At 46.7% G+C, this 268913-nt stretch overlaps 3 protein-coding genes, 1 long non-coding RNA gene and 1 pseudogene across 5 annotated transcripts in view; 3 read left to right on the top strand and 2 right to left on the bottom strand.

Annotated features, from left to right (window-relative positions):
• Positions 1-3441: 3441 nt before the first annotated feature.
• LOC142772219 (uncharacterized) lies at positions 3442-8626 on the top strand (annotated as a pseudogene).
• A 22238-nt stretch (positions 8627-30864) lies between these two features.
• On the bottom strand, positions 30865-83003 carry LOC119165623 (uncharacterized). Its single transcript, XM_037417737.2, has 6 exons — positions 82439-83003; positions 67303-67420; positions 52708-52868; positions 46392-46450; positions 32607-32702; positions 30865-31164 (listed from the first exon to the last, which is right to left on the bottom strand). Exons 2-6 carry the CDS (start codon positions 67414-67416, stop codon positions 31019-31021), a joined length of 576 nt encoding a protein of 191 aa, XP_037273634.2. The 5' UTR covers positions 67417-67420; positions 82439-83003; the 3' UTR covers positions 30865-31018.
• Positions 83004-107537: 24534 nt separating this feature from the next.
• Positions 107538-114786, top strand: LOC119165622 (uncharacterized). The gene is made up of 2 exons (XM_037417736.2): positions 107538-107985; positions 112953-114786. Exons 1-2 carry the CDS (start codon positions 107617-107619, stop codon positions 114105-114107), a joined length of 1524 nt encoding a protein of 507 aa, XP_037273633.2. The 5' UTR covers positions 107538-107616; the 3' UTR covers positions 114108-114786.
• Positions 114787-124198: 9412 nt separating this feature from the next.
• LOC119164960 (uncharacterized) lies at positions 124199-223000 on the top strand. 2 transcript variants are annotated; one of them, XR_012886045.1, is made up of 3 exons: positions 124199-124942; positions 222455-222829; positions 222920-223000. XR_012886045.1 is itself a non-coding variant. In XM_037417158.2 (2 exons), the coding sequence occupies exons 1-2, from the start codon at positions 124643-124645 to the stop codon at positions 134505-134507; spliced, it is 1257 nt and encodes a 418-aa protein (XP_037273055.2). In that variant the 5' UTR covers positions 124406-124642; the 3' UTR covers positions 134508-135580. The 2 variants fall into 2 exon arrangements, 1 of the variants encoding a protein (XP_037273055.2); XM_037417158.2 differs by lacking the exons at positions 222455-222829; positions 222920-223000 and adding an exon at positions 133551-135580 and having other exon boundaries at positions 124406-124942.
• A 32667-nt stretch (positions 223001-255667) lies between these two features.
• Positions 255668-268913, bottom strand: part of LOC142771647 (uncharacterized) — a 315367-nt gene continuing 302121 nt past the window's right edge. Inside the window, exon 3 of the long non-coding RNA XR_012886044.1 lies at positions 255668-255952. This is a non-coding gene — a long non-coding RNA (uncharacterized LOC142771647). The remainder of the gene's footprint in view (positions 255953-268913) is intronic.

Genomic DNA, 268913 nt, shown 5'->3' with positions numbered 1-268913 from the left:
AAAATGAACACGTAAGGACTTAACATTACCCTTTGTTTCCATACTGGTTCATATAAAAGCGCACATGATCCAGTATGAAAACAAAGGTCTTACGCGAACATGTTTGCCCAGATCTATCCACCATCTCATAGCTTCCAGCCATCCATTCTAGGAGGAAAAGTTGTGCGCCGAGCTTTCTAGTAGCAATCTCCATTCATTGATGTGCCCTCTATGGTGGCTTAGCGAAAGGGTGCAAGTACGATTCCCGGCCAAGGTGGCTGCACTCCGACGGGAGCAAAAGGCAATGAATACCAGCGTGCTTGGATTTAGCACGAGAACTTACAAACTTGCAAACTCTCTTGGGCCGTAAGTGGGCTACAGTATATTGGCCTTCGCCAAGATACTGTAGCTTACTTACGGCCCAAGACATCCACGAAGATAAAGGACGCACAAGAGAACGTCTTGCCATGCACGCCGCATCGGCACCTGGAAGAAAATCGCGTACACAGGAGAACAGAAACGTGGCCTTCCCTTTCCCGTCACTCCCCTCCTACACACATGAATCCCATGTTACAGGATGTGGCTTGTCCATGGTGTGGTACACAGCCGCCACTGCCACATGTGACGTGGAAATGTGCGGCAAGACCACAGGAGGCAAACTTGCCTATCTGACAAATTTACTATGAGGAGACGTGGAAGATCCTGCTCGCTCAGGCAGGACTGAAAATCCGAAAATGCCTTCTTGGACCAGGCGGAGTGTGTAGCCAGGATCACCGGAGTCCTGGAACAGGGACCCGCCTACCCGATTTTTTTTGTCATTCTATAGCCTTTGCCTTGAATAATCAATGATGTTTTCCCATCATCAACAGGTGGACGTTAAAGAACTCCTGGTATGCGAAAATCATGCAGAATCCCCCACTGCAGCGTGCTTCGTAATTTTATCGGGGTATGGGCGCATGTAGACGTAGAAATTATCAATAATATATTACGGTTGATTATTATTACGATGGCTATAGTTGAAGTAAGGAAACTTACCAAAAGAAGCGAACGGTCTCTAGGACTCAATCCACCATTGCCTGTCGAAGGTGAGGGACTCATACTCACCGCCCTTGTTAAGTTTGTTGTTTTACAGTGAAAGCTGTTATCAGATCACAGCAAGGGTTGCGTGCGTCGTAGATGTTCGCCGTCGCCACCGGTGTCCGTAACCCCTATCACACCAAATAAAATATCAAATAAACTAAGGACACGATGGGATTCGATCATGGGTCCCTGCGTGCCAGCCCAATATTCTACAACAGAGCAACGGTGGTTTTTTCTTTAACATGGTGTTTAATAGAATGCGTATTGAAATAGTGCACAGTATCGCACAGAGTTGCGCTGTTTCAGTTCTATAGCGATAATAAGGGCACAAGCACTTACGCCAACATACGTTTATGAAGTGTCTTATAGTATGTTTTTCTTTATCGGTAAACCCAGTATGTGGAAGACGTGTATGCAGGACCGCAACACAGAGTCGATCACCTCCTCACCTACACATTTCACCCGAATGACTATTCACTTAAAGGTTGTTTATGATGAACTTGACTTTCGACCAGACTGGCGCTTAGGCTCGCCATTTTTCTTGTGCAGCACATGGTGCCAACTCTCCCTAGAAAATAGGACTTCAACCTTCGAGTTTCCTTCTAAGAAGTACTGGGGGCTACGCTGGTGCTTGAGACTCCTTCGCAAGCTGGACTTAGGCAGGCTTGATGTCGGCAAAATAATCGCGTTAATATGAGTAATAAAGCGTTTTACAACAGCACAGGACCAACCAGGTGCCACACAATGCAAATTGTGCAACGAGTGGGTCATCGAGTGCTCCAACCCATTACCAAAGATTGATCTAGCTCACCTGATGATTGTGGCGCATAGCCACTATGAAAGATCGCGCGGATTACAAAGGCTTCTGGCATAATTCTTGATCGTCGTCAGCCACAGATTTATAAAATACACAAACTTCCTTGCAATTGTGTCATGGGTACCATGCTGCTCCCAAGAATCATGAAGGATGGCGTAATGAATGCCTGCCTACTACAAAATGATTGATGACGTAGTGGGTACTCTGCAAATGTGCTTACACCAGCTACCCCAAGAGTGTAAAAAAAATCACAGCATATCCACGGGGTGAATGACGGAGAGTGGGGCGAAGCATCCGTCCGTCCATTCGTTCTTGCTTCCGTCCGTCCATGCGTCCGTCTGTGTGACCGTCCGTGCGTCCATCCGCCCGTCCGTGCGTGCGTCTGTTCGTGCGTCCGTCCCTGCGTTCGTCCATGCATCCGCCCCTGCGTCCTTCCGTGCGTCCATCCGTCCGTGGAGCCATCCACGCATCCGTCCGTGCATCTGTCTGTGTGCCCATTCGTCCACCTATTCAACACTCCAAGTATCACCATCTCGCATCTTTTCATTATGTATTCCTCATATAGAAGCACCGCCATCCAGCGGACATTCCAAGGACTAAACGAGAGGTGGCACACGCACACTTTCTCACGGCTTGCGCTTCTTGTCTAGTTTCCATATTTAACCACCTCGAGTTCATGGTATATAGTAGTTCATGGTATTCGGGGCACTGCGGCCCAACGCTCGCTAAACCTTTCTAAAACCAAGGAGTTTACGCCCAGCGAGTATAACGTAGCAACCCTTTCTCTTCAGATAGTGCTCAATGTACATGCCAATGGCTGCTAATGGGGAATGAGAGACAGGAGAATTCGGATTTTAGTTAACACGCACGCTGCGAATTTTTTATTGGAGTAATCCGTGGCATCGCAGTAGAGAACACTGCCGAAGATATGCACGAGAATATCGTTAACCAAGCAAACCCGCAGGCCCTCGAAGCGCACAGGATTGGAAACACTACCTCGATCGTCATTTTGTTCGCAGGAACAAAGGTTCCCAACTACATAAAGTATGGCTCCATTATAGTAAAGTGTGGATTATACAGACAACACCACAACGTATGCAAGACATGCGGAAAAATCGGCCATCGAGCCGATGTATGCCCCACGCCGGAAACCAAGATCTGCTTTGCGTGCCCTTTGTAGTTACTCAGCGCAGATGGGAGCGCAGAAACGCGGCGTCAACGTTTTCGTCGCAAGACTTCCCGCAGCTGCCACCGCAACAACAGAACGAAGCGCATCTATCAAAGAGAGGACGCAGCCGCTCGAGGAAGCGGGACAAAAGCAGGAGACAATCGGCGAGCCGCGGCAGAAGCACCGACGCAAGCGCAGCGAAAACATGAATTACAACCGCAACCAGCAGCGACCGGGCAATGTGATAAATGGGGCTCAAGCAATCAACCCGCAAGCGGCGAACCGCAATCCGCTCAACCACGTAGCTGAAGCAAAGGACAACACCATTTAGTCACTACGCAATGAAAATGACCAGCTCAAGCGATGCATCGCTGAACAGAGAGCTCAAATGCAAGAGATGAACGCTAAGTTGAACCAACTCATCAACGCACAGCAGCAGCAGAAGCAACAACAGGTGACTCCGACTCCGCTACCACCACTGTCGCCACCGCAGAGTCAACCAAGACCCCCAACGCCAACGGAAAACAACACAAACTCATCCATGGAGGTACAAGTCCCAGTTACTACGGAAGCTAACAGCGCAGAACCCGAAACGATCGACGTTGCTAGGACAAGCGAACCGGCACCCAAGAAGCAAGCGCTCGAATACGCACGTGAACGAAGAGTCAACGCTAGGCTGGACAGCCTAGAAGAACGTCAAGATCGACTAGAACAGACCATGAAAGCCAACTACGAAACCCTGAACCAAGTCATCAAAGCTACTAACGATCGCCTCGATGCTACCAACGCACGCCTCGACACATTGGTGACACCCGTACATGGCATGCAGTCTACCATACAAGGAATACAGACTAAGTTGGATGCACTAATACACGCGCTGACGGCGTCAGGACTAATCCCACAACAGGCCTTTACCCAACCGCAATAATGGACGGGACAACGGCAACAGGCACCGCTAACCACAGAAACAGAGCACAGACACAACAGCATCATCTCCTCATATGGCGATGGAATCCCAACGGCATACAGGGGAGAAAAGCATCGTTACAACAGTACATAAAACAAAGCACCAAGAGACGCGACGTCATAATACTACAAGAGACGCACAGTGAAACCCCACCGACGTTACCGGGGTACAGATCCTTTGCGAAGCCCCCCAGCGCACGAACAGTTGGGAAAGGCGCAGGGCAGGGGGTCTGCTCCTTGGTAAAGAAGAATCTAACTTCAATAGATCACGAGCTGCTACCCAACGGCGCCATCGAGCACAGCACGGTCGAAATCGTCACCGGGAAGCGCAAGCGCCGTGAAAGCACTTTTATAATCAACGTGTACAGCAATCCGAAGCACTTCCAGCAAAAATTCCGCACCCTTGTGCACAAAGCGCAACAGCTCGCGGGCTCCAACGTAACCCTGCTGTGTGGAGACTTCAACGCTCAACATACGGCATGGGGGTATCCATACACGACGGCGAAGGGCCACAGTCTCTACGACGAAACAATGAACGCAGGTTACCAATTGCTAAACGACCCCAACGCACCTACGAGAAACGGAACGTCGTCGCAGCGAGACACAAACCCGGACCTCGCTTTCATAAGCACGGCCTCAGCACTGCGTGGAGTCACGTGGCGGAACACCGGGGAGACGTTGGGAAGTGAACACTGCATACTCGAAATTACAATACCCATCACAGAGAACACGCAAAGAGCACAGCAACAGCAAATCGTCGACTGGCACGAGTACAGAAAGAAATTAGAAGACAACGTTACGGAAACCATTGAAAACATAGAAGCATGGACCAACATGTTGAACGCCACGAACAAAGACGCCACTCAGACGGTAGAAGCGGAGCCGGAGGCTACGATGCTGGACAGCAGACTAGCGCGCCTCATGGAAGCCCGCAACTCGCTGATACGGCGCTGGAAACTACAACGCCCCAACAGAAAGCTACGCAAACGTATAGCACAACTCAACAGAGACATCGAGCATCACAGCGCAGTCCTCTGCAGACAGCAGTGGCACGCGGTGTGTCAAGAAGCGGACAGTCAACTACACAAAGGCAAGACGTGGCGCCTGCTACGCCACTTGCTCAACAATCAGACAACCAAGGGAGCTCAGCATTACATGCTGAACAAGACAATTCACAAAGCCGTCAAAGAAATGGGAGAGGCTGAGGTGCAACGACACCTGGACGCCAAGTATCTCCCCGTAACGCCAACGGATCCACTCCCCAGCTACGAAGGGGCAACCAACGAGAGACTAGATGCCGACATCGAAGAATGGGAAGTGGGAGCGGTTCTACAAACAATCAACTGTAAATCGGCATCCGGACCGAACCACGTCACCAACAAGGCATTGAGGAACTTGAACGACACAGCAATCGAAGCCCTCACCAAGTACTACAACCAGTGCTGGCGGACGGGCAAGCTACCGCTACAATGGAAGACCGCGAAAACGATCCTGATCCCCAAACCGGGCAAACCACCCAGCATAGACAACCTGAGACCCATCTCTCTAACGTCGTGCGTGGGCAAGGTGCTTGAACACGTCCTACTCAACAGAGTGCAACGTTATTTGGAAGAATCTAACATATATCCACATACAATGCTGGGGTTCCGGGCCAAACTGTGTACCCAGGACGCCATGCTGTTGCTCAAGAACGAAATCGTGGACAGACACTTTCCCACGTTGGATAACAGAGCGGTGCTCGGACTGGATCTCCAGGGAGCATTCGACAACGTACACCACTCGGCCATCCTTCGGCAGGTGTCCCACTTCAACATGGGGGAGAGGACGTTCGCTTACATCAAAGATTTCCTGATTAACTGCACCACGCGGCTTGTGGCAGGAGAACTACAACTACCGCTCAAGCAGCTGGGGAGCACGGGGACACCGCAGGGCTCGGTGATCTCCCCTCTGTTGTTCAACCTTGTCATGATAGGCGCTGCAAGAAGATTGGAACGCGTCAGAAACATCAAGTACACGATCTACGCGGACGACATCACGCTGTGGTAAACGGGAGGAAGCGACAGCCAGATCGAGGCAGCCCTCCAAGAAGCCGTCGCCGCCGTAGAAGAACACCTACGACCCACCGGACTCAAATGTTCACCAACCAAGTCGGAACTGCTAGTGATCTCACCGCGAAGTGCGCGACGCCCGACAACGCAGAACATCAACGTGGTAACCCAAGACGGAACGCCGATACCGCACGTGCAGACGCTCAGAGTTTTGGGGCTGCACCTCCAGGACTTGAACCGCAACAACGTGACGGTACAAAAGCTCCGCGCAAAGCTCTCGCTGGCCACCCGCCTACTCAAGAAGGTGGCCACGCGGTACCATGGCATGCGAGAAGACAGTCTACTACGACTCACCCAGTCGTTTGCAGTCAGCCACATCTCTTACGTAGCGTCGTTCCACAATTGGAAAGCGGCGGAGAAGATCAAAATTGACGCGATGATTAGAAAGGCGTACAAGACGGCCCTGGGCTTATACCCCCACACCAACACGGAACGCATGCTCGCGTTGGGCGTTCACAACACGCTGGAAGAAATCGCAGAAGCCCAGCGAACGGCGCAGTATCACCGCCTGTTTCAGACCAGGACGGGAAGAACGATACTACAGCGCATCGGAATCAACGCGCCAGCGACGACTCCGGAGGTAGCAAAGCAGCTACCCCGGGACGTTCTCCAAAGACTGAGGGTTCCACCCTTACCGAAGCACATGTATCCACAAGTACACCAAGAAAGAAGAACGGCGAGAGCCACGGCCCTCACAAAAGGTCACGCCAACGATCCGCGCGCGTACTACGTGGACGTGGCGAAGTATCCCCACCGGCCAAACACGTACGCAGCAGCAGTCATCGCAGCAGACACTGGAGTACTCACAACGTCGGGAAGCATACGGTGCAAGTCGCCCACGTAAGCCGAGGAGTTTGCAATCGCACTGGCACTAGCCATCCCGGATTGCCGCACGGTCCTCAGTGGCTCGAAGACGGCAATAGCCAACTTTGCTACAAACAACGTCCATGGAACCATTGCAAGAGTATGTTCAACTATAGCAAGACCGGAAACGAACATTACCGTCAAGTGGTTCCCTGCGCACTCTGGGGAGCTGGACGTGGGCCCGAACCGCAACGAGGAGGCAGATACGGAGGCACACGCGCTAACTAGCCGCGGGTCTCTGTCAACGCATTCCTCGGAGCCGTAACGACCCGATGCCAAAGACGGAGAGTATTTCACCACAACCTACGCTGACGTTCTGCGGTGGTACAGAACGAGCAGACGCCTCTACCCACCGCCTCACCGAGACCTACAACGCAGAGAAGCAGCCACACTACGGCAGCTGCAAGTACAAGCAATATGGACCCCCGTCTGGGCAAAGCACGTTTGCCCGGAGGTTTACACCACTGATGTATGCCAACACTGCAAGAAGGCGCGAGCCACCCAGAGCCACCTCCTTTGGGACTGTGCACCACCGCCGGGTAACCAAGAAGTAATGCCAACTGCCATAAGCAGCAAAATTATCAGCCGAGAGCCCGGCAATCAAACAGACGTGGTCCAGCACGTGCTTAGCATCCTGGAACGCCAGCGGCCGAAAGCGGCGCCCCCACGGGTTTGACGCGAGTAGGTTGCTGCTTCGGGACGTCCGAGCACGCTAGTGTCTCGCTTTAATCCCCCTACTCCTTCCCCCTTTATGCCGGATCGTCAATAAAGTTGTTTCACTCACTTACTATTTCAACAACGCACAGGAGATATCTCCCACCAGCACCACCTTGCAGGTCAAAGCGTAAGACTGGTTACGCACTACGGCTACGACAAGGAACGAGCGGGTGCCGCTTTATGGAGCTTCACCCCTAAAAAGAAAAAGCTCTGAAAGATTGTTCTTCCATGAGCTTTCGCTGAGACAGTGCAGTGCCTGATGATGATGAAGATGATGATGATCCTTAATACTGTGGCGCACACCCACAAAGGGGGATCGGCCAAGAACCGGGCAGCAGGATCTTAAGTAAAAGGCTTATGGTTTTTCAAACACAAAGTAATTTTGGACTGAAAAAAAATTATATAGAAAGAAAAGCCAAAAATCGAAAAGGAGTATATCTGATCAGAGATCGATGCAGGCTATCAGATGCGACTTGAGACATTGCAGTGCCTGATGATGATGATGATGATGATGATCCTTGATACTCTGGCGCACACCCACAAAGGGGGATCGGCCAAGAACCGGGCAGCAGGATCTTAACTAAAAGGCTTATGGTTTTTCAAACAAAGTAATTTTGGACTGAAAAAATTATATATAAAGAAAAGCCAAAAATTGAAAAAGGAATATATTTGAGCAGGGATCGATGCAGGCGATCAGATGCGATTTGAGACAGTGCAGTGCCAGCGCTGCGCGTTCCGCACTGGCCTGGCGTTTTTTTTGCTGTTAACCATTTTCATGATAGTATTCTTATTTACTATGTTATTATCATTACGTTTGTAGTCGTAACGTGCAGTTAGACCCAATCAAAGCATAATGCCGTGAAATTTATTATTTTTATTACGCGTTTAATGATCCTCTCCGCAACCGATTCTACCTAGTGGGAATGAGCCTCAAGACTAAAGAACAACAACAAAAAAAGATATAAAGCTGAGAGCACGCGTGCTTCGCGCGAGTTACCGGGCATCTCGTGTCACGCGTGCGTCGGCATCGTCACCGAAGCGAGCCTGCGAACAGTGTCCATCAGGCGCCCATGGCTTCGGGTGATCCGTCTTCGTCGTTTCTCGACGAGAGCGTCAAAGACGCGAAAGCCCATGCTCAAGGTACGCCCGAGCCGTCGCGTGGTGGCCCCGACGAGATTTTCAGACCGTCAACGAGTGCGCCGACACCTTCCTGGGCGCGCTCGGGCGTTCTGACGCTTGACGATAGCGACGTATCCTTTCGTCAGGCGTCGTCGTCTTCTTCTCGGAGGCTGCAACGTTCTCCAGGAACTTTAGACCTAACCAGAAGGGCCGGCAGTGGACCCGAGAAAGTCGCCAAGCCTCCTGCCAAGCGTAAGCTATTCAAGTCGTTTCCCGAATACGGTGCTGGAAAGGAAGATGTCGGTGACGTTCTCCTCATAGACGTGGGGGGTCCGCAAGTTGGGGGAGTAGCCACGAAGAAGACGGTGACCTCCAAGCATTCGAGGAAGTATCACCACCTGATGAGAGCTCTTGAACGCTTGCACATCGCGGATGGCGGGGAACTAGAGCGAGCTAAGACCGGAGCTTCTTCGAAGATGGAACAAGATGGCACTGAAGGTAGTTCCGACGGCAGCATGCGTACGATGGCTTCGGAAGAAGAGAAGACGTCGAGAAAACGCTACAAAGGCCGGAAGAGGGAGGCAGGAAGGGCCTCGTCCTCGGGTGCAGTCGCGTCACATGCGCAGAAAGGAAAGGAAGGCAAGAAGTCTGGAGGCCTGGATGGTAAGCAGCGCCAGATTGAGGACGGTGGTGAAGAGAAGAACCCCAAGAAGAATCTACCGAAGACCGCGAAAAAGCCAAGAAGTGCGGCGTCCTCTTGCAGCCCTGCAGGAGTCAAGAGCAAGAGACCGCGCCGCGGGACGACGAGTGACACAGGAAGTCCGTCGGTTGTCAAGCCGACGGCGTACGTCCATCTACGGTGACTTGCAAAGCGCAGTCGCGAAACTTGCTTTGGCGTCAATAGATGGTGACCTAAGCTCATTGGGTGTGCTTATACGATATTGATGCGAATGCATGAGAGTAGTGCTCTTGGCCTTGGGATATTGGAAAGCGATTACATTTGGGCACACCGCGTATTCTTGATAGCTGCAGCACCCATGATTTGCACTCAAACGGGCAACCTCAGAGAACAAGCAAAATTTAATCAACAGACGCTCCGTACTTAATGATTCGACGATTCACTCATCTTAGATTCAATAAGACGAATAGTTCGGGAAAGCTCCATGCATTAAAACTAAAGCGGTTATTGCAAAATTGCAAAGCAATCATCTTTGGGAACACTGCGTATTCTTGATAGCTGCAGAACCTATGATTTCCAATCTAACGGGCAACCTCTGAGAACAAGCAAAATTTAATCAGCAGGCGTTAGTAGACGATTCACACGTCTATAGATTCAATATGCTGGATAGTTTGGGAGAGCTCCATGCATTAAAACTGAAGCAATTATCGGAAATATCGGAAAGCAACCATCTTTGGGCACACTTCGTTTTCTTGGTAGCTGCAGAACCCACGATTTCCAATCAAACGGGCAACTTCTGAGAACAAGCAAAATTTAATAGGCAGATGTTAGTAGACGATTCACACGTCTATAGATTCAATATGCTGGATAGTTTGGGAGAGCTTCAAGCATTAAAACTGAAGCAGTTTGTTCTATATCCGTGATGTTACCATGAGAAAGTCAAATGATGACGTAACTTTTAGCGGAGACTTTAAGTGACGATTACATAAGTGCTTATCCTGATTACACATGTTCTTATCATGTGTCATTCACTGCTGGTTGGTCCACCTTAACCAGTGTTTTTTGTTCTATTAGACACGTCATTGAAATGTATCTCGCATGAGAGGCCAAGCTGCTCAGTACGAATAAGCGGAACACTTGAACCTGCCGTTCTCTACACAGCCAGACGAATCCTAGGAGTAATGTTCAATTCCTACAACTTTCATATGTCGGACCTTAGAGTCGAAAATCAGTCGAATTCTACGTTCATCCAACGAAAGCTCGATCAATTATTGACCATGTTTGCTTTTTATAGCGGCGTTTATTTTGCGCTTTTTCATGCAACAACGCGTCTAAAGGCGAAATGTTTGGAATGTGCGAAATAAGAACTACAGGACCACTTCAGTGCTGCAGTTCGTGGGCATAAACTTAATTCCTATTACGAGTTTTGTATTCAAAGTGGTTCACATATTGTTAGTGATGAACCATAACACTTTTACGCAGTGCCACAAACTCGTGAGGCGTAGCCAGGGGGTGGCCCCCGAAATTTGTTTTTTCGCCATGGCATACAGGGCGGAAAATGACCCTCTTAAGAGGGTGCTCGACCTGAAATCAAGATGGTGTCCCTCCGAGAACACTTCTGGCTACGCCCTGATCAATTATCGTCACTGTCCCCATTATCAATCGTACCTTTCGTTCGTGTACCAGGCAGCGAGCCTTACATACAAATCCGCTATAAGCCCCAGCTCGTGGATCAGCCATCTCCGTTATATGCCTGTGAATTCTGTGATTTACACGAGTGACCTTACATTTCTTTGTAATAACTAATTGATACCGTTTAGGCCAGCCGTAAAAGCTTTGGTGTGCAAAGGACTAACGTCATCACCAACGGGTACGTGCCACGAAAATTGGAGCAATCCAGCTACTCTTTACTGGTTCACTATCAACGAAGAACACCACAGGCGTATGACAAAAACCGATTAGGGTTTCTAGAAAGAGAAAAACCAGCAATTGAGAAGAGCTTCAATTAACCATCGGGATTACCCAGTGATAAACACCGTGGCCACACGTTTCAGCTTCGCTAACGCAGTGATGCGGAGTGCGTCAGCCGTACGGTACAATGAGAGAGTACCAGGGAAAGGGAAAGGCAGTGAGGGCGCTGCGAGAATACCTCGAAGTGACGGAAGGCCCGCGCTGACGTGCCCGTGTGGAGCGCTCGGTTTCAACGCGAGTGCCGTCTCTATAGTTTGGAAATACGCGTCCGATCTGCGACTGGCTGTGGTTTAACTCAAACATGAGCAACGACATAGAAACAACCAAATTAGATTTAATTAGACCTAAGAATCGTCCTGCTTCGCCGTTCGAAGTCTTCCGTGACATAATGTGAGCTACGCCTTTTTTGTTTGGACGGTTTTCGTAAATTGCATGTAAGCAGCAAGATACGGGGCGTTACCACAACGAAAATGTCGCATGAACGCTCACCTGAAAACATATTTACAATGGGACTATCCTTGTAAGTGTATGACGTTACGTAGTCGTCTCCGAAATCACCAGAAGGGTCATGAAAGGAAACTAGTGGATAAACAGTGAACGCTTTTTGGTACAAGTGGTACCAGTGATGGCATAAGATTATGATTGTAAAGGTCACAGCCCACTTCGCATTCTGAGTTGGAAGCATTTCTAGCAGCAACTTAGAATCAACAAGTTTAGACTTCCAGATCCCCCGGCTTTACCTTTCAAGCCTTACGTGATTTAGCGCGAGCTTCTCTATATTTGTAAACCGTTTTTCTGTACAATTTCGGTGCTGAAATTATGTCGCTAGGAGTTCAGTGCACGAGTGGAAATATGAGCATAAGAACAAACAAACAAACAATCAGGCAGACAGTAGACAGACAAACAAGAAAAAAACGAAAAAAATAGGGAATGAGAAGTTGAAATTAACCGTTGGAAATCATATCTTGACTGTGGAAAGACGCTCGCATCTCAAGCGTGTGTACGACAGACGAGGCAGTCAACAAGCGAAAACTTAATTGAATCATCCATTCATTGCGAGCAGACGATGCTCGTACGCGCACGCCTCTGGTGGGTAGAATAGAAACTTAGTTTTCCCTGTTCCTGTGCCTGTAATGAGAGTACATCTCGCAAGTGCACGCTCTTGTTTGAATTTTTTCTCTTTTACCTCGACGCTACGGATGAATTAGTAGAATTCGGAAGGCTCCGGTAACACAGACTCCATATTATAGTGTTTTTTTCACTCAGATTTGTAATTAAATAATGAGCTGGGCGGGAATCTTGTCAGTTCCAAACGCGCATCCCCGACTGGAGGGAGCTTGCTCGTGAGGTTTAATTGGTGTCACTGTTGAAAGCAGCGCAGCGCAAATTAGGCGTCGGTAATGGAATGACGCGAAAAGAAGACACACACACACACACACACACACACACACACACACACACACACACACACACACACACACACACACACACACACACACACACACACACACACACACACACACACACACACACACACACACACACACACACACACACACACACACACACACACACACACACACACACACACACACACACACACACACACACACACACACACACACACACACACACACACACACACACACTGAACCAGGAAATGAGTGGAAAGTAGGTGTTGTGAAAAGAGTGTGCACGACTGGTGCAATAAAACAGAAGGCAACAAAACAACACAAAACAAAACGAGCCGACAAATAAATTGTCGAACGAACAGAGAAGCTTAGGAGGCATTAAGATCAGGCCAGTTGGTACTGATCCGGACAGAAGCTATGGAACAAACAAAAACAGAAAAAAAAACACAGCAACAACAGAACACCATGCATTTGGTTCATTAGTTGGGTTTAACGTTCCAAAGCAACTCAGGCAATGAGGCTGCACCTGGTAGTAAAGCGCGTTGGTTGATTTCAAGTACGTGTTTTTTTTTGACGTACAGTAACACAGTGATGTGCTCGGACGTCTGAAATTTTGGCTCCGTAGAAAGTCGAGAACCACAGGCGTGATTAAGCTGGCGTCATTGGTGCCCTGCTCTTATAAAGCTCTTTGAATACAAAAATGAATCTAGGTTTCATTATCTTGTCTTGTAGAATGTTCACCATTAAAGTTCCTGCTGCATTCATACGTTTACATGGACGCTATTAGTATATCCCCTTGAGTGGTGGTCTGTACGCAGGCTGCATCATAATTTGCACCTGAAGGGGATTGAATGGTGCATGCGGTGGCATTCTGACTTCTAGAGCACCTGTCGTCCCACAAAAAGTATTTGCTTGTTAAAATGCATGCGACTTACAATAAACCTATAAAATAGATGCCAATTACAGTGACGACGTCATTCGAAATTGTAAGTTATTTAACTGCTTGTCACTTAGCAATTAGCAGTTGTGGTTAGTAAGATTACTGTAACATGGGGCGATTGCAAAAGTTAACCATAGCCAATAACGAGGTTCAGTTGCCAACTACAAACGTATCGGTCTTCAATAACATAACTGCGACAACGTCATGAAGAAAAATTTTTTATTTTCAAAATAATATTTCTAATAATATTATTTAAAATAACAACAAATCATTAACTTTTCTGCACATAAAACTTTATTTATGCCACCTGATTGTTGACCAATCCTCCAGGATGGGTGTGATTTTAATTTTCAATCTGTACATCCACTTCCTGTTGACTGGGCTAACGTGTACATAATTGTGCATATGCTGCTTAAGTATCTAGTTAAGTGTAATGTTCATTAAAGGGTACTACCTGGGGTAATTAAATTATTTTCATAATGACATTCCGTAATGCACAATGTATCACAAATGCTGCATTGCTTGTGTATCTGGAAATTTCAATTTAATGGAAGCTATAAATTTTCTTCATAGATTATATATCATAGGGCTTTTAATAAGCTTCAGCGCATTCACAGTCGTATATCGCTTAACAGAGCCGTTATCATATAATTAACTACATAACCAATTAGGACACACATTAGCGAAGATTTTATGCTCGCTTTTCAAGAAATAAAAGTGAAGAATAATTTGTTTTCACTACTTTTTTTTCATCGTGAAGTTCTGTGAGGCTATTGCAGAGTAAAATGGGCCAACAACATTCATACACATGTGAATATAAAATGTGTGCTCTAGAAAATGTGTGAGCGGCCCGCATCGGACTGGTAGCTAGCGTGACGGAATAGATTGCAATAAAGTTTTCCTATCCGTACACTCACCTACACAACAAAACCCGTCGGTCACACTTTTGACGTTGACTGATTGCAAAGCACATTAAGCGTTCTAGATAAACAAAGCGAAGTCTTTTTTAGTCGCGAAGCCTCAGTGAGCGAGCGCCTCCCAGCGGCACCCTTCTAGACGACTGCGGCCCCAGCGAAGACCAACAAAAACAAAGCACTAATCGACCATCACAGAGGCCGCAAGAATTCAGCGCTTTGGGACATTCCTAAACAGGTGGCGCCACTATACCGAACGCCAGAAATTCCGCTCTTCAGACGCGCTCAAGTTCGAATTTCGTTCTACGCCTTCACAGCGCACAGGATCGATAAATTCGACAGCGGTTTTGGTAAGTTATACTCTGAGCAAAGACACTTTACGTTTCGCACCAATAATTGTCATCTGGCTTGCGTTCCTTTCCTTGCATTATCGCCACGCACTGGGCACTTGAAGGTCACAAACGCCATGTGCGCTATCAGTGTGGCTTATCACTCGTGATAGGAAAGCGGCCACCGTCAAGTTTTCAAGGAAGGAGGCGCAAGCAAGCAAGAGGACGATTATTTTTGTGGGACAAAAAACAGCCTTTTTACTCGATGGTTTTTTTTAAATGTTGCATGCCTTCAAATCAGTGATAATAAAGAGAACATGTAAAAAAGAAACAGAGAAATGTTGAAGTTGGGTTCACCAAGAGACAAGGCCTCGCGGTGAGAAGAAATGAGTGGCTGAGATGTAAAAATGGCTGTATCTGGAACGCCTGAACACTAAAAGGAGGCAAAATTAAAAAAAGAAGAAAACGCTGGCTACCAATTACTAAAACGGTACAATCGTCATCCTCATCACCACCAGCCTAACTACACCAAATGGAGGGCAAAGGTAAGTCCCATGTTTTCCCAATCAACTTCGTTTTGTGCTTGCAGCAACCACGTCCTAGCAAACTTCTTAGTCTCATCGGCCCACATAGGACTCTGCCTTCCCTTCGTGCGTTTGCTTTCTCTTGGAACCCAACCGAATACTCTTAATGACCAGCGGTTACGTTGCCTACGCGCTACATGCCCTACTGATGCCCAGTTCTCGTTGATTTCGACTGAGATGTCCTTAACACTCGTTCATTCTCTGATCCACTCTGCTCTCTTCCGGTTCTTGAAGTTACACGTATCATGTTTTTCTTTCCATGTCTCTCTTGCGTCGGCCTGTATCAATACGTCTCGTATAAATACGTCAGTTATTAGGTGGTGACGCAATATTAGGCGGCGAATCGGACGCCGAGGATAGAATTGACAGAAAAAAAAAGATTATTTACAACAGCGACCGAAGAAGAAAGCGCCGTTGTGCTATAGTTTCTGTTCTCGTGAAGAAACGCAGTGTTTCAGCTAGAGGTAGCACATGACCTCTATCAGAAGAACCCAGAAACTGCAGAAAACATTGTAATATAATGCCAAGGTATTCGCCCAACATGACATGTGGAAGGCGTGGATCTTCCAAAGGCTCTAGATCCCAAAGTAGCGGGCAGATTAACAGGCCAGTGGTTGCTGTACGCAAGATGCGTTTACATTAGTGGTGGAACGCGAATCAGGTGTAAGACTGATAGAACAGGATCGAGTCCTTAAATACGAAAACGACGGTGTTCACGAAAGCAAGAGATAATACGAGAATGAAAGGGGATATCATCGGTGTAGCAGAGCAAATTCGACGAGGACACATAGGAGAAACAATGACACTCGCGAGTGTCGTGTTTTCTTGTCCTCTTTGTCCCAGTCGAATTTGCGCTACTACGCCATATGTTAAAATGATATCTCACCAACTAGCCCAGCTCTCAACCTTACTGAATATCATCGGGATGCTGGAATCAGATTGACATATCTATGATTGTAACGAAAATTTTTGTCGATTTCAATAAAAAATAGACATGAGAAGGGTATGTAGAAAGAAGGCAATATAAAAGCTTGTCAATAAGTTAAGGAACTGAATTTTAAGAAAATAGTAGTGCATGAGTGGAAGGATCAAATTTAGGTGTACAGAAGAAGATGTTTGCGTTGATAATGTGGCAGTTGCAAGCACATGCACGGCTCATTTAGAGAAACGTGGGCCTTTGCCCTGCACCTGGCATAGTCATGATCGTGGCGATGTAATGAACATGCTAAGCGACTACTGGGTGCCACTGCATTTCAGAAGGTGTTTTAACGAAGATCACTTTTACAATAATCAGCACAGAGAGTCTGTGCGTATGATAGCTTTCGATGTTAATAACTTTTCTTGACCGTTTTCAGAGCAATTTTGCGAGTTGACCATTGCGTGCCATAGAGCGCATCTCACAAGACCTTAATAAGGATAAATAAACAAATAAATAAATAAATAAACAAAGAAAAATAAATAAACAAACAAATAAATAAAAGCACAAGGGTGTCAAGCATTCTCGCCTATATCGAAAATGCCACCAACGCGAAGGGGAATCGATCCAGCGACCTTAGGGCCAGCTATCAAGCACCACGACCCCCAGGCCACCATGGTGGGTATATTACAATGAATTCTTGGCTAATGTCCCAGTATGAGTACAAGTCATATGAGAAAAAAGTTATCATCAACATCATCATCATCATCATCATCATCCTCATCATCATCAAGCGAGCGCAATCAGATGGTACCCCATTCTTGGCCAATCTTCCGCAGTGGGTTTGAGTCACGGAATTGACCGCAGGCGAACCGGTGTTCTGTATCAGAGAGCATGTTCTTCAAATGCCTGCTTACGCTCGTCGCCGAATTCATGGCCACCTTGGTTGCGTTCCTGGCGCATTGCGTCTTCGAGGCACCGGCCAACGACCGCAAGAGAGGGGATGATGCGACCTAACGCAGGTGCGATTGCTCCTGGAAAACTCTAACAAACGGTGGCTCAATATATAAGTGCGTCAATGCTAACCGCCCAACTGCATTCTTTCGCAATGTTCGCAGTGGCTGGAAGAAGGCATCCGGGATTCACGCAAGAAGCACTCAGCCTCCGCGACCCCTCTAGTGTGAAGCATGGCCCAGCAGAAGGGTCAGACAGCTCTGGAACCTCCACACTACGCAGCACGTTACTCCCAGCTTAGGCCGTGTTTGTGGAGCGCGCAAAGGACCAAGAACATGACTGTTACAATGATCCTATTAAGGAGACGCGGCTATGTATTTTAGGAGGCGGCACAGGTGTATATAGTTCCTGTGTCCTATCGGCTCCATTTATTCCATTTTACTTTATGTGTTCAAAGATTACCCGGTGCCAACAAAGTACACTTCCATTAACATGGCGTAGTTGTTCATCTTGTTTCATTGGTAGACCGATCAGACTAAAAAGATACCGGAATCAGTTTGCATGCTAGTTATTGATTTTCTAAGTCACGATTGCTCATTCTACGGGACGGTCTGTCGTACTTCGTTTGAAAGCCTTGCCATCACCGGTGGTCTTCTCGCATTTAAATTTAGCTTGTTTCTATCACTAACTTCTTTTTTGCCCTTAGTGTATTCCTCCAAGCTTTTCTTTTCATGCGCATCTGTAATTAGCCGAATGGTATTTGCTAATGGTGTAGTACAAATTGGAAATTTTGATCACTTAGAACGTAAATAAGATGCATTTTTTTACAGCTTACAAACGATCTGTTATAAAGTATTACCAATAAGATGCTTTTGATGATGATCTTGGCGCCTAATGAAGCTTAAGGACCCCAAAACAACAGAGGAAAGCCGAAACTTCGAGACCCCGACCCACACCAAAGGCACTGTGGAAGGCTGCCAGGCACGAGTACGGGGTTAATGATGTATAGCAACTTTTTCCCAAAGAATCTCGATTTAATTTTGGGTGTCTATATACCCAACCTTGGTGTCAAGACAATAGACGTTCCCTCATGTCTTGGGTCACATACTCATGTCACGCCATGCCATGCCGATTACGGTATGCCATTTTAATGAAACGTCTGTGGGAACGCGAACATGTAGATGGCCTGATGGATAGATAGATAGATAGATAGATAGATAAATTGATAGATAGACAGACAGACAGACAGACAGACAGACAGACAGACAGACAGACAGACAGACAGATAGATAGATAGATAGATAGATAGATAGATAGATAGATAGATAGATAGATAGATAGATAGATAGATAGATAGATAGATGGATAAATGGAAAAGCTTCAAGGTGCTTTCGATTCACGAAGAAATGCCTCACATAAAAAAAACTCGTCTGTTCCCCTTTACCGTTAGTTGTAGCCGCCAACGTCAACTAAGACGTGCTCTTTTCTTCTGCACAGAACCGAGTTGAACACCAAGACTCACTTTGTAAATACTAATTAAATGAGCTTCCGTGTGTACATCATGACCCTGAGGGATTATGCGTCAACAGTACCGTTAAATACAAGGTCACCAATGCGCGCGCAAGCAAGAAAGTGAAATATACGAAGAAGTAAGGTAGCAGCTCACTCCATTCATAAACGTGGGCGCTGCAGCCTGTGAAGTGTGCTTGGACGCAAACTTTGCGATAAAAGCACAACGCGTAAAAAGTGCTCAGTCATCTGCTGAACCTCTACAGCAAAGGCCTCAACCATGTGGCACGCGGACCATATGCGGCCCATGGATCGCACTTCTTATTGATGATTCTGTTATTATTGATTCTGTTCTTACTTACGTCCGACCTTGCCTAGACCAGACGTCAACTTTAACACATCACATTGGGACTGACTCAAAAACACCACTGCCCGTATTGCGTTTCTTCAACGAAACACCGGGTAATCAATGAACAAGTCGATGGCGTGCTGCAACGCGAACTGATTCAACCTTCAGAAAGTCCATGAGCATCTTCAGTCACTCTTGTTACGAGAAAAGTTCGGGAGATTCCACGCCTCCTGGGAGTAGCTTTCATGTAAAGCAGCCGGCAAGTGATTGTCTAGGCTGCAGTTTTAGGGGCAAAGCTCCTTATGGTCGAGCCATGCCCACCGTCGTCTTTCGATGACAATGACTATGAGGAACAAGTGCGTTCCACACAACAAATTTCTTTTTTTTTATCACGGCACAGCACATACAAGGCACCCACTATACGTCATGACGATGGCGATGATGCTGGTGACGATGAAGATGATGCCCATAATGAGCACGGACAACGACTGACTTGTGCAGTATATGACGTCTCCGTGGGCTCTACGATGCACTTCGTATGACCGGAAACAACCAACATCCACCAGGGGAACGGGCAGAGACCTCGTGTTTGCCAAGTTAAGGTTAGACCTGATACCACAAAGAAGCAATAATAAAGGCAAAACAACATTCACAACTGAAAAAAAACATACGAAGACCAATAAACATTGTAAATAACTGTGCACCACTTTGTCACTCATTTACATGCGTCAGTGGTTAATGTCATGGGTGATATTAACTTTCATCATTCGCTTCGTGCACGTATGCCATGATTTTTCAGTCGATCGCCATGAGGGAGATCGACGAGTTTGAGTGTAGGTGTAGTAGCTGTGCGCACATCGGGAGCTTACCTGGAAAATAGACTACACCGATGTTTAAAAGGTGACCTATGTGTTGAATTCCAGCGACTGCATCTCGAGCGCAGGGCGTAGCTTCGAGCGATATCGCTCTCATCAAATCGTCAGATGCGCGTGATTCGAGCATTTTGTATGTTTTGTTACTTCTTTTCATTTAGTTAAAACTGCGTGGTGGGAGGAAACACGAAGAAAGAAGCAAGACAAACAACCGTAGAATAGTAGTAATAATAAAGTAATAATAAAGCAGCCGGCAAGTGATTGTCTAGGCTGCAGTTTTAGGGGCAAAGCTTCTTAGGCAATAAAGTAATAATAAAGTAATAATAAAGCAGCCGGCAAGTGATTGTCTAGGCTGCAGTTTTAGGGGCACAGCTCCTTAGGGTCGAGCCATGCCCACCGTCGTCTATCGATGACAATGACTATGAGACTATGAGTAATAATAACATCTGGCAGCTCAGGTCTTCAACCCACGACATGATTACGAGAGACGCCGCTATGGAGTAACCCGGGAAAAATTTTGACCATATTGTGTTCTTCAACGTAATATAACATCGCACAGTAGATGGGTCCTCTACCATTTCGCCTCCATGAAAAGTGCGACTGCCGAAATAAAAGCCGTGACCTCTGGGGTCCACAGCAGAGTGTCATAACCACTTCGCCACCGTGGCAGACACTGACAAGTGGGTTTATTGAAGGATGATATCAAGTTTTTGTAACACTCTCAGCCCATATGGCATGTGCCCCGAGAGGGCTCAGAAAGGAACCGCTAAATGCCATAAAAATAAGCACGTGATGAAACTTATCAATGGAACAGCTAAAAAAGGTGGCATAAAGGCACGTGACAAGCTATGAAAAGATGAAAAAAAAAATTGATTTGTATGAGAACTAATGTGCACACGGAGAAAAAAATTGGCAGAATATCCACGGAGTGAATGATGGAGAGTGGGGCGAAGCATTCGTCCGTCCATTCATTCTTGCTTCCGTCCGTCCATGCGTCTGTCTGTGTGACCGTCCATGCGTCCATCTGCCCGTCTGTGCGTGCGTATGTTCATGCGTCCGTCCCTGCGTTCGTCCATGCATCCGCCCCTGCGTCCGTTCATGCGTCCATCCATGCATCTGTCTGTGTGTCCGTTCGTCCATCTATTCAACACTCCAAGTACCACCATCTCGCATCTTTTCATCATACATTCCCCATATAGAAGCACCACCATCCAGCGGACATTCCAAGGACTAAACGAGAGGTGGCACACGCGCACTTTCTTACGGCTTGCGCTTCGGTCTACTTCCCACCTTTAACCACCTTGAGTTCATGGTATATACTAGTTCATTGTATTCATGGCACTGCGGCTCAACGCTCGCTAAACCTTTCTAAAACTAAGGAGGTTACACCCAGCGAGTATAACGTAGCAACCCTTTCTTGTCAGGTAGCGCTCAATTTACATGCCAATGGCTGCTAATGGGGATCACAGCGTGCGTGTTAACTAAAAGCCGAATGCTCCTGTCTCTCATTCCCCATTAGCAGCCATTGGCATGTACATTGAGAACTATTTTTTATTGTTCAACAACAAACAGAAGAAATCTCTCACCGGCACCCCCTTGGAGGTCAAAATGTTATACTAGTTACACACTACAACAGCTACGAGGGACGAACAGGTGCCGGTATAAGAAGCTTCGCCCCTAAAAACCACACAGACTGAGGTGATTAAGGGCACGCGGAGAAAAGATATGCATACTCTTCGTCAGAATCAAAAGTTGGGCTAGTTGGATATGCATGGTATAACTATCAGTTAAAGCGCACGAAAAACAGACAGGAAGAGAGGACAAGCGATTGTCCTCTCTTCCTGTCTGTTTTTCGTGCGCTTTAACTGATATTTATACCATACTCTTCGTCGCTAAGGGTAATTGAAGGGTGGCTGAGGCATCCTCCCTGTGGCGAGTCCAGCCAAACACAGGAGCGACCTCACTCAGACATTTCCCCCAGGAACGCAAGAGGAGCTGTCGCGGCGACACCATGCCCTTCTGCTCCCGCCGTCCTTCCTGGAAAGCTTGTGTGGCTCTTGGTTCCTGTGCCTAGTTTGGTGCCCACACTAAACAGTTGAACGGACATCACCCGTCAACTATGTGACTGAAGCCATCGCATCGGCTTCAGAGATACGCCCGTGGGGACGCAACATTGTAAACATTGATCGCCTCGAGAAGTATGACGACCCACTCATGATGACGAGCTGATAGGTCGTCGCCGAACGTTAGGTCGCCTTTTTTCGTCCCCGGGTGTAGTTGTAGGGAACAGTAACGCCCCAATAAAAGATCTGCTCAGGCATTATCTAGTGGGCCTGCCACTGCCGTGCAGTGCTCTTGGATGCCGCTCGGGCATGTAGTTCACAAATCAAACCATTGGTTAAGATATCGGTGGACCTTTACGCCATCGTGCAATAAATGCTCTACAACGCAATACCGACCGACCCAACAAACAAACTGTGAGGAGGTTTATTAGCCGTTAAAGACAGCGACGAGACAGCGTGAAGAACCGTCCAGCGATCGGCACAGCAACGAACCGAAGCACGAGCTGAGAGAGCCGGACGTTGGCGATGCTGCTTGCTGCAGGCACATCTTCTTCTTCACAATCACCCCCGCTGAAAAAAGAGCCATCCTGGCGACGTAAGAAGTTTCAGGGAGAGGCTCATGATACGGTTTTAGGCGGGAAACATGGACGATGTCACGTGCACGCCGGCGCATGTCATCCGATCGGGAAACTGGCTCAATTAGGTAATTAACCGGAAAGGTTTTCTCTAAAACGGTGTAAGGCCCCTCGTACCGGGGGACAAGTTTTGATGAGAGTCCCGGCGTTTGGTATGGGATGGCAAGCCACACGAGAGACCCTGGGGCATAGTTGGGATCCGGAAGAGAGGTGCAACGGTTTTCTTTCTGGCGTTGCTGCTCGTCCGAGGTGAACGCACGGGCGAGCTGGCGGCACTCTTCGGCTTGTCGAGCAGCATCGGAGATAGGTGGACATTCGGAAGCATGAGGACGGTAGGGAAGTAGAGTATCAATTGTAAGGGAAGGCTCACGTCCATAAAGAAGAAAGAAAGGTGAAAATCCCGTGGTTGTTTGTATTGCGGTATTGTATGCAAATGTCACGTATGGGAGAACACGGTCCCAGTTGCTATGATTAGATGCCACGTACATTGAGAGCATATCACCCAGCGTGCGGTTAAACCGTTCCGTTAGCCCATTAGTCTGCGGGTGGTATGCTGTCGTTTTCCGATGAATGACGTGGCATTCCGAAAGCAGAGCTTCGACGACCTCGGAGAGAAAAGCGCGGCCTCTGTCACTTAGGAGTTCTCGAGGAGCGCCGTGTCGAAGGATAAATTGACGTAAAATGAAAGAGGCGACATCCTGAGCGGTAGCGCTCGGTAAAGCGGCTGTTTCGGCGTAGCGTGTTAGATGGTCGACCGCCACTATAATCCACCGATTGCCATCTGATGTCAATGGAAGGGGGTCGTAGAGGTCAACGCCAACGCGATCAAAAGGCTTGGCATGGCACCGAAGTGGCTGCAATTCGCCAGTAGCACGTAGCGGTGTTGATTTGCGTCGCTGGCAGTCAGGACAGCACTGCACAAATTTGCGTACGAAATTGTACATGCCGCGCCAGTAATAGCGACGGCGAAGGCGTTCATATGTTTTGAACACCCCGGCGTGGCCACATTGTGGATCGTTGTGAAGAGAAGCGCATGCCTGCGATCGCAAAGTGCGTGGAATGACCAGTAGCCATCGGCGGCCATCAGGAGAGTAGTTGCGTCGATGGAGAAGTTGATCGCGGATGGCAAAATGGAAAGCTTGACGTCGGAGGGATCGAGATACCGGAAGGTTGGGCGTACCGGATAGATATTCGAGAAGAGATGCGATCCACGGGTCACGACGTTGTTCGGTGGCAATTGAGTCAAGATTTAACGATGACAAGTACTGGAGGCACGTGTTTGCGCACGTCGGATCTGGTGGCAAAGGTGAGCGGGACAGGGCGTCAGCGTCAGAGTGCGTCCACAGCGGTATACGACGCGAATGTCGTACTCCTGGATGCGGAGTGCCCATCGCGAAAGGCGGCCAGAAGGGTCTTTCAATGTGGAGAGCCAGCAAAGCGCGTGGTGATCAGTTACTAGATCGAACGGGCGGCCGTATAAGTACGGCCGGAACTTTACAAGCGCCCACACCAGAGCCAAACACTCTTTTTCTGTCACGCTGTAATTAGTTTCGGCTTTCGTCAGAGTGCGGCTAGCGTAGGCTACAACGTATTCTGAATAGCCGGGTTTTCGTTGGGCGAGGACAGCACCTAGCCCGACGCCGCTGGCGTCGGTGTGCACTTCGGTAGGAGCCGTCGGGTCGAAGTGGCGAAGAATAGGTGGCGAGGTGAGCAGACGGCGCAGAGTAGTGAAGGCAACGTCACATGCAGGGGACCAGAAGGAGAGGTTCACGTCACCGCGAAGAAGCTGGGTTAATGGTGACATGATGGATGCAAAATTGCGAACAAAGCGCCGGAAATATGAGCATAGGCCTACAAATCTGCGAAGTTCCTTCATGGTCGTCGGCTTGGGAAATTCTGCGACTGCTCGAAGTTTTGCTGGGTCAGGTAATACGCCGTGCTTCGAAACGATGTGGCCTAGGATGACGAGCTCGCGTGCAGCGAAGCGGCATTTTTTCAGGTTAAGCTGCAGGCCAGCGTTGGTCAGACAAGTCAAAACCTGCCTGAGGCGAAGGAGGTGCGTAGGAAAGTCGTGCGAGAAAACCAAGACATCGTCGAGGTAGCAGAGGCACATATTCCACTTCAGGCCACGTAGCGTATTATCCATAAGTCGTTCAAACGTGGCGGGCGCGTTACAAAGCCCAAAGGGCATGACGTTAAACTCGTATAGTCCGTCAGGTGTAATAAATGCAGTTTTTTGGCGATCGGCTTCAGCCATTGGAACTTGCCAGTAGCCAGATTGCAAATCCAGCGACAAGAAGAATTCCGCTCCATGAAGGGTGTCAATGGCGTCATCAATGCGCGGCAAAGGATATACGTCCTTGCGGGTTATCTTATTCAAACGACGATAGTCTACGAAAAATCGGATAGATCCGTCTTTCTTACGCACCAGGACGACAGGAGACGCCCAGGGACTGTGAGATGGTCGAATGACGTCTCTACGAAGCATATCTTCGACTTGATCGTTGATGACGCGGCGCTCTTCAGTGGAGACACGGTATGGTCTTTGACGCAGTGGCTGGTGTAGGCCGGTGTCAACATGATGCTTGACTTGCGACGTGCGGCCTAGTTGAGGTTGGGACAAATCGAAGGAATTCCGGAACTCATGCAGAAGATCAAGCAGGTCGGCATGTTCGGTGGGAGTGAGGGTGTCGGCGATGGCGCTGGAAAACGTATCCTTGGATGACTCCTCGAGGGCCGACAGTGATTTTGGGTGGTCGCAGTAGTCATCCGGGACATCAACCAAAGACGAAGGGTCGAGATCCTGCACGCGACCGAGACATTCCCCCGCAAGCAAAGTGACAGGTGTGGAAAGCGGGTTGAGTATGAAGATATTGCTTCTTCCGGTGGCAAGGTCAATCGTTGCGAAAGGCAGTGGCAGAGCGCGACGACTCGTGAAGATATCGGAAGGCATAAAAAAGACTGTAGCGTCAGTGTAGGTGTTGCATGAAACTGGAACAAGTGCGAAGTTGTGAGGTGGAATATCGGTGTCTTCATGCACGAACAACTTCGGCGGCTGATGAAGAGCGTTAAGTAATGGGACATCACAAAAAGGTGAAAACTCAACTTCAGCGCGTGCGCAGTCGATGACGGCATTATGGCGGGATAGGAAGTCCCATCCGAGGATGACATCATGCGAACAGACAGCGAGGACAATAAACTCCACAGTGTAAACAATGCCTTCGATGGACACTCTTGCAGTGCAGGCTGCGAGAGGCGTTACTTGCTGTGCACTTGCGGTGTGGAGTGACAGTCCCGAAAGCGGCGTCGTGACTTTACGTAATACACGGCAGACATTAGCGGCAATAACAGAAACAGCGGCGCCGGTGTCTACAAGGGCGAAAGTAGAATAACCTTCAACAGTTACTGCGACCACGTTAGCAGGAGAGGGGCGAGGGCTTAGACAGTTCGAAAATGGCGCAGTTCTTGCCTCTTGAACTGCGGTGCTTAGTTTTCCTGGTCAGAAGGTCTGGGCCGGCGACGCATGGGGGAGGGCGATCGCCGACGAGGAGAGGGTGCGCGCGGCGTCACGAAGTCGGGGTCGTTAGGAGGGGCATAGCGAGTTGACGAGACCGGCCCGTACTGCGCGAAGGGTTGGCTGCCGGGTTGCGACGATCGGACATAGTCGCCGAACGTCTGAGGTCGACGGCGGCAGTAGCGGGCAACGTGTCCGGGAGTAAAGCAGGCGTAGCATATCGGTCGGTTATCGGGCGTCCTCGAAGAATTGGCTACTGGTGGTGCCGCCCAAGGTGCCGCCCAAGGTGCCGTATAAGCAGCCGGGTGTGCGGGCTGTGAGCGCGAGGTGTAGGGTGGTTGCGGAAGCCTACGCACAGCGTCTGCATATGTGAACGGCGCTGCTACAGGCTGCATCACTTGCGAGCAGACGACAGGAGGAGCCACAGGCTGCGCTGCATACGTTAGGGGCGCGGCCACAGGCTGCGCGGCTGGCGGATAGGCGACAGGCGGTCCTACCGGCTGCGCGGCACGCTGGCAGTGGGCAAGGCTGGATAGAGGCGGCTCGTGGTGCGCAACAGGAACAGCTTGGGCAACTTCTTCCGAAATAGCAGTGCGAAGCGGGGCAGGTAGACGGGTGGTGGTCTCGTGAGTGAAGAGCACTAGGGAAAGTTGGCGGGCGACTTCCTCACGGACGAAGGCTCGAAATTGCTGAAGCAGTGGTGAATTGTCGGGCAGGGTGTCGAAACTGGACAGTGACTCACCACCATGCTGAGGCTGCCGAGTCAGAGTGCGTTTCTTCTTCAACTCGTCGTAGCTCTGACACAAGCTGACGACTTCGGAAACTGTGCTCGGATTTCTTGCCAAGAGCATTTGAAATGCGCCGTCGTCGATGCCCTTCAGGATGTTTTTGGACCTTGTCAGATTCGGGCATGGTGTCATTCACGCGTCGACAAAGGTCGACGACGTCCTCAATATAGCTGGTAAAGGTCTCGCCAGTTTGCTGAGAGTGGACGCGCAAGCGCTGTTCTGCCCTCTGCTTGCGGACAGCTGGCCGACCGAACACTTCAGCACATGACGTCTTGAAGACGCTCCATGTGGGGATGTTGTGTTTGTGGTTATTAAACCACAATTCGGTGACGCCAGTGAGATAAAATATCACGTGGCCCAGCTTGTCGGCTTCATCCCACTTATTGCTGGCGCTCACCAGTTCGTTGTGCTCGAGCCAGTCTTCGACGTCGGTCCCATCCGCACCGCTGAAGACCTTCGGCTCCCGTAGCCTACGATGGCCAGGGCAGTTGAACTGGAGCGAAGGCGTCGATGTAGTGGCGTTGGTAGTCATGACAGGTGGTAGCGTGCGGCTTCGCAGCTCCAGGATGTAGCAACGGGGATTAACAGCACCTTCCACCAAATGTGAGGAGGTTTATTAGCCGTTAAAGACAGCGACAAGACAGCGTGAAGAACCGTCCAGCGATCGGCACAGCAACGAACCGAAACACGAGCCGAGAGAGCCGGACGTTGGCGATGCTGCTTGCTGCAGGCACATCTTCTTCTTTACAAACAAACAAACAAACAAGCAAACAAACAAACAAACAAACAAACAAACAAACAAACAAACAAACAAACAAACAAACAAACAAACAAACAAACAAACAAACAAGCAAACAAACAAACAAACAAACAAAGAAGCAAACAAGCAAACAAACGAGCAATAAACAAGAAATTTAGTGCTGATAAGTACTATATATGAAAACAAATTGAAATATTACCTTTCAGTAATGTAAGAAATAGTGCTTTTTTTAGAGGAAATTATAATTTTTTTTCGCGAATATTGTTTGTAAGAACGCGCTCAAAAGACGGGGTGTACAAACCGAGACACAGAAGAGAAATCGAGACCCCAGAAATGGCGTCGTCAAACAACCTTTCTTTTTAGCACGAATACCTACCAAATATAGTTTTCCCCTATGTTATTATATCAAGGCACCTGTAGCGGGAAATCCTGCGTTTACGAGGAGATGTCATTGGAATGGAGGCACTTACTTTTGTTCCTAGCGGAGGCGTGCTTGTCTTTTTGGCTCACTTTGGTGTTAGCTGGAGCACAAGACTTTCCAGGCGTTGTATGTACCAACTGACTTGGCGCGCCAAAAGAGCTTCATTTAAACTGTGTCGAAGCACGCCATCCGTCAGTCCGGCATATGACTATCAATAGATATAAAACCGTGGCCTACAGAGTTATTTAATCGCACGAGTTGCGAAACTTCCCGTGGGCTCCATGTATAGAATTCTCCCACTGCCCCACTCCCTGTCGGGAGTGCGAAGATTGTCGCGTCACCTATTGATCAGCACGCCCACTATTAAACGCATTATTTGTGTTGTGTATTGTCACTCCTAGGGTGGCGCGACAATCAGCTAATTTCTGAAAAATTAAGCCAACTGCGTGTTTGGATTTCGGAACGCAGTTTCGCAACTGGTATGATTGAATAACTCTGGTGACCTGCTGTCACAAAACGAGCGCTCAAAAAGGGCGCGCCGCCAAATTCTCGCGATAAAGTGCGGGAGAGACGCCTCGAGGTCAACAATAAAAGAAAAAAAAGAAGAAAACAAGAATCCAAAGACTCCCCGGGCGTGCGTCCCCCTCCCTCGGAAGCGTAGGTGCGCCGACGAAACCTCCTCGCATCGGCGGCCGAGCAAGCCCAAGAACGCTCTCGATGGAAAGGGGCGTGGTGATGCAGGGTTGCGTCATCCGTCGCGGTTGGCCCTCGTACTGTCTCGCCCTTTCCCCAGCCTTCGCTGCGTATCGCGCCGACGAAATTATGAGAACTTTCTGGAATCTCGCGCGGAAGGTATTTAATCGAGCAGTCGAGATGGGAGATCAGGAGAAGAAGGAAGTTAGCGCCAGTGTGCGTGGGGTATTCCACCGCGTCTGTCGGTGAAGGTTTTGTCCTTAGTGACAAAGCAGGAGAAGAAGAAAGTATGCGCTACAGTGCGTAGGGTGTTCCGCCTTGTGGGCGAAGCCTTTTGTCTTCCGTAACAAAGGAGGAGAAGAAGAGGATTTCCACCTGAGGGGTGAAGACGAGCTACAGGCAAGAGTGTGTGTCTACCGCTATCGAGCGAAGACGCGTGGCAACAGTTGCATGTGTGAAGCCGACGTGTTTCGGCGAAGAAGTTTGGAGCCTGGAGAGCGGTCAATTGAAGACGCGAGGTTTTCTGGAAGAGAAACTTCGGGGGCAGCGGAACGACAACAACGCTGGACTTTGAGTGAGTGATTCTCGGAAGAGTATCATCCAGAATTTTGTTCCAAGAACTTTGGACTGAATAAGTTTTCCAACTCTTTAGTCTTTAAGTGTCTTGGTTGTTCGATGCATGCGACTGCATTGTAGTGCGTATTGCTGTCTGTGTCCGTTGTTTCGAGTGTGGCTGATTGTACTGTGTAGTACGTTGTTTGATTGGTGACATATTGTATTCCACAATTGTCGAGTGTGCATACTTGTGTATCGTTTTGATCTGCCATAGCTGAGAATATAATTTTGTTTTGTTTATCAACTCTCGGCTCTGACTTGTTCTTTGGGCCACAGCCGGCGTCCGCTGGCGCGCCAAATAGGACCACTTCTAAATTGTCCACGCTTTCGTGGTGTGGTTCGGGGGGCCGATACTTCGACCCTTGGAATTAGCCCGGCGATTGCCTCCCTAATTAATGTGATCCGTGACACCTGCGCTGCCGCAGTGCGTCGTCGCACTGCTAATGGTAATCTCAGCCTTCTCGTTCGTCAGAAGAGGGCGCCGCAGCTGGCATGTACGTGTGTGTGTACATGCCATGTGTGTGGAGCGCTGTGTGTTTGATGCATGGGTGTGTGCGTGTGTGAGTGATCGTGTCAAGTTTTCGCGCTCTAATTAACTTTTCGAAATGGCATGTACGTGTCGCCGAGTCACGCTGAGGACAACCATCGCATCCGCTCATGTAAAGACCTTTTTTAACTACCGTAACAGGCATGCCTGCCAAATCTGCTCGCTGTAATAGTACGAAGTAAGACTCCAAACTCTACCGAAATATAGTTAGCGTAGCAGATACGCGTCATCAAGGTAATCGGGACATTACTTGGTGAAATGAGTGCTTGACGAGTGAAATTTGATGGATGTCAACGCAAAAGTTATTCCATTTTCGCAAGTCATCCGCCATGTACTCGAGACAGAATATGTATTGCACGATGTCAGTTCACGTTAAAGAACAGCAGATGGTCAAAATTTCCGGAGCCCTCCACTAAGGCGTCTCTCATAAAAACATCGTGGTTTTGGCACGTAAGACCCCAGATATTCTCTTCATCAATGGGTGCGAGTTCGGAGGAGCCGGCAGACTTGCGCAAGTCATCCTTTTTGGTGCCACAAGACTCACTGGGATGCCGGATGACTGAGCACGCATCACGCTCACGACCCTTGGTTTAAGATATTTATTTCACTACAAAAAACTACAGGCTTGCTATGGGGAAAAAAGAAAAAAAATCTGGAGCTTTTAGCTCACGCAGATGAATTGCACTACATCCTAAATTCGGGTACATTCATTCCTTCCTCAATCTATTCGTATCTTCAACAGCCCTCCTCTGCTTTACCGCAGTTTTCGCCTTCGTTTACGTATGTCACGTTCTTTCCGGAACATTCCTTCATCTTTTCGATGCACGGTTCGTAGTCGTCCTTTCCTGCGTCGAGACTTTTGATAACGTAGTAATTTCCACCTGCAGGAAAAAGAGGAAGAAGCAACGAATGCAACTGTAACGTCAGAACTAGCAGCTGCGTCATCATCGGCACCCCACGCATGCATTTCTGTGGCTGACACGAAGAGACATTGGCACATGAAAACTAAATTAACGCTTCGATGAAAACAGCACGGAGAAGAGATGGGAGATGCAGCACACAATGCACTATGAAGGCACTCAGGATCTATACCTTAGTAAGAAGAAACAAAATCAAAGCACGACACAGCCAAGAACAGCCATTGACTCGGTGTCGTGGGATTCCATTCGAAAAGAAAATGCTAAAAGGTGTTAACTTGGGCTGGTCGGTGCGTGCTGGATGATTCGATAACAACGCAAGGACGGGACAAACAGGGTGATACGAACGAAGCGCTTCCTTTGCGTCAGTGTCTGCTGCAGGTTGGCGACCCAACCCGTGAGTCGACTCACTCGAGCTTACTCATGAACAGGCTCACTCGAACTCAGACCGGAACGCCAGTTTGAGCTCGAGTGAGTCCTGGCGAGTGACATTTTGGTGTGTTTGAGTCCAAGCGAGTCCGGCTGAAGAAAGTTTTCGTGAGTGCGAGTACCAGTGAATTCGCCTCAGAAAAAGTTTGGCGAGTCTGAGGGCGAGTAAGCCCCATGCGCAAAAGTTACTTCGTGAGTTTGTATGAGTGAGTTATACATTTTTTTCCCCGCTCTCATCTTCAGCAGTACCATCGGCCTTACTTGGATTCGCATTTAGGCTCACGTCTGTTCACACGTATTCCAAAGCAGTGTCGTTCATACACCATATAAATACCTATTGATCACAGGAGCGTAATACGTAGGGAGGAAGTGTCTTGATCTCTTCCGGCCACCTATCCCTAGAAAGTTATCGATAAATAGATCTTTTGTTGTAACCTCTTTTTTAGAAAAAAAATGACCTTACTAGTTTGCGAACACTCATCACTCACATTAAAGAGTATATCAAGGGCACCAAGCAGGGTACCGATTACGTGATACACTAGGGTTAAAGAACATTGCCACTATGGTGGGAAAGTTAACTCTGGGCTGACGGGATCATGAATCGACCAAATCAGACTCATTAACACTCAGATCAAGCTACGAGTCTGAGTGAGTGCGGGTGAGTAATGTTTCGGTGAGTTTAAATCCGAGTGAGTTCGGTGGAGGAAGATTTTTTTTTTGTGAGTGAGTGCGAGGTAGTCCGGATCGGGAAAGCTTTGATGATTCTAAGTCTGGGGGAGGCTGAAGCGCGAAATATACTTCATGCGTGAGTCTGAGGGAGGTCCAAAAGTTTTGCCCCACCGATGGTCTCTCCAGTCCTCACGGTGTTACAAGCCGAGGGTATCGCTAGGCAGGTCTCGCAGAATATAAGTAAATGACAAGAAGGGAGAGTGGAATAGAGAGGGGGAGATTTATGCAGCACCATTTTGCATACTCACCGTTTTTCCATTCACTTCGATACTTGAGAAGAAAACAACTTCCTTCGTTTCTGAAGATCGGCGTGAACTGCCATTTTTTGTTGGGATGTGTTATAGCTACACAAGGAAAAAAAAAAGGCACCGTATTTCAGAATGACTCGGTGAAAAACACTCCCTCATCAGTGAGAGGTCACCGCGTGAAAAAGACGCGGTTCACGAACTTTGTTTAGTCAGTTTTAGCTACATCCTTTTCCGTGCTGCCGAATCGGGAGGTAGCGCACTTTTTATGAGCATAAAAGTGCCGAGAAAGGCCCAACACTCACCACATTCGCAACTACTGCCCTCACGAAATGGGCTCTACTTCACCATACGGCACGATGATCAGTCCCGAACTTGCCAGGCGTTCAATGCTATTTATCCAGCTCCTCCCCTGTACTTCCTTAGCCGCACGGCTATTGTTTTCGCGGTGTCTTCCATGCCTTGTACGCGCATTGAGGCTGTGTGCATAGTTTCAGGTCACTGCGGATATCTCGCGCATCGGTGTAGAACACCGTGGAAATGAAAACAAAAAGAAGTGACCAACGAATTGATTGAACTGATACTAGATGAGCATAACACCGCATTTGCAGACTCGATTTCCATTGGATACCGCGTCGTATTTCTCATTTTTCGTTGGCGTGAGTACAGAGTAGTACTCTTCCAGAAAACCGGGTTAAGTACCCGTTCCGGCTGTGCGAAAAGCCTGACAAACGTTAAAAGCAAACGTAAAACATTATGAAATGGGTTAAACAAAGACTTATATATGCTAGAATGTACACCAACGTGAGTTACAAAGTATAATTGGTGTTCCATATTAAGTAGACATCGATACAAACAGTAAATACATCTCACAAACTCGTAGGAATGAAACACTTTGAGGCACCTGAAGACTCAGGTCTCACTCATGCCCTTCATTTTACGCAGGATGGGAAACGCGCGATACATACGGTTCATCTAAAGCAGCGGTTTCAAACTCACTCCAGCTACAGGGAGCTCACTAAAATAAATTTAGTCCCGTAAAGGGCCGGGACAGTGAGTAGGTGAGAATTAGGACGGGGGAGGGGGGGGGGATTGGATTACCCGAACAAAACTTGAGCTGAAGTTGCTGTTTTTCCATATAGTATGTATAGGTCGTTTTTTTTTAAAGATTCAGCATCAGGTATCGAGTTGCATACTGATACCGATTTTCATTAACTGATGAGACCGTGTCGGGCTCTTGACCAGACACCAACAGTGGAACTGTTGTCACAAGAATGGTTATAGCCTTTTTGGAAGCAACTGGACTATATGTGCGGCTATAAAATATGTCTCAGATAGAAAGAATTCTACATACTCACCTCTCTACCTCACCATCGTCATTCATTAGTCTTTCTTCTCCCCTTTCCCCTCCCCCAGTGTAGATTAGCAGGCTAGAGCAAGCTATCGCCCAGGCCAACCTCTCTGCCTTTCTGTAAATAAAGCTATCTCTCTTTCTACGCCGATTTACGCAATGACTAAAAGCTGGACGCTGAAAATGATTGATAGAGTATTTCTGCCGCACTTTCTTTTTTTCAAAACGAGGTGCCATAAACAACATGAGGTACCTGAAAAAATGTATATGCTAGCTCGAACCTGACAGCACAACTCTGGGCCGTCCAGCGTGCCGAGGAAGCCGCTTCGAGACAAGGTCTCGGAACCTCATCCGCGGTGGGTGCCCAGGCCCATCTAAAAAACGCCGGACTCGAATCGTCTGGATTCGACAAATAAAGTTTATGTTCTTCTTCTTGAGATCATTCATGTCAAGTTGTGTAGCTTCTCCGTACAATCAGTTATTTATTGTTCGTGAATATGAGAAAATAATGCGACAACGATTTATCAATGTCACGAACAGTCATATTGTCAAAAAAAAAAAAAACAACAACCTGGAATGAAGACTCGTGTGCGTGCCGCGGCCAGAGTGGAGACGTCGGAGGGCCGCGCGGGTAAAGCCCCTGAACTAAAGAATACACCATCGCACATGAACGCCGCATGGGACATATACTAATACAGTCGTTGTGCTTTTGCGTCTCACAACCACCGTGTCGTTATGAGGGACGCCGTAGAAAAGAGCTCGTATACGGCTAAATAAGTATGCGGACCACCAGCAACTGGCCTGCATTGAAAATGCAGCCGCCAAGGCCGGGGTCCTAGGCCGCCACCTTCAAGTCAGCAGTCGAGCAAAATAACTATATTTGGCTATCGAGGCTGGTCTTCTGTGAACCACAGAGGGCTCGGCTGGGAAACCGAAGCTAAACGTGGCCCACTTACACATTAAGTTGGAATACCAAATGCCAGAACGGAGGAGTGTTTACTTCTCGTAGAGCGTGCAACCAAGGTATGTGAATCAATTCAACGTAAGAGCGTTAGAGAGCTAGATTTCAGGAAATTCTTGTGTAGGCGACGGTGTCTTTGGTTGCCTCCGAAAAAAATCAACGTTGCCCGTGAGTGATAGCGAGAAGTAGATGCAAACAAAGAAGTAATAAATTATAAAGAAAAAACTCCCAAGCATTTCCCCGAGGGTGAACATGGTTAAGTGCGAACGCACGGGGTGATGCTATGAGGGGTAGTAAAGTTAAAATTCGTTGGCATTCGCCAGTGAGTTAACGTGAATTCCCCCGCGTGATCACATTGCGATTCCCAGGAACCATTAGACCCTCTCAGAAGACCTTGGTGAGTTGACGCGTATATGTGCGAGTAAGTTCGCACTGTAATGATGTTTATGTCCGCGGCCCGCTTCGCCCGCTTGCGCTCAGCATCACGGGCCCTTCGCCGCGCTGCCTTGTCTTCAACCGGCGCGACATCTTCAACGACGCGTGCAATGCTCGCATACGATTTCGTTGTACTCGTAGTTGGAGGTATTGCAGTCGAGGTTGATGCCTGCGATGGATCCATACCTATGACGACTTGCCGATCTCGAGTAAGTCGTGGCTGTCCAGATCTATCCATCTATCTATCCATCTATCTATCCATCCATCCATCCATCTATCTATCCATCTATCCATCTATCCATCTATCCATCTATCCATCTATCCATCTATCCATCTATCCATCTATCCATCTATCCATCCATCTATCCATCTATCCATCCATCTATCCATCTATCCATCTATCTGTCCGTCCGTCCGTCCGTCCGTCCGTCCGTCCCTCCGTCCGTCCGTCCGTCCCTCCGTCCGTCCGTCCCTCCGTCCGTCCGTCCGTCCGTCCGTCCGTCCGTCCATCCATCCATCCATCCATCCATCCATCCATCCATCCATCCATCCATCCATCCATCCATCCATCCATCCATCCATCCATCCATCCATCCATCCATCCATCCATCCATCCATCCATCCATCCATCCATCCATCTATCTATCTATCTATCTATCTATCTATCTATCTATCTATCTATCTATCTATCTATCTATCTATCTATCTATCTATCTATCTATCTATCTATCTATCTATCTATCTATCTATCTATCTATCTATCTATCTATCTATCTATCTATCTATCTATCTATCTATCTATCTATCTATCTATCTATCTATCTATCTATCTATCTATCTACGGCTTAAGCTCTCCTGGTCGTTCCGATAATGGTATCGATAGCAAACTTGGTATGGCATAACATGACTGTATGACGAGCATATATGACTAGTGACAACATGAAAATCATGACATATATGTCGTGAATGTCATGATTTAAATTTCGTGGTTCTGATATTCTTGCGGTGGTTTCGTTCCCATGTCAAGTTGCAAAAGTGGTATGGTATGACATGATTGCACGTGTCATGTAACAACATGACTACATGCCACAGTCGTGATGCGCAGACCTCTACTCTATCATTTCACCTCAATCGAAATGCGGCCCCGCCGCGGTGGTCTAGTGGCTAAGGTACTCGGCTGCTGACCGGCAGGTCGCGGGTTCGACTCCCGGCTGCGGCGGCTGCATTTCCGATGGAGGCGGAAATGTTGTAGGCCCATGTGCTCAGATTTGGGCGCACGTTAAAGAACCCCAGGTGGTCAAAATTTCCGGAGCCCTCCACTATGGCGTCTCTCATAATCATATGGTGGTTTTGGGACGTTAAACCCCACAAATCAATCATCAATCAATTGAAATGCGATCGCAGCGGCTGGAATCTAACCCGCGACTTTCTGGTCTGGTTACACCGCAGCGGACGAGGCGCATTATGAATCAGCCTGAATTCCACTCAGGCAGGCCGACGGAGACAGCCTTGTCATGTCAAAAGGAACTAATAATTGATAACATTGGCGCGGGAAAACTAACTCTAGGTATGTTTATAGGCAATAGCAATGCATTCGATTGTTTAAATCGAGAAATTTTAACTAGACTGCTATAGACGCCCATGGAATCCGTGGCGTTGCAAACTTGTTGTTTTGATCGTGCCTTTCGGGAGGAATCCAGTGCATCGGTATTGAAAAATTGTGCTCCTCATATCGTGAAATTAATTGATTGATTTGTGGGGTTTAACGTCCCAAAACCACCATTTGATTATGAGAGACGCCGTAGTGGAGGGCTCCGGAAATTTTGACCACCTGGGGTTCTTTAACGTGCACCCAAATCTGAGTACACGGGCCTACAACACTTCCGCCTCCATCGGAAATGCAGCCGCCGCAGCCGGGAATCGAACCCGCGACCTGCGGGTCAGCAGCCGAGTACCTTAGCCACTAGACCACCGCGGCGGGGCGTCATATCGTGAAATTAAAGCGGGAGTTCCGCAGTGCAGAGCATTGGGACTAACCTCATTTGTTGTTCGTGTGAAAGATATTGCTGTAATCGTTAGTGATGCATCCATTGTGCTGTACACTGAGGATACAGGTTTGTTTGTTGCTGCTTAATAATATTTGGATGATTTGTTGCATAAATATAGCATTATTCTTTCTCATCTGTGAGCGTGTTCTCCTAATAATGCGTCAATAATTATTAGATCAAAATCAAAGGTCACATTATTGAAGGCTAGAGGCAGGTGGTGTTATTTCAATGAGGAATCATTTTGGGATGCTGCTGCTATTGCCATTCGGAGGAAATACAAAGAATTAGGTGTTACGTTTTCAGAAAATATGAATTGGACCCATCTTGTTGAAATAGTCGCGATGTCATTGTAACGAGCCACTGGTGTGCTGTATCACTGTCGGCATTTTTTTTTCCAGAGAGGGTAAAATTTAATATACAGGTTGTTTCAAGAAATGTGTACACTATTATAAAAAAAAACAAACAAACAGGAAGGAGGTACCAGTGTGCTACCTGCGGCGTTCCTTTTACTGCGGTAAAAGGCGTCTTCAGATGCATACAAGCACTATTTACGGCAATAATTATAGAATTCAACACAATTACCCTTTTAACCAGTAGAAATAAGTGATGGAGTCAAATGGGCGAAATGTAGGCCTTCCTGCGAATAGTCCATAGCCAATGTGAAATTTCTGAAAGGCGGCCAGAGGTAATCACCGCGGAGCGATGGAGCCTGCCTTATTTAGCAGGCAAAACTGAAACTGATGCACCAAGCAAGACATTTACCATTTACTTCGAGAACGCTCTTACTGACGACACTGCTTCTCTCGCCGTTATCAACCACGAAAATATACATGATCCATTTGATGACAGCGTTTCCGTGTTGCATGGCCGCTTATCGACGCTCGCTTATCCTCCGATGCGAAGGAAGCAGTGTCGTCATTGAGAGCGTTTTCGAAGTGAATAGTAGATGCATTATTTGGTGCGTCGGTGTCGGTATCTGGTGCTAAATTAGCCTGATTTCGTCACACCACGGTGATTACCAGTGGTGGCCTTTTAGAGAGAGAAAGAACACAAGGAGAAAGGCAGGGAGGTTAACCAGGGCTGAGCCCCGGTAGGCTACCTGCACTGGGAAGGTGAGAGGGGGAGGGAAATTTTAAGTATGACTATGGACTATTCACAGGAAGGACTAGATATTGCCCATTTAACTCGATAACTTATTTCCATTGGTTAAAAAGTTAAATGTGTTAATTTTTATAGTTACTGCCTCAATTATAGCTTGTACGGATCTGTAGATGCATGATGCCACAGTACTTTGTTTCTGTACATAGAAAACACGAAGACAGAGGAAATAGGGAAGGAACAGGCTGACAATGGCCACCTATAGGGGCACAACGCCTGGCTGCTCCTTCGGTAAGGGGAGACACCGCAGGCACGCAGATACCTTCTTTCTGTAAATTTTCAATAAGTATGGACACACTTATTAAAACCCCTTGTATATTACCCCGTGTTTCAATCGCATATTTACTATTGTGCGCTTGTTCAGGCCACCACCACAAAATGACATCGTCGTGCGCTTCTTCAAGTACTTAAACACGCGCTTTGACAAACAGCAACTGTACCCAAATATTTATCCCGCTGCGACACTTTTAAACGTGAATGTGATTGTTAGTCGGGCTATGTCACGCATCCGGCGTTGTCCGCGGTGGTGTCCGCGTGCCGGCACGTCTTATTTCTCCACTCTCACTCCCTCTCCCATAGCAATAGCTGCGGGCGTGCGCGCTTATCCTCGCTCCTAGCAACCGGAGCATGTGGCGCAAGAGAGTGTAGGAGAGGGTAGCTGCAGTGCTTCACCACTCCTTCTCTCAACGTTCGCTCGCAATCATCCATGTGCCCCACTCTCCCGTCCGCTCGGGCCTCCCTCTCGACCATTCACTGGTTGGGCGCCTCTCAAGAACATCCGGCAATGTGTATTTGAGACGCTGCTTTGAAACTCCAACGCCGAGCCGAGGACATTGGCACCCACTCTCCCGTACACTCGCTCCTCACTCTCGACCATTCGCCGGCGGGGCGCCTCTCAAGGCGATGGCATAAGTCCGCGAAGGCGAATGTCTGACGGCTCTGTCAGCGCAAGAAATGCATTCGCATTTGCTCACGATTCCCTTCGGGAGGTGGGGGCTTTTTTAAGACATAGTCTTTCTTGGGAACCTTCGACGGAAAAATTTCTGTCTGTCTGTCTGTCTGTCTGTCTGTCTGTCTGTCTGTCTGTCTGTCTGTCTGTCTGTCTGTCTGTCTGTCTGTCTGTCCGCCCTTGACGATACTTCAAACGGCCGACCCCATCCGCAGCGCGCACCAGTATTGCTCAAGATTCAGCGTTCATACTTGTGTGATTGTCAAATAAGAAGCGTAATTCTAAGTAATTCTAAGCGCCGTAGCGTTAAACACGCTGCGCTGACAGTGCAACGCGGTGCTCAGAAAGGCAAGGGTTACCAACGCTTTGCTGAAACGACACGGTAGTGGCACCTACCCGTCGCTTTGCGTTGTACACCTTATCGCCTCCGAATATGGCACGCATCTTTCTCTGCAGGTCCACATGCCTTTCTTCATTTTCGTAGATAACTGGCAGATGGCGCTCGCGTCTAACGTGCCTCGATGCACTCGTTCGCCTCCGCTGCACGCTCGAGGCACTCTAACGCAGCGGCTCCACAATACCTTTCACCGATTTTCTTGCGCAGAACATCCAATAAATGCTTTGTTCATTCTCTTCCGACGCAAGACTATCGTCTTTCGGCGGCATTTGCAAAATACCATGCAGATCCGGGGAGAATTTTTTTCGAAGACAATGTAGTCCTTGTGACAAGAGCTTACGTATACCGACTTCTATACTCATCTTGTTCGGCTCCGACAATATCAAGTTTTTCTTAAAATATACATCCCGTCTTGAAAAAAAAAAAGGTGACTTGAGCACTGGTACTCCAAAACATGGGGTCTATACCACAGAGGCACACAAATTTTACAAAATCACCGAGAAACTACGTACCTTCATTGATAAATAAATGGGAAAGGGAAAATGTACCTAGATACGCACAAGCAAATTAGAGAATACTTCTGAATATATGAATCAAGGCATAAACGATTTAGTTCTTACGTAGTCGCATTGTTTTTTGGTAATATTTCTATCGCGCTCAATGTTTGAATAAGGAGTATATTATACGATAATGCATTCTACCCAAGGTCTTAAATAGTGAGTTATCTTTGTGTTGTAGCACTGTTTTCTATTTATAAATATGCATTTTGACATTTCCTCTCTTTAAATAAACTAGATTTATTTTTTAAAAATATTGTTACGGGGATTACAAATACACGGAAGATAGAAAGGAGTGTACTTGCAATATTTACAGGTAGGTGTGACACCTCAGGGTAGCTAGGATCTAGCGCGCTGAATCCGCTTCTTCTTCATCGATGCGTATACGACGGGGTGGAGCCATGCCCACTGCCTCGCAATATCACCCCCGATGGACGAAGCGCCGTCACGGTGCCGCTAAGTCAATCAGGACTGGCAGTGTAGTAGCGTTTTAGTCGCGACACATGGACAACATAAGTAGGTGTTGTGGCAGAAGATGAAGGTGGTTCAACGGGAGTGATGAGGTAGTCGACGTCAGTGACCTTGCGGAGAACTTTGTTGGACCCGGTGTATCGTGGAAGGAGCTTCTCGCACAAGCTTTCACGTCGATGCGGTGTCCAAAGTAGGACGAGAGAGTCAGCAGGGTAGTCAACGTTGCGGTGCCAGTCATCGTAGTGGACTTTTTATGAGGCCTGAGAAGCAGTGAGCCTAGTGTGCGCGATTTGGCGAGCGACTCGGGCTCGAGAAGCAACGTTCAGGCATACACCGTTGGTTTGATAGTATCAGAAGGAAGGGGTGTGTCGAATGGCAAGGCAGGGTTGCGGCTGTACAGAAGAAAGAACGGAGAATAGCTGCTGGTGTCATGCCTTGATGAATTGTACGCAAACCTAACGTAGGGGAGCATTGCGTCCCAGTCACGGTGATAAGCAGAGACGTACATGGACAACATGTCTGTAAGAGTTCGGTTGAGGCGCTCTGTGAGACCGTTGGTCTGGGGATAATAGGCAGTGGTAAGGTGATGTTCGGTAGAGCAGCCCCGGACGATTTCGTCGATAACTTTTGCGAGAAAGCAGTGGCCACGATCCGTCAGAAGCTGGCGCGGAGCCCCGTGCCACAGAATGACGTCATTCAGTAGAAAGTCTGCAACGTCTGTAGCGCAGCTACTTGGCAAGGCACGAGTTATAGCATATCTGGTCGCATAGTCTGTTGCGACAGCGATCCATTTGTTGCCTGACACGGATGTTGGGAAAGGTCCGAGCAAGTCGAGGCCGACGTGGAAGAATGGTTCCGGGGGAATGTCGATAGGTTGGAGCAGGCCAGCCGTACGGAGAGTAAAACGTTTGCGACGCTGACAGCGCTCTCAAGCAGCGACATAGCGGCGCACAAATTTATACAGGTCAAAAGAACCGTTGCCGCACGCGATGATAGGTGCGTGAAAAACCTAGGTGTCCTGCCGTCGGAGCGTCATGCAGATGTTGAAGAGTTGTGGCACGCAGGTGTCGGGGGATAACCAACAAAAGGTCCGGGCGATCAGGCTTCATGTTTCAGTGGTACAGAATTTCGTTGCGGAGGACATATTGACGGAGCAAAGGGTCGGAATGTCCTGAAGATACTCGCTCAATGACCGTCTTGAGGGTTGCGTCCCGGCGCTGCTCCGTGCCGATGTCGCGCAAATCGGATATGGCGAACACACAAGAATCGCTCTCATGGACGGCGAGGCTAGCAGGATCCACCGGATAACGCCAGAGACAATCTGAATCTTGGTGTAACCTGCCAGACTTATAAATTACGTCGAAGTTATACTCCTGGAGACGTAGAGCCAAGCGACCTAGGCGACCGGTTGGGTCCTTGAGCGACGACAACCAACACAGAGCGTGGTGGTCCGTAATAACTGAAAACTCCCGGCCATACACGTAGGGGCGAAATTTCGCTACAGCCCAGACAAACGCAAGACACTCGCGCTCCGTTATCGAATAGTTTCGCTCAGATGTGGAGAGAAGGCGGCTGGCATACGCAATAACACGCGTTTGGCCCTCCTGGTGTTGAGCGAGGACGGCGCCGATGCCGTGAGCACTGGCGTCTGTGTGAACTTCAGTCGTCGCGGACGGGTCTAAGTGAGCCAGTATTGGTGGTGAAGTGAGCAGCTGGATCAGCGTGGAAAACGCAGCTCCTTGGTCTTGGCCCCACGAGAAGGGCGCATTCTTTTTTGAGAAGATCAGTGAGTAGTCGTGCAATTGTAGTGAAATTGCGTATAAAATGTCGGAAGTACGAGCATAAGCCCACAAAAAAAAAAACGAACATCTTTGGTAGTAGAAGGAAGAGGAAAGTTCTTGACAGAGCTAATCTTGTCAGGGTCCGGTTGGACGCCAGCAGCACTTACACGATGACCAAGAGCCATGATTTCTCGTCGGCCGAAATTGCACTTTTTCGAGTTCAGCTGGAGTTCCGCTCGACGAAAAACGGCTAGAATGGTCGACAGGCGAGTTAGGTGGCTTTCAAATGTTGGAGAAAAAACAATCACATCGTCGAGGTAGCAAAGGCAGATGGACCATTTATAACCACGGAGGAGAGAGTCCATCATGCGTTCGAACGTTGCCGGGGCATTGCACAGCCAAAAAGGCATAACCTTGAACAGATAAAGGCCGTCCGGTGTGACAAAGGCAGTTTTTTCGCGGTCTAAGTTGTCGACAAAAATTTGCCAATAGCCCGAACGCAGATCTATAGAGGAGAAGTAGCGCGCGCCATAAAGGCAGTCAAGGGCGTCGTCGATTCGGGGCAGCGGATATACGTCTTTGCGGGTTATCTTGTTCAAGGTACGGTAGTCAACGCAAAATCTCCAACTGCCATCTTTATTTTTGACTAAAACAACAGGCGACGCCCATGGACTTGAAGAAGCCTCTATGACTCCTTTAGAGAGCATCTCCTCGACTTCTCGTTGTATGACCTGGCGTTCGGACAGGGAAACACGATATGGTCGCCGTCTAACAGGACTAGCATCGCCGGTATGTATTTGATGACGCACGACGGACGTTTGACCTAAAGGGCGGTCATCGTTGTCGAAAATATCTCGGTAGGTGGTCAGAACGTGGTGGAGTTGCGCATCCTGACAGGGCAGAAGATCAGGGGCAATCATCATCGTGATTTCATCGGTAGGTGCGTTTGCTCGGCTGGCTGCAATAGGGGACGAGCAGTCTTCACGGTCTAATGCATGGATGTTACATGCATCAAGTGGGGAAACATGGCCAAACGAAATGCCTTGCGGGAGAACTGGGGTCGAACTACTAAAGTTGAGAAGCGGAAGCTGAGCGTAGTTGTCCACGATAGTCATGATGGTATGCGGCACAGCAACACTTCGCGCCAAGAGCACATCCACTAATGGAGACACTATGTAGTCACTGTCAGGAAGAGCTGGTGATATCGTTAAGGCCGCAAACGTGGTGGCTTGCGGCGACAGCCGAACATAATCAACAGTGCACAATCGGTGTGACGGTGAGGACGGCACAGCCCCAAGTCGAGGCAGTTCAAGTTGGAGAACGCCGGTTGCACAGTCAATGAGAGTGGCATGAGTGGACAAGAAATCCAATCCAAGAATCAGGTCATTGGGGCACTCCTCGATAACTGCAAAGAGAACAGATGTGGGGTGATCGGCGATTGTGATGCGTGCTGTGCACATTCCTATGTTGGCAAGACTTCTTCCGTAGACGACACGAATAATGCCAGAAGCAGCTGGTGTGAGAACTTTCTTCAGGTGGCGATGAAGTCGGGCACTCATCACAGAAATATGCGCCCCTGTGTCAATAAGTGCAGAAACAGTCAGGCCATCAACGTCTACGTTGATCAATTTTTGTCGTGTCGGCAGTACAAGGAGAGGATTTAAGGTCGGTATCGAGGATGCAGCTTCACCTGTAAGAGCTGCACCGCTTTGTTTCCCTGATGAGAATTGAGCGGGGAGGTCGGGCGTCGTCGTAGATGAGAAGGGGACGACGGGCGACGTGCAGGCGGCGAACGAGACTGATGACGTCGAGGCGATGGTGAGCGGTTGTGCTGCGTATTAGGGGCATCGAAAGGTGGAAGGCGGTGGTAGCTGTCGGGGATCGGCGCAGAAGGCTGGAAAAGGCGGTAGCTGTTGGCACGGCGAGCAGTGTTATACTGTGTTGGGGATGAAGACCAATGGTTGCGGCAATACCGTGCAACGTGCCCTATGCGACGGCAGTTAAAGCAGATCGGCCGATCATCCGCCGTTCGACATTCGGCCGGTTTTCGAGAGCGTGGAAAAGACCATTCCTGGGGCGGTGACCTGGGACGAGGCGGCGACCTTGAACGGGAGCCAAATGGTCGAGACTGAGCAACGGCGCAGACATCGAAGCCCGAATTGCTGAGTTCTTCCCGCACAATCGACTGTACCAACCAAACCTGAGGTACTTGCGAATCGATGTGGCCGTTGCTGGGAAGAGCAGGTGTAATTGCTTCGATTTCCCGCCGGACGATTTGTGTAATTTCAGACGCCGGTGAAGGCTGCCGATGAGAGGTCAGTCCATCTTCGCAGGAGGACGTCGCAGCGGGGTTCGGCAGTCAAGTGAAAGATCTTGAAATACGCCTGCTTTTGGCCTGTTCAAAACGCCGGCATTCCTGAATAATTTCCTCGATGGTCGCACAGTTCCGGCACATTAGCAGGTTGAACGCAACGTCCGCTATCCCCTTGAGGACGTGGCCAACCTTATCCGACTCCGACATATCGTTGTCGACTTTACGACATAGAGCGCCAGCACGTCCTGTATATACGAGATATACGGCTCTGTGGACGTCTGAGCACGTATAGACAACTCCTTTTTTGCAGCCGCCTTTCGACCGATGGGCTTCCCAAATAAATCGCGAAGCTTCTCCTTGAACGTGTCCTAACTGCCGATCTCCCCTTGATGGTTCTCGTACCAGACTTTGGCCGTGCCTTTCAGATAAAACAGCACGTTGGCCAGCATGAGAGTCGGGTCATACCGGTTGAGCGCACTGTAACGTTCGTAGCTATCCAGTCGTCAACATCAACATCGTCCGTACCGCAGAACGTTCTTGGATGTTTTGGATGCGTCAGCACGTACGTGGGTGGAGGTGGGGCTGGTAGAGGCGTTGCCGTGGATGGTGCAGGCGTTGCCGAGGCGGATGGAGAGGTGGCCGTGGGATCAGTCCCGTGTTCCATCACGGAAAATCCGATTTGACGACCACTGCGGAGCTCCGTTGTAGTGCGCTTCGTTACCCAGCACGTCCACCAATTTGTTACGGGGATTACAAATTGACGGAAGATAGAAAGGAGTGTATTTGCAATATTTACAGGTAGGTGTGACACCTCAGGGCAGCTAGGATCTCGCGCGCCGAATCCGCTTCTTCTTCATCGATGCGTCTTCGACGGGGCGGAGCCATGCCCACTGCCTCGTAATAATATCATGCGTTGTTAGGTGTTATTTATTACACATGTTTCATTTTTTCAGTTCCATTGAAATTGTGCATTTTAGCTGGGTGTATGCTTCAATTTTTGTATTATTGCTAGTTTTCATATTACTGTTGCCATGTGGGGACCTTTAGGCACATTGAAACTGTCTAGTACAGCTCTTTTGCTGACGGACCTCCCCCCCCCCCGCTCCCCAATAAAGCTGGAAATTAAAGTAACAAAAACATTTCTGATTTTGTTTGTGAAGTCAGTTACGTTGTGGCTGCACAGCTTTGACTCGTTGCTATGGTAGATACGAGCCCAAATTTCCGCGTTACTGATGTGTGACAAAAAGAATTTATACGCGCAGTTGGTTACGTGACTGCTTCTTCATATAGGCGATTCCAAAAAGCTAAGAAGCAAGCATTACCCGAAGGAACATTCCACCAAGCGAGAACACATTTAAGCACTCACCTGAATATATCCGGCCATATGGTTTCAGGGTGGAAAGAAATACGACAGCTTCAGTGTGCCTGGAATAAACGTGAACAAGGTAGCCCTTTCGTCAACAGTCATTTCTTCATAATTGTGTCACAGTTGGTTGCCACTAATAGCGTTCCCCGTATTTTCCTTCGTCTGGTTCTCTGCAGGTTCTCATAATGGTTGTGTTTAATTTGCAGTACCTCCGTCAGACGCAACGCCGTAGCCGTACTAAAGCTAACTATGGTTGAATCTCTGCGGTTAGAGATAGCCACACGGGAGACGTATGCGCTGTTTAATGGAACTGTATGGTTACGGATGTCGGGCACGTTGGCTGTCGTGTAGGCGCGCATAGAGAACTTTACTATATGTAGAAAGACCGTTTAGGAAAAAATGTTTAACGATTTCTAGTACTTCGTACTCAACTATAAGAGAGCCCTAGCCGTCCCACTAAAAGCGGATCCACTGGTTTAAGAGAATTTTATTTCCAGATATGTGTTACATAGCTTATGTGCACACAGAAAGATGGACAATGATGATCATGTGTATGTACAGTGCAAGCTGTTATATACAGCGAAAATAACTTATCTGTGTATGCAGTGGTGTACAATGCAAAAATTGTACAAGTGCAGAACATTCATGAACATCGAGATGTGTAAATTTATAAACCAGTAAGGCTATATACACAAACAAGGAGGGTCATTCACAATGCAAGGTGACGTTATTGCATTCACCTGTGAGGACAATTTGTTCTCGTGCTCAAGAACAATTTTGAACATAAAAGAAAAGCGTATCCACTCGAGCCTTCTAAGCGCTTGATTAACTGCTAGATCGTGTACCCATGCTAGCCTTTTCTTCTTTTTCAAGGCATGTGAGAGCCGCCTCCAAAAGCACAATGAAAACCCAAGTTTGACATCAAATTTGTGAAAGGAAGAAACTTTATTGATTTTTGTAATTTGCAATACCCGCTTTAAATCGTGTCCCGCTGAGGTTGTTTTTTGCTTTTCTACAAAAACCAGTAAAGTCTGGCTAGAAATTGTTGTCTTCCTGCATTTGTTTTGCTCAAAGGATACACATTTATGTGGTGTAGATGCACTGCGCATGTATTTCCTTTGCGGTAGCACGGGTGTGTAGCCTACTGGCAAGGACAATAGCTTGATAAGCATGTACTAGTTCAAATCCCAACATCGGAAAGACTAATTTCTGTTATTTTATTTATGCTGAAGACATTATCAGGCCTAACCAACCACTCGTGGCACTGAAAGCACCGCAGTAGCTCGGCCGCAGGGCCCCACGGGAGTGTCCGCTCTTTACGTAAGTATGTTTCTCTACGAGGTGCGTCTCTCACAAACGTCCTTCGTGAGGTGTAATGACGCATCGTGGCGCGCTCTCTCAAAGGCGATGCAACTTTTAGAAAACGCTATTCGCAACTTTCACAGCCTAGAGAGGGCGCTAGTGCGTGCCCAACATGGCCGTCGTTTGGGGGATCATGCAGCCGGCGCGCCGGCAGCCGCCGGTGGTGTGCCCTTGACTTCGACCTCCGTAGTACTTGTGGCTGCAGCCACCGTGTTGGCAAGGCTTTGCTGAGAAATCCGTTGACTCTAGCATGTATTATATTCGACTCTTCGTGTTCAGAAACGCGTGTGCGGCGTGTATTGAAGGAAAAGAACTTTTGAACGCCGGACACATCGTCTGCTGTGGTGCGAAGGAAAGCACGTACAACTTTGTGAACGCTGTTCGTGCCAAGGCCGGGGAGGATCGAGCGGTCGCGCTCGTGCAACACAGGAAACGTCGCCTTTAACTGCATGGCGTCTGCACAGCGGCATCCAACATACTTCGTGATTCTTCTAGCGGCTCAGCAAGCGAACAAATCGCAGTACCTGTCCGACTTCGCTAGTTCACTACCGAATTCAGAATAACCTTAGATAAATTGCCAGCGACAAAATATAAAGCACCAGCGAACCGCCAAAGCGAGGCCGACCGAACGATGGCATGGGCTGGCTGCGTGGGCATCCCCAAAACGACAGTTACGACGGTTGCCGCATGGCGACGCCACCATCCGTGAAAGTTGCGAATTCTCACGGGGTCGTGACGTCGACGAATACAGCAGACTACAGTTAGAAGTTCTTGCCGAACTTGCGGCCTGCAAATTGAAGGTGAGATTGCAGTAATGCCCACTGGCACTGATAGCGGTGAACAGAGCGTCGGCCGTCGATCAACTGACAAGCGGCGAAGCGTGTCGACATTTACACATGCGTCATCGAATATTCTAGCGTTATTGCTAGCGGCGACGTAGGTTCCAGAATAACCTGCAATGTTCACGAAGTGGGCCTAATCTTAACAAAACGATCTACTGCAGTCCTCAAGCTTCTCGAACAGTATAGGCGCCGTTTGCGCTGATAATTATTGATAGTGAAATGGAGGGATAACAAAAATTGGGGAGGGAACGTGGTATAGTCGGTTACAACCTAAGAGGAAATACAAGTGCCGCCCCCAGAACTGCGGCTCACCTGCCATTCATCTGTGAGAAAGAGAGACGTGCATTGTGGTTTTGGTTGCAACCGTAAGTAATTTTTAGCTGCTAATATAGATACTATGCGCAATATATTTACAAAAATCATCGCCCCATTTTGAAACATTACGTTTGACAGAGGATGATGTGAAAAATTTTGCGGGAATGGCGCAAAAAGTGAACGTTTTCCACCAAAACCAGCAGCACCATCATGTCTCTGCATAACGAAACCACCAATCTAAAGTACGCTAAAGGCACTTAGCATCACAGAAATCAGCTAATCTAATTTAATGAGCCACCAATGCAAATTTTCACGGAGAGGAGGAGTTGCGGTTGTAGGTGGAGCCTACAGTAATCTTAGGCTGTAAACGACTATAGCAAATAGAAATATACTTTCGTAAAGAGTATCCACTCAAGCCTTTTCGCAGCCGAGCATGGAGGGGCCTGAACATCTGCGACATGGCGCACCCATGCCACAGAACACCTACATACTATCATTCACAGAAGGGAAACTGTACCCTTGACAGTGTAATGAAAATAAGGGTAGCGGTGGCATTGCAAACTAACTTATCCGACATAGACATGGCGCTGCTAAAACTATCATCAGCTATCTCTATCACTGTATGCAGTGACGGAGACCCACCTGAGAAACCCCGAAGAACCACCTACACATGAAGACTGGTGCTGGCTGGGAAATAATAGATCCTGAACCAGCCGAAAAGGTGGAGGAGTCGGTTTTATGTGGTGGCGGGACATCCAATGGCAAGGTGCCGGAAGAAACTGCAACGACCATATGTGCATAATGGGCGAGATCGTGGGGATTTCTGCCGCGGTGTGCGTTTTATATATGGCAATGAGTGGTACTCGGCTAGAGGCCAACGAGGCTCTGATAGAGTGTGTGTGCCAGGACTCAGAGTGCATGACCGACGGCCGGGAAGTTTTGATCCTTGGAGACGTTAACGGCCATATATCAGAACTGGATGCATACACGGACGCAAATCGTAGCCTCTTGATGCAGTTGGCGGAACGTCTACAACTGGATATTGCTAGTCTTGATCCCAGATGTGAGGGAAAACACACATGGTGGGCTCGAGGCAGGGCAACGTCTACTGACTATGTTCCCTTATCGCATAACATAACTCGTCTGCTCAACTCCATCGATATAGATGAAGAATGACATTATAGCGTTGGAAGTGATCATAATCGTATTCGGATTGACTTCTTTCGCACACAACACCTCCAACCAAAGCGCCGCATGACATCTGAGGGTCAAATGCACCTTCCAGCTAGAGCTATTGAAACGGTGGCTGCAGAACTTGAGGACAGTGAACGGCGACGAGAGGCAAAAACGAGGAATGCGTCAACATACTGCGCAGTATCATGCGACGGCACATGTCCCGCAACAAGAGCCTTGTGCTCCACATGCGCGAACAGTGGTGGGACAAGGAAGTCGCTCAGGCGTGGCAGGCACGCCGAGAAGCAAACCGTGCCCACCTCCGTGTGGTCAAGACAAAAGACCCCGAGGCTTGTAGCGACAAACGGCAGCACTACGTGAAGGTGAAGCATGAAATGCAGGCCCTGGTTCAAATGAAGCTAGCCAATGCCAATAGCAAGATGCTACGGGACCTGCGAGAGGAGGGAAAGCCAATGGCTGCAAAATTCTGAAACTATGTCTGGCCGCTTGATAGAAAAGAACAGCCGGAGCTCCAAATCATGGACAGTGAAACAGGACAGCAGGTTGTAGACCTTAAAGGGTATGTAACGACATATTTAGTGGCCCTGTATAGTCCTGCAAACGCAAAGGACAGTCATACTAGCAAGACTCGAAGTGTGCCGACCACTCCGCACCTCTCAGAGACAAACTAGGCTTTCTCATACAAGAGTGTCAAACGGGCACTCTCACGCCTTCGGACGCACACAGCCACAGGTCATAACGGCTTACCAGCTAGCCTAATTAAGTGCCTAGGCTCAGACTGCAAAGAACAGTTGGCCAGTTTCTTCACCAACATGTTGGATGGCGAGGAGATACCCAAAGAATCGTGACTCGGCAGAGTAGTGCTGATCCTCAAGAGAGGAGGCAATGCAAGTCATCTAAGCGACTACAGACCACTGACAGTCGCCTGCACGCTATACAGAGCCTTCACGCAAGTGATAAAAGACTGTGTCTCTGAGTGGGCGGAGTCCAAAGGTCTCACAGAACTGCAGAATGACTTCCGAAAGGGCAGACGGTGGGAAGACAACCTCTTCGTGATTACGCAGTGTGGCGAGATTGCCAGAAAAGAAAATCGTGGACTGCTTTGCTGCTTGCTGGATGTGGAGAGATCATATGACAATGTTCCGCATGCCAGTCTCTTTAACTGCCTGAGGGAGCTGGGTCTCGCACAAACATTACTTAGAACAATTAAGCAGTTGTACAGCAGCAACACAGTTACGACGTCCTTTGCTTTGATCACGTGAGAATCTGTGGGGGTTTAGAGGGGTCTTCGTCAGGGCTGCCCACTATAGCCGATACTATACCTATTGTATGTGTCCGGATTTGAGCGAGCGATAGAGAGGTCTTCTCTTGGCTTCAGCTTGAAGTACAGTACTACCATATAGACAAAGATCGCAAGATACCGGGACTAGCGTTTGCAGATGACATCGTTTTAATGACAGAAAGCCATCAAGACATGCAGGAACTACTCAACATCTGTGCAGCGTAAGCCGAAAAGCTGGGGCTTCACTATAACGCCAAGAAGACGACGGTAGCTGGTGGGTGTGACACTGGGCAACGAAACCCTGGCACTGTCTGGACAGGCGTGGGGGGTTGCCTCATCTTACAAGTACTTAAGAGTGACGCTGTGTGCAGGAGGCGACATTTATAGGGAACACGAGGAAATAGTCAGACGGATGGCCCTGCGGGCACAGTGGGTTCTCCAGCGCAGAAGCATATAGGGATTCAATAGATATCTCCCGGTTCGCGACATGTGGAAGCTTGTGCATGTGCCGGCACTGAATTACTGCAACGCCGTTGTCTGCCAGTCTGATGCGACCAGGGAATGGCTGGAACGACGGAAGCGAGAGGTCGGCCACACTGATTTGGGATCACATGGGGCAGTGGCTATTAAGGCTGTTCAAGGAGATCTCGGGTGGTCCATCTTCGAAGCACGGGAGGCGGCAAGCAGACTGACCTACCGTGGCCGCTTGCCTTTTCTGCAGAAGGAGTGACTCGCCCGACACGTCTTTGACTACCTCCCAGCGACGTGAATGCGCACCAACTGGACAACCGCATATACCGCCTTGAGAAAAAATATGGCTTCTTCCCGGCGGACACATGGCAGAAATATGTGAAGGATGTGCACGACCGTGTCCAGGAGAAGGAAAAGGAGCTGTGGCTGCAAAGGATGGGGAGTCAATGTCTGGCAATAAAAGTGTGTCATTGTCTGGCAATAAAAAAACAATGGGGGCGTAGCCTAGTGGTAAATACACACGTTTTCAGAGCATGGGGGTACGGTTTCAAATCCCAGCATCGGAAACAATTTTTCTTGTTTTATTTATGCATAAGACATTATCGGTCTTATGCATAAGTAAAACAAAACGGCGGTCTTATTGGCCTTATGCATAAATAAAATACAACTGCGTTGCTTTCAGCGCCACTCGTGGCGCTGAAAGCAACGCAGTAGCTCGGCCGCAGGGCCCTACGGGAGTGACGACTTTTTACGCATGTATGGTTCTTTATGACTATAGTAACATCTGCGCTATTGTCAAAAAACCGCCATGAAACCACGTTCACGCTGGTACGATTTGTCATCAACGTACCTTTTCACCGTGCCGTCCATATAAGTGACATTGTAGCGTCCATAAGGTAACTTGCTTAATTCATTCCGATCAACGTATGTCTGTTCGAACACCACGCACTGTATTTTCCCCTCTGGTTCTGTCATGGCCACCAAGGTGAAAAACTTGAATGTCTGCAACAGCTGCGTAATGAAATGAGTGATCACAAATTCTTTCTAATGAACGCCTTCAAAAAGTGTTGTATTTGGCCTAATCGGCGTACTGTATTCAGGAAAGTTGACACACTAACTGAGGCTCGCGCCAGCTCCCCCCCCCCCTCCCCGCTCCTACCCCTAAAAAAAAAGGCTTCGAGAAGTCCCAACCTTCAGACACATCCTTAACAGTGTGCATGCTTATTGGACCTCTCATTATATTCCACAGTACTGCTACTCACCGGGTATTGTGACAGGATGGTAAATTGCACGAAGCGATCTGCTGCACCACTGAGATGTCAACCATGCCATCGACCGAATCACATGTCGTCGAGTTACACTAAAGGTTTGGCTGTGGTCTCCGTCATTAGCTTCGGCGAGGTACTTTGCCAGAGCTGATCGGAGAGGCTTTTGTTGTGCTTTGTTCGGCCACTGCTTTGTTCAGCCAGTGCTTTGTTCAGCCACTCGCGTGAAGTGCCACCATTCCGCCGCATGACGGGATACGCTGGTAACCTAGCCACGTAGCTTCTAAGCAAATCCATGGTCCTATAGACGTTTGTACGCCTAATGTAAGCGAGTATATACGTTCGATTTAGGGAAAGCTTAAAGTATGAATTTCTCTGCGCATTTCCGCGATGAGAGAATGGGGGCAACCGAAGCATGATTAGTTGCGTACCTGACGTACTACACCTTTTTAACTCGTTCATTCTACCCCATTATACAATGCTTCTTTACAACCTTTGATGTTTAGTTCAGTTTATTCTCTCATGGGACGCAACAAACTTAAGGAATGAGTGCCTGTACAACAAGCACAATAACAAACAAATGACAAAGCACAACATATATTACACATTTAAACAAAAGTGTCCAGGTCCATAGGGTGTCCATAGTCCATGGTACTAATAACCACATAGACTACATATATACACTAATCACAATATGAACAATGTACATGATGGTACATGTACAGAATTTACAAGACTTGGTGAGGATGTTAGGAAATATGTACAACAGGTATTAATATTCGTAAAAACTGCATAACCTACACGTTAGAATAAAGTACATATATACAAGAACTCACACCGATACGGGGCATATACAAACACATAAAAATAGTAGACACATACAGATTACATGCTCTAATCAGACAGTGACAGGTGACCTGGCTATAGGAACCACGCCAGGTGTAAGACTAATCGAACACGTCTGTCAACTACGGACAGAAAGCGTCACGACCATTGTCGCAGAAATTCTTCCTCCCTAAGGAAGAACAATTCCTCGGACAGAAACGATAAGAGTTCAGAGTAATAAGCGTTCCAGAATCAGAAAGAGAGCACGACGACAATGACCTGCCGCAACAGCCTCGCACCTATTAAGCCACAAACAAAAAGCTCCCGCAGCTATTAGAAGGCGTGCAAAGCGACTACGCGAGCAGTGACCAGATGTTACAAAGCGATTAACCCCTAGGCCACGAAAACTAGTGTGAACGGACTTCCAAAACACCTTTGCAATGATACATTGCTGCAGCACATGCTGGTTAGACTCCTGTAACGGGCAGTTAGAACAAGTGGAAGATGGGACCATGCCCAACTTCTCCAGTCTGTCCCGTGTTGCGAGTACTCTCCATCCAAGACGACACAAAGTCACGGAGGTGACCAGGAAAAAACGATGCCGTTATCGCGCTCCACGAGACATGTCTCGATCGTACTAGACGGGCTGGAGGAACCAGAGGAAGCAGAAGAGCCACCATTGTATCTAATATGCGGCTTTCGAGAACGTCCACATCGGGACAAGCTTGCTGCGCGTGTCGGTAAAATGCTACTGCCGCTCAGTAAAATGCAGGTACGTTAAGTGTTTGCGGTGCAGAATTAAGCCGTGCATCTGGTAGTAAATAGCGTATCTTGGTGCCTAAGAAATAGCAGGCAAGATCACGCGCGGGGCACTCATCACCGTGCAACAACCCAAGTAAGAATCGTAGGGCAAGCAGCCGGCAGCGAACAGAGACGGATGGGAATGCGAATCCACCGCAGTTTCTCGGTTGCCCAAGAGCTGCTCGGCAAACCAGCTCTGTTACACCCGACCAGAAAAATGAGCCAATGAGCGATTGCAACGACCTAGTGATTCGTAATGGGGGCTGTACGACATGAGATATGTACCATGAATGGCCCCAAAACACCATCTGTGCTAAATACCTTCTTTCGAGCATCGGAAAATGACACTTCTGTGCTTCCCGGACGTGTCGATTTACGTCTTCGACTAGTGAAACCCACAAGGAGGCTGATAAGCCGTGGCAAGTATAATCAAGCCCCAGTATGCGAATGGAGTCACTTTTTTGAAGACCAAAAAAGGGACTTAGGCAGGCGTCTGGGGAACCATCGAATAAATATCGACATTTCGAAAAATTTAACGCAGCACCTGAAATCGTGCCATACGCTGCAAAAAGTCGTAGGCTACGGGATAAGCTGTCCTCATTCTTTGAATACAACGTGATGTCATCAGTAAATGCTGTCACTGTCACGGTACCACTACCTGAAAGAGATAGCCTCGAACGTATGGATCAGCGATTAGCGATTGCATGAATGGTTCGAGGCTGAGTACAAAAAGTGGAGGGGATAAAGGACACCCCTGGCGAACACCACGGGTAACAGGAAATGGCGCACTCTCTATACCACCAAGAAACAACGTGCTGCGTATATTTTGGTATGCGTTTCTGAGAAGCTCAATAAAGTTTTGGGAGAAGCCACATTCTGCCATTACGCTAAATATAAAGCTATTTTCGAGGCGATCGAAGGCTTTTTCCTGGTCAAGTGAAACCAACAGTCCCCGAGCTGATCTTGTTAACGTGTACGCAACTATATCACGCGTAACAAAGTAGAGACTGTGGATTTCTCTTCCAGGAATAGGGCACGCCTTATGCTGACCCATTAAGTAGAGCATCAGGCTTCTCAAACGCCGAGTGATAACGGCCGCGAAAGTTTTGTAATCAACGTTGAGGAGCGTTATTGGTCTCCACTCCTCTGGGCGAAGTGACGATGGGTCATGTTTAGGTAATAAAACAATTCGACCATGGCGAAAGCTATCAGGGAAATCAAAGTTCTCAAAACAGCGGCAAACAACAGGGGTGAAAAGAGCACCAAGTTAGTTCCAAAACGTTAAATAAAACTCAACAGGCAACCCGTCCGGCCCAGGGGCCAAGCCACGCTTCGTGGAAGACAGTGCCTTTTTCACTTCGTCAGCTGACGGACTTGTGCAAAATTGTTCAGCTACTTATGATGAAATTTGTGGGGGCCTGCTTAACATTGTGGCTGTCTCGGTGGTACCGCGATGTGACGACACTGTCGTACGAGCCATGTTGGCAAAGTGAGCTAGGAAAACTGATTGATCACGTGTCGGCGGCAACGCAGTTGGTAAGTATCTGGCGGCCTGAGTTCCTAGTCGACTCGGCGGGTTGAGAAGCGAGCTTTTCGCAAAGCGTAGAACCTCAGGGTGAGCACATGGATTACGTCTGCAACGCCAAGCAGCCGCCGTCAACGACGAAGCTGCAGTAAGGCGTTGGAAACGACCGGTTAACTCTCGCTGCCATGCGCGCATTAAGGGAGTTAGCCGATCAACCCGACGTGCAATACGCAGTTTTGTGGCAGTGTCCGCTAGTTCTTTGGTCGTGGGAGGTGCGACTCACCCGGTAGGACCTGGGAAGCCAGAGGGCAACCTTGGACCAGGCCGAGTGACTGGCCCGAGCAGCTAAGCAGCTAAGGGCCCGAGCAGCTAAGGTTTCAGTGTTCAGTGGGCTCCACCCACGGAAACCTTAGTACGCCATTTCAATAAATGTTTGTTCCTCCTCCTCGGACGCACGGCGTCTAAGGGCCCACCCTGCTACTGAGCAGTGTACACGCCACTGTGTCTTGAGCGCGTCCCACACCTCCGGGCCGGATCCCAAAACAGAGGTGCGCAAGATTCTAGATAAACTGGAGCGTGAACGCGCGTCGTGCAGAATGCGGATGTCAAGACGCCAAGGTCTCACTGATGGTAAAAAGGAAAAGTAAGCCTCGAGCGTCACTAATCGGTGGTCTAATATATAAACAGGGGATGGTGGTAATGTTACTTAATCGGAGTGCTATACGCAAGAAGCTAGCGCACTCGGCATATAGAAACGATCTAACCGACTAGACGACATGCTACGCCGCCAAGTCCAGGCATACTGTGGTCCATGTACTAGTCTGTACGTATCTATCAAAGAGAAATGTTGGACCAGGCAACGCAGCTCTCGCGCGTTGCAATCAGAGCGACCCCATCCTGGACTTTGCACGTCAGCTCGCGTGTCTAATACACAATTAAAGTCTCCAGGGAGTATGACATGACGACCGTCTAGAAAAAACACGTCCAGGTCACGGAAAAAATCGTTAGACATTGCTGTTTGAGCTGGCTCATGAATACACAAAATGCGCAGCTTGATGGATGATAGGACGCAGTCGAAAGCTCATACCCGTCCAATCCCGTCGTAGAAAACATGATAATTGTGTAAGCGCGGTTAAAAATAATAATTCCAATTCCACTAAAGTGGGGTGTCGCGAAAGAATAATATCAGTTTAAATTAAATGCGCGTTTGAATGCACCACGAACAGGGCCAATGGTAAAAAAAAATTGTTTTTTAAACACACACAATGTTCTTCGCGGGCTATGCTGATAACGTCAGCTTGCTTTACTGGGTTACTGAACCCTTGAACATTAAAAGAAATGATTTTCAGGGTGTTATGTATATTGAAATGATTGCGAGTGACTAACCTGGTCGTGTTTTTCGATTCGGTACCCCGGGGATCTGTCCGGGAGAAGTGGAGTACATACACTACACAGCACAATTCGACCCTCCAGAAGAGGGTCGTGGCTTCTTCAGTTGCTGGGATTTGGAGCGGCTATCTTGGGTGCCGTCTGAGCTGGTGCCAGACTTGTGAATACGCTTGAAATGTCGCGGGGCTTGCATTTCTACGTCACATCCGCCTAGGCTAGAAGAGAGTCCGATGCTACTGTCGACTTCGAGGCTGAAGCTGCTGTCTGACGAATCAGATAGTGGTAGGGCTGCAGCGTTAACGTTGTCGCCGCCTCCAACGACTTTGATCGCGGATTGCTTGTCGAGACGCGTCAGTAAAGAGCTTCCATGGCGTCTTTCTACTTGTTCAAGGAAGTCGCGAGCCTGGCTTTCAGAATGAGCTAATGGGCTTTGCTCATTCGGCTTCAATTCTGCTCCTGGCGAGACACCAGCGCCGATCTCGCGACGTCGGCGTCTACTGAGCACTCAGCTGCTAGATTTAACGACGAGACCGGTGCCTCGGTGCCTACCAGCGTTTTTTCTCGGCTTGGGCCGACGTCTAACATGGCACGGCATGTTTGCCTGGGACAGATGCGAGTTCAACCGCGGTAGCTGTTCTTATCGCTGAGATTGGCAAACGTGGTGCTCTCGGGTTGGCCAAGCTTCACACTACTTCGTCGTGTAATGTAGCGCTCAGAATGGGATTCTGGCGTTCTTCTAGTACAGCTCCGGGTTCTCGTTCATCTGCTGCCGTTGGTGACACGGATGGTAGGGCAGGAAAGGTCCCCGCAGTAGCATTGGAATATGAACGACGCATAGGGCAGACGGTGGTAGGGTGGTTATCTCGTGCACAACGTCGGCAGGGGCGGTCGCAACCTTCACTTTCGTGTCCGTGTACACCACAGCGACCACAGAATGGTGTTGTACACTGAGCTCGATAATGACCACTAGAGCCACACCGACGACAAACACGTTGCAGACCACGGTAGGCGAAGGTGACTCGATGACCGGAAACGCGAAGATAGTCGGGGACGGGATTCGTGGAACTCATTTACATCTGGAAAAAGCGTGTACCTGTGAGAACTCCGCGTCTTGCGCTCATGAAGCCAGCGGTCACAGTCAATACCTTGCCGTATGGGGACAAAGCCTGTACGAGTACCTCGTTGGAGACGAAGGCTGGTAAGAACGGGCAAGCAACATTAGTTACCTGCGGGCCGACGGGAACGAGAGAAATACGCTTGCCACCGATGGTCAGGTAGCCAGCGTCGACGATGAGAGTCATGGAAGCCATGATCTTGACAGTTACTTGGAAGTTAATGCCTCCCATGTGCTGAACGCAGTGTACCTCTGAGAGACCAACTATGGAGGCCATCGCGTCGACGACAGTCTCCGGACTAGTCCTCGCAGGGACGACAACGTCGAGCCTTTTTAGGGGCGAAGCTTCTTAAAGTGGCACCCGTTCGTTCCTCGTCGTAGTCGTAGTGCGTAACCAGTCTTACGTTTTGACCTGCAAGGTGTTGCCGGTGGGAGATTTCTCCTGTGCGATGTTGAACAATAAAATTCGTAGCGTGCGCGTTAACTAAAAACCGAATTCTCCTGTCTCTCATTCCCCATTAGCAGCCATTGGCATGTACATTGAGCATTATCTGACAAGAAAGGGTTGCTACGTTATATTCACTGGGCATAACCTCCTTGGTTTTAGAAAGGTTTAGCAAGCGTTGGGCTGCAGTGCCATGAATACAGTGAACTAGTATATAGGCACGCGATAGTAGACCAGAGTGCGCGACAAAGCTCTTTAGTCCTCCTGAGCAGTGTTGGTACCGACCGCCAGGGATACTAAGAAAATGGAACTCTCGCTCAACACAGTGACACGCTGAAGTGTCAGTGCCCTTTTTGGCACGTTTTCACAGAACGCTTCCTGAGCGCTTACATCAGCCGTGACCCCCTTGCTCACAACTAAAAAAGAAAATGATATGCACGTGCAAGTTCAGTTTTGCTGCGTCTACTCGCTAGGCTACGAATTGGAGGACTCGGTTTTGCGGCACCTACTCGCTAGGCTATGTGTTCTGGCGCTACCATATGATCTCGTAAACTCCATCGCCGGGTGCCTATACCATGAACTCGAGGTGGTTAAAGGTGGGAAGTAGACACGAAGCGCAAGCCGTAAGAAAGTGTGCGTGTGCCACCTGTTGTTTAGTCCTTGGAATGTCCGCCTGATGGCGGTGCTTATATATGCGGAATATATGACGAAAAGATGCGAGATGGTGGTACTCGGAGTGCTGGCTAGATGGACGAACGTACACACAGACAGATGCATGGATGGACGCACGGATGGCTGCATGGACGGATGGACGCATGAATGGACGCAGGGGCGGATGCATGGACGAACGCAGGGATGGGCGCACGGATGGACGTGCGGATGCACGAACAGACGCACGCACGGACGGGCGGATGGATGCACCTACGGTCACACAGACGGACGCATGGATGCATGGAAACAAGAACGAATGTACTGACCAATGCTTCGCCCCACTCTCCATTATTCACCCCGTGGATATGCTGCCATTTTTTTTCTCGCTCTATGAATAGGAGGTTCATGCAAGTGCTTAATCAGCGAGACACTTCCTTAAGAAGGCCGCATTTCTGCCCAGCCATCAACAACAGTTTCAACGTGATAGCGGTAAAGAGCTCGTTTCGCCGGAATTCCAGTGTCGGCAAGGAGGAAGGAAAGGTAGGAGAGGCCCTGACGTCACTCGTTGTGAAGCCGCGATGGAGCCGGAAGTTGGCCATATTGACTGGGCAAATTCTCCTCTCTTGTTTACATCCGAATGTAAAGCAGAAGGCACGACTCTCTCTCCGGCTCGAAAAGCACGTGGGCTGCGCAGCGCGTGTGTCGTAACGATCCGAAACTAATGGAACGGGGCTCATCCAGCGGCACACCTTCGGCGAAATCATTTGGTCCGAGTAATAACAGGGAGTAACGGCTCGCCGACAACGAAGCAACTACGAGAGAACGTGCGCTAGATGCACTGACAACGGCGAGTGATTTCACGTCATTAATTCAGCAACTGTACAGACAACACGATCGGTCGTGCGCCTTCTACGGTTGCATTCCGCCACGCGACTGACGCAGTGTCCTGCCACTGTGTCCGTGTTCCGCGTGAAACTCACCGGCGTCAGCATTCTGCGACCGTGGCGACTTTGAGCACTGTGCAAGTGACACTTGAACGCGGTTGCTGTTACGTTGAGATTACATGCAATGCTGGTGGAGAGTGTACGAAGCAGAACAAAAAAGGTGTTTTAATACGACATGCAAGTTGTTACTGTACACTCACAACACGAAACTACGTATGTGCACATGGTCCTCATGGCGTCTTGCTGGGCTCAACAGCGTCGTCCGTTGTCACAAGCAGGAGGACTGCTCAACCATCACTGACCTGCAAGGCGTTCGTCATCGTTCAGCTTCGTGATGGTGCCCAGCGCGATTTCGTTGAACACAAACTGCTTCATCCGCGTCATCCGCAACACGACACATGGATATCCACTCGTTCTACGCACTGCTAGAACCCCGCAACGTTTACAAAGGGATTTGTAAACGTTCCTAAGAGTACAGTAACTGCCAGGAGAACATTGTGTAACCAATAACGCGGCGCAGAGCACGGATATTGTCCGCCACTGCTCAGCACGAGACCTGGGGAGGCACACATGCCGCCGCCAGCCGCGGCCGCTCACTGCTAGACCAGCTCCACTGCACAACACGTAACCATAGCAACGCTGCCATTGTGTCCAGTGGAAATGGCCACCGTGATGTCATATCCACCACACTTTTCACGCTACGCGCCGGCTGGGCATGCCCTCTCCTACCTTTCCTTCCTCCGTGAGTGTCGGCGTCGGGGTCGTTGGTTGTGAGCGAAAAATCATCATCTTATGCATGACCTAAAGATTTAGAACGATGCAAATAAAATAAATAAGTGATAACAAAACGTGCAGCAGAGTGGAGACCGAGCCCGCTGGATGGTACGTCAGCGGAATAACTGATACAACAGTATAAAAGGCTGCTCCTAAATCTACAACACAAATAACAATATTGGACGATGGTTGAAATCCGTCTTACTACTTAGTGAACAAGACATTTTTTAAAGAAATGCGAGATCACGGATGCTCATTGTATATATATATATATATATATATATATATATATATATATATATATATATATATATATATATATATATATATATATATATATATATATATATATATATATATATATATATAGTGTGTTTAACACACAAAAACAAAACAAAAAAGCACTGGTAACCACATTTCAAAGAAACAAACCAGAGACGGTTTGCCGTTATGTAACGCTCGCTAAGATTTTTTATAGCGCTTATAATTAATCGGTCAACTAGCATCAATTAGGTAGTTAGACAGTTTTAGAATAGAACATGCCTAGGTTAGTGTGTAATATGCTTTAGTTTCATTTCTTTTAAGGCTCCATGGTTTCTTATTGCTGTCCTTGGGTCGCACACTAAAAAAATCGCAGGATATCCACGGAGAGAATGATGACGGGTGGGACGAAGCGTCCGTACATCCAGCCGTTATTCTGTCTGTCTGTCTGTCTGTCTGTCTGTCTGTCTGTCTGTCTGTCTGTCTGTCTGTCTGTCTGTCTGTCTGTCTGTCTGTCTGTCTGTCTGTCCATACTTCTGTCCGTCCATGTGTCCGTCCATGTGTTGGTGCGTGCGTCCGTCCATGTGTCCGTCCGTGCGTCCATCCATGCGTACATCCATCCGTGCATCCTACCATCCATCCGTCCGTCTATCTGTCTGTGCGTTCGTACATGCGTCTGTCCATCTATATGTTGTCTGTGTGTCTGTCTGTCCATCCATCCGTCCGCCCGTCCATCTATTCATCCGTCCGTCCGTCTGTCCGCCCGTCTGTCTGTGTGCGTCCATCCATCCATCCGTGTGTTCATCTATTCAATTCATGCATGCGTTTATGCGTCCGATAACACTCGAGAATGCAGACGGCGCGCGGGTAACGCCGACGAGACGCCAGCCAAAGAAGCCAAGCGCAATCGTCTTCAACGCGCCTGCCGCTCTACTTCGTTCATTCCTCACCAATGATCCGTCACGTACGGCGACTACCTAGCAGACTGAGGGAGGCACTTCTTCTTCACGCACCTAAGCGAAACCTGCGTAGCAGCCAATCGGAGAGTAGCGGTACAGCGCCATATAGAATATCCCCACTCCACTGCAGTTTCTTTGTACTTCTATGAGACTGCGCCGTCTATTATACTGTTCGAGATATACTGCCTCTATTTTTTTCTCGTCTCTTCTTCTCTCGGTTACGCCACACGCAGGACAAGGATAGACAAAGAGGAGCTTCGCCCCTAAAATTCCCCAATGATAACGATACTGCCGAGTGCGAATTCCTAGCGTCGATTCGTGCTGGCGCAATGCCCCTGTGTTTGCAGTTGTGGCTGTCCTCATTTCCAATAACGTAATATATTGCGACAGAAACTTCCAGCACTCGAGCGCCAGACACAGCAGTCTGCATTGCAGGTGTCGCGAACCCAGCGAAACGGCAACAGCTTCGTTACGACAAGCGAAGCCAGCTGCATTGCATCTGCGCGTCCTGCATGCTCACGAGCTCCAGACGAGGGTCCAAGAGACGTGACGAAAGATAGATTGATACATGAATGTGTTTATTAGGGAAAGGTAGGACCTGAGGACACCGATGGGGAGACTAGGAAAAGTGAACGGGTGATCGGCACCAATGAGTTTCAAACCTCCTTGATCGACACACACTACATCACGCGCGCCAAGCAGCTGCTGATTCTAATATGAGCTAATGTGGCAAGTCGGTGAGGGTTCTCTAGGATGTCCTTTTGAACCGCTTCCGAATCGGTATCTAGAAAAGTTGCGTTGCTCTGTCGATAATAATGTATCGGTGGACAGTGTAGAATGAGGCAATGCATGTTGGCCGTGCATGAAGAGTGGCAAAAGGTACATATGCAGGGGACAGAGGTGTTCATTACCCTCTTCTGGTCAGCAAGAGCCTGTCATTAAGGATTTATATTAGGGGTGGTGGGTGCGTTTGCAAGTACTTTGTCACTGAGTGTTTCCTGGGATCGGCTCAGGGTGAGTTTCAGAAGTATAGGAAGAAAGGGGTCGTCTTTGAGTCTCTTCCGGGTAATGTACTTGAGGAAGAGCCAAACGCGTGCTATTTCAACGTGAGAATTTGGTGACAAGCTTGCGTAGAGGAGGCTACCCAGATCAGGATGTGCACGCATGAAAGGTCAGAGATGACGAGGAAGAACTCCAGTATTCGACGTGGCAAGGCTGTGTGCCACCTCGTTACTCCCCCCTTGGATCCGCACGCGATGGAGGAAGAAAGCGAGATTAGAGGCCATTGACACGATATATGGAAAGGCATGGGGTAGTCTTTCTTGGGGACCTTAGACGCAAAAATTTTGGTGTGTCTGTTTGTCCACCCTTAACGATACTTTAAAAGGCACGAGAGTGACCAGACGATATCCCAAACGGCTGACCTCATCCGCAGCGCCCATCAATGTTGCTCAAGATTCAGCGTTCATACTTGTGCGATTGTCAATTGACCCCGTATCTGCATGTTAATTTGCCAATTTCGTTGAAATACGATAGGCTTGCATATGGAGAGAGTGAACAAAACATTTCTTTGATGCTCTGCGCAAACAAATTGGTGAATGGCATTCTGGAGGCGCTGCGTTAGAGTGCCTAGAGCGTGCAGCGGAGGCGAACAAGCACATCAAGTCACGTCACACGTGAGACATGAGCGTCATTTGGCAGTTTTATCGGAAAACGAAGCGCGTGGCTCTGAGACGGGTGTGCACGCCCGTCTAAGAGGTGATAAGGTGTAGAACGCAAGGTGATGGGTAGGTGCCACCACCGTCTCGTCTTAGCAAAGCGTTAGAAACACTCGCCTTTTCGTGCAAGCGTTGAATGGTCAGCGCAGCGTGATAAACGCTACGGTCCTTAAAATCACCTATGTATGCTTTTTCTAGTAAAAGATGCACATTCAGAGTATATACGTGTTGTTATGGTGCCCCATACATGCGCAATAATTGCTCTTTAATTGACAATTTCACAAGTATGAACGCTGAAGCTTGAACAACATTGGTGGGCGGTGCAGATGGGGTCAGTTGTTTGAAGTACCCGGTGCCATTAAAAGTTGACAAACAGACAAATGCACAGACAGACAGACAAACAGATCAAAATTCTTCCATCGAAGGTCCCCAAGAAAGACTACCGTCTGTAAAAGCAATTATTGCGCATATCTGAGGCACAATAACAACACGCATATATTCTGTATGCTTGTATTTTACTAGAAAAGGCATACATAAGTAATTCAAGTATCGTAGCGTTTAACACGCTGCGCTGGCCATGCAACGCTTGCACGAAAAGGCGAGGGTTTCCAACGTTTTGCTAAGGCGATACGGTGGTGGCACCTACCCGTCACCTTGCGTTCTACACCTTATCACCTCTGAGACGGACGCGCACGCCTGTCTCAGAGCCGCGCTACGTTTTCCAAGAAAACTGCCAGATGGCGCTCATGTCTCACGTGTGACGTGACTTGATGTGCTCGTTCGCCTCCCCTGCATGCTCGAGGCACTCTAACGCAGCGCCTCTAGAATTCCATGTACCGATTTCTCGCGCAGAACATCAAATAAATGTCTTGTTCACTCCTTCCACACGTGCGACTATGGTCTTTCGACGACATTTGCAGATTAACGTGCTGATATGGGCCAATTTTTTTCGCTCTTGATTGTCCGTGACTCTCAAACGGCAGTGAGAAACTTTGTTAACGGCGGCATCTCCCAGGAGGCACTACGTATTCTACAAGGAGCGTGTCGAACAAGCCCCAGAAATACATACATTATATGGACACCAGCTCATGCCATCGTGGGGGACAGCTACAATGGGGGTGTACATGACGCAGCTCGAGGGCTCCCCGACCGAGCTGCCTTCTCAAGTGCCAGCCCAGCCTCCTCCAGTGATTACGGCGCGGCAGACGAGTGGGAGTGGGAAGACAGAATGACAAGATACAATGAAATTACAAAACATTATAGATTACGAAGGGGCATATTCCCACCCCTCACCCAAAATTAACGAAAAGACAGTCTGTCAAATGGAGGCAGTTACAAACTAGGACGTATCCGAATCTTGCACTATTGCACATTATATATACTCATATATACAAAGCGAACAGGTGCAAGCGTTGCGACTCCAGAGCCACTCTGGAGCATATGTTATGGGAATGTAGAGGGATTAGTACTCATAACAAGTATGCGGCCTCCGCTGACAGCCTTCGCGCGCGCTGGGAAGCCGCAATGCTCAGCTCCGTCCTCGAAGACCAAATGTGGGCTGTCTAGCGGGCTGAGGAAGCCGCCAGGATTCAAGGACTCCTGGCCGTAACCTAGGCGGGGCCAATCGCCCACCACATATACTCGCCGGACTCCAAATAAAGTTCTTTCCTCCTCTCGTTCGCTTTTACGGTGACGCCGATGCGAACGCTGCTTCACGTAGTAACGGGTGCCTAGAGCTGTGCTGTATAAAGTAGCAGACAGGCCCACGCACGTGAAGGTTTGCTGACCCCCGTTTCCCTACAGGGCAATGACATCTTGTTTTAACAGGTACTGAACGTCATTGTCAATGTGGCTTGAGCACTCTGAAACAAGAAAGTGAGATATGAGAAATAAAGGAAGGGAGGACTACCTGAATCACTTCGGGTTATGAAACCCTACTTCAAGGGAAAATGATTCTGAGATGAAAAAAATTCCGCCATATCCACGAAGTGAATGATGATGAGTGGGCGAAGCTCCGTAGGTAAACCTGGTAAACCATGAATCCTCTGTACATTTTGCCCACTCGATTTTATTACATCGCTCCCCCTAGCGTACGTCGCCGCACTAAATCGAACGATTGCCTTCAACCAATGACACGCGCCATATGTGACATCATTCCTATTTTATAAGATCTCGCGTCTTTCATCAACTACAAGTACCGCTTTCTAGTTTATAACATCTTGCATCTTTTCATCATCAGCTACAAGTACCACCATCTAGTAAACACTACAAGAACTAAACGAGAGGTGGCTACATACAGGAGACGGTACCGCCATCTAGTGAACACTGCAAGAACTAAACTAGAGGTGGCTACATACAGGGGACGGTACCGCCATCTAGTGAACACTGCAAGAACTAAACTAGAGGTGGCTACATACAGGCTACAGGGGACGCACAGCCCACGCCCTAAGGAGCTTCGCCCCTAAAAAAATAGAGAGGAGAGGAACGCACTGTCAGTGTGAAACATGTGCGCTTATTCAATACACGTCGGAATTGAAACATTAGGCAGTGCCGATAAGCAAGTAACGCGACGGAAGTGACCGAGATCACTGAGCACAACGCATTGTACCACTGCGCAGACACGCGGCCAAAGACAAGTTGCTGCAGTTGATCACAACTGGCCCGGCAAGTCGTTCGACTTCTAATGCCACGAAATAGTCATGTAAATGAACTCCGATTCACAGTGGCGCACGCACAGTCATCGGCAATACAAAAACGTACATCAAGTCACTTGCCTCTTGCGCTTCAGTTTTGGCTTCTTTCTCACAGTCTTGACCAGCCAGGCAAGGGAGCTTTAGGGCCACCACAAAAAGGCCGATAGTCAAATGTATGCATCTGTTCATCTGCATTGTGCTGTAAGAACATTTATTTTTGTGAGTTATTCGAATATGACAAAAAGGCTGACAAAGATGTTGCAAGAAGCCCCAAGTTGAATTGGATGAGACTAATAATCTCAGCAAGCATCCATTACAAGTATTCATGTTTCTATGCCCACAACAACCAAGAGATAAATGAAAGGAATAAGGGAGTGTAGGTGAGGTCACGGGATCGAATCCCGGCTGCGGTGGCTGCATTTCCGATGGAGGCGGAAATGTTGTAGGCCCGTGTGATCAGATTTGGGTGCACGTTATAGAATCCCAGGTGGTCGAAATTTCCGGAGCCCTCCACTACACGACGCATACCACACGACGCATACGCACCATGAACAACATGCTTAAGCAATATCCCGTGCACATGACGTGCCCCAGCCTATAGTTGTGCACGTACGCCACCGATGTGTCGTTTCGGTGTTCTCTATTGTGTAGTACCAGTTTTTGTGGGATGTAGCAGTCAGTGCGTGTACTTTAGGAGAGGCTGGCAAGGATCCTGTATTCTGGCCGCAATACATCGCATCACTGCGCTGAAACTGCGGCCAGAGACGATGCACCAAACTCAATTACTAAGCTAAGCGTTGTCAGGGTTGGCGAAAACACGAGGCAGGAACGACGAGAAGACGAACGCAAGCGAAATGTAGTAGTAGTAGTAGTAGTAGTAGTAGTAGTAGTAGTAGTAGTAGTAGTAGTAGTAGTGGTAGTAGTAGTAGTGGTAGTAGTAGTAGTAGTAGTAGTAGTAGTAGTAACGTAAAAAACCACGATGTGAATGTGAGGGATGCCGTAGTAGAGGTCTCCGCAAATTTTGACCATCTTGTGTTCTTTAATGTACACTGACTACACGCAGTACACGGGCAGCTACTTTTTCGCCTCCATCTGGATGTGACCGCCGCGGCCACAATCGAACGCGCGCCATTCGAGTCAGCAGCGGAGCACACTATACAGCGAATGGCCCACCATGGCGGATGCGAAACTAGGGCCGATTAGTGAACAGCATCTCGAGGCTATTAAAAACGAAAATAAAAATAATAACAAGCTCAGATTTAGTTTGCGTGTTTCATTATTTTTTCTCGACTTTCATTATGCTGATCTTGAAGGGGCAGTGCAAAGACGCGGGGATAAGAAAGACATAGAGACAAAGAGCGCTGTCTTTCTTTTCCCCTCGTCTTTGCACTTCTATTTCCAAATGATATGAAGCAGCTAGCCCAAACCAAGGTACTCCTTATTCATGCTACTCAACAGAAGAACAAAATTCTACATGCCAAGTAAAGTAATGTCACTTCAACGCTCTTAATGAGGCACCATTTGAAACGCAGACTATAATAAGGATACGGGACATTTTTCGTCTGTTTTTTTTTAAATTTTAGCTAGCATTTACCGAAGTTTTGATGAAGAGCGTACGGTATGTGACGTCAGCCCACCAATGTCAATGTAAATAAGCGACGTGAAAACAGGACCAGTTCTTGCCGTACATAACTCCTTAGATCTTGGGGCGCACGCCCGCGACAAGGGCAAGTGGAATTCATTCGAAATTGAGCGTTTTTCCGCGACGTTTATTTTGAAAATATTGACGCAAGGCGAACGCAGTATTCAAACTACGCGCGCTAGTTCGCGCGCCCCCCCCCCCCAAGAGATCAGCGGCTTGATGATCAAACAAGAAAAGGCCGTGACGGCGCGCGCTTCCTCAGCACGGGATTTTGATGAAAAAGAAGTGGACCACCGCTCGAGGGTTTTTTCTCTCTCGGAGATTGATCCCTTTTTGCTGATCGCCTGTTACAGACGCCGCTACTTTTCGGGCACAAGTTCGCCCCAATAAACAGTTATTCGTACACCATTTGGATTGTACGTAACAATTCTGGTGGAGGCGCTGGGTAATGATCCCAAACCCAGTTGAACTTCGAGGAAGCAGCCCGGAACCACGAGCAGTCGAACCAACTGAGCTCACGCCAGTTCATCAGCGCTCCAGCCGTCGTCTACGTCGTGAGCCGCCGGAATTTCCCTTGCCACTAGAGCCCAGAGTGTCTCCAGCTGTCTCCGGTGAGAGTACCGAAATGTCGTCTCCAACCGCTGCCGCACACGCCGTTTCGTCTCCAGTCGCTGCCACGCACGTCGTTGTCGATGAGCCACGGACGCCGGACCCTTTTCATGGCGATCCTCATGAAGACGCCGAGGATTGGCTGGAGGGTTTTGAGCGCGTCGCCAACTGCAACGGATGGCCCGAAGAACGGAAGCTCCGCCGAGTTTATTTCGCATTGCAGGACAGCGCACGAACGTGGTTTGAAAACCATGAAGGTACCATTCGATCGTGCGATGATTTCCGACGGGAGCTACTGGCCACATACCCGAGTACAGACCGCAAGGAAAGAGCTGAAGCTGCCTTGCAGGCAAGAAACCAGCGCAACAATGAAAGCGTCGCAATGTATGTGGAAGACATGTGCCGGTTATTCCGCCGGTCTGATCAAAATATGAGCGAGGACAAGAAACTTCGGCACCTGATGCGTGGGGTGAAGCAGGAGATTTTTGCCGGTTTGCTCCGATGTCCCCCGCGGAACGTCGCTGAATTTCGCACCGAGGCGACAGCGGTTGAAAAGACTCTGCAACAGCGAGCGAGGCACTACAACCGAGATGTTAACGTCGCATCCGTAGACGCGGTGTCAGCAGTCTTCGGGAATGGCATCGACGTATTACGAGAGCTCATTCGATCGGTGGTTCGAGAAGAGCTCCAGAAGCTAAACGGCAACCCCTCAACGGTCTCGTCTTTAGGGGAAGTTGTTCGGGAGGAGGTGAGACAGGCAGTCTGTGAGCAGCAGCCACAAGCCCAGCCTGTTCAAGCGTCAGTTCCGATGCAGCCCGCTGTCTCGTACGACGAGGTACTGAGAAACACACCTGTACCTCATTTCGTCGCCCCTGGACCTCCTTTCGCCGCCCCTGGACCTTATTTCGCCGCAGCAAGCACGCATCTGCCGAAACCTCGATTTAAGCCATCCCCAGCCGAGACTAGGATCCGAAAAGCTGATATATGGCGCACTCCTGATCGAATTCCGCTTTGTTATCACTGCGGCGAAGCTGGCCATCTTTACCGGATGTGTGCATATCGCCGAGCTGGACTTCGGGGTTTTCCCGTAAACGCTGCCTGTCCACGGAATGGGGAGCGACCTTTTGAAATCGAGGAGTACTTGTCAACGCGTCAAGGGGCTCACTCCTCGCAGCAGCATCAGTCTCGGTCGACAGCGCCACTGAGGTATCGGTCACCAAGTCCGCGCCCATCTTCAAACTCTCCGAGGCGACTTCCCCAAAGCCCGCTTCGGGAAAACTAGAATCGGCGACCTGGGGAGGTAAGGCCGCTGCCGACGCAAGAAAACAACCTCCAGTGCCGATTTCAAAATGTGATGACGGACACGAGACTACGTGCGGAAATGGTAACGTCGCTTCTGATTTGTCGGTAATTATAGACGGTGTTGGGACTCCGGGTCCTGCCGGTCTCGTTTTCGGTAGCTGGCCCCGTCGCAGAATCCATCGTCCAACAATTCAGCGAGAAGAAGCGCCCGAACGAACAACAGAGATTTATTTACATGCGGAGAAGTGGTCAACTGACCCAAAGAGAGAAGAGTGAGTGTGATACAAAACGTCTTCGGCATTTTATAGCGGCGCGCCGTTGACACTGGGCGCCCCGTCCGCATCGTCAACCAATACGGTGTCTCCGGCACCTCGGCCACGAGAGAGGGGGAAACACACCTCACAACACATGGAGTGGCACAACCTAACACGAGGTCCATATATGGTCACGGCGCCCTAAAATGTTACCAAACATGGTCACGAACGCACAGCAGACCCCGGAGCTGTCCCGGCGAGAGGAGGAACCCGAATGGGGAGGTGGGGGTGGACGACACCGTCGGTCAAGAACCGGTTCTCCCCCAAACTCTTCCTGCTTGGCTCCCCAGGGCCGGTCGTAACACTCTCTCGCGCCGGGGGGGTGAAGATCTCGATGGGCTGAGGTTTGCAGCCACTGTCCGGAGAGATCAGCGCCGGCAGTCGGTTTGGTGACGACCGTCTTTGATGAAGTAGAGGGCAACACCTGCTTCATTGTGGGCTCAACAGACATCACATACGCACATGAAAACACAACTACTCAGCCGGTGAGCGCCGGACAATTCCGCCAAACTCCACCAGGCTATTTTCCCCTTTAACTGATATTAAAGGAAATACACAATTTATTCAAAATGTTACTCACACTTTAAGGTGACACAAAACAACAACACTGGAAGCACACCGAACCCGAAACCCTGGATAGCCGTGTCTTCAACGTTTTCAAACAAGTACACCTAAAAGAGTAAAAAAACAATCACTAGCTCTTGTCTAGGTCAGGAAAAAAAATGCCAGAGTTCTCGAGACATCCTCTCGCGTCAGGGGCATCGACTTAAGCCATCAGCGTTGCCATGGAGTACACCCTTTTTGTAGCGTATTTCAAACGTATATTGTTGCAAAACGAGGCTCCAACGCAGCAGGCGGCCGTTCTTAGAGGACATGGTCTGTAGCCAGGTGAGAGGACAGTGGTCCACTTCCACAATGAACTTGCTTGCGGCAATATAACAAGCCAGTTTCTGGACTGCCCAAACCAAGCACGCACATTCCTTTTCGCTAGCGCTGTAAACCTGCTCGCGAAGGGTGAGTTTCCGGCTAACATAGAGGACGGGATGCTCTTGATCCCCCTCATCCCTTTGACTAAGAACTGCCCCCATGCCTCTATCACTAGCGTCGCATTGGACTATGAAAGGCCTCGAGTAGCCCGGTGAACTAAGCAAAGGTTGGCTCGACAAGGCCGCTTTCAAAACGCGGAAAGCCTTTTCTTTCTCCTCATCCCAGTCGACCATTTGGGGCTCGATCTTGCGCAACGCGTCAGTAAGAGTGCTGGCAATGTCGAAATATCTAGGGATGTACTTACGATAGTAACCAGCTATTCCAAGAAAAGCCTGAATATCGGTTTTCGTTCGGGGCTGGGGAAAGTCTCGGATAGCTGCCACTTTCATTTCAGAGGGACAGCGATGCCCTCGACCGATAACATGCCCGAGATAGAGTACCTCTGCTTGTGCTAGCTGACACTTGGGCGCCTTTACCGTTAAACCTGCTTCGCGTAGGCGTGTCAGTACTGCTCTCAAATGCGCCAAGTTTTCTGGCCAGGACGAGGAAAACACGGCGACGTCGTCCAAGTAAGGCAATGCGAAGTCCTCTTGACCCCGCAAAACCTTATCCATTAAGTTTGAAAAACAGTAAGGCGCGTTCTTTAGGCCGAAACTCAACACTTTAGGGCGGAATGTCCCCAATGGTGAAATAAATGCAGCATACCGGCTCGCCCTCTCGGTGAGCGGCACCTGCCAGTAACCTCTCACTAGGTCTAGCGTTGAGATAAATTGCGCGCTGCTTACCCTCTCGACGCGTTCCTCAATGTGGGGAATTGGGTATGTCTGATCCTTGGTGATGAGGTTTAACTTACGATAGTCTACGCAATGACGCGGATCTTTGCCGGGTACCTCCACAAGAATTAACGGGGAAGTGTAATCACTTTCACACGGCTCAATCACGCCCAATTCCAGCATCCTGTTAACCTCTGCTTTTATTAGCTCAAGCCGGTGAGGTGACACCCGATACGTCTTAGATCTTACCGGTTCCGACGAGGTAAGCTCTATGTCATGAGTGAGGACGGATGTCCGGCCTGGCTCGCTTACAAATCTGTCCTGAAACTCGGTCAAAAGACCACGCAATTCCTGCTTCTGCTTCGTTGTCAGTTGTGACTTTGATACTAAATCCTCAACTCTTTTCTCGATCGGGACTTCGTCCGATTCGGGAGCTAATTCAGGGATTTCTGCCGGAACCTCTTCCGGAACATTTAAAGTCATGTTCACGATGGCTTCCCTCTCTTTGTAGGGTTTGAGTAAGTTGCTCTGATACACCTGGTGTGCCTTACGACTTCCTGGTAATTTTACCACATAGTTGGTGTCAGACAATTTTCGAGTAATCTCGGCCGGGCCGACCCATTGCACTTCAAGCTTATTCTTTTGGGAGGGCCTCAACAACATGACCCTGTATCCTACAGCAAAGTGTCGCGCTTTAGCTGTCCGATCGTAGTAAAGCTTAGCCTTCTGCCGTGCTTTGGTCATCGCACTCTCGGTCAGTTCTTGGGCTTTTGTTAGACGATCCAATAAGGTGAGGACATATTCCACTACTACAGGATCATTACCCTGACCTTCCCACGACTCTCTCAGCATAAGAAGAGGAGAACGCAGTCTGCGGCCGTAAACAAGTTCCGCTGGCGTAAACCCTGTTGTCTCATGTGGTGAAGTTCTTAGTGCAAACATCGTTGCAGGTAAGCACATTTCCCAGTCAGTTTTTCGTTCAAAACATAAGGCTCTTAAAACTCGCTTCATCACGGAGTGAAGCTTTTCTATCGAGTTCGACTGCGGATGGTACACTGAACTATGCAATAATTTCACGCCACACCGCTCTAGAAAGGTTGTCGTTAAGGCACTCGTGAAAGTGGTGCCCTGGTCTGATTGTATCTCGGCAGGAAAGCCTACCCGGGCAAACACGGACAGAAGTGCGTTCACTACTTCGACGGAACTTAGCTCTTTTAGCGGGACCGCCTCTGGAAATTTAGTAGCTGGGCAGATTAAGGTCAGGATGTGACGGTGGCCTGAAGTTGTCTTGGGCAAAGGACCTACTGTGTCAATTACCAACCGACGAAAGGGCTCCGTGATTACGGGTACCAGCTTCATTGGAAATTTCGCCTTATCTCCCGGCTTACCCACTCGCTGACACACATCGCAAGATTTTACAAACCTCTCTACATCTTTAAAGCATCCAGGCCAGTAGTATTCCTGTAAAAGACGATTTTTCGTCTTCTTTACGCCTAAGTGGCCTGACCATGATTCTCCATGCACCAAACTAAGCAAATCCTGACGATACGCCTGAGGTACGACTACCTGGTCAAACTCTACTTCTCGCCTATCTAGATATTTTCGATAGAGTATGCCGCTCCTCTCTTGGAATCTCACATTTCGTTTGGCGATTCCCTCTTTCGAACTGTCCTGGAATTGCTTAAGCGTCGTGTCCCCCTTTTGTTCGGTTATTAATGAAGCGGGGCTCACTTGCAGCAGCCGACTGAAATTATCTGAAGTTGGCATGACACACAACTCTTTTGTATTTCCTAGTACCTGGAATGTGTCACCCTCTGTGCTATCCTCTGTACTACCAGGAATCGGCTTGGGAGCAACGGCATTTTCTATTTGCTCGGTCAACGAGGCGTAATTGACCCCTTCCAATTCGGGAGGAGGTTCAACGTCGCCTTTAGGAATGGTTGCCTCCGTGACTACGGCTTCTGCAGCCTGTTCTCGCACAAGTCGATTTGTTACCGCGGTGTCCAACTCGCAACCAGGCCCGTTGTCGATTTGAGGCTTGTTTGCCTCAGTGAATATTGCTCTCGCAGCAAGCGCACGTGCCTTCGATCTAGTCAGTGCCTGCACTATGCCTTCTCCCAACGTTAGACCTTTTTCCTTCAGCATTTGATCTGACTTATTTGAAAATAAGTAAGGATACTGAGGGGGTAGATGTGGCGATACCGCGGCTTCCGTTTCCAACGTACCAAATGCGCCTTTAAGGACAACTTTAGCTACGGGGAGGCACTGACTGTTTGCTTCTACGGCTTGTCTAATCCAGGCACAGTCTCCTGAATACTGCCCGGACTGAACAAAAGACGGATGAACTACGTCCATAGTGGCTGCGGAGTCTCTAAGAACCCGACACTGCTTGCCGTTCACAGTAAGGTCGTACATATAGGGCTCTAACAACTTCATGTTCTCGTCGGCTTCATTTATAGATAAAAAGGCCACCTTTTCTTTCGGGCAGTGTTTCGCGAAGTGCCCTGTTTCGTGGCAATTGAAACAAGCAGCCGGCTTTCTCGCCTCAAATTTCCTTTTGCTTGCCTCTGCCGACGCCCCATGGTTAGATGAATTGTTTTCCTCACCCTTTTGTGCGAGACTTGTCGGTTGTTTTCTAAACGGCGCCTTATTCGGTAGTAGGAATTTTTCCCTTTTAGGCTCGCTGTTTGCCCCGAGGGCGCGGCGCGTAACGAATTCTTCAGCGAGCTCTGCGGCTTTCATTACGGTGTTCACGTCCGGTCTGTCCTGCACCCAGAACCTCACCTTTTCTGGTAACCTTTGATAGAATTGCTCCAGACCGATACACTCGAGCACCTTGTCATGATTCCCATACGCCTTTGCCTCTTTGAGCCACTCCCCCATGTTGGCCATTAACTTGTAAGCAAACTCCGGGTATGAATCACTGTTCTCTTTTACGGCGTTGCGAAATTTTTGTCTGAAACCTTCCGCTGACAACCTGTATTTCTTGAGAAGGCTCGACTTTACCTCACTGTACTCGTCAGCCTCCTCTTTCGTGAGGCGCGCGATTACTTCTGAGGCCTCCCCCGGAAGTAGGGACAACAAGCGTTGAGGCCACGTATCCTGGCTGAAACCTTGCTTTTCACAAGTTCTCTCAAAGTTGACGAGAAACAGCCCAATGTCCTCCCCTAGCTTGTACGATCTCATTAGGTCCGTCATTTTGAACCTGACCCGCTCTGCGGTACCGGATGCCTCGCTGCCTCCTGTTCTACTATTATGGCTAATCTCCAGCTCGAGGCGCTTCATTTCAAGCTCGTGCTTTCGCATCTTATCTGCCTCGGCTTCTGCCGCTTTCCTTTCGGCCTCGGCCGCCTTTATTTCGGCCTCTGCCGCTTGCCTCTCCTGAATCTCCTCGACACATTCTGACAGCTCGTCATCCTCCGCCCCCAATGCGAGAATCGCCTCTATCAGCTCTGGCTTTCTTTGAGAGTCCGACACCTCCAGATTCAACTCCCTTGCAAGTAGCAACAACATGGACTTTCGCAGGGATTTCAGATTCATGGCTGCCTCCAGTACCGCTGTCTCTGTTCCGCAAAGATTCCTGTCCTGCAACTAATTAACCTTGACGGCAACGACAGCTCTAGATTCCTGCCTTGCCTCAAGTTTTCCGTTAACTTAGTCTACAAATAAAGCTTCAAAAAGCTCTTACACGGAATCCTGCCCTGCCACTGTTAACCTTGACGCCACTGACAGAAGGAGCTTAGCCAAGCTATCACACAATTTATGCCTGACGCAAGTTACCTGTTAACCCAATGACCAAGACAGCCCCTCTCTACCAGCTTTTACTTAACACATAGAGTAAATGCCTGGTAAAATTTAACAGAGAAAGCCGGCACTCACCCAGTTCGCAGTCATGTCTCCGGCGTCGTGCCTCTCAGAAGTGCCGTTCGGTTCCCTTTGGAAGTCGATGAGCTCGTGTAATCCTTCTCCTGTCGTCCCGTTGTTGAACTTCGGGCTCACTCCGTCCAGTGGTCGCTTTCGGGGTTATCGGCATCCCACCGCTGCCACCAGTTGTTGGGACTCCGGGTCCTGCCGGTCTCGTTTTCGGTAGCTGGCCCCGTCGCAGGATCTATCGTCCAACAATTCAGCGAGAAGAAGCGCCCGAACGAACAACAGAGATTTATTTACATGCGGAGAAGTGGTCAACTGACCCAAAGAGAGAAGAGTGAGTGTGATACAAAACGTCTTCGGCATTTTATAGCGCCACGCCGTTGACACTGGCCGCCCCGTCCGCATCGTCAGCCAATACGGTGTCTCCGGCACCTCGGCCACGAGAGAGGGGGAAACACACCTCACAACACATGGAGGTGCACAACCTAACACGAGGTCCATATATGGTCACGGCGCCCTAAAATGTTACCAAACATGGTCACGAACGCACAGCAGACCCCGGAGCTGTCCCGGCGAGAGGAGGAACCCGAATGGGGAGGTGGGGGTGGACGACACCGTCGGTCAAGAACCGGTTCTCCCCCAAACTCTTCCTGCTTGGCTCCCCAGGGCCGGTCGTAACAACGGCTACGAAACGAATGCTTTAGTAGACACAGGCGCAGACTATTCCGTCATGAGCAGGGGACTTGCCAGAACGCTGAAAAAAGTGCTGACCCCTTGGATAGGACCACAAGTGCGAACCGCCGGGGGACACCTTATCGATCCGGCAGGCATGTGTACCTCTAGAGTTGGGATACGCGGCTTCACCTACGTCGCCAGCTTCATTGTCCTGTCGGAGTGTTCAAGAGATGCAATTATCAGAATGGACTTTTTGCAGGCCAATGGCGCAGTGATAAACTTGCAGGAAACGTGCGTCTCGTTTTCGACGAAACACGCCATCGCGACTTTCGAGAGTGAAAAACGATTCGATGCGCTCCAGATTGCAGGTGATGATATTACAGTACATGCAAGATCCATCATCGTTGTCACCGTAAAAAGCAATGTGTACAACGACTAGGAAGGAATGGCAGAAAGCAATACTGGGCTATTACTCGAGAAAGGGATCTGTGCAGCAAGAGGTATTGTACGACTGCGTGATGGGTGTACGAGTGTCTTCCTGACAAATTTCCGAAATGAGGTGCAGCACCTTGCGAAAGGAACTGTGGTTGGTCACTTGCATGATTACGTTCCGATTACGGATTTGAATTCTTCCGAGACTGCACCACTGCACCCTGACGGTATAGATTCCATACTCGCATCTACCCACATCGAAGCAGCCCTATCACCGAACCAGAAACAAAAAATCGAGAGCCTTATACGGGAGTACGCCTCATGTTTTTCCACGTCATCGAAAGTGCAAAGAACATCTATCATCAAACACTGCATCATAGTCGATCAATCTGTTAGACCTATTTGCCAGCACCCGTACCGAGTGTCACCAAAAGAGAGAGAAATCATCAGAGGCCAAGTTGAAGAAATGCTCAGGGACGACGTAATTCAACCGTCGGCCAGCCCATGGGCCTCACCTGTAGTACTGGTAAAGAAAAAGGACCAGACCTTGCGCTTCTGCGTTGACTACCGAAAATTGAACGTCGTCACAAAGCGGGATGTCTATCCCCTTCCAAGGATCGATGACACCCTTCACAGACTACGAGACGCGAAATTCTTCTCCTCTCTAGACCTCAAGAGCGGATACTGGCAGATAGAGGTGGACGAACGAGATCGCGAGAAAACTGCTTTCGTGATCCCAGATGGGTTATACGAGTTCAAGGTACTCCCATTTGGCCTGTGTTCCGCACCCGCCACATTTCAGCGGATGATGGATACTGTGCTGTCCGGGTTAAAATGGCAGTCCTGCCTTGTTTATCTCGATGACGTCGTGATCTTTTCGGCCACCTTCGATCAGCATGTGGAACGACTACGTACTGTGCTCGAAGCGATTAGTTCAGCAGGGCTGATGATAAAACCCCAAAAGTGCCATCTTGGTTTTCGTGAACTGCTTTTCCTCGGTCATGTGGTTAGCTCTGAAGGCATTCGACCTGACCCCGAAAAGACAGCAGCTGTAGAAAAGTTTTCTAGACCGACAGATAAAAGAGCTGTGAGACGATTCTTAGGACTTTGTGCCTATTACAGAAGATTCGTTAAAGATTTTTCGAAGATTGCGGAGCCACTAACCCGACTGACGAAAGAGGACATGCCTTTCACCTGGACAAGCGAGCAAGAAGAGGCGTTCAATGAGCTACGACAGCGACTCCTACACTACCCTGTCCTGGCACATTTCCACGAAGAAGCCGAAACAGAGATTCACACGGACGCAAGCAATTTGGGACTAGGCGCCGTCCTTGTGCAGCTGCAAAACGGAGAGGAAAGAGTGGTCGCATATGCTAGTCGCACTCTTTCGAGAGCTGAAATAAATTATTCGGCGACGGAAAAAGAATGTCTGGCGGTAATATGGGCCATACAGAAGTTCCGACCGTACTTATATGGTAGACCATTTCGAGCAGTGAGCGACCATCACTCGTTGTGCTGGCTCGCAGGCCTAAAGGACCCTTCTGGGCGACTTGCTAGATGGAGCCTCAGGTTGCAGGAATACGACATAACAGTCGTATACAAGTCGGGTCGCAAGCACAGCGATGCTGATTGCCTATCACGCACACCAATGGAATCTGCACCTGAGGAAGATGGAGACGACTTTCCGTTTCTTGGGGCCGTGAGCACCGCAGACATGACTGAATATCAGCGATCTGACGTGGAGTTGCTTAAACTGATCAAGCATCTGGAAGGGCAACCCGTGCGTGTTCCTCGAGTTTTCGTCCGGGGATTGTCCTCGTACCTCATGAGAAACAACGTTTTGTACAAAAGAAACTTCGAGCACAGCAAGGAGAAATTCCTACTCGTCGTTTCTTCGGTCTTGCGACCCAAAATCCTGAAAGCCTGCCACGATGACCCAGCAGCAGGACACCTCGGAGTGAGTAGAACATTGGCTCGCATCCGCACCAAGTACTACTGGCCAAAGTTACTGGATGCTGTACAGCATTATGTAAGGACATGTACAGATTGCCAGAGACGCAAAACGCCTCCATTGAAACCTGCAGGATTTCTCCAACCAATTGAACCACCTGAGTCTCCGTTCGAACAAGTAGGAATGGATCTACTTGGGCCATTTCCCACGTCATCAATGGGCAACCGATGGATAGTAGTGGCGACAGACTACTTAACCCGGTATGCCGAGACAGCCTCTCTCACCAGGGGCACGGCTATAGAAGTAGCTGAATGTTTCGTCACTAACATTTTACTACGGCATGGTGCCCCAAAGGTGGTTATCACGGATCGAGGAACTGCATTCACAGCCAATCTGACGCAGTTCATTATGAAACTTACCCACACAAGTCATAGGAAAACAACGGCTTACCGTCCCTAAACTAATGGGCTAACCGAGCGACTCAACAGAAATCTAACCGATATGTTGTCCATTTACGTTGACTTGGAGCACCGTGCGTGGGACAAGATACTGCCGTACGCCACTTTCGCTTACAATACTGCTGTGCAGGAAACTACTAAAGTGACGCCATTTCAGCTAGTCTATGGTCGAGTAGTTACCACACCATTAGATGCAATGCTGCCTGTAGGCGACAATACAGAGCACAAGCCTGACATCAGCGAATTCATTCAGCGAGCCGAAGAAGCACGGCAGTTGGCGCGACATCGCATAAAACAACAACAACGCGTGGATGCAAACCGTTACAACCTTCGTCGGAGAGGAGTCGACTACGCACCAGGCGACCTAGTTTGGATTTGGACTCCTGTGCGGACGCCTGGCCTTTCCGAAAAGCTCATGCGCCGCTATTTCGGCCCTTACCGAGTCCTTCGTCGCGTCAGCTCCTTGAACTACGAGGTGTCACCGGAAGGACAAGTGAGCTCATCAAGATGCCGAAGGAGCACAGAAATCGTGCATGTAGTCAGAATGAAGCCATACTATGACAGGCAATGAACATCGAATTATACACACCCGATTATGAGGAATACCTAATTCTCCATTGGAAATCACGCATTCAGACCATCTCAGCAACACTGCTTTTACGCATCGGGACGATGCGTTTTCGGAGGAGGGATAATGACGCAAGGCGAACGCAGTATTCAAACTACGCGCGCTAGTTCGCGCGCCCCCCCAAGAGATCAGTGGCTTGATGATCAAACAAGAAAAGGCCGTGACGGCGCGCGCTTACTCAGCACGGGATTTTGATGAAAAAGAAGTGGACCACCGCTCGAGGGTTTTTTCTCTCTCGGAGATTGATCCCTTTTTGCTGATCGCCTGTTACAGACGCCGCTACTTTTCGGGCACAAGTTCGCCCCAATAAACAGTTATTCGTACACCATTTGGATTGTACGTAACAATATGAACGGAAATGATCTGGAGTGCCCAGTGCACAATTGCGCTTGTCAGGTCGAAGTGGCCAAAGTGAGGGGCCCTTTAAGGTGTTCACTGATAGGGAAAAATTGGTCCTACGTGAATAAACCTGGCATCCCTCTTTGCTGAGGTATCAGTCGTCTGGTTGTTTGCTCCTGCACTGCCCTTGCCAGCCACAACGAATCGAAAGAGACCCAGGAGAGTACCAATTGAATGGTAGACACTTGACGCAATATGCTAGACAACAAAAACGAAAGACCACATACTGCGAATCACGCGGCAAATGCATGCCTATATTCAATCATTGGTACATTTCTGCTATCTTCAGCAATGTAATTTTATTTTGCTTCTTGCCGTAGATGCAAGTCACCGACGTCGTTGTTTTGGGATAGTTAAATTTTATAGAAGTTTATTGTGCTTATAATTATAATTTTGAGGGCCAAAAAACACTGTTTTACCTGCCTGTGTTTGGCGCCTAGAACACACGTTTTTGGTGCCTAAAAATCTGGCCTCTAGTTATCACATGCACCTTACGTGCAACGGAAATTGCCGGCTCATCCAACAGCTGCTTTAGCCACGTTCGTCATCAGCGCTCGCGCGTGGTTAATCGCCCGTAGAACAGACTATTCGTGGAGTAATTCGACCTCTTTGCACCTACTATGAAACAGGATGGATTGATTTATATGCGGGGTTTAGCGTCCCAAAACCTCCATATGATTATGAGCGACACCATGGAGGAGGTCTCCGGAAACTTTAACCACCTGGGGTTTCTTTAACGTGCACCCAAATTTGAGCACACGGGCATACAGCATTTTTTGCCTCCATCGAAAATGCAGCCGCCGCAGACGTGATTCGATCCCGTGACCTGTGGGTCAGCAGTCGAGTGCCTTAGCCACTAGACCACCGCTGTGGGGTTATACGGAATAAGACGTCGATGGTGAAAACCCACCGTATGTAAAATATTTATTATGAGGTGTCTATAAAACGGAACTAGCTCGCGCCGAGCAGGAGAGCTTGAAGAACAACGGGGCAGCCTTATTCCTGCTTTGGGTACAAGACATGCTGATCCTTTAATGACGATGAACTTCAGAAAAAGTGATTGCTATCGGGAAGAACACATATACATTCGCGAACGAATTCAGTGGAGCGATTAAAATCCCCCCCCCCCCCCAAAAAAAAAATAAAAACAGGAGAAATAAATGGAGCAAGAACGTACCTAAACGTTCCTCAGTTCCGCGGTCTTCAGGAAGGACGCAGTCAATATTGTGAGCTTAGAAAACAAGGTGAGGACAATGCGTGCTGGAGCTTCTTGAACCACCGTATTTAAAGGCGTACTGCTTGCACAGTGGTGACGCAGATGCTCAATAAGATAATGCGCTTTCTCTTTTTGAAATCGTGATAGAGTTTTCCGTGTAACTTGATCGTTTATCACAACCATAACTTCTAACAGCCTGCGTGACTCTGCCCCAGACGTAAAAAAAATATATGTGCGGCTTTAAATGCACTTTGCAGTTTTACCTTGTACGGCGAGCATTTGTTTTATAATTTTCTACAAAAACAACAAAAAACAAAAAAAACGTACAAAAACATGCAAGTGTTCGTTGCGCAGGTGCAGTCGGATGTTATTCAGATTTCAGCGTATGTGACTCAATTAGTTGATGTAGAAAAGCAGCTGTTTGTTTTATTTATTAAGCCTGCAAATACACTGGAGTTATACTCAAGGACTAGCTAGTTGCACGGAAAAAAAGAATATTACTTCTTTGTGGTGGTGCCGTTCCCTCTGTTGATTGATTGATATGTGGAATTTAACGTCCCAAAACCACTACATGATTATGAGAGACGCCGTAGTGGAGGGCTCCAGAAATTTCGACCACCTGTTGTTCCCTCTGCTTGTCCGTGGGTCAGTTGGAGCTACAAAACGTTATTACGATCTCTAGAAATATATTTACCGCAGCGTTTGTTATTGCGTCTTTCATTAAAAAGCTCGAGCACTGCTGACACATTTCCGGAACATGCGAAGAACCTCCGCGCGTTATGCATGGCGCAGGGGCTCCGGAAGTATATCTGAAGGGTGGGGGTGACGTTTGAGGGCAGGAATATATCTGACATAGCAAACCGACACACCGGGATGAAAAAGGGCAACATGATAATGCCACGTGCCCTGCCGTTCTGCGCAGCTGCCACTATAGAGCGACAGCCGTCGCGTCATTTAGATAGGCTAGAGCGGACTGCGATTAACTTCCGATGGGCCCATCGTATATGACAGTGCAGTATCTGATGATAGATGTGCGCATGTTGTGTGTTGTCTTCTCAGCGCTTAAATAACTGGCAGCGCGTAAGTTGTGGGTTGTTCTCTGGTGGAACGGCAGCTGTGCATGGGCACGCTGCTCCGATCCTGTTAGTGTTCCTTTTGTGTCCTAAGCGAGAGGCACAAGTACGCCTCCTTACTAATAAACCTTGTCTGCCGCACCCTCGTCTTCGGTGGATTCCAGTGACGACAACGCACGTGACAATAAGGCTAGTTCAAGCCTTCGTGATGAGCCGAATAACGTACGTAGCATGCTACCTCAAGTGGCAGGTATACCGGAAAAGACAAAGATGGATGGCTTAATCAGGAAGGCGTACAAACAGGCGACAGAGCTACCGACGAACACAAGCACGACTAAATTACTCGATCTGAGTCTACAAAGCACGCTGGATGAATCGATAGAGGCACAGATCATAGCACAGTACGAACGTCTTTCCAAAAGCACAGCGGGCAGAGACACACAGGAGAGTTTAGGGATTAGATATCACGCTCAGCACGGTGTCATATTTGACATACCAAGCAATGTAGGAAATAGGCTGGTCATCCTTTCGTTGCCGAAGAACATGTTCCCCGATTACCACAGGGGTAGGCGGGAAAAGAGAGCACAGGACACACAGAGGAAGTATGGCGAATTGAGATTGATTGATTTGTGGGGTTTAACGTCCCAAAACCACCATATGATTATGAGAGACGCCGTAGTGGAGGGCTCCGGAAACTTCGACCACCTGGGGTTCTTTAACGTGCACCCAAATCTGAGTACACGGGCCTACAACATTTCCGCCTCCATCGGAAATGCAGCCGCCACAGCCGGGATTTGATCCCGCGACCTGCGGGTCAGCAGCCGAGTACCTTAACCACTAGACCACCGTGGCGGGGCATGGCGAATTGAGAGAGACAGTGTTCGTAAACGTGGCCAGGTATGCGCGCTGGTGCGGCTTCGCGGATGCTGTAATTGATCAGCAGAACGTTTGCAAGACTTGCGTCACAGCACGCACGGAGCAAATAGAGACAGCAGAGGAAGTGGCTGTCGTGCTTGCAGTGGCCACTACCACTGCCGAAGTGGTTATCAGAGACTCAAAGAGGGCAGTCCGCATTCGCCAACGGCCTCGTCTCACCCGAGGCGTTACGAATTTTACTTGCGGGCGAAATTGAAGATAGGGATGTTTAAGTATTATGGACGCTCGCCCACACTGCCTCGCTCGCCGGCCACGAGGCGGCGCACGGGGCGGATCGAGGGCTTACGGACCGAGCCGCCGCCATCACCACCGCCACCCCGGCAGCGACGTCAATTGAGCAATGGGAGTGGGAGGATCGCCTCACCAGTTTTAAAGATATCACCTTGCATTACAGATTGGCCAGGTGCGAATTTCCGCCACCACACCGAAAACTGAATAAAAGGCAGACGGTCACGTGGCGACAGCTGTAGACCAAGACGTTTCCAAATCCGGTGATCTTGAATCACTGTTACCCGGAGCTTTATGCGTCGCGCTGCAAGTTTTGCGAGGCCAGGGCAACCCTGGAACCCATGCTATGGGAGTGCGGCAAAAGTGGGACTCCAGACGAGGACGCAGCCTCGAACCCAACACGCTGGGAGACTGCCCTGCTCAGCCATGCCTTTGAAGACCAACTGTGGGCTGTTTAGCGGGCCCAGGCCGCCGCCAGAGCTCAAGGGCTCGTGGCCAATACTTAGGCGGGGATATCTGCCCAGATCCCTGAATAACTCACGGGACGTATTTTTAAAAATAAAGTTGCATTTCTCCCTTTTCTTGAAATTACCAGAACTCGCACAGAACAATGCTTTTCTTGATTTTCTTACGTGGAATGTAATGCTGAGTGCCTTGAAATTATGCGATGCGAATTTGACGCGCTTTTGACAGCGCATCATAATTCGTGACTGTAGGGGCTACAATGCGTCGGTTTTCGATGGCCCGCGCGCTAATCTCCTCGTGACTACATCCACCAGTGATGCTAAGCCCAATGTCTCCTAGAAGGCGTTGCAAACTTGAAGATTTATCCCTTGATCTAGGGATTTTAGGGGCGAAGCTCCTAAAGCCATGGGTCGTGCGTCCGTGATGTATGTAGTAGTAGTAGTCTTCGTAGTAGTAGTATAGTAAGTAGCCACCTACACGGCCGGACTAGAGGAGTGGCACGCGTGCACCCCTTTAAATTGAGGAGGAAACCCGCGCACCTTAATCATAAATAAAAACATAGTTGTTTCTGATAAAACAACTTACAGCGACGAGTATTAGGGACATTATGTTCAATTAATTTGCCTTGAATTTAATGCTTACAAAAAAAAAACTAGTATCAGAAAGACGCACTTCCAGCACTTCTGACTAGAAAGGTTTGCCCCGTTAAACTCGCTGGGCGTAACCTCCTTGCTTTTAGCAAGGTTTAGCGAGGGTTGGGCAGCAGTGCCATTAACTAGCAGCGGTGAAAGGTGGCAACTACACACGAAGCGCAGGCCGTAAGAGAGTGTGCGCGTGCCGCTTCTCTAGTCCAGCCGTGCCACCTCTCGTTTAGTCCGTAGAATGTCCGCTGGATGGCGGTACTTCTGTATGATGAATGTATGATGAAAAGATGCGAGATGGTGGTACTTGGAGTGTTCACTTGATGGACGGACGGATGGACAGACGCACGCACGGTCTGGCAGACGAACGCATGGACGCATGGATGGATGGATGGACAGACGCATGGATGGATGGATGGACAGACGCATGGATGAATGAACGGATGTACGGATGATTGCACGGACGGACGCACAGACGGTCGAACACACGGATGGACGGATGAACGGACGGACGGTCGCACAAACGGACAGAAGCATGGAAGGAATGACGGACGCTTCGCCCGACTCATCATCATGCACTCAGTGAATATGCTGCGAATTTTTTAACCTTCTTCAGAGATTCAGAGTTTTTTGTTGAATCTAGGGATTTTTGCAAGGCTCTGTAAATGTGACATTACGTGGCCTGATTAAAGGCAAGTGATGACGCTGTTTAATCTTAGAAGGCTATTGGTGCATGTTTATGTTGTTACCAGGTACGGTTCCCTGCTCTTGCATAGTTGAGTACGAGGTATACTCGAAAAGCGTTAAACCTTTTTTTTTTCTAAACACAATTTAGGCTATTTCATGCTATTTTTTTTCATTTAAGACAGTATTGGAAGTCTGATGAACCTTGTAAAGGGGCGAGCAGTTTTGTAACGCGAGCTAATTCTAGTCTTAGTACTGAGGCGAAATAAACTTTCTAGTCGTAAGAGTTAAGCATGCCCACATCATGAGCGCTCTTAATGATTGCTGCACTAGGATACAAAAATAAATTTTGTCTTGTAGAGCACATAAACACGTGTCGAGATTACGCTCACTTCACGCCTCCACCGAACAATGCTTCCATGTGAAATAATGAGGAATATTATTAAAGACCAGAGCAAAAGCAGGACTGAAGATTTGGGAAGGTGCTACGCGTTCAATACTGCTGAAAGGGTGTGGTGCAAAGAGACAAGAAGACTGTCCGGGCGTTTTAGTCTTTCCGTCATGACCTTTGCATGAAAGCGGATAAGTGACGAATAGATTTGGCCAAATGGGGAGCTGATCGAAAGTACAGAGGAAATGTGTAGCTATCAGCCATTAATACACGCACGCCAACTTACACGCACTGAAACTATGCAGCAGTGATTACAGATGTGGAAAATTAAAAAGAGATCATCAGCTGTGAAGCCGCGAGTACAATGAAGGCGCTAGAGACTTGCGGTTGACCCGCATGATCACGTACATGTCTTACACGCTTGTGCAAAGTGAATTTGACATGCGGATCTATTTCGGTGGCAACAGGTGACAATTGCAAGCACTTTATATACGACTCCACATAATGTGTACAAAAAAAAAGACCTTAAAAGATAGTTATTGGTGATTTATACTTTTAACAAGATTCAGAAGAATTCGGTCACTGAGCGCGCCATCATAATCCTGTGTTGAGAGTCACTTAGCCTGAATAATGGCAGTCAAAATATAATCTACGAATTCTTGCTGCAATCTAGAGATTTTTCGATGGTCCATCTGGGGATAAAATATTTGCTGGGGTGGGCCATCACTGAAACCCACTTCGTTCTCGTCACGCCGTAGGGATGGCAGCACGTGACAAGTTTCTACGATGAGTGTTACGTACGGGCATTAGTATCCTCCCAACGCCCCTCAACTGCCGGCTCTCAACGCCGTTGAAGAACACCTGATAGCTTTACGCCTGCCTGACTCACCGCAGCGGCCAGTGTGCCATAAAGGGGCAGGTGCCTAACGTGCCGATTGACATGGCTAACACTGTGCAGTGCTGGCCGTAGAACGTGACCCACAACGCTGCCTTCGATAAACATGTCGTGCACCCTCTCGTTAACAAGCCTTCCTGCAGAAGTGGTTTCGCTAAGGAACGGCCCGTGCTCCCCCGAGCAAGCTTCTTTAACATCATTCACTTTGTGGACATGGCGGTGATCTTTTTTAGGGGCGAAGCTCCTTACGCCGTGGGTCGTTTCCTCCTCCGCAGAAGCGTAGCCAGAAATTTTTTTTTTTGAGGGGGGGGGGGGGGCACCACCCCAATTTCGGGAGGGGCACCCCCTCAAAATGACTATTTTTCGCTCTCTATGCTATGGCGAAAATGAATATCGGGGGGGGGGGGCACGTGCCCGGTGTGCCACCCCGTAGCTACGCCCCTGCTCTTTTATAGTAGTAGTAGTAGTAGTAGTAGTAGTAGTAGTAGTAGTAGTAGTAGTAGTAGTAGTAGTAGTAGTAGTAGTAGTAGTAGTAGTAGTAGTAGTAGTAGTAGTAGGGTTGGTACACGTTCTTTCCAATAATGTGCGCTTCATCTATATGCATCTAATGAGACGCCTTGGTATTTTGGTTTAACCTCCCTGTCACTTCCTTTTATTTATTTCTCTCTGTCTCTCTTTTGGTATTTTGGTGACACACAAGTCCATTCAATTCACTGGCATCGAGTCGGTTTCTATGTCCATTGGCCAAACCACAGTCCTAAGCTTTTAGCAAAATTCATGCACGCCCCTGAAAATTTTCCGAATTCACCGATTGTTGACACCACCATTTTTATGCTGGAAAGATATGTACAAAAGAACGCTAGGTCATCCGCATACGCCAATAACATTACCTCATCACCGTAGACAGTAAACAGCGGACATTACAAGATCGAATTACGCTTAGGCACAGTGGCTCCAAGTAAAGAGCAAAAAGCGTTGGCGGCAAAGGACAGCCTTGTTTCACAGATGAGTTAAGAGACAAGGGTTTTGACTGGTGGTCATTAGCAATTAAACGTGTCGAAGGATCACGGCAACATGGTTTTATATCTTCAATATATTGTGGAACCCACGTTGGCATGTTTGAGAAGAGAAAAGAGAACATAATGACGAATACGATCATAGGCCTTCACTAAATCTACTTGTAGCATTGCCACTTGCTCATGTGAGTACGAACAATGTTCTAATACTGTGTGAGCGACATGTATGTTAGACTGTATCGAACGACTTTTTAGACCGCTAGTATAATGGGCACCAATAAGTGTCGACATCACAAATTGAAGTCTGTTTGAAAGCACTTTTGCAAACATTTTGTACTCAATGTTACATAACGTAATTGGTCTGTCGCCGTCAACATGACGAAGTTCTTCTCTATAGGAGTATTTTGGGAATAGGACAGCAAGAGTTCAGTAAAAGATTGAGTGAGCGTCTTCAGATTATTACTCTGCGGGAAAATGTCGTGCAGTACAAGGGACAGTAAAGAGTTAAATGTTTTGTAAAACTCGCCCGATATTACATCAGGTCCAGGTGTTTTTGACAATGATAATTGTTCAGTGGCAAGATCTATTTCTTGTATAGTGACTGGCCCCACAATATATTCACATTCCTCGTAAATTAGAGGATTCCCGAATGAACAACAACAACAACAACAACAACAACAACAACAACAACAACAACAACAACAACAACAACAACAACAACAACAACAACAACAACAACAACAACAACAACAACAACAACAACAACAACAACAACAACAACAAACTGCGTCACGAGATCTTCGTTTTCGTTTTGTGTAGAGACGCTGAACAAGTCTGTATTAAGTTTCATCTGACATGATTTCTCCAGAATTAGTGACTAGCAACCCGTCTGAATAAAGAACTGCTACCAATTTTGATTTTATTGTTACAGTATTCATCGGTAATACTTGACGCGCGAGCTTCTCCGAGTGCAAAATACGAGTATTGCGCGATTGAACGCGGTATACCTCTGTAAAGTTAAGCGTCGTACCTCTGGAGTGAGCTTTTGGCATTAGCGATTTCGCTTGTAAAATACACAGGAGCCTCACACTCAAATTTATATGGATTTTGAAGGTTCTGCTTTAGCATCTTTTGTTTTCATTTTCTGTAAAAGCCCCTTACAAATTCTATGCATTAGCGATTTCACTTGCAAAATACCCAGGAGCCTCACACTCAAATGTATATAGATTTTGAAGGTTTTGCTTTAGCATTTTTTGTTTTCATTTTCTGTAAAAGCCCCTTACAAATCCTATGCATTAGCGATTTCACTTGCAAAATACCTAGAAGCCTCACACTCAAATGTATATAGATTTTGAAGGTTTTGCTTTAGCATTTTTTGTTTTCATTTTCTGTAAAAGCCCCTTACAAATCCTGTGCATTAGCGATTTCACTTGCAAAATACCTAGAAGCCTCACACTCAAATTTATATAGATTTTGACGATTTTACTTTAGCATCCTTTATTTTGATTTTCTGTAAAAGCCCCTAACAAATTCTATTTCTATAGCTAGTGCCCGAGCCTCTTGCCTGAAAAATTCCCAAGAGGCACATGAAGACATGTCAGAGGCCAAACAGCTCCTCAGGGCTACGCGAGCAGCAAACTCCTGGGTGCTCCCAATTTTTAGCCGTCAATCTTCCAGAGAGACCACTGCAATATCACATGTAGTATTGTGAAGCATTCACACTAGAGGCGTGTTTGTAAAGCAGAGAAAGCTATTCATGCTACATTCCCAAGCAGACGCACGACTCGGTGGTTGAATATCTGCTTTCCACGCAAACGGTCTGATCCTCAGACCCACTCTCCCGGCTGCGGCGGCTGCATTTCCGATGGAGGCGGAAATGTTGTAGGCCCGTGTGCTCAGATTTGGGTGCACGTTAAAGAACCCCAGGTGGTCTAAATTTCCGGAGCCCTCCACTACGGCGTCTCTCATAATCATATAGTGGTTTTGGGACGTTAAACCCCACATATCAATCAATCAATCAGACCCACTCGAAAATTTTTAATCTTAGTTTATTCGCATCTCGCTAGATTTTCGGGGCACGCACACGATGACTTTTCACTCACAACTACACCGGAATTCGTGCGAAACGAGCTCGATAACGTTATCACGTTAACATACGCCCATGCGTGTACCATCTGCGGAATAACGCGGTCCCCGTTCTTATCAGAATTATGGATAGTATTTCGTCGTTCATTCCATGCTGCAATTTCGTTGCAGAGAAAGCAGCTGTTGCTGTGGAGTGGGAGCGCGCTTCGCGCAAGAAAAGTGAGAGCTGGAGGCAGAAGCCGACAGCGTTTAGGATTTATGCTTACATTTCATGCACGACCATGAATCTGCCTTACCGGAAATAAGAGGCTTTATTGCCGACCGGTAAAACTCCGCCACGTGCATTAATGAAAGTGTCGTAGAGTAGAGTACGTAGACGCGCCTCGCCAGGTGGAATGTAGTGATCAGGGATCATAAGTTAGCAAGGACGAGGAGCACTCTAATATTGAGTAGAGCAAGAGATAAAAGGAAACTACCTAAAAAATCAAGAAGCCCTTGAGCAATCGAGAAAACAAAGGCAAGCGCGATGCTTTGCGTTTGTGCGATATTTCTTTCTTCTTTCTTCTTTCTTTCTTCTTTCTTTCTTTCTTTCTTTCTTTCTTTCTTTCTTTCTTTCTTTCTTTCTTTCTTTCTTCTTTCTTTCTTTCTTTCTTTCTTTCTTTCTTTCTTCTTTCTTCTTTCTTCTTTCTTCTTTCTTCTTTCTTCTTTCTTTCTTCTTTCTTTCTTCTTTCTTTCTTCTTTCTTTCTTCTTTCTTTCTTCTTTCTTTCTTCTTTCTTTCTTCTTTCTTTCTTCTTCTTTCTTTCTTCTTTCTTCTTTCTTCTTTCTTCTTTCTTTCTTTCTTTCTTTCTTTCTTTCTTTCTTTGCATTAACCAATGCTCCCTCCTAACGTTTTCATCCTTCCATGCCGGGAACGAGATCATCTTCCACGTGCTCAACAGAGTAACACTTCTTTTTCTAGAGGCAGCAGTGATATGTACCCACGTGACATGAGAAGTGACCTCGACTAAACAAGAGATTGCCATATCAGAAACAGTAGATCACCGACAATGCAAGCGCCCGTGACCAGGATTTGGAGACACGTGCATGTAACGCCATCTCTTCGCGGCCACAGCGGTGCACTGCCGTAACTGAATGAAATATTGGCGCAAAAAAATCGCATCTGCCCGAAAAAAGCAAGTTATCAAAAACGGCTCCCGGTTTTTATACAGCGGAGACTTACTTGAACAGTCTGACAAAGTTACAGTGGCGCACTACGAACCACTTTGCTTCCCCCAGCGTTTAATATTTAACAACGGGATTCCAGGTATTTCCATGGGCGGTATTCAATTGTCCTGGGAAGCAACAAACTTTGTAATGCGATACTGCAATTTTGCGAAATTGTACCAGTGGTTGCCGCCTACATATGACCCGGAGTCGTTTTTGATACCCAAACGTTTTCAAGACGTATGATTTTTGTAACATATTTTTCATTAGGTTTGGCAGGCCGTCATTCCTGCTGCTGAAAGATGGCACCACGTCCAGATGTCCTCGATTCCCGAGAATTCAGTCGAATAGAAAACGGTGCGTACAAATACGCATGCGATCCGAGGACCTTCGGAGACCGCATTTCTGCCCACTCGCGTCGTTTTTGACGTACTCAACCAAAATCTAAGCCATAATAAGCTTCACTTGAAGGCAGGCCAACGCACACGTAGAATAATTGCACTCAGGATTTTCGCTGTGACCAAATAGGATGCCTCGGAAAAATGTCAAGAAGAAAACAGAGAGCGAATGATCGAAAACCGTTACGAGGCTTGTTCATGAAACAGCAGATGAAAGAAACATATCAAGTCAGTTAGGAGGCAAAATTTTAGCGCGAAAGCTTTAAAGAGCTCGTTTCGAGGAAATTCCGGCGTCTGCGCTGTTCGTTGTGAGCAAAAAAAAAAAAACCCATAATCTTATGCGTGACATAAAAGTTGGGAACGATAAAAATAAATAATAAAACATACTGGGTCCGATTGACAATCGAACCCGGGTCGCTGGTTGGGGATCGATCCTGGGTCGTTTGCGGGGAATGCGTATGTTTTGCCACACGGCCGCACGTCTACTTGTGAATACAGTGAAAATAACTTCCTATATGCTTGAAAATGCAGTGAAAATAACACTTGATTTAAAACACACGCATCCTGTTTACATGCTTCACAAATAGCACCCCCCCCCTTTTTTTTTTGCGCGCATCTATTCCCTCTTCGCTTTCTTTCCCATCTTCCCCATTCCCCCTTCCCCTAGTGCAGGGTAGCAAACCGGATGCTCCATTTTCTGGTTAACCTCCCTGCCTTTCCCTCTTCTTATTATCTCTCTCTCTCTCTCTCTCTCAAAATATTGCCGTTTTAATGCGTGGTTCAAGCGTCATTGCCATCGGGCGTCAGACCATGGGATTTTAAAGCCAGTCACCCACTACATATGGCACCCGCGCTACTGCACCCTTGCAGAAAACTTTTTCGGGAGGGTGCCTCCTTGATCTAAAGTTGGGGCCGGGCAGAGAAATGCTCACTTTGTGTTTTATATGCTGGGCGAAACAAACATTTCTGGGGGAGGGGGTACGGGCCCAAAGTGTCACCCCCTGGCTACACCACTAGTTAAGGGGGAGAGCTGGTGTGCCCTTCAGATGATCAGGGGTGAAAGCGTCCAGCCCTCTCTCCGCCCTTCTCCCGTGCGGACGCTTTAACGTGCCCGGCGTTTCTATAGTGTACGTTCCTTTCCGTGTTATTTGTTTAGTGCTGCTGACCGAAAGTCCGATAATCACATCGCGCAAATCAATCTTTTTTTTTTGATTCAGTATGCCTTACCTGTTTTTTCGAGGCTCTGCTTTCGAAGAACCGTCCACGCTGTGCTTCTGCCAAAAGGGAAGTCCTTACTCCTATCATCTTTACTGGCGGCTTTCGCCGATCGTCGATAGGTTGCTGTACCCACCACACGCGAAACACATACTGCCGTGGTGTCGAGAGCGAGAACACTAACGCTTGCCACAGCACAGGAGCACCCGTACTTAGCCGCGTTCCTTCTTGGGTGCTTCATGTCACATCGTGCGAGCAGACGTTGCGCGTGGCATGCTTGAGTTCTTCATTGGAGTTTCAGCGTCATGGCGACCAGTCGCTTCGCTGATGCCATCTCCAAATCTTCCTATCCAGTAGGCTCACCGGCAGTCCAATTTTTTTTGATGTGACTACTATAGGCACCGTGCATACGTTGGGAGCCGCCACAGTCGCGCGCTGCCTCCAGCGCCAAAGCCGCCACGGCTGGCTGCAGATTTGGCTGGATACGGGAACTAACGACGCAAGTGGCGGCAAGCCACTGCGCCGTGCTTCGCTTGAGGCGTTTTCATTCTCGTTTTAGTTACGGCAAATACGGTGAGTTGTTAGCAGCCGCGAAAGAACCGTATAATGTTAGAACCAAAGAAGAACCATAGTGCATTTTTTTTTCGCCAGACTTCTTGTAGCCCCAGGTGAACGCGGCCACATGTAATTCTTGGTGAAAAGGACAACGGAGGCGACGAGCACATTGAGACAAACTGCACGTGCGTAGCCCGGCCCATTTCGCTCACTAAACGATCAAAGCTTATCACCCTCGGGCTAACGTGGCAGCAGATTCGACGGCAGTTCGAAACAGACAAAAGCCAGGATTGTACTGTCATGGTAACTGCAGGTGTTTTCGATGCCTTATGCTGTGCTATTCTTATCGTCCAACACTCGTGGCAGGCTGTTCGCATTGATAACGTAGGCGGGCCGTTGCTCTCACCATTGGCCAAGCACAAAAATCATCGCCATTGGGAAAGGCTCCATTCCACGATTGCGCCAGTGTGCGAGTGACTTAGAACATCCTTCCACTTCATGATGACGCCGCTAGAGGCATCCTTATGAGCTGCGCCTGCTCCGAGCCAATTTATTCCGCATCATACGATCGTGAACGGGGCAGAACGGACAGTGATCTGCCAGCTTGCTTAGGGACATAGAGTTTCCTAAATATACACTAGGTGGAACTCTGGCGCTAGTGTCTATGGGAGCTGCAACAGACGACGCTTGAGTGATCTTGGGAATGATGGATAGTACACGGATTCGTCTAATCTTCGTACTTCTGGCTCAGTGTGCGTTCGTGTGGCTTGGCGCTGTTCTCTCACGAAACAAAAACCAGCAAATGTTCAGAAACTGCACTTCACTACCTTAATATTTTAGGATTATTTTCAAGTTTGGTCACGAAGTTCAAAAGGGTTCGTTCTTTTCTCCGAAACGAAACCGAAACACAGCAATACACGAAGCCACAAGTGTGACTTGCCGCCCGCAAGAATGGAGTCTCGGCAAATCCGTGTACTATACCCATCATTCCCATGGTCGCTGAACGATCGCAGCACCAGAGTCCCCTCTAGGTGGCTTTAGAAAACTCTATGGACAGTGATGCCCGTGCTCACCAATCACTTATCTTGTATTCGCCTTGAACAAAATTTCAAATTTTTAAACCACATCAGAGACTCACGCTTTTAAAATGTGCTTAGAGGGACGAAAAACTAGATAGATAGATAGATAGATAGATAGATAGATAGATAGATAGATAGATAGATAGATAGATAGATATGTGTGGTTTAACGTTCCACCACCACCATTTGAATATGAGATACGCCGCAGTGAAGGACTTCAAAAAATTTCGACCGCCTGGGGTTCTTTAACGTGCACACCAATCTGAGCACATGGGCCTACAGCATTTTCGCCTCCACTTAAACTGCAGCTGCCGCAGCCTGGATTCGATCCCACGAACTGCGGGTCAGCAGCCGAGTACTTCAGCCACTAGACCTCCGCGGCGGGGCAGGGCCATAAAACTGCAGTGAGTGTCGCAACACCTAGTCACATCGGCACAATCAGGCAACGTGCGACAAACACGTTGCTGCCCCCCCCCCCCCCCCCCCAAGAAAGGACTGCATACATTTTTCGAAAACAGCACCACTAGCAGCAAAATACAAGACGCACACAAGGAATTACGCATACTCACTCGCGCTCGAGTTGAACTGGGGAGCTACTTGCGTGGTGTCTATCTATAGTGGATATGTGCAATGGGGCGAAGTGCATTCAGTTGCACGAAAAAGTGGCGAACCATGACGTCATGGCACTCTTCATTACGTTGGTTGTTAAACAATGGTCGATTTCCACGTAAGATGGGATATCTAGGGCTATCGCCCCTCAATTGGTCCATCTACGATAGATATAGAGGAAACAAAACACCTTCCTGTAGCACCATTGAATAAAGCACCTTTGAATAGCCTTGTTTAGTCAAGGCCATAACCTCATGTGGTCGTAATAGTAGATATTTGGGACGAGGTTTCAGCTCAACGCTGTTGTTTTTTGTTGAAGCTTATTGCGAAGGCCCTGTGATACAATTTTCATGCTTGCGCAATTAAAATAATTGAGACAGAAAAAGAGAGAAAGAGAGAAACGGGCATATGCTTACTAGTCGTGTCCCTATTAATTGCTCGAGAACTAAACAATTTGTGCTGGAACTAAAGATGGGTCTGAAGTAGAAGTAATTCTGGCCATCGGAATCGAAATAAACTGTCTCCTCTTGTTCAGTTATGAAAGGAAGTGCTAATAAAAAAAGTGATTCTTTCGATTCACAATTTACTCAATGTGTTGAGACTATGATGGTCTGAAATAATGACACTCAGTGTGTTCCTGATTTCCCAAAACCTCCTGGATCTCCACATTTCGACTTCCAGACAGTCACAATCTTTTGCCCCGTTCTTTCTATCTTGTATGCTAATATCGGCTGAATGCACAACTTCTGTCCTCTCCTATACATCCCAGCAGCAAATGGAGAATGAAGAGCTCCTAGAGTGAAAACCAGCGCTTCACATCACACAAATACTTTATTTTCTGTACATAGATACTAGAGTACACATTCTTCAGTGTCATGTAGTGAAAGGAGTATCCTTAACACATGTAACATAAGCACCCACAATGAAAGTGCAGAATCGCGCCGGGCGTCAAAAACGTGGATTGGCACAGACACACGACAAAGCGTTCCTATTGAGTCGTCGTCATCATCAGTAAAGCATAAGAAGAAGTAAGCGGCTGCGTAGGTACGCTTGTGGCCTTACACACGCGTAGTGGGCCTTCCACTAGTTCGCTCAAGGAAGAATGACGATGTAGTGGCCATTTCGCAACTGCCAGCCATTATCAGACCCTGTTCTTCCTTCTTTTGGGGCCATGACCATGGGTTGCAAACGCACAGATGGTTCATTTGCCATTCAGGAATATGTGACTGTGAGTAAAAAAAAATTCTCGCGCGGTTGAGCACGCACTATACATATTTCACTACAACCAACTGGCACTTCAAGTAAGTAATTTATTAACTAGTGCACTAGGAATTGACAATATGCAGAAAGCATCGAGAAAACTCGCTTTCCACTTGGCCAATCCGATCCATTGGGTCTCAGTCATGCTTGGAAGTAAACATCATCATGAACATGTTCATCATCATCATCATCGTCGTTGTTGTCGTCGTCATCATCATCACCTTCTTCTTCTTCTTCTTTTCTTCTTTTGAATAATCATCATCATGATCATCAACATTAGCAACAACAACCTAATAAAGTTTGCTGTAGGGCTAAATGGTGCATAGTCGAACTTGGATTGATGGCGCAAATGTTTTCACAGGAGCGAAGAAGACACGTAAGAGACCCCACGCGGAAGATATCACAGGCTTCCCCAGAGTGTGGGCAACACCCATCCCTGTTTAGATCGAAGCGTTTCATAATTGCAGGACGGAGCAGATAGTTTAGTTAGTTTGCTTGTGCATTAAGGGTCTCGAGGGACACTACATGAGGGGTGGGCAAAAAAAAGATGATGAAACAAAACGAAAGGGAAACATCAATATTGATAACAACAAAATAAGATAGAAAGAGTAGATCAAAATTATAAAAATAAAATAGGGCTTCTCGTAGTGGATTCAAATTGGGCATAATGAGATGACAAAACTATGTGGGCGGGCAGTTCGTTCTGGATTTGAGCGGTGAAGGATAAATTACTGCTGGAAGCTCTTTGTTTTTGAGCATATGACCCGGATATACGGCGCTGGGGTGAGAATGGCACGATGTCCCATGTGCCGGTCTGATGGATGCATTGCCTGGTGGCAAAAAAAAAATGAAAGAACTTACGATACAGTCACAAACACGAAACTTTACGGCGAGGCTACTTGATTTCCCTCGTCTGCAAAAACCCTCCACATCTGCTCGTCTGTAACAAACTTAAACATAATGCTTATATAGTACACAACAAAAAACAGCGACGCATTTGCTTTAGGAGTACCGGGTGTGCATGAGGCAATCACAAGTATTCAGGAAAGCAACAGGGCAGTGCAAGTTATAATGTATTGCAGCAAGAGAGCCATTTGGCTAATTAGTAACGATTCATAATAAGTGAAACTTTTGGAGCCCACTGAGGAACAGTTACAAGAGAAGAAAACGATGTGTTGTCTTCTTCTGTGGTCTCTGTTTCATACTACGTCCCAATTCTTGCATTTAAAAAAGCAAGCTATAATGTTGTCAAGGTCGAAACGAGAATGAGCTTGAGGAAAAAGCAGAAAGGTCAAAGGGAGGGTCGGCGTAGGGAGCACTTCAAAAATCGTCAGAATTCCAGCCAAAAGTAGCCTAAGTAGCAACATATTTTAATAGTATCGCATAATTGGCAGCCAAATAGAACACAAATAGTATATGAACAAAGTCTTTACAATTAATACAGAAAATTATTTTGAATAGGCAAAACGAGAAGTTTAAAGGTAGCCAGAAAATAGCCATGGCGTCAACCAAAATTTTTTGTCGCTTAAAACGGGTTGAAATGTAACCCACTTGGCACAAAGTACCCACAAACGCACCACGTTACCATACGCGAAGCTCCCAACCACACTAGCAAATCTGGGCAATGGATACTTGAAAAGAAAAACGGCTTTCACTCTTTACTCTCTTGTTCTATCTTCTATGGCGAATTGCCCTTTTCAGGCTACCTTACGTTCTCTAAATTTTGAGCGAATATTGGTGGCATGCGAGTACTTTTCTGCCTGCTTGCGTTAAACAGAGACGACTGCAGGAGCTGAAGTAAAAAAAAATCAGTCACTCATGATACAAGTTATCTTTACAGAAACGTTTCCTGGTGTGTGTTTCATTGCTTTACTCAAGGCGTTGGCGGAGTACAGTCGACATATAGCTGGCGCATGTGAACCACCATCTGGTGTGGGAACCAAATAGCACTTCATAGCATGCATGAAGGAAAGAAAAGGGCCAGGCCTTCGTAGAACACGCAGCACAGTCATGGCCGAAGCTAGAAGAGCGGCCTTTCAGAACCTTTTCCAAACACTCCTTGGGTAACTGCTACACGCACACTGCTGAGTGCCTACTAAGCTATAAGTAATCATAATTTTTTGTAATAAGTGAGCGTTCACTATCCTATCCTTCGTCATTCTTGGGAGAAGCGGGGAAAGAAGCGGGAGAAGCAGGGAGAAGCGGGGAATTTGTGCAATATTTAATGCAGTGGCTGATGAGGATGACGATATATGGCTGAAGTGGGTATGTGCCGCAGTGAATAGGTGGCCAAGGACAAGCTTTCTGATCGGTTGGAACATTGGATGACCCACTCCTTACGCAATTCGCATTGTATGACGCCTGGCTGTTCCTCTTATGTTATAAAACGCTTCATTACTTATAATAAAATGACTTTTTTCCCGACATCGATTCTGCCTAAGATCAGTTTAGTAACGGGTTCCAAGCACTGGAACGGCTCAGTGGTAGAATACTGGGCTGGCACGCAGTGAACCCGGGCTTGAATCTCATTGTGTCGTTGGTGGTTTTATTTACTGCGTTTTCTTTTTCTTTAGATACTGGTTACGGACACCGGCGGTGGCGGACTACTACAGCACCACGCGTGACCCATGTTCCGTTCTCATAATAGCTTTCGTTGTAAAAAAACACAAGTCAACACGACTATAGTGGACAAGGCAACCTATTCCTACAACCTACAAGGCAACTATTGTTTCGCGCGGCGACACAGGCAAACATTGTAATTTTATTTTGCTTTGCCTTTAACTTAATGATCTTCCTATAGGTGGCACCCCCGTCCCAGCTGGGGCACGTAAACCGCGAAAACGCTATCCCGCTATACTATAAGGTGCTGTCCGCAACGAACGTTCACGGCACGGAACGTTATTCCCTTAACCTCCGCTATCACGCTAACGGTAAACTATAGTTGTCTAATGGGTTGACACCACTTGTGATAACCATTTTTAACCGGAGGGGATATACCAGTTCTGACGAACGGAAGGCGACATCGAGAAGGAAAGTTCGCTACCTTTTCAACGCACGCCACTGCGTCTTGCAGTCAGGAAGGGGGTATGCCTGTGTCCAGAAGACGTGGCCAGCCTGTTTGCTCGATGTGCGCATGTGCAATGTTTGTCGCTTTGCTGTGATTCAGCGTGCTTCAGAAGGGAGTTGATGAAATGCTCCTATATTAGGTACGCTAATCTGAGGGATACGTCACGGATGATATCGACATTTTTTTTTGCTTTCGTGTGCTCTGCCCATATAAGCCCAGGCTGAGCGCGTAACACCGCAGTATTCCGATTTTCATTCGCTGCTTCGATGGCCGACAGGATGCGGCCGCACGCCTCCGTACCGGTAGGACAAATCAATGCCCAGAGTTTGCCGACACCACCGCCAGCTTCTGCAATGTCCATCGACGCTGCCGAGAAGGTGTGCGCTACGCTTTATTGTCTGCCGTGCGAAGAACTCTACGCCCTGGATAACGGCGACTTTCCGTGGCTCTTGGCGGTTAAAGGCATGGGTCTCACTCTTGCCGTCGACACGGTCCGCCGGAGCATCATGGCCGTCGGCGCTGAGCAGCAACGGTTCCAGTGCATCGCCAGACTTTACGCTTGGCTTATACCGAGGCGTATATATCGTACGTGGTCTCTCCATCGTCTCTGTGATGTGTTATCGAATTCCGATAGGACCCTTACTTGCTCGAGCTTTGTGACCGCCTTTCATACTGCGGGAAGCCTCGTGGGGCATGGTTCTGTGAATACTGGAATTGCTCTGTGCTTAACTGTTATGGTGCTGGACGACACCTGCTGGCCTCGAGAGTGCAAGCCTATATGTTTTGCGATATGGCATGGGTGTCCCTATGTGGCCGTAAGTATTTCGGGTAGGACTGCATACGTAGCCAAGCACCTGGTTGCCCTCGTCTCCGTTTTGGGTGATTTGGAGGACGGCTGTTGCGGTGTGTCCGACGACCTCGACTCTCTTCATAAAGAGGCGAAAAGGAGAGTGAGGCAATCTCGGGTTTAGAGCGAGGGCTGGAAAATAATTAACCCTCCTATGTATAAAGAAACGACGTCCTGGCCAGCTGTTTTCAAGTGTGCTCGTAGTGTACACATCGCGAATGTTTTTATTTTCTTGCGCATGACTCACGCAACTTGACTTACTGTACTACTTCCAGTGTAAAATTCAGCCCATTGTCAGTGTGAACTGCAATTGACAATATGACTTTCGTAGCATGATTTTAGTAGAGTGTGTTGCCATCATTTTATCCCAGGACTAAATTCAGCTTTGTTTTCGTAACTTGCATGTAAATTGAAAAATGAGTATCGTGGCTGATGGAACTTTAGACAATGACCGCTCTTTGGTTGCATTGTGGATCATAGCCATGCTTTCGTGAATAAACCTTTGGTGTGCTCAACTTTGTTAGATCCGCCCCCGAACACGGCAACCGAGTTCTTTCACTGAATGAGTCACGTCTTACCCAGGATTTTTTTTTCGCCTACAGTTTTCATTTTTTAGACATCAAATTAATGGCTTCAATGTATATTCCCGTCGTGGTGATCTAGTGGTTAAGGTACTCGGCTGCTGACCCGCATGTCACGGGATCAAGTCCCAGCTGCGGCGGCTGCATTTTCGATGGAGACGAAAATGCGGTAGGCCCTTGTGCTCGGATTAAAGTGCCCATTAAATAACCCGAGATGGTCGAACCTTCCGAAGCCTTCCACTACGGCGGCTCTCGCAATCGTATGCTGGTTTTGGGGCGTTAAGCCCAACATATCATCTTCAAGGTATAGTGCACGCAAGTAGCGTTTCTTTCATGGCGAAAGCTGTTATGAGATCACAACATGCGTCCCGCGCAGCGCCGTAGGTGACCGTAACCACAATCGCACGAAATAAAAAAATAAAATACAACTCGAATAAGAGAAACACCAAAGCCATGCGGTGACAGTCAGTTTCGAACCCGGGTCCACTGCGTACCAGCCTAGTGCTCTACCGCTGAGCCAAGCTGGGGATTTTTTTCTTTAATGAATGAAATTATCACCAGTAAAGTACACAGAGCATACTTCATCAGAAGTAAGGCAAACACACACACAAGCGTCTAGAACGGGAAGCCACTCCGGAAGGGGGTCAAAAGTCTCGACAACACTGCGCACTTGAGCAGCTGCTTCTCGGAAGACAGATCTCGTCGACCGTGGTGGCTCGGCGTGTCTATTTGTCATGCGATTTTTCCATAGTGAATGAAGTCCCAAACACATAAACAGGTCATAAGGAGTATTATCAGTCAGACTCTTTTTGAATGGAAGAAACCTATTACCATCAGCTGTGATTGAAAGTTTTTTCTTGTTCTTTTTAGAATGTACCAAAATAAAAAGCGTCACGACAATGAATAAATAAATGCTCTCTAGTCTCAGGTTGGTTGCAGAGTCTACAATTCACTGTCCAGGGTACGTATAATGATTTTTCATTCAGCCACGTTTTCACTGGCAGCGTGGAAGTGTACAGTTTAAAGACATATGTTTTCGCTGAAGGAGATATACACATTCTACGTACACGAAATAACGCATCGTGACCAGGCAGAAGCGAATATGGCTTTCGATAAACAGCTTCGGGGAAAAGGTTATTCACAAGTGCAGCGGTTAAATTTGTTCTGTCAATAGTATACAAATGCTCTAAGGTAAACCTGGCTTTAAAAAAACTGAACGTATCAACAATTTCTTTTAGGAATCCCCGCAACGGCAATTCCTTAGCAACGCTTGTTGTGACGCGAATAAAAGGAAGGTGGTAACATAAACGGTTACGAAGAACCGCTAATATAAATGTGTGGCACACATCCTTGAGGTAAAAAAATCGCAACACCAACTGTCGCACGAACAACTGCACAAGGCTGTCGCCACCCTTTTCAAGTGGAAGAAAAAGATTGTCCCTTCTCATGGGTTCCTAGGAAGAGCTCCAAATAAAGCAGGCAAATATCCGATGAAATGCTTGAATGAGCACTCGAGCACATAACGACATAGGCCTATATTCGTCAAGCTGGTGATTGGGACTAGTCCACAAAACTGCCTTAGGCAGGCTTTATGTCGGAAAAGGAGTCGCTGAAAATGGGTAATAAAACAGCAAATGAACATCCAGGCGTCACACAATGCGAATCGCGTAACGAGTGGGTTGTCCAATGCTCCAACACCTTACAAAAGCTTGTTATTCTCCATCTGTTATCTGTGGCACATACCCACTTCATGCGTAATTCTTCATTATCGTCAGCCACCGAATTCAATAAAAAATTCAATGCAAATGCTTAGCGTATACAACGCTTCTCCGACGGATTAGGAAGAATGGCACAGGGAATTCCGGCCTCCTATGCAGAAAATGTGGATGTTTATGACGTAGTGGGTACCCAGCAAATGTGCTTCTAGTATTTACCCAAAGAGTGTTTAGAAAAGACTCTGAAAGGGCGCTCTTCATGGATTTGCAGTGAATGTGCTGCGCCTTCCGCGCATGCCTGGCATTGTTTCAGTTACGTAGTGATGTGTAAGTTTACACGTGAAGGAATAGATTACAACCTAAACAAGGTTGAATAAGTTGCTGCCAATCGGGCTTTCCACCTGTGGGTGCCGAATAAAAAGAGAGAAAGTCGCAGCTTTCCCTCAAAGGTGAAGCGATGAACGCGATAGCAACAAAGTGGAGGGTCACGCGAAGAATGGGAAGCAGATCTAAACGAGCCCCGCATTTCTCATGCACAAATGACGCACGAACTGTAATCACAGGTACAGATGAACGCGACTAAGTGTCGAAGTTGTTACTTCGCTGCAGCGTTGTGGGCAGGGGGTAGAACCCCAAACATATGCCCCCCCTTGCCCACTAGGAAGTTTTTTAGAGAGCGAAAAATGACCATATTAAGAGGTGCCCCTCCCGCCGAAATGAAAATTGTGCCTCTCCCCTTCCCCCCCCCCCCTCAAAAAAAAAATTCTGGCTACGCGCCTGTTTCGCTGCGTATGAAAAGCGTGCCCATTTCGCGATCGGAGACTGTGCAACGAATGCAGTCACCTTTGCGCGCCCGGTAATTGCGACAGAATCTTCTAGTGAATGCCCAACGCCAGCCAAGGCGCACGATCTTCTCCATCGCGAGATAAGAGCGCGTCAGTGAGAGTGCACACCCTTCCTCTCCGCAGGGCAAAGCACGCGTAAGAGACGGAGCACTCGTGCTGCGTCATGGCGACCTGGTGAAGCGCGCTCATTGCGTGCGTCATCTCACTGGCAGTGCTGAAAATACGACATTTACTCTGAGATGGCCATCGGCCGCGGTACGGGGTAGATACAAACAGCTTGCCGTTTGAACGGTGAAGGGGGTGCTCCTTCGTGGCTCAGTGGCGAACACCTCGCACTCACAATTCAGAGGTTGGACTTTTGATTCCGCGCGCCGGAGCCTTTTACTGAATTATTCTCCTTTTTTTCTGTTTTCATATGTATATAGATGCGTATACATATACAGTGAATGACGGCGACGCCAACGCCGGCGGCGAAATCACGCCGAGAGTGTCCATATATTTGCTATTGCAATAATACAAGGCCGCACTTGTCTCGCGGCAAAGGCCTACTGAGGGTTTATCTTTGGAAGCGCGGAGCGTTCGTATTCAGCTTTTCTGTACTCCAGTGGTTTAGTTCACATGAACGACACCCCGTGGCGTATTGATCTTAAAGAATTCAAAAGTCTCGCCATGTCATACGCAGTGACGCCAAGGTCAATCTAAATAAGTCGAGTAAGTCTGAATGAAAAGTTGTCTCAAAACAATTGCGACAGACGTCAACAACGGCGTGACGATTAAAGCGCGACTAGGTGAGAGGGAGGACAAATAGCGAAAAAAGCAATTAAACGTTTATTTTCAACAGTTCTAATTGTATTTGTTAGAATGAAATTGTAAATTTCTTTGAGAAAGCTTTCGTGTGTGGTTGAGCGTCCATTTATTTTCGATTGATTTAAGTAAGAGCGGGTACATGCAGACAGTCTGGTAACATGGGCCAATGAATTTGGGGGTGCATCCAGGCAATATGTATCAGAGCTCTTGTTTAGCATGGCGTGTTCTTTAGTTTTGCGCGTTACCGGGTCAACGAGGCATCGCTCACTTTGCCGTGGTAGTTTCGTGCGTACCTACCGAAGTTTTCTTATTTTTTATGTGCATTTCATAGCTCAACTAGCACAGAGATTGTGTAGATAGCCGCTCCTGTGACTGCCAACTGCTTTCGTTGGCCCAGGGCCGGCGTGCCCTCGCCTTCGGTGACTGTAAACGCGACAGGCTAAGCAAAGGGACATTGTTTACTCTGCGGATGCCAAAGATATATTTTCGAAACTGCTGTCTCACTGCAGCAGTTTTCAACGATTGGGCAACATGAGTTTTTGAACTACTATGCTATTGTGCTCGTGAACAGTTGTCTCACAATGGCCTCTGCGAAGTTTCTGGTGAATACTGCAAGTACGTCATTTGGCTAGTAAAACAACTTTGCTTCCCCATTTTTTGTTATTTTTTCTCTTCTTTCGTGCATGCAATTAGTGAGACACGATTGAGGCACAATGAAATCACGAAATAATAAAGTCACGTAGCAGGCCAGCAATGAGAAAAATTTCAGTTTCGCGCCATGTATGGCAAATTCGTGACGTCACTTGCACTTCCGGTTTTGACGCCATATTTTATTTTTTGTTTTTTTCGCTGTTGTCCCCTTCTCACGTAGATGGTGACGATGGCAACGAGCGGCCGACTACTGGATCCATGGGCTTCTATGGATGTTACTTCACCAGTTTAGATGTACCTCGGTGAGGGGGTCTTAAATAAAACAAAATCTTAAGAAATGATACGCATGCTACGGGACTGTCACTTCACCTCAATGCACGGAAAATAGAACGCTGTATGTCGGCGTTATCTGGACGGTGACGACTGGCACCTAATTGATGTTTGAATAATATGTGGGGTTCAAAAACCACCATATAATTATGAGAGACGCCGTTGTGGAGGGCTCCGGAAATTTCGACCACCTGGGGTTCCTATATGATTATGATTCTCATAATCATATAGTGGTTTTGGGACGTTAAACCCCACATATCAATCATCAATGGGGTTCCTTAACGTACACCCAAATCTGAGCACACGGGCCTAGAACATTTCCGCCTCCATCGGAAATGCAGCCGCCGCAGCCGGCATGCGAACCCGCGACCTGCGGGTCAGCAGCCGATACCTTAGCCCCCAGACCCCCACGGCAGGGCTGGCAGTTCATTGATACTTTTTCTAGACGTACCTTGGCAGACAGCTCGCAGCATTCCGCACGAAATGCCTGGCGGTGATAGACGCACCATCGACGTATCTAGTGGGCGCGGCTGTCAGTCACGGCCTGCCCTTTTTCATATGGGAGCTACCCGCAGGGGCTCCTTCCAGTATAAGGGCACTTTCCTAATCGCCCATCAGGACCACAATAACGCTCACTGTCTGTCTATGCAAGGGTAGGGGCGGAGGGGGAGCCACTTTTTGTGTGCTTATTATCCGCTTTTTATCTCGGCAGCATACAGCTACCCTGATTCACTTATTAAATTTAGACTGAATGGTCTCACCCACGCTCGACTATAACTAATTAGTACGTCTTGGGGTTTACGTCATGAAATCCGCGATATGGTTAGAGGGGACGCCGTAGTGGAGGACCGTGGAAATCTCGACCACCCCGTGTTCTTTAACGCGCACTGACACCACACAAAACATGGGCTTCTAGCCTTTCGCCTCCGTCGAAATGCGACTTCGGTGGCCCGGGTGGAAATCTCGACTTTCGAGTTGGCAGACGAGCACCGTGACTACCACGCCACCACAGCGGACACCGATGCTGTGAAGACTGTAGTTTTTCTTTTTACTGCCTGCGTTGAACGTACTAGGGACCGTATATGGAAAAGTGTCCTACTCAAAAATGTCCTTAAAAAGACTATATTTTACTTAAATACCACGCAAGACAAATGATTAGCGAAGCCGGCTAACGATTGGCCCTTGCGAAAACGCACTTATGAAAGACAGTATTAGCGCTTTTAGGCCCATGTTCTTATATTAGGTCCTTTTGCTATTGTGTTTCGCACTGTCCATTTCATTCGTGACGTTATTCACTACATAATACTAACGGTCGCATCTCACTGCCGATGTGTGGACAAAACCGAGTAAGTTGCGTTCGGAAAAGAGTCGAAGCGCGATGCGATTAGTGGCACTGAAGGACGTATGTATACTACAGTAAAAAAAAAAAAAAACGTTGTGTACATCAACGTTGGTGTGCAGATATTGGCGCCCACACTCGCGCAGCGGCAGCCACGGCACCACCCATTGGTGACGTCAATATCAGCAGTCACGTGATTCGAAGTGAACGTGCGCGTCCCCGAATGCGATTGCAGCCGAAGTTTGTATGTCCCTCTAGCCGAAGCAGTACAACTTTCACAGTCCTTGCCACCAGGCCAGAACACGGAGGGCCTCGAGCTATGCATCAACTGTGCGACTCGGTGAGCGGCGCGAACTGGCGCCCGATGCGGTTCGAGGACGAGTTGACGTCGATTCGATACGCCTGCTGCGTGTGCCACGTCATTCCGTGCACGATGGTACTGCTGCCTTGTTCCCACATTCTGTGCGAGCAGTGTGTGACGGGGTGTGTCATCCAAGATGGTGGCAGCGTCTGTCCCCTGGACGCCCAGCCTTTCTGCGAAGATGAGCGCCAGAAGTTAAAGCTTCCTGCCAAAACGAAACAGAATATGAAGGTCAGCGATATGCCCCAGCAGCATTCCCTAAGAACCCACAGAGAAATTTTTTTTGCTTCGGTTAAAAAATGCCGCTAACCTTTCCTTAACTCTGCATTTCGTGATAGCCCTTGAACAGTTCGGTGAAATGTTCTTCTTTGCGGCAATATTGTACTACGTACCTGTACCGTGCCACCACGGTACAGATATAGGGTCACGAAAAGTGGTTGTCCACCATCCAGGCGTCAAGCGAAAGCAGTCTGCAGGCTAGGGAACAGTTACTAACAGGTGACGGAAGCTAGTTTAGGTTCTGTCAGGTGTCATGACAGTAAAGAAGACATACGCTAAGAAATAGCCTCCACAGATAACTGTTGCAGCCAGTGCGTAAATGTATTTGGGGCTTGTTGATTAGGCACTGCGTCCAAATAAGCACAAGCTGACGTACATTCGACCACAAAAGCTTACGAACCACTGTTGAGCATAGCCAATAACCTCTTCGCGACACTCTTGTTACGTCGTCAAGTCAGGATGGTCTATAGTGGTTAAGGTAATCCTGCTGATCACGGGATCGAATCCCGGCTGCGGCGGCTGCATTTTCGCTGAAGGCGAAAATGCTGTTGGCCAGTGGGCTCAGATTTGGGCGCACGTTAAAGAACCCCAGGTGGTCGCAATTTACGAAGCCCTTCACAACAGCGTCTTTCGTAGTCGTATGGGGGTTTTGGAACGTTAAACAACGCTTATCAATCACTTTCCTTTCGTCAGCGGTTGTCGACAGCAAGAAGCGCCCGAGAAGCACCCCTCACTTAATATTTGGCCTGTATCATATGTTCCGACACCGTACTAATATTCACTTTTTAACGCTACGCACGTATCGGCATCTACAACTACTTGCTTCTGCCTCGATAGTAGTCTATAAGCAGAACAGTTATCAGTCACAATCATTATCACAATGTGATACCTAGCCAACCAAACTCGATTTGAGGCACTCCGTGATAGTTTCAATCCTGTTTTGAAAACACTAATGTAGCGGTCATGCGGAAGATAAGAACTTCGCGTGAAAACTTCTAAATAAGCGCTACGTGCCTCTAGAAAATTTGAAAGGCAAGTGATTAACAAGGAGACCTGTTTCCGGCTCTGTACAGCGGTCGATGGTAGATGGCGCACCGCAATTTGGCGCGGAAAGGCTGTTTCGCATAGGGTAACTGTATAGAAACTCAAGCCACCATTGAATAGCGAGCCACTGTGGCTTATAAACGTTTTGAATTGGAAGAAGAAAACTGTTTCGTTGCTCTGGTTCTGGTCAACTCTTGGCTGTTGGTCTTGTTTTGCTTGCGACTTTACTGGTAGAGGCGCAGGGTAATCGATGAAGTTCGCTGGCCCGTGAGATATGTTTTGATTTCACGGGGGCGCTCACCGTATAGCGTGGGCATTGAGCATCAAGGTGGAAGCCGTGGAGAACTAGTTGGCAGTACTGGCAGTTACGGTAGACGTGATCGGCTTCGCCGCAGTTTGACAGAGTGGATGGTTATCTGATGTGCGCCACATGCTTGCCTTGCTAGCACTCTTTGAGGCAGATAGGACGGTGCGCTCGGAAAACTTGAGCCGAGAGGCGGACTGGAAGCAGTGTCCTGGAATGGGTGCATAGCCAGGCTCACCGTCCGCATTGCAGGATCTTTAGGTGATGGCGCGGGGTATCGCAATGCCACGGCATGGCACATGTCAGGACTGGAGCCTCTGGTGTTGGTGGTGCGATTGGCGCCAGTGGTGCGACTGCCTGCCTGGTTTCTTGTCAGATTACATCCACGAGGGCTGTCACAGGTGGACTGGATCCCACTGCCTGAAGCTGTCGCAGTTCGTCGCGCCCGTTACCTCAAACGAAGTCAGTGAGGGCCTGTTTTTAACTGTCAAAGCTGTTAGAGCATGCGGTGCCCGGGATGGGGCGTTCGTATTGTGACGACCGCTGCTGCAGAGCTGCATCATGGTCCCTTACTGATGAGCTCTGGGACTGTCACCGGTGGATGGAGGATGGGTCCAGCAAAAAGCTGTCCCTTTACTCTACGCACCAAAGGCCGCACTTTCTTTTCCCCTGACATGGTAGGGTCCGCGTGACTGAAAAGTCAAAGCATGTCCTCGACAAACATAGAAACTAGTTCGTTTCGCCACTGGTTCCTGCAGGATATGGTTTGTTGAGCCCTCTCCTTTCTTCCATCGTTGCGGTAGGCGTCGCGCAACTGTCGGCTAAATTCTTGCCATATCGCGAAGGATCCCTCGTGGTTCCTATACCACGTCTTCACAGAATCTTCAAAGTAGGAGTAAACTTGCTGCAGCTTGCGAAAATTGTCCCAATCATTGATACTACCAACCTGATCAAAGTGGTCGAGCCAATCAACATCTTCGAAGATGTCGCCATGACAGGGTTCAGGTGTCTGTGGCACATGAAAAACATGCGCAAGAGGAGAACAATGGTCCTCACTGGTTTTAACTACCTGGCTTGTCATCGAAGTTGTCATTTTTCTGAGTCTCGACGCCAAGAAGCCGAATTAAGAGGGTAATCCATGCAGACAGTGGCTGCTTCTTGTTCTGGGAGATGTAGTTGTCTCTAAGGTGTTAGGAGTGATGGCTGACACAGCCAGAGTAAAAGTACCCAGCGTCTCCACCAGAGTCTCGCACAAAGTAACTGCGTATGCTACCTTTAGGTAGTACAGTAGCGCATTTGTTTTCCCAATGCCACTAGCAAACATGCACTGTGGAAAATCTGATGCACAGGCTGCATCACCGGAAGTGGTCGCCGTCTACCTGGAATTTATCAAGTGACTGTCGAGCTCTTTGTAACTCGTTAGCTGCGAACTGGTGCTTCTGTTTGCTTTAGATTTACGTCCCTGAGCTTTGACAGCAAAATGTTTGCGTGAATTCAGTTCGATTTTCGAAAACATGCTGAATTAATCAATGCAGTACGCTTAGTGGTACGCTCTTTAAATCTCGGAGGAACTATACCTTGTGTATTTGAGTTGTTGCTTGTCTTCCATAGCTGGCGCCACTTGACCATGCGGCAGGGGCGGCGAATGTTACTCGGATTTACGCTGTGCCTTTGCGTTGCCGAACAAGCTTTTCAACTCTCGTGCAACAGTCCCGAAAGCAGGCGTTTGTTCTTTTTTCGCTGGTCGTTGACACGCCAGGCATATAGACTGGCAATAGACGACAGGCTTCGTCGATCGGCTTAGCCGCGTAACTATGGTTGCTAAGCAGGGAAAATGGTGGACCTATGCACTACTCTACTACTTTAAGGAGCATATACAGTTACTCTAGTTTCACACGCGCAACATTTGTAGTCGACTGTAGAGCAGCACAGTGCTGCCATCCGCCATTTATTTATTGCTGTCGACCAATAATCTGAGGTTGTCAAATGTTTGGTCAAAGACCTGGTGGATGGTAAGGTAAACTTTTGGTTTTATCCTCAGATTCAAAATGAAACTGTCTCGAAAAAAAATCACACTTTCCATTCGACTCTTACTAATGTCCCCTCCTTGCTCAGTCATTCTACATCCATGTGCCGCGGATCGATGTCTGTTGTAATATGGTACGGCTGCTTAGAATGAAAAGCAGCCGCATACATATTGCGGCTTTCACGACTGTTATAATGCTGCGAACTGGTGCTGCGAACTTTCACGACAGACTTTCATGACTGTTATAATGCGACCACCTAATCGAGGACCGCAGGAATTGTACGCAGGCTTCGCCAGTAAACGAGCGTTTTGTTTAAAATGAACTGCTGGAGTATAAGTTGCTAAATTCGATTGCGAATTACGCGACAGATGCCGATGTTCATCAATATTTAAGGAACGTTCGCGATCATTTAGAAACAGACTTTACTGCGGCGGCTGCATTTCCGATGGAGGCGGAAATGTTGTACGCCCGTGTCGGCAGCGGCCTTACCTCCCCAGGTCGCCGATTCTAGTTTTCCCGAAGCGGGCTTTGGGGAAGTCGCCTCGGAGAGTTTGAAGATGGGCGAGGACTTGGTGACCGATACCTCAGTGGCGCTGTCGACCGAGACTGAGGCCGCTGCGAGAAGTGAGCACCTTGACGCGTTGTCAAGTACTCCTCGATTTCAAAAGGTCGCTCCCCATTCCGTGGACAGGCAGCGTTTACGGGAAAACCCCGAAGTCCAGCTCGGCGATATTCACACGTCCGGTAAAGATGGCCGGCTTCGCCGCAGTAGTAACAAAGCGGAATTCGATCAGGAGTGCGCCATATATCAGCTTTTCGGATCCTAGTTCCGGCTTGGGACGGCGTAAATCGAGGTTTTGGCAGATGCGTGCTTGCTGCGGTGAAAGGAGGTCCAGGGGCGGTGAAAGGAGGTCCAGAGGCGACGAAATGAGGTACAGGGGCGCTTCTCAGTACCTCGGCGTACGAGACTGCGGGCTGCATCGGAACCGACGCTCGAACAGGCTGGGCTTGTGGCTGCTGCTCACGGACTGCCTGTCTCACCTCCTCCCGAACAACTTCCGCTAATGACGAGACCGTTGACGGGTTGCCGTTTGACGAAGATGACATTAACGAAGATGACAAACTTGACGAAGATGACATTAACGAAGGTAGTAATATTGCAGCCGATGGTTGGGATCGCTTTTATGATTGCAATGTTATTGCGTCAATATCTAAGCACAAATTTTATTCGTAAAGTTTACACTAGTCATAACTCGACTTCTTAGCGAAACAGGCCAACGCAAGAAATGATAACGCCGCCAAAGAAGCTTTAAAAAGGGTTTTCATGTTTTTTTGTCTTCAGTTTGATGCAAACCACTCAATCGTAATAAAACGTGCAGTCTTTCTAGATTTGATAAGACAAAAACATAAGGCATGGGGCTCACCTCTATGCCCTATTCAAATGCGTACGCATTGGACTGGCTCTCTCGTTGTGCTTAGACAACACGTACGTGGTTTCTCGAAAGCTACTATGTTTATGCTTTCAATGTACGCTTATCTTACAGGCCCATTGCTGGAATGAGGTCAACGGCTGCCAGTTTGTGGGAACCATCGAAGCCGTTCTGCAGCACTTCGACAGAGACTGCATCTTCCACGCCCTCCAGTGTCGACGCTGCGAACGAAGAATACTGCGCACTGACATTGCAGCCCACTACATTTCCGGGTGCTCACAGAATGCATCTGGTGCAAGAGATGGTCAGCCGAGCACTGAAGATAGGGCATTTGCCAGTTGTTACGAGGATGCAGTGTTAGAAAAGCTGTCTGCTCTTCAGAGACAAATGAACGATCTCTCCAGAAAAGCGGACTCCGTAGATTTCGAAGCTGTGAGCTGCGGAATGAAAGGCATAGAGACGAACATCGCCTCTATGATAACTCGCCACCTGAAAGCTGGCCTAGAAGAAGTGAAGCTGCTTGTGAGAAACCTCATAAGTGATCAGCTGTCCTCACTTCAGAGCCAAATGAATGAACTCGTTGAACAGACAAGGCAGCATGACACCTCCGAAATTCAGGAAGTGGTTCGCGAAACTACAGACTCGCAAAATGAATTGAAGCAAGATGTTCAGGCAATGTCACAGCTAATGGCGAGAATGCCTAGTGATGTGGAAAGTACATTCAAAGAAATCCTAACAGTCCAACTACGGGAATTCAAGCAGGCGTTAGAGGCATGGAAATGCGAGATGAAGGAACAAATGAGTGAGGTTGAGGCTTATCTCTGTACGAAGCTCATGGACCAACAGCAGTGTCGGCAAAGGGCCCTAGATTCAGACAATAATGGATCCACCGAAACAGAAGAGCTCCTTGCTGCTGCTGCTTTGGGAAAAGAAGAAATACCGTTGAACATGCAAGAAAGCTCAATACCGTTGCAGCTGGAAATGTTTGTTCACGAAACTATGAAAACTATGGAATTCCTGCGGCAGCAGGTGTATAGGCAAAGGGAAGAACTCTGGGTTTATAATATTACCGCCTGCCGGGATACTCATGATGGCTTGTGGAGAAATATTCCTCAACATACCTCATTTACAGTGATCCTAAAGAAAGCTGGAAGTATTTTTAGCGCAGAGAAAAATGTCTTAACAGTCGCGAATCTTGTGAAGTACAGAGATATGCATATTCAGATTACCTTTGAGTCTTCGTGTTCCCCCAACCGAGGTTACTCATAAATATGGATTGCATTAAGACTTTGGGAGATTCTAAGTTTCCTTTCACTAAGATCACACTTCAGGCGATAAATTTCCGTGCTGGTGGGTGCATTGATTGTGAAGTGTTGTATTCCAAACGTCAATGCGGCACATGCACTAGGGAAAATATTTCCCATTTCATTGCAAATTTCGCGGTAGAAGAAGAGTTTGCTAAACAGAGCTTTATAGATGGAGAACTTGCGCTGCTTTTTTCTTTCCATTAAGAACTGCTACGGTATACGCAGCGGACGTGTATCTTTGATTACACATACGCCTACATTTAGAATACTGTCAAGACAATGATAACGTCTTTACCTTGTCTGTGGCTGACCCTCTGCTTTTTCATTTTTGCTTGAAAGGTTGAACTTTGCATTATTTCGTCTGTAAGTTTATAAAGTAGAAAGCAGAACACTTTGCGTTACTGTCGAGAGTATTTGTGGTGTGGAAAGACGGTGGTCTCATACAGTAAGCCCTCGCAGGTCAGTTTCGCGGCTACAGCGTGTTTGATTTTATGACTGGCACCGTCACGGGCTCCCACGTGGGGAACACTGTTGCTTCCTTCTTGCGATTTGTCACTGTGACGTTCACTGGTGTGTACGTTGACATAAATGAGTTGGAAATATGCACGTGCAATACGAATAAATAAAACATTGGCCCTGTATCTGCATGTTACACTGCAAGTGTCGTCGAAAGACGATAGTCTTGCGTCTGGAGATTGAACAAATTGTTTGTTTGATGTTCGGCGCAAAAAAAAATCAGTGAATGGCACTCTGCAGGTGCTGTGTTAGTGCCTAGAGCGTACAGCGGAGGCGAACGAGCGCATAAAGTCACGTCACACGTGAGACATGTGTGCTATTATCTGGCAGTTATCTCGGAAAACGAAGCTCGCGGCGTGCGCGCCCGTCTCGGAGGCGATAAGGTGTAGAACGCTAGGCGACTGGTAGGTGCCACTACCAGTCTTATCAAGACGTTGGAAACACTTGCTTTTTCGTGCAAGCGTTGCGTCGTCAGCGCAGCGTGATAAACGCTACAGTGCTTAGAATTACTTGTGCAAGCCTTTTCTATTAAAAAGACACACATAAAGAATATTGACGGGTTGTTTTAATACCTCAGATAGGCGCAATAATCGCTTTCTAATTGACAATCGCACAAGTATGAAGCGGCTAAATCTTGAGCAATATTGGCGGGCGCTGCGGATAGGGTCGGCCGTTCGGGGTATCATTTAGTGTCGTTTAGGGTATCATTAGGGCGGACGAACAGATAAATGTACAGATAGGCAGACCAAAATTTTGGCGTTTAAAGTCCCCAAAAAAGACTATCGTCTTTAAAATGCTTCTTGAAGGACTGAGTCTACTGTCCACAACGTGATGAGACCTTTCTGTTGGGACCACAAACCAAGCGTGGACTTCAAAGGTTGATGACACACGCTATGAAATTTGGCGTGACCGAAAAAAAAAGTGTAATGTGGTTCCACAAGGCCTTTTCACAGGCTCTAGATTGTTTTTGAGAGAATTTACACATAACTTTATACAGGAATTTCTAATAAAGTGCCGTTTGTTTTCGCTTTGAGAAAGAGTGTTATGTCATGCAAGAAATCAAATTTTTCAGCACTCATTATTACAGCACCCTGTGTACACCGGCCAACCACTTGAACTGCTTTATTGATTGTGAACTGGCAATCTGAGGTTCCCTGTCGGTTTGTAGCATACTCGTTGATTGTAAGAGTGCTCTGAAAGTTGTTTTTGAGGTTGTAATCTATCTTTCTCTAATTAAAAGAAGCTTGTGGGTGCTTGAATAGAACTTTTAATTCATTGGAGTACACATTGAGAAAAAAAAAACGCAAACAGGAACACGGGAGAAAAAGAAGAGATGAACAAAAGTACAATTAAGCTTACGTTTAACGATGTAGGTGTGTTCATACGTGGCCGCGATGCTTTCTGCGGTGGTGAAGGTGCTCGGTGAGCTGACACTTCGGCCTTCCTTGCCCGTTTTTATTGGTGCTACCAGGAAGAGCAACTGAGCCTGATTGCTGTAGTGTTGCCCGAGCAAATAACCACCGAACATAACGCACTTACCAGCCACGAGGTTTTCTCTTTATGTTCGTTCTTCTCTTTTATGTGCTTTTCAGTTTTTTTTCGCCAATTTTTCTTTGTACCCATTCTCTTTCCTCCATTGTTAGACGTGCCTTCATTTGAAGCCTTCCACACTTATTATCAGGACACTCGAAAAGCGAGAGGAAGGATTTTCTTTGCCACGAGCGCGCGCTCGATATGCCGCACGCCCAATATTCATAGAATAGATTCGAGGCAATAAACGAGGCAACCGATGTTAGCGTCCACACAATGAACAATAATTTTTTAGTATCATCGAAGAGTGTGCAATAGAAGTCGAAAATAGTCACTAGACAGGTCATTGGCAAACTATCTTACAAGGCGAAAAATCCTTAGAGACGACAAACCATGAAAGTCTCCAATGCAACTGACTAAATTGATATAGTGGAGGTTTTGATGTTAATTGACGCAAGGTAGCCGACATCGGAAGGTTTGACATGGAGAGAATAGAGCAGGCTGTAGAAAGCGATAGAAGTCTCAAAGCTGCCATTTGAGATTTGTGCATAGGAAAAAAATATGATGTATGCATTGAGGAACAAAGAGGGCAATGTCAACCAATATGAATGAGATAGTCGAGGTGGCGTAGCAGTTTTATAGAAAGCTGTACAGAAGGAAAAAAAAAACAAGGGGGGCATAGTGAAAAACAACAATTGTGCAGAGGAATTCGACATCCTACCAGTAACGACAGGGGAAGTAAGGAAAGCCCTAAACGGAATACAGAGGCAAAGCCGCTGGTGAGAATAAGGTAACAACGGACCTTTTGAAAGATGGCAGAAAAATCATGTTATAAAAACTGTCCGCCTTATATGCAAAGTGTGTCTATTGATGGGAAGGATAAGATTAACGCCAACATGATCTTAATCCATAAGAAAGGATACGTCAAGAACTTGAAAAGTTACAGGCCGGTCAGCTTACTGTCCGTTCTATAGAAACAATTTACAAAAATAATAGTTAATAAAAGTAAGGCAACCTTACAGATAAATCAACCAAAGGACCAAGCAGGATTTCATGGAGGGTACTCCACCATAGACCATATTCAATTCATACTACCAATCAGGTAATAGAAAACTGCGCGGAATACAATCAAACCTTATACATAGGAAATATAATAATAATAATAATAATAATAATAATAATAATAATAATAATAATAATAATAATAATAATAATAATAATAATAATAATAATAATAATAATAATAATAATAATAATAATAATAATAATAATAATAGTAATAATAATAGTAATAATAATAATAATAATAATAATAATAATAATAGTAATAATAATAGTAATAATAATAGTAATAATAATAGTAATAATAATAGTAATAATAATAGTAATAATAATAGTAATAATAATAGTAATAATAATAATAATAATAATAATAATAGTATAATAATAACAACAACATCTAGGGTATTACTTCCCAAAACCACGATATAATTATGAGAGACGTAGAGTGGAAGGCTCCGGAAACATCTGCCACCTGGTGTTTTTAACGTGAACTACATGGGCCTTAAACATTTTCGTCAAAAAATGCAGCCGCCGAAGCAGAGATTCGATCCCGCGACCTTCGGACTAGCAGCTGAGTGCCTTAACTACGAGACAGCCGCGGCGGGGCTGCGTTAAGGAAATCAGTTCAACCCTTAAGGACGACAAGACTGCTTGTGGAAACGACGACTCGATCATTAATCCCTGTTCACCTTATTTTTCATTGCAAGGTTCCATCTGCCCCTTCACGTCACAATCGTTAAGATAGTCATTTATGATAAGATTACGACCGCATATTGTCCTTTATGCATTGTCCTAAGATGAATAGAAGGCGAAAACCAACTTCTTTTTTTTGTTTGTTCAGTCGTTGTACAGTCAGCTCCAAAAGTTGGCGGACTATGGGAGCGCGTGCCAAACTGCCAATCCGCACCACCTAGCGGAACGCCATGTGCTGTCGACCACAATGCTATTCCGGAAACGGATGTTCCTGTTATTCCCTGGCCTTTCAATTTTCCGCTGCCGCGCAACGAATTGTTAGTTCGCAGCTTTCTCGCGAAGCGCTCGTTTGCCGGATGACCTCCCCATTTCTATTTTCATAGCTGGACCAGAGCTATCATGGCGTGCCTCAAACGGCGTTCCGTTAACTTGACAGCAGTTTGTGATTAAAGTTGCGGCTTGAATAGTTGGGCTCATAAAATGCCCATGAGGCTAAATCACGTATACGCAGATGCCAAAAAGCGTCTGTGGTTAAAAAGTGAAAGGCGAAAATTATTCGTAGCCAGTACGGAAAAAGAAGGGCCACAGGTTAAGGGATTGATGTTGGTCGGGTGCTGCTGTGCTGTTGATGACCGCTGACGTTGAGGTCATCACCTACGGAGATGACGGAGAGGCCTTTGTCCTGCAGTGGACGTAGTCAGGCTGATGATGATGATGATGATGATGATGACGTAGCGGAAGTGCCGTTTAGAGACGTTTCGCCACGCACTCGCGTGGTCCGTAAACTTTTCTGGTCTACTGTATGTATTCACTATCATCATCATCACCATCATCATCATCATCATCATCAGCCTGACTACGTCCACTGCAGGACAAAGGCCTCTCCCATGTTCCGCCAGTTAACCCGGTCCTGTGCCTGCTGCTGCCAATTTATACCCGCAAACTTCTTAATCTCATCTGCCCACCTCACCTTCTGTCTCCCCCTAACCCGCTTGCCTTCTCTGGGATTCCAGTTAGTTACCCTTAACGACCAGCGGTTATCCTGTCTGCGCGCTACATGCCCGGCCCATGTCCATTTCTTATTCTCGATTTCAGCTATGATATCCTTAACCCCCGTTTGTTCCCTAATCCACTCTGCTCTCTTCTTGTCTCTTAAGGTATTATTAAGGTTAAGGTATGTATTCACCAGTGCCGTGTTAAATACTGGTGGCAAAGGTTATTGTAAATACGGAATTAACACACCATGTATAGGAACGATGCCATTTTTCTTGTCTCTTTTTTTTTTGAACAAGATACAAGTGGGAGTTACTGTGACAATGCCAGATAATACAGTACAGGCACAGTGACACCATTCTTAGGAAGAAAGTCCCGAATGCGCACTTTCCAGAGACACTTTCGTTCAAGGGCTCAGGCAAAAAACTGCGGTGAAGGGGTTCGTACATGTGGAACCAACTTGTCGATTAAAGAATGAAACAAGCAAGTAATTCACCCTTTTAGGTGGCTTCTTTGCGTATGCGTAGCCAGTGCGGCGTAAGAATACTAACCCCTGTCCACTTCACAGCCTTTTCCCCCTGAAGTTTCGCTTTTGATACGCGCCTGCATACACGCAACAGAAAAGACACGCTGACATATAGAAATGGCGGGCCATGTCTCTTCAACAAGAAGGCTGGACAACGTTTCATAGTACTGTGCTCAATCGATTGTCGACCAATCCATACATCTGCACCCCGGTTCTCTTCGTGAACACGCAGTGTCTACAATTGCTACTGTTATGTGTGAGCAGATCGCAAATGTATCTATCGCACTATAGTTCACATGTCAGCGCATGTTACACAAAACGAAGCTTTGTCCGAGGCGGAACATAGTCACCGTAGTGTCCTAGCGGTGCTCAATGTGTGCCACACTTTACCACACATTACCGCACTTGGTGCTCCTTGCGTGCAGACTAAGTTCAGCGCGCTATTGTGGCTATTGGGTCAAACAGTGCGTGCCTTTCCTTTTTGTTAGAACTTAAGCACCCAAGCAATGTGAAATATGAGGAACCTGCGTGTGAGTGAAACAAGTAAGCAAAGCTGAAAATAATAGATATGGGCTGCAGCTTCCTGTAATGCATCTGTGGGAGATGACACGAGAAGTGTGGCAGCTTGGGCTAGTTGGTATGGCAACTAGCCTAAGCTGTCTTTCGTTGCCTTCTTGTCTCTGTGTCGTCGTTTTGTTCTCGCGCTATAACTATCGTCATGACACGAGAGTTGAAAAAAAGTTACAGGAATCAGTTTCTAACTGCGACCAAGGTGAAATAAACTGCCGTACACCGCTGTGGACTCGCTCGCTGGATTCCGTGCCGACCAGTTGTGCCCCCGCGATCTCCGACGTCCACGTAGCTCTGGCCGACTGGGCTCGCCCTACGTCATCTCCTGACGCTGATCTCCGACGACAGCGTAGCTCTGACTTACTGGACTTGCTCTACGCCATCTCCTAACGCCGTCAAGAGCTCTCGCAAGTGGTGCCCCGTCCTCGGACTCCAGTGACCGTGTTTCCATCTTTGCTCTCTCTCCTATCCCCTCGATATGTCGTCACTCCCTGGCTTACCTCACCTCTCTTTCTCTCTATATACACCTTTACTCCTGTCTTTTTAATCCCTCCTCACCCCCATCCCTTGTGAGCTACTGCTGAGTTGTCGCACCCTGATGCAGACAGTTGCGGGGCTCACTTTCCTCATCTTTTCCTTCTTATACATAAACACCCCCCCCCCCCCCCTGTGTATTCACAAGTCGATTTAGTGTAGCTGGCGATGTTTGAGGCGTTTTCGTCAGACTCGCCGGCTCGCCTTAGTGTTACTACTAAGGTACACCGGCCTAAGAAACCTCTTTAAAAATCATAATTTGTGCTAATGTAAAAAAAAATGTCATTACCAGATGTTGCTACACACGTTTTATTTTTTTCTATCCGCTTCCCCTTTAAGATGGCGCTAAATTCTCAGTTTATAGGTGTACAGTCTTCAATGGAAGCTCTCCAACGGGGTACATTTACCTTGACCACTGGTTCACCTTGAGCATACGGCTGAAGTGCGCCGCTCAAGCTCGTCACACAACCTATACCGCAAGCGCTCGTTCACTTGGCGTCCTTCTATTTGGGACCGAGGATCAAAAAGCGACTCAAGGCGGGTGACGTTCACACGTGTCTGCGAATTCTGCCCGTTGCCACGCAGGATTGAAGTCTCCGCGGGCACTTGGCTAGGAGGATGCTTGCCACGTGAGCCGTGAAGATTATTCCCAGCGCTCCCCTGTTCCTTCCTCCTCGGCACCCGAAAAGAGGTGTCGGCTGCGAACGCTCGTCGCAATGGCCAAGTAGTGTGTACAGTAGGCCCGGAGAAGCGTCAGTCGTAGACGCTGCGACAATCGTTGAGGTGGTGTCACTTCCGACGCTATCGGCAACAATGTCCGCTGTGAGCGTTCCTCACGGAGACTACGTTAAACTACGGGGGCATCTTGCTCCCATGTCAAAGCAAGGGACATCGCAGGCTTCTAATGTGAAGGCGCCATTGGGCTAGCATGACTACTGATATGTGGTGGTTTAACGTCCCAAAATTATCCTATGATTATGAGAGCCACATGGGGTTCTTTAACGTGCACCGAAATCTGAGCACGCGAGCCTACAGCATTTTCGCCTCCATCGAGAATGCAGACGCCACATCCGGGATTCGATGCCGTGACCTACGGGCAAGCAGCCAAGTACTTTAGCCACTAGACCACCAAGGTGGGGTGAGCATAGCTACTACGCCGCAAAATAGGCTGATGCCCTGTTCCTGCGCATCTGATTGGTTGAAAGGTTAGCGACTGCAGTTGTGTGCTTGAAAAATTGAGTGGCGAGTGACTTGGCCAAAGCGACCGTTTTGACCGGTTGCGGACGAGCCTCGACCGAGCCTACAAGACAAGTGCAGAAGCCGAATAATACGCTGCGCAGGCGAAGTCTGGGCCGATCTTAATGCCTCGCGGTACGGGATGCAAGCATTTCGTACCGATGCACAAAATGTTCTGAAGCTGTAAAACTCTATGCAGTGTTTGATGTAGAAATGATGTGAAAAACTGACGATGAATAAGTACAACTTTATATTCTTTTAAAAATAAAAAACGCCTCTATAACTTTCAGAGTGACCAGCTAGGCTAATAGTTTAGCGGACTTGGGTTTCTATTAAAGTTAGTCGACCGTATTACTTTTTAGTGCTTGTGTTTTCAGGACTTATTTCATTTTTCCTTTAAGTATATTTATGTTATTGCTCTTGAAGTTGACTAATAGGGTTTATCGTTCATTGATAGCTTTTATTATCGTTTATTGATAGTTGTTAACTACTACAATCAAACATACCATCATAAGTAAGTAATATTAAAAAAAGTTATGCAGCAGTAAACATGCAATGAAAAGAGTGGATACTTAGGTCTTGTCAATAAACGCGTTTGTTTGTTACTATAGTGGTACATGTTCTCGCTGTTAAGAACAAAGTAACTTTTTTACGTTCGTTTTGTACCTGAGGTAATTATCTTTTACAACCGAAAGAAATATGTCTACAGGGATGTTATTCGCAGTGGAGCCTATTAGGCTCCGCGAAAGAATCACGCCACCTTTTTCTTAATTGTGCCTGGCTGTCAGGCCCGACCTGCCCTTTGTGCAGAATCTCCGCCTTCGTATCTTTCCCTTCAGTGCCAAGAAAAGTTGTCGCCCAGCATGGAGGAAGGAAAAACTAGTATCCTATCCCAATGCATTGCAAGAAGTGTGACGGAAGTGACGTCAAACTTATAGGGCAAACAAACCGGAAGTGACGTCAAACTTATGGGGAAAACAAACCGGAAGTGACGTCAAACTTAGGGCGCTAACAAACCGGAAGTGATGTCAAACTTATGGGGCAAACAAACCGGTATGGGGCAAACAAAACAGGAGACGCTCCACGGCGTGCTCTTGGTGCCGTTTCGCTTATATAGTCCCGGCGTCAACCTAACGCGTGTTGTATGGTTTGCGTGCAGTAAAATGTTGCGAGCATACCTTTCCCAGACTGTTTGTGCGTGTCAGGCCCGAGCGCGGCGTGCTGAAATACTTCGTTCAGTGTTTTTTGTGGAACAGCACAGAAAGCACCGGTACGTGTCGGAATGAAAATCATTCAGCCCCTGCACCATCGTATTCGCACTCACCCGGCAGTGACCTACGCGTTCTGCTCGCCGCAAGGCTCTTTTTTTTCTTTCCTTCTTAGCCATATTTCCTGATCTACGGGCCGATTAACCGTTCTTTGCTCGTATATAGTGTCAGTGTGGCAATGCAAGATTTTGAGAGCTTGATTCGTAGCTATTCCGTGCAACAACAGCCTAGTACTTGACGTACTTCACGTCGGTAAGAAGGCACAGCTGTATTGTATACGTGATCGGGCACGTAAAGTGTGCATTTCCAGTGCGCACACAACTAACACGCAACGAGCGTACACCGCACAATGCATACACACTTAGTCCGCTAACGAGAAAAGTTTATTGTCCTTCCGAATGAACGACACAACTTCTACAAACGCGACACGATGCCTACAGCACTAAACACGAAAGTTCGCGTGTGTTCTCAGTTGACACAACGAGTAACTTACGGAGCGTACAGCCAAGAGCTCCGCATGCAGATACCATGCATTATTGATCAACAGTGAAGCGAACATACGTGAAAAGTGCCACCAGGTACATCTGGCGGTGCACGTGATTCGCACAGAGTATACACTACAGCTGGGCATCGCACAACTTTTCTAAAAAATAAACACGCAAAAGAAGCAGCACTCGTGGGTTGACTCGCTGCTGGCTGCGAACACCGCTTCCAGCTTCTAGTACACTCTACCGCTTCCAAGGCCGCTGCGGCGGCTGTCGCCGGAAATCGCGAAGTGTTTATCAGCTTCTCCGCTATGAGGTGGTGCGGGCGTTTGCGATGCGGCGGCTTCACGAATATGACGTCATGGCCTTTCCTATATTTTTCCTGCCGCCATGTCGTCGAGTGTAAAACACGTGGCTTTAAAGCCGGCTGCCTGCTTCTTAGCCACGCCAATCCGACCAGTGCTGACAGAATTCACGCTCAATCCTCTCGACTGAGCGCAGACGACCGTCAAACTACAGTGCTCTACACTCTAAAAAAAGAGTGAGTAAAAAGGGTGTCTTTTGTCCCACAAGAATAATCGTCATCTATATTGTCATCTACATCCTCGTCATCTATCCTCTCTATATCCTTGCGCTATCGCCCCGCGCCTGGTACATTCCGGTAACGATCGACATGCCCATTATCAGGGCTACATTGCTTTCTCGATAGGAAAGTGGCCAGCGCCGAGTTTTCAAGAAAGGAAGCGCACGCAAGCCTGACGACGATTATTGTTGTGGGACAAAAAAAAACACCCTTTTTACTCGATATTTTTTAGAGTGTAGATAAGTTGTCAAACGGAGGGATCGAAATAGCGGCGACGTGCACATTTCGATCCGTGCTGCGAGCGGAGGAGAGCGGATGAAGCGAGGACGGCAAGTTTCGATGACGCGCATGTCTCGTGATGCGCCGTCCGCTGCGAAAATTCCTCCTCCTTTCCCTCGTGTGAATCCACCTTAAGGGGCGTTATCGACACTCAGGTGATAGCGAACGGCCGAGGCCCCGCGTTTATCATAGGGAGCGCGTCTCTTTACAGTCGTCCCTACCATGCCGTACCGCGAAGGGCATCACGCTCTGTACCGACTGTGCGACCCGGTGAGCGGCGCGACCTGGCGCCCGACGCGGTTCGAGGACGAGTTCGCGTTGAGTCTTTACGCCTGTCACGTGTGCCACGTCATTCCGAGCAGCACGGTACTGCTGCCCTGTTCGCACTCCCTGTGCGAGCAATGTGTGATGGGGTGTGGCGTCCAAGTGGGCGGAAACGTCTGTCTCCTGGACACCAAGCCATTCTGCCAAGAAGACTCCCAGAAGATCAAGCTTCCTGACAAGAAGAAGAAAAGTCTGATGGTAAGTATCACGTATCTTTTGACACTTCTTACGCAGCGACGACAACTTATGAAGGATGGTTAAAGGCCTCGCGACCTTTCGCGTATCTACATTGACGTCCGATGTCCCTCCACGTGCAGTTTTTTTTTAACGACCACTTATTTATCTCCTGCAATAAGTCATTCGCCGGGACCACGGTGCGAGACAGAATGTCAAGTGCAGACGACGCACCATATTTCGTGAAGCAAGCCTCAATGAAACCCCACCGCTATGATAGAGCGACGAGATGTGAGAAACAGGAGTGCTTTTATGCAAGAGCTGTTTAGGATTGAGGGTTGCCCCGCCGCAGTGGTATAGTGGCTAAGGTACTCGGCTGCTGACCCGCAGGTCGCGGGATCGAATCCCGGTCGCGGTGGCTGCATTTCCGATGGCGGCGGAAATGTTGTAGGCCCGTGCGCTCAGATTTGAGTGCATGGTAAAGAACCCCACGTGGTCGAAATTGCCGGGGCCCTCCACTATGGCGTCTCTCATAATCATATGGTGGTTTTGGGACGTTAAACCCCACATATCAATCAATCAAATCAATTTTCGCCTCCAGCTACTCGAACAGAAATGCACGAGAAACCTGCGCACAAGTGTACATAAGACGAGTGCTAACTGTCACAATTCGTACTTCTTTGTGTGCAAGCAGCATGCTCGTTTCGCAAACGCGGCAGCGAAAGAACTGACTTTCATGCTTTCTTTATCCACAGTAACTTCAAAGCTAACTTGTGGTGAATGCACAAGTCTATAGAGTTACGAGGGAGACCGAATCCTGAGATGAGCTCGCACACTAGTGAGCCTCAGCGCTAGATAGCAGCTATACTCAATTTGACCACGCCATGTCGAGGCGCACGCGCCTAACAACACGTGGAGTGGCACGACCTTTTGAGCGAGTGCGCCCAACGCATTCTTTTCGGGCCATCTTGATACTCAAGACGAAGGGAGTGAGCTCTGAGGACCGCCAACGCTCCACGGCGTAGTTCTTAGCGCCATGCACTGCGGATTGAAAGGGCGCTGGTTCGACGCCCCACAACAAAAGGTTTTCTTCTCATTTGATTGCGATAGCAATTTTATGGACAGTCTCGGCCTGTTTTTACCATTGCCAAAGCTGCCGTCATGCACTGTATATGTATACGTACTCTTATACAGGAAAACTCGGAAAGAAAAAGAAATCACAGCATATCTACGGATTAAATCATGATGAGTGGGGTGAAGCGTCCGTCCGTTCGTTCCTATTTTTGTATCAAGCTCACCCACCATTAATCCTGTTCGGCTGTTGGGATCTAGGACGGTGTGCGTGAACGATGATGCCACCACAATGGGTTGGGTGACGTTAGAGCGTAGGAGCTATCGCATTCCGAATGCTGAGCTGACACGAACAACCGCATTTACAAGTTTTTACATAGAAGGATATTACATATGCATCACCAAATCGTCGACTGGCGTCTCCGGGAGGTCTCCCCTATTCATCGAGATTGGCCTTTTCCTCCATTGATTATGGCCGATGGCGAGTGGGCAAGGAGTAACGCAGAACCAAGCCCGATTGGGAGAAACATGGAAGATGCCCCGCTGAGCACGAGCCGTTCTCGTTGTCCTCGCTCGCCCTGTATTTCTCTCCATGTGATTTGCATTCAAAGGTGTCCCCGAGGTAGGGACATCTGGTCAGGCAGTACCCACAATGCTGCTGCATATGCAAGGAACGCCCACGAAAGCTTCTTCGGCATGGTTCACACATGGGTGTGGTCCCCGTGGATGGCACTACAGCCCCCGTGCTTGCAGTTCCCCCCTTTTTTTTCGGGTAATGCAGTCCCGATAAGAACAGCACATTCTGGACATGTTCAACTTTTATATATGAATCTTATTTTTCTTTATTGAAATGTGGGCGTTTTGTTATTGTGTGTTCGAGCATGCGCTCGTCAACCGGTTGGCAGGTCACTAAATTTTATATTTGACGTCAGCTAGTGACGAATGACGTCAGTACGGCATAAGGAGCAGATTTATCGGCAAACAAGTGGCTACAGTGCCATAATGAAGAGAGATGTGTTCGGAACACGAGGAGGGCTCATGTGTCCTTTGGGCATTCTTCGCACTTGTTTTGAAGCTTGCGTTACATCGGCGAATCATGGCGTTGAATATTAACAATAACCAGGAATTACTGGGGTATTATAGGAGCCAAAACATCGATGTGAGTATGGGGAGCACGGTAGTGGGTGCTCCCGAAATTTCGACCACTTGACGATCTTCAACGCAGAACTGAATCCAATTACACAGGCTTGTAGGATTTCACCTCCATCGACATGCGGCTACCTTGCTCCACTTCCACCTACCGAAATAATACACTTCATTGCAACCCACAATTCTATCTAGCTGGTACTGGCATAAAACCATGTGTACTTTTGCGGATGTTCTGCGTAAACTACTACCTATCGCCACGTTCCTGCCTCAAGTTTTCTTATGGCTCCGTTACACTGTAAGTAATTCTCAGCGCAAACCACACCTGCAGTGTTACAGAAGCTTGCCTCGCCACGGTGGTCTAGTGGCTAAGGTACTCGGCTGCTGACCCGCAGGTCGCGGGTTTGAATCCCGGCTGTGGCGGCTGCATTTCCGATGGAGGCGGAAATGTTGTAGGCCCGTGTGCTCAGATTAATGCGCACGTTAAAGAACCCCAGGTGGTCGAAATTTCCGGAGCCCTCCACTACGGCGTCTCTCATAACCATATGGTGGTTTTGGGACACATATCACCACATATCAATGCCACATATCAACCCCACATATCCACCCCACATATCAATCAGTGTTACGGAAGCTTCAGTGCTGTAGTACCGGGTGTTCAAAATTAAGCTTTATGATTTTTTTTAAATTAGGCGCTCGAAGGCACGTGAGAACCACTTGTGCAAATAAGTTAAGCGGCCAGGGGGACAGAAAGTTAGATGATAATTATCGCTGTCAGCAGCCCAATTAACTAAAATTTAATAATTAACTTTTTACTGGCTGCGGTAAGTTGGCATGTTTATATTGAAAAAATGTAGGCAGTGGTGTTTGTACACAGTTTCAGTTGGAAGATTTTTTCTAGCACGCCTGTGTTCCGAGATATCCGGCTCCAAAGTTTAATTGTCTTTCGCACGATTACGCATGCAAGAGGGTGAGGGTCCGCGCAAAGCTCCTCCCTAAAGTGACGCATCTGTTGCGTGTGGTGTTTAGTGTGTGAAGAGGGTGGAAGCGTAGGCATAGGTGATAGCAATTACCCTTGCCCTCTTCGGCCGTCGAAATCAAAAATCGAAGAACGCTTGCAACCAGTGTCGTAACACGCAACTGCAGAGCCTCTAACGATAGTGGCAGATACCATGCCGAGATAATGGTGCGAGCGGAGAATCTGGATGCCAGTGCGCGTGCGTAATAATCACTAGAGAAGCATGCGTGGTCGTTGCCTGGGCTACGCGAATAGCGTGACTGCTGATGTCCGAGTACTGTAACTTTTATTGAAACAAGAGCAACAACTCCACCAATAATAACTGAAACAGTTTTATCCTTGCTAACGCATATTTCCTGCTGCTACATAAGCATATTTCGGTCATGCACAAATCTCATCGAAACTCTTCACCTCTCAAGACGTCAATGCCCCAAAAAGTGTTCAAAATGCCTGCCTTCGGCAGCAACGCAAAGCATGAACCGCTGTCGCGTCGACTCGATGACTCGGCGCAGTACTTCTGCAGGAATACTCGCACAGGCAGATGTTATCCTGTCCTTCATGTCATTAACATCGCTGGGCTCTGTTACGTAAACTCGATCTTTAACGTAGCCCCAAAGGAAAAAGTCGAGCGGAGAAAGGTCAGGTGATCTTGGTGGCCAAAACATCGCTCCTGCGCGCCCAATCCACTGTTGTGGAAAACGTCTGTCCAACCAGTTCTTCGCCCTGGTAGAAAAATGTGGTGGTGCTCCATCGTGCTGAAACCATACTTGGCGCAGGTCATTCAGGGAAAGACTGCAGACAAGATCATCAATGACAACACCTAATATTTCTTCTGTGTACATCTTTCCGTTCAAGTTGTCCTCAAAAAAGTGAGGTCCGATGATCCTGTCCCCGAGTATGCCGCACCACACATTCACACTCCAGCGAACTTGATGCTTGTGCTGCCTCAGCCAGTGTGGGTTTTCTTGTGCCCAATAATGGGCGTTGTGAAGATTAACACTTCCATTTCGGCAAAACCGAGCTTCATCAGTCCAAATTATTCTGTGCAAAAAGTCATTTTCTTGATCAGTTTTGATGAGGCCCCAATTGCAGAAGTCAACTCGCCTTTCAAAGTCCGCCTCATTTAGGTCCTGATGAAGGTAAACGTGATATGGATGGAACTTGTGCTTTCTTAAAACATTTGTGACTGTTCCGATGCTGCGACCGCACTGATCGGCAATCTGTCGGATGCTGAGCTCTGGCATCGAGGTTACGCACGCGACAACGTCGATTTCAAAGTCTTCATCGACGATTGCCTTCCTGGTCCGTCTCGGAAGGTGGACAGAGCCTGTTGTGCAGAAGCGTCGAAACAGGTTTGTGAAAGTGGGCCTTGTTGGAAGGGGACGGTGTGGGTGGCGAGACGCGTAAAGCTCCATTGCTAACGAAGCGTTGCCATTCATTTCAGCCATTGCAAGCACCACGTCTACTTTTACTTTGGTAGAATACCTCACGCCAGAAGCAGCCATATTAGCTCGAAAGGACTCCACGTGGATTTCCTTGGTAGACCTTCAATGCAGAGACGCTGTGCTCTAACCGGAGGCACCCTAGTGCAGGACGGTCCTGCTAACGCGTTCACAAGAAGATGTCTCAGTGTGATCTAAAGTCACGAAAAAACGTCGCGAAAAATGGTCTCCTGTTATCGCGTTCATCAGGATCATGCGTAAGGCTCATGGCGCACCGCGCTGTCACATTTTGATTTCGCCGGCCGAAGAGGGCAAGGGTAATTGCTATCACCTATGCCTACGCTTCCACCCTCTTCACACACTAAACACCACACGCAACAGATGCGTCACTTTAGGGAGGAGCTTTGCGCGGACCCTCACCCTCTTGCATGCGTAATCGTGCGAAAGACAATTAAACTTTGGAGCCGGATATCTCGGAACACAGGCGTGCTAGAAAAAATCTTCCAACTGAAACTGTGTACAAACACCACTGCCTACATTTTTTCAATATAAACATGCCAACTTACCGCAGCCAGTAAAAAGTTAATTATTAAATTTTAGTTAATTGGGCTGCTGACAGCGATAATTATCATCTAACTTTCTGTCCCCCTGGCCGCTTAACTTATTTGCACAAGTGGTTCTCACGTGCCTTCGAGCGCCTAATTTTAAAAAAATCATAAAGCTTAATTTTGAACACCCGGTATATCGTTTTGTTAAGATTACGTGCAAAACGCGAACGTCACCTATTGTGGAATCTACATGGCCGCTAACGATAGCACTGCAATATCTTACGGTGCACATGTCTGAATGCCGACGCGCTGCAGTGATTGTCAGTTCATCGATGGCCGACGCTCTGTTAACCGCAATCAGGGCCAGTTGTGCATCGCTGTTGTCTGGCCATTCATTTGCCGGCTACATGTTCGGCTCGAATAAACATTTTTCATTTTAGACAAGCCGCCTCTTCCTTCGTCATCGTCACGACCCCGCGACCATATATCCTGCAAACTAGACGCGGAATTATTAGGGAGTTCACCATTTACAGATGGCAGTGCAGTGCTCAACTCGCATCTCTATAACGATGTAGCGTCACGTGCGGAAGAGCACGGGCAACATATGCTGTCACAACTACGCCACATCTGAGCATGCGTGCCACCAGTGATCAGCCTGCCTTGCAATACTGATCCTTGTTTATCACCGCGGATGCAACAACCGCTTTGGCCGTCGAAAGCACTCTTAACCATTTAGCGAAAAAACAAAAAGCAAGAAAAAAAACGAGGGGAACCATTCTCGCTGTGATATATCACGAAGTTAGAATGAATGAATGAATGAATAAATAAATAAATATATATATATATATATATATATATATATATATATATATATATATATATATATATATATATATATATATATATATATATATAAAAGGGGCTTTCCGGACTTTTCTTTTTTTTCTTTTGGTTATATAATGTTGACAGCGCTTCGATGGCCACAACAGTCATTGCGGCAGCGGAGATAAAGAAAGGTGGAAACTGCAAGGCAGGCATGCTCAGAGGGGGGGGGGGGGGGGGAGTGGTTCTGTTGTAAGAAGGAAAAGTGAGCCCCGTAACTGTCTGCTTCAGGGAGCGACGCCTCAACAGTAGCTCACAAGGAATGGGGGGTGAGGAGGGATTAAAAGGATAGGAATAAATGTGTACAGAGAGAGAGAGAGAGATAGAGATGAGGTAAGCGTGAAAGCGTGACAGCCACGACACATCGAGGGGATAGGAGAGATAGGAAAGACGGAAGCACGGTCACAGGAGTCCGAGGACGGGGCACCACTTGCGAGAGCTCTTGACGGCGTCAGCAGATGGTGTAGAGCCAGTCCAGTAAGTCAGAGCTACGCTGTCGTCGGAGATCGGCGTCAGGAGATGACGTAGGGCGAGCCCAGTCGGCCAGAGCTACGCTGACGTCGGAGATCGCGAGGGCACCACCGTTCGGCATGGAATCTCAGATGTGGCGTATTTGCGACTACATATGTCACTCGTGCTGTTCCGCGAGCGACATTCCATCTTTATAGACATGCGACTTGAGCACTGTACGCTCTTTTTTTATAAAAGGGAACATGCGAACGCTTGGCCTGTGCTCTGCAGCGGCTGCCTACAGCACCATCAACCGACAAATGAAGAAAGCACGTTTGCTTTTGGCGTCATCTATGGCCAAGCAAGATAACGAGTCATGGCCGGTAGATAAGCGCTGCTAGATTACGTTCCCTCACCACTCGTGCGGCGAGTGATAACGGGGTATCACTGCAGCTTGCGCCGTGGTTGAGCGCAACATTTTATATGTTGACAGTGGACAACGCACTACAGGCGCGAGTCGCGACGAAGTGCAAACTAGCAGCGCTTGTCTACCGGCCATAACTCGGACGACAATGTACTATCGGCGTCAAATGAAACCCGAACAGCGGAGCGCATGTTTCAAGCATTAGAAACAGTGTAGTGTTGGCCGTCCAGTCATCACAATTGACAGGCGTGCACATCCGGTTTGGCAGCCCTGCGCGATCCCCCTACAGTGCGTTTTCTCCGTTTCTGCTCTAGTTTTCGTATGGTGGTAATGGTGGCCATCGAGGGCGTGCCAAGCGCTTTTTATCGTATCACTCGCAATTCCTCCTTGCTTTTACTTCAGCGTCGCAGTGCAAACGGTGACTTAGTACGATAAAACAAAAAAGGGAAATATAATCGGTTTGCGGTTGATTTTCAAATGATCGCCGTATCTCGTTCGCCAGCGCTGCTTCACTTGCACCCCTTCTTTCAGAGACCGATCCGAAAACGCATCACTTTAACAAGAAATGCCGAGCGTTTCTGCAGAAGAAAGAGTGCAAACTTTGTCGCTTGACCGGCACGAAGTGAAACAGCGTGAAATCGCCAGCATTATGAACCGACCTTTGTACACTATAAATGGCATTAGCCAGGAATTCCATGATGATGGACTTCGTGATGACAAAAAGTGCTACAATACTCGCCTTTGGCTGCAGTTGTTTACCACCTGTGTTTAATTTTATTCCTTTCAAATACCATAAGTGAACACAAGCAGAAATATTGCACTATAGAGGGATCGCGCAGTGCTGCTACACGGGATGTGCGGGCCTGTCTGTGCCAATGAATAGTGGACGGCACGCACTATGCCATTGATAAGGCTTGTGCCACGCGCTCCGCTGTTCGCGTTTCATTTGATGCCGATAGTACATGTAAGGACAGAAGAGACGTAGTATATGAAGCTTATTAGTATGAAAGTTTAAGAAGCTGCAAACCAGTCACGTTCACGTCTCTCATAATCATACGGGGGTTTCGGGACGTTAAACCCCACATATCAAATCAAGCAGTCACGTTCATACTACCCAACCTGGTTTTTTGGTTGGTGTCTGATTGCGCCGCAGATATTCAGGAAGAGGTTTCGGCTCTGCCTTTGGTTTTATATGTTGAAGGAAGCGAAGTGATAAAATCGTTCGGTGAGTACTTCTGATTCGGCGCACACACTTCCACCGATGCCCTCAACGCGGCTTGGCTGACCTTTAAATTTAGGATTTCTGTTCTTTAATATCTAAGTCCAAATTTTATTCCTGAAAAATCTGCCTGTCAGAAATCATTTCGATACCGAAACATGAAAAGTGAAGCGAATGTAAACCCTACCAAAACGTTTTATGAAGTTTCTTGTTTTCTTTCTATCTGCTGTTTTGCGCTAACCTCTCGTTCATGAAAAAGTTTTGCTAGTTTCGCTAGTTTCAACGCAATCAAAATTATGCCCTCAGGGCTTATCTTTAAGCTCTATCATAGTGCCTATAACTTGATTTGCTTTCCCATTATGCTTATACCCAACACATACGTGGTTTCTCTGAAGCTGCACTGATTGTTTTTATTGTACGTCTATTTTACAGGCTCACTGCTGGAATGAAGCCAACGGCTGCCAGCTTATGGGAACCATCGAAGCTGTGCTGCAGCACTTCGATAGAGAGTGCGCCTTCCACGCTCTCAAGTGTCCACGCTGCGAACGAACACTACTGCGAATGGACATTGCAGCACACTACGTCGCCGGCTGCCACCGGGGTGCTTCTTACGGAAGTGCAGTTCAGCTGAACCAGCAAGATAGTTCATCTATCAGTTACGAGAAATCAATACCAGAAAAGTTGTCTCCTCTTCAGAGGCAAGTGTATGGACTCTCCAGAACGTCAGACCCTGCGCGTTTCAATGACATCTGCCACACGGTCAGGGCATTTGAAAGCAGATGCTTGCGCGCAATGAAAGACGTCGAGTTGAACGTTGCGTCGATGTTGACTCAGCAATTGAAGATTGGCCTGGAAGAAGTGAAGATACTTGTCAGAGACCCCTTAAGTGATCAGTTTTCGTGTCTTCAGAGCCAAGTGAACGAAATATTTGAACATTCCAGGCCGCACGACGCCTCCGCAGTGCAGGAAGTGGTACGCGAAATTAGAGACGCACAAAGTGAGTTGAAGCGAGATGTACAGGCAACGTCACAGTTAATGGGGAGCATGCTTAGCGACAGCGCAGATAAATTCAAAAAAAGCCTTACAGCCAAATTGCAGGAACTTGTACAGGCGCTAAAGGCACGTGAATTCGAGATGAAAGAAGGAGTGAGTAAGGTTGAGGCTAATCTCTGCAGCAAGATCACGGAACAACAGCAGTCGCTGAAAGGAGCCCTCGATTCACACAAAGATATATCCACCGAAACAGAGACTCCCGTTGCCGTTCCTGCTTTGGGAAGAGGGGAAGTACCGCTGAACTTGCAAGAGGGGTTATTCCTGTTGAAGCTGGAATTGTTCGCTCACGAAACACTGAAGATGGTGGAATTTTTGCGGCAGGATGTTCATAGGTGAGAGAAACAACCGTGGGTTTCGGTTTATACCGCCGACTGGGACACTTACGACGTCATGCGGCACAACGTCTCTCAATATCCATGCTTCGGCGTGACCCTGAACAACGCTGAAAAGATATTTTGTGCGGAAAATGAACTTTCCATTGTAGCAAATTTCGTGCACCGCAGGGAGATGCACATTCAAATTACCTTTTATTCTTCTCATCCCCTCGAGCCTTGGTTATTCATTTATGTAGATTGCGTTAAGGCTTTCGGAAATTCCGGCTTCCCTTTCACTAAGATCACTGTACAGGCTGATGGGCGCCCTTTTCATGAATACGGTGGGCAAACAAATTGTGCTACATGCTCCGGAAAGAATATTCCCCATCTTATTGCCAAATTTAAAGTGGAAAAAGAACAACTCGCTAAAGACGGCGTCATCGAAGACGGAGAACTTGAGTTGCTAATCAAATTTCAATAAGTGCACAGCTACAGTCCACACGCAGCGCACGATTATTCTTTATTACACATATGCCTATATGTGAAATATTGTGAAGGCAATGGTAGCGTTTTTATATTTTGTCTGTTGCTGAACCTCTGTTTTTGGCTTGCCAATTGGACGCGGCATTATTTCGTCTGTAAATTTATTAAGTAGAAAGCAGAACACTCTGTTACTTTCAACGAGATTTGGGGTGTGGAAGCATTATCACATATCGTAGGCCCGAAGTGGGTTAGTTTCGGGGTTGCAGAGTTGTTGATTTTATGACAGGCACCACTACGCACTCCCACGTGTAGAACACCCTTGCTTCGTTTTCTCGAGTTCGCAGTGCGACGTTCACTTGCGTGTAGGTTGCCATAGATGAGTTGGAAATATGCACTTACAACACGAACAAATAGGGGAAAAATGCTTCTTAAAGGATTGAATCTATTGGCCACAACGAGATTGGACTGTAGCGTTGAGACCACTAACCTAGCGTGGGCTTTAAAGTTTGATGAGATGCCCCGCCGCAGCGGTGTAGTGGCTATGGTACTCGGCTGCTGACCCGCAGGTCGCGGGTTCGATTCCCGGCTGCGGCGGCTGCATTTCCGATGGAGGCGGAAATGTTGTAGGCCCGTGTATTCAGATTTGGGTACACGTTAAAGAACCCCAGGTGGTCAAAATTTCCGGAGCCCTCCACTACGGCGTCTCTCATAATCAAATGGTGGTTTTGGGACGTTAAACCCCACAAATCAAATCAATCAAAGTTTGATGAGACGCACTGTGGAATGATGCGTGTTCGAAAAAAAATTTTTTCGTAATATGGCTACACAAGACATTGTGACAGGCTATACCTTTGTTTTTGAGGGCATGTAAACATGGTTGTATAAAGGGTTTCTAATAGTGACGTTTGTACTTTTTTGTTATGAGAAAGAGTGATATTTTATGCAAGGGATTAACTACTTAAGCACTCGTTATTGCAGCACCCTGCGGACATCGGCCGACCACTTCAACTGCTTTTTTTAATTATGAGCTGGCTATTTGAATTCCTTTCTCGATTTGTAAAAACAAGATGCGAGCCAACAGATGGAATAATGCAGTCTGGTAACCAAGGTAAACAGTGGAAGTACCTTGGACTATCTGGCCGAAGTTTCGATAGGAAGACCGATCTTTGTTAAAGGCGCCTTATCATCCTTGACGTGTTAGTTTTAAGGGTGTTGTAGCGACGTCATTTTTGAAAAGAAAAAAAAAACTATAAAACAGAAGAGTACAGTCCTCGCTTCATTTCAGGTTAGGTGGCAGTCATTCAAAATGTTCTCGGAGAGGGGGAAGAAGGAAAAAAATACAAACGCAAAGTAGGAGTGGTGTGCTGCAATGTGGTGGCCGCTACAGACACGAACGAAGAAAAAAAAAAGCTTGAAACTTCGAAGCCGGCATACGGTCAGCGCATTCGGCCACCACAAGCTGCTTTTTTTTTTTGTGCGTCCTATTCATAGGTGTCCGAGAAAAGGCGTACGCCGCTGTCGTCGGCAACTCTTTGTTGTGGCCGCACGCGGCGACTGTCTGCCGGTTTCGAAGTTTCAAGCTTTTTTTCTTCGTTCGTGTGTGTAACGGCCACCACATTGCAGCACACCACTCCTACTTTGCGTTTGTATTTTTTTCCTTCTTCCCCCTCTCCGAGAACATTTTGAATGACTGCCACCTAACCTGAAATGAAGCGAGGACTGTACTCCTCTGCTTTATAGTTTGTTTTTTCGTTTTAGATGGCCATTACCAACAGGAACACGTGCCACCACCAGGAAATGACGTCACTACCAACCCCCTTAAAACAAACACACCAAGGATGAGAAGGCGCCTTTGACAAAGATAGGTCCTCCTATCGAAACGTCGGCCAGCCTGTCTGAGGCACCTCCACTGTTCACCCTGATTATCCCGCTTTGTCGATTTGTGGCATACTTTTTGTTTGTAGGAATGCTCTCGAAGTTTTGTTTTCAAAATTTTAATTTATGTTTCTGTAATTGAAAGAGGCATGTGGGCAACTGAGAACCATTGTCTTAATACATTCATTAGATTACCTATGAAAAAAATGCGCAAAGAAAACACAGGCAGGAACATACGGGAGAAAAATAATAGAACAAAGCCAGAAGATTGCGTGTAACGCTAGCGGATTGTTCAAACGTGACCGCGATATTTTCTGCGTGTTGAAGGCGCTCGCTGTGTTGACACTTCAACCTTGCTTGCCCCGTTTTCTGGTTGATATGTGGATAAAAATACTGTGCTGAGTATTGCCTGAGGAACTACCACCGATGAAAATGCGCTTACCAGCCTTGTTTGCTAGTTTTCGAAACACAAATAGTAAAATATTAAAGCAGCTTCGCATCAGGTGTACCAAGACTGAGAGAAGTGCACAGCTGGGAAGACTTTCTTTAGGAGCGAAGCTCCTTAGGCATGGATCGTGTGTCTTCGGTTTGTAGTAGCCACCTCTCGTTTTAGTCCTTGAAATGTCCGCTGGGTGGCGGTACTTGTATATGATGAATATATATGATGAAAAGTTGCGAGGTGGCGCCACTGAATATTCGCTAGATGGATGGAGAGACAGACGACGGGCAAACGTACATACATACAGACGGACAGACGAACGGACGTACAGATGGATGCATAGAGTTTTTTAATATACACTAGATGGAACTCTGGCGCTAGTGTACATGGGAGCTGCAACGCACGGCGCTTCACTGAGCATGGGAATGATGGGTAGTACACACATTTGTCTACTCTTCGTAGTTATGGCCTGATTTTGGCTCCGTGTGTGTTCGTGTGGCTTGGAGCTGTTTTCTCACGAAACAAAAATCGTCAAATGTTCAGTGGTGGCGCTTCACCAAATTATTCTTTTAGACTTACCATTCCAAATCGGGTCACGAAGTTCAAAAGGGTTGAATATTTCTTTCAAAACAAAACCGAAACACAGCAAAAAACGAAGCCGCAAGTACGATTCACGGCCCGCAAGTATGAAGACTAGGCAAATGTGTGTTCTACCCTTCATTCCCATGGTCGCTGAACGCTTGCAGCTACCGAGTTCCCTATAGTTAAGTTTAGGAAACTCTATGAATGGATGGACAGACAGGTGGACGGACAGGTGGGCTGATGGCCAGGTAGACGGCTGATTGATGGTTTACCGTCAAAACCCTCCACAGTGGAGTGACATGTCTATAGAGTCAATGGGGACGAAAATTAAAAACTCGTTGCTAGCGCTGTCTTGATTGCGGCGGCAGTTGTAAAAATATTAGAAAATTACTATTTTACTGACAACTGAACACGTTTTCATTATCTTCTGCACTCAAATAGCTTTTTTGAACAAATACCTAAATATATTGTTTGTGTAAGTTACAGTTGCGTATAAAGCCGAGTGGGTTTCAAAGCACGAGGCCGTTTTGATATGCCGTTCGCATAGCAGACGACACCATGGTCGTCTGCTTCTGCGTCATGACTGTTCCCCGCTCGTTGAAGCCTGTCTCAATTTACCTCGTTTATATATAGTACAATGCGGTAAACTACTTACTAGAAGCTCACAAGTATCTTGCATACTTACTTTAGTAAGTGAGTGATGGCGTATGCAGGCCGTAATAATTTGTTTTATTACGGGTTGATCGATGTTTACATGAAATAAAGGTCCCATAGTAACGTTTTAGCATGTACAGCAGTGAACAATATGCGTGCATCAGCGTTCATGTGCAAACATACGTACTACGCATAGCCCCAGCGCAGATGGCCGGAGCACTGAAGCTGTCCAGTGCTGGCTGATATATCCATTGCACTCCACGAAACGTTCCCTGCAGTAAGTAAAGGTATACCGATAACATTCCAGCACTTCTGTAGCTGAAGTTGTCGTAACACCTCATAGAAAGTATTCGGCAAACATTCTGTAATTAATATCAACGTATCCACGCGCCTTTCCCGAGTAGTGCGGCACGACTGTTTCTATTCTGGTCCGTGCTACCACTTCCAGTGCGTCACTTTCCCATTTTCTACGCGTTCGCGCTATGTATTCTTCTAAATACCTAAAATTAAATGAAAAACGATTTTTATGCTTACCATCTTCAAGTCCTGCAAATAAAATTGTACAAAATTGACCCGTATCTGCATTTAATCTGCAAATGTCGTCGATATACGAAGAGAGTGAACAAAACATTTATTTGATGTTCTGCGCAAGAAAATCGGTGAACGGTATACCGGAGACGCTGCGTTAGAGGGCCTCGAGCGTGCTTCGGAGGCGAACGAGCGGATCAAGCCACGTCACACGTGAGACATGGGCGCCATCTGGCAGTTTCTTTTGGACAAAAAAGCGCGTGGCCGTGCGCGCCCGTCTCGGTGGTGATAAGCTGTAGAACGTGAGGCGACGGGTAGGTGCCACCACCATCTCTTCTTAGCAAAGCGTTAAAAACACTTCCCGTTCCGTGCAAGCATTGCATGGTAACATCGGCGTGATAAGCGCTACGGGCCTTATTATTACCTATGTATGCGTTTTCTAGCAAGAGATGCATATGCAGAATATATGCGTTTTGTTATAGAGCCCCAGGCATGCGCAATAATTGCTTTTTAATTGACAATTGCACAAGCATGAACGCTCAACCTTGAGCAACATTGGTGGTCGCTGCGGATGGGGTCGGCCGTTTCAAGTACTTAGTGACGGTAAGAGAGGACATACAGACAAATGTACAGATAGACGGACGGACGGACGGACGGACGGACGGACGGACAGACAGACAGACAGACAGAGAGACAGACCAAAATTTTTGCGACGAAGATCCCCAAGAAAGGTTATGGTATTTAAAAGGCTTAGAAGGCGTTCGTTTGCCGTAGCCGGCGGTGCGCTGTCATCGTTTCGATGGTGACGACGTCTCACGGCGCGGACGCGAAGCTCGCAACATGCCACGGGCCTGCTCTGCGAAGCTTCACCCCACTCATCATCACTCAATCCGTGAATATGCTGTGATTTTTTTTCTAAACGCATAGAACAACCAGTACTCCAAACCGTATGTGTGCCTTTGACAATGTAACTTGAAAGAGCTCTGCAACGTTTTTTTTTCAAGTGGCCATGCATGAGATTCACTGAAGGAGCTTTTTGTTTTGTTTTCTTGCTCCTCCTGGCGGGAGGTGCTTCAATGTTACACTCATTGTGGGGGCTGGCGCTGACAGATGACTGGTGAGAAACTACACTCTGGCCACGTTTGAATTCTTTTTTTAGGGCCTGGAAGCACCTTAGGGTCTAGGCTTGTCCGTGGTCTGTTGTGCGTTGTACGTTTTGCGGCACAGCACGTTTAAAGTACTCAATATACGCCCACAATTATACCGGTGTCACACGGCCACTTCTAATCGCGATCAGGGCTATACGAATCAGTTTTCCTGATCGCGATCAACTTCATGACCACTGCTACACAGCCCAAGCTAATCCGGTTCGAGCTTGGGTCAGATGAAATGCCCCAAGTGGCATTTGCGCGCCGTAGAACATGCCACTGACAAATTTAGCGTACGGTATATCTATAGAGCCCTTTGTTATTTGTGCGAAAACCACTCGAACGTCAAAAAATTTGCGTGCCACTACAATAGTAATTTCATAAATCCGTCATGCGATAAAATTTTCCCAGCACTTATCTGTATTGCTGGGTGAGACTCTTAACCTTCGCTTTTATTTCTGATGGCCCCCGCTCGAAGCCGTGTAGTGGCAGCGAAGCGTCAATGTCGTTTTACGCGCTGGTCTTTCACTTCTGGGGCCTCAAGTCGATTCCAGTCGCTCCTGCCAGCGGTCAATTAATGCAAAGGTCTCTTCATTCGACCACGAAGTGCACGTACATTGCGGCGTAGTCAAAAGGCTTGCGACGCTTGTAATCAGTTCGCTTAGATGTGCTTTAACAGCTTCGTCGGGGCGAGAGTAGAACTAAGCGCTGAAGGCAATGGTCGACTGCTTGTCGTCTGCTTCTCCCGTTACTACATGTGGTCGATGCGAATCTTAAAATATGCAATACTTCAGATATTGTTCGAACTTAAACAGTTTAGAATTTGCATTTTTTATAAACATCTAGCAGTTTCAAAGTGTTTCTATTGAAGTATGCTCGATTTTCTTGTTTATTGCGCTTTCAACAAGCTCGGCTAGGGGGTGCAGACGACAGCGCAACCTAGAGTTACTGTATATGCTACCTTTAGGTAGCAGAGTTGCGCCAAGGTACGCAATGTTGGGTTCAAATGTCTTGCGGTAAAGCCCTTCACCCCCTGCGTAGGAGCAGCACTCGCGCTTATAGCGTGGACTTTAATTTTTTCCTTTCTTTTTTTTTCTATTTTTTACGAAGGTACGAGGCAGACTCAGTTGCTTTCGTCATGCCTGGAAGCCTTGATTTTATGTTTAGTTTTTGGTAAGTAATAATAGAAAAACGTGCGTCAGCTCATTGAACCAGTGGTACATATATGTATATTTATAGTAGGCCACACATTAGCTTCGGCTTCTTTTGCACGGTTTTTCCCATTTACATGCATAAAATTATTTTTTCACGCTTGATCGGTACCGAGCCAGGGATGAAATATTTTCCTCACGTTGGGCTCATTCGTTAACTGTGTGAGTTAACCAGCTAAAGTTTGGTAGTCTTCAAGTGAATCGAGCTGGATAGCGATCGAATGTGGCCGTGCGAAGCCCGCGTTAAGCGCGCATCTTGTATTACGATCGTATTACAATCGCGGCTTACGACAATTGATGTGAATCTTCGTTCAACAACCCTATCGTGTCCAGCGTTCTTTTCGCTTAAGGTTTCAAAGCTGCATTCTATTCACGCACCAGCAGCAACACTTTGCCGATTGAAATAGTTCTAGTTTAAATTCTCCCTTTAGTTTTAGGTTTTAGCCGTTAGACTAATTTGGACGTATGCAGCTGACACACACTGCCCAACTCTGCATGTGTAACGTATTCACTACTGCATGTGTGGTTAATACAAATAGAGCAAGTTTTGCAGTGCCCTGAACAGATGAAAAAAAAAGCCAAGCGCATGGGTGTTAGCAGAGAAGTGGAAAAGGGGTCCTTGCCCCACTCAAACCACCACAGCACTTGCTCTCACCCAAGCTAGACCAGTGCTCTCGCTCTCCCTAAGCCGCAATGCAACAATGTTCTGGACCCCCAAGAGAAAATCCTGCCGACAACAATGGCCAAGCATTTATTCCTTCCGACTGAACACTGATCTTTCTATAGCAACACCGACTGAACCCGCGTCTAATCGCATGGGCTCTACGTAGTACAATTCAACACAGAATGCATTTGCTGCCGCTTTTCTTGTTACCAAAAGGCAGCACAGCTACATTACTGAAGAAGCGCGGCGAGAATGAGAACAGCCGTTGTCAACCCTGCTTATTCTGCCCAGAATCTGCATAGCGTTGGCTTCTCCGCAGTGCAAACAACCACCTATGATCACGTGATGGCGCTCGGCGAATAGGGGTGCTGAACTCCTGTAGGCGGAGCGAGTGGCGCCCGGAAAACAGCGGCGCAACTTTGTCACCTAAAGGTAGCATATACAATAACTCTGGCGTAACCACGATCTTTCAGGCAGGTTGCGATGCACCGATCGCGATAGTCTTGATCCCGATCACGCCTGATCGTGATTAAAAGTGACCGTGTAGCAGCGCCTAATCTGGGTCATGCTTAATCCGGATCAACATTGATCGCAGTTAAAGGTGCCCGCGTGACATCGGTACAACTTTCATGAAATAGGGAAGCACCAATCATGCCGCTATGCTATTCATCATTCTGCTGATGAGCTACACATTTGTAAGGTATTACGCGCACTTTATTTGCGCTGTGGCATGGTGGAGAATAAGTGCGTCTCAGACTACACATTCGGTTCCTGCCATGAATGAAAATGAACGTAAACGTGCTATAGCCCGCGAAACTAACGCCGACGCAGAAAGCAAGCTTACTCGGAGATGACACTTCGGAAAGTGGCGGCCAAGCGGCAACGCCGGCAACATGCTGCCCACAGAGGAAGGCGAGATTGTATGCGGTGGCTCAACGACAACGCAGACAGCGAGCTACACCGGAAGCGAGCGGGGAAGCGGCAAATAAACGCCTCTCGGCTCTAGATCACGAGCGTCTGGTGTTTTACGCATGGCAACGGGCAGATCGGAATCAAAGATCAAGTGGTCAGCATCCCGACAGACATTCAGAAAATGCTACAATGCCTTCCTAGAAACGAAACTGACGACGCAGCCACCGACATGAACATAAAGCGAAAGCTGATAAGTAAGCCCAACTTAGTCAAGAACCGTAAACATTAACGCGTGCTTGAAAGACCTGCAATACTTAACCATGTTCAAATACCTGAATATAAAGGAAACAGTCTTTGTCAACTTAAGCCTAAGTCCAATCGAACAACCGTTGGCTCAACATTTAACGAATCACACAGAAATAACAATGAAAGCAAAACCCAATGCAGAACTCAACACAAAATACCGGTTATGACAAATAATACATTGTATATGCTGTACAAATGCGTTGTCACTGACTCACATGCCTGGGTGGCCGGGGAATTTACCACAACGGAGCTTCGCACACTCATAATGCTTAACTTTGTGGAGATACGTGCATTTCTTTAGCGCTTTGTCGTCATGGTGATGGTGAGCACTTTTGGAGGAACATCGTCAGCTTCAAAGGAGGGCTCGCTTGAAAAGTGTGCACGTTAGCGTGATATGTACTTCAATACAGGATTGCTGTTGCTCCATTCAATACTCTCTTTACAAAAATTACAGACTTTTTGCGGTACTATGAGCTCTGCTAATCGAAGGGGGTCACCGTAGTTCTGGCCCGAAGTTTATAAAGAATGCGTTTAGGAAAAATTGCAACATATTCACGGAGTGAATGATGATGAATGGGTCAAACCGTTCGTCCATCTGTCTGCCTGTCTGTCTGTCTGCCTGTCTGTCTGTCTGTCTGTCTGTCTGTCTGTCTGTCTGTCTGTCTGTCTGTCTGTCTGTCTGTCCGTGCGTCCGTCCGCCTGTGTATCAGTCCGTCCATTCATCTATCCATGCATCAGTCTGTCCATCAACCCGTGCGTTCTTACGTGCTGCCGGTCATACGTCTGTCTGTCTGTCTGTCTGTCTGTCTGTCTGTCTGTCTGTCTGTCTGTCTGTCTGTCTGTCTGTCTGTCTGTCTGTCTGTCTGTCTGTCTGTCTGTCTGTCTGTCTGTCTGTCTGTCTGGCTGGCTGTCTGTCTGTCTGATGCTGCCGGTTACGCCTGACGCAGGACAAGGTTAGACTAAGAGGAGCTTTGCCCCTAATAAGTTGTGAGCGTTTTAAAGCAATACGGACACTCTACTAGAGTAGAGCAATAAGCTGTACCGGATACGTAGAGGCTTGGCCATGTGTTTAAAAAAATGGCAGTGTATCGACGGGGTGAATGATGGAGAGTGGGGCGAAGCATCCGACCGTCCATTCGTTCTTGCTTCCGTCTATCGATGCGTCCGTCTGTGTGACAATCCGTGCGTCCATCCGCCCATCCGTGCTTGCATCTGTTCGTGCGTCCATCTTTGCGTTTGTTCATGCATCCGCTCCTGCGTCCGTCCATGCATCCATCCGTCCGTGCAACCAACCGTGCGTCCGTCCATGCATCTGTCTGTGTGTGCGTTCGTCCATCCAGACAATACTCAAGTACCATCATCCAGCGGACATTCCAAGGACTAAATGAGAGGTGGCACACGCACACTTTCTTACGGCTTGCGCTTCGTGTATACTTCCGACCGTTAACCTCCTCGAGTTAATGGTATATACTAGTTCACTGTATTCATGACATTGCGGCGCAACGCTCGCTAAACCTTTCTAAAACCAAGGCGGTTACACCCAGCGAGTATAACGTAGCAATTAACCCTTTCTTGTCAGATAGTGCTCAATGTACATGCCAATTGCTGCTAGTGGGGAATGAGACAGGAGAATTCGGCTTTTAGTTAACGCGCACGCTGCGAATTTTTTATCGTTCAACAACGTACAGGAGAAATCTCCCACCAGCACCACCTTGCAGGTCAAGGCGTAAAACATGTTACGCACTACTACGAGGGACGAACGGGTGCCGCTTTAAGGAGCTTCACCCCTCAAAAAAGGTCAAGAATGCAGAGCACTATGAATTGTACTATGTTAGAGCACGCTAAGGACTGACCGGACCTATGCCATGTGTTTAGAAAAAAGGGGGTAACGATTAGGAGTACTAGGTACTCTGGTATGGGAGAGCGTGAAACTGTCCCGTGGGCGTCACATTTGTACAGACGGAAGAGTACTGGATTACTAAATTGGGATACGTATATATTTGCAGTTGTTGCCACGCGACTGCCTCTACCTATGGAGTAACGTTTTGATTGGAGCCAAGTTGTCTGCGGTGGCACTACGCACTCGCTACCGCACTGGACCTTCAATGTTACTCTAGCGAAGTGCGTCAAACACTAGCGAATATGTTCGTATGTTCATTACGGAGCATCATATGTTGTGACTTTCTAAGCAACACTTCATTGCCGCCATGTTTTTTTAGTCTAAGCCACATGCACTTAACAAAACAAAATAAGCCACAAGTTCACTCTCAAGTACAATTAAAAATTTACTGCAGGGGTTAGCTAACTTTCTTGTCATGGTCGTTGATAAACAGCTACCAAGGAGAGAGAGAGAGAGAAAAAAAATGGCAGCATATTCACGAAGTGAATGATGGGGAGTGGGGCGAAGCATCCGTCCGTCCATTCGTTCTTGCTTCCGTCCGTCCATGCGTCCGTCTGTGTGGCCGCCCGTGCGTCCATCCGCCCGTCCATGCGTGCGTCTGTTCGCGCGTCCGCACGTCCATCTGTGCGTCCGTCCCTGCGTTCATCCATACAACCGCCCCTGCGTCCGTCCATGTGTCCATCCGTCGGTGCATCCATGCGTGAGTCCGACCATGCATCCGTGTGTGAGTCCGTTCGTCCATCTAGTCAAAACTCGAAGTACCTTCATCCAGCGGACATTCCAAGGACTAAACGAGAGGTGGCACACGCACACTTTCCTACGGCTTGCGCTTCGTGTCTACTTCCCACCTTTAACTACCTCGATTTCATGGTATATACTACTTCACTGTAGTCATGGCACTGCGGCTCAACGCTCGCTAAACCTTTCTAAAACCAAGGATGTTACTCTCAGCGAGTATAACGTAGCAACCATTTCTTGTCAGAGAGTGCTCAATGTACATGCCAATGGCTGCTAATGGGGAATGAGAGACAGGAGAATTCGGCTTTTAGTTAACGCGCACGCTATGAATTTTTTTATTGTTCAACAACGCACAGGAGAAATCTCCCACTGGCACCACCTTGCAGGTCAAAACGTAAGACTGGTTACACACTACGACTACGACTAAGAGGGACGAACGGGTGCTGCTATAAGGAGCTTCGCCCCTAAAACGTTTATTAGGTGGTCAAAAGTGAATGTCGGAGGGTCCCTTATTTCGTGAACCTTATTCCGCCAACTCATGGCGCGGACCTGCCAGGCTTAGACCATCTGCCAGGCCCGCGCGATGAGTTGGCGTTGGTCGATGAGGTCCGGTTTGAATATCGCAGCCTTCCACGCTTCACTGATGATGTTTGGGTCTGCATTTCATGCTGTTGCTTGTGTGGCTGGGTTGCTGCCTTTGCATTGAAGTAGCAGGTGGGCTTGGGTGTCTGCCACATTTCAGTGCGCGTAGATGTAGTCATATGACGTTGGTTTGAGGTGATACATTAGAACGTCATGCATAAATCTATTGCTTTCTACGAAGGAGAATTAAAATTTTTGTAATACCTTCTTGATTGCTAGGTGAACCCTGGACGATCTTCCATAAGCAATAAGAATATAGGCATTACGTCTGAGCCCACTGACTTGACGTAAGAAAGAAAGTAGAGCCACAGTGCATGGATGAATTTCAAAGTTAACAGAGAGCATTGCGCAGCACGGTGCTTGAGTTATACAACATTGCCGTAGCTGAAGCACAAAGTTTTCAGCGGAAGCTTTGCTTAGGACTTCTGACAGTTGCCTAGGCCTATGATAGAAGCAATGAAAATAAGTTAAATCAAGAGTTCAGTCTACTTTGCAGATGACCCCACATTTTCCTTCTGATAGAAGTTGCTATTTCTGCTTGTACCCCACCGCTCGACTCTCCCTTTTGTTATTTATTTATTTATTCGATTTCCATACATAGATAAACAAGGACACAGATTAAAGAGGGAGAAAGCAAGCTGTCAACTGCCACCTGGAGGGGCACAATGACTGCTCACTCTTTCGGGAGGAGAGAAGAAACAGAGGAAACAAAGATGAGAGAGAAGAGAGACGAAAGAAGATGAGGAATAAAAAAGTGACGAAGACTTCGACGAGTATGAGTAAAACCTAAATAGAAAGTAAAAAAAAAACGTCTATAAACGGGTGGCCAGGTCTGTTTAGTTCAAATATGTGGGGAGAGCTCGGTGAGCCTGGTAGCGTGGGTAAACAAAACCACTCGGAAAGAGGTAGTCGTCTAGGGTCGCGCACTCTAGTCCTGGGAATTCATATTCCTTAATCAGCAAAGACCGCTGCGTAGTAAATTTGGGACAGTTCACTACGAGATGCTCAAGTGTTTCGCAGGAGCCACAATCTGCGCACAATGGACTGTCCACACGCCCTTGAAGGTGTAATCGTTCACGCACCAGCACAGAGCCCACTCTTAGTTTGTGCAACAGCGCTCGGGAACGACGAGGCAAGCCACGGCCACGAACACGAGGAGGGAACGATTAATTCGCTACACGCTGGTCTGGGTGCTGCTTTAGGAAGTGTCAGCATAGGAGCAGACGAGCGTTGTTTATCGTACATAGAATTCTTGAACAATCACATCCATTATGGTAGCATGACGAAGCAAGGTGATCCGCTTCTTCATTGCCCACAATGCTCACGTACAAAGGTACCCACTGTGCAGCTAGGCATACCCCACGTGACAGAATATTGTCGATCGATTCCATGATGCTGCTCAGAATAGGGCTGTCGGTCTCCTTGCTGGTGAGGCTGCTAAGGGCACCACGAGAGTCGGGGAGGATGACAACCTTCGATGCTGGCAAACCTTCTTGTACGTACTTTAGGGCGACATCAATCGCTGCTAGCTTGGCCGTCACCGATGATTAGGGGTGCGGTATTTTAAACAACCGCCTGATATCGATTGAAAGGCAGAAGAAAGCTACAGAGGTGCTCAGGTCATCGCTGCGTACAAAAGCGTGCGTAAATACTTTTGCATGGTCTTCGAAGTTTTCAAATAAGTGTGAATGGGCTAATTGGTATAGTTCCGAAACAAGTTGGTCACACTTTTCGCGTATTACTGGAATTGACAGATGGGTAGGGAAGGCACATTGGTGGTGGTCTGTCGACGTTGGTAACTCAATAGTTTCGCCGGAAGAGCCAGTAACGCCATTGAACACAGCCGCCATTTTACCCATCCGAGAAGTGGGCTCCGTAACAGCCTGTTAAAGAGTGTCTTGCCATGTGGGGCTCCGTTCAGAGGTTCAATTAGGTGTAGCGCTCTCTGGTCAGCTTGCAGCCTTAGCGGAAACTGGTGTGCTTGAGTCAGTAGTGGAATGGATTGTGCTTCACGAGGTGAGCCAAACAGTACTCGGAAGGCAACACGATGATCCCGTTCCTGCTGAGAAAATAAAGCAGGCGGTACATTCAAGACTGGCAAGGCATACATTACTCAAAAGAGTACCGCTGATTGGTGAACCTGTAGCGCCGTCTTCTGATCAAGGCCATCACCCCTAGCAGTCAAGACGGCTACATACTTGAACAAGGACAGTGATTTTCGCCTGACAGTTTTAACAGCAGGGCGCCAAGAAAGGCGCTCGTCGATTATTATAACCAGGTAGCGATGTTGGTGTAGCCACTGTGTCGGTGTGTCTCCGAGGTAAAGCCTGCTAAGGCTTCGACGAGCTCGCTGCTTTGGATGATACGCGACCGCAGCTGATTTCGCAGGCCAACTTCCACCAAGTATTCTGAAGTTTCATTCAGAGCTCGCTGCAATATACCACGAAGACGGGGGTCATGGTGTGACAGACCACTGACCCAGAGTGCGATGTCATCAGCATAAATTGCTATGCCTATAGCAAAGTCACATTCTTGCAGTAATCGGCCTGGAAGTCCAGTAAGTACACTGTTAAAGAGAAGTGGTGACAAGACGCTGCCTTGCGGGACGCCACATTTAACAGCGCGAGGATCACTCTGTACTTCTCCAATGCGCACTTTCATTCTGCGCTTGGATAGAAAATCACGGAGAAAGTGTAACAGACGACCTGAAATTGCTACTTTAATCAGTGCACAAATAATCGCCTTACGTGGCACCGAGTCAAACGCTTGCTGTATGTCAAGAAATAGAACATACGCTGAATGTCTGTTTGCTCGAGTAGATTCAAGCGTTGATACAAGATCTGCTATGCTGCCGACGGCTGAACGGTGGGGACGCAATCCGCTCACGACATCAGGAAAGAAAGTGAGCTCCTGTAATCTGGCCTTCAGACGAAACAGCAATAGACGTTCCATCAGCTTCATAACATTAGAAGTTAGCGATATTTGCCGGTATGACTTCAGGAGTTGTGCAGGGCAACCAGGCTTTAAAAGTGGCTTCACCACAGACTATTTCCTTGTTTGCCACACTTTGATGTGTTCGTCCACGATACATTGATGAAAGACCTCATAAATGTTTCACAAGGCTTGGTACGTAACACCATCTTCGCCTGGGGCAGTGCGACGATAACAGAGGCTACGTGCATGACGCAGCACGGCCAGGGGGAATTATGCCTCATGCATCTCGCATGGAGGTCCATATAAAATTGTTACGAAACGATGACTGGCGTTGTCTTTTGACATAGGACAGGTGAAAATATTGGCAAAATCTTTCTCAAGAATTTTCGGAGACCATCCAGTCGTGATGCACAATGCTGTAGTGGGGTTCTTGCAGACCTCAGGTGTTCGTAGAGCCTTCAATATGCGCCATACACTCCCAAAACCGCTCGCCATATGCAATGAGCTACACAATGCGACCCAGCTTCTTCGACGAAGTTGTTTTGTGTGCCGCCTAATGACTGCATCTAAGCGGATATAAAGCGTCCAATCAGAGATTCTTTTAAAACGCTGTGCCTTCCTGTAAGCACGTCGTCGACAAGCACCTAGTTCCAAGAGCTTTAGGTCAGGGTTTGGCTTGTCTATGCTACGCAGTCACCGTACTGTAGTTTGCTGCAGACATTCACTCACTAGTTTGAACAGGTTATCGTGTGATGGCGCCCCCTCAATCAGCCGACGGAACTTGTCCCAATTTTTCCCTGTGTAGGTAGCACTCTGGCTGCTAGGAGACTTTTCTGGAACCAGCCAAACGGGCAGATGATCTGAACCCCGTGGGTCAGCTTCGCTTGACCAAGTAAGACGCACATCTCTCGTTGATATGGCGAGATCAATGGTAGATTGTTCCTTTCCTTTGTCGACAAATGTGAATGAGCCGTCATTAAGGGTCTGCAGATCTTGTTTAATAAGCTCATTGATTTCCACTCCACGACTGTCTTGTGCACGACAGCACCTACGAAGATGATGGGCATTCGAATCACTACACAACAGAAATGACGAGACGCACAGAGATAGCAGGCACTCCTGCAATGTGATCTCCAAATATCGCGTTGGCCGAAAATATATGCTTGCCACAGTCATAATTGTGTTCCTGAGATTAATAGTAACTGCTACACATTCAAACTCGGCATCGCAGAGGTCACTTGCGTCGATCACTGCGAAGTGAACATCAGATCGTATGTACAATGACGCTTTCAAAGCATTTCGTGGATGCGTGCTGTCTGTGCACTGGAAAGATGCACACGTAATTACCGTGCATCGGGTATTGCTGTGAACGCCCACGTAACCCGGAAGTCTGAGGTCCTCATTTCTCACATTGGTTTCTTAGAGAGCTATAAAACCAGGTGGATTCTTCATTGCAAGGAGCCTAAGAACGAGTTCAGAATGGCACGGTCGTAGATACCTGAGGTTACATTGCAGCACATAGGGACGGAACTTGCGACGGGTGTTCATGTTGCTTTTATTGAAGACTGTCGAAAACTGGAATGAGAGCCTCCAGATGTTGTGCGGCTAATGCTGCTGGCGTTTGATGACCGGCTATGGGAGATCTGACGACGTTAACAAGCATCCTAAGCATGGTTTCAAGTTGGGCGTCATCATCGTTGGCTGGAGCCCTTTCTGGTGCACTGTTTACAGTATATTCTACTGCAGACATGTCCTTGGCGGAAGCTGGCTCCGAAACTTTATGAGGCGTGACATTTGAGAAGATTGTGTCCGATGGCTTTGATGGAAGCACCGGCCACGATGATGCCGAAATGATGAAATTGCGCCTCCCCCCGTTGCTTCGATTCGCTCTGACTGTACTATTCTTCGAACGTACAGGTGCATCTTCAGTTGTGCCTTTGCCAGCTACTTGACGGGTGCTATGGCTAGGCGTCTTTTCTCGTGATGCTATCTTTTTAGCTTTCTCTTTCAGGATCTCCCATTTTTTCTTTAGCGTGGGACAATCTTTGTCCGTTGCCAAGTGTTCGCCATTAAACTTAGGGCAGCGAGATGCCGCACTGTCACAAAGTTTGACGTTGTGATTTGCGCCACATTCAGCACAGACCTCAACACTTGTGCAGAAACCTTGTACATGTCCAAGCTTGAGACATTTGTGGAATTGTAGAGGCTATGGTATGAAAGGTCGGACCGGGTACCACACAAGCGCGACCTTTATGTGACTAGGTAGATTTTTGCACCCAAAAAGAATCTTCACACACTCGAAGAGCCAAGCCTTTGAGCGCTGATAACTCTGCATGGTAGCGTGCAAACTATCATACTTTTCAAAACGTCGTCTGAAAGTTCTAGGTCTACATCCGATATAACCCCAGCAATTACGTTAGCGCCTCGTGGAACAAAACCCCGCACGTTGACGTTGCATAGCTGAGATAGACCTAGCGGTGTTTGCACCATCTTCTCATCTGTTGTGTCAACGGCAATGACATTTTTCTTGGGATTCACTCGAACGTCTTTAATCAAACCAGGGGCAAGTTTGAAGAAAAGTCGTGAAGCTTCTGTTTGGAGATAGAGTTAAGGCTTACCGTGACGTCGACGGGCACATAAGCAACTGTCGTAGTCACAATGCTGTTGTATATTGCGGTCTCTTCACTTCAGGACGATTCCACCGAATTCCATCTTGGCCGTCGATGCTTAGTAGGTAGAAATGCATCCGAGTCATCCGACGTAGCATCAGACTCGGAATCGGCAGCTTCTGCTGTCACTGAAGACCTAGCCGCTTCCTTGCAGCGGCAGGTCTACCCATGAGCTTGGCAGGTCCACCACCATCTTCTTCATAGCGAGAGTTGCAGGGAGGGTCTCCCCAGCGGAGCAGAGATCTTGAGGACCAGTACAGGCCGTGCTAGGTGCCAAAGATGCACAATAAAATGGAAAATAACATGACACATAAAATGGGAAAAAAAGATTTCACCAGCCAAGAAAACTGAAAACCGAACAATAAAATTTCGTCGTCTCTCTCCCTTTTGTTACGACTTTGTCATCAATAGTTATTTGAATCAGTTACACGAAAAGTAATAAATCAGTAAATCACATTTAAATAGTCCATAAATGAGTTAATGGCCAGATACATTTTTATATGAAACCGTCACTCAGAGATGCCTAAGAACTAGATGTCACCTCAAGTGACCCAGTCAAAAGGGGCGGGGGAGCGGTAGTAGTGTCAGAATGAGAACTAGCCACATCCAAAATTTTAACACGAAAGTTTTTTTATGCCGAGGTCCATCAAGGCTTCATTGACGTATTTCCGTCACGGAATTGACGTCAAAAATACGCATGATTAAAAGACGAACAGTACTGCGAGCAGGAGTCAAACCTACGACCTCTGGGTCCGCGACATAACATGCCAGTTATGCTGTCCACTGCGCCAAGGCCGCAAGCCCTGTCAGCTGTGAAAAATACAGCTTTTATATCTGCCACTGTGCTGTCACAGCTTTTTCGGTAAGTGCGATAATGCATCATCAGGGTGGCATCCGCGATTAGTTCCTTCAGTGCGTTGTTTCTAAGCGGTCATCCTCTTTAGCGCGTTTCCAGCAGGAGTACTGCGTTTCGTATTTTGGCAATTTAACACCTTTATTTTGTGTAACTTCTCAGTTGAATCCGCATGTCCCCCTTTCAAATCGATTTTCCCTGGTTAACCTGCCGAATTGTGACACAATCGCTATTAAATATCTTAGAAATATGCTTTGTTATTTTCCCCCTTTTTACTATTACATCTCCTGTCCTCTTTTTCACTGAAGGATAGTGAACCAGAAATTTTTTCTATGATTTATCAGGCCCATGGCATCTTGCGAGCTTCGCGTCCGTGCTGTGAGGCGCCGCCACAATCGAAACGACGACAGCAAAGCGCCGGCGACGGCAAACGCAATGCCATCTAAGCCTTTTTTTTTTGACAATTTTATTTGTGAGATTTGAGAACACAACGCATAAAAAACTGCCTCACAAATAATTGCAAGCATTTATAAGCACAAATAGTGCGAACGCGTGGATGATTGCAAAGTGACGCACTTTGGCTGGCAGAGCGAACCCGAAAACAAGCAGTCGGGCTGCATTGCTCACGAAAGCCAGGCGGATACGTTGATATCAATTACAGAACGTTTGCCGAATACTGTCAGCGAGGTGTCACGACATCTTCAGCTACAGATGTGCAGGAAAAATAGCGGTACACCTTTACTTACTGCAGTGAAGCTTTAGTGCAGTGCGATGGATATATCAGTCAGCGCTGGACAGCTTCGGTGCTCCGGGCATCTGCGTTAGGGCAATGCGTAATACGTACGCACCCACTATCTGATGCATATTGTTCACTGCTGTAAATGCTAAAATGTTACTTACGTGACCTTTATTTAATGTAAACGTCGATTGACTTGCAATAAAACAATTTATTGCCGCGTGTGATTAGCGTTGTCGTTTCGCTCGGCCTGTATGCGGCATCACTCACTTACAGAAGCAAGTATGCAAGATACTTGTGAGCTTCTAGTAAGTAGTTTACTGCATTGTACTACATGGAAACGAGAGAAATAGAGACAGGCAGCTGCTCCAAAGAGTGGGAGACAGCCATGACGCAGAAGCAGACGACAATGGTGTCGTCTGCCATGCGAACGAACAGCCGCCGTATCAAAACGCCCTGGTGCTTTAGAGACTATTTCGTTTTATACGCAGTTATAAATTACCCAAATAATATTATTAGTCATTATTTGTTCAAAAAGCTGTTTGAGTGCAGAAGATAATAAAGACTTTTTCTGTTGTGAGAAGAATAGTAATTTTCTAAACTTTGTACAACTGCCGCAGAAATCCAGACGGCGCTACCATCGCGTCCAATATTCGTCCTCATCGGCTCTATGGGCATGCCACTCCACTGGCTTCGTTTCATCACTTAGCTTCAGGACTACCAAAGCTAGGGGGTATAACAAAGTCACCCGCTTGCGCAGCGAAACTTAGTGCCACGTACAAGTTCCTTGAAATTGACAGGGTTGGTTAGAATTGGCGTTTTTTTTGGTGTGTGTGTGTTTTGCGCCACATCGATACATGATATGGTAATACTTTTTCGAATTTAATTCGTACGTATTTTATTATTTATGTCGGTTACCGCTGATAACTGTGTTTAGAAATCAACATGGAAGCGCTCATGCAGATGTGACCACCCACTTCGATCCGGACTAACTCTTGCTACTCGCCCGCTGCATTGACAGGAGTAAGCAGCCAGATTTCTTTCATCTAACTCTGAAACTAAAGCACTAGGTACATTTTGTCAATATTAGTAAGATATGCTGCTTGCGTAGCCGCATCTGCTAAGCCTAACGCGTCGAGGCATTGTTCGGAGTGCTTCGTCAGACGAAGAACGCCAAATCTTGAAAAATCAGACATGCAACCTCGCAAATCATTCCGTTCGCGTCGGATCTTCCTTCGATGGAAACACAAAAGGGAGAAAACAAGCGTTACAGCGGGAGACGCGAAGGAACACGCCGACGGAGAAACGAGAGCCACCAACAGCGTCATAGAGAAACAGCCACAAAGGAAAGTTATTCACCGGCATGAGATTCCAGCAAAGCAACAAATTCACGCTTTTCCAAGTTCCCGGTGTAGTTGCTTGTTTAATAGGTTCAATGCATTTTTAAGGTATTAAACTAGCCATAATAACTACAATTCGGTGAGCAGACTCCATGAATGCGTTGAGCAGATGACATGGTGCGAATGAATACATGTGAAGAGAATAAGCCCTCTTTCTATTGGCTAATGGGCCAGTAGCCTCCACAGTGCTGAAAGGAACTTCTGAAACAGAGCATAGTTGACGCCCTGCCTTTCACTTAACCTTCCTTAATCCTTATCATCCCTTAATTATGCATGATATGCTACAGTTTTGCTTGACATGAACCGTAACGAGAGTAACCAACAAAAGTCGGTTACCTGGTGTTTTTGGACTTCAGTATTCATCGTGATTAAGAAACTCTAATCAGAATTTGAATCACTGACTCATATAGGTTAGATTTGTGTACAAATTTGGTATTATATTAACTTATTTAAAGTTTGTCATAGCTCGCGAACTTCTATGACGAATAATAATCTCCTCGATCTCCATAACAACAAGATACCATTCAACCAAAGCACGTCACAAAAATATATTTGAACGAGGCTAAGTCAAACACTGGTAACTTCAACTGGCTCAACTCACCCAAAAATCATTCTTTCAAATGCTCAGAAAACTTTCGTGCTATCATGACATGCATTTTCTGCTCCTTTTTGAGAGGCAATTTCGCTGTCGTCTCATCGTCAGTGCCTTGGAGCGCAACAAAATGCTGAAACATTACCAACAAAAGAGTTAATGACATACTCTCGGATATGCTCGCTCCGTTGCTTAGACACAATTAGGGTATGTTCGTGTTTGTTTATAATTTTCAAGAGTTTGAAGTTTAAACATTTGCTGGCATGCTCTGGTTGCCATATGATCGGCCTACCTTAAAGTCCAAACCGCCTTTGTCGCACCGCCTCTTTTCTGCTGTTGAAAAGGACATTTACTTAGAAACCTGCTTTGTTCGTTAACAAAGCACGTTTTAGGAGGAAAAACGTTCTGAAAATTTCTGAGCCAGAAACAGAAAAATAGTGTGGAAACTGAAAAGAAAAACACTCCCCTACCAAGAAAGTCAAACGAGAATCAGAGAACCTGTTATTTTAATTATTTTTGTTCGATTTATTTATTATTTTTTAGGCATGAATGAATCAATAAAAGAAGGTAAAGGACACACTTGGAGGCACCACAAGAGGTGTTCACTCCCATGAATCAGGCAAGACAAAGCGTGATGTGGAGAAGCCAAAAAAAAGAAAAAAAAGATATGTAATCAGCGTGCATGGTGCACAGATAACGCTATCGTCACATCAAAACAACTGCGTAAAAAGCGGACAAAGAAATTAAGGGTGAGTGAATAAAAAAAAGAATAGTGTAGCAAATGCGTATTAGACGTTGGCTACGAAATTTGCTTTTTAACTAGCTCTTGTTATTCTTCGGGAAGCATATTTTATCCTTCTTGCAGAATATGCGGTGGCGTCAGCATCGACGCGTTCGTTCCTTCTTTTTGCGAGGGAGGCGCGAGCTGCGGGATAGAAAGATGACGCTACCATATTGCACGTTTCCGTTCTACACTGTGCAACATTCAAGACTTTTCAAGTGAGCTGCAATGGTAGTAAAAATCACGCGGTAAAAGGTGAGACATCAGAAGATAGTCACAAAGGTGTGATGGCCTTTTTGGGGATAGGAGAGAGAGAATAGATAAAAATGTCGAGAAGGAGGTGGGGAGCGGTGCCTAGCTGGCTGGGTGCGTATTGGAGCCGCAATGGTGAAACGGGGCAGAAGGTAAGGAGGTAGAGAGAAACATAACGGAAAAGCGGATTGTTGTAGGATAAACAAATAGTATACGTCAGCGTGAGTGGCATACGTGCTCCATCTCTCGGCGAGAGGATTGACAAAGGGCTTGGTGGTGGCTCAAAGGAAAAACGTGTGCGAGTGTCTGTGCTCATGTACAAAGAAGGATGTTCTAGGTGAAGCTATTTTTTCTAAGATGCTTGCGTAGAATAATAGGCGTTGACGGAAGGGGAACGAGATATAAATATTGCCTGGTGGGAACCTCTCGCTAAGGAGAAAGCGCGCGAGCTTTTTTCTCATCTTGTGGTGTGCGTGTGTTCACGGACACACATGAACACGCGCATGCATGTGCAATAGGGTACTTAATGTTTTTAAGGTTGTTGCTGCTGCAAACCAGAGCGAGTAGAGAGGGTGAATGTACCAATGAAAACGTCATAACATCAGAAAAAGAAATGACAACACACTTCATACAGTAAATAAAGAAAGTTGCAGAGGTCTCACCAGATGCAAGGGAATAAACGCTACGTGATTTCCGGGCACGGTTTTAGGAACCTCCTGGAACGCGTATGCAGGAACTAGGCAGAATGAAACATCCTTTGTCTGCGCACTAGAAAAGAAAAGGTAATGAATAAATGTGGCCGACCGAAGAAGCTAATGAAAATTTGGTAGTGGCGTGAATACAAAGGAACAAAGGGCACTGCTGGGAGAAAGTGTAATGATGTTGCCGACTTCAGCTCAGTGCGCCCGGAAAGGTGGCTGAACAAAAAAAAACTAAATAAGTAGCGGGTCGGGCGGATAATGCGAGGAGTTACACATGAGGTAGTGTAAGCTGCGAAAACATAAATGACAGGCAAGAATTTTCTAGCTCTGCCCTCGCAAGAGCACTAGAGAGTAGAATTCTTTACTATTAAGATTTTTTTTCACATTATTACTTTTTTCAATGTTCCTAAAGAGCAGCATCGTGGGGAGTGGTGAGCGCTTCTTCTCAGTATTCTTTCTTTCTTTCTTTCTTTCTTTCTTTCTTTCTTTCTTTCTTTCTTTCTTTCTTTCTTTCTTTCTTTCTTTCTTTCTTTCTTTCTTTCTTTCTTTCTTTCTTTCTTTCTTTCTTTCTTTCTTTCTTTCTTTCTTTCTTTAACGATAAACCTAATGCGATCAAAGTGCCAAATAGCACGAATCAAGTGCTTCGCCGCATCAACATGATTGCAAAGGTGAAGCACGCTTTACAAGCAAAATGAATTCTGGATATCCGTTAAAAGCGGAATTGTCCGCCCCGTGAGTTCGCCTACGATAAACGCGGTGTTAACTTTCTTGAGAAGACCATCTTCGATGACTCATAAAATGCGTAAATTAACCGTAAGCACTGCCCTGGTCCCGCCGCGTTGGCGCCACTACTATACACCTGACGTGGTTACTATGGTTAGGTAATGTGGCTATCCTTAAGTGATGCCACCTAACGTGGTTTTGCAATGCTTTCGGGATCGAAAGCGTTGCAATATTTTTCTCCGCACGGGCTATTTGCAAAGCCTCCGTGATCACGCCACCTTTAACCAAATGACGATGTCATGTGAGGCAGTTTATAATGTTTCCTAAAGTTAACTAGAGGGGACTCAGGTGCTGCGATCGTTAAGCGACCATGGGAATGATGTGTATACACGGATTTGCCTAGTCTTCGTACTGGCGGGTGGCGAATTGCACTTGTGGCTTCGTTTACCCGAAGCAGCTCCAAGTCATGCGAAGCCAAAAGGAACGTAAAGTACGAAGACTAGGCAAATCCTTGTTCTACCCATAATTCCCACGCTCACTGAAACTACATGCGCTGCAGCTCTCATAGACACCAGCGCCAGAGTTCTCTCTAGTGTGTATATAGAAACTCTATTATGCACTCTTCACGCGACATAACGTTTGTGACGTCATAACGACATCACTATGACGTCATAGCGACGTCACAAAATTTAGTTATTTGTGGTGTCACATTACGTCACATCATGACGTAATCGCATAGTAATACTTTTTACGCATCAATTCGTGTTGCACCTACACGGATGGTGCATGTTGTGATTTGATGAGGTATGCAACGCATTCGTAGTAATTAATATTGATAACAAGGTCAATGCATGTAAAAACAGAGCTGAGGGCATGTGTAAATCACTCTGACTATCGATCATACAGCCGTTGAGAGCCTTACGACAAAATTATGGCCCTTCTTACTTCGATGACACAAGTGCACATAGGATTTCATTATTTCTAATACATGACACTCTTTTCTTTAGCTTCCACACTTTCGCTTGGGCAGTCATCCTCACAACCTAATAGTTAAGTTTACACTGGATGAGAACATGGTGTTTAGATGAGGGATTGGCTGCGAGCGTCCATTAAACACTGGTTCACAAATAACGCCAAGCTAAGAATTGTGGACGCACAAGGTCAAATTAAGGATTCGTGAAAACTTTAATGAATTACCGTGAGCTGCTACAGCTTTCCTGGTGATCTGCTCTTCGCGAAAGTTCTTTATGGCCACTCTGAGGACGTGCTGATTTCTTTGGAGGTATTGTTTCGTAAAGTATTTCTGTTTGAAAAGCCTCAGGGGCAAGTTCAGCAAAAGCAGTTCTTTAACAAGCCGACGTTTCCTAAATAACTAGCTTATCTCTAAATACAAGCCACTTAGTTATCATTCGTATGAATACACGCTGCTTTGGACCCAAATTTTTAGGTATATCTTGGAAAGTGCGAAGTCAGCCACGTTTTTTTTTCTCGTCGTTTGTCATTTGCTGTGATAGATCCAGTTTCCTTTTCGCTTAAAATCGGAATATTATGAGCGCATGTGTACAAGTACGATGTATAAGAATATTTGTGGTGTCATGACTTATCTCTTCCATGTGAGTTTGCAGTTCAAGTCTCTTTAATATCAATGCTTATAAGCTAGCCCATTTGTCTGTTATTGTAAAGACACGTTGGTGAATTACTTTCATTACGCAACAATTAAAAAAAGGTCGCCGAATAAACACGAACCAGTATTCTTGATGTCTTAGTTGGCAATTTCAAATCAACCAGCCATTCTGCTATCGCGCTTTGCAATGAAATAAATAAATCGACACCCTATTCAGCACGTGCACTCGCATACAGATTCTAATTTTATTATTGTTGCTCAACATATGTCACTTGGGTTTCCGGGAGTTCGTCTTCGCTTCCCCAGGGCAACAAGGTGAGGGCGCGAACAAAGTCACCGAGCGACAGGTCCTTCGACGCCGAAACGACTACGCCAGTACGTTCAGACAAAACAGGCTGCACTTGGATGAGGGGCAGATGCGAGAGTTTTCCTGTTGGGTAAACGGAACTGCCGGCTCACTGCAGCGTACAAACATGCGCATTGCTAGAAGGCAAGCCAAGCCAAGCTGAGCTGAAACGTGATCCGGTGACAGCGATACAGAAGGCAGATCAGAGAATTCCGAAGCCGAAGAGTGTGCATAGCTGAGTAGTGTGGCATGCATTCGGGTGAATCCGATAATGCGTCGCGCTTGGTGGGTCAACATAGTGCAGACGCGTCGCGGTCGAAATAAGATGAGTAAATACCAGACAATCCGAGCCACATCACAGACCAAAACAAGCTAGTCGCTTGTTCTCCTGTTAGCTCCGCATTGGCCTCTTTGACAACAAAATGCCGACAGTTGTTCTAGCTTTGAGGCATGTATGGTTGGTAGTGTCGCGCCTGAGTTAGCCTATTATGCCGTGTCGAAGACGGATGCATTGATGCGAGAAAGGCTTACGAAATGAGGCCAGAATATGGTTAGTCTAGGTGCATGTTCCTGCGTATGATATGGTGCAGCATACAAGAATGATCGCATTCATACAAAAAAGGTAGATCAAAGCCACCTACAAAGCGCATGTGGAGGCAAAGTTGGGACAGTAACGTTGAACAGGGTGTTAATAACTCCAAGACAATCACTGGGATGCAAGGAAAATCAAAGTAAAGCCTATTAATTGTGCGTGGCCACCAAGCACACCACAGACAGGGTTTTCGAGCAATGGGGTCGAGTCGTTCCTGAAGGGGGCGTTATACCCAGAACCACTCCATAAACCTGAGGAAAGAAGTTGAAATTTGAGGGTTCGTTTTCTTTTGTTGGACACAATATTAATGAGAATTAGCCGACAATGATGCCAAGGAAAGTGTAGGGGTTAATATTAGTAGCAACTGCAATGCAAACGTAATGAGAAGATCTAAAAGTGGACGAAAAAACAACTTGCCACTGGCGGAGACCAATCCTGCGACCTTCGAATAACGTGTCCAATGTTCTACCATTTCAGCTACAGCAAGGGCAATCTCCCCTCCCCCCCACCCCTTAATCTTGGTGGGGTACAGTTATATCCTATAATGTGGACGGGTGGATGGGCGCCTCCGTAGCTTAGTCGGTAGACCATCGGACGCGTTATTCGACAGTCACTGGTACGGGCCCTGCCAGTGTTTAGTTACCTTTTGATCCACTTTTCTTACATGTGCGTTACTGTTACTAAATATAAAATCCCCAAAAGTTTATTTCGCATCGTTGTCTGCTAGTTCCAATTAATATTCCGAAACCTAAATAAGTATTTCCCGGACCCTCCCCAACCAAGTGAGTACAGGAACGCCACACACTTTCAAAGTTATGCGAAATGGCCCGTGTCATCATCCAGGACTGCAAATGAAAGGAATTTCGATTGAAGAGTTCCGTGTTTTTTCTTTATTACTGGGGTGTGCTCGTCGTGTTGTCAGAAAAAAAAATGGGAAAAAGCGGAGCGTCCCTCCAGTGTGGAGCAATATTGATTTTACTTTCCGGAACAAAGGAAATCTCCACATGGACAAAGTGCGAAGAATATGCCCACATATTTCTATCAAGTCAGAACAGAAAAGCCTTCAACGTCTGTTTGGAGGTTAACGTTCTTTATTTGTTTTTGCTCGAGTCATTATTTGACAGAATAGGTGGCGTGCTTGTAAGGTACAACCTTGTAACATTCATTATAAGCGTTATAACTGATCATGTCTTGAGTTTATTTAACAAAATAATACGATTTTCAATAGCAGGGCGCTTCATCAACTCATAATTGTTTCGTAGTGAGCTCGTACGTGTTTTTTTATTATTCAGGTAAATAAATCAGACTTTAGTGCTCAAAAACAGCAGGCAGCAAGGTATGGAGGAAGCCTACAAATGTTATCAATCGTTTTTTTTTCACTTTCCATATTCATCCGACGCTATACTGAAGTTTAGGTACACAAAAACGTTTTATTTTATTCATGTATTTGTTTATTTATTTTGCTGCGTGTATGTTGTCCCAATGGCATGGGACTACTAAATCAGGGAATTAAACCCGAAGTCTAATGTGCGACAGTGATAAGCCGATGTCACTAAACCACTGTTTATTTCGGTTTTTTTAACTCAAGCGAGCAGCAACGACATCAGCAAAAAACCACGAAATTCTGTGCCCCCCTTTCAGTGCCTTGTTCGGAATGTGTCGGAAAACCACAAAAATTTGTCTCTCTACGTGGCGAGCTTGTCCACACCGAAGAATCCGCAAAGAAGCAAGTAAATAACTACGGGCGGCCTCCGACGGCACTGGGTCATTATGCCAGTGAGTAACAGGTTCGCTCCAGCGCCATCTAATGGGAGATCGTAAAGAAAGACACATGGTCCCCTCGAAAAGAGACCTTCGCAGGCTTGTCAGAGGAAATAGAGCCATAAGAATTAATCCCGCGAAGTGGCTGATTAATGGCTTAAGCAGTACCAGCCCCTTGTCATCGTTATGGCCGGGTTTGCTCGAAACAACGTCACGTTAATTCAGCAGCTATTTTAAGGGCGAAGCTCCTTAAAGCGGTGCCCGTTCGTCCCTCGTAGTAATCGTAGTCGTAGTCGTAGTGTGTAACCAGGAGGAGGAGGAGGAGGAAAGTTTAAGCGGAAAGACAGGGAGGTTAGCCAGTTCTTAAACCGGCTGGCTACCCTGTGCTGGGAAAAAGGGTGAGGGGAATGAAAGATGTTAAAAAGAAATGTTACGAAGAGAGGAAGAAATTACAAAAAAAAATGCGACAGAGGAAAGGCAACATCAAAGAGTATAAGACGCTAAAGTCTGTCTCTGAGGCCAGTTGTCCGCAAAAAGCGCAGCAAAGCTTTCCAAGGCTTCTGGGCTGAGGATGGGCTCGGCCAATGACCCAGAATCCTTTGTTCCGACAAAGGCCGATCGTCTAGTCTATCCAGAGCTGCAGTGAGTTCTTGTCTTTGCGCGTTGAAATGGGTGCACTCACACAGAAGGTGCGCGATGGTTTCTTCGCAGCTGCAGTAAGTGCATGTAAGAGAGCTGGCCATTCCAATGAGATAAGAGTATGCGTTCGTGAAGGCCCCTTCAAGCCACAGGTGGCATAGAAGTGTCTCCTCAGCTCGAGATATCCTTGGGGGAAGACGAAGCTGAAAATCGGGAGCCGAGTTATGCAGGCACGCGTTTGTGAAGTCTGTTGAGTTCCACTGTACCAGTGTGAGGTCACGTGCAAGCGAACGAAGTCTTGTAGCTGCGTCAGTTCTTGAGAACGGGATGGCTGTGTATTGGATACCATCGCGTGCAGATCTAGCGGCCTTATCTGCGCGGTCATTGCCATATATACCGCAATGACCTGGTATCCACTGATACACTATTCTGTGCTGTTTTTCGGTTGCTTGGCGATGAAGAAGCCTTATTTCAGCTACTAACTGTTCATTAAGCCCATGGCGAAAGGGTGATATAAGACATTGAAGAGATGCCTTCGAGTCCGAGAAGATCGACCAAATTCCCGAAGGTTCTTTCACATTTCGCTCGGCTTCCATCTCATCACCTCGCCTCACTTCGAACTTCCAGGCCCCACTCAGCGTTCAGCGCAACTGTAGCTCAGCATTACGCAGTGCTTCCATTGCACTTCACGCACGCAGCACAACCGCCGATATCATTATGGTGCCTACACCCACTCATAGCCCTTCTTACAATTCCTGGCATCCAAAATAAGAAAAAGTCGTCGCATCTAGCCCTGAAACAGGCCACATTACTTTTCCTGCAAGAGAAGCACAACGGGCGCCTTCACATTTACACGGATGGCTCGGTGTCTTCAGTAAGCTCTGCAGGGGCGGTGGTTATTCCCGCGAGGCACATCACAATTAAATTCATGACATCGCATTTGACGTCGTCGACAGCTGCAGAACTTGCAGCCATTCGTGCAGCTCTGGAGTTTATAGTGTGTAACCAGCCTTATGTTTCGACCTGCAAGGTGGTGCCAGTGGGAGATTGCTCCTATGCGTTGTGGAACAATAAAAAAATTCGCAGCGTGCGCGCTATTTAAAAGCTGAATTCTCCTGTCTCATTCCCCATTAGCAGCCATTGGCATGTAGATTGAGCACTATCTGACAAGAAAGGATTGCTACGTTATACTCGCTGGGCATAACCTCCTTGGTTTTAGAAAGGTTTAGCGAGCGTTGGGTCGCAGAGCCATGAATACAGTGAACTAGTATATACCATGAACTCGGGGAGGTTGAAGGTGGGAAGTAGACATGACGTGCAAGCCGTAAGGAAGTGGCCACGATATTACAAGAAAAGATGCCATAGTGGAGGGCTGCGATCACCTGGGGGTTGTTCTAACGGGCCCCCGAATCCAGATACTAGGGCATCCGGCCTTCTGCCTCTATCGAAACGATGCCGCCACGGTTGGGATAGAATCCCACGACGATTGGGTCGGCATTCGAGCGCCATAACCAGCAAGGAATTGGGTTAAGGTCACATTGTCCCTTTCGGCCTAAGACGCCTCAAAGGTAAAAGGAATCTTACTGTTGTACTTTTTACCCAAGCCTACGAAAACAATATCGCAAATGCACTTGTAATACTGTGTGTCTAGGTACTTCGAGCTTTTGACTAATTAGCAAACACGCTAGCATCTCCGTGAACTGAGTTGGTTATGAGGTTGGTCTCAGGTTCTATCACTTGACAAGGAAGAATACTTCTTTAATTAGAAGGTTTCCTTTCTTAGAGATCCACATGGGTATTCTTGTGAATTCCTGCTACCACGCATCTTAAGGAACCTTGTGTTATTCCTGCACCATTTTACCCTGCTACTAACATTTTGTTGTAAATTAACCTAGAAGGCACCAGGCTCGGACTAGTCGGTACTGATTCATAACTTTTGTAAGCGCTAAGGGCACGTACATAAGACAAGGGAAGTAAATTAACCGTCTCATATTCCTTCACCCACCTTGTGGGGTATACTGCAGAACTCATTCGCAACAGTTACTTGTGGGCCAGAGCGATCGATTGTAATTCCACTAAGGTTCTACTCCGAGCTTTTTGAATGGTTACGAAAATACACCGAGAGAATGTCGGTGATGCTTTAGGGTAATGCAGCCAACAAAGCTCCCAGCTTGGAAAATAAATCGGACCTTTCACTATTTGTTTTGTGACGTAATGGAAACTGCACTCGACCTTGGAGGTATCTCTAAATAAGCCCCTCTTATTTCGTCTCTTCTTTCAATAAAAACGGTGAAAAAGAAAAGAAAGAAAGAAAACAGGCCACAATGGCAGGAAAAGACAGCGGGTAAGGGGGAGGGTGCTGTTCGCAAGCTCAGTCAACAATGTGTCAGCACAATCCTCCGTAGGAAAGCTACGTAAGAAAATAGAATAGGATATATGTAAAAAAAAAACGAATACAATTAGCTCAAGCAGTATGAAGTCTTTCAGGTGAGTATGACTCCCTTTACTTTTGCATCCGACAGAAAGGACATACTCCATTTGATGGCTGCAAGTCATTTCTGGTTAGCTCGGTTCGTCTCTGCGTCTTTCTCTCTGTCAGTGTGTGTTTGTGTGTGTACGTGTGTGTGTCCTCGAAGATTCTATTCTCGAAATAACCTATTCCCGTATAACCAAGGCGAAAAGCACTTCCCAATTAGTGCTGATGAAGGCGTTTGCCGTTTCCTTTTTTTTTTTTGGCAACATCTTTCCTTGCGCATATCATGTTTTTTGCGATGTGGCATTTTATTTGGTTCACTTCCTGGAAGCAGTTCGTTTTCTGTTTCCTCCTGTAGCACAAGGCTCAGTATTACTTCTTTCACCACTCAAGCTTTGAGAATGCATTCTTCAAGCGTCTTCGCTGCTAAGTCAAGCTTTTGCAATACGCGTTATTTAAAAACAATGGTTTTTTTTTAGTCTGGCAACAAACACATTGTAGCAAATATGTCTTTAGGAGTGATCAGCGAAAACAATCTGAAACAACATGCCATATTGAGTATCTAAACTGCCATATCAAACCGTAAAGAAGACGAAATATGTAGTCCTCTCTGTCATGTTCTTGTTTATTTTCACAAGCATCCTAGCTCATGTTTTTCGACTTTCCAGGCTACAACAACCATCCATCATTGGGAAATATAAATTACTGTAATCGTGCTTTTAGCAAACAAAATTGATTTCTCAAATACCGGCGCAAGATATATAACTAAAACTCCGATTTCTATTTCATAGAATGCATTGTATTTCAAATGAAACAAAATTTCAGAAACTCACAAGGCCCTTTATGCATTCGTCTAATACTACGCGAAGACGGAAGCCACCTTTTTCTTCTTTTTTTTCCTTGTCGATTGAATTGATCCTTCTTACCCTTATGAACACCAACGGCATTTGACGCAGCTTCGCATTGCCGCCAGGATCGTAGACAATGCAGCTTTCCCCGACCGGAATTTAATCAAGCGACGATGTCGTGTGATGGCGGCACCGCGTCACGCCATGGTCCGTACGGCCATCCGCCTTGGTGGAACAGTGGCTATGGTGCTCGGCTGCGAACTCGAAGGTCGCGGGTTCAACCCCTGCCGCCGCGGTCTCATTTCTATGCAGGCCAAATGGTGGAGACTCATGTACTGCGCGACATCAGTGGACGTTAAAGAATATCAGATGGTCAAAATTTCGAGAGCACTGCATGATGGCATCTCTTATAATCATATGGTTGTTTGAGGATGTAAGAGCCCAGATATCTTTATTAATAAGGTCTGTGCTGTCGCAGTGATTTATATTACCGTAATGACGTCACAAATCTTAATATGCTGTGGTGTAACGATGACGTCGTGTAATCATATCATCAAGCCATACACTTTGATCACGTGATTGCTTGCGCCGTTCACGTTGACACCGATGGCGCCGGCGGTCGCTTTTCGTGTTTAATGAGGGATTTACGGATGTAATAGCGCAAAGGAAAGCTGACTTTTTGTGGTGCTGCCTGTGAACTTACCACATGGCTCAGGCAATCACCGAAGGACATCAAGACATTGCGCGTGAGAGTGGCATGCTTGAATAGAAGCCGAAAGACTCTTTACACGTGCAGTCTCAGATGTCTCCTTCAGCGCACCCCCATCCGCCCCTTTCGCCTTCCCAACCCCACTCCCCTCTTTCTCCTCTGCCTTCTCTCTCCTTGTTCCGCGTGGTCTCTGATTTCTGAAAAGCTGTTTGATCTGAGTCCAACCGGGGTCGACCTTGACTGAACCCCTCCAAGCACCAAAAAAAAGAGAAAAAAGAAAAAGAAACAAAAGCAATGCACTTGCCGAAAATATTACTCTGTCACCGCTCATTAGTGAAGCAGGAGACACGTTTTTTTTCTGTTTTACGACAGCGTATCTGAGCGCACTAATTTTACCGCTTTATCGCTCTACTTGAACACATTCTCTCTTTTTTTACGCATTTGTTTCCTTCCCCGCTTTACGTAAGCCTTACATAGGAAAGACACAACTTTGATGATTGCCGTGAACTGCCATTTCACCGCAGTTTCTTTACGTTTATAATTCTTTCTTCCTTTCGCAAGCATGTGGCTGCGTATACACGTGTGCTCGTATAGTCTTATAGTGGATTGAGTTCTGAGAGTGTTTTGTATGCGTTTCGATGCCGTTCTCGCAACTACGAGCTTCAATACCCTAACGGGGTCTGAAATCAGGCAAGCACGAAGTCGACGCGCGTGTGCGGACATTTCTCGGGACATTTTTTTTCTGCTACAGGAGATGCGATTGCGCGCTATGTCACTGTGGCGTGATTGTGCGCGTTTGAAAAGGGCGCGACGCTATCAGCCTGAACGAAAGAGGCCGACGAAGGTGACGCTCGGTTTCGGCACGTGTGGACATGAATATTTGAAACCAATAAGGTGCCTCCACGGAGATTTAGGTGAGCCACGGGAGAAGAACAGCGAAGCCAGAAAGACGTGGCTGAGTTGGGAGCGAGTAGAGAAGGTGGCCAGGGCGTGGGAGTGATGGCCAGCAGAGGTCCTGCATCAAGGTCGCTACGGGCTCTCACCTGGACACAGAGCTTCGTCTTGTCGCCTGGCGTGGACCAGGCTTGTTCTGATCTTCAGGCGTTGGCCAAGAAACGTCTCCGGCCTCTGGAGCGAGCTGTGGCTGCCAAACGCCGAAAGGTCGCTCACCTCAAATTTTCTCCCTCCAAGGCAACGATGTGAGCTTCTCAACCTATTCGCCAGACTTCCCCTGCTGCAAGAGAGTGTCTTCGCCGCTACTCCGCCGCATCTGCTGCAAGCAACGCGTCCCAGTGTATGGTGATATGTGTGTTTTTTTGTGTGAACATTTATTTCCGTGCACTGCTCACGTCTTTTAGCCATCTGTTATTCCTGTTGATCTCTTTCTACTTTTTTATGCTCCGGTTCTTGTCTGTTATTTACTATCTTTTTGGGGTTTCATAAATATATCGAGCGTTGGGAATTTGGTGGAATCCAATGATCTCGTCGGCTCATTTCTCGATGACGGTTATATCATCGGTTTTTGGTTTAGACGAACTTACACGAGAGCTCCCATTAAACAGCCTCGTGATAGTTACTGAGAGGTTCTCCCTCCCTCTCGCTCACATCTTGCACCTCTTGTCATGACACTTTTTTTTACCTAAACAAGTGGCGCTTCACGCAAAGTACTGGAAGAATCTCTACAAGAGGTCCGTTGATTACCACTCGCGAATATGATCTGTGTGGGACAAACATCTATGCTTCCACCATCTTGTGTTTATAGTACGTCTTCAGGCTGTCGTTTCTTTTCTTTACTCATGTTGATAACTTTCTTTTTGCTGATTCCCAGAAGCTTGTCGAGCTTCATCAAAAAGAATTACTACGCTCGCTTGTTTCGGCTCTGTTCTTTCTGTTCCCAATTAAAACAAATCACTGAATTCGTCATCCAATAGAGATGAGGAATTCGGCGTAAGCATCGTGATAGAACGTCTAGGCAACACTGAGATGATGTTGTAGGTCGTTGATAGCAGGATAGTGGAGATTAAGGTTATGCATCATCCTATTAGAATTTAGTTTGTGCACTTGACTATTCTTATTTTAATTTTTATTCTTGGTGTTTTTGCATATGACTACAATGAGTGGGAGAAGCTCATCAGGTTGAAGCCATTAGAAAGAAGATTATTTGAGTGTGCTTAGTTTCCTGAGATGATTATTTGTCGTGGCACATGCTGCGAATATAGCAAAACTTGTCATGCAGCTACGGAAAAAGTTGTGTTGGAACTTTAGAATGGACGCGGCAGTAAGATCACCTTAACCATAAGGTGGTGACATGAACTAAAATTCCTGCATTCGGTCAGCTGCCGCAACAATTTCAATAACACGTACGGCGACAAGATAGCAAAGGCACGCCTCGCATAGACTTGTTCTGGTATCTGCAATTCTTCGAACAGTTAGAAATCGGGGAGGAAAATGAAGCCCAGTGTGGAGTCGCAAATGGGACGAAGCGACGTGTGATGTCACAAGGGGAACGCGACCGGCAATGAAAACTCCCGATTCACCGGCCTTTCGCTAGATGGCGCCTGTTCCCCCTCAGGACGAAACATCTGATTGGACTTCTGGAATTAAATGCCTTCGTCTAGGAAACGCCAGTACAATGGACTCTAGGACCACTGAGACAGTGTTTCTCTTGTTATTTTTTGTTAGAGGATGAGGATGGACGGCGATCACTTAAAGTAAATAGGTTTCTTGCGATGCCTAAATGTAAGAGAAGTGCGAAGTGACTCGACGCAAAACTCGGGTGATTCAATGCATTAAACTAAATAAACTTCCCATGCAGCATGACCTAATTGCATGCGGAGGACCCCGGAATGCTATCTCTAGGGATTACCCCGGATGGATTGAGGAGAGAGGTGGGTGAGGATGAATTAGTCGCTGTCGCGAAGAAGATGGATCGAGCCGATAAAAGAGACAACTAACGAGAATGGAATAAAGCGTCGAAACACTCTGCAGAACAAATGGCACTTTGCTCTCATCTTTTGTTCGTTGTGCTTTGAGGCAGTTAACTGCTGAAAAACGAACGAAGCGCCCCGACGAAGGATTTGTAGGAAAAGTGAGTAGGTTGTGCGCATAGGAGTGCATTACCGAATAATAATGAGCACGATCACACATTATTATTTCAAGGAGCAAAGATAATGAGAGGACTAACTAATGATATTTGTAACGCTGAATCTCCCTCTCGTTGCTTGGAACATCCATAGGGGTGCTCAGGGGTTCCCAGGCTGCGCTGTTTTATGATAACATGTGATAGTGTCCTAAATACTTCTGAGCACCTCTATACCCCCTGCACGTATCGACTAAGAAGGGGCGGTGAAGGCACAAAGCCGGCATGCCTGTGGTTTAAGCATGAACATTGCGCCAATAGTTTGGCGTATTGCTGATTAACAACGTGGTAAATCGGACAAGTCATAAGTTTATAGCTCGTGACGTGTGGCACCGTATATTATAGTCTTACTCTGTTCCAACTAACATGTAGCGGGACACAGTGTTTTTTTTTTTTTTTGACGTGACGTAAGGAGGTGTTGGCACAGCAATTGGGCGCCGGCCACTCTTTATCCCTTAAAAGTGTCTAATAACAATGTTCACTGAAGGTGCAAGTCTCCAAGCGTAGCAAGTCCACTGCATATACAATATACAGTTTAGCATAATATTTAGGACATGATATTTCGAAACGACGTATTCAACAAGCACGTATACGTGCATATACGGTGATGATTACAAATTGAGGAGAACCTACTGCGTACAGTCGGGCAGTCACATAATAGCCAACATGACAGTCACATACTTGTCAGCACAACTCAACAGTCCCATAAGAAGGCACTGTCACGTATACAAAAACTGAATCGCACTAATATCAGCCAAGAATGCCACTATCTTCAACGAAAACTTGCAACAATTTTACGGCGCAATTCTGTAAACCTCTTGCTGGCCACGAGAACACTTTGTTGATTTGTGGCGTCTGTGCACGAGTGCCCAAGAATAGAAACAGAAAGCGATGACCCCATCACGAGATGACCCCGTTGATCGGTGAAAAGTGGGTTGATCCTGGCCAGCCTTCAACCAAGTGACTTCGTCATGTTATAACCTTATCAGATTTTGTCACATTACGTGACATCATGATTACGCCACACATTTCTGTGATCTGAGGTATTATGAGGACGTCATTACATGATGATTTCTCGCATCTCTTGGTGTTCCAGCGAACGTTACCCTTTCGCATTTATTGAAGAATGTGTGGCTTTCACCTTAAAAACTAGTCTTTGTCTGCCCCACCTTGCCTGTTTTCAACTTGTACGTTCATGGCACGCGAAATATCTCAGTAAGTCTGGATACATTAGCTGGAAGGGTGGACACATGTAATAACAATGCTTGAGTCGAGTGAAAAGAAGAAAGTGCAGAACAAATGGACGCGTCAACAGTATCGTACAAGTGGCGGAGAGCGATGAGGAAGCGCCTCCTAGCGACGAACATCAAGATGAGGCTTCGAGTACAGTGAGAGTCAGAGAGAACAGCCTGGTTCAAAGAGAAATGAGCATGCTGTTCGGGTCGGTGCCTCATCTTGGAACTTGATATAAAATAAACACGGCTGTTGATGCTGCTTGCACGGTCTTGCAAAAGCAGAGCAGAGACAACTACTGCTCTCCACGCCATTTCTCTTCCTCTGTTTCGTTGTATAAGAGAAGACGCCACCCTACAGCTCTACTTGGCTCACGACCATTGAAGATGAGGCTGAACAAAGCTCTCTGTATGTTCTTTTAGGTACTTCTTCAATTTGTTCTTCAGCAACAACATAGATCTTTTTGTCACTGCAGAGCTTCTAGAAATGAAACAACCGAAGTTATCTAAACCTACAGTAATTCAGTAGAAACTCTTCAGTAAGCCAGTTAGGACAGAACAACTCCGAGTCTGTTATTCGTATTTCAATAGTGCTTCAGAAAATGCCCGCCAGGAAAGAAATCCAGCACTTTTGTGTCCGTGGGAGTTTCGGAAAGTGAAAGCGAGAGGAAGAGAGACGTTAATTTTAATGACGAAGATGAAAAATATTTATATATGACTGGGAAGGCCTATAGAAGTGTTACAAAATAAATAAAGTTTGAGACATTTGCACTAAAATTTGGGTGCATATAAATATTCCCAGGTGGTCGAAATTTCCGGAACCCTTTACTATGACGCCTCGTATGATCACATTGTGGTTTCGGCAGGTTAAAACTCTGAAATTACTATTACTATAATTCATAATATTATTTTCATCATCATTAATTATAACATAAATAAAAAAAACTGATCCCACGGTACAATAGTTCACGAACACCCTTCTGTCACATTGATTTATAAAGCTTCAAGTGAAAAGCGAGGACCTAGCTGTGACCTAAAATGGAAAATAAAGTGATTTACTTAAGTTAAAATACTTCGCAGTGCACGAGAGACCTCTACATTGAACGTTTGCATCATTTCACGGTAGTGTGGCTGCCATTTCATTCATGTATAGCAATTTTTTCCAAGATCACCCGTATTTCTTTTGATGAAGTACCTCGCGCAATGGAGTTAAAGCCTGCTCATAACGTCTTAGGCACCAGCTCCATTATAAATGTTTCATTTATTCAGACGCCGTAGACTTACTGAATCCATACTGCTAGACAAGGTTAAGCGATACAAAGACATACAAATGAATTGAAAAAAAAGTGCAACCGGAAACTTTCCGGCATCCGTTATCTGTTGCCGCGTAATACAGAGAACACGTGACAGTTCCGACAGTGTATCGGAGCCCCGGGATTTCATTCAAGCCAAAATATTTCTCACCTCCCTTTTCGGTGGTAGTCACCGCGCGATCATTTAGATAAGATGGCTTTGTAAGAACATTTTTTAGGTTTATTTTTTTTAAATTATGAATTTTATTTCGCCTCTTCATTCCCTGAACCTAGTCTCAGTTCTACTTTGCCAACGTCCAAACGTGCCACCTCAGCCTTATGCAAATTCCTGGAGTGAAGTGCAAATTATTCTGTCGCGTTGCACGGAGCGTTCGTCGAATCAATATGCTCTGTCTTTTTTTCTACGACTATTGGTTCGTACCGCTTAGATATTTCACCAAAAAACGTGTTATCGGTCCTGGTTTACTGGCTGCAACTACGAAAAAAAAAAACATCGCATAGCCTAAAAGAGAGCGAACAAAGTAAGTGATTAGAGAAGACGCGTAAAACTTCTTTGCTCCGTCCTTACCTTTCTACGTTTTCATCAAATGATAATTGGGCCGTCAAGATTAACGTATGCAAATTCGGCCAGAATTCGTTGTCTTTACGATGCGCCGTCACTCTTTCAGGTGCGGTTGTACTTTTGTCCTCCCACTTCTCTCCTTCCCTAGTGCAGGGTTGCCTACCGGGGCTCAGCCCTGGTTAACCTTGCCGCCTTTCTGCTTACTTTCTCTCTCTCTCTTGTACGAGAAATGAAATAAATAAATATTATGAATAGAACTGTCACTTACGAGCTCAGCTAAGGACGCATCGGCAGCGACTGTAAGATGCATAGTGGATGAGCGATAATAATAATAATAATAATAATAATAATAATAATAATAATAATAATAATAATAATAATAATAATAATAATAATAATAATAATAATAATAATAATAATAATAATAATAATAATATCGGAGGTTGAACGCCCCAAAACACCGGTATAATCACTAGAGAGGCCGTAGTGGAGAGCTCCGGAAATTTCGAACATCTACTAGCATTCCTCAACGTGCACAGACATTCCAGAGTACACGGGCCTCTACCATTTTGCCTTCATCGAAATTCCCCAGCCGCGATCGAACCTACAACCTTTTGGTGAGCACCTGAGCACCGTAGCTACTGATATAACTAGGCGAAATAGGATGAGCAAGGAAACATGGCAGACCGACGCGAGGTAAATCAATTCTCTCGACGATAAACAACAGAACTACGGCGTCTGGGGCAGTGCTGTTTCTTTAAACGGCAAAAAAAGAAAGCCTCTGGCGATGGCTGCATAATTTAGTTTCTAATTCCACCCGAGCATGCTCTTCTTTTACTTTTGATGACAAATCGATGGCTCATTAGTGTTTTTGTTCTTTCTAAAAAACAATTCAGGACCATTGGTACATAAATAAACCCTGACCCACTTTCAAACCTGGGGTGGTTATAGGCCGGCTGTAATGACCGTCTCTACAGCTGAATAGAGCACGATATAAGGCCACAAAGGGCAATAAAAGGGTAGTAGCAGCTACTCGATCATGAATCTTTAGATGCCTCACTAAAAGTAGGTGCGAAACATTTCCTGTGATAGAAACTACTTGCAAATGCTGTTTATTGGGTTGCAAAGCTTAATTAGATAAACCAACCTCAACCAAAGCGTCATAAAAAAATCAGCTTTTTGACCGACAGGACTTGCATTGGCATCGAGTTTCAACGGCATATATACAACTTACATTAACTATATGTCTAATGCTATATATGTGCATCTGTATCAGTGAACGTCTTATAGTAACCATGTATTACACGGCAGATAAGTATTATTCGGATATCCTTAGGGTTAAAATGTTCGGTCGAAGCCATAGAGTTTCCTATAAATGCACTACAGAAAACTCTGGCGCTAGTATCTATGGAAGCTGCAATGCATACAGCTTCAACGAGCATCCATGGGAATGGCGGGTAATACAAAAAATTTGTCTAATCTTCGCGCTTTTGGCTCCGTTTAGCGTCACGTAGTTTGGAGCTGCTTTGTCACAAGACGACAATCAGCAATTGTTCAGAAGTTGCAGTTGGCCAGCTTAATATTTTACGCTCACTGATTCAGGTAGGGCCATGAAGTTCACAGCTGCTGCAGTAAACTCGTATCAAATTTTCGTGGCCAGAATAAATTGCAGTAGACGGTCCACTGTTAATACTGAAAACTGTTAGAATTTTACGTTTCAATAAAGCGATTTGATTGGAACAAACGCTTTAGTGAAGGGCTCCAGAAACTTCGACTAACTGGTTTTTTTTTTAAAGTACACATAATTATAAGAACACAGGCCGCTGGCACTTTGCCACCATTGATATGCCGCTGCTGGGGCCGGGATATAATCCCGCAAACTTCGGGTAAACGGGCCAAAGCAAAGAGGTACCAGGCATAGTGAAAACACTTTTACAGCGTTCACTATATGCTTGCAAACCCTCGAGGGCTACGGCAAGGTATGTCATTCATTCAATATTGGCCAAGGAAACAATAATTCGCATAATAAATTTTGAAAAATAAGCATAGACAATTCATGCCAGGACAGAATAAAATGAGGGACACAGCTTACTTGTCTGCGATAGTATAGTTGTTTTACAGCGCTGTAATAAGGTGCGAAAAAATTCCCGCATCGGAACTACGAACGATGTACAAAAACGCTTACCGTTTTCGAGCTACACATCTCACCGCCCATTGTCGTTGCGATGGTAGAGCTTTTACGCTGCATTACCACATACAAATAGACAAGCCGCGTTCGGATATGCTGACCTGCTGCGCAAGTGCTTTATGGTACAATTCTAGTGAAAAAAAAGTCATGGCATATCCACGAAGTGCACGATGATGAGTGGGGCAAAGCATCCGTCAGTCCATTTGCACTGCCATCCGTCCGTTCGTTCTTGCTCCCTTCCGTCCGTGCAACCATCCATCCGTCCATGCGTCCGTCCGTCCGTCCGTTCATGCGTTCGTCCTTCCGTCCATCTAATAAAGACTCCAAGAACTGCCATCTCACATTTTTTCATCATATAGTCATCATATGGAAGTACCGCCATCCAGCAGACATTCCAAGGACTAAACTAGAGGTGACACAGCTAGACTAGAGGAGTGGTACACGCTCACTTTTTTTACGGCCTGAGTTTCGGGTCCAGCTCTTACCTTTCACCACTTCTTCTATGTGCAACTGCGGCCCAACACTCGCTAAACCTTGCTAAAACCAAGGAGATTACGCCCAGCGAGTTCAACGTGGCAACCAGATAGTGCTCAAAGTGCGTCCTTCTGATACTAGTTTATTTTTAGGCATCAAATTCAAGGCAAATTTTATCGCAGAATAAGTCACTGATACTCGTATCTGTAGGATATTTATACAGAAACAACTATCTATTTCTTTATGAATAACGTGCGTGGGTTTCCTCCTTAATTCAAAGGAGGGCGCGCGACTACTACTACTACTACTACTACTACTACTACTACTACTACTACTACTACTACTACTACTACTACTACTACTACTACTACATACATCGCGGACGCACGACCCACGGCTTAAGGAGCTTCACCACTAAAGAAGTGTAAGTAGAAAGAAAGCAAATGTTGGTATTTAGTGAAGTGAAGAGAGCGTATAAATATGAGATACTCGAGTTTGCTCGATGATAAATAAATTTTCATGACTGCTCGGCGTGCAGCGAATTTATGTAAAGAGTGTTTACTGGTAATGTAATAAGAGCTCAAATAAACACGCAAGTTTCGAACAAATTCCACTCCTAACTTTCTTGATATATAATCAGTAGCCGTTCTGTGTGATCTGGATTAGCACTTGGCTGTTCATGGTTAGCCAAGTATTGTAAAGAGTATGTCGCACAACAAAGAGCTCGTACCATACACCTAGCTTCGTCCTCCAACCACGTTCAACCACAAGCGTCCCTCCCAACAGTTATCCCTCCACGAATTCACGCAGTGATCGGCGACCCGCTAAGCACTTAAATGCGCGTGCTTACTTCAAGCAGTCTAAGTAGACGGCGAATTCCGAGCAATCAGATCAACAGGCGCAAAGATTCGCGAACCGGACTCTCAAGGAAGGAATACTCTGCTTATGAAATGCGAGCTCACCTTCGTAAATGCTCGTGCGCGGTCTAGGAAAGGCTTGGTGTTAATAGTTCATCAAAGGCGAAGTTGCAGTGTAGTTGAAATAGCGAAGAAAATACGCGAAGGCTACATGCGTGCGTTGGAATGCGCAGCGTTCTCCATGTAGGGCAGGAGAGGGCGAGCAAAGTGGTTAATTTTTCAAGTCCCTCCCCTCTTTCCAACTTCCTCCCACTTAAGCACTTACGATCAGTACGCTGGGAAATGAAGAGGTATTAGGGGAGGTGGCCGCACTACCTGCTCCCTCCCCCCCCCCCCCTTTTTCTCCCCACGGTATGCGAATGACTATGTACACAAGCACAGAATTCTTGTAGCCGTGGAAGTGTAGAAGTGAGAAAACGCTACCTGCAAAGAGGCACTTCGATAGCACCCTGCAGCTTTTCTCCCAAACCTAATACGACGCGAATGGAAAAACTGAAAGAGCAAAGGGAACGATAAATAGAGCACCCACGACAAAATTACGTCTACATGTAAAAGTGCGCTAGGCATGCCTTGCCCCAAAGTTTGTCCCGTACCATTGCCCTCCGCAGAGCAGTGGCGTTGTGCGTAGAAGCCAAGTCTGGAGTTGACCAAGTGCACACGCGCCCGAGATATAGTAATGTCGAGCTGTGGTGGAGCAAAACAACTCCGAGAATGGTTCGAGAGAAAGTATGGCGGTAGTGGAGGAATGCGAAAAGAGTGTCAGGAGCTTGGAAGGCTAAAGCTACTGTCGCAATTCTCGCACATACCCTTTTCATGAATGCATTGACCACCATAGCCGCCTTGATTACTACGTTGCTTCAATACCCATGGTGCTACACAGGGCACCAAATAGACTTTTTTGGACCCCTCCCTCACCCTCGAACGGTAGGTGCCACGCAAACAATTTGCAACATTCGCCGTCCAAACCACGTGGTATTACCTGGAAGCCAAAGGTGCAGGAATGTAACAGTAATGGCAAGCAATAGGGAATAAAATAAACAAAGAGCAAGCAAAGATTAATTGGTCTCAACGAACTACTTGCGTCGTTTTCTCCGCGTATAAATGTGAAGGGAAAAGCAGCAAAGTTTAAGCTGTACGACGTTCCTGTATGCGAAGCCGACATTGGAGCCGCTCTGTTGTAGCACTCAGGAACGAGGGAAAGTACAAAAGCGTATTCCGTGGGCTGCGTGCGTTTGTACTTTGCGGCATACTGCCACGGTGCCTATAAGCTGTATCCCTGTGTCTGACCATACTCTCGCTTTGTACTGGCTTCATTGTGCGTGTCAGATGACTGTGTGTGTGTGTGGGGGGGGGGGGGTGTCAAGGTGTGTGAAAAATGAGAAGTTCCTTTCCATTGCGTGTTCTCTTTTCTAATTGAGAAGGGAAGAAATTTAGGACCTTTTTTTTGCGGGAGGAGCACCTCTTCGGTACAAACACAAGCGACACCTCCTCCCGAGCTCACGCGTAGAAGAACTGGAAATGTCCTTTCTCTGGCACATTGGTGTCCGCCTCGGTGGATCAGATGATACGTTGTTTAGCCGCTGAATTGATGTTCACAGGTTCGATCCCAGCCACGGCGGTCACATTTCGGTGGAGGCGAATCGGTAGAGCTCCGTGTACTGAGCGGTGTACTTGCACGTTTACACAAGATGGTCCGAATTTCCGGAGCCCTCCACTACGGCGGCTTCCCATAATAGTGTCATGGTTTACGCATTTAATGCCCCAGATATCATTACTGGAACCCTATTGACTTTCTCGTAGAAATATATAAAAAAAGGTACAGCCAGTTGCACGCCTTGAAAAGAGCGAAGCTGTAGGCGACAGAGTGTTTGGGTTTGGGCTAGCGATCTCGCACGTCATCATAGTCGCAATCTTTTCGAGCATCATCGTCACTAGCATCCCACTGATTATCGTTTTGAGGGTATTTACAATCATTTAGCATAATCATCATCATCATCGCCATCATCAACATCATCATCCTTATTCAACCTTCCCTCACTTTGGCCACGTGAAGCCTGTGTGACTACTACTACTACTACTACTACTACTACTACTACTACTACTACTACTACTACTACTACTACTACTACTACTACTACTACTATTACTACTACTACTACTACTACTACTACTACTACTACTACTACTACTGCTACTACTACTACTAGGACGACGACGACAACGACGACAACGACGAGAGCACAGAAAAAAAAGGATTGATTTGAATGTCATCCACGGTACGTCGCTGTCCAGAAAAAGAATGCCTCCGTTCAACAGTGACAAAACGGACACAACCACAGATGCGTTCCTCGTTTATGCACCCCTCCCTCTTTCTCCCTCAACTACAGGTACGCTTTCTTCATGGCAACTTTATGGAGTTTTTTTCGCACGGTTTTATTGCTAACGCTGGAGGTAGTGCCCAAGATGTGCAACGTTTGGCTACAAAAAAGAAAAAAGAAAAATAAAACACATGACATAGTCGAATGGCCACAGGCTTTCGCCAAACATGCTTTGTAATTTTCAAAGTGCGCTCAAATTACATCGCACTTTTATTTATATATTAGAATACGAATGACAGAATAACATATAGCCCAGATGATATTGTCGCACCTAAATGTAAGCCACCATGTTATTACGAGAGACAGCCGTAGTGGAGGTCTCCTGAAATTTCTGTCACCCGCGGTTCTTCAGCGTAGACCTAAATCCAAGCACACGGGCTTTACTCATTTTCGCCTACGTCGAAAATCCGGCCTCCGCGGCTGGGATTCGAACCCGCGACCTAGGGGTAAGCCGCAGAGTGCCTTAGCCACTAGACCGCTGTAGCGGGTTTTATTGCGATTTCCACGACCACACCGTGTGTGCGCTCTCAGTCACCGGCAGCTTCGAAGGGTTGATTGATTTGTGGGGTTTAACGTCCCAAAGCTTCGAAAGGTGCACCATTGCACGAAACTCGCGTTCACACGACTATTTCTATTCTTGCTCCCTAGTTTTCTTTCTGTCCTGGTTATTTGCTTGTCGCCACACTGGCGAGACAATAGAACATCTACTCTGTTCATGTGAACGTTTTGCGAGCGAACGCAACTTGCTACGCGAAACGTTAGAGACACTAGACAGTAGACCTTTTTCCGAAGAGAAGATACTTGGCTCATGGCTCTACGTGTCGCTGGCCAGCAAAGCGACGCGGGCATTTTCTAAGTTTTCTAAAGACGACCGGACTACGCGACCGCTTATAAGCGTGCAATGGAGGTCACATCTACACACACGTTGCCCTTCACTTCTCTGTCTCTCTTCTCCTTTAATCCCCTCACCCCTTCCCCCAGTGCAGGGTAGCAAACCGGACGTGCGTCTGGTTGACCTCCCTGCATTTCATTTCTTCCCTTCCTCCTCCTCCTCCTTCTTTCATCAATGACGGGTGGGCGTCGCAGCTCCCCCTTTGTTCGCTCCCGACGTCGCACAACAGTCGCTCCTTTGGCAGGATAAGAGAACGTGCTGTCCCTGCACGAAGCAGGAGGCGGTGCACTCCACTCTGTGTGTATGTACAGAGAAGACGCGAAGAATTAATTCATAGCAGTGGGAGAAAGGGCAAAGGAAAATATCGTGTCTTTTTCGCTGCACTTTGCGTCCTCACTGTCCAGACAGAAGTTATTTGTTGTCCCATCCTGCTTGTTCTTTATCTTATTTTATTTTTACTCTGGGTGCGTTTAAAGCAGCTGTCCGAAAAAGGCATCGTACCACAAATGTCTTTTCTCTCTCTATTCGTTCTCCCCTGATAGTTACAGGCTCGTGTCATGTCTCGTATACACTTGAAGCTTTGGGAGGGAAAGAACCATATTCGGCGTTCAAGACGTTGCGGTTGTTCATGCAAGAAACACGCATCGGAAAACTCTCCGATTTCGCTTGTTTCATTATTTTTCATGCTTCGTGCCTCAAAAGAAAGCCACCTTGACTATAAACACCACTTGTTAGACAATCTGCAAGCGAATAAACTGATATGTTAATATTATAAGACAATGCCGCGTTTGAAGGCCACCGCCATTCTTCGAAGGAGCGCGAGTCGATAACCTTCCATAAAACACATGTACTTCTTCACGTTTCGACAGGGTAACACGAGTTGAGCTGTACGTCCCCTCAAGGATCCGAACTTGTGTTCATATCACTGTAACATCGCATAACGTGACGTCACATGATGATGACGTCATCGTTCAGTCAAGGGGGAAACGATCACGGAAGGAGTAGCTTGAAAGCAGGTGAATTGGAAAAAAACTTGTTTACAAAAAATTATTCCATCGTGGTATGGAACAAAGTACTTGTTTAGAAGAAAGTTCTTAACGATTTAAGTGATTGGTACTCTACCATGGGAGAGCATAAAACCGTCCCATGTGTTCGAGAACGAAGTGAAGTCAGTGAGTGAGAACAACTTACTTTTATCCTCAATACCTTAGTCAGTAGCGCAGTTCGTAACAGACATTCATCTCTGTAGCACGGCCCAACTATAGTGGACCTTCTCACGATCATGAAAAAGTGTTTTAGGAATTTGATTTCCTTAAAGTTTTTGAATGTTTTCCCCAAGTATTCGATCCCTAATGTTGATCATAATCATTATGCAGCATGTTGCTTTTAGTTCGCCGACAGAATACATTTCGATGACGCACCCATAGTGAGTATACTTTAACACATTTTTTTATAGAGACTTAGATGCCTCTTTTAACGTGAAAGTTGACCGACAGTAAGTATGTGCAATGGACAAGGTCACATCTACACACACGTTTCCCTTCACTTCTCTCTTTCTTCTCCTTTAATCCCCTCAGCCCTTTCCCCCGTGCAGGGTAGCAAACCGGACGTGCGTCTGGTTGACCTCCCTGCCTTTCATTTCCTCTCTTCCTCCTCCTCCTCCTGACCGATAGTATCCTGTGGCGTCGGCGTCAACTATAGTCATGCAAAACTTCATCACAACGTTAACGCGGGGTCACCATTCCCCCACATTAGAGCCTATATAATGGCACCGCTCTTTGTCCCCTAGTGCGACGTTACACAATGACGTCATCACATGAAGCTGTTGACTACTCGAAACTGGACCGATCACGGAGGCTATGCTAAATCAGGGGAAGTGCAGAAAACTAGCATTACTGCTGATTCTCGAGGCAGGGCAAAATACCTCTAGGTGCCGGAAACTTTCGGAGGGGAACGTGAGGGGGGAAAGATTAATACTTCGATTAAAAAAAAAAGAACTTGAACGCTTTCGCCTTCGTGTCATCTTACGAATAAACGACTCTGTGAGTTTTATTACAACGCTCGACCTTTCTATAGTTACGTTACTCCCTTGAAATATTCATTTATGGAGCCATCCCACGCATGGTTCACAAATGAAACCAGTCGGGCTCATTGATTTCAAACAAGCTCCAATGACCACCATTGTTTACAGAAACACGACAAAAGGATCGGCTGCTACTTTCTTATTACACAATTATATTGAACAACAAAAGTATCATTTTTTTTTAATCTTGAAAACGGGGGTGTAACAGTGTTCTATAGCAAAGTGCGCGCAGAAATAAATGCCGAAGGTTGACGCTTCAGTTTAAAAAAAAAAACTCCTGAGGCGACGTCTCCTGGAGATAAAGTGTAGACAGCCAACCGAAAAGTGCTTGTATTTTTCCTTGAGCCACGAGGATCCACATATATGTATCCCCATTGAAAGGGAAGAAAAAAAAAAACGTCACAAAATGAAGCATCACATAAGAAGATGAAGCCTTTGCCCAACCACTCCGCCTGTAGAAAACACAATAAAAATGAAGGCTTTTGAGTCGCCTGGTAAACGTGACTTCCAGGGCTTCACTTTAGGGAAACGTTCTTTGTCAGAAGTGCACATGGGCAAAAAAAAAGCAAGCAAAAGGAGTAGCGACGACAATCACAAGAGAGGGAAGTTGTATGCAAACACGAGAAAAGGCGACAATAAAAAATTGTCAAGTGTTTGCGAAAAAAACATAAGCATGCGAGCTTCAAAAATACATCGCTCGCGCTTTTGTGCACAACATATTGAAATAAAAAAGTATCTGGGCTCAAAAAAAAAAAAAAAAAAAAAGGCGTCGCGAAAGAAGAACCAAGCCGAACGTTTTCATCGGTCGGGCATTCGGAATAAATAAATACATACATATATAAATAATCAAGGATATATAAAAGCCTGCATTATAAAATAATAAACAAGCAAATGCATGTCGCTATGCATGCACTTTCCTTATTGTTATTCTCAACTGTCTCTTTTATGTCTCGTCCCGTTTCCTTCGTTCAAGCGTTGTTTTTCATTAATATTTTCTTTTTGAACCGTGCGCAGCGTATGTGTCAAGTAACCTTGCATATTTTGAAGCTCTTTCACAACATTCAGCGTATCTAGGTGTGATATCGCGATATGATTTCTCTGTTTGCTTGTTTGAGGGAAGACTTGGGAACAAGGGTACGAGAAAAAAAAATGAAGTGATGCTTTCGTCATACGCTGCAACTATCGAGCAAAAACGGGTTATGCAGTAAAAAGGAGCATAGTTGCCCAAAAAGAACGGCAGAATTTTGAAGCGAACTTGAAACTTTCTTGAAGAATCTATGCGCGTTGCTAGAAATCATCATAAAGCGATGACACCGACACCATATACAAGAAGGAAAGAAACAATGACGACAACACGAAAGCAGTTCAGAAACTTCTGGGGCATTAGAAAAATTGAAAGCTGTGAACTGGTTGTCTTCTTATATTCTTGAATTGGTATTGTAAAGAAACGAGTTCATATTTTGTTCCGTAAAAAAACAGCATAGATGCAAAACACGGTGGGTATACAGTGATAGAAGAGTGGGCAGGCAACAATGTGCAGAGTACAAAAAGAGGCGAGACGATTTAAAATACTGGCGCTGACAGAAAGATAGCATGACAAGACAAAGTAAGAAAGAAGTAAATAAACAAAGAAAGAAAGAAAAGAAAAAGGAAAGAAAGACGCAAAGCAAGAAAAAAAACAGAAAGAAAGGAACAAAGAAAGAAAGAAATAAAGAAGAAAAAAAGGAAGAATGAAATAAAGAAAGCAAGAAAGAAATAAAGAAAGTAAGAAAGCTCCTTGAGCCTGGAGCAAATTGCATTCAAACATCGACAAAGCGGAACGCGGTGCACTGGCCTTCTCTTTGAGATAGCGATCACAGGTAAAGAGACGAACGCTTTCAACGCCGTCTTGGTACACAAAAAGGCGTGCATTCTTCGCGACATTGAATTTTTATTGGGAAGATAAGCAACAGAGAAAAGCAAGTGACACTCCATTTACATTTAGCCAAAGAACACACATACACACACACACAAAATGTAGATACATGTGTACATATAAATACACGTGGGCACTCACACTTAAGTGACGGAAATGCACTTTGTGAAATTCAAAAAGCCAGAACGCATTTCGTTTTGTCGGTGGGCTGAACAATGGATGAGCTAAAACTAAAAAAAGGCGCACAAATCCAAAAGAGAAAATCCAATTTCTCCGAAAGTTTCGCGCATTTTGCTTTTCAAGTGGAAAAAAAAAAAAAGGAGCGTCCCTGTGCTTTTTGTGCAACGGACTTAACCCACTTACAGAGGGGCTAAATTTCGCCATAGATTCGTAGTGACGTGCGAGTTTCCGTAGAAACGACGCAGGTGCACCTGCCCCCTTTTTCTTCCCCATCCTGCACGCTCATTGTAGGAGTGTGCGATGCGACTCAGAGGATACCACGTCCAATATTATTGAAGGCGTCTTCTGCGTCACCCCGAAGCACCTACATGTGTCATAGGCGCTATATCGAGTAAACATTAGGATCTATACATGGTCCCACTGATGCGTTTCTAGTGTGTTGTTTGATATTTCGAAGCCTCTTTTTAAATTGGCAAAGTGTCAACCGAAACGGGCCAATTTCGGTCTTCGCCACCGAATAGATTTTTGTTGCTGTACGCAAACTACGAAATTGCTTTACGCAATGGGTGCCGCAGGAATATAATATTAATTATTTTTGCTATTCAACATCCCAAAACCACGACATGATTGTCAGAGATGCAGTGGAGGATTGCGGAAACGTTCACCACTTGGTTAACGGGCACACCCCGCCGCGGTGGTCTAGTGGCTAAGGTACTGGGCTGCTGACCCGCAGGTCGCGGGTTCAAATCCCGGCTGCGGTGACTGCATTTCCGATGGAGGCGGAAATGTTCTAGACCCGTGTGCTCAGATTTGGGCGCACGTTAAAGAACCCCAGGTGGTCGAAATTTCCGGAGCCCTCCACTACGGCGTCTCTCATAATCATATGGTGGTTTTCGGACGTTAAACGTCACGTATCAATCAATGAATGGTTAACGGGCACCTAAATCTAGGCACACGGGCCTCAAGCATTTCAGCCTTCATCGAAACTGCACCCGCCTCGTTCGGGATGTGATCCCGCAACTTCCGGTTCAGCAGTCGAGCCCCATATTAACTGGATCACTGTGTTAGGGTGACGAGGAAAGTATGTGCACATTTTGAAATAAACTTGTCTTCGGCTTTTTAATGGTTAAGGTGATGGTGGTGCTCGTGAATTTCTTTGTGGCGACCTTTTGTCGGCCCCAGCAGTATGCTACCCAATTGTGCAATAGTGCCAACAGCACTTCTGTTATTATAAATAAATAAATTTATTTTTATTTATTTACTTATTTATTTATACTGTCAACCCTCGCTTGAGGGTCGTAACATGGAGGGAGTACAGTAGTAAGTATAAACAGAAAACTAAAACAACTGGCACTCAAATCGCACTGCACACAAGAAACCAAAATTGGCAGTATAGTTCAATTCAACCCTGACCAAAATAGGCATCAATTTCTCTGTCAAAAGATTGCACATCGGTACTATTAGCAACATGGTGGGGTAAATACTTCTATTGTTTTACAGCATCCAGAAAAAATGAACACTGAAAGATGTCAGTGCGAGTGTTGAAAGGCCTAAATTATTATTTAAATATATAAATAAATAAATAGTAACTCATGCACAGTACTCTTGATCATTCTTTATTCTTTCATTCGTTCGTTTCTTTCTAATTTTATGTTTCACTTTCGATATTAATACCATGACCATAAGATATCCCGCTCTAACGCAGCCTGTGACCCCTGTGAACAAATTGATTATTGTCTATACCTTTTGTGTTCTCTCACTCATCTACAGCGGTGGTAAAGCAGTGGTTATGATGCTCGGCTCCTGACCGAAGGTTGCAGGTTTGATCCTATTTGCTGCGGTCGCATGTCGATGGAAGCGAAATGCTGAAAGCTCGTGTATGCTGCGTGATCATATCGGTGCCGCCTAAAGGACACAAAATAACCCAATGTTTCTTGAGCCCTGCACTAGGAACGGTCTCTCATAATCATCGTGGTTTCGGGACGTGAAACCCCAGATATTTTATTGAGATTTTCTCACTGTCTTCAAGTGCGCACATTGATATGTGCTTTTAATTGCGAAGGTCCTTAAGCCGGCCATGAATCTGTACATGCGCATGTCTCTCTTGGTACGTGACCGCTTATTTCTATGACTCACTCAGCCGGTGCAGTCGGATGAACAGACAGCTTCGCCCCGCTCATCCTTTTTCACTCCGTGGATATGCTGGATTTTTTTTTTTATGTCCTTCACAATTACGTTTTGTAGCATGACCATGTTGCTGCACACAGTAGGGGTGCTTTCCCTTATCAAAGTGCTGTTGCTGCGGCTACCTTTCCAGCATTACCACATATATAACTTACAGAAATAAAAGCTTGGGTAATTATTTAAATAATTATTTATAATATTCAAAGAGTGATGAGTAAGTGAGTGAGCGAGTGAGTGAGTGAGTGAGAGAGAGCCCTCCTCTAAACTTCAGAACGAATGAGATGCTTGTAAGGTTCAAGGCAGTGAGAGGCAGATAGCTAGAAATTTTATATATGCTTTAGGCTACTGAAAAAAAGAAAGATTAAAGTATTTTTTTTACTAGGACACGGAAACAACTTGCAGTAGATTCGATTGAAAGCGTTAAATGGAATATCGCTACAAAACTGGGGAGGGATGTTTACTTTTCCGCCACTTTCGAACGTTTTTTAGGGATTCGCTCGCCAGGGAAGACCCGCAATCGATAATTCACTCGGGATTCAGTAAACGCCGACGAAATTGGAAATGCATTTCAACAGATCGGAAAGGAACGGAAAGCGAGAAAAACAAACAAACAAACAAGATATGTCACCGCTTTCACTCCTTTGACTCTTTGAAGACGGGAAGGGTCGGTTCCTCGAATTGTAAGCACGCTATTGTTTACTCACAAAGGACGTTGTCGCAATGCGTCAACAATAGGTGTCACATTTGAAAGAAGTCACGTGGATGCAGACAACAAAACAACGCTGCCTTGTATATAGACGCACAGTATATATTAAAAAACGTAGCATCAGAAGCATGCTAATCAGGGTGCACTGTGGGGATGTCGATGGTCGTGTGGTCTATATCCCTACACGTAACACTTGTGCTTGCAAGCCAACAACTTTTTTTCTCGATGATTAGTTTTTAAAAAATCGCCACCCAAGCACTCCGTGGTTCAACTTAACGTTGTTCAACCCGCCGCTGCACTTAAACCTTTCACAATTATTGGTTATTTGTTACATGTCCGTGCTTCTTAAAATAAGGTTAGACACACGTTTGCCCCGAGTTTACCACAGTGTTTATTTCACATGCCGCACATTGTGCCTAGCATGATCACGGTCATTAAAGAGTGTAATGAGCGGTAACATGCACTTCGCAGTGCGTAAATCACAGTGGCTGTTCTCGAACCACAGGCTGTCACAAAGGTCGCTCCAGAAGCCAAAGTGTCTCTGGAAAAACTCCAACCGAAAGTGGGCGTTCACTCCAGTGAACGCACTCCCGCAATCATCACATTAGGTAGTTTTTGAATAGCGCGCCGTGAGCCCTTGCGGTATGGTTTTTGCCACTGCGCATGCGTCGTCACGCGAGCCGCCGTTCGCGTTCGCGACCCTCGCAGAAAATCCGAAATAGCGTGCGGCGATCGCGGCACGCGAGGCTCGCGAAGTGCTGTTTGTAGCTTCCGTGCATTTGAGCTTGCGGTAGGAGCGAAATTCCCTAGACTTTTCCCTAGGGGGAGCTAACGCTATTTTAAAACTCATATGGCATCCGCTATGCCCGCAGCGCCTCCAAACGTTATTTTAAAGCTCCCTATTGACGCCGTAACGTTACGTTGTTGCAAGCGTTTCACATCGCGTGTTTATTCACAACGCAGCCAAGGGCGCGCGTGCTTGGGCACGACACCGCAAATGACGTAACTGATAACACAGCCAATGGAGACCGCTTATGACATCGCTATCGAATGGTTCTTCAGTTATGCTAGCCATATACAGCTTTCACTGTTAAACAAGTTAGAAGGTTAATTAGTATAATACACAATATTCCGCACAGGTGGAGCCACTTTACATACTCACGGACGCGACATTCGCGTAGGAACAGATTTATGAAATGCGCTCTCTTATGATTGGCTGAGCGCGCCTGTACCTTCCAAATCGCTGCGAAAAGCTCCTTATACGAAGTATAGCATGACGTACTCTACTACTGGAGAGCATGCTTTAAAAAATCCGCATGCCCATGGAGTGAATGATGATGAGTGAACGAAGCTCCAGAGGTTCATCGGTAACACCGTGAGTCATGCCCAGTGCATCATCAAAGTCAGCCGGCCGTTCATTCGTCCGTCTATATGTATGTCCGTCCGTCTGCTTTCAGACGCAAGCACGCGTCTCGCACGCATCGGAGTTGAGCGAGTGCCGCAACGCTATCTAGTGAGCACTCCATGTACTAGGGGTGCCTACGACAGACAACTACGACGGCAGACAAGCCTACGCCGTAAGAAGTTCACCCTCTTAAGTTTGTGCGTCGATTTTGTGTTTAGAGAAATTTATTCTCACGGACAGTGGACATCAAGTACAATCGAACAGAACATCGCGATGGAACACAACATCTGCAGACACATAAACAATTGTGACAAAAAAGGTATGTTTACACATGTAAGCGGAACACAACATACACAGACACACCAAAAGTTGTTACAAAAAGATCTGTATACATATGTACATTACACGGTAAATGAAAACCACACAAATGAAACGTAAACATCTATTTGTTAAGTATTTACATAGTATTCACAAGGTATTTCTGCGAGTACTAAACAAAAAATGGCCTACCGTACCAGGCAGGCCTGAACACAAGCTTTACACGTCTCTCGCATACGAACACAAAAGGGCAGGACCTGTGTAGAAGGAATTCCTCCTCATCGAGAAAGAAGAGTTCCTTCCACAAAAAAGAGAGTAGTTATTTGTACAGTCACTCCAAAATCTGGAAGAGAGCGTGATGGCAACGACCTGCTGCAACCGCCTCACAGCGCTTGCGCCAAAGACAATAGGCACCTGCAACAATTAGAAGGCAGGCGAAGTGGCCTCGAGGACAACACCCAGAAGAAACAATGCGATTTAGTCCGAGGCCGCGAAATCCAGCATGCACGGCCCTCCAGAAAACACGAGCAACGACGCATTGTGTCAAAACATGCATATTTGTTTCCCGTAGGGAGCAGTTCGGGCATGTTGTTGACTGGACCGTTCTCCACCTTTCGATGTGGTCAAGGGTGGGAAGAACACCCCATCCCAGCCGCCACATGCAGTCCCGAATATGGACAGGCAGAAATGATGCCATCAGCGTGCTCCCAGACACACGACTAGAGCGGTTGCGGCGTGCCTGAAGAACTAACAGGAGCAACAAAGCGGCTGTTGTGTCAACGATAGGATTGCCCAACACATCGAACCCAGGGCAGGTCGACCGAATATGACGAAAAAAAAAACACGACAGCTGTTGCATAAAACGAAGAAAGTGTTCCTGATTATGGGCCCCGATCAAGGTGCACATTAGGCATTAAGTACCAAAGGAGAGTGCCTAGAAAATAAATAAATTGGCCCCCTATCTGCATGTTAATCTGCAAATGTCGTCGCAAGACGATATTCTTGCGTGTGGAGAAACTGAACAAAACATTTATTTGATGTTCTGCGCAAGAAAATTGGTGAATGTTATTCTGGAGGCGCTGCGATAGAGTACCTCGAGCCTGCAGCGGAGGCGAACGAGCGCATCAAGTCACGTCACACGTGAGACATGAGCGCAATCTGGCAGTTTTCTTGAAAAACAATTGATTGATTGATTTGTGGGGTTTAACGTCCCAAAACCACCCATGATTATGATAGACGCCGTAGTCGAGGGCTCCTGGAGTTCTTTACCTGGTGTTCTTTAACGTGCACCACCTGGTGTTCTTTAACGTGCACCAATATCTCACTACACGGGCCTACAACATTTCTGCCTCCATCGGAAATGCAGCCGCTACAGCCGGGATTTGATCCCGCAACCTGCGGGCCAGCAGCCGACTACCTTAGCCACTAGACCACCGTGGTGGGGGGCTTGAAAAACGAAGCACGTAGCTTTGAGAAGGGTGCGCACCCGTCTCAGAGATGATAAGGTGTAGAACGCAAGACGACGGGTAGGTGCCAGCACCGTCTCCTCTTAGCAAAGCGTTGAAAACACTCGCATTTTCGTGCAGTCGCTGCATGGTCAGCGCAGCATGATAAGCGCTATACGGTCCTTAAAATTTCTTATGCATGCTTGTTCTAGTAAAAGATGCATATGCAGAATATATGCGTGCTGTTAATGTGCCCTAGACATGTGAAATAGTTGCTTTTTAATTAACAATTGCACGAGTATGAACGCTAAAGCTTGAGCAACATTGGCGGGTGCTGCGGATGGGGTCGGCCATTTCAAGTACCCGATGCCGTTAAGAGTGGACAAACAGACAAATGTACCGACAGATAGACCAAAATTTTTGCGTCGAAGGTTCCCACGAAAGACTGTCGTCTTTAAAATATGCACGCGAACTCGAATAGCTAACAACAACTACGTAGGTTGTTTTAAGCACCAAACGACGTCTTGGCTATGGGCCACGCCGTGGTGAAGGGCTCTGGAAATTTCATCCATCTGGTGCTCTTCAACTTGCACTGACATCGCAAAGTACAAAGAGCTTTAGCGTTTCAAGTCTATCTATATGCGACCGCCATCGTCGGAGACGAACCATCGAACTTAGAGCCACTAGCTGACAAGTCGAATCATCATATGCAACGTCGTTCCTTAAAGTATATTGATGTCTCTTATGCGCAGAATAAATTAGTGATTTAGCATGCGTGAGTATGGTTATTCCGTATAAACACTAACGCGGGCGAGTTCAAGGACTTTTAGAAATGTCAACGATACTTCAATACATGCGCCAGTGCATTGAATTTGAACCAGAGTTTGCGAAAACAAGAAAACGCATTTGTAGTGATGCCTCCGGAAAACAATGCAAAAAATCGAGTCTCTTCGATAAAAGCTATGTCAGCTAAAAGAAAGAAACAATGAATATTGTAAACAACAATTGAACCAATAATATTGTTTTGCGGAGAGTAGTATTTTCGAGCATCAGACGTCCTTTCTTAAATCACATGACACCTGAATTGTCGTTTTTTTCTTTGTGTGGGCAGCATTTACAGTTGGCCCATGAGCGAATAACCTCATGCTGACTCTCTCTTGGGTCAGCAACAAAACGAGACGTGCGTGCTGTATGGTCAAGCGGAAGTCCATTAGGCCTAACTCTCCCAGTGGCATAAAAAAGAAGCATACGAGTTTTCTTTTGTCTCAACTGTGGCACTTCGGACAAACGACGAAGTTGTTGCTCCACATCTCCACTGCAACATGCAAATAGCCTTCAATGAAGATCAGTGTCCAAACGCGAACGCTGACAAAATGTACTCCCCGCAAAATATACGGCCGAGAGCCTCCAACCAGAGTTCGTTTACGCTTGGCTTCCGCGTTAGGCCTGAAGTGGCACATATATACGACTTTCTCCCGCGGGTGCGTTGACTCCCAACACTGCGAAGAGCAGAGACGTGTTATCACGCAGCACGTTCCGGTATAAACAACTTTATTCTAAACATGCAGTATCTTCCAAAGACCACGTGCCCCCTGTCTCTTACCCCTCTCCCTCTTCCCCACCCCCATGCCGCGCTCCTTAGGTTTAGCACAGCGAAGTTTATTGCTTCAAATTGTGCCCAGCAATATACTGCATTGCATCGATGCAGAAAGTAGAGCTGTGCTCTTGACGGCGCTGTTAACTTTGTACAGTTCGTGTATCTTAGCGACGAACTTCGAACTGCGGGCCGAGCGTCTTGAAGAACCGTCTGCTTTGCGTTATCGTGTGCAGACGACAGCAGTGCCGCGCATGCGCCTTGCTACGCTCCACAAAGGGACACACTACGGTGCCCCCAGGCTCTCACCTCGAACACTAGGCTCTCTCTAGGAGTGCCTGAACAGAGCACGTATTGCATTACACTTCACACGTACACTGCCCTTCGTTTGCTGAAAACATCCGACACGTTTAAGGAATGGACGCAAGAGTCAAACGCAGGCCTCTCACGTTTCCGGAAACGCATCCAAGGAAGAGAACAAAACATCGCAACGCAGAAAAAGCAAAAGTTGGATGCGAAACTGGGAGGATGCGCGAAGGCTTCACCGTGGGCCCATTCTAGAGTCGGGGCTCCTTCGGGGCCCATGAAAAACAAGTTTTGCGAGGCGACCAGGCCTAGCGTGTGCATGTACATGATACGAAGTAGAAGAAAAGAAAAAAAAAGACCTGCAGTGGTGCGCACTCAGTGCTGCAACGTAAACAAACTGATGCTCCAGAGAAGACATCGAAAATCTGGGCGCAAGAGCCACTTCCATTCCAAACGCTAAACCCACTACGCTACCCGACTTCTTTTACAACTTTTCAATTTTTATTTCTCACGAGCACACTCTCTATTCGTATCACAAGTGCGAAGAGAGGTTCCTAGGGTCATTAGAGTTTGGAGGTCGCAAAAGCCGCGTCGTCTTGGCTACAGTATATAGCTGACGGAATAATAAAAATAAAAAAAAAGAACCGTACTCTCTTTTCCATAGATCAAGTTTCCTCTGGCCCACAGATATGGAGAATGGAGTCAGCGTGCTAGCGGACAATTTCTCAAGCAGTCATCAAAACGTACGAGCATGGCTGTGGACACTAAAGACGAAAACGACCTCAGTGTTTTTGTTTCCTTATTGTTAGGCTTAAGCAGGAAAACCGACACTTTGGGAGCACAAGGCACTTCGGAGACGACGTGTAAGGGGGTGAATGGTTTGCTGTGGGCGACCGTTACACCTTCATCCGATTACAATGCGCCTCTCTTTAGCAGCAAGTTTCCACGATCCTTCCTTTAACAGTGCAGTTTGGAAACGTAGAGTGGGCGTCTGCTTTGGTTTATTTCTGAACGTCTGCTCGCATCGCTCAGAAATCGCCGTCCGCGTTGCTTTCAAAGGGACTATAAGGATAAACCACAACGCGCATGCTTCGGGCCTTTGAGGGCGTCAAAATTCTAGGTCACTCGCTTCAATAGCCCCGTTTCAAAATGAAGTGGGCCGTATTTCTCGCTATGTTACAATACGATTCTTTCTCAACCGCTTCGAAACTGTCGCCTGAGTTTGCAGCGGAGCAGAACCGAGAAAGGAATCAGACGACAACCATCGGCATTAATACGCGAGGTCTTACGTTCCAAAATGACGATACGATTATGAGAAATGCGGTACTGGAATACTCCGAAACTATTGATCTTCTGTTGTTTCTTACCGTGCACTGAAATCGAACAGTGCAAGGGGCTTCTATTCGATTTAGCGTTCATCGAGATGCACCTCCACGGCCGGGATCAAACGTGTAAATTCAAGGTCAGCAGCCGAGTGTTGTAACAGCTGCATGCCCGAAGCAAACAATATCTGTGAGTGGCAATCAGACAACTTATATTTCGCACGTGCCTTTTTCCATTGTATAATGTGGCTTTGCTAATGATACTCCGCTTTATGATTGGCTGAGATAGTCTTTTCTCAAAAACCGTTACGAAAATGTTTTCATTTTAAGAAGATGTGCCAATATCATGATAGTTATAGAAGATATAACGGACCTAGAACGGCGTCGACGTCAAAACAGGGTCTTTTTTTTCTTTTTCAAGCCTGGAAAGGAACTCTTGACGTACTGTGGCGCTCGCGAGCATTTTGTTCGGTTAAGAGCAGAACAATCTTACCCGATCCATAGCTTGACTTATGGGGTAATATACTAGCGTAGCTGGGGGGGAACAGAGTTAAAAATTTTTGTATTTTGCATGTGTGTACATACACTCACAAACACACTCACGAAAACTCATAAGGGCTGGGTTTTAATACTAATCCCAACCCGAAAACGATTTCCTGCTGTGCCCACTACGTTATGTAATTTGCAGTTAAAAGAGCAACAACTATCTTAGTATACAACATAAATATAGGGGGTTCCTCACTGACAGCCGCCTTATGTATGAATTTGTCTGCATCTTCGTAAATGGCCAGTGCGTTGAGCTCCAACCCATAAGATTGACGCGCATTGTACTTCTACTGATAGGGGATTTCTTATATCTGATTTTTTTTGAAAGCTTATGAGCGGCAGTGCTTTCTTTGCTTATCTGTTCATTCACTTCGTAGACAGTGATATTTAACGACAAGTACTTTGCACTATATAGTAAATTAACATAAAAAAGAGTAAAGACAGAAGTAAAGCTGTGTCAGTAAACTGCGAGACATCGAAATAAAATCATGCTTGCATTGGCGAAATATGGTTGACTCATTCTTGAGTCAGGTAGCACACAAACGCTGGTAGCGCACAGAAGAAACAGAAGAGCCATGTGAGAGCTTTGTCCTGTCTCTTCGGTTTCTGCCCTGTCGTTTTCGCGCTTTGTTTTTAAAGACGATACTGTTTCTTGGGGTACATGCACGCGAAAATTTCGGTCTGCCTGTCTTTCTGTCTGTACATTTGTCTGTTTGCCGGCTGTAACGATACCCCAAAAGGCACCAAGTGATACCCCAAACGGCCAACCACATCTGCAGCGCCCACCGATATTGCTCAAGTTTCAGCGTTCACACTTGTGTGATTGTCAACTAAAAAGCAATTATTGCGCATGTCTGAGGCACCATAACAACATATCAATATTTTTTTTTTTTTTTTATTGGCGCTAGTATGCCCTACGGCATCAGTTAAATAAAAAGGAAAAGTTTTGTTTCCTGTATGAAGGCCAGGAGTTGTCGATGCAGTGGACCGTGCGTCCAGCGCGTCAAGTCAGGTGGTCGGCCGGGGTGGTGGTGAAGGCCGCGTAGGTGGCGAGTGCGAGCCTGGTGAAGGCCCGGGCAGGTTCCCAATAGGTGATCAAGCGTTGCCTCTGTGGCTGGGGCAACGCAGAATGGGCACGTCGTTGGGGGAGGCTGTGCACCAGATGTCCATGTAGCCCGGATTGCAGGAGTCAAGGCGGCGCCCACACGAATCCTCCTGAGCGCAACCTCCTCTCGGCGAGTTAAGCCGCCGGGAAGGTCAGATCCACGCGGAGGAATGAGAGCACGCGTGGAGCGCCGGAGGGTTTCTTTGTGCACAAGCAAGCTGTCCTTCGGGGACAAACGAAGTAGAGGCAGCGGGTGTTGAACAGTCGCTGGATGGCAAGCGGCATCTGCTTCCACTTGAGCCGGTGCAGACCGGCGGGTCCACAGAACGCGGACAGGACAGGCACATGAGTGGATCAGTCGGTGTATATCGGAGGCTATATCGATGGAGCTGGTCACTTTTCGCAGCTCTCGAACTGCCTGCGTGGAGTCCGTATATACAAGCAATTTATCGTGTGACAAAGAATCCATTTTGGATATCATAACTGTTAACCCGTCCCGTATAGCAGTGAGCTCCGCTAATACGGATGGGAACGGTGCCTCTGTTACGTAAGAGCAGATATGTTGGATTTCAGGTTGCGCGGGGCATACGAGACTGGTGTGCAGAACGCAATTATCGGTAGCTGCGTCTACGTATACCGCTAGTGAGTTCTCGGTGGTAGTGACGATGCCCTCCTGCGCCGCTTGTCGGGTGGATTGTCGCAGGCGGGTCAGTGGTCGGTTGTCACTGGCCTGTGCCTTGAGCCATGGTGGAACTTCTGCCACGGGTGCGTCAGGCTGTGGCAGCGTTGAACCATAGTAGTGAGCTAGAGCTGCCGCCGCAGGAACAGCTTGACTCTTTAGGTAGCGAGCGACTCGACGCTGGTGTACAATTTCGTCGATGGTGTTGAGCTGCGCTTCCGCCTGGAGGGTCGTGATAGGTGTCATACGGGGAAGGCATGTAATCGCCCTCATGGAATCTCGGTTGGCGGTTTCGAGCAAGTCCCAGTCTCTCAAAGTCAGTCGTTGAAACTGAGCTTGATAAACGAGCCGAGGTTGTAGGATTGATCGCACCAAGATACGGGCCATTCGAGAACAGGCACCCCCCGTCTTTTGAGAGATGCGACGAATGAGATGGAGGGTATTAGCACTCTTCCGGCGAGCAGAGCGAACCCACGCATTCGCAGAGCCAGATGCGTCCAATTCGACCCCGAGCACACGTATAGTGGATACAGGGGTGAGGGTATGGCCATTTAGGCTCAAACATATCGGCGTCTGCAGGAGGCGACGGCGACCTCGTCTGTTGGTGATAGACATGAATGCAGTCTTCGTGGCAGATAGTGTCAGTCCTATGCGCGCACACCAGTCCGACGCCTTGTCGAGAGCACTCTGGAGTGCCTCCTGCTGGTGTTGAAGGTCTGGATGTAGTGTCCACACAGTCAAATCATCGGCATACAGGAGGAAGAAGGCATCTGGAATGCGTGCTAGTTGCCACGCGAGGGGCAACAGGGCAATATTGAAGAGTATCGGGGCTAGAACCGAGCCCTGCGGTACACCCCGCTTCATTACAAAGTGTCCGGTTCGTTCCTTGCCTACTCTGATGCAGAAGGTACGGTGTGCCAGAAAAGACTCCACAAAGTTGCAGACGCGAGGCGGAAGTTGAAGCCATTGCATTATGTGATTGATCGCAGAGTGGCTGACGTTGTCGTAGGCCTTATGAACGTCCATGGCGAGAAGGGTTCGAATGCTGCTTGATCTTCTTCCCACAAGCACCATGGACGTCAAATGATCTAGGCCATCTTCCGTGCCCAGGTGCGGTCGAAAGCCAATCTGGGCCGGATGGTACCAGGCGTGCTTTTCCAGCCACCAGGAGATGCGCGACGCCAACATGCGTTCAAGAAGCTTGCACAACGTACACGTTAGAGCAATCGGCCGAAGATTAGAGAGGCTGTTCGGGTGCTTTCCCGGCTTAGGTATCGGCACAACTTCGGCATGCTTCCACGATTCAGGCAGCCCTCCGGTCGTCCAGACTGCGTTAAGCGTGTCCAGCAGCCACTGCAGTGCAGGGCCATCCATGTTCTTGAACACTTCATAGGAGATCCCATCTGGTCCTGGTGCCTTGCGTACTTTTGCCTGGTCAATTGCTGCCTGGAGCTCCGCCATCGTGTATGGCGCTTGCATGCCTTCGATGTCCGACGGACTGGGAGTCACGCCAACCTCCGGAGGCAGGTTACACGGACAGTCGAATTGTGGTGGGGCCAGGTTGTAGGCCGGGAAGAAAGCCTTAACTATTTCTGGAGCGAACTGGCTTGGCGTGCATCCAGAAGACAGACACGCACTGGCCGCTGGGTCCGGCGTACGGGTGCCTAGTTCCATACTCCGGAACGTTCGCCATATTGAGGCGGTTGAAGACGATGGACCGAGTGACGCACACCAGTCCATCCACCGTTCGCGGGCGAGACGCTTCTCGCAGCGACGCGCCGCAGCGGTGAGTCTGTTGAGGTTATCACGAAGCTCAGCGGCTGCCGGATCTCGGTTTAAGGCCAGCTCTGCACGACGGCGTGCTGCCCACAGACGCAGAAGATGTAAATATCAATATTTTGTACGTGTGTCTTTGTACCAGAGAAGGAACACAGAAATAATTCTAAGGACCGTATGTAGCGTTTATCACGCAGCGCTGACAATGCAACACGATGCTCAAAAAGGCAAGTGTTTTCGACACTTTGCTAAGACGACACGGTGATGGCACTTGCCCGTCGCTTTGCGTTCTATACCTTATCGCCTCCGAGACAGGCGTGCATCTTTCTTCGTAGGTGCGCACGCCTTTCTTCGTTTTCGAAGATAACTGCCAGATAGCGCTCGTGTCTAACGTGCCTCTATGTGCTAGTTCACCTTTGCTGCATGGATTGGGACTATCTAACGCAGCACTTCCAGAATACAATTCACCAATTTTCTCGCGCAGAATATCAAATCAACGTTTTGTTCACTCTCTCCACACATAAGACTATCGTTTTTCGATGACATTTGCAGTGAAACATACACTGTATACCAGGCCAATTTTTTTTTACTATAAATGTGAACAAACTCCCCAAAACAGCAAGATCAATCTTATGGTTCATAAACGAGACATACAGGCCCATTTATTTTTGACGGTCTCAGTTCAAGAACAGTAACAGAGAAAAGTAGTTGCTGTGAAATCTATGCGCCTACCATAATTCAGTATCGAAGCTATAAAGGAATTCAGACAGGCATGCGTCTTCCCTATTCGAAAAATAAAAAGTAAAGGTATATAAATAGATGAGAGAGAGCAGTTTGGGGGTGAATATACATATCAGCAGTGCGTGAGGCCATCTTAGCCTGTATTCGTACGCAGCAGTAGGCTTAGTATATGCAGGTGCACGATACCTGTGGGTGACGTGTGCGGCACAGACGGCGCACTTCAAAGGAGAGCTTCACATAGTGGTCAAAGTGATCGGTATAGAGCCGCTGCAGATAACCGTCAGCTTGCCTTTCGTGGTGCACTGTTCTTAACTCCGGCTACTTCGCTGCGGGGCAGTAGTAAACAACGACGTCAAAACGGACAGTAATGTTTGCCAAACTTCTTTCGGCTTTCCCCGCCGCCGAACAATTTATGAAATATTTTGCGGTGACGTCTGGACGGCTCGGCATGGCCGAAGCTTCAGAAATTGAGATGTCTGGTCGGTCGTCGTTTCTAAATAACAATAAAAGGCAAAGCTCTGCTCTACGGTGAAATGCTCGTATAATGCAATGTTACCAAAATGCGGGTGAATCATCGTCAATTAGTGTTTTGTTTTCGACTGCAACGTGCGCTTCAATATTGTTAGGGGGCAAGGTACCAGCGAATCGATGTCTACAAGACAAATCAGATGGCAGCGAAAGAAAGGGTGCCGATACTCTGTGGTAGGCCATAGGGCGTATACAAATTTGATCAAACTGAGCACTTTTTTTTGTTCGGGGGTGCGGATGATATTCTACTTCGTAATGTGTTCACCTCTCGTTTTTTTATTACTGTACTTCCTTAGAACGATTGCTGACTCACATGGTCCTAGAATGTGTAGAAAGTGAAAGCCATCATCACTTTTGGATGGGACGATGTATCAGTCCTCCTATACCACCCCTTTCACTTTCTGCCATCTTCGTTTTTTTTTTGGGGGGGGGGGGGTGGGACGATGAATTAATCCTCCTATACCACCCCTTTCACTTTCTGCACTGAAGCCAAATGTATGTGGGCACTATTCTTTCAAGTGCACGAGAGAAGACGTTGCAACAGAAGGCGACGAAGCTCTGTTGAAATTTCTATGTGACACGGACTTGAGCAAGCGGCTGTAACAGCAATGTCACACACCACGAAAGACAAGACTGGACTATGACTGAGTGTGCGCGCCTGTGCTGCCGAATGTGCTGTGTTTATCTCCCTTCCCTCTCTGCTCTCTATCTTTCATCTCCCCATCTCCCTCTCTTGCGCAGGGTAGCAAATCGGCTGCCTATAGTCTGGTTAACCTCCCTGCCGTTCTTTTCCTCCCATTTTCCTTCCTTCCTTCTGCACCAAACATGATTTTGCACTGCTTTCGTGGTCAGCTTGCCTTTGATCGAATAAAGATATCTTGTCATTAAGTCGTCACGTGTCGTCAAACTTTTATGACATGGCACTACAAGGGCATTACACATTTGGTAGATATGTGACCTCATACGTTGAGGGGATCCTGTGATAATTTTTCGCATCTCTCGTGCTGGCGCAGCCAGCGGTCAGAATTTGCTTTTGATGGGACCTCTATGGCTTCAAAAGTGATACGCTTTTCAGTAATTCAGACTCTTGCCTCTGGGTGGCGCACCAACCGAGCTGTACGCGCTCTCCATCACTCTCCCGTGGCTTCGTGTGCCGAGTGATTGTGCCCTGATGGATGGTGACGCTCCTACAGCCATAGCATGAGGATGTATAGCACTAGGCTGACCAGCTATTCATACGTACACAAACAAAAGTAAGTTGAAAACGGGGAACGTCTCTATCGGAGACGCGTAGCGCAAGATCGCAGAGTGGCCGTATAGCGATCACTATTCGCCTCCATCTATCCGTAGGGGACAGTTGTTCCATCGACGTCACAGAATTGGTTGCGTTGAAGTGGTTTTTTTTTTGCGTTTTGCTGCTCAACCCAGCGGGCCCGCGCATGAACGACGTCGATTGGACTGCCATTCTTATTTGAAGCCATTTGAAGAGGGAACTGGCGGTTCAAAGCGCGACAGTGTAATGCGCGTATAAATCTTTCTCTATCCTACATAAGATAGATAGATAGATAGATAGATAGATAGATAGATAGATAGATAGATAGATAGATAGATAGATAGATAGATAGATAGATGTTTGCATCTGAAACAAAACAGAATTACATCTGACTCGTATTAATTTTATCTCCCTTGTTTGATAGAGACGATATTATTATTCATAGCGTTAAATGTGACTGAAGCTTATTTATTCATTTGTGTACTCGTTGAAATGTTTTTCTTGTTTTTCCGTTTGTTATTACAGTGCCTGCTTACTGGTTTTATTATTTTCAAATTTCAAATTTTCGTAATTGTTCGTTACAAAACTTCTCGTCATCATGCACAAGAGTGGCCCTTACCGATCGTGACTGTAAGACTTCATTCGTCATATGCATACCACGTAATTATGGGCGTTTATTAGCACGAATAAAAAAGCACGAATAATCTGATCCAGATTTTTAAACGTTCTCATGCGGATGGGATGGAATTTATGTTCCACTATGAATATTTTTACTTATTACTTTCTTTACACGCGCAGTGTTTTTGGCACCTTGGAAGTAATTGTGTGGGAACCGTTCACTCATCAGATCACGACATAATTTCTGAGCGGGAGCGAGTGACTGGGCACGCCGCTACATTTCGCCGCCGAGTTCTGGGGCAGCGGGCGCGATCAAAGAACTAGAGCACCTTTTCGCGACGCAGAGATTCTAACACGCAGATCTTCGCGTGCCAGCTATTTCACAGACCGTTTGTCGAGGCATGCCAAGTGAGGCATGCCAAGTCACGTTGAAACGTCGCTTGTGGACGCGTTACCGCAGCCGCGACTGGGAAACAAATGGTATTTCACGTCACTTCCGTTTTAGGGGAGAATGTGAGTATCTACTAGTGGCAAAGAGCTCTCGTTCTCTCTAGGTCTGGCTTTCTCCGGGCTCAGAAGTGTGTTCACTTTTTTACTAATCAAAGTTTGCTCTTCCTTGGAGCCTACAAGCAAATGAATGTTGCAAAGGTCACTTATGCATTTGCCTCAGGCAGGGGTGTAGCCATGGGGTTGCACAGCGAGCCCATGCCCCCCCCCCCCCCCTCCCTCAATTTTTTTTGCCATGGCATAAACGATAAAAAATTACCATTAAGGGGATGCCCCCCTGAAATCAAGGAGGTGCCCCACCCCTCCCCAGGAACAAATTTCTAGCTACGTTCGCCCTTGGCCCCAGACGACGTGAAGTTGAAAGCCATCTCCTTGTTATTCTCATTCATTTGTATTGGTGCTGGCAGCCCCGAAAGAATACTTTGCGCAACCAGCATGGCTTTGCACTGTCTGCACCTACGGGGTTGGCCAAGTTTCACCTCCTGTCATTTTGACTCCTCAGAGGCGCTATACATAGTTCACGCGAAAAACTCATTCGGTGCGCTAGGCTTCACCGCCTGACACCCACCGGTCCGTAGACATGAAGGGGGTAGGGAGTTGTACATAGTGTGTGAAAGGCCGATGGAGGCGGTCATTTTTCTAATCAGGCTGAATAGTGAGAGAAACTACGTCCACTTCTACCGACAGTGGCAGAAGCCTTGAAAGCCGCGGACATATACAGTGCACGGATTCTGATATCGGCGGCTTAAAAGAGCAGTGTGGGTGGTATTAAACTGTAGGTCGTGCTCGGAGGCGGTCCACCTCGAGTGTACGTTCAACCCTGAGTGAGTGAGATGGGTGATTGAGCGAGCCACTGAGTCATCATGAGAGAATGAGTGATGAGTGAAAGAGTGAGTGAGTGGGTGAGTGAGTAATATCAATTTCAATATAACATCGGGGGATGCGGCAGTACCAACAAAGAAAAAGACTTGCGGACTCGTGAGAGCTCCAAAACAATCTCGCGTCCATCTTTACATAGGCTCAGTACTGTTTAGCATTGAGTTCGTTGTTGGTGAACTGTAGGGAACTGTGGCACGATTGTATCTGGGAGCAGCAACGCGTGGCGCTTCAGCCAGAATGGGAATGACAATGACGGGAAGTACGCGGAGCTTGTCTAAACTTTGTTCTTTCGACTCCGTTTGGCTCCGTCTGGCAGCTTTGTCACGAGACAAACTTGAGCAAATGTTCAGCAGTTTCACTTTCTTACCTGAGCGTTTTAGGAACACCTATTATAATGGGCGCACGAGGTTCCCAGTGGTCAACTCTTTTATTTCAAACAAAACCAAAACACAACAGTAAACAAAGCCACACGTGAGTTCCATGCCTGCAAGCCCGAAGTTAGGCAAATCCTTGTACTACCCATCATTCCCATGGTGGCTGAGTGATCACAGCGCCAGAGTTCTCTCTAGTGAATATTGTGGGAAATTTTATGCTGTCATCCTGTTCTGTGTTTTGCTTTTTTTTTCCCTTCAAAGACTGACTGTGAGGAGCAGCCGGCTTCAATGTGAAAACACTCAAACGTCCACGTCGTATAATGATAGCTCCCACAAGCCTTCCATGAAAATCTCCTCCCCGCAGTGTGAAAAAGAGGGCTCTCTAAAAAGCAACGAAAGCATGTTGCATTACTTTTCCTGCATACACAAACGCCAGGATGGTAAGGAAATGTTAATGACGCACAAAGTAACCATAACTGAGGATGCTTAGGGGAACATGACCGACGTATACAATGCGTTCACCGCAAGGGGTCGCTTACAAGATAGGAAAAGTGAGAGAATAAAAAAAAACAGCATGAAAGAATTCAACCATCATTGGCGGTGTTTTTAAGCACACAAACATAGACACAAACACACAAAAACGCACAGAATGAGAATGCAGGGAAGAAAAATAAACGAGGTGTAGTGTCCTGCGGCTCTCACAGTTGCTGAGCACGTTGCCTGAGCCAGCGTATCGTTTCGTGTTCTTTTTTGCTCAATATTATTCTACTTAGTTGTGGCCAAGAATGAAAGAGGTTCGCAGATGCGAGCGTTATATTTCCGGCACCCAGTGCACACAGTGCCGACTGCGAGATTGACGCGTTCTATTAACTTTCGGGCAGGGAGGACCAACCGATTGACTGAGAAGGATAAACAAAATGAGGAATCTTTAAGCTTCGCCTTTAGGAGTTGAACAAGTTGGCGATATTGTGTTCATAGAGCGTTCTTCAAACAGTCAGGGGATATTTTTTTTATTGTACGACGTTACTCAAGCAGTTTAAACTGCGGATTACAACCTCGTAATCGGCAAAGTTGAAAGTGGCTTGCATGAGTGAAGCTTTCACGTATGGCTGCATTTTGTGTCGTGTGTGTCATGCTTTGAGCCACGAGCAAATACGCGCTTGAAATGTTTTCGAGCTTGCCATGCACCCACTACCTGATGTTCAAAGGGGCCATTCCTAGGCTCGAACACTAGCCTTTAACTATATTCAAGACAGAGAATGATAAGATATTAGAAGCACATTCACAGGTAAAAAGAAAATACCTGAACATTCGCGCAGTATTAGTCAGGAAGGTTTTCATTCTTGGTTCCCCTCGCCCTGGTTTAGTTTTCGTCTTTTTTTTCGTCAAACATCAATTTAGAATTTGAAAGTACTCCAACCTTCAACTCATGTAAAGCTACATGCGGAATCAACTGTAGCTTCAAGAGCACACAAACCTACAAGAACAAGATAGCCACTAAAGGCATGACTCCGCAAGTACTTGTCACATTTGTTGCGCTGCGTCGCACCTCGAGTCGTACCACTGCTCGAGTATATTCTGGGAAAGAATTCCTTGTTGTCAGTTCCGTTCTTGCTTTCCCGCAAACGTTAACAAGCTCGAGACGTGTAAGATTCGCTTGCCCAAACAGAAGAAAAAACAAAAACAAACTTAAGCAGGCATGTTCTGTTCATTTTCAGAAGATTCAGTTCCTTCTCACCCTTGTCGGTACCAGGAGTCTCTTATTTATATCCATTACATGAGACTCATTCTCCTGAGTTTCCCCAGTCAATTACTACTCTCCTTTTTTTCTCCTCAGTTTTTTTTAATATTGAAGCGTACGCTCCTAGTGATCTTCCCCTGCGTGGGACCGAAAATTGAGAAGCCCCGCAGCAGCCCACCTCTGCCTATCTTCTCCAACACATCCTTCCTAAAAGCGATGGCTAGCAAAGGCACTGCCGTATAAGAGAAAGCTCAGGGACATTAGCGAAGAAAGAAAAAAGAAGGTCCATTTGTTACGAAACAGGGCTGACAGAGGGCGCTATACGCACGGTGTTCACAGGCCCCTCGTTAAGAAACCTTGCCACTAAGACCGTATAGCGCAAATAAGGAAAGGAGCATATAGGATGTTCCCCCCCACACACACACAAAAAAAACGTAGCAAAAGGTGAACCCCATCAAGGTTCGCAAAAAAAGCGAAACAATTTTCCAGGGAAGCGGCGAGCGGGAGAACGCAATCATACACTGTAATGCCCTCTACTTCCCCACCCTTCCCTAAAGAAAAGCGCTGTGCGCGGGCTCCCCCTAAAGGGGTGGGGAGGACTGAAAAAGGGAAGTAAGGTGGAATGCGCAGACTCGTCTGCCTACACCGAGATGATATAGGGACAAAGCCGGGAGTATGGGAGCTCTGCGAATATCTCCGTGGCATTGAAGCAGGGGGATTACGAGGCGCCCGGAATAGGGAAGCAATGGCACGTACAGTCCCCCGTCGCCTCCCAGTATGGGCATGCTCGTGGACGCCCAAGAGGGATATAGGTAGGCGAAAGGTGCCACGTTCCTTTAGGCTTGTCTAATGTGAGGGGATAAAAGAAAATTCGAGAAAGGGAAATATGTGTCGCAGGTATAAAAAGTAGAAGAGTGGTTCGGAGACACGCGGGCACGAGTGCCTCATTTCTTTTCTTTACCACACAAACGTTCACAGACGGATGAGCCAAAAAAAATGGGTTAAGGTATTGATGTTTTTTTTTATAAATACACATGCTGTAAGGGAAAAGGGAGTGCGGTTGCTCCTGTGTGAGTGTGCAGCGGCCAGCGTTAAAGTACTGGTGTTTTAAATGCGACGCCTCTTTCTTTGCGTATCATCCATCTATCCATCCATTCATTCATCCGTCCTTCATCCATCCGACCGACCGACCGACCGACCGACTGACCGACCGACCGACCGACCGACCAACCGACCGACCGACCGACCGACCGACCGACCGACCGACCGACCGACCGACCGACCAACCATGTACTCCCATGATACAGCCGTCATGTCGGGTTGACGTGACTCTTGGTTAATCGCGATTCGCTAAAGTTGATTTATGCTGCAGTGTTGAGGGTTACCGTCCTCGCGCTCACAGCGCAAACGCCAGCGCTTCATATCAATTACCGCTTCTGGCGTTGCTGATATCTATGTTGTTGTTGGCATTCTTACTTTACTGTAAACAGCTGCTAACATAACACATACATCGGCTTTTCAACGTACGTATGTATGTGTGCGCGTGGATCTGTACATACATTTAGCGTCACTTCATAGCGTCTCGCTCAATAAAAAAATGATAAGACACATTCACTTTCCATCCGCATGCTCCGCTAAACATCGATTCCCAAGGTACGTGAGATCTGCTGAAATTTCCATATACATATGGAAATACAGAGAAAAGAGGAGTGCGGTTCATTCATCTGTGGAAACACCTAGTTGCCGGTGTATCAACTGCTCTTACGAGAATTTCGCATGACAGAATGAATTGTTCAGACACACGAGCCTTAAGGCTATATGGTAATATTGCTTTACAGGCTATAATAAAGAATCCCTTGACCGGGAAGAAATTTTTAAGTAGAAGCTTTCTTTTTTAAGAAATCGATATGTATTTTTTGTGGTTTCGTGCTTTGTACAGGTTGTTGTAAACTATCCCTTTTCTAACTGTTCCGTCACCTTGGAGCAGTCCACAGAACTCATTTTCAATTCCTCTTTAAATGTTTGTATTGTGCGCACTTGCTTACTACACGAGTATTTGCTCATGTCCAATACACAAGCAGGCGAAAATTCATTTTTTTCATGAATGATAATGCGAAAGGAACATTCGTCAACATGAATGCTCGACGAGAAGCATTACCTAACGTCGTAAAGAAAGCGTTCTTCGGAAACATCACGACAAACATCACCCACCGTTGCAAAGCCTAACAACGTCCATTTCCCGTCGCCGTTTCGCCCAGCTAACAGAATCTCTCCAAAGGGCGTATAGTCGATGAAATGCTTGAAGCAAAGTCCAGATCACCGGGCCTTCCTTAAAAAAAAAAAGAAATGCTGGCTCCGAGAAATTCCTTTCGAGAACTCGGCACGCGGTGTGAGTCGCTGGCGGGAAAAAGAGTGATGACTCTCCTAAATCGTAACATGCTCCGTAAATTTATGTTCTGATTCTTGAACAGCGAGTACCCGTAGAAAAATCTCGTGTGCAGACGTCGTGTTTGGACTATTTCTCCTCTCTCGCCTGCATTCATGCTCGCGTGCAAGAAACATGATAGTTCTTTCTTTCTTTTTTTTTCTATCCTTCTTTATTCATTATTTATTTATTCCTTTCTTACTCTCTCTCTTTCTTTCTTTCTTTCTCTCTTTCTTCTTTTCTCTCTTTTTTTTCTTTCTTTCTTTTTCATCGATTTTCATCTCCTTCTTTTTCTTTTTGAGATTTGTTCTCTTGGTTCTTTATTTTTATCCATCTTTCTCACTTTTTTTGCTTTTTTTTGCCAAATTCCTTAAGGTTTGTGCCTACCGTCACTGCTTTTTCTTCTGTCTTTATTTTTCTATTCACGCTGCGTAATGCAAAACCTGTGAGGATTCACAGTTATAAGTGCTCTCCCCCATTATCAAGAGTATTGAAAAATGAAACAGCGGATAGAAAAGAAGACGCAATGGAAGCACAAAGCTGCGATTTTTCACGACCTGTCATCACCACCCCCTTGCCGGCAGGCGGTGCTGGTGCCGACAGTGATCCTCCAAGTGCTTTCAGCGCAGGTCGGAAGACGGTGATCTCACCAGCAAACGAAGACTGATGGAGCGAGCAAAACGAGAAAGTATGAGGAAATTTAGTATGCGCGTGGATTTTCTCGAAGAAAACGAAATTATACTCTGGATATATCTATTTCAAAACGCGCCAGCCTGTAATGTGGTCGCAAAAAATAATTGCGCAATAAGACTAACGTTTTGCGAAGATTAATGAAGCGAGAGGATCTTGTTCAGGTGGCATGCGTACGGTGTAGGAAGACGGAATGATGTAAGATTTGAGGTTTCCGTAGGCATCTGTTTGCTATAATGGCGTCGCTACGTCGACGTAAGAGCATCGCTATAAAGTGCTCCAAAGGTTGTAAACATAAAAAGATCACAAAGTCTCTTACGCAATTTTCAAAGACGACACGAAAGCGAAAGCCATCTTCTTATTCATCTCGCTCGATGTACTTGTACGTGGTTTAGTGTTGCCTCCGGGACTAGAGACATCGATTGATATGTGGGGTTTAACGTCACAAAACCACCATATGATTATGAGAGACGCCGTAGTGGAGGACTCCGGAAATTTCGACCACCTCGGGTTCTTCAACATGCACCCAAATCTGAACCCACGGGCCGACAGCATTTTCGTCCCCATAGAAAATGCAGCCGTCGTAGCCCGGATTTGGTCCCACGACCTGCAGGTCAGCAGCCAAGGAAATACCTTAGCCACTTGACCACTGCGGCGGGGCAGGGACTGTAGACGTCGTAAGGTTTTTGCACCTAAACTGGTATTACATTGCCTCCGTGATCGGTCTGCCCAGCCTTGACCGAGCGACGGCTTGATGTGATTGCGTCATCATGTTAAGGCACTTCATGTGATATCATCATGATGTGATAGATACGTCATGAACCTCATCGATCTAATCATGATGACGCTGTATGGTGACGACTTTACGTGATGATCTTTCGCATCACTCGTGTGGCCTCCTACGACGTTTACAGCTAATTTTCACGCTTGATGAATCATACAACATTTGCGCCTTCAAAAAGATACTGCAATCTAAAGAAAGCTCCACGTCTTTCTATAACTCCCAAGCCTAGGCATTTTCGTCAACGCTAAGCTTCTGTTCGGCCTTGCTCTCCTAGATCAGTACAGTCTTGCGTCATTTTCGGACTTATCTTTCTTCCAGTTTTTGTTGTAGGTCTTAAAGCACAATACTGATATTCAAAAGCGGAATACGCAATGTACATGGCCAACCTTGAACACAGTATTCCACTCATTCTAGCTAAAATAGCTTCGTGTACTCTGCCTAGTGAGCAGTCACACGATCGACTAAGCCTTTGCTCAGACGGCAGTTTTGTGCATGCGTAATACTGATAGACCTACAATGACTCATGGGGCATTCTTATGCCGCTTCTGTAGCCGACAGCGTTCACTTCACACCACTCCAGAGAGGTGGGGTGGTTTCATTCAATGGGGATTAAGGCTTCGGTAGAGACCTCGGGAACAAACGCGGGATGGAAGAAAAGCACAAAGAGAACAAAACAAAATGGCAACCTAAAAACCAATAGCAACACCAGCGCTAAGCGTTCTGTCGCAGGGAACGTCCTATCTTCTCGGTGGGTAATGCGGGAAAGTCAAGGTCTCGCTGCAGCAGCTTCAAGCTGTATGTAATGGAGGAAAAAAAAAAGATGGAACGAGATAATGAAAGGAAAGAACGAAAGGAATGAAGTAAAATAAAAAAAAAGGAAGAAAAAACCATGACGTTGTTTATAGATATTTGCCTAAAACAACTGAAAAGCGAAAATCATCTCTTTTTTTAAGTCAGTTCTAATAATTGCCCAGCAACGATTTTTTTCACACACAGCGCAGTTTTCAGTTGCCTCCAAAAGCGGCTGCATTAGAAGCTTTCCGTACCTCACCTGTTTTTTTTTTTTTAGGAAATCCAGTACCGTCCCAACATTGAACAATCAATGATGCCATGTTATGACGTCACTAGGTGACGAGACGACGATCAGCAAGGTTTAACTTTGTCCTACCAAAATTATCTTGTAGTATGAAAAATTATCTTGAGTCGAGTGGGAGAAAGATGCTTTAGACGCTGTTGCCACTGCGTACAAAAAAGCATGCATCTCCACGAAGTGAATGATGATGAGTGGGCGAAGCTAGCTCTTAAGGTCCATAAAGTCGACGCTGAAGTCGGCGACTAGAACAGGGACAGATGCATGGGCGAATGGATGCGCGGACGCACGGACGAACACATGCTTAGATCGACGGGCAGATGGACGGACGGCACAGGTGATCATGTATTGCGCTGTCATATGCCTGATTGCTGTACATATAGAGTCGGTATTTTTACACAGGTGTTCTCATATTTGAATGTGCAGGTGTTCAGTTTCAGTTTTATGGAGCGCGATGGATGCCAATAAGGCTTCACCCTAAGAATATTCGCTCCTAAATAAACAATTATCAGACACGAAAAATTAAGGGGAAGTACTTGAAGGACGAGTGGCCAGAGAACCAATACGGACAAGCTGGCATATGTTAGCACCGCTATGCGCCGCTCTGGAAGTGAGCCCAACGACAAACAGACGGCACGGGATAGGCGAAGAGGAAAAGGAAACCAGGAAGTGGCACTTGTGTTCGCTAATAACAAACGCACCGATAACGGACAAATGAAGGGAAACAAGAAAGAAGTGCAGGCCGAGGCTCGGGGGGAGGGGGGGGGGGAGGTGGAGTAAGCGACTAGGAAACTACCGGAAATGACAAAATATAGAAGAAATGAATGTGACCCAGACTGAAAAACAGTAGCCATGTTAAGTGCCGAGAAGGCTGACAGACATATTGTTCCGGGAAAAAGGCACCATGGTCCCTACTTCTGAGAACGCCTGAAAGCCAGATGTTTATCAGGCCCACCTTTAGTTACACAAGTTGAGCGGCACTCTCGTTTCATGTACTCTAACATGTTTCTTCAAAAAAAAAAAAAACCAAAAAAACAAGTGTACTCGAAAAGCAGATAACGAGTGAAAAGAACAGCAGACGGAATTCTCGCAGGTGAAAAATCCACGAAAGTTGAAACAGCAACAGAAAGAATGAGAACCGCGAGTCGTCTTTTTGGCATGCTGTCCAAGGCCATGAACGCCGAAGGAATCTTTGAGCGTAGGCCGCGCACCAGTAGCATAGGCAGATCTTTCTTTAGAAGAATGAGTAGGTATGTGGTCCGACCAGACTTTATAAATGTTTCGGCGTGCGTTTGTTTGTTTTACCTCACAAAACCACGATGCGATTATTTGAGACGCCGTAGTGAAGGGCTCCGGAAATTTCGACCAGCTGGTGTTCTTGAACGCGCACCGGCACCATCAGGTACATGGTACATAGGCCTCTACCATTCCGCCTCGAACAAAATACGACCGCAACAGGCGGTATCTCACTCATGACCTTTGGTTCAGCATTTGAGAAACGTAACCACTGGTCATCTACAGTGGTGGACTCTATATATATATATATTGTGATGATAATAAATTTCTCGTCGTTACAATATATATATATATATATATATATATATATATATATATATATATATATATATATATATATATATATATATATATATATATATATATATATATGTATATATATATATATAATGTAAACTACGTTGTTATATACAGTATGCACCACACGTATTGTTGGAAGGCATTGTGCTTGAGCACACCAAATGTAGCAGTGAAATTCAAGGATTCGCGTACTAATAACGGCTGCCTAATTGCGTAACTAGGACTCCCTCCCTCCCATTTTCCCTCTATTTTTGTCCAAGCACTGGTACTTGTGTAAGTAGCGGAGCGTATAGACCTGAGTGATGAAGTGTACACGGCAGAGTGGGCCGTGACCGGCACTGCGAAGAAGGACAGGGCTTGTCGCGCAACAGGCACGGATGCTCCCGAATCCCATTTAGGCCGTAAACAGGCTGACCACTGTACAGCCTGCCGTCGCCAGTGTATTTCTGCAACGGACTAAATTATCCATGTACTCCGTAATCGAGCCTCACAAAGAAAAATATATATATTTCAACCTCAGTGGCTTTCAAAACGCCCACACTTATCGTCCCAGCCTACTATTTTTTCACGTGAGTAGGGGTGGTACGCAGGAGACATGATCCGAGAGTGGCACATGGGGTTGGGGAGTGGAGAGATGGTGGTCGTAAGGTGGAGAGACGAGGGAATCAGTAGGTAAAGTTGAGAAGCAGGTTGTCAAACAGTGCTATAGCCTCGTTCGCCAGTCGTCGGTGGCACGTACGTCTTACTCCCCTGCGGCTGCTGGCGCTCGCTTCGTATTTCGTTTTATTCTGCACTCCGTTCTGTGGCCGCACACAGAGAAAAGAAATGGAAAAGGGTGAGTTCACTACCACCCTCCACACGCAAACACCCCACCCCCTTGCTTCGAGGCTGCTGTTGCTCATCTTTCATATCTCCTGACACACTTTTCCTCGTTTTATCTCTTTCTTTCTCCGTCGTGTTATATCGAATTTTCTCTCGTCGTATTTCGAGCTAACGGCAAGTATGCAAATTTATTTTGGAGCAAATGCACAAGAAAACTAAATGCAGAAGTTGAAGGTGACGCATTAGGGGGGGGGGGGGTGGACGAGTATTTTTTGTATTCTCGGAAGGAAAAAAAATTGCTGCACGACTCAAGAACGAAAAAAAGTGCAAGCTCATCTTCAGGAACCACAGCAGTAGTCGTAGCACATCCCACAAAAAGGCGGGTGATGCGACACCACGCACGCGTACTGAAATTGAAGTCGAGAGAGAAAGCTGGACGTGCGACCTCCCCCAAAGCTGATTCCTCGTTGTCTGAACCGTAGAGTGCCTTGAGGTAGAAGTGAGTTCGGAAACACAATGCGCTATTCTTAAGGAAGTCCGGGGCCGCCCAGCAATCGATGGGTTCTTTCTTTGCCTGTTTTGATCAGGTAGCCTTATTGAATTTTCGGAGGTGGTACCTTGTATTCATAAGGTTGCACGCAACCTGAAAAAAAAAAAGGTGGTGAGTCGGCATGGTGTACCATTGGTGTTCGCCGCCTTAAGAGAGAGAGAGAGAGAGAGAAAGATAAAGATGCAAGGAAAGGCAGGGAGGTTAACCAGACGCACATCTGGTTTGCTACCCTGCAATGGGGAAGGGATGAAGGGGAGAAAAGAGGTTGCAGAGAGATGAGAAGGTACACACAATCGCGAGCACACTCGGGGAGCACACACAGTCTACAGGCGGTCGCTCAGTTTTGTTGACTTTAAGTAAAGTAGCAGTGCTTTAGTCGCTTTCTGTGCAACTGAGGCAGATGCCCAAGGTCCTAGAATCTTCTGCACACAAAATGGTCCGGGGTCAAGTTTATTCAAAATCATCCAGAGCTGGCATCGCTGTGTGTCGTAGAAAGCGCAGCTGCACAGGACGTGTTCAATGGTCTCTTCAGCTCCGCGGTAGTCGCATGTAGAAGTGTATGGCCACCTTAAATAATGTGGCGAAATAGTGCCCGCGCATAAATGGAAGTCGTGCTTAAGAGCTGAGAGGCTGCAAAAAGACACATGCGCGACCTTTGACGAAGTGCGCCACTGGAGTGGTTTGAGATATACGCCTATCATGCGGGAAGAGCTATGTTGGCCACATGGGGCGCTCCGTCAATTATCGAGTGAGGGAATACGCTCTTAAGGTAAAGATTATTATGAGGACGGTGCGCATTTAAGCGCGCATGCCACTTCTTGTGGGTGCACACCATGCTTCTCGCAGATTAGAATCCTGGGAAGAAGTAAAAGCAAGTTGGCAAGGAAAATATTGGAGGCATATCACATAAATTAATGGCGTAATAATTATGTAAGCGGAACGTCACTCAACATGTATGAGTCAGAGGCACGTTATCTAGAGAGCACGTGTCCGACAACGTGATTAGGTAAGCGACGGCCCGATCATGTTGCGCATGTGTTGACGAGAAGTGGGTTTATAGTAGCATGTTTCCTGAAGGAATAAACAGGTGTTTTTTTTCCTTGTCCGTTCAAGTAATTGCAACCTACGCCGTACAACTCGGCGAAGGTATCCTTAGAGCTAAGCAGAAAATGAAGATGGTGAAAATAAAGAGAATGAAGAGAGTGCATGTCACCTGTACCTAAACAGAGCTGGTCAGACAATATCACCCCTCTGCGAATTCTGCGGAGAAATGGAATCACTAGAACATTATTTTTTGTATTGCCGCCTATACGCTATACTTCGAAAAAGGTTACTGGTTATTCCATTTCTTAAAATAGGCATTAGATTGACGGCGGAAACTGCACTAAGCTTTGGTGCCTCAGTTTTGGGACATTGCCACAGGGATGCTTTCAATGCCGTTTGTGATTATAATCAGGCATCCAAAAGTATACCTGTGTGATATTCGATCAAATAATTATTATTTATTACTCCCCTCCAAAAATTCTAAATGCAAAGTGACGTAAACGCAGCTGAGTGGTAATTACAACACCTGAAATTTCGAAATTTCTCAACTTGACTTTTCTATTTTTTTCGTTTGCTCTCTTTTTATGTGGTTTTCCTTGCATTAGCCATATTATAATACAAATTCATTACACATAGTTAAAATGATCACTGAAAAACTGCACTACGATTTCTCGGCCAATCACCCTGAGTGGGTATGAGCCATCAGTTCAGGGAAACAAACAAACAAACAGTTCATGCTGATGATAACTTCTGTTTGCCACTAACAGGGTTTCTCTGAGCTTAAACAACTTCACTGTTAAACCTCAGTTCCGCGTAGCTCATTAAGTCGCTGTAAAACTTCAACACCAAGGTCAAGCTACACTGCATCTAATGTTGGACACTTCATAACCACCAAGCAAACCACACATCACATGTTATGGGCTGGATTCTCTATCAAAGCACTCCAGCCTACACTGGTACGCCTTAGGCACGACTGGTTCACTTTGCATAACTCTGCATCATGTCCTGTAATTTTTCTCTCTTAGCCAGACACGTGCGCACACAGGTCCAATCATTGGCCACAACTCGATCGATTAGCTTGTCTTATAGCTTTTATGTCTTCATAATATCTCTACTTGCCCAGATGGTTCATGTCTAGTGAAGTTTTGTGTTTTTCGCTTGTTTGCTTTGCGATCGCTTTACTCTCACTTAGGGACTATAGCACCGTGAGCGGTCATAATTTCTAGCTCTCTGAGCAGCCGACCTTAGGCAGGAACTAGCGTGCCGCCACCACGTGACACTTCTCGCGAGATCTCGCGAGTAACTTCATTTCCGCGTTCAGCTTTTACCTGACAAGTGACGTATGGCTTTGGGGCTTGCTATGTATTGGCCGAAGTTGTGGCGAAAACAAAATGATGGCTTGATAAGGCTACTAGGAAATAAGTGATATCGTCTGCCTAACTCGTTTACGTGGAGAACTGACACGAGCGCGTTGCGAAGGCCTAAGCCCCATGGGAAGGAATAGTGCCACCTTGCGGCGAAGTGTCGCTGCGAATAGAAACAATCTAGAAGGCAAAACACGTGGGAGATTCATGATGCAGTTTAGATGGTGGTCCCAACAGAACAAGGTCGTACATACCAGTCGTAGGAACTGATGCCTGTGTTTGATCTTAAACATGCACAGTGAACACTTATTGGAGGTCTCTAGCTATATTAGGAAGGGCCAATAGTGATAGACCTAAAAAAAACTCGACGCTTAAAGACAGCTCCATTCGCTAGCTCGGAATCTTAGGCACACTTATTTATGGTCTCCTAGCTTCAATTTATGTGGACCTAATTCTTCGTTGGAGTTACAGTTACCATCCCAAACTTGCCCATCCGATGGGACGCTAATATGTGGCCTTTAGGCATTTGTTGCATTCACAAAAAAAAAAACACCACCATATCCACAAAGTGAATGATGTTAGAGGAGCTTGCTCCAAAATGCATGGCGCGTTTCTTGGTGAGACGGTTTTTGTAGGGAGGCTTCTTAAAGAGTAGGCGCATGATGTGTACGTCGAAGGCAGCATTGCCGGGCACGTTCCGTGGCTGCTACGGCCCAGTAGTAGCGTTCTTTAACGGGTTCGAGAACAGGAAGGTGAAGGAATTTGGGATGATATCGGTGTCCGCGCAAAACACACATCGTAGGAAATTGTCACGTGCTGCCGTGCTTACGAAGCGACGGGAAGGAAGTGGACGTAGTCGGGAGGAGGCGAGCGCGTGGGCCTTCGAAAATCAACGCCTCGGTTAGCGGTGCGTCATCATGTGAGCATTGTTGGAATACCCGGAGAGGTGGCTGTATCGGCGACCGGAGAAGTGTATACTGGCAACACTGGTATACGCACCAGTAGATGCCGGCCAGGTCACGAGCTCAAGCAGGAGCAAGGTACCAAATGTTTTTAAAAATTATCCCGTTCCTTGTTGGAATTGCGGAATCTGATAGATGACTGAACGCTTCTTGTGCAGCTGGTTTTGCTATGACGCGCAGTGATGTCCTCTCCGAATGGTTTTGTACCAACTGAGCTCGAGACTACTCTCTATAGCCATGATTCTAGGACCAATGACATGCGCCTCGAAGGCTCTGACGCCATTGAGAGAGCTATTGAACTACTTGAAGTAAACCTATCTGCACGACTGCCTGTACGTTTGATATGATCAGCAAAGCGTGCGCATACTTTGATACTGGGCACTGGTGCAGAGGTTCCTCGTGATTTAGAGCTTCGGCACTGGTGCAACGACTACGACCACGTGTATGGTACAGAAATATCAAACTCTTAGTCCTGCCATTGCAGTCAGCTGGTGTTCCTGGTGAAAACCGTTTCGGAAACGGTGCAGTGACTAAAATAACGCGTATGGTGCAGAAATATTAAACCCTTAGTCCTACCCTTGCCATCAGCTGGGTTTATTGGTTGGAACAGCTTCAGCACTGGTGCAGTGAGAAAGACCACGTGTATGGTACAGAAAGATAAAACCCTTATCCCTTCCATCGCCGTCAGCTGGAGTTCCTGGCTGGAACAGCTTCGGCACAGGTGCAGCAACTAAGACAACTTGTATGGCACAGAAATATAAAACCCTTATCCCTGCCATCGCCGTCAGCTGGAGTTCCTGGTTGGAAGAGTTACGGCACTGGTGAAGTAATAAAGACCACGTGTATAGTACAGAAATATAAAACCCTTATTCCTGCCGTCGCCGTCTGGTGGAGTTTCTGGTTGGAACAGCTTCGGCACTGGTGCAGCAACTAAGACAACGTGTATAGCACAGAAATATCAAACCCTTGGTCCTGCCATTGCGGTCAGCTGGGGTTCTTGGTTATAACAGCGTCGGCACTGGTGCAGCAACTAAGACAACGTGTATGGTACAGAAATATCAAACCCTTAGTTCCGCCATCGCCGTCAGCTGGAGTTCCGGGTTGGAACAGCTTCGGCACTGGTGCAGCGACTAAGATAACGTGTATGGCACAGAAATATAAAACCTTTAGTCCTGCCCTTGCCATCAGCTGGAGTTCCTGGGGTGTTTGAGCATTCGATACAGATGTGAAAAGGAAGGAATTCTGCCCACATGTATATCTTTCTCTAGTGCAATGTTACAAGGCAGACATGTGTATGGTTGACCTCTCTGCCTTCTTTTATAGTGAAAGGTGTTATGAGATCAGAATGCAAATCACATGCGGCGCCACAGTTCTCCGTGGCCACCGCCGTCCCAGTCGTTGTTCGTTAACAGTATCGCAACAAATAGGGGAAAAAAACTCACTAAATAATAAAAAAAACATCAGGAACACATTGAGATTCGAAACCATGGAGGTCCACCGCGTGCTAGCCCGGTATTCTACTACTGAGCGACGCCGGTGTTTGAAACTCATTTCCAAACTGGCCTCAGGCAGGGCTAATGTGTGGAAAGAAATCGCGTTATTAAGAGTACGAAAGCGTTTTAGAACATCAAAGGAACAGCCAGACGTCACAAAATACGAATTGTGTACAGAATTAGTCATCCGATGATCTAACCCATTACAAAAGCTTGTTCCTGTTCATGTATAAACTGTGGCACATACCCAATTCAGCAATAATTGTTCATCATCGTCAGCCACTGCATGAAAAAATGCACGAAATTCCTACCGAGTGTGTAGCGGACACCGCACTTCTCCGAAAAAAAATGACGAAGGATAGCAGAGTGAATGCGAGCCTGCTATACAAAAATTACGAATATTTATGTTGTAGTGGGTACCCAGCAAGTGTGCGTGTAGCAGTTACTCGAATAGTATTAAGAAAAGACTCTGAAAGGCCGCTCTTCCAGCTTTCGCTGTGAAAATGCTGCGCGTTACGCGCAGGCCTGGAGTTTTTTTCTTCTCTCTCTCTTTCTCTCTCTAGGATAGCAAAAATCTAAAGTTATTCTGTCAAGAAGATTGAAATGCCAGATATATATGGCAAGCCACAAAACCAAACGACCGCCCACCTTGTTGGAACAGTGGCTACCGTGTGCAGCTGCTTACGCTAAGGTCGCGGGTTCGATACCGGTCAAGGTGGTCGCATTTCGACGGAGGCAAAATTGTAGAAGTCTGTCCACAGTGCGATGTAGGAGCACTTCGAAGAACAACATATGGCGCCCTCCATTGCGGCATCTCTTATAATCACATTGAGGGTTTTGGACCGTGAAGCTTAGGATATGGTCACTAAAATCATACAATGAATGGCAGTGCTTCTTTCAGCAGGAGCAGTTCCAGTGCGAAGACGGTATGGCACCAATTTTTTTCAAGATTTCGGTAGATGTTGATCGATTGAACGTCGTTTAAGAGAAGGAAAAAGAATCTGATCTGAGGCTTCCACGACATGTACTCAACAACACATATACAGGGTGTCCCACATAACTTGAGCGAAGAATTTGAAAATGAAAGACACTTCGGTGGCGAATCAAACCAAATGTGTACTACTCGCACTGGCCTCTAGGTACTCAGGCTATTTTTTTGTTTCTCCCCATACGGATTACTAACTAATTCATAATTACCTATTTTTTAATTATGGAGTGGAAACTTAAAATATGAACACTGAGATGCAGAGAACTTTCAGAAACCACCAACAAAATTGTTTCCTGTACGATACGTCTTGCGCTGTTATTTTTTCCGCGTTGTAAAGAAAGCCTATAGCAGCCCTATAGCAGTGCGCTCACGGTCCGTCACACGGCTTCTTTTCACATTTCGCGGGCTTTTTATACAACGTGAAGAAAATAACAGCGCGAGACGTATCGTACAGGAAACAAAAAATCTCCATGTTTTGGGTTTACAGTCCATAATTTAAAAATTAGGTGATTAAGAATTAATAATTATTTAGTATAGGGAGAAATAAAAAAAATAGCCTGAGTACCTACAGGCTAGTGCGAGTAGTATGCGTTTGGTTCAATCCGCCTCCGAAGTGCCTTTCACTTTCAAATTCTTGGCTCAACTTATGTGGGACACCCTGTATATGAAGGGTACACCGAAATATGGTATTAAACGTGCTTTGTAACTAGGCTATGATATTTATTATGTGTTTCATTATGCGCAAAATATGATGTCTATTTCGACAGTGATGCTCTCTTTTCTTATTTTTCACTAACTTCTCGGTAAACTATATGCTTAGCCATTATGATATATTTGTTGTATGTGCTCTGAAAGGATTTGTTCCAGTAGTGAAGGTTCTTTTTCTTATGTTTCTCTTATGCACATTTCTGTTTTATATGAGTCAACTCCACTCCTGTAATAGCCCGCAAAGGGCTGACAGTATCAATAAATGAAAATGAATGAAATGAGCTCAAACACGTTACGCCACAGCGGCTGTATTTTTACACAAAGAAAAAATCATGTTAGGGCTGATTATTCCTTTTCTAGTGACAACTCGCTTGAGGGCCCATCATTGCCAAACGTCCCTACACCACTTCTGATCAACTCTACTTCTTTATTATAGTATAATAGATAACCTTCTAAAATGTCTATATGTAATGTGTAATGGGTCGGCGCCCCTTTAAGGCATTTAGGGCGCGCATGTTAGCGTCCACCCCCTGCAATCATTCCGCTAAGTCGATAACTCTCATAGCAGTCAAGGTGGCTTCACTTTTCAGATGGTCGGGAACAGGCAGGGCACTGGTGCAGCGACTAAGACAATGTGTAAGGTACAGAAATATCGAACCCTTAGTCCTGCCACTGCCGTCAGCTGGTGTTCATGGTAAATTAGAGGATTCGATGGAGACGTGGAAAGGAAAGAATGCAGGGTAGGAGAGGTGACGTTGTCCCGTGATGAGGGATCTGAGAACTTGTCGATGAATCTGGCACTGATGGCGTGTTCTAGAAACCGCCGCAGCAAGAATACCAGCCCGCTCCGGCCGTATACAGGGGGCAAAAGGCGTGGCAAATATTGTTCTTTTGACAGGGAACACGCCGTTTTGGTTCTTCATCTTGCCCTCCCCTGTTTTGCTTTTTCCATGCCCCCTATGGATTAGCGGCGGCAGCTAGTAGCCGTACACGGTGTTCTTGAATCCTCGCCTCTGACCTTTATTTGTCAGCCTGGAAAAGCTTCTCTTGAAGAAGATATAGCCCGCATGCCTGGGAACTGGGCCTGTCTCCTCCTTTTCCTCTTTTTTGTTCGTGTTGACGTTGTTTGAGTTAAGCTCAGGCCATGCCTGATCGATACACCGCAGTGCTTGTGTGTACAAGTGCAGAAGCTTAATTTTTATTTCCTGTTTGCCATCTCCTGGAGATTGGTTCTGAAAACATGAGCCCCTATCGGGTGAGCTGAAAGAATGGGAGGACTGAGACCATATGTTTCTTATCATATAAACTAGAAGAACATTCGTTTTGTTGTCTGTACACTTAGGCGGAGATATAGGAAGATAAAGGGTTGTCAGAATCACACTTTGCCGTTTCTTTGACGTGTCTTATCAGCATAGACGTCAAGAAGAGGGGCTGTTTCTTGAGGCTATGCAGGCCACGATGCTCAAATAAACCAATGACCGTCTCTATATGCGTTTGGGTATATGCCATTATTTGTAGAAAACGTGTTCGGTGGTTGCTGGCAGATCTTGAATTTTTTTGTAAGTTCTATGCCATGTGCAACGCCGTACTGTTTGGCTCACAGGTCTTCAATCACCATTTGCCGTTTTTTATGTGTCTTATCAGCATGGACGTCAAAAATAGGGGCTGTTTCTTGAGGAGGAGCTACTCCCCCTCCTGCCCTTGATTTTTCGGGTATTTTTCTATACTAAAGGTAAGCTTAACAGCTCGATTGATACAATTAGGTCCCAAATATTCATTTGAAACACCCTTCAGAAATGAAAGCTAATTTTTCACTCTGCACACTTATGACTAAGCTTGCTGGTCATGCCAAAGCAATAAAAAAAGGTTGCCTGTTGTAGATGCCCCCCTTCTCCCACCCCTGGGCGGATGACCCCCCCCCCCCCCCTTCACCTCTTAGTGATTAGTGAGGTTTTGTGGCGCAAGGACCATGAGTGGCCAAAGAGCACCATGTCTCTGATGTGGTGTTGGCAATAAGCAATGATTACGATGACAGGGTGTATTATGTCTGTATAGAGGCCAAAGATCAGGCGCTATATAGAAGCCCAAATCTGTGTAAAGAGAATAAAACTATGGTGGTGGTGGTGCGAGATGTGATCTATGGGTGTGGAATAAATTGCGAATGCCTATGATATCTACAAGTGAGAAACATGAAAATAGCCGTAATTCCTACTCAAGCCTTTTATCATAGCTCGTTGACGCCATATTCAAAGAAGCATGATAAAGTGTACTTACTGCCCAAATTAGTCCCTTCTCGGTAAGCATGCTTGGTTATGCTTGAAACGGAAGCCTGATTCTACAAGACTACGTGAAAAACGAGTAATTAGTATATTCGCTCGCTTAATACGTCACATGAATAGGTACCTGTTGTTCTATAGAGCACGTTTTAGTGACATGTCAAAATTCTGATTGATATGTGGGGTTTAACGTCCCAAAACCACTATATGATTATGAGAGACGCCGTAGTGGAGGGCTCCGGAAATTTAGACCACCTGGGGTTCTTTAACGTGCACCCAAATCTGAGCACACGGGCCTACAACATTTCCACCTCCATCGGAAATGCAGCCGCCGCAGCCGGGATTTGAACCCGCGCCCTGCGGGTCAGCAGCCGAGTACCTTAGCCACTAGACCACCACGGCGGGGCATGTCAAAATTCTTGTTAACGGAACGTGACTGCCTGGACGACATGATGAGCGAGCGTGGCGAGTCTTCCATTGGCTTACACAGCTTACGGAGACGGGATTGAAGGCTCGAGTTACTTCTAGTTAAGCTAGAGAGACTAAGAATAATTACACAGTCGGTGCTACGAGCACAAGGTTCTTAGATATCTTTAGTGAGCCCTACTGCACCGATTTAGGTAGATAATGCCAAGGCTGCTTCCTATAACGCTGAACGATCTTCAACCTCTTATTTCTGTGCATGCATAGTTGCGGGCGTTTCCGACTCGCTTCACACTCAAAAGGTCCAAGCGCACTATAAATCTCGCTCTTTTGATGCGTGCGTCGTATAATGCTCTCTTATATACCATATAAACCTGCGCCATAAAGCGGGGTCCTCCCGAAGCGATGGAGGAGTATAGGAATAAATCAAACTGTGCTGCGTCACGAATCCAGAACATCTGCAGACCGTTTACACCCATCTGACCACAACCATCTCCCCGTACCCGATTTATTTTCTGTTCTTCGTTCTTCTCCGTCTTCTCGTCTCGTAATCCTTCACTCGACACTGAAGAAACGTTTCTCTTCTTCCACGAGAAGAAAGGCTGATCGAAGGCTGACCGACGTCATCAGCCATTTTGCATTCGCATTCGCGTTTTTTTTCTTATTTGTGCGTGTACTACAATCATAATAAAGTGTGGTGAAATTGCTTTTTCTTTCAGGGGCGAAGCTCCCTAGGGTCGAGATTCATTGGCATCCGTAACGCGCTGGCGGCCGAGCCTTGTGGGCGGCTGAAAAAAAGCTGAACACCTGAACAACGAAAAACGCTAACATCTGTGTAAAAATCAATTTTGTGTGTACATGAAGCAAGCATAGGACACCACAATATATCATCATCTGCCCTGTTCATCCATCCGTCCGTCCGAGCATCTGTTCGTCCATGCGTGCGTCCGTCCATCTGTCCATCCATCTACGGACCAGCTACAATGATAGTAACTCTGTCACCAAAAGACGCTTATTGCACATAAACAGTGCCGTTAGCATCATAGCGTTTAGCCTTACGAAACACCGAGAAGTGGTCATGACGACATTATCAGGTTCGTATTCTGTGACGTGCGTGTTTGGTTCTTACTTTCATTGTGTGGTGGCCGGCCAATGACACATTTCGCTCGTCTCTTCGTGTGCAGCTCAAACAGACCCAATCCTGTCGCCAAAAACCCTCGCGAAAACAAAGTTGGAGACCACGAATAAATTTTTTCCAATACCAACGGCGTCTCGAGCTGCCAACAAAGGTGAGAGATCGCGGACATGATGGCACACGTGTAGATTCGCAAACTGGTGCTGCTGAGATTTTAGAATAGTGTGTCGATACAACGCACATTGATTGGAGGGCACATATTAAATAGACACTAAAGTGAAACGATCAATTGATTAATATCAATTATTTGTAATCTGAAATCTTAAACAACGTTCGTTTCACAATCACAGCTTAAAAATAGCGGGGAAAAGTAAGTTTAATGTCGCCTTTTAAAGCCAAGCGCATACCTTAGGTTGTAACGTCAAGGATTTTGAAGTGAATCTTAAGTACTTCTAGTAGTCAACTCTATTTTTATTATTCTGATTGCACTCTGTGCCTCTCTCTCATTATCTTACTCTCTCCTGTTGGCAAGGTTCAAACCCTATTCTGAACCGTGCAATGATTTCTGGACTCCTCAGAGAAAAATGCACATAATGGTTACTAATTGAACACTGCGCAGGCCATAATATAGCGTCACGATGACTAAGTGCCAACATTTTCATGCGGTGTCGCCAACTGCATTTTTTATGCGCGTCTCCTCACTTCCCTAGCGTCTTCAAGAAGAAAACGTGGTGATTTTGGGCTTGTGAAAGAGTAAGTTGCTACCACCAAAAAAAATTTTTATACGTGGTTGGCGATGACAGGGTAGCACTTGACCACATAATACGGGATGCTCGGGTTCATACGAGAGAGCAGACAAAAACCACGAAGAAGCAGTCTTAAACCGCAGGGCGCGCTGGAAGGAAACTCTGCTCAGCTCCTTCTTAGAACGACAACTTTGGGCCGTCCAGCAAGCCGAGGAAGCCGCCCGAGCCCGAGAGCTCCAGCCTAGGTATCGGCCTAGGCTGGAGCTGAGGCCAACCCCAAGTCATTCCTGCTTTTGTTGACCTTCTCTTGTGGCTCATGTCCACTGGGGGGAGGCGGGGGGGGGGGGGTTAGCCAATAACTGAATGGTCTTATAAAATCCTATGCAATTCTAAAGTAATAAATTCATTTATTTTAGAGTAATCGAGTATTATAAAATGAACATGTAACAAAATTTTAAAACGAACTTTTGATGCTCACGAAAATGAAGCAACTATAACTTTTTTTTTATTGCCTTCTTGACTACAGGTCAAGCTAATCTGACAATCACTATCAAACGTGTTTCATGCGTGACAACGCGTCAAACAAAGATATTACATCTTCATTACAGTCGGTAGTCTTATACACATCTCGCACTTTTATAACAGCTTCCACGAAACACTCAATAACGGATAGAACTCTCACATCACAGTGTCTGTACGATAGCATACTACGCCAAACCGAATGAAGACCAAGTACAAATATAACATTCAAATTTTGCACAGAACTATCACAAGGCAAAAAACGAATTCCATATGAAGTAAGAGGTAAATCTTTTTTTAAAGTCCTCTGTAAAATGTCCCAAAAGAAAATAGCGTTCTTACAATCAATAAACACATGTTCAATGGTCTCAGGTTTGTTACACAGGAGACAGCTGCTTCCCCATGGTACATACATCCCTCTCTCTTCAAGCCACGTTTTTACTGGCAAGGTTCCCGTATGAAGTTTAAAAAAGAAGGTTTTCACATTGGGTGGTATACACATGTTTTTCACTCGCTTTAGTACGTCATGACCATATGATTTTTCATACCTTGAACGGTACAGGGGCACAGGAAAAACATTCTGTATTAGGTCTTTCATAAGGCGCTTTCTTTTCACATTAGTTAGGTAATCTATTGAAAACCTCGCCCTTAAGAAACGATATGAGAACACAACTTCGCGTAAGCACGGTGACAAGGTGTGTCGTTCTCGCCTGTCTGAAGATACAAAGAAGTGAGGCATGTGCAACTATAACGCTTTTTCATTAGTAATAGGCTCCGCCGCGGGGGTCTATAGGGGTTAAGGTACTCGGCTGCTGACCAGCAGGCTGCAGGATCGAATCCCGGCTGCAGCTGCTGCATTTTCGCTGGAGGCGAAAACGCTGTAGGCCCGTGTGTTCAGATTTGGGCGCACATTAAAAAAACCTCAGGTAGTCGAAATTTTCAGAGCCCTCCTCTACGGCGTCTGTAATATTGATATGGTGGTTTTAGTATGTTAAACCTCACATATCAATCAAATCAATCATTAGTAATGGATAATACCTTTGATTAAACAGTAACTTAAAAATAAAAATAAATAAACAGAAAAAGTTATGCATATGTCGACGCTGAAGGATAATAATATAGATCGTTTTGCTGGTTTAGTTTTTATTCAGACGATTCGGCACAGCCACGCAAGTTTTTGCACTTGCAAACCAAGTGATAGATGCTCCGAAAAACAGAATCACGGGCACAGATAAGTTCATTCCAACATCACGTAAATGACTGTCTAACTTGGATCTACGAGCTGTAGTAAATCACCTACAGGTCTAAAAGAAAGGAGACATAGTTTCTCGTTATACACAGAAAGCGCACACATGAGACAGAGCCTGACCAGAGCCTGTGTTGGTAAAAATTTGGCACAGCCTCGTAATTGCGACAACGTATTTTGCTAAATGATCAGTGCCAGGAGTACAATAAGTGCTGATATTTTGTGGAGTTTGTGAGTGATGTACCTGCAAAGCTTTTTCATAATGGTACGCCTGCGAGACCATGCAGCCGTTGCGTAGGTGGATGGTGGAAAGCACGGTAAAATTGGGTCTCTTATGAATGACTTCACTAAATAATCGGTCATTTCGTTTAGGAGCAGCCATTAATGACCTGGTACCCAAACTAATGTTGTCCAAAGAGGTCTCCACTCTACTATTCATGATAACATCGCTTAACCGAAAAGCATGACAGTCTGACAGCATCAATGCATCAAAACGTCTTTCATGGGTCAATAGCAAACAACTTCTTGGGGCGCTTAGCCCCACCACCAGTGCACGAAGTGATTTGCGCAAAAACAATTGTGAGCGTCCTAAATTCTACGTAACTTAATTTTCTTGAACTGTCTTCAGTGTGTAGCCGTATCAAAATTTCAAGGAAACCGTACAAACAGGAGTGTAAGGGAATAAAAAAAGGAGCATAAAATCTGGCAGACAGAGCAAAGTTTATTATATACACACAGGCACTTCCGGGAATCCAAGAGGGGTCATTTGGAAACTAGACTCGTCTCTCGCATGCAGGCGCACACATGCCCACACAGACGTCTGGGTATGTTACCAGTGTACGAGCATTATTGTATAAAAGCATAGACAAACCGTATCTGCATACGAAACGAAATGAATTCGACAAACGCGACGGGATCTCGACTGGTCACGAAGCACTACGCGAGATCGGGGGACTGAGAAAAAAGCCGGACAAAGGCTCCGCCTCTATTAAGAGAGGGAGAGAGAAAAGGGGGGTAGACATGCTATGATAAATGCGAGCGTCCAAAGGGTCATACATCACTGACAGCATTCGTCTCCCCGCCCCTTTTGAATTCACCAGCTCCCGTTCATTTGTGGCGGGCCGGATATGCGCTATAAAAGAACAAAAACGTAAAAAAAGGCCGCATAATGTGAAACAATTTTCTGTACGGGATCTTAACGTGCAAAGCCGTCATATCCAAACAACTGGAAAGGAAAGGCTCGTTTCATTTGCTGTTGGCAGGATACAAATGAAATAGAACTCCAAAAAGCCGCGTGGGATAAGACGGTTTTATACAATATCATAAGCGGCAAGCGAAGCAAATGCCTAAAATTGCTGGCCTCCAAAAATGCTTAAGCCGTAGAACGATATAGTGAAAACACTTGCGAATTCTCGATTCACTCTGTTGTGACTAATATACCCAGATTAAACAGATGACAACAATCACAAGACCGCACATCGAAAGTTTTCTTTTTGTTCAGAGCCTCAACCTGGTCAAGCATACTTGCAGACACATAATATGAGAAAAAGGCTTCACGGCACCAAATTTTATGCACTGATAGCCAAGAGCCGTCAACATCCTCCTCCCCTGCCTAAAATAAAAATGAATATATAAGCTAAAATTGTGTTTCTACACAGTCTCATCACATTACAAAAAAAAAAAAAACACTCACCCGGCAGATTGAAAAAAAATATTTGTGAAACGTCAGATATCGTCAAATTATTATTCAATCTACAAAATAAAGCGTTGGAAGATGTTTACGAAACTGCACCGTTTTGTTCATTCAGTGGTGGCCAGAGAGCTGCTTCAGAACAAAAGATAGAAAAAAAGCCACTTGCAGCAGAAAATATCACCATAAGGAAACACAACGCGGCTGGCGGTATAACACAGTCATTGTTTAACATGAGCAAGCGCACATGTATATGTCTGAAGAGGCCGGTACTTCCCGAAACAGTGTAATATATATACGCAAATGTACCAGCGACGCTTCAACGAGCCAAATAAACACGCAGAGCAAAGTTCCTATACATTATGGGTCATAGGGTACATGCTGCGTGCAGTAGAAGCGACACTTGTGACGTCATACGCACAGTCTGTGCAACTTAACGACAGACACACTCATAGTAGTAAACGAGGTTACAAGTACAAGCCTCGTTCTCTTCACTGAAGCATGACGGGTACGTTGAACCAACGGTGCATGAGCGCGTGGGAAGAAGAGTAAAATATTAAAAGCACTCGTAAACCCCGCCGAACCACGCTTACAACGGGTGCACAAACATGCACTACAAATAAGTTGACACTTTCCAGGTCCACAAAAGGAAGCAGCAGTATGCAGTGGAGCTACAGAAACAGAGATAAGGGCTACTGAAAGGATGTTTGCAGCTCCGTAATAGCGGCGCGCGAGCCCGCAAACTAAAGTTTGCGTCTAGACAGAAACAAAACAAAACAAAAAAAACAGGCGCATGCACGTATGGTACACCACGTGAGTTCGCAGAGTAACTCCAACATGCGACGTCGGTTCGTGAAGTTCCACTGCTGGGGCTTCCCGAGTTTTAAAAAGAAAAAACTCCAATGGCCCGTGAATATACAAACACACATCGTATACGCTACAGAGCATGCATTCGCTGCTGAGACAACACCCACCAGTTTTCACACGGAAAGTACGGTATCGAGAAGAAGACCCAAAAAATAGTCGGCGGAGTATAGTAGAGACTATGCTAAACTAAAAAAGAAGAAACGAAGGGTGGCAACACAGCCCTGATTCACCGTTCCCACCAAGGCGTATATCAAGCACACGCATGGAAGCAAGCCCTCATGGGGTGCTTTCTTGCGCAGGTGTGCTTTTTGTGTGTGTGTTTCTGATATCTTTGAAAGATGGTAGAGTGCATGTATTATGTGGCTATATAGAAAGACTAGTCCAAGATTCGCGAATGAGGCTGTCCGGTTTCACTGAGGGAGATTATTTGTGCACTGCCGTAAGGAGCGTAGCGCGAAGAATACATCCCAAGGAAGCACATTGATGATATATACCAAATGTACAAGTTGTGGACGGAAGCAAAAAAGGCGAAGACGTGCAAGTTGCAGGTGAATGCGGTATACGACGTACAATTTGTGACGACACGGTGCGTTTTTTTTTCTAGGTTGGTTGCTGGGCCTCTGCTGGAAGTTAACGAAAAGTAAAGGACGCTTTGTGATGACAGGCACTGCCGTTATTGCGCTGCTAGAAGTCATCCCATTTAGTTAATCTCTCCAGGTGTCACACTTTCTACCATTTTTTTAGAACGAGGATGAATACGAGTGAATGAGTAAGTGAATGATTGGTTGTTTTATTGCGTGAGTGATTGATTAACCAGTCGATTACGTTAGTGACCAGTAGGTTATTCTGTTGTCGATTTATTGACTGATTGATTTTTTCCGCTCTATGTCTAAATGAATGATATAGCGAGCGATTGAACGACTCCTTCATTGTGCAGATTAATGGTTGGCAGACCAGCCACTGAATGTTAGTGACTCTTCAAGTGTGTATTGGTCAAGTGATTGTTTCATTGATTGAGTGAATAAAAAAATGGCAGATCCCACATACAGTGGGAATCAATGATATGCGAAGCACTAATGAGAAATGTTGATATGTCACTTTAAAATCAGCACAACATTATGAGGTGGAGGTAAATAATGCTGTACATGACTTCCATGTCATGATTATCATGTTTGGATGTGTCGTTTACCGTCGTCATCTATTCACGTCACGTGATACCAAATTTAGTATATGTAGAGCTAGCAAAACAGCCGCGAGCACAATATGAGCGTGGTATGTTGTGATGTTCTTACATAATACGCGTGTCAGGATTACCATGTTTGCGCCAGTTATATACTTCGTCATCCATTGACGTAAGGTAACAACTAATTCGGTATATGTGGAACTAGCAAAACGGCTGCGAGGGCATCATTAAGGGCCCAATATACTCTAATGTAGCGTTGACGTGCGCGCACGCTGGGCACAGCGGTGCAACGTTGGCAAAACGCGAGTACTTTATAGCCTGACACCAGGCACGACCAGCGTCCGTCGGCGCGGCCCGAAGCAACCGGCGCGAAATGTGACATTCTGCATTTCGCGCCGATGCGTTATCCAGACAACCCTTCATCTCCCTCTTTTCGTGATGGAGGGATGCCGGACGAGCTGAAACGCGCATGCGTCAAAGCAACGCAGCGCGGCGCGCGGCTGCAGGACCGGTGCCTGGCACGGCAACGCAGGCATGACGCGACGAAATGAACACCGGCGAGAACGCGCACCGCGTAATGTCGAAACGTATTGGAGCCTTGACTGTGGCAAGTAGTCATGTTCTCACATGATACGTGTCTCATGATTATTATGTTTGCGCCAGTCACATACCGTCGTCATTCATTGGCGTCACGTAATACCAAATTCTGCACATGTGAAGCTAGCGAAACGGCCGCGAGCGCATCATGGATGTGACATGTAGTCATGTTGTTACATGACACGCATGTCGTGATTATCATGTTTGGTTGTGTCATTTACTTATGTCGTCCGTGCGCATCGCGTAATACAGAGTTTGGTACATGTGAAGCTAGCGATATGGCCGCGAGCGCATAATGAGCGTAGCATGTTGTCATCTTGTTACATGACACGCATCTGATGTTTATCATGTTTGCACCAGTACCGACGTGAATGGATCACCTTCGTCATCCATTCACGTCCCGTAATACCAAATTCAGTGTGGATGAAGCTAGCGAAATGGCCACCAGCGCATCATGAGCGTGGCATGTAGTCATGTTACATGATACGCATCTCCTGATTATCATGCTTGCGCCAGTCACATACCTTCGTCATCCATTCACGTCTCATAGTACCAAATTCGGTATATGTGACGCTAGCGAAACGGCCGCGAGTGCTTCATGAGTGTAGCTTGTAGTCATGTTGTTACATGACACGCATGTCATGATTTTCATGTTAGGGTCGGTCACTTGTGTTTGCCATGCAATCATGTCATACCATACCAGTTTTGCAACATGCCATGTGAACGAAACCACCGCAAGAGCTGCAGAACCTTGAAACGTAAATGATGACATTCATGACATTCATGTCGAGATTTTCATGTTATGACTATTCAAATGAGTTCTTCATACAGTCATGTTATGTCATACCAAGTTTGGTGTCGATGCCATTATCGAAACGGCCAGGAGAGCAAAAAGTCGTTGGCGGCTGGCTGGCTAGCTAGCTAGCTAGCTAGCTAGATAGATAGATAGATAGATAGATAGATAGATAGATAGATAGATAGATAGATAGATAGATAGATAGATAGATAGATAGATAGATAGATAGATAGATAGATAGATAGATAGATTCAAAGTCGTCAAAGTTTGCTAAGAAATGCTTCACATTTAATAATAATAATAATAATAATTATAATAATAATAATAAACATTGTTTTCATTTAACATTCAAAACCAAAGTATGATCATGAGTGAGGTCATGGTCAAGATGGAGGGCTCCGAAAAATTCGACTACCTGTTATTGTCTGATGCGCAACTGTGAGTGAGTGAGTGAGTCAGTGAGTGAGAGTGAGGGAGCGGGTGGGTGGCTACACAAGGTACAGCAACCAATGTTTGTGCAACTGACACGGTGAACCCATGGAGAGGCACCTATACTGCGAGAACCTGATAAAAATGGATGCTAGTAAGAGTAGCAGAAATATCAGCGAACATGTTACCATAATACCCGCACTACAAGTGCATGCAGTCTCTGAAAGCCGTGTTCAAAGTTTAAAGCGCTGATATGCAGGGGGAAGGAAGGAGGCAACAAAAGAAAGAAGGCAGGAAGGTTAACCAGAAATACATCCGCCTGGCTACGCAACCGGGTGTGCAGGGCGAAGTGCTTTAGATGTAACGCGCAATTTGCTGTCGCGGAAATCACGAATACGAACACGACGAAGGGACGAAGTATCTCGCGCGGCACACCAGCTTCTTTTTCGTCTCCTCATCTGCCACGGCGGGCTCATACACCGTGCTTCGTATTAATACGCCGCAGAGGTGTTTACAAGCATACCGAGCGACGTAAAGAGTTTTCATCGAACAGCGAAAGAAGACTGATAATCGACAAGGACGAAAGATGAACAAATTGTTAAGAGTAGTTATAGCGTCCTGTGCATGTACTCTGTCTCGTCTCTTCGATAAGTTTCTGCGCTGTTTTTTTGTGTGTTGATAATGCCACACTCTCTCTTATAGTTTCGTCTAGGACGACGCAAAGGCGAAAGTAATCCTCTTCTTCCTTTTCTCGGTCGGTTATATTCATCCCCCTGCCTCTCCATCCTCCCCGCCCCTTTACGTGGTTCCGTACTGCCTCCGAGATCGAAGGCATTAGAAGCTTTGTGCACCTCACGTGGTTTTGCAGTGCCGGGATCCACCGACTCCTTGGACCTACCAGTCACTAAGTGATGACGTCATATTGTCATTTTGTGACATCACATCATGCGACCTTATAGTTACGTCGTGATGCTGTCTAAGTGATGTCAGGAGCTTTGGCGTTTTGATGTGACAAGTTTTATATTTTTTTAATTACTTGATGCCGACGTCGACAGTCAGTTCTCGCGTTCGATAAGGCATCGTAGACTTTCGTTGCAGTTTTCACCTTCACACTGCTCAGATTTTTTTTTGCCAGACTTAAGCGTCGGTGTGTCGCACAAACACGCTATAACTCGAAGAGAAAAGACCGTAATCAGCCCTGCCGGAAAGGTAACGACGTGTCATAGGCTTTGACGTCAGGTGCTCTGACGACGCCGAGATGAAGAGGCTGCGATGTCCAGTACAAACACCCGCCGTTGTGTACGTGATGTGAATCGAGCGCAGCTGGAGTTCAAGAAAATAGACCGTCTCTAAACAGAGACGCATGGAAGCCCGACGGCAAAGGAGAACGGAAAGACGTGCAGGAAACCGGAGAAGGGAATTTATAGTAGACCTGCATTCAAGCGACGCGTTGGTGTATTATATAAAGAGATGCAGATTCTGCTGAAACGACAGCCTAACCGTAGAAATAAAATGCGGGCGAGCTGAATCGCATTCATACTTGAACAGCGAACAGACAAGACATGTGACCGGACAGAGTGGACAATAAACTTAACTGGGCAAAGGTTGACGGAAAACAGGTGCCACTCCTCCTCATTGCTGCCCAGCCATCCTCTATAGTTTAAGCGTCAGTTGGAAGTTTATGCTTACTTTGAAGTTACTGCTGGTGTAAAACGAAAAACTCTGAGCCGCAACTTTGGTGAAGGAATCTATAACGTAGTCAGTGTCTACACGTTCTGTGGCACCGGCGGCACGTAGTTTTCGGGCACATTTGCGCCAATGCGTGTGTTGGAGCTTCTCCCGCTCCGTTTTCTTCGAGGGGAGGGGAAGCGATTCTTAAATGATAGAAAGGAAAATAAAAGTGAGCCCCGCAACTGTCTGCATCAGAGTGCGACATCTCAACAGTGGCTCACGAGGGAAGGGGACAAGGAGGGATTAAAAAGAATAAAGTGAGAAGTGACAGATATGATATGACAGAGAAGATATGACAGAGAAGACAAGATATGACAAAGAAAGATGGGGACACGGCCGCAAGAGTCCGAGGACGTGATACCACTCAGCGAGAGCTTCAAGACGCCAGGAGATGGCGGAGGGCCAGCCGGCCGGCCATAGCTGCGCTGTCGTTCAACACGGAATCCAGTGAGCAAGTCCGTTTCCTCCGAGTGCAGGACACGCGTACGTCGCACAGCGAGTTCCAAGGGCAGCTGCTGGTAAAGAGCGGTAGCACAATCTATGCGTCACAGAGACGCATGGGCATAAAGACTGATGTGAAGTGCCGTCGCCAAGTATCACGACACTTATGAAAGAGGCCCCTGGCGTACCGAGGATGAGGGGGGCAAATGCAGCAAAGGAGCAAGAAGAAATGAGAGAGAGACGCCGAAAATTGCATTTCTAGGCACTGTTCTGTCCGCGGAAGCGGTTTGCCTGGGCATAGCCATATGTGAGTGAGTGAGTGAGTGAGATTTCTAGCTTTGCTGTAAAACTTCACATCAATTGCCAGACTAGGAATGTACAGCCCCGCCTATGTACGTGTAGACCACGTGGGAACCGAGCCATTAGGGGCATCATGTGCGCGCCTGCGTGCCTTCTTCGGCGTGTCGAAAAGAAGTAAAGGGTAAGAAGGAGTGGCGTGAGCGTTGAGACGATGGAAAGAATTCAAAGGGCGAAGTAGGCTCAGCTAGGCGGACAACGGTCCTCATACGTGAGCCTCCAATTCCGACAGGTACCGCAAAAACATTTTAAAATAACTGAAAGAGCCATAAGCTTCGCCTTGAACGCGACGTAAACGTGTGATAGCTACATCCTGTCCGTAGTGCGTGCTTAAAACACATAGTGCATGAAATCTTATCGAACTCTCTTTGCACACGCTACGCGGCCTGAAGGAGATAGGCGCAGTAACGTGTGTGGCTTTTGTAGCAGGCGGTTGACTTTAAACCTTGAGTTCATTATGATAACCACATGTTCTTACGCCCGATAGCAACGCACGCTTGTACCACGCATCATTGCTGAAATTTTTTATGTTGTGTTGTGAAGCCCGTTTACTGGACACGTGCGTTTGTAAAGGATGAAAGATACTTTTACGGTATTTCGACGCAGAAGTGGTTATTTTCACTGAATCCACTAGCAGACGCGTGGCTTTGTGGTAGAACACCCGTTTGCGACACAAACGAGCCGGGTTAGATCATCACTTGGACCCAGAATTTTATATTACTTAATTTATTGTATCTTTTTCGTTTTTTTCGTCATAGACAAGATTATCTTTTTTGCTCACAACCACCAACGCTGACGCCGAGATTTCGGCGAAATGAATCCTTTAGCGCTATCACGTTAAAATGCCATCATCGAAATAAAGAAACGATGAGTATTACTTTGCGCCTCAGAAGCGGGCGTGCATACGAATTCAATTTGCGAAAGCAGCTCATGACAAGTAGCAAACTGCGTGTCACTACTCTTTTAAATAGCTGCGTTTCACCAGATGTCACGAATTTTGTAGCGCTACACTAGGCTCAAGACATGACGTTATATAATAATGGAGAGGATGGTGATGAATAAGTGACGCGTATAGATAAAAGAAAAAAAACACGCTATTGGAAGCAGCCGCGGCGCGACTTTTTACACGCTCTTTACACGAGGGAACGCACCGTCACAGGGAGGGCACAGCCGTTGGACGCATTATTCTCCACCTCGGGCTAAGAACCACGTGGGAGGTCGGCGTCTCTAGTAGAGAGATGAGAAAAGAAGGTGAAAGGAGGGTGGGGGTGCAGACTCGAAGACGACAGCTCGCGCGCTGGTCCTGCCAGGCGCAGATACATCCATCCGCGCACTACAGAGCGTGTCGGCGCGATTCTCGCAGCTCGTTAGAGGAACCAAAATGGCCTTCGCACTCTCGGTGCTCTTCAAGGGTGCGTCGGAACTCAGGGCTATGCCCTGATGTGTACTTTCTTTCTCGCTTTCTCTCTTTCTCTCTCTCTGTCTCTCTCTCAAGAACACGCACGAGAGTGCTAGCACGCACACACACGCACACGAGCAAGGCCGGGTAGCGGCACGAAGGATGCGACATGATTTGGGGGCGTAGGAGATATGTGCAATACAGTGCACACGAGTATTGGAAACGAGTTTGGGTGGTGACCCGTCAGTTAGACTGAAACAGGCATTGATATTTATTACTAGTTATTTTAATCTATTTACGTCAGATTTCCTAATCTATTCTTTTGTAGTTAGAAACCTTTCACGTGTACTTTTCATGCACTCCGACCGCTAGCGACGTATGCGCTCAGCGTAACAATCGCATATATGTAGCCAATTAGGTCCCAAAAGAAGAGTGCACAACTCGTCAGTTGACAGGAAACATCGAAGTATAGATGTGTGACCCCTCAAAATCAGCAAAACAGTGGCATTGCGGACACTTTGAAGCCAACAATGTCAGTAGTGAGCGAGAGAGGAAGACTTTAGGAGACAACGCGTGAGAAGGAGAACCAGCCTGTCTGAGCTCGCAAGTGCGAAACCGCGCTGTGTGAGGTTATCTTTAAGGAAAAAGTGGACTTTCCAACAGTTAAGGAAACGCCAAGACGGCTACGAGTCGCGTGAAGTTGAGAGCTGATAGGGGTCCAAGAAAGTGCTACAGAAAGCATGCTTACGAGCGCAGCAGCATAGCATACAATGACGAAGTTCAGTTCGAATGCAGATTCCAGACTATTCCCATTAGTATATTTACTTAAAACGCGGGATGAAAAAATCATTAAAAAAGAAAAAAAAAGAATAAAAGAAGAGAGACGGGGTGAAACCTCACTGGCGACCACCTTGCCGTATTGCATTCCCTCACGAGAGCAGCAGTAGTCACCCTGGTGCAGTATACTTGGCCACTACACGGAGGAGGACAAGAACGACAAAAGAGAAGGCAGGGAGTTTAACCAGGCACATGCCTGGTTTGCAACTCTACGCTGGGAAGGGGGCATAAAGATGACAGAGAGAGAGGAACGTTATCAATGTACCAATTAACCCTTGGCCCCCAGTTCCCAGCGGCTGCGAAAGAACTTTCCAAGATGGCGGTCAGGCTTGCGATGCAGTGGAGGGTGCTAAAAGTCTCAGGGTCCGCACAGGCTGCCATTGGAATCTAAACTTGGCTACGTTCAACCCTAGAACACCATTTAGTGAGCCTAGTCTAGCTGTGCTATTCGAGTAGCTAGAGGGTGTTAAATGGGATTTAATAGGGCTCAGCGAAGTTAGGAGGGCACGTGAGGATTATACAGCGCAGAAGAACGGACACGTCCTATGCTACCATAGAAAAAAAAACAAGGGTTGGGGTTTCTTATATCCAAGAAATTCACTGGCAACATAGGGGGATACTATAGCATCAGTAGGTGGTAAATATCATAATTAAGTTTAAGAAAAGGGTCAAGATGAAGGTGGTACAGGTCTATGCGCCTACATAGTGCCGTGATGTAGGCGAATAGACCATACCACATTCAAGCTAAGTCGAAAGCCATGTTCTTTTTTCTAAACACGACTGTCTTTCTTGAGACACCAACTGCCTGCCTGCCTGCCTGCCTGCCTGCCTGCCTGCCTGCCTGCCTGCCTGCCTGCCTGCCTGCCTGTCTGTCTGTCTGTCTGTCTGTCTTTCTGTCTTTTTATATATCGATTTAGCTCCCCTGTGAAAATTTAACCCCTTGCTCAACGCGCAACCATCTTAATCTCATAGCTGCGTTCACACCTGTTAACATTGTGAATGAAAAAGCGAATATTTTGCATATTTGAGGCGCAACATCAATGCGTAAGTACTTGGTAGTCAGTCTCTTTATTTAGAAAATGCATAAATGTGTAATTCTTAAGGCCACATTGTTCATTACTCGGCGCTGACAACGCGACGGCATGAACGATCGGCAGGCGGTGCTGCCACCTACCAGTTGCACTGCGTTCTAAAAAAAGAACTTTCGTTTTTTACAACAGTGCCAGATGACATACTTCTCTCACACACGACAGAAGAGTATCCTCTTTCAACTTCTTTTGCAGTTAAGCACGTCGATACGGGACAATTTTTTTTCTGTCAATTCTTTTACGCCTCCCCTCCTCCCCCAGTCTTTCTGCTTCCAATGTGTTTTCGCATTGAGAGCGAGATCGGAGGCACTGGAAGTTTACTGCAACTCACATGGTTTTGCAGTGCCTCCGTGATCGACCCACCCGTGACCTAGCAACGATGTCATGCGATGACGTCATAACGACGTCACAATTTTTACTGGCCTTCGGTGCTGTAATGACATCATACATTGCGATGTCGTCACATAATATCTTGCATTGTTTATGGGAGCGCTCACGGTTCCGACGGTTGCTATTCGGGTTCGATGAGGCATAGTAGAATGAGTTTTCGTTTGTTTGCTTTATGTTCAAAAATGGAGAAGATATCGCAATTATAAGCACAGAACAATAAAATTCTCTTGCAGGATGTTTAAAGTGCCCCTACCATTTTTTTTTGTTATTCCTGGTAACGTTCAGCGTTATTCATGTTGTTTACACCTAACTATTGTTTTCTACCTCCTCTTGTCACCCGTTCCCTCACTCCTCCACTCCGGTCATCTATTTCTTCAAGTACAGGGACATCCTCAATCCTTTGATGAATGCTTTCTGAATGCTTTCTGAATGCTTGGCTGTTGCTTCAAGACTCCCAACTGTAGGGGCTCCTAGTCTCCATCATCCCCGTTTCTAGGCTTCAGCTCCTACCAATGAAAGCTTTAGGTGATCCCATCTCGGACACCTCCAAAATGCTGCGTTTTACCCGCCAGCTCTGCAGTTGGCGAGCCTCTAACTGGGGAACTGACGGGGTGCACGGGCTTACGGCCAGCGATAGGCTCTGGCGGACACCACCCAGTCGCCAGATAAGTCCTGTATGCGTCGAGGACTAGCATTAAGCCTACCACCCGTCGGGCCTAGCCGGCACCTTCGGTTCGCTCAGGCCTAACGTGCCCGTAGCCGTAGTGAGTGGTAGGCCTCGTTAGGCACCCCAGCCTCTTTTCTGTCCCTCTTTTGACGGGACTGATGTATACTACAGCTTGATTCTGCTTCTATTTCTTCGTTTTTGTTTATACCTTCTCGTCTGCTATACAAGGCAATGCTTAAGATCTCTGCGCGTCTATATTTATAATTTATCTGTGTGTGCCCATGAAAAGCGGGAACTTCTCTTTTCCATCGCGCGAGGCAGGTCAGGAAGGAAAGAGGGAATCTATCACGGACAGCCGTTTTTTCGCAGCCTAGTCACCGAGTGTAACCTGGAAAGTGTGCTCGCATTCCTGAAGGGCGTTTCCCACGGCTATTCGGGACGTACCTGTGCGAATAAAAATGTGTTCCTTATCCCTAGAACATGAAAATATATAGGTGCTGCGAGTGGGATGGGAGGTGAAGAGCCTTATTTTTTTTACCACCTTTTTATAATGCCCCCATTGATTCAAGCTAGCTCACGTATAGAGGAACATGAAGATTATTCGACGGTTTTCTTGGGCGTGCTGCTAAGGGTCGTAGTTATAAGACACAGCTTCCCGAGTATATGCACTTGGTGAAACTTCACTACTAGTGCGGTGCCCATCACAGCAACCGATCGCGTTTGCTTTGAAATACTGAATCACTATTTAGTTATCACACTCTAAAGGCTTCGTACTTGAGTAAACAAAACAGGATACAAACAGCCATACGAAGTCAACGAATAACGACAGTAATAAAAAAAAGAAGTAGAAAAAAATTCTCTACAGAGATACGTTTCGGCATCGCTGGTATGTATAAACGGCACGCATAATCATTTGAACAATTAAAAAGAAACAATAACGAAGGCACAAGAAGCCAAAACGAACTACGCAAGAGCTATTCATCTGTGATTAGAACTATATGGACAGCAAGTTCTGCGATGACATTGCTACCCTTGTGTACCTTGCTCTTTTTTACCCCCTCATGATGCTTCGGCTTGCGTACAGATGGAAGCAGTAAGGCAACCGCAATGTATACAGAACACATATTACACCACCAAACTCTATAAAATACATTTATATTTTTTTGTCAACAGCGCACTCTAGCGATAACGATTATGTAGTTGAGTAAGTACAATGAAAGTTAATTGTTGAAATCACTTTCAGGTCACCAATTTGTGGGGAAAAGACAGACCTTGGCACCTGGAGCCCACAAACTACGTTTTTTTAGGAAAAGCTCCGACAGGCAGAAAGAAAAAATGAAAGAAAGAAAAAAAGACAGAAAAAAATGACACAAAGAAAAACAGAAAGAAAGACAGAAAGAAAAAGGAAGGAAGAGAGAAAGAAAGAAAGAAAGAAAGGAAGAAACAAAGAAAGAAAGAAAGAAAGAAAGAAAGGAAGAAAGAGAGAAAGAAAGAAAGAAAGAAAGAAAGCAAGCAAGAAAGAAAGAAAGAAAGAAAGAAAGAAACAAAGAAAGAAAGAAAGAAAGAAAGAAAGAAAGAAAGAAAGAAAGAAAGAAAGAAAGAAAGAAAGAAAGAAAGAAAGAAAGAAAGAAAGAAAGAAAGACGAACTTGGCTGCCAAGCCTCCAACGTAAGTCGCCGTGGAGACTTCGACTGTTTCATGGTGCAATTTATCATGTACACCGTAAAATCAAGCACGTTCTCGGAGCCCCATCACTGTGGAAACGATAACTAATGGTCCCCGAAGAGCATTCAGTCAACTTGCTTCCTGTGCTTTACCAACACCGCGGCCAACTCTGCAGTCACAATCGATACTGAGTTACACAATTGTACACTCTCCAATGAAAAATCAAACAAAATCTAACAACTCCCCTATTGCATTCACCTGAAACTCCAAAATGAATGCGAACTTCTATTTCTTCTTAGTCAACGCGTCTATTTTCGACCGCCCGTCTCCGAAAGATTTCAGCATCTAACGAGGTATAGTGCACTGCCTCCAAACTCAGATACATTCTAATCTTTCTTCCTCTCGCCTCGTTGGCATCGTCTCAGTGATGAGTCCATTCCTGACAATGTTATCTGACGATCTCGTCATGCGAAGTCACATTATGTAACCTTATAGTGATGCCAATATGACTTTGCAAATCCGGTTATAAATAGCGTCTTTATGTCGTCATGTGGTTGCGTCGTCACGGGATGATGTTTTGCATAACTCGTGTTGACACCGACACGCAGTTTTCTCGTTCGATGATGCATCTAAAGCTTTCGCCGTATATCATGCGGGATGACTACGGTGAAGAGCTACAAGACAAGCTCAGGATTTTTTAGACGCACTGTTGGAATGCCATTGAATGGGCATTCGAGCTAAATGCGCGATACCAGCCGATGGTTACAACAAAGCTGGAACATCAGCGCGATAGGATCTCCCTCAGTAGAGATAATACATACACACAGGTGCAAGCGCGTGCGCGCGCGTGTGTGTGTTTGTGTGTGCGTGTGTGTGTGCGTATGTGTGCGTGTGTGTTTGTTTTTTTGTTTGTGAGAAAGGGGGGGGGGGGGACAAACGCTGATGCCATCGAGGACGCGATGCAGCAGAGGCAGTACTTTCCGTTTACGTGACGCGAATTTTCGTTGTAGTTTCGGAAATAACTTGAGTTGCAGTGGGCTGACGGTGAAGAAGGGATAATATCTAGAATGGTTGGGTCTTGTGAAACTGAAATGACTATAATTCATGTTTCCAAGCTTAAGAAACCTGCTCTATATTAAAATAACGATAACGATAAAATAATAACGACGATTCTTCAATTATTTGTCCTTGATTTTAGCGCACGGTAACAGACTGAATATGCCACTATGGAATGATCACAGTACGGGTGGGCAAAGCAATTTGCTGGAAACCCAGAGACAGTTATCGTTGGGGACTGGCTCACAAAAGCAATAATTAGTCTTATTAATAGACTTAGGTTGCTTGACAGAAGTAAAAAAAAACGTGTAACCAAGCTAGACAGAGCTTCGACTTTATGTAGAATGCGGGTATCATTTGTTCACCAAACACTAAGACCAGGGATCGGAAAACCTGAACACAGAGAAAGGAGAAGGGAAGAAAATAGAAAAAAACATGATGAGGGGTCCGGTGCTTAGCGAGGCCTACCACTCCCCGCATACGGTAGCATAACTGGGAAACTTGAGACTTCGCAAAGCCCTGGGTAGGCTTAGCGCTAGGCCTAACGTCGGAACTACGTACTTCTCGAAAAGCAAGCACGGCGGGCGTCTCGTTCCCTAATCCCACCACGGGGATCGCTCGCTTGCCGTTACTTGAAACTTTTCCTTCCACGGGGATTCCTAGGTCCTCATCGTACCTTTCTGGACCGAAGACGAAGGAAAGTTTTCGCGGGTGTGGCAAGGATCTTGATTCTGTCGGCCGCCTTTACTTTCACTGGTGGCCATAGGGCCAACATATTCATGGTGACGCTGAAAGCTGTCAGAATCTCAATTATATAATAAAGAATAAAAGTGCTCAGCTACCACTGGCATGCAACTCTTCGCACCTCACATAAAAGCGTTTCTTTAGTACTACACTTGTGTAAGAATCAAGGAAGCGAAGAAGGAATTGTGGGCTAATTTTTTTGTTAGTCTCAACCTAATTAAACAACAGAATAGAAAGTTGTTGTATAGTTGGAGATCACTCATGCTTATGAAACAACCTGACAGTGAGGCCAAAGGAAGATATGGGACATTATTTGGAATTTCTAAAGGGAACCTGCGACACAAACTAAGCGCGTAGTTTTCATTGCGTTTTCCTGTAACTGTAGAGCGCACCAATATCATTGCGCCAGTGACAACGCCGAACACAATGTTGCTACATGTTGATTTCAGTGAAGTAACCACTTCAATATCGGATGGCAGCCGCAAAATAGTGACTTTGCTATCGGAAGTGACGATTAATCACCTGGCAATGACTACAACGGCAGGGTGTTTCGATTGACTCGACATGATGTGTTGCATGTAATATTTATATAGTCCAACTAGGTCACACTATCATGCTCGAAACTTTTAAAAAGCACCTAGTATAGTTCTTCAGACAGAAAAACGTTTCTGTTCCTTAATGTATAAATTTCAAATTATTGCAAGATGACATGACGTTCGCTGTGTGACAGCCACCATCACATAACACTTATGATATGTCTCCTATGAGCTCAAGTTCAAGTTTATTCTTTCTCAAGGTATTACAAAACAGACCAAAGTATACAGAAAGAGGTCCCACAGTTTAAGAACGAAGCGGCCCGCGGTGATTTTTATCTGCCATTGACGCCAGTAGCAGAGCGAAATGCGAAAGGGAACATTTCTTCTTGTCGTCGGATCTACTGGGGTGTGGAACTTGAAAACTGATTGCTTCTTTTTTGAGGCACAAGTTTCGGTAATCGTTTAACCAGCATACAACACTACATGATTACCTGTGCTGACAAAAATATGTTTCAGACCATCATTCACTGCAGTGTAGTAATTATGACACCTACAGAATGGAACTTTGATGAACCACAAAACTATTCGCTGAAGATGATGACTAAACCTACGATATCCGAATAACACTTTTGATGATCTACTAATTGAGGTAAGGTAATGGTCATTCACCACTCCCCTTCATTGGATGTTTCATGGCACGTAATTCTGAGAGTGCTAGCCGGAACCAGAGCCCTAACGGCAATCCCTACTAAAACATAAAAAATAAACGTTCATTTCGAAACAGTCTTCCTAGCACTGCCCGGTATCACCCTAAGGTGGCAGGGTTCCTATAGTCCAAGAACACTGTGGCTACGACTGCCCTCTTGGCTCTGCGACGAGTGGTCGCTGGTCTTCCAGGTCTTCGAGGACGAGCTTGACCTCCCACGTTTCATTTTGGTGGTCATCATTCGTTCTTGGTGTTTGGTTCATGTCCCGCTCCGGTTGCATATCGTGGTGTGCATGGCACTGGAATTCCAGGAGCAAGCATACTAGGGTGTCCGGTACGCTGAATAGCGGGCAAATGTCCCTAAACGAAGAAAGTTTCTTAAGGAAAGAAGCTCCCGAGGACATGGGCTAGTCCCGCGTTGTCGTAGCCACCTCCTCTACTTTTCGTAGTGTTCACTATATGGCGCTGGGGGTACTCTAGTTTTATAATTGGTACCTAGATGGCCTCGCTGAATTGGAGACGCGTGCTAGAGTGTGAGATGAGATCATAAGATGACGAATTTGTGCTCTGACCTGATTGAATGGAGGTGTATTGCTCTAGTTTAATCGGATACTGCTAGAGGTGCACCTCAGCTCAAACTTCACTGGATTGGGAGGCTGCTGAATGCAATGCGAGACCACTTGGACTCTCCCTCTTGGCGGGCTTCGTCTTTGTCCGGTGGTCGGTTCCACGGAGTTAATATACGTACTCTAGAGGAAGAGCTGGGCCGGCAAAGCTATAACCACGAAAACGCTGACACCTTGGAACATTGTCAGTGTTGCCATTGCAATACTTTAAAGAAGCGATAAACATAGCAGTTTAAAACACTCAAATTATCGCACTATAAATTATATATAAGCAAGTTCACGCAATATAAACAAACGTAAATTGTGTCATATGTTATGTCAACTACATTTAGGAGAGGTACAATGGCCATTTATGCAATTAACTGTGCGCGAGAAGAGGTGTTTGCAGGTTTGTTTACCAGAGGGCGCCACTATCCCTGTTCATACATACTGTTAAGATAGATCCCGACACATACGCACCACAGCGCAGGTTCTGCGTCAATAAAACAGCCACCCTGTAGCACATGGTATAGGAATGCCCACACTCCTTTACAAGCCAGAGCACAACACAGCACTCTAGAGTAGGAGGCAGCTCTGTCCAGCTCGGATCCGAAGACCCAAGAGGCTATCGTGAGACGAGCGAGGACCGCGGCCCGTGCCAATGGGATCCCGGACTAAGGATCCCACTCACCTACATTCCTTCCTTGGTCGCAGATAAATGTTTTATTCTCTCTCTTTGTTCCGTCTCAACATTTGAGAACATGATCGCGCGAAGTGCGGCCGATTCCACCGGCTTGCTTGCGCACCGGGTGGGTCGTGTACTTCTCGTCCGGGTTTTTTGTTGCTATGAGCCAACAACTCGACTTCATGTGACAATAACTTAGGGCGATCTAACAGAGAGTCATGAAGTCATAAAAAATGGCAGCATATTTACGGAGTGAATGATGGATAGTGGGGCGAAGCATCCGTCCGTCCATTCGTTCTATCTTCCGTCCATCCATGTGTGCGTCTGTGTGGCCACCCGTGCGTCCATCCACCCATCCATGGGTGCGTCTGTTCGTGCGTCCACACGTTCATCTGTGCGTCCATCCCTGCTTTCGTCCATGCATCCGCTCCTGCATCCGTCTACGCGTCCATCCGTCTGTGCAGCCATCCGTGCGTCCATTCATGCATCTGTCTGTGTGTCCGTTCGTCCACCTATTCAACACTCCAAGTACCACCATCTCGCATCTTTTCATCATATATTCCTCATATAGAAGCACCGCCATGCAGTGGACATTCCAAGGACTGAACTAGAGGAGGCACACGCACAATTTCTTACGGCTTGCGCTTCGTGTCTACTTCCCACCTTTAACCACCTCGAGTTCATGGTATATACTAGTTCACTGTATTCATGGCACTGCGGCCCAACGCTCGCTAAACATTTCTATAACATAGGAGGTTACGCCCAGCGAGTATAATGTAGCAACCCTTTCCTGTCTTCTGTGCGTTGTTGAACAATAAAAAATTCGCAGCGTGCGCGTTAACTAAAAGCCGCATTCTCCTGTCTCTGGTTCCCCCTTAGCAGCCATTGGCATGTACATTGAGCACTGTCTTTTATTGTTCAACAACGCACAGAAGAAATCTCTCACTGGCACCACCTTAGAGAGAGAGAGAGAGATGTACACTTTATTAATTTCCGGCAGATTGCTGGGATGGGCTCCCACCTAGGGGCCAACGGAGAGACCGTGTCTCCCGGCAGCTTCCTTGGCCTGCCGGATTGCCCAAAGTTGCCTGTCCATGCCCGAACTGAGCAACGCAGTCCACCAACGCACCCGAAGGTCTTCATTGGAGGCCGCGACCCCAGAATTTCTGTCTAATGCTGGACATTCCCGTAGGATATGGTCATGAGTGGCTCTGGTGGTACAGTACTGGCATAGATTAGAACTATAGAAGTCGGGATATATGTGGTGCATCATGACAGGGTTCGTGTATGTGCGTGTTTGTAGCTGCCGCCACTGAACGGACTGGGCCCGATTTAGCTTGGGGTGAGGCGGAGGGTACTCCCGCCTTTGCAGTCGATAGTGTTGAATTAGGTCATTAAATTTAGTGAGCCGATCGTCCCATTCCCACATCGGCGCAGAAAGGTCCGTTTTGGTGGTCGCTTCGTCTGACGTGACTCGGAACGTAAGACCTCGAGCCACGTTGTGCGCCACTTCATTCGGACTGTCCTCCACGTTACCTAGTGGTGTGTGGGCAGGGAACCACAAGATGTGCACGTATTTGTCCGCCTCGTGAATTTTGCCTGTGCTAAGAATCCGCAATGCTTCAAGGGAGATTCTGCCGCTGGCGTAGTTTCCTACGGATATCTGCGAGTCGCTGATTACACATGAAATGTTAGTGAGGGCTATGGCCATCGCGATAGCCACTTCCTCTGCCGTTTCAACATTCCGTGTTTTGATTGACGCGCTGCTTTTGCATTGTTTTGTGTGGTCTATGACAGCAGCAACGCAGCGGTGACATTCCTGGTAGCGTGCTGCGTCGAGAAAGACTGCCCATGGTTGCGCCCAAACATCTTTGACATGGCTCTGGCTCTACTAACATGTCTGCCCTTGTTGTGTTCAGGGTGCATGTTTCTTGGTATGGGTGGTACTGTGAGCTCGGCACGGATAGTGCCTGGTATGTCGTGTTTGTCTCCGTGTTGAACGTGGTAAGAAATACCGAGATTACATAGAATCTGGCGGCCTGGCTTAGTCTTGGCTAATCGCTCGACTTGGGAGATTTTTTGTGCCTCGATAAGTTCCTCAAGGGTATTGTGTAAACCAAGTTGAAGGAGAAGTTCGGTGCTGGTGTTTTGAGGCAAACCTAGCGCTTGTTTGTAAATTTTCCTAATTAGGCTGTTGAGTTTTGACGTTTCCGCAGTGAACCATCGGGGGTACGCCGCCGTATAGGTGATGTGACTTAGAACGTTGAAGGTCAGAATGTTATACTTGCTACACACTACAACGGCTACGAGGGACGAACAGGTGCCGCTATAAGGAGCTTCGCCCCTAAAAAGCCAGGGGTTATTGCAGCATTCAGTAACGAGTGCGAGTGGACGCCACACGAGAGCTGAGTATCGTTCCATCATGGCGGAACCCGAGTGGTTTTTTAAACCTGCTTGGTTTTAATGCCTTGGCACTATGGGGAGTGTTACCTTTAGAAACTGCCTATTAACTCTATGGTCTGCGCGCTTGGATTATGAGCGACAAGACAGAGGATTGGAGGGCTCGGAAAGATGCTGCACCGCGCGTGAGGGCCGATAGTTCTCGGAGTGCTCACTAAATCGCGCCGCGGCGCTCGCTCCACATGGTATGGGAATGCCCACATGCTCCCGTTCTGCTCTTCGAGGCTAGAACGGGAGTGTTGCGAACCAAGACGTACCGAGCAAAATACGAAGGCTCAGACACGGTATGTAGTGCGTGTGGAGAGGAAGAGGAAACGGCTGTACATTTGATTTTGTACTGTAAAGGGCTCCACCCTATAGTCGAAGATAATGACGCCCAATTTTTCTAAGCGTTGTGGTTTAGGAACAGTGAAGGCAAAATGGACTTTAAACGAGTGGAAATAACCAGGAGGAGACTAACTAGTTGGTGGCTACAATCGAGGCGCGAGTTAAATTCAATCGCCAAACGCACATTGATAGTACCTAACTTTATGGCTAGGTGGCGTGAGCCACCGCCCGATCTGAAGGGCAGAGCCAGATACATCCATCCATCCATCCATCCATCCATCCATCCATCCATCCATCCATCCATCCATCCATCCATCCATCCATCCATCCATCCATCCATCCATCCATCCATCCATCCATCCATCCATCCATCCATCCATCCATCCATCCATCCATTCATACCGATGCATAGGAGATGCGGGCTTTTCAGTGTAATAGGAATTTACGAGATGCGTTCGCTCTTGGTGCGCTTCCTTTCGCTCGGCAGACAGGGCGCAGCGAATATGAGTTGCAAATATAATGAAGAGGGAATGGAAGCCACGTCTCTGTGCCATTTACGATTAAAATTACGTTGCGTATTTAGAGACCGTTTGTCACATCTTTGATGACCGACTGGGCAAAATGCACGAAGGAGACACAGTGTACCGATGCACCCCATCTCCGTTTATGTCAAATTAGTACTCTAATTTGCAAACTACAAGCAATGCAACTATATAGACGGTTTTAAGATTGCAAACGCTGTGCCTCCCCCCCCCCCCCCCCCAAAAAAAAAAAAACCTCCACTCACCTCATTTAGCAGCTTGTAAGGTCAAAACCTAAAGGACGTTTTCAAGATTTTTCAAGGGTAAGGAAAATCTCTTATTAGTTTTCCAGATAAAAAGAACGTGCGTAATATCCAAGGCAATCTCTTGTAGTTTTTGTGTAGCTGAAAAGAACATTTATTTGAATATATTTTGCGAAATGATAGAAGTAAAGTGTAGAAAATCAGCGGGCTATTTTCTGACGCTCTTCTTGGCCACCTATGCTATTCAGACGCATCGGTAGACAATACCAGCAGTCATCAAGGGACTGTAGTCTCTTTTGCTTTTAGCGGGACGGCTCAGTGCTCTCCCATAGTTGAGTACGAACTACTCGAAATCGTTAAACATTTTTTCTTAACAGACGGTTTCAAGATTGCAAGCGTTGAGCCGAATATATTTTACCAAATAAGGGAAGAAAACTGCAAAAATCAGTGGGCTATTTTCTAACGCTCTTTTACCCACCGATTCTAATAAGGCACAGCGGGGGACAAAACGGGATGTCATCAAGGGTCCATGTTTGTAAACAGTGAAAGGTTCTTCACTGTCTCCTGGTTTTATTACAAATCAATGAAAACTCGCGGGGTTTCTTGCGCGTTCACCTCAGACGACTCAAAGAAGAAAGCTATATTTTACAGGACGAAGCGACTTAAGACCTCGCAATGTCCGTCCGTCCATAAACTGCCGCCCGGCGTCTACAGCAGATGTACAAACCAAAACACCTGTGAACAAAAAAAAAATTATTAAAAGGTTGTTAACTCAAACAAAATAAAGGGCCACAACAACGGAAAAGCAGCGATAATCAACCACCCATCAATCAAAGCTTATGACAGTGCAAACGGTTAACAAGGAGAAAATAAAGACTATTAACCAGAACTAAATACAAGGCTATGGTTCATGATGCGATGCACACAGCTTCTTCAATCAGCGTTACTCACCTGTTCGCTATATGTGCATTCCGTCGAAAGCTCAGCGGTGGACTGTAGGGAAATGCTATATGTGTAACTTGTTCGTCGTATGGAACGGCTTATAGTGGAGTACCTCGTACTCTAAATCGTTGACAACTCTTTCTGAACACACGTACATAGATGTGCCGAAGTGTATGTGACCTTATTACTGAAATGTTATGAAGTCTTTGTTCTCTGTACGTAGTGTAAACAAACTTTTTATGTGATGCTTGAAGAGAAAAGAAGAGAGAAGTGAACCCCTTAACTGTCTGCGTCAGAGTGGGACACCTCAACAGTAGCTCAGGAGGGATGGGGGTAAGGAGGGATTAAAAGGATGGGATTAAATGTATAGAGATAGAGAAGGGGAAGGAGATAGCTTGGCGCAGGGACAGCGACACCCAGAAGCAAGGAGAAGATAAGAAAGATGGACACGGTCGAGGGAGTCCGAGGACGGGGCACCACTCAGCGAGAACTTTTTGTCGGCGGCAGCAGATGGCGCAGGGCGAGCCAGTCGGCCAGAGCTGCGCTGTCGTCGGAGATCGCGGGGGCACAACCGGTCGCACGAAATCCAGAGAGCGACTCCATAAATTTTTTCTAACACTTATTTTTTAACACTTTGGGCATTCATATTCAATACAATGAGCAACAGGCTCATTGTATTGAATATGAATGCCCAAAGTGTTGTCAATAAATCCCAATCCCTGGAAATTGCATTACTTGCGCACAACCCTGACGTAGCAGTAATAACTGAGACTTGGTTAACCAGCGATATCACTGACGACTGCGTCTTTCCTTTATCGTTTTCGGTCTTCAGACGTGACCGTGGGTCACAAGGGGGGGGGGGGGGGGGTGTGGCTGTTCTGTTAAAGAAAAATGTGAAAGCTGTGGTTTTAAATCAAATAGAAGACCACGAAAGCCTGCTTCTCAAGATAACATTTTCTAGTTTCACTTTCGTCCTATGTGCGCTGTACAGACCTCCCAGTTCTGATCCTTCTTATTTGCGAAAGCTCCAAGATCATTTGTTTAGTTTCCGCAAAACCAGGATTATGCTTGTTGGCGATATCAATCTACCAGGTATTGATTGGCCTACTGGATGTGTCGGAGCCGCAGAGCACTCTGATATTCTATCCGACATTATGCTAACTCATAATTTAAACCAGGTTGTTCTTGAGCCCACCAGAATTTGCGGTACAGCTAGGTCCGTACTCGATCTTGTGTTCTTAGATCGCAGTTTTTCTGATTATTCATTACATGTAAGTGACGGGATTTCTGATCACAAGGTTGTAGTTACCAATGTCTTTCTAGAACCTAAAAAACGTTTGGCGGGAGTTAAGCATACATATGTCAAAGACTACTCCAGGGCGAGGGACGAGTCTGTTTTGGATTACCTTGACATAGCTTACGAAAGCTTTCAAGGTAATGATGTGCGGCATTTGTGGGAAATGTTTAAAGAGCATTGCAAATTTTGTTTAAAGTCTTTTATACCTGATAAGAAAAAACGAACCAAAAGGGCCAATCCATGGATTAACCGAGATATTATTCACCTAAAACGGCGAATTAAACGTATCAAGAAGACTCGCAGTCCCGATTGTGATGTCTTAAATAGGTTAGTCTCCAAACTTTCGAGCAGCGTAAAATCCGCAAGGAAACGGTATTTTTGCGAAAGTTTGCCTCAGTTCATTTTAAACGATCCAGGAAAGTTCTGGAATCACATCCGTAGTGCACATAAATCGGTCGATCAATTATTGGTTGATGGCAAGATGGAAACATCTCGTCTCTCCATTGCTAATGCTTTCAATTCCTTTTTTTCATTCTGTGTTTTCAAACGATCAAGGTGATGAATTTTATATGGAGGCTCATTCGGAACAGATCGAGCTTGTTTCTTTTGAAGGAGTTTTTGAAATGCTTCTGCGATTAGATCCTAAGTGCACTACTGGCCCGGATGAAATCCCGAACGCCTTTCTGCGTCGCTATGCAGAATCTTTAGCTCGGTTTTTGACAGTCATTTTTCGTGAATCTTTTCGGACGTCCGTGCTGCCCCATGATTGGCTTATGGCTAGGGTAATTCCAGTTTTTAAAAATGGAGACCGTTTCCATGTTGACAATTATCGACCAATTTCCTTAACGTGCTGTTGTTGCAAGATGATAGAACATATTGTAGCTAACCATATTCTTAATGTACTGGAAAAAAATAAAACATTGAGTCCCTTCCAACATGGTTTTAGAAAGGGATTTTCTACCGTTACGCAGTTGGTCACCGCTGTTCATAGTTTTAGTTCAATCTTGGATCACTCCGGGCAAATTGATGTTTTGTTTTTAGACTTAAGCAAGGCATTCGACAGGGTTCCTCACGGTAGCCTTCTTTTAAAACTTAAACAAGCAGGAATTCCTTCTACACTTTTAAATTGGGTTAATTCATATTTGAAAGATCGAACGCAATTTGTAGACATCGATGGTACTTGTTCCTCTTCTCTAACAGTGACATCAGGTGGGCCCCAGGGAAGTGTGCTGGGGCCCCTGCTTTTTTTGTTGTATGTTAATGATTTAGTGTCTGTGGTTGGTGATACTGTGAATATTGGAATGTTCGCGGATGATATCATGATTTATACTGAAGTGCAGTCTGCTTCTGATCAACATCGGCTAGATAGGGCTTTATGTGACATATCATCTTGGTGCGACAAATGGGGCATGAAAATTAGCACTACAAAAACAGTTCTTTTACGTATAACCAGGAAACAAAACCCCATAACTTTCCGGTACAAAATTAAAAACACCTTAATCGAGGAGGTTAGTAAGTTTAAATACCTAGGTATCGTATTGAACTCCAGATTAGATTGGAACGACCACGTTCAGCAGGTAACTTCTTCAGCGCAAAAAAAACTTGGTCTTTTACGGCATAAACTTCGAGGTACACCTAGTAACGTTAAGTTTTTAGCGTATAATTCCATAATTAGGCCTAAACTGGAGTATGCAGCGGTTGTTTGGGACCCGCACACGAACAAAAACATTAACGAATTGGAGAAGGTTCAGAGGAGGGCTGTTCGTTTTATTTATAATAAATATAAAAGAAGTGATTCTCCGTCAGGTATTATGGCACTCAATAAAATCCAAGCACTACACATTAGACGCCAAATTGCCCGCTTAGCTTTTATGGAATCCGTAATTAAGTGTAAGACTGGATTATCACCCACTCCATTCATTAGTCCGTCCACCACGAGGAAAACACGACACACACATAGCCACAGTTTATCCCCATTCTTTGCCCGAACAAATACCTTTAAGTTTTCATATTTTCCACGCACGGTAGATGACTGGAATAAATTGCCAGAAAGAATTTTTAGTGGAAATTTTATGACAGCCCTACACGATCATTTTAGAAACTTTTAATTACTGACGTTCGGGTTTTTAGCAATGTTTCTTGAAGTTGTGCGTGATTTTCTAGTTTTATTTGGATTGGAAACCCTGCTATGTTTGTGCGAAAAGTCGGTTTCACCGTGGCTTGTTTATTTTGTAGCTCCAAGTGAATTCTGCGTTTTGTTGCTTCATTGTTTTTTTGCATTGCATTGTATGTGCGTCAACATTATTTTTTTTCTGCCCGTCCTGCTTGGACTATTAAATTGGTCTGCTGTATTGTATAAATAAAAAATAAAATTTGTCTCTCCTGCGAGGTTCACAAAGCTTGTTTCGCTTGGTTTGGCACTGCGTCTATGATCGGTCCACATTTGACCAAGCTACGGTGTCACAGGATTTGGTCAATCTGGTACGTGTCGTCACAATGAATTCACAAGGATGCCACGAAATTTCTCGCCCTATGACGTCATATGGTGACATCACGTGGCAAAGATGTTTTTTACGTCACTCGTGTTCCCGATGATGCGGGACGCCGACGCATTTGATGAGGAATATACATAAGGCTTTTGTCTTCATGCTACGTTGCGGCAGCAAGTAGAAGATAACTTGCAACAACTGTTGTGTTAGCCGCACAAAGTGCTGTAAAACGGACAACATTTATTGCGTTCAAAACATCGTGCAGATGTTCGTTGATGCTCCAGCTGGCTGGCCTGACTCAGAGCCTTCACGTACAGCCGTCAGCACCTTTAAGACGAACGCTCCACCGTGTGTCCAGCAACAGTTTGATTGACGCTGACGCCAACTTACGTTTAGGGTCTGTTGCCAAGACGCTAACCACACATGCCGACATACTATCCAAGCTTACCGAGGTATTATCTCGACCAAAGCACCCAGCACTTCACGGCTGGCATCAATTAAACTAGCCCTGGCCACACATCGATGTGTTCGTGTTTAAAGTGCCGACGGCTGTACGCTTCACTCTTGAATGCATCTTCCCGTCCGAACTTTCACTGCTCATTTTGTTTCCTTGCTTTCAAGTGATGACATTTCAAGGTTCGCGCAGTTCGCGTTCCACGTTTGCTCGTTGCCGACCCTTGGGATGCTTTACAAATGGCGAAATAAACAGTGCCATATACGTGGTTAACGGCGCCCTGCGTAACTCTGATGGCATGGCTCGGTGATTAGCCTAATGATGGTGGCAAAAACGCACAGACCCTCTCGCAATGATGACAAGAGGTTCTAGAGATGCATTGTGGAAATGGAGGCAGAGACGCAGCCAGCCCCCCCCCCCCCCATTCTAGTGGAGGGGTGTGCTGCTGAATTCTTTTAAAGCCCTCTCTCTAATGCCCTCGTCGCGTGACTCCGGTCATCAAAGGATTTTTTTATGTGCCTTCAAGGTAGGAGTATAACGCCGTTAACTACCTTTTCTTTCTGAACGTCGAACTGTGGAGTGGGACGGCTCGTTAAGGCTGGTATAACCTGATGAGGACAGCCATTAGTCGGCCTCAAGCGAATGACGCACATGGAGCCGACAGGTGTGGGGGACCTTGAAATTAATAAACATTGCGGCTTACCACAAGAGCATTAGAAATTTAGTGTCGTATCTCTCCTGTGAAACGTCACCGTTAATTATGCACGGGCAACAGGCACTCTACTCACGGATTGAAATACGGAAATGTTAGGGCTATAGTAATGCCCGTACTTTCGTGTCGAGCATGTACAGTTTGCGTAATATCAACGTGATTTTTAACCGAACACTTAGATCGGAGCCAGGACCCCCTTTCGCATATCGTGGGCTTTACTGTGACAACGTGGGAGCCGCCCACGTAAACCTAGGGGTTGATCTTCAGGACTTGAATAAAGGTTACTATGTCTTATCACCTTTCGCAGTCACAATCAAGCCTACTTGGTCACGTCTGCAGCCACCAGACGCGGTTACCATGACGAATTGGTCATAACAGTTATATAATAACAACAGAAATCTGTAGCGTTTTCATGCGTGGCCGGAAATCATTTCGGACATTTCAATCATATGTATCAACATTTCGGTTACAGTCACAATCCAATTCGCTAACTTTCCTACTGATGCCCTTCATAAGTACAGGTGAGTACAAGTGCTAACTATAGAATACAACGTTTTTGCTCAGTAACACCGAAAGTTGGGCGAGTTGGTGATTGTTCATGATTACAAATAAGCAGCGCACGACGTTTTACACAAAGAGAGACGATAGGGACACCGCTGCACTCTCAACTAGTTTATTTCGTAAACGACCTTGGTTATTATACAACAAGACGGTGTACCACGTGCTACAATGACAACGTATTTTCTAAAAAGCCAACTTCGCAATCGCTCAAAGTAATCGATGCTTGGCTTATACAGTAATCTTTTCTTCTTGCGATGTGGAAGGCCTCGATCACTTCCCTTGTCATCTTATCTCTGTGGCTGGAAAGAATTTTAGTCTCAGAGAACAGCGGGGAACAGCCACATTCTAAGCAATGCCGTCTTAAGTGCGAGTAAGCATTATTAGCTAATGCTCTCTTGTGCTCCGTTAACCTTGTATTTATGCACCGGCCTGTTTGACCGATGTACATTTTCCCACATGACATGAGCAAACAGTAAACCACCGCGGGAAGAAAGGAAAAAGAAATGTGTCTCCATACCCTATGCGCACAGTATATCACATAATCTAAAGAATGTAGGCAGCCGGTATGGCTTACAAGTTGTTTTTTCTGCACCTAACAAACTAGGAAAGATATGCGCTAGGCTAGATAGGAAGCGATTGACAAAAAAGGATAGGTGTCGGTGCTCTGTTAAGCACAGTGTTTTGTTTGTTGAGTGCAGAACCGCGGTGGTTTACTGTTTGCTCATGTCATGTGGGAAAATGTACATCGGTCAAACAGGCCGGTGCATAAATACAAGGTTAACGGAGCACAAGAGAGCATTAGCTAATAATGCTTACTCGCACTTAAGACGGCATTGCTTAGAATGTGGCTGTTCCCCGCTGTTCTCTGAGACTAAAATTCTTTCCAGCCACAGAGATAAGATGACAAGGGAAGTGATCGAGGCCTTCCACATCGCAAGAAGAAAAGATTACTGTATAAGCCAAGCATCGATTACTTTGAGCGATTGCGAAGTTGGCTTTTTAGAAAATACGTTGTCATTGTAGCACGTGGTACACCGTCTTGTTGTATAATAACCAAGGTCGTTTACGAAATAAACTAGTTGAGAGTGCAGCGGTGTCCCTATCGTCTCTCTTTGTGTAAAACGTCGTGCGCTGCTTATTTGTAATCATGAACGTTTTTGCATTTCTAAGTGACGCGCTACTAACGCCACGTCTCAAGAAATACCAGAATACCCAGACGTACACATCAATATCATTTCGATATCACTTCCAGGCTACAGCGAAAAAAAAATTGATTTCCGCGCAATAGCTTTCTAATGGCCGATTGCCCAGAACTTCACCAAGTTTCTTTCGGGAGAAATGCTCTGTTGTACCACGGTATCCTTAAATGTAGCTAGCCCCGCCGCAGTGGTCTAGTGGCTAAGGTACTCGGCTGCTAACCCGCAGGTCGCGGGTTCGAATCCCGGCTGCGGCGGCTGCATTTCCGATGGAGGCGGAAATGTTGTAGGCCCGTGTGCTCAGATTGGGCTATCGCAGCCCATATGCGGTCGTTTGCCATCCTCCACCCTAGCTTGCCAGTTGCCATGTTGTACTTTAGTTACAGCTTAAAGAATCACTTCGGTACCTACTTCCCGCATGCAAAGAGTCTTTACTCGAGTTCTACACCCAGATGGCAGTTACGTGCGAGATTTGATGGTACGGAGAAGTTGCGATGTTCCAAAGGGAAGTTGAAAAGGAGTTTCGCTCAGCAGTATTCGCGCGTCTATGAAGCGTTCGCACGATTCATACACTCACGCGGGACTTAATGCGGCGATTTCACGTTGTAGCTAAGTTTCTATGTCTTTTCGAAAGTCTGTACTTCTCGGAAGTGTCAAGATGAGTGATAAATATTCCTCGACCGGCGTACGTATTAAGCTCTGGCTTACCTTTGTGAAGCCAGGCTTTGCCGGTGCGTGATAGGCGCTCCTCCGTAAGCATTTCGGGCTCTCGGAGCTTGAGGCTGTACGTGCTGTGTACGTTTGTCGCACCCGACATGGAACTGCCTCTCTCAGCAAGGAGGTGAAGTCGGCGTCTATACCATGGGAGGAATCAGGAGAGACTGCGTAAAGACAACCACAGAAGGTGATGTACTGTGTCCCAAAAGCTGGATGAAAACGAAACCGTATGACAAAGAAAAAAGCAACATTACGTTCACGCTGCTAAGCACCGCTATATAACTGTAATATGCGTTGCACTTTTGAGTCAGCATGATCCCCGCACGTACCACAGGAAGCTTTCTTTTTTATGCAGCGTAGCACCTGCCTTTTGGTTTTATATTTAAACGCTGTAGCTTTTTTCCTATCTCTTTTACCTCATTTTTTTACGTTAGGTACGAGCATATTGAACCCACAAGGATGTATAAAGCATAAGAGTAACATATGAAGAGGACACAAGTTATTCGGAAATGGGACTACTACCGCATATTTGGCATTTATGAAGTATTTGATTCCCCCTTTTAAGTGTGCATTACTTAAGAGAAGAAAGCGACCGAAACAGTCATAGATAGATAGATAGATAGATAGATAGATAGATAGATAGATAGATAGATAGATAGATAGATAGATAGATAGATAGATAGATAGATAGATAGATAGATAGATAGATAGATAGATAGATAGATAGATAGATAGATAGATAGACAGACAGAGAGAGAGACAGACAGACAGACAGACAGACAGACAGAGAGACAGACAGATAGACAGATAGATAGATAGATAGATAGATAGATAGATAGATAGATAGATAGATAGATAGATAGATAGATAGATAGATAGATAGATAGATAGATAGATAGATAGATAGATAGATAGATAGATAGATTCAAAACAATGAGCGCGACGAAGGTAAGAGGAAGAGAGCGTACGAATAAATTTGCGAAAGCCTGCGAGTGGAAGACAGACGCTTACGGCTACAAACGCATCCGGGTGCGCTGACTGGTAGTACTAGTGGAGACGCCGGGTCACGCATACAATGTCGCACGAGGAAAAGCAGCTTCTTTCACTACAAATCGATTCGCCCCCAACGCGCGCCGAGGGGACCGCTTAGTATACGCTCCACCCGTTTCTTCCAAATCGCGTTCATCCATCGCTCGCCTGTACGACGGGGCAGGTCCTGTCCTACAAACCCACTCGCCCATTTCTTTTTCTGGAAACGTTTCTTTGGTATCCCAGACACTGGCCCTCTGGCTCGGCTCATACGAAAAGACGCAACTATTTTTCTGTCAAGTAGTGAGTCCTGCTTAATGCTGTATGCGAACGAGCGTTACGTCATCTCAATTAATCGAAAGCCTTAAAGGCCTTATCGAACGCGAAAATCACTATGGGTGTCGGTTGCGTCGTAGTTAACGCGAGTGCTGCGAAATTGAACCACTCTGAGATCACGTCACTATACGATGACAGACTTCACTAAAATTTTGTGACGCCATCATGACGTCACTTTTTTGTGACGGCTCATGATGACGTCATCGCATCGCATGGTCGCTTGCTCAAAAGGTGGGCTGATCACGAAGGCATTGAGAAATCACGTGAGGTACAGTAAGCTTTAAATGTTTCCGAGCACGGGGGCAGTGCGTAATCACGTTGAAATGATAAAAGCATTTGGGGGAGCGGGCATAGGGGGGGGGGGGGGCGTTGAAGCAATGCAAACGACTGGGCAGGAAAACCCTCCCAGTTCCTTGTGGGGGATTCGCTCGCAGGATTTCAAGCTGGACGGTTGTGCCCTCGCGATCTCCGACGCCAGCGTAGCTCCCGGCGACTGGTTCGCCCTGCGCGGTCTCCTGACGCCGTGCAGCTCTCGCATTGTGGCGCCCCGCCCTTGGACTGCTTCGACCGGATCCCCACTTTCCTGTCTCCTTCTTTTTTCCGTCGCTTGCCTGTCTTCTTCTTCGTGTATTTTCCTTCTATTCTTTTTATCCCTCCTTCCCCCCACCCCTATAAGGCACTGCTCTGTGTCGCCTGAAGGCAGACAGAAATTAGGTGCGTTTTTCCTCTTCATTCTAACCACTACCACCAGTTCCTTGTGCGTTGAACAAAGAGGACTCAAAGGCGAAAGCCATGTTCTTATTTTAGAGGCGAAGCTCCTTAAAGCTGAGCCGTGCTATATTGTAAGTATTAGAGCGCAATTTAGGAAACCCTGGAAACTGCGATATGAAGCGCTACCTACTTGCCCAACAGAAAGCTTTAACGGACCTTGTTGTCCGCATCCGTCAGGATCCACAAAATGAAACCGAAATTTAAAAACTGCACCACGGAAAACGCCAACACCTGCCTAAAAAAATTCGGCAGATCCCACGCACCTGGGAATCGACGTTATGCGAAGCATGCGAAGGGAAGGTGACCGTGCTGCAATTTTTTATTGAGCGACATATCATGAAATGACGCTAATTGTATGTACAAACGTTGCACGCACAGACATATGTTGGAGAGTTGCAGATGTTTAATAACCAGTTGTTTGCACTTGCACAACGATGCCATCTGAACATGCGTATTAGCAACACCAGAAGCCGATATGAAGCGCTTATGCTCGCGAGGATGCTGGCCTTGGACACTGCTACATAAATCCACTTCAGCGACTGGCAACTAACCACAATTGACGTTAACCCGACGTGACGGCTGTATCAAGTGAATACATATCTATTGTTCATAAAATTGCGTAGGCAGCACTGCAACCACTATTGACGTTTTACTAAGGTTAGCGCCTATTTGAATAGTAGTTCTGAGACCTGGCGTAGCTCTGTGGTTAAATGCTTCATTGCCACGCAGAATGCTTGGGTTCGATTCCAGTTGGGTTCCTGACACTTGTTCTTTGCATTCGTCGGGTCGACGCTACCGATGTCGGGTATTTCTTAACGCTCGCATGTTAAAATTGCCCATGCGTGTTCTCGTCGCTCCTCGGTAGATATTAAGTGTCAACCACCTGTGGCATATACCCGCATACCAGCGGCACATACCCGCCCGTGGGTATATGCCACTGTCTCGTGAGAATTGTTTGACGACGTACGCGACAGGATTGTGACATTATTCATATTCAGCACGTCATATTCGTCAAACTATCTTACGCTCCCGTGCTAATTTTCGTTCACGCCAAGTTAAGGGGGTGACCACGAGAGCACCCAAGTGTAAGTGGCTAGATAGATAGATTTATACGCTCAATATCGCTGAAGATCGCTAAGAAATGCTTCGCTGTTAAAACTGACTTTATGTTTACATCATTCAAGTATATGACAGCACAATACATGATTACCTCCGCAGTTCATTTTTACGTTCGTCCGTGCATCCGTGCATCGGTCCATCTGTTCATGCATCCGTGCACGCGTCCGTCTGTTCATCTGTCTATCCTTTAAAGCCGAGTTTAACGTAGAAGTTAAGGACCTAAGGAAACGGCTTCGCCCACTCGTCATTATTTGCTTCGTGGAGAAATAGAGAGAGAAAAAATTGGCGGATCCCACATACCGTGCGAATTGATGATACGCGAAGCACGAATGAGGAAAGCAAATATGTCACATTAAAATCAGCACAACGTTACGAGGTGGACGTAAGTTATGCAGTACATGACTTCCATGTCATGATTAGCCCCGCCGCGGTGGTCTACTGGCTAAGGTACTCGGCTGCTGATCCGCAAGTCGCGGGATCAAATCCCGGCTGCGGCGGCTGCATTTTCGATGGAGGCGAGAATGCTGAGGCCCGTATGCTCAGATTTGGGTGCACGTTGAAGAATCCCAGGTGGTCGAAACTTCCGGAGCCTTCCACTACGGCGTCTCTCATTATCATATGGTGGTTTTGGGATGTTCAACCTCACATATCAATCAAACTAATCATGTCATGATTGTCATGTTTGCGCCTGGCATTTGTGTTCGTCGTCTATTCACATCACGTAATACCAAACTTGGTACGTGTGGAGCTAGCAAAACGGCCACGAACGCGCTATGAGCGTAGCATGTAGTCATGTTTTACATGACACACGTGTCATAACTATCATGGTTCGACGCGCCATTTACCGTTGTGGCCTATTTGCGCCACGTAACACCAAATTTAGTACATGTGAAGCAAGCGGAACGGGCGCGAACGCATCGTGAACGTGGTATGTGGTCGTGTTCTTACATTACACGCACGTCATCATTATCTTGTTTGCACCAGTCGTCACCTTCGTCATTCAATCACGTCATCATCATCATCATCATCTTCATCATCATCAGCCTGACTACGTCCACTGCAGGACAAAGGCCTCTCCCATGTTCCGCCAGTTAACCTGGTCGTGTGCTTGCTGCTGCCAATTTATACCCGCAAACTTCTTAATCTCATCTGCCCACCTAACCTTCTGTCTCCCCCTAACCCGCTTGCCTTCTCTTGGAATCCAGTTAGTTACCCTTAACGACCAGCGGTTATCCTGTCTACGCGCTACATGTCCGGCCCATGTCCATTTCTTCTTCTTGATTTCAGCTATGATATCTTTAACCCCCGTTTGTTCCCTGATTCACTCTGCTCTCTTCTTGTCTCTTAAGGTTACACCTACCATTTTTCTTTCCATTGCTCGCTGCGTCGTCCTCAATTTAAGCTGAACCCTCTTTGTAAGTCTCCAGGTTTCTGCTCCGTAGCTAAGTGCCGGCAAGATACAGCTGTTATATACCTTCCTCTTGAGGGATAGTGGCAGTCTACATGTCATAATTTGAGAGTGCTTGCCAAATGTGTTCCACCCCATTCTTATTCTTCTAGTTACTTCAATCTCGTGGTTCGGCTCCGCGGTTATTACCTGCCCTAGGTAGACATAGTCTTTTACAACTTGAAGTGCACTATTACCTATCTCGAAGCGCTGCTCTTTTCCGAGGTTGTTGTACATTACTTTCGTTTTCTGCAGATTCATTTTAAGACCCACCTTTCTGCTCTCCTTGTCTAACTCCGTAATCATGAGTTGCAATTCGTCCCCTGAGTTACTCAGCAATAACACGTCATTGGCGAAGCGCAGGTTACTAAGGTACTCTCCATTAACTCTTATCCCTAACTGTTCACATTCTAGGCTTCTGAAAACCTCCTGTAAGCACGCGGTAAATAGCATTGGGGAGATTGTGTCCCCCTGCCTTACACCCTTCTTGATTGGTATTCTGTTGCTTTCTTTATGAAGCACTATGGTAGCAGTTGATCCCCTGCAGATTTCTTCCAGGATGTTTATATATACTTCATGGACGCCCTGATTCCGCAGTGTCTGCATGACGGCTGATATTTCTATTGAATGAAACGCCTTTTCGTAATCTATGAAGGCTATGTATAGTGGTTGGTTATATTCTGAGCATTTCTCTATTACCTGATTGATAGTATGAATATGGTCGATTGTTGAGTTGCCTGTTCGAAATCCTGCTTGTTCCTTTGGCTGATTGAATTCTAATGTTTTCTTTACTCTGTTAGCAATTACCTTTGTAAATAGCTTGTATACTACAGAGAGCAAGCTAATCGGCCTGTAATTCTTCAAGCCCTTGTCATCTCCTTTCTTATGTATTAAGATGATGTTAGCGTTCTTCCAAGACTCTGGTACCCTTCCCGTCAGGAGACACCCCGTAAACAGGGTGGCTAGTTTTTCTAACACAATTTGTCCTCCATCTTTCAGCAGATCTGATGTTACCTGATCCTCACCAGCAGCTTTGCCTCTTTGCATGCTCTCCAAAGCTTTTCTGACTTCTTCTATCAGTACTGGTGGGGTGTCATCTGGGTCATCTGCTAGTGTCATCTGCTAGTTCTTATAGTATTAAAGTCGTGGTTGTCCCGGCTACTGTACAGATCTTTTAAAACCCCTCCGCTATTTTACTATATCCTATCCATATTGGTAGTTATTTTGCCTTCTTTGTCTCTTAGTGCATACATCCGATTTTCGCCTATCCTAAGTTTTCTCTTCACTGCTTTGACGCTTCCTCCGTTTTTCAGAGCGTGTTCAATTCTCTCCATGTTGTACCTTCTTACATCGGATACCTTACGCCTATTAATCAGCTTCGAAAGCTCTGGCAGTTCTATTTTGTCTGTTGTACTTGAGACTTTCATAATTTTACGCTTCTTCATGAGATTATTCGTTTCCTGGGAAAGCTTGCCAGTGTCCTGTCTGACTACCCTGCCTCCAACTTCCACTGCACACTCCGTAATGATACTCGTCAGATTATCATTCATTGTATCTATGCTAAGGTTGGTTTCCTCACTAAGAGCCGAGTACCTGTTCTGAAGTGAGACTTTGAATTCCTGTACTTTCCCTCTCAGTGCTAGCTCATTGATTGGCTTCTTGCGTATCAGTTTCTGTCGTTCCTTCTTCAAGTCTAGGCGAATTCGAGACCGTACCATTTTATGGTCACTGCATCGTACCTTGCCAACCACTTCCACATCCTGCACGATGCCTGGGTGTGCACTGATTTTAAAGTCTATTTCGTTCTTATTTTCGCCATTAGGCATCTCCATGTCCACTTGCGGTTTCCTCGTTTTCGGTAGAAGGTATTCAAAATCCGTAAATTATTGCGTTCTGCGAATTCTACTAGTAGCTCTCATCTGGCGTTTCCAGTACCGATGCCATAATCTCCTACTGCCTGGTCTCCCGCCTGCTTCTTCCCTACCTTTGCATTAAAGTCTCCCATCAGTATTGTATACTGTATTTTTACCCTACTCATTGCCGATTTCACGTCTTCATAGAAGCTTTCAACTGAAGCGTCGTCTTGGCTGGATGTAGGCGCATAAGCCTGTACCACCTTCATCTTGTATCTCCTATTCAGTTTAATTACAATACCTACCACCCTTTCATTAATGCTATAGTATTCCTCTATGTTTCCAGCTATGTTTCTGTGAATTAGGAACCCCACTCCCAGTTCTCTTCTGTCTGCCAAGCCCCGATAGCAAAGGACGTGCCCATTCTGTAGCACAGTATAGGCCTCATCTGTCCTCCTAACCTCACTGAGCCCTATTATATCCCATTTAACACCCTCTAGTTCCTCAAACAGAACAGCTAGACTTCCCTCACTAGATAAGGCTCTAGCGTTAAACGTTGCCAAGTTCAGGTTCCAGTGGCGGCCTGTCCGGATCCAGAGATTCTTAGCACCCTCTGCTGCGTTGCAGATCTGACCGCCGCCGTGCTCAGTTGCTTCGCAGCTGCTGGGGACTGAGAGCCGTGAGTTATTTCACGTATGCATGTGGGAGGTAGTGGCGAGATACTGCACCAGGGGATCCTTCTCTGGTGAGGGAGTGCATTCCCGGCGGTGGTTACCGGTGAGGCCGCACCCCAGGCCTCGTAATGCAGTTCCATCACCACGCGGATTTTTTTAACCGGTTGGGAACTGCGCGGCACCAGGATTTGAACCACGGACCTTTTGCATGCGAGGCGGATGCTCTAACCACTACGCCATCGCTGCGTTCAATCACGTGAAGTAACACCAAACTTGGTATATGTGAAACTAGCGAAAGTACCGCGAGCGTATCATGAGCCTGGCGTGTAGTCATGTTCTTACGTGATACGCATGTAATGATTATCATGGTTGGACGCGTCAATTACCTTCGTCGTTCATTCACGTCATGTAATACCAATTTTGCTACATGTCAAGCTTGCGAAACGACCATGAGCGCACCATGAGCGTGACGTGTAGTCATGACTTTTATGACATGCATGTCATGATTCCCACGAGAAGGCCTGTCACCAGTTTTGCAATATGTTATATAAACAAAACCACTGTAAGAGCAGCAAGACCATAACATGTAAATCGCGACATTCATGACATACATATAAAGATTTTCGTGCTATGAGTAGTCAATTATGCTCGTCATATAGTCATGTTATGCCATACCAATTTTGATAAAGATCCCATTATCGAAACTGCCAGGAGATCTAAAAGTCGTAGGCGGCTAGATAGATAGATATGTACTCCTTGCATATGTACTCCTTTGATACAGCCGTCACGTCAGGTTAAAATCAATCGTGGTTAGTTAGCATGCGCTGAAGTTCATTTATGTAGCAGTGTCCGGAGCCAGCATCCACGCAAGCATCAGCGCTTCATATCAGCTTCTGGTGTTGCGAATACGCATGTTCCAGTTGGCATCGTTGCGCAGGTACAAACAACTGTTTATATAAACATCTGCAACTCTTCAACATATGTCTGTGCGTGCAAAATTTGTACATACATTTAGGGTCATTTCATGACGTGTCACTCAATAAAAAATTGGCCCCATATCTGCATGTTAATCTGCAAATGTAGTTAAAAGACGATAGTCTTGCATGTGGAGAGAGTGTACAAACATTTATTTGATGTTCTGCGCAAGAAAATCGGTGAATCGTATTCTGGAGGCGCTGCGTTGGAGTGCCTCGAGCGTGCAATGGAGGTGAACGAGCGCATCAAGTCACGTCACACGTGAGACATGTGCGCTATATGGCAGTTACCTTGGAAAGCGAAGCAGACGCGCCCTGCACGCCCGTCTCAGATGTGATAAGGTGTAGAACGCAAGGCGACGGGTAGGTGCCACCACCGCCTCGTCTTAGCGAATCGTTGGGAACACTCGCGTTTTCGTGCAAGCGTTGCATGGTCAGCGCAGCGTGATTTGCGCTACGGTCCTTAAAATTACTTATGCATGCCTTTGCTAGTAAAAGACGCACATGTAGAAATATATGCGTGTGTTTATGGTGCCCCAGACATGCGCAATAATTGTTTTCAATTGACAATTGCACAAGTATGAACGCTAAACTTTGAACAACATTTGTGGGCGCTGCAGATGGGATCGGCCATTTCAAGTACCCGGTGCCATTAAGAGTAGACAAGCAGACGGACAGACAGACAGACAGACAGACAGACAGACAGACGGACGGACGGACGGACGGACGGACAGACAGACAGACAGACAGACAGACCAAAATTTTTGCGTCGAAGGCACCCAAGAAAGACTATCATCTTTAAAATATTGCAACAGGGTCGCCTTCCCTCCACATGCTTCGCATAACGTCAATTCTCAGGTACGTGGGATCTGCCGAATCTTTAGAATGCGAAGCATTTCTAAGCGAACTTCGGTGACTTTGAGCGTATCTATCTATCTATCTATCTATCTATCTATCTATCTATCTATCTATCTATCTATCTATCTATCTATCTATCTATCTATCTATCTATCTATCTATCTATCTATCTATCTATCTATCTATCTATCTATCTATCTATCTATCTATCTATCTATCTAGCTATCTATCTATCTATCTATCTATCTGTCTATCTATCTATCTATCTATCTATCTATCTATCTATCTATCTATCTATCTATCTATCTAACCGCCTACGACTTTTACCTCTTTTGGTCATTTCGATATTATTGGTATCAATACCAAATTAGGTATGACAAAACATGATTGTATGACGAGCATAAGTGACTAGTCATAACATGAAACTGATGATATGTATGTCATGAAAGTTATGATTTACATTTCATGGTGTTGCTGCTCTTGCGGTACTTTCGTTCACATGAAATGTTGCAAACCTGGTGTGGTATCACATGACTGTATGGCGAACACAGACGACCGACCCCAATGTGAAAATCATGACCTGCATGTCATGTAACAACATGACTAAATGCCACATTTATGATGCACTCGCGACCGTTTCGCTAGCTTCGCATATGCCAAATTTGATGTTACGGTACCTGAATGGATGACGAAAGTATGTGACTGGTGAAAGCATGATAATCTTGAGATGCGTGTCATGTAAAAACATGACTACATTCTATGCTGATGACGCGCTCACGGCCATTTCGCTAGCTTCACATGTACCATTTTTGGTATTACGGGACGTGAATAAATGACAAGGTATGTGCGTTTTGTCCAGTTGTCTTTTTTCTGTATTTCATTTTTTTGCATACCTCAGTTAAGATGAGTTACCAACTTGCCCTGCACTTCGTGCTTTTCAAAGTATGTGACTGGTGCAAACATCATAACCATGAGATGCGTGTCATGTAACAACATGACTACATGCTACGCTCATGATGGCTTCACAGCCGTTTTGCTAGCTTCACATGTGCCAAATTCGATATTACGTCGCGCTAACGGACGACATACGTAAATTACACGTCCAAACAAGATATTAATGACAGGCGTGTCAATTAACAACATGACTACATGCCACACTCATGATGCGCTCTTGGTCGGTTCGCTAGCTTCACATATGCCAAATTTGGTATTACTTCTCATGATAGATGACGAAGGTAGGACTGGTGCAAACATGATAATCATGATATGCGTGTCATGTAAGAACATGACTACATGCCACACTCAAGGGACTTGCCAATACACATCGACGTCGCTTTCGACGCGTCACGCTGGCGATGCCATGGCAGGCGCCAATCTGCCTGCCATATACTCGAAGGCACACGCCACGCTGCGTTCCTTTGACGCATGTGCGTTTGAACGCGCCCGGCGTCCCTCGCCATTGAAGAGAGGCAGACGCAGTGCTATGTGGGTAACGTCATCGGCGCGAAATGCATCGTGTCGCATTTCGCGCCGGTTGCCGCCGGGCCTCGCCTGATAGACGCTGGTCGCACCGGTCGTGCCTGGCGTCAGACTAAAGAGTGTTCGTGTTTGGCTAGCGTAGCGTCGCTGCGCCCACCGTGCGAGCGAGTGAACAATACGTCGAAGTATATTAAACCCTTCGTGATGCACTCGCGGCCGTTTCGCTAGCTCCACATATAGCAATTCGGTGTTACGTGACGTCAATGGTTCACGAAGGTATATCACTGCTGCAAACATGATAATCATGACACGCATGTCATGTAAGAACATGACAACGTAACACGCTCATGATGCTCTCGCAGCCATTTCGCTAGCTACAGATAACCAAACTCCTATCACCTGACCTGAATAGATGAAGAAGCTAAATGTCACGTCTAGACATGTTAATAATGACATGGGAGTCATGTACGGCAAAATTTAGTTTCGCCTCGTAACGTTGTGCTGATTTTAAAGTGTAATATCAGCCTTCCTCATTCGTGCTTCGCATATAATTGATTCCCACTTTACGTGGGTTCTGCCATTTTTAGGGGCGGAGCTCCTTATAGCGGCACCCGTTCGTCCCTCGTAGTCGTAGTAGTAGTCGTAGTGTGTAACCGGTCTTACATTTTCACCTCCAAGGTGGTGCCGGTGAGAGATTTCTTCTGTGCGTTCTTGAACGGTAAAAATTCGCAGCGGTCGCGTTAACTAAAAGCCGAATTCTCCTGTCTCGCATTCCCCCTTAGCAGCCATTGGCATGTACATTGAGCACTCTCTGACAGGAAAGGGTTGCTACGTTATAATCGCTGGGCATAACCTCCTTGGTTTTAGAAAGGTTTAGCGAGTGTTGGGCCGCACTGCCATGAATACAGTGAACTAGTATATGCCATGAACTCGAGGTGGGTAAAGGTGGGAAGTAGACACGAAGCGCAAACCGTAAGAAAGTGTGCGTGTGCCACTTCTCGTTTAGTCCTTGCAATGTCCGCTGGATGGCGGTGCTTCTATATGCGGAATATATGATGAAAAGATGCGAGATGGTGGTACTTGGAGTGTCGAGTAGATGGACGAACGGACACACAGACAGATGGATGGACGGACTCACGGATGGCTGCACCGACGGATGGACGCATGGACGGACGCAGGGGTAGATGCATGGACGAACGCAGGGTCGGACGCACGAACAGACGCACGCACGGACGGGCGAATGGACGCACGGACGGTCACACAGATGGACGCATGGACGGACGGAAGCAAGAACGAATGGACGGACGGATGCTTCGCCCCACTCTCCATCATTCACTCTGTGGATATGCTGCCATTTTTTTAAGCACAAATTTCTGTAGAGTTAGTTTTGTAGGTTACTTTTTTTTTCACCCACTTTATTATTATGCTAACGGTATGCGCGAGAGTGATATGGTGATTAATTATAAACTGTTTTTACACCGCATGCTTTCCTGCAAGTGGGCACATAATCACAGTGACGGAGTTCGTCACCAGAGCATGAACGAAGGTTGCGCATGGTCACGTTTCATATGCAAGCCACCATATATCGTGTGGTATGTATAACCCTGTTAGCCAAGTGTGTCGTCGTTAGCGTCTCAGGGCGTCCCTGGGCTGGCGGGCGCCCGTAATGGCAAGTGGCAAGCCAGCCCCCGAAGAAGGCGCTAGCCTTCGACGTAGTCGTCCCCGAGGGGACTAGTCCTGATAACGTCGTTGACGCGACGTCTTTAATAGTAGGAATCGAAGAGGTCTACTGTGTACAGCACTTTGGAGGCCGGAATTACCAAGTCGCCGTTAACAGTGAGGCCGCTCTGGCTCAAATCGTCGACGCGTCCCACCTCATCATCAGAGGAGAGCGCGTTGCTGTCGTACCCTTGGGACCCCAAAGTCACTCAAGTCACCGTTCTGTTCCTGCCGTGCCGCGTCCCCAGCGAGGTCCTCGCGCAAGCATTCTCTCCCTATGGGAAGGTGCTGCACATCAGCAGAGGACTCATGGGATCGCGCCCAACCGTGACCACTGGGACGCGATTCGTCCGGATGGAAATGAAGACATCGTCGCCGGTGCCCAACTACTTCAAGGTCGCTGGCCATCGAGTGACCTGGACTATAAAGGGATCCAGCGAGTGTGCCGTCGATATGGAGACAGCGGGCACTTCCGCATGAATTGCACAGCTCGGTTTTAAGTGTGAATACACTTTATAAGCGACCCCAAACCATCCACCGCCATCGGCGGCGTCCGCAGTCTTCTCTCTATCTTTAAAAGAAAGAGGACTTGGCGGGCCGCAGCGCGACGCTCTAGCGAATAAGCCACGGACGCGACGCTGATATCGGTGTCAGTAACGCGCCTTATTTCCCTCCCCCTTCGCTCGCTCCTCCGCTCTCCTCGCTCGCTGCAGCTGCGCGCGCACCCCTCTCTCTCGCGCGCCCGCCTTCTCTTTCAGTCTCCCGTCGAGAGCGGGTCGTGAGGGGGAGTAAAGTTCAAATCCATTGGCATTCGCCAGTAAGTTAACGTAAACTCCCCCGTGTGATCAAATTGCGATTCCCAGGAA

Source organism: Rhipicephalus microplus, chromosome 9 (genome assembly GCF_043290135.1).
Source record: "Rhipicephalus microplus isolate Deutch F79 chromosome 9, USDA_Rmic, whole genome shotgun sequence".
Taxonomy (NCBI): domain Eukaryota; kingdom Metazoa; phylum Arthropoda; class Arachnida; order Ixodida; family Ixodidae; genus Rhipicephalus; species Rhipicephalus microplus.
The sequence above is the reverse complement of the archived record's forward strand: the minus strand, read 5'-3'. Positions and strand labels throughout refer to the sequence as shown.

What these genes read in the sequence shown, in the direction of transcription:
- LOC119165622 (XM_037417736.2), top strand. Translation starts at nt 107,617, where the DNA reads ATGCGATTGCAGCCGAAGTTTGTATGTCCCTCTAGCCGAAGCAGTACA. An exon ending in AAACGAAACAGAATATGAAG is followed by an intron (nt 107,986 to 112,952) that starts GTCAGCGATATG and finishes CTTATCTTACAG; the next exon opens with GCCCATTGCTGGAATGAGGT.
- LOC119165623 (XM_037417737.2), bottom strand. Translation starts at nt 67,416, where the DNA reads ATGCAGATGAACAGATGCATACATTTGACTATCGGCCTTTTTGTGGTG. An exon ending in ATGGACGGCACGGTGAAAAG is followed by an intron (nt 46,451 to 52,707) that starts GTACGTTGATGA and finishes CGTTTATTCCAG; the next exon opens with GCACACTGAAGCTGTCGTAT. An exon ending in ATATGGCCGGATATATTCAG is followed by an intron (nt 32,703 to 46,391) that starts GTGAGTGCTTAA and finishes TTCCTTGTGTAG; the next exon opens with CTATAACACATCCCAACAAA.
- LOC119164960 (XM_037417158.2), top strand. Translation starts at nt 124,643, where the DNA reads ATGCCGTACCGCGAAGGGCATCACGCTCTGTACCGACTGTGCGACCCG. An exon ending in AGAAGAAGAAAAGTCTGATG is followed by an intron (nt 124,943 to 133,550) that starts GTAAGTATCACG and finishes TCTATTTTACAG; the next exon opens with GCTCACTGCTGGAATGAAGC.